Raw genomic sequence first — 288,358 nt, 5'->3', positions numbered from 1 at the left:
TTTTTTGCAATTTTTTTTTGTGTAGCTTTTTTCATTTAGATATTAATGTTATTATTATGGGATATTTTTCAAATGAAACTATTAATATCTGTTAATTTCAAGATACCGCCAGTACGCTGATATGTTTTTTTTGTTTGTTTGTTTTTTAATCTCAATAATTGCCTTTAAAGTGCACTTCATCCCTATGCAGGAAGTATGGCAATAGGTGTGAGTTTTGCCAGTGCAGCAAATACTAATAATATTGCAATAGATTTCTACTGGTATTTTTCTCAAAAACCTGCTTTATTCTTGTCTAGTTAGTTTTACAGCACAGTTTTGTTTTGTTTCCTATTTTACAGAGTATTTAAGAAAAATATGCATAGATTTACATTTTTAGTATAGATCTGGAAAATATTTTGAAGCACTTTGAAGACCATTTCCAAAAAATGATGAACTGAATGAGCTTTGCTAACATATACTCTTCATATCTATGATCAAAGGTTCCCAGCTTGGCACTGCAATTACATTGTGTCCTAGGAGGCTGGGAAAAGTGGGGTGGAGAGGAAATGTAGGTAACGAGAAAATCCAATATGTTTCTGAAAACACTCTTCAGAGAAAGTTAGTTTCTTGCTTTCATTGATTTTAAGTAATTTAGTGCTGGTGAAAGGTGAGAGCTGAAGAAAAGTAGACAAACAGGGAGCAGTTTGGATATAGCAGCCCTCTGACTAGCTTATGGTAGTCTCTGTGCAGGCACTTCAGGGGTGGACAGAGGCTCAGGGAATTTTCCTCTGCCTGCAGGAATGAAGGGGACCTTCCACCTAGGCCTCCCGTCTGGGCTTTTGCCAGCTAGCTCTTACCTGATGGCACTACGCTTCTGTGGAACACGTGCTTTTGGAGAGAGAGGCTTGTTCTTATAAAGCATTTTTTCAAAGTACAGAGATTCTGATTACAGTTGAGGCCCACAGATAATATTGAAAAATAATTATTGCCCTGGAAATACCATTTAGTCTTAGGAAATCAGTTTTTTATCAGGTGTTTCAAAAACATCTTAGATCTTTTTAAGAAACAACCACTACAAACACACACACACAAATACACACAAAGGCTAGAAAAAAACTCTCCAAAAACAGTTTACAATGATGTGCAATAGAAGTTATGGAGCTCAAGTCCTTGACCTCCCATTTAGTTTCTGTATTATTTATACAGCTATATTCCCAATATTTATTCTATCTATATCAAAATGACATCACATGCCCTTTTCTGTTACAAACTGGACTTAACTCAAAGCTTTCAGCTTCATACCATTCTGAACAGTGGGAGGACATATTGATTCCTGTAAGCCAGGATATCAGGTTTTCACCTCTTCAATGTGTTACTTAGAGAAATGCAAAGTAAAGGGAACTGTCTAAATTACTTTAAAATGCAGACTGTGTATCAAAATAAGTAATACAAGATACTTTAATAAATAGATATAAAGCTCTTGAAATTCCTATTTTCAAAAGACATGACAGAAAACTACCTAACCTCTCAAAGTGGCAATTTCATACTAGTGGTTTCACAGCCATCTTCTTCTAGAGAGAACAGTGCATCAAAGTTCAGATTCAGCCTCCACCCTGAACTGAAAGCTGATGCTTTTGAGTAAACACCATCATCCAAAATATGTCCAGAGCAATACAGTAGGGAAAGAAAGGGTGGGAAACTCTGCAGATGAATCATCCCTCCAGTTGTGATGATTCATGGTTTTGTCTTGAATATATTGCTCTCATCTGACACTGCCTTTGGACTGGCCTTGGGTTTCAGTGGCTACAAGTTATAAATCACCTGTACATGATCTGTTTATAGTTTAGCAAACTGTCATGGCTATAGTAAGACCAGGAAGAACAAGAAAAGTATGGAGAAAAAAAAAAAAATGATTCAGAGATTGTCAACATATGGTCACGGAAAAAATAACTATGCTGGTTTCCTAGTAAAAGAAAGGAAGGTTCATAAATGAGAAGACAGAAGTTGTTTCACTTCAGAAGCTACAGGGGCTGAAAGTGACAAATTTACAGATCTCTGTATACAAATTAAGTACTGTTTCAAACAGTGTAATCAAGAACCACTCTGCATAATATAATATAATTATTGGTAATCAGAGATGTACAGAGGGCAAAATGGCTGTTTCACTGAAGTGCTGAGATTTCAAAATGTATATTCATTCAAGCTCTAAGTGAAGACTGAAGTCTTCAGAATTCTTAAAGCAAAAACAAAAACCTGTCTGGGAACATATTGTTAATATCTAGTAGAAAAACAAAAACAAAAAGAACATGAAATTACACTTCAAAATGTGAAAAGAAAGTGTTGCATTATTTTGATGTTGCTGCAGCTCTTGGCATTCATACTAAACAAAATTTCAACAAATGCAACATACATTTTTATTTTTTGTTATTTGCAATGGAATATTGCCCCAACCAAGTTTCTGCAAATAGTTCTGCTACAGGGTTAGAGGTCATAATCTCAAACTAAATTCAACAATTTTGTCACATCCTACTGTCTTTTAATGGTTCTCAGTAAAAGGAACACCAGTAAGTCAATCAATTACTGTATATGTGGCATATAAACCACGTATAAAAAGTAAACTGATTTTAAATAACGGAAAAAATAAGCAAATCCAAACAAGAAATAACAGGATAGGTCTTTAGATCTGCCACAGTTTAACTGATGAAGGTGTAAAGGAATAATAAAACTGTCCTCCACCAAACCTGAGGACTTAGTTTTTAGATCATCTTCTGAGCTATTGGAATTATGCAATGGAATTAAGCAATGACCCAACAACCTGCTAATCATCTTTCCACTCCCTGTCAGCATCCTCTTTTCCTACCTGTACTCACCACACCCTCCTGATTACTTTCCTAGACAAAGAAAATCTCATTTGTATATGTGCCAGTTAAGTTTTTACTCCCTTGTCACTACCAAGCTGCTACAAAAAAAAAAAAAACAACCAACCAACAAACAAACAAGAGAAACCAAGAGTTTTTTCACACTGCTCTTTAAAATTCAGCAACTATACAAACATTTCAGCATTTCACATTGTCCTAGAAACTTTACTGTTAATAGACAGAGTCATGATATTAAGCATAGAAGATGCTGATTTCTTAGCATTATCTGCTGTATGAAACTCAAGAGCACCAGAAGCTCAGCTTTCACACCATTCATTCTTTTTCTTATTGTTATGGGGAAGGAAGAAGAGAAAGTGGAGCAGATTTCAAGTCCTGAATATAAAAATATATGATCATTACAGCTTTATGGGATAACATGATCTTTGACTGCATTGGAACACATTAAGAATTCATTAATAACATGATAGCTGCAGTCTGTTTTTGTTTGTTTAAAAAAAAAAACAAAAACAAAAAAAAACAGAAGCATGGAAAAGTATTATTAACTTTAAAGGTAAAATAGCATAAAAGTCATCACCAATGTTCTTGGTCTTCAATATACCAATAAATATAATTTGTTTCCTAAAGATCTGTTTAAATGTCTATTGGATCCCAAAATTACACAATTATCTGAGATGTCATAAGACTGTTGAATCAAAACAAACACACAACTTTATTTAGGCTGCTTCTTTATACAAATGATAAACCAAATACAAAGATATCACATTAAAAGGAGCACTCCTGTTAGAAAGTAAATGGGGGAAAAAAAGAAGTTTTAAAATGAGTGCAACACCAAGAGGGTGACAGAAGTGCTTTGGTGACAGGGAGATAAAGGCATTATCATATACTCCCCTTAATATTCCTCTTCCTGCCCCCTGCTTTGCCAAACAACTTTAGAAGGTGTTTTTTTTTTCTGTGATGTTGGCTATTTCCTCCATATCCCCCTTGATTTTGAGTCTTTTCTGTTTTCACGTCTTCTCTGTCATCTCAGTTCTTGCTGTTTTCCTGTAGGTCAAGCCCAGTCCTAGCTCACCATCTACACTTGCCTTGGTCACTTACCTGCAGTATACAACGTATGTACCTACATAAACACAATTCTAGAAAATAATATACTAGAAGAAAACAAAACTCAAGCTTCAGCAAACTAGACCAATAGAATTCTTCCTTCTCTGTTTCCTAAGCTGTTGGGTATTTTTGAAGTAGATTTTCTCAAAGGCAGTGACAATCTCTGCACCAAGCTTGTGTGCAAAGCTAAAAACAATGAGACTTCACATGGATCCATTTGTAATACAAATAATTAGTATTACAAATAAGAGCTATTGGCAATCTGGTTTGCATTGTGAAGTAGTCAGGTTTGTGTCACTGGACCCGACCTTACACAGTTAGGTGATCAAGCAGCTTCTCTCATGGAAATAGCTCATCATCATTGAAGCAGAAATTTTCTAGTCACTGAATTGACTGGCTTTCTTCAGTCTTAGTTGCAGCCTATCTAGTAGCTTCAGATATAATTGATATTTCAGATAAAATAAATAAATAAAGTAACTTCCTGTCTCAAGCTGACAGTATTTGTAAACACATGTTATTCTTATTTGCTAGCAAACATTTCGAATTGCAACCTCTCTGGAAAGTGCTTAGGAAAACTGAGACTATATTATTTTTCCTTAGGCTCCTGACAGATATGCAAGGAAGGCTCAACTGTTATGCACACTGCCTTATACTGAAAATATACTTTTGTCTGTAAAGGTACAGAAAATACATTACATACTCATGCCCAAATAGTTTAAGGCAATAAGGCTGGGAAATCTTTATAACAGCAATACTGTAGTTTATTTATATTTTGTAAGTATACAGATTCCCACTTTCTGGAAACCAGAGATATCTGAAAGGTTCCTCTTAGCATATCCACTGGATTGGAAAGGTGATAGAAATGATCTGTCCTGTATCCGTAGATATTTTTCTAATGAACTAGTAGGTCCAGCTACTCAGTAAGGTTCTTGATAAAAAGTCTAACCCTCTTTCCATTGCAGAACCATTACAATACATTATGGCACATCTGCTGAAGGACTTGAGACATACAAAACACAGTGTCTTACTGCAGCTGCTTATATACTACTCCTAACCATGTTGTGTTCCTTTGGCAAACTCAGTGCTTAAAGAATGCTTTTCTCAGTTGTCTACATCATCTCTGAGTTATTATTTACAGTATTTACTCTTCTACAAAATTTGTGAGGAGATATTTTTGATTCCATTTAGATCATGAAAACTCGTCATATCTTTAATAGTTAGCTGTCATTGATCACATTTTTTAAAGAAAAAAAAAAAAAAAAAAAAAACTTTGTCAGTTTTGCATAAAGACTGTAATGAGCCTAGTTCGGTCAGTGATGCACAGAGACACCTTTCACTGAATTTTCTGGAAGTTGATGATGAAGTCCATTGCTCCAGTTAGATTTGCTGTACATAGCAGTGTAAAGCAAACTAATAAAGATTGCTCTTTTCCTTCTGGAGTTTTTCATAATTTATTCTAAAATAAAAGTCAGACACCAAAACCAACACCCCTCTTTTATGTGCAAAGGAGTTGACATTAGGGAAAAAAAAAAAAAGGCAAAAAAAAAAAAAAAAAAAAAAAGCAAAGGAAATACAGCAATATACATTTCACAGATGAAAAAGGAGATACAAAGCAATTAGATGTTTTACCTAAAGCCAAACAAGAAATACATTGCAGTATCAGTGACAAAAAAATACCTCAGAAGCCTCCAGAAGCCAGAATGCTATCACTCCTGCTAGAATGCATGAATCTTTCTGGTACTGTAATGAGTCTCTATCGATGATATATACACCGTTGCAAAATGCCAACCACTAAGGAAAAGGAAAAAGTACTTACCTTGTTGCAGCAAGGTCCGTTATACCCTCTTCTGACAAGACTGTAGAGAACAGTTTTCTCTTGTCCCAGGGTACTACAACTGTTCTGTACCACAGAAGTACTCCTCTTATTTCTGGCTTCTTTTGCTATAGAGATAAGAAAAGACCACTGTTCTGGATTGTAAAGATTTGGCTCTGTTTTGCTCTCATTTTCACATGAATTGGGAGTTCACGTCTTTGCAGGCACAATTTTTCAGTCCTCCCCAAAACACTACAAAAGACTCACAAGAATCCCACAAGAGGAGCTGTAATATTTTCCAGCTACAACCTTGTCATGAGTGCTGTACCCAGCATTGGGCTAAATGTGAGAAGTTCGTTCACTCCTACAGACTACTTGCAATGAAAATAATACCTAAATTCTCATTTAGGCAATGCATTAAAGACCTAAAGATAAAACAAAATAGATTAAGAAATGGAGTCCTTGTTCACCTTTACATATCCTTGTATCAACTGCACGTAAACTAGGAAGAAAGCAATGCTCTTAGTTGTTCTCACTCTTTCCTATTCACCATTTAACTTTTACAGACAAATAAACTTGTAAAATGCAAAACAATGCAAAGTTAACTTGATCGAGCGTTTTATCTGCCTTCATTAAACAGACAGTGTTTAAAGAGGGATCCTACTGAGGGGGAAAATGATTTTGATATCACCATATGTCTGAACACCCAGGTAGGATTCCATTTTGAAGTTTTACAGAATATTACTACCATGAAAACACAGTAAAGATATATTAGAACGGACAGCAAATGCCCTTTTGGGTGGAAAATACAATGATAATTAATTCATATAAGCCAAAGAATGCAGCATAATTCATCTCATCAACAACCTATTGATAAACATAATGCAAGACTTGAAGTGCCATAATGCACTGTAAAACATAAATGAAAATAAAGATCAGATTTGGAATTATGTAAGAGTTACTGTAATTGGTTAGTATAGAAGCCAGATGCATGTATCTATTGTCAAGGACACACAAATGTATGTAACCTTAACCATTCAATATGGTTCTATTCTATTAAGAACAGAAAAATGAACTGTGTCAACACACAGACAAGCATGGTAAGGTACATAACAAAGCTATGACAGGATGAAAATTTCTAAAGCATTCATATTTGTCTTTTAAGTTATGAATCAACATTTTCAATTTTTTCAATCTGTCCATGACTGAAAACTGACCAAAAGCCTCAACATGTACTGCGAATATTTGTTTTCTTCTGCATAGTGTAAGAGTGCTCCCATGATACACCTTTGACAAACAGCTTGGACAACAACAAAGGCAGAAATTCAAGTGTAAACAGCATGACTGAACAAAATTACACAAAACTTCCTGGGAGGACATTTGCCACATATTAAATAGCAAGTGACAGATTACAAAAAACTTCTGAAACAAAGAAGAAAGCCTGAAAAAAAAAAAAAGTAAGAGCATGACTGTTTATGAGAGAAGGCCTTGAAGTTGATGCAGAGGTAGTCAAACTCCAGTTTGTTGCTGTCACAAGGTGTCCCAACAATCAAACACATCCACTGTGATGGCCTGACAGGGGCATCTGCCTTGTCAGACCCTGTGACAAGCCATGAGAGGGTGACCCCCCTAGTACCAAGCAGGGAGCCACACGGGTGGGTGTACAAGACTCAGGGTCAGGTGGAGGGGTCTAAGCCTGTCACTGGGGGCTGAGGGTATTCAAACTTCTGAGGTTAGTTCTACAGAAACATTTAGAAATGCGTGGACATTTGATAATCTTTTGCAAGTGTCTAGTGTAGTGGTTCTCTGATATTGATCCTGAGTGTATAGTTCACTGATTGCCTGTTAATTACATGTCTTTAATTACTCAAAACAGTGCTTCGATCCTGATTTAGTTAAAACTATGTGATCTGAACAGTGGTTCTTTGTGACACGTAGTTCCACATATATCAAGACTTGGTTTTTTTCTCCCTATCATTTCAGCTGGACAAAGTCTATATACATAAACTCCTAACAATCCAAATATATATATATACACACATATGTATACATATATACCTACTTTGTCAATTTTCAGCTGGTGATAGGGGCATTTTTTGTGTGCATGATAGCCCACACTTCATAGGAAGACTTTCAAACCTGAGAAGCAGCAATCCCAGAATTCCACCTGCTGCAGACAGTCATATAACTACTTTTGTTTTTTGTTTTTTGTTTTTTTTTGTTTTGTTTGTTTGTTTGTTTGTTTGTTGTTTTGTTTTTTTTGTTGTTGTTGTTGTTTTTGTTTGTTTGTTTTTGTTTTTTTTTTTTTTTTACAATTTGTTGTTTTCTTTTTTCTTTTTAACCTTTACAATTTCATCAAAATTATTTAGCTACTCCTCAGAACACTTCCAGGGAAAGTTAAATATCATTAGTACCTCTATTTGCAGTGAGGAATTCACAGAAGTTAAGAGAATAGTCCAGATTCCTGCAAGCGGGGCCTAAATCTGCGGGCAAATGATTTCACCTTTCTCTTGAAAATCTGCCCGTTTAACCTCAGGGACTTCTATGAAATAATTTAACTTCCTTGATTTTACCATCACTGGTAAAGGCACAGGGATACTTGATTACCTGCAGCACAGAAGTAAGTACACCTCAACTACCTTCCAATATATCCATACCTACCAATCAGTCTATATCAATATATCCATACCTATAGTCAGTCTATATCAATATATCCATACCTACCAATCAGTCTATTTTGCTGGTTCCCACGTTTGGTGACTGGTTCAATTAGTTACAGAACTTCTTAAAACTGGTCAGGAGAGATGAGTGATGGGAATTATGTGCTAATTTCTAGTTTTGAAAACATTAGAGTGTCTGATTCACAGGGATGATCAACAGGGATGGCTTGCATTGAGGTGGCAGTCCTGCTTCAGCTGCCAACAGCAGATCCTTTGGGAAAACTCAGCTGCCTGCATGGCAGCTACTGAATAACCACAAATTACGGCCTGATGTACTGCAGAAAACCAAAGGGCAGTTTTTGGTTTACCTCAATACGCTGTGCTCTGAACCTGTGATACTTCAGCTTTTGCTTGCTGTTGGTCTAACCTCACAGCTCAGTGCATTCTGATTCTGGGAATGAGACTGAACAGTGGGGCAGGAGCTGCTACATTCATCCTACATTATGTGACTTGTTCTTGCGATAGTTTAAGTACCTGAAAATTCCAAATATACCTAGACCTGAAGCTTTTAAAATTGTCACATTTAAATGAAACTTTACATAAGGAAAAAAAATGAAATTCAGAAAAGGTCAGCTGTAATTTGCATTTCATCAGATAAGGTGAATACAAAACATATTTCTTACCTCAACAGCAGTTCTCCACAACAATTCATACCTTGTTATTTTATGACTACAATGTATGCAAGAAAAGCAAAAACTATCTTTATTACTTGGTTTATTTGGATTACTCGTTCACTGTTCCCCCTAACATCTTATGTAAACCTTTGTTTTTATACACAACATTTCCTGAACTGATAACTATTTTAGTTACGGTTACATAGTACATTTAACAGAAGCAAATAAAATAATATATTGTAAAAAATGTGAATTATATTCTATATGTCAAGTTGTCAGTTACAAGTGCTTTCCGTACTGCATCTCTTCACACTGTTCTCATGATAGTAAGGTGGGATATCATGTAGAATTCGAATCCCACAGCACAGTGGCAAAGCCTACTGCTGAATACTGCCATCACAATATAACATTTCACATTTGATTACCAAACTCTAGAAGATAGAGAAAGCATCACCTATGATTTGAAGTCTTAAAAATAAAAGATTTTATAAGCTTAGTATGTTCTTAATGAATTATATCTCACACTGCTGAAACTTTCACACAGTTGGCAGAGGCAAGGGACAGATCACATGGTTGTCATTCATGCCTACATCCATTAAACAGTCGGAGTGTTCTGGAAACACACATAAGGCACTGTTAATTACTCTGTATCACAGCTACTAGTATGGTCTGGTTTACTTTGACATCATTCTAACAGGACGCTAGAGCACACTTGAGAGCCTTTTGAGATCTTCAGGGGTCTTAGAGCACGCTGTAGAGACATACAAGGTCACCAGGGGGCTTTAAGGCATACCAGAGGGGACCTGAGACCATTCCAGGAGGTGCCAGACTTCACTGGGAGGCCCTGGGAGCCTCTAGGGAAGTCTTGGAGGCCTCTAGGGCAGTCTTGGAGGCCTCTAGTGCTATCTAGAGTGCAGTGGGGGTTCTTGGATGTTCTAGGACATCCAAGAGGAGAGTGTGTCCTAGGATGTGCTAAATAGTACAGCGAGACATCCAGGAGGCAGCAGATTACAATAATTAATCCATGGGAAGCCTCTAGACCAACTGAGTGTGCACTGGATTGCCCTGGGAGTCCTCCAGAGTGCCCAAGGAGGCTTCTAGGTGGTGGTAGAGCACACTGGAGAGCACTTAGAGGTCTCCAGTGGGCGTTAGAAAACACCAGGGGGCTCTGGGAGAGTTCTAGCTGCTGCTAGAGTATACTGGGAAGCCCTGGAAGATTCTAGGGTCCACTGGGAGGCCTCTAGTGCTCTTAAGAGTGCACTGGGGTCCCTTGGAGGTCTTTAGGGAATTCCACAGCTGATGGAGCATAGTTGGCCTTGAGGAAGTGATATAATGCAATAGGAGGCCCTAGGCGGCTTCCAGAGAATAGAATACACTGAGGGGCTTAGGAGGCATCCAGGTAGCAGTAGAGGTCGCCATGGGCCATAGGACACCTGCTGGTTATTGTACAGAGAGTACTGGAGAGTCCAGAGAGGCATCCAAGGGACACTAGAGTCCAATACGAGGCCCTGCAAGGTCTCCAGATGTGAGAAGGTGACCAAAGGAAGTTGAGGGCTAGCAAAAAGCTTCTGTTATGAGCACTATTTAATAGGAGTGCGGTGAGTGTTGGGTTAGGGTCATAATTTCTTACTTGCTGTTACATACATAATAATTATGGCAATGAAAGCCAATATATAATATCTAGTAGCACCCTAACCAGCTCGCATGTTGCCACCTAATAAGAGAGTCATAGTTACTATACCGTATAGATTTTTGCATGTATGTTATAATAACTTAATGTTCTACTGTCCCTTCCCTTCTGCAGATTCCAGTTAAATAGGATTTTTACAAGGTTACTGAAAGTAATGGAATGTTTCCACAGAACGCAAAAGACAGCTATAAGCATATGAGAGATGCTGCTAACAATTCAAGGTGGTATTCATCCCATGACATTGCATTTGGCAGATGATCTATGACTATAGGGATCCTTTGCACCTACTTATAGCTCACTCCAGCTTTACCCCTTTCTTCCTACTCTGCAAATGAAGCACTGCAGAGTGCTGCTTCATCATCCTGACACTTTCCACCAGCTCACTGCATTGTCAGCCACAGCTACCCAAATTTGAAATATGCTTCTGCTGCTTTGGGGCTCTATCAATACACACCAAGGTAAAAGGGAAGGGAGGAATAAAATTTTGTCACAAATAGGTAAATATATTGATTGTTTAAACGTAAATTCCATTTGTAAAAACTCACTTTCACCCTTTCCCAAAGGATTACCATCAAACACTGTGGATTTCTTTTTTATTCTATTCTTCCTGACCTGGAGATCATTATGGTTTGTAAGTAAAAACCACAGTCCCCTGAGAATTTCCACTGTACATCAGTCTCATTGCAGCTACAAATATTCAATCAGAAATTATTTCAGTGGCTTTCCTCTTCCACATAAACATTTTCTTCTCACATAATGTGTTTCTCATATAACCTTCAGCTGATTTAAGAAATAATTTGATTTAGTCTGGGACAACAAACAATAAATTATTTGATCATAGTAGAATTTTAAGAAGAGAAGTGTGAAGTTTTTGTTATTTTCTACATATCATTCACAGTGAATCCAAAACAAAACACTTTTCTTACCAATACCTGTACGACTTGAAACCATATATCACATTACAGATGAGGGAAGCAAGGCCTAAGTTAATCATTTCAGGCACCCTGCTCCAGGGATCAAAGCTCTTTATTCATTTACAAAATACAAAAATGAGGAGAAAAAAAAAAAAAAAAAAAAAGAGTGCTAGGAGGCAGGACCAAGTAGCTTGCAACACTGCTAGTAATGTGCTGCCATCTTTTTTCCTGTAATGAATTAGCTGCTTAGTAGGTAATAACTGTATCAACAGTATGCAATAATAAACCTAAAGAAAACAGCTGAATTAATCTCATATTCAATCCTATGAGTTCACAGGATTTTCACACACTACCCAAGATGATGCATGAACCTACATCTCTTGGCACACTCTTGTTTAAGTTGATATTTACACCAAACTTTGTGTAGATGTGGGTAACCAATGAGGTCTGTGGTTAGTTTGCAGCTCTGGAGACTGACTTCACTGGTTTACTGTTTAACTGCTGTAAACAGTGAACACTGGTTCACTGTTTCTGTTTAACTGCCTTTATTTTCCTTAACCATCTGTTGCTGGCCTTATTTTTGCAGTTCCCAGATCTCTTTTGCCACTGTGAGCCAAGTAATGTGCATTATTATACAACTTAACTGAATTCACTAGAAGATGTAACGGGAGCTTCTGTTAGCGTTCATTAAGCTAATATCTTGTGGCAGCAATACATTACTTATCTCAGACTGAGTTCTTGACTTTCTCTGCTGACTCTCCATGGTAGAGGTAATGTGATTTCTGTGTGAGCTACATTGTGTTTTCCTTTCTAAGCAGATTTCAAATTTATTATTTGAATTTCTTGCCAAATATATAGAAGGAAAAAAAAATAATTGCCACATTCATCTCGTGGTAATAATGCATGCTTCCTGTTGGCTACAGAGGTATTTTTCAATGTCACAGCAATATCCTACCCCAAGTCCTCAGTCTGTTGGGTTGCCTTCATGCAAGTGTATACAGCACATAGTAAAAGTGTCTTTTTCTTTTTAAATCTTTAGGTCTCAGAGCTTAGGTTGGCAATAGTCAATATATTCATTTTATTTACAACTTCTCTTTCTAATTGTCCAAGTATGTGGATGAGAAACAGAGATCAGTTTTTTTAATAATTGTTCATAACTGAATAATTTGATTTAAATATACAGTTAAAGCATCCAAATATCAAAATCTATGACTACCATTAAAAATTACTATAAATATCCTAAACATATAGAGATGCCATAAACTATGCACTCATTTTTGCATTGCATACTGCTTTTTTCTCCTTGAAATTTCCTTTTGCTGATGGTGCTGAACACCCCAATTGTCTCTAGCACCTTAAGGCCTGAGGCAGTCATCTGAAAATGAAACAGCAACACAGCAGAACCAATCATCTTACGAACTAACTTGGAGAATATGATATTTTATATTGCCATTCTGCCCTCTTGTCATCTCTTTTCTGATACCACGAGTCATCTTCTCATCTAGCATTCCATTTCCTCTTATGCTCTATAGTTAAGACCTTTCATTTGAGCTCTGGAGGAAGACTGAGTAATGTATACTGTGATTAAATTGCACATATACACCAGGCAGGGAATAGAACAAATGTAATTCTAGGCCAACATTTCTGGAGAGGTTCCAGCCAAAGACAGCAATCATTTCTCTGATACAACTCTTCCCTAAGAGCTCACTTGAATTAATGCTCAAATGGATGATTAAATTCTTTTGTTACTTCTTTCTACAAAATACATCTTCTACTCAGCACATAGTATTACAAAAATTAAGAACATCACAGCTTGTACTCTAAAAACTCAACATTTTCACAAACACATACAGATAAATGAAAGGCTATACACAGCGGCAACATATAACTTACTCTCTTCATTGCCCTGCAGAATGGAGTTTCCAAAGGGATATACAGAGGTATGAAAAATCTATGCATGTGTCATACCAAGGCTTAAACACTGGGCTAGCTCTGGTGCTGGAGTGATAAAGGACATGATGAAGAGAGATAGTTGATAGGTTTTTAATAGGGTTCAAAAATAAAGTTTGTATATCTTGCATCAGGCACGAAGGAGAATAAAGTTGGATATATATTATTATTCTGATTGAGCCTTCTTTGTTAATTAGCATTGAAATTAAATTGTATCTTCAAAGCATGAAACAATTAAGTGGTAAATTTCATGAGCACTGTGAAAAAAAAAAAAAAAAATTACTCTGATGGGAAAGCCAGCAGAGAGAAAAATATATTTTCATTGTTTTTTGTTTTTTGTTTTTTGTTTTTTTTACTGTTCACTGCTAAAAATAAGATGGGTTTGGCTAAGAAAACCTTTAAGAGTTGTTTTTACTCTGCATAAATAGAAAAGTTGTAAATTTTCTACAAAAAAAAAAAAAATCGCAAAACTGCTAGATATGTATAGGCAAAAATTGCATTACATTTGATAGTTACACACAGCTCCGAATCTGTCATCTTAAAGCATATTTATTCCTTCTTTTAAAATTGGTATCTGTGTCGAAATGAAACTGTTTCTGAATAGTAGAAAAGTTAAACTCTTTTACTGCTTCCAAGTTTCACTGATGTGATTAGAGTACCAGGAGAAAAGAAGGTATTGGTGTTTGTTGAACACTAGCAAAGTCCTTTCTCTGTCCTTATCCCACCTTGCAGCTGTGAGAACTTTGCATAATGAAAAATTATGTCAAAGTGTTTAACCCTTTGTCACACTTGTGAACCCTATGGTGTTTTCACCCTGTGTGGGAAATGACTAGCAATGTGGTAACATATTTTGGGCCTCAGTGGGCCTCAAGGAAATGTTTAAAGTCAAGCAGGTACCTTGTAGTTGATTGGAATGAAGATTTGTTCATTGTTTAAAGCCTTCAACACATGAATTTACAAACAGATATCACTCTAGAACTTGCTCACGATCTCTTCATTATACACGTTCCTTTGGTGATTTGGCTGCTGTATATTTCACTAATATATTCAGTGACATAATTCATGTGTAAATGAGATGCCCTTTTCAATAACAGTTCTAGAAAAAAGCTGTTTTCTAGCCAACTTTTTGGAAGCACTTGGGGAAGAGTGGGAGTGGAAAGAATGAGTTCTTGAAAAACTAAAAGTTTTTTGGGGGTGGGGTTTTGGTTTAATTTTGTCGGCTCATTTAATTTTGGCTTGCTGGGTTTATATTCTTCCCCTATATTATGCTCCTTCAGTAACAATTGTTTGAGTGTTTTTGTAATTAACTGCCATACTGTTTATAGCTGTATGGGCAAAACTTTACTGTGATTAAATCCAAATTAATTAATTTCACACAAATACTAGCAGAGTGGAATTTACTTGGGGAAAAAAAAAAAAAAAAGGCAAATCTACATTCCCTCATCTGTCTCAAACAGAAAATTCATAACCCCTCCCAGAGAAAGTGTTTTAAACAGGCTAACTGAAATGCAAGGACTTAAACTGTCAGGTTTCTTTATGGTTTAATTAGAACAATAGATGCTGTAACTGTATGACAGGATGGTGTTGATTATTTTGGCAGCTTTATACCATGAACCAAGGGAGGTTTAAAAGTAATTCTCTGTAACATCTCATCCACAAACAGATGAGAAGTCATAATGAACAACCCTTTCAAACCGGAAATGGTCAGATGACCAGAAAAAAAAAAAAAGAAAAAAAAAAAAGAAAAAAAAAAAAAAAAAAGGACAGCCTCAGCCAGAGAGAAGTATTAGGGCCTCCAATTCCTTTTCTCCTGGGGCAGGGATCACAGCCCTCACTCCAAGGATGGTGCCACAGCACCCTTCTGCTTTGTTAGCATGGCAGAGTTAGAGTGCAGCTGTGGATTGCCTCAGCTTTCACATTTATACCACCTTCTGCACAGATTTTTCTGTCTCCTAAGGAAACGTTTAATCTGAATTACTGGTTACCACAATAACACAGTAGAAGTCTGAACTGCCAGAAGTTGCCATCAGCAGAACAGGGTCCCTTCCTCAAACCAGGACCAGGAAGCAGATTATGGTGTACAGAGCAGGTTCAGGCTGGAAGGCACCCACCATGGTCTACATGCAAGTTTTCAGGAGCAAAATCTTGTAATGGCTTGGTTCTGGAAAGGACTGACTCAAAGGTATTCCCTTGGTAATTTGCACTGGGAAGAAGTATTATCATCCCAGCCTTTCCAAGTGCCTGAATAGGTAAGTGGACAAGAATTAATTTTGCGGCAAGAGCTATTATAATGGAATCTGAGCCTGGCATTCTTAAGGCAAGTATCAGAGGACTTGTAAATAGAAGTATACCAGTTGTACTTCCTCAGTAAGTGAATAATATAAAAAGAATTCTTGCTTTTCACAGATACTGTGCACTATAACACACAGTACTTCTTTTGTATTTAGGTTCAATGCGGATGTTTTATGTTTACAATGGCACTTTTCTCTGAGGAAGTGACAATTATGACAACTGATGACAATATCATGCTTTATATATTTTATATATAATAAACATGATTTATAACTATTGTGCTACAACAATAAAACAAAAAGCAATGCAACCAATAATATCCAAACAAGTGTCACCCTGTAGATTAATCAAAGCTACATTATTTGCTGTTTCTCAACCCAAGCATAGTTTTCTCTGGGTATCAAACCATTCTCCCTTGTTTCTACAGTCAAGACTCCAGAGTTTCCAATATCAAAATAACATAAATGACAGTGGTACTGTTTACGTCACTGATAGCAATATCATGTTAGCTAACAGCTGCTACTTTTAATCTGTTATTGACATGTTTTATAAAAAGACTTGTTTGAAATTCTTTTTGGCTTATTTTACAGAAACACACAATTATAGTGGTTGGAAGGGACCCTGAGAGATCATCAGGTCCAACGCCCCTGTCAAAACAGGTTCCTTAGAGCAGGCTGCCCAGGTAGACATCCAGACGGGCCTTGAATATCTCCAGAGAAGGAGACTCCACAACCTCCCTGGGCAGCCTGTTTCAGTGTTCCATCACCCTCACCATGAAGAAGTTCTTTTGCATGTTGGTGCGGAACTTCCTGTGCTCCATCTTGTGGCCATTGCCCCTTGTCCTGTCTCCACAAACCACTAAAAAGAGGTTGGCCAAATCCCTCTGTCTCCCACACTTCAGGTATTTATAAACATTGATAAGATCCCCTCTCAGTCTTCTTTTCTCCAGGCTGAACAGACCCAAGTCTCTCAGCCTTTCCTCATAGGGAAGATGCTCCAGGCCCCGTATCATCTATGTGGCCCTCCACCAGACTCTTTCCAGGAGATCCCTGTCTTTTTTGTACCAGTGAGCCCATAACTGGACATAGTACTCCAGGTGAGGCCTGACCAAGGCAGAGTAGAGGGGGAGGATCACCTCCCTTGACCTGCTGGCCATGCTCCTTTTAATGCACGCCAGGATCCCATAGGCCCTCTTGGCCACCAGGGCACAGTGCTAGCTCATGGTCAACCTGTCATCCACCAGGTCCTTCTCCCCAGAGCTCCTCTCCAGCAGGTCGCCCCCCAGCCTGTACTGATACTTGGAGTTGTTCCTTCCCAGGTGCAGGACTCTACACTTACTCTTATTAAACCTCATTTGGATTCTTCCTGCCCATCTCTCCAGCCTGTCCAGATCTTGCTGAATGGCAGCACAGCCTTCTAGCATGTCAGCCACTCCTCCCAGCTCAACATACTAGCATGTCAGCCACTCCTCCCAGCTCAACATACGTGCTGAGGGCAGACACTATTCCCTCATCAAGGTCATAAATTAAGATGTTGAACAGGACCAGACCCAGCACCAACCCCTGGGGAACACCGCTAGTCACAGGTCTCAAGCCAGCACCACCCTCTGAGCTTAGCCAGTCAGCCAGTTCTCCACCCACCTTACTGTCCACACATCTATCCCACACTTTCTCAGCTTTGCTAGCAGGATGTTGTGGAGACAGTATCAAAAGCCTTGCTAAAATCAAGGTAGATGACATCCACTGCTCTCCCTCTGTTTGAAAACAGGATTTTGAGAGGAAACATTTTCAAAGGCCTGACAGAGCAATTGGTAAGATATGAATTAACACAAAACAGAGTTACAATTTTTTTCCTTCCTATGAAGCTTTAATAGTGTAGATATAACTGGAGGGAATACAGGGAGGTATTTCCCTGAAATTGTCATGTAAATCCATACCTGCCACTCACCCTTTATTTAAGAAAATACACTGATTTTATGCAAGAAGTGCTCCTCCTAACTAGCTAGGAGCATTTTTATGCTAGGTTAAAACATAATGAAGCAAAGCAAAATAATAAATAAATAAAACCACCTTATGGTAGATTTGGAAGTCACGTTTTGGAAACAGAGAAGTCAGACCTCAACAAAATCAGTCTTAAAGTCATAACAAGTCAGATTCATTCTATATTCCATCCTTACTGAAGAATTTGATCTATGTCATTTTCAGAATGACATCTGAAAAAGACATCAGGAATGTAAGGCACAAAGAGGCTGTGAAAAAGTTACAGAATAATTACACTTATAATTCCTAACCATTTAGCAGGTTGATAACCAGACATTTTCTAGTCAGTGTTTTAGCAAGGGGCACAGTGAATAATTAGGAAACCTTGTGCCCTCTTTGGCCTTGAGTTAAAAAGCCTGTCTTACGGATGTCATCAAATACAACAAATCATTCATGTCACATGAAATGAATGTTGTATGGCATCTGTTCAGGAACAAAAAGGATTACAGGCTAAGGTGTTAAATGTGGGAAATATGCCTGTCCACAACCAGAACTTCAGTGATGCAAAAAAGACTGAAGTATGCAGTTATGCAAGCATAAGGTAAAATTTATCATGCCTCTCTCAAGACAGCATTTTGGATCTTCTAATAGATTAGATTCTCTCATGTGCAGTTTCCAAAACCTTAAAATTGCCACTGTCTTTAGAACAGATAAAAAGATCTTGATATGAAGAAGTTGTGACAGCAAAATCTGGAATCTAACCTAACAACAGGGAAAAAAAAAAAAAAAAAAAAAAAAAAAGTAGGATTTTCATGGATGCAAACTGAGTTGTTAGCTGTCCTTACCACAGATGTTCTTCACTCTCTGAAATCCAGTTTCGACATCAGTGAATTCAGTCAGAAACAGGATTTTTTAAAGCAAGTCTCTAAGTTTACTGGGTGTCCACTCTACTAACCCTTCACAAGTTAATTGTACAGGAGGAAAAATAAAAGGACAGGTAATCAAATTATAGAATGCAACAGAGTTTCAGGTTCTCGGAAACCTTTCATGGACCAAACAAATGATAAATTCTGGATGGTGTTACTCAGTTACCTTTGATTTCATCTGCCATTTTATCACTTCAGCATCACACTTCAGGAAAAATGGGTTATCAAACTACTGTCTGGTTGCTCATGATAGTAACACATGTCTTGGTGTTGAGTCCAAGACCAAGACACTCTTAGCTAACCCCACTAACATATCTGTCAGCTGGCTCTCACAAGGCAGATCCAGCAATCAGTCAAGCACTTACGCTGAATCAAGCCCTTACAGCCAGTCAGATTTTATCTTAAGTAGGGCAATTGTAAAAATATTAATTAAATTATAAAGAATTAATTGATTGTATAAATTATTTATTGCTCCCATACTCACACAAAAGTTAAGGAAGACTTGATTCTAGCTGAAGATTTGAAGTGTTTCTTACTCCTCTACTTTCCTATCATTAAACTTGAAAAATGAATAAAATAAAAATCAGTAATGGTTTTGTACTGCTCTGTGTTTTTTTTGCCACTGAGGAATACATGAGATAACGTAACTCAGTAAGAAGCTTTATCTGATTTCTCTGATGGTAAAAATAATGGTTTCAAGGTAGGGAAGATATTTCCAAGTAAACTGTGGCACAGAAAAAAATGCAAACTACCTTCTCTGCTCTCCCAGTATGTGATGTAATCATTGATTTCTTCCTTCAATATAAAAACATTTTAAATCTTGTGAGGCCAGGATTTTATCTGGTTGAATGAAATTAGTTTTTATTAATAATAATTAATTTTTAATTAAAATATATGAATGAAAGTTTGAAGTGCAAAAAAAATGAAAGCACTGAAGAGATGGGAAGAATGAGGATTCCTTTTCTTCTCCAGCTGTACAGATCTCAAGACAACCCTTTGAATACTGCACAAAGAATTCACTTCTGAAATGCTCAGTACTGTAAGTCACATGGAATCTATGCTTGTTACCCTTTTTGCTTTAGTTTTTATTCCAGTATATGACTCACGTTATGCTACTCTGTATGCTGCTATTGCTACCAGAGACCATGCCGAAATACATGTAAGATACAACACTTCAGAACTGGCAAGTCAAAGTTATAGTCATGCATGCAGCACTATTCCATATTTTCCATGGGGTTGTTATCAGGTGGATAAGCAATAGGAAATCAGGCTTGGGATATTTATTCATCTCATATGAAACATTTTCATTTTTACTGCCATGGTTATTTATTTTATATGATTAAAGCCTTTAGTCCTAATGCTCTGGTGCTCACCTTTCAATAAGGGTAAAAGTGTGTCACTGAAAAGGCAGATTAGAAAATTTCATTGAGAATGTTTGGGAAGATTATGGAATTTCACTTAGAATATTTGCAATAGCTTCATTTTCAGAAGCTAGAAAATCTTTACAGCAGTCTAAAAAATTCAGAGGGACAAGAATTCAGTTTGTTATGGGCAAATACTGAAAATCTGTATGTATAAGGATATGCGTACATATACGTATGCGTGTTTACATTATGAACATAAATTAGCAACACAAGATCTCCAGATTCATTAAGGACAACATAAACCTCTCTTTCTTCATGAGAATGAAATGGTTTCTGCTCACTCAGAACAGTCTGACAGAAGGTAGAAAGCCACTTAGCAGTGTTATAAATTGAGTTGGTTATTAGTCAAGCAGTTTCACAGCAATTCAAATGCACTAATTTCATTCTCCTCTCCCCTACACCTCGATGCTCTCATTCCAGCACTCCATGAGCACAGCCACTCACACCCACCTCTAAACTCCCATCTATTTCACACCCTCTCCTCCCCAGCAAAGCAAGTAACAGCATGCTCCACTTCCCCAGTCACCCAGGTGTGCCACTGCAAGCACTTCACACCAACAAAATTACATGGGCAGTACCTCCACAATGTGCTGTGAAGAAAAGCAATCTGTAAACCCCTGAGATAATTTCTATTAATGAGTGAGATGCTTAATATTGAATGGGAATTAACAATAAACTACCCACTGAACCAGTTATTTAGGAGAAAATATACAGAAGATAAAATAGATTAATTCAATTGCCAAGTAAGGATATCTTAGCAAGTAACTTGAAATTAACCCATTGTTGTTCTTAAGAAGTCCGTCTACAGCAGCAAAAATGGCTAGATTTTTTTGGCTAAATTAATCACAAAGGGATATTCCTAGGAAGCTGAGGTAGGATGGAAAGTAAGCTTAAAATCTAGATTAATAGCCTGGAAAAAAAAAAAAAAAAAAAAAAAAAAAAAAAAAAAAAAGGCTAAACTCATAGGAACAACGTATCAATAATAATAATAAAAATATAATAATAAGAATAAGAAACTCTACCATATAAAGAAAAGAAAATCCCCAACCAGAAGAAAAATACGGATCCCAGAAGTTTTCCTATGGCCACATCACTGCTCATCAAAATTGGAGCACCTCCAAAGAACCAGAGATTTAAAAAAAATACTAAGAATAACTTTCTCAAAAGTCAGCACTCGTGACAGGTTAAAAAAAATGCTGTTTTTCCACCATTCCTTCCCCAACCCAAGAAGCACTCACATGAACACTCGGGCATTAAGAATGCATGTAATCAAACCTAGGCCAGTTCTGGACCAGTAAAGTTCTGACATTTCCTGTCTGACAGATATCCATAGCACAGAGCACTGGGATTTTCTCAAACTGTAATTACAAGTTTTTAAGATTCTCCCAAAGTTTAATTTTTTGCAAGTTGTTTATCACACACGCAAGTCTTTCTTTCCATCCTCAACAAAGTTTATTTTCAAGTAAAATTATTTTCTTAGCTTTCTGAAGCTATGACAGAACAGACTGAACTGCTGTTTAAGTCCCTACAAATCCTGCATATGGACTCGGTGCTTGAAAGGAAACTGAGAAACAAACACTGACAGTAATGGTCTGCCTCATTGTTCTTGAGGGAATATAGTTTATAGACCTAATGCAATATGACTTTACATAGTGTCTACTGCACTCAGCATGTTAGCAAGAGGTGCCTGGTTTTGTCTATTCGGTTCTTGGCCTCATGCATGGCAGTGTGTCATACCTCCTGTCCAGGTCTTGCATTTTTTTTAAATTTGTTTTCCAGAAAGTACCAGAGGTCTTTTTAAAAAATCTTTAAATGCTACAGGCTTTACAAAAAAATAATATTAATAATAAGGAAATAGAAAAGAAATATACATTTAATTCTTTGTTAAAAATTATTTCAAATGTTTGGGTCTACTATGATTTACCTAGAGGGATAGTGCAGGCAGCTCTGTAGATATACCATAAATATTGCAATAGCTCTCATGGGGAAATAAAGAGGTGACCTATTGTTCATCAAAACCTTATCAAAGGCACACTATATAGACTACACTCTGGCTCCAGGGAAGTTAATATAGCAATTTGTGTTCCTGAAGCTAGAAAACATAAAGCTGAGTGAGGTTCCTTACTGTTTTCCTTTTATGTATTATGATTTTTTTCCTTCACTGTTACAGGATAGTAATTGATGCATTAGCAACATATGATCAAATAATTTCACAGCTATCCTGTATAAATAAATATTTTCTTCTAATCTTACCACAGGAATTAAAAACAAATGTATTTACTTGAATGACAATTTATTTGCAATTTCATGTAGATATAATCTGTGTCTTTCTCAGAGATTGAATCACAGAGTCACAGAATTTCTAGGTTGGAAGAGATCTCAAGATCATTGAGTCCAACCTCTGACCTAACACTAACAAGTCCTCCACTAAACCATACCACTAAGCTCTACATCTAAACGTCTTTTAAAGACCTCCAGGGATGGTGACTCCACCACTTCCCTGGGCAGCCCATTCCAATGTCTAACAACCCTTTCGGTAAAGAAGTTCTTCCTAAAAATCCCAGGATTTCCCAAAGATTGAAAAAATCCCCAGATGACACTTTTGAATAGGTGGACATTCATGATTTGTGACAGTTCAGCATAAAATTGCAGTGGAACTGTGCATGGTATTTACTTGAATACCTAAAGAATTGGCTGTTCTTGAAATGACTAAAATGATTCCATAAAGAGAAAGGGCCTGATCTTCTAGTACTTAAGTATCTGAACGTGATTAATACCAGTAAAGATCAGACAGCATCGAGGCAGGTGAAAACATACCCCTAATTCTTGAAATGTTACTGTCATGATGTTTATATGTTCCTTCACCTTGCATTTTTTTACATTTTTTCCCCAGTCTGTCCTAGCCCAAACTCTGACTTTTCAGTTGCTTGGACTAAAAGTAAAAAGCAGTGGTAAACGAGAGTGAGCTTTTATGCTGCCCTCACTCATTGAAGCAGCTTAAGGATTCCTGAACCTTAAATAATGTTTGCTTCAAATCTTTATACCATTTATCCCAATGGCTCTATTTGCAAATATTACTGCTAGGATGGGAGGTTCTGACATATTACTTTTTACTAGTGATATCACCTTCTTTTCCACACAATTAATCTATAAGTATTTAACTTGAGTCATTACCCCATTTAGAGACCGGTCTTGCTGAGTTTCCATTCCTATTGACTCCACTCAGAAAAGGAATGAATCCTAAAAGCATGTCCCTTCTCACTGCAATAAAAAGGGCAAAAACGTTTAGAAAGAGGCATTAAAGTTTGACAGTATTAGACATTATGTACTTCATTACAAAGCAAAGAGAAGCTGGCAGGTGGTCAATTTGTTATGCATTGGAGTTTGGGCCCCTAAGATAAACTGCAAATGGCACAATGTTTAGGTGTACTGAATTATAGTGAGACACTTTAATGTTCTATGATTAGTTAAATGAATTATTTTGACCCTTAAGCAACTGAAGTATAGAAAAAATCATTCAATTCTATATAAATTTCAAAGACAGCGACTGGAAACACAGACAATGGCTAGCAAGTAGCAACCGGCCTGTCTCATTGATGAGATGAGAATCAATGAATGATGTTTGCTCATTCTAGATAAGAAAAACTGTATGGTTTCTTTGCTTCTTCTCTTTCAAATATCCTGGATCAGCAACAACAAATCAAATGGAAACCTTTAAGAAAAAGGTTTCCTGCACTAGGTAATTTACACTAGGTAATTGTTTTACCTGTGTAAATGATATTAGGTGAATAAAAACATAAAGAAAAATTGCAAATAGTTAAATATCTAGTAGATAATTTGACTGTCTCCCATCACGGTGATTCTAATGGAGGACAATATTTGCGTATTTCTTATAAATGAATTCAACTGTTGCTCAGCATTGTCCGTTTTAAAAACATTCTGTATTTCACATCTATGCCAGTAGATTATTAGAACTACAAAGCCTTTGTGTAATCACTTAAAACCACACCTATGTTAGTCCTCCTCTGGATGAAAAAGTTGTGTTGAAGTTCTGTGCAATAATTTACTCCAACTCTGAACTGTTCAGACTGAGCCTAGGCCTAGAAGAACTCAGACAGACAAGGTTTTCACTATGAGCAATTTTCTTCAGACCAGCAAGTTACACAAGACTAAATGGTTCTCTCCACATATAAAGCAATGGAAATATAGAATCAGCACACAATCACTGGATACGTAGCAATGAACTGAAGAACACTTTTTAAGTTTTTTTTATTAGAGTTTGCACAAATGAGGTTTAATGAGGTTATGCTTGAATGTGTGCATTATTCATTACATACGCCACTTACAGAAAGCGCCATAGCTTTTACTTGACAAGCTAGTGCAGGGAAGAAATATGAATGATCATATGGTCTGCAAGGTTGCTAATTTAGAAAACAGAAATTGCCAGAGTATGTTAGACCTTCATCCAGCAGCACGTGTCCTCCCTAAAAGGACCATAATGGATGTTGGAGTAAAAAAAAAAAAAAAAATGTGCAAAACAATAATTCTTTCAAGGCCCCTTCCAGCTACTGAATAACACCTGCCTTAACTAACCCTGTAATTGTATTGCTACATAGAAAAGTCACACATAAATAATATGAGTTGTTAAAAGTTCATAATTATGTATTTGCAAACCAGATGATAATGGGTTCAAACAACCTGTTACATTCAACTATGCCAGCTCTCATCATAATGGTGTGTGTAGATTGGCTTGGCTTTTTAGGTTTAATGTTAGATCTTTCAAGTCATTTACCTATAAAACAGATTATTTGTTTAGAGTTACATCTGACCAATTCTAAATAGTATAAAATAATACTAATGATATTTAAGGCCTTAACCACCAGATCCCTCTTTCTAGGTTTCCAAGGAATGAGTTTATTTTTCTATCGGATAAATCAAAACACTGTTGTTGTACTTAAGCACATATATATAAATGGCTATAGGCTGGCACTGAAACATTTATCCTTCTCTCCATTTAGTTTCATGGTAACAGATTCAGGTAATAAATTGGTTTTGAATAAAATATCTAGGCTAATACAATTTGGAATGATTTAAAAACAGATCTCATAAATCAGTTTTCCAGTAGTGTTTATTTTTGTCATTGTTCCTGATTCTTGTCAAGCAGGAAATGTCAGCCTTTGTTACAGCCTTGATTTGTTTTATATAAGAGAAAGTAACTTGTCATTGCATTAAAGGTTGGACTTTTTATTTAAAAAATCTCTCTAGTTTACTATCCTATCCTATATTTCACTGCCATCTTTAATATATATATAATCTCCATTAACTAACGTATTAATTTCATACATTTTTGAGATGAATAGAGTAATTCTCAAAAAAGTTTAGATTAAACTACAATGAATGTTTGGAAGGAAACTTGAACATGACACTGAACTTTGCTACCACGGAAATGAGAAACTAAGAGAAAGAAATGGGATGGTCTACTGAGAGCTGGGTGGCAGCTGAAAAAGATCTAAAGAGCCAAGCTTGCTGGTGACTGATAACTGCTGCAACTGGCAGTAGCACACTGCAGTTGTAGTCAGTCTAAATTCTCACTAACGCCATGGCAGTAGTAGCAGGAGCTTAACAGAAATAACAGCAAGGCCCAATTCTCAAGGACCAGACATAGTGGTACCATTGCTATTTCATTTCTGAAACTAATGTGCTACCCTAGGCAGCTGCTTCCTTCCTTATGCCTAGAAATGGTTTCAGGACAGGTGAACCTGTCTTGTGGATGAAAACTGCAAGATTAACAGCTCTAGAACATGAATTCTTCAGGTATCTCAGGACAGGTGTAACATAGAAAGTGGATGTACAAGCTCCCTAAATGTGTTGTGCTTGGAATGTAACAATGGAAAATCTTGGTTCTGTAAGCCTACTTCTTCATAGTCCAGTATGTTATATAGTGTCAGCTGATTTGACTTAGTGTTCACAAAGGTTTACGTAGATACTTCTGCAGAGCATTCTGCTGGGGAATGTGCACCTTCCAGATGGGAGAGCATTGATCCTCTTTAGATATACATATTTGGGGTACACATCAATAAAACTTTATGACAAACCCACAAAACACATGAATTCTATCCCTGGTCCTTTCTATTCCACACTATTTATTTCTTGCTGTTGAAGCTTTTGTATCTGTAATATAAAAATACCACACAAAATTACATGATTCAAATCAAGCCACCTGGCAAGACTGTGATAAAAAAAGGAAATTGTTCTCAGTTAACTGAGTGGACCTCTAGATTACTATAGATTCAACTCTCCCGTATGCCAGACCACTTATACAACAACTGCATAAGCACATCTTATCCTGAAGAACTAATACAACAGATTGCGTATCTATTAGGAATGTACAAGTTCAAAGTAACATTTCTCAGCAGAACTCAGTTTTAGCTATCATGCTTTCTGTTCCTTCTAAATTCTTCCGTAAACCATTAGATGTGCACTTCATACATTCCTTCAGTAACATTAACTTTGAAGGCAACTGTCCAAAAGAATAACATGCACAACCTAAAAGTACGTAGCTTCCATGATAAAGCTTAATTTTGGCATATCCATTTTGCATCTGGCTGCGTATGAACTGTTCGTAACACTGCTGATTTAAATCTGTATTAGTGTTCTGGTTAGGTTTTTATATCAAAATATGGATGTTATTTTAAAATAGCATTATGCTGGGGTTGTTCCTAAGAGTGCATAATGTGCAAAATTAAGAGATCAATAATGACTTTCAGCAATACCATATAAGCCTGATCCTCCAGGGCTGTTAGTCTTCAATGTCTGTTTAAATCTGTGCCAAGAGAATACAAAATGTTACAATGGGCATCAGTGAGTAGAGAATCCTGGCTGGGTCATGGACCATGAACTCTTTTCCCAGGTGAGTTACAGTCTTTGCACGCAGCTACCCAAAGTGAAAGGGAGTGAAGAGGCCTATTGCCTCTGATGTAGCAATTACAGAGCGATCACTATATTTTATTTCTCTTTCCCTCAATGTCTGATTAAACCATTTAGCCTTGGAAAGCAGTAGCTGACCACCTTTCTGATTGTGGTGTATAGCTTGGACTCACACACACCTAGGAAGCACCACAGGCTACTAATTCTGAAGGATCAAAGGCTGCCTCTGTAATGAAAAAGCAAACACAAGTAATTTTACTGGCTGTCATTCCTGCTAGATTACCTTATGCATTGCTTGAAGCCCTGCATTAGTCTGTTTAGACTGACCTGGCCACTAGTGATTGGATAGTAAATTTATTGTTTGAATTGGATGAGCATCAGAAAATGCCAGACTGCGGAGTTCCAAATTCCAATAAAGTCTGGCATGCTCTGCTGCCCATGAGCATCTCTGAAGTAAAGCACTATAGTTAAGCTTTCACCTTGCATGCTGGTATAGAATTCATAGGACAAACAGGAAAGAAATCATCATAAGAAGGACAAACAGGAAAGAAATCATCATAAGAAGCTATTCAAAATGTTACTGCAGTACTCTTGATGAGACAACATATTTTGCTGCTTTTCAGTATTCACTTTTTCCACTCTCCTTCCCACTCCAGACCCTCACTCTTAAAAGTACTGCCCACTGTGTAGCCTAGGAAACACAATGCAGGGTGAAAATCTGGTTGGATAACAGGTTCAGTGTCTTCAAGTGAAACAAGAGAATAGTAGAAGGCAACCTTAGAATACAAAACAGCCTGTTGCAGCAATTACAGAATACTAAGACTCTCTAGATACATGTATAATTTAGGTGATTTATTATGCACTGTTGGTAGTTACTGAAGAAGACACTTATGTAAATTATTTTGTTATGTTAATATGCTGAAGTGTGTTTTTTTGTTCTTCATGTTTTCATATCTGGTGGCTTGAGGATGACATGGTAAAGTCTGATGACCCCATGCTGTCTTCAGACTGATAAAGTCTTCACTGATCATTTTTGGTTTAGACCTAGAGACCTTGCTTCAATTTCCATGGACAAACAAGCCAGAAAATCAGTAATAATTTCCTCCAAACCTCAACCACCTGCTTTTTTGTTTGATTGTTTTTTGACTTAATTAAATTAGATTATCGGCTGAAAGGAGAACACCTATGCAAAGTCAGTGCTCATTAAGATCAGATGGAAAAGTGTCATTCTCTCAATTGCATTAAAAAAAGTTATCTATGAGATTAATTGATAGAAACTCTAGAGGCCCTGTGACAGGCACCTACAATTATGCACTGTTTAAATTATACAGCTAAAAACAGAAAACCCTAATGAACCTTCTCTCATGTCCCTGTGTCCACCTTTTTCCAAAGTGACTGTACCATATTTCCCTCTGTTCTGTGTCAGTAACTTGGTTAACAAAACATATTGGGTCCTGGTATGGGGGACAGCAAAATATAATCTCAAAGTTAGCAGATTGCATTTTATAGTTATTTTATTTTCATTCAGGATTCAGCTTCTTGACATCCAAGTTCACTAAGTCATTCTCCACTGAACAGCCTTTCCTACCCAAAAAATTTAAAAATACTCATACGTTGCAATGAATGCCACCTGTTAGTCTTCCCTGGTGGTCAACTAATCAAGCTGACCTCTTTTGTCTCTCTTTACAAATAGTAATCTACAGTACAGGGTTTGGTGGTTTTGTTGTTGTTGTTGTTATTGTTATTGTTTTTCACTATCATAAGATTTTCATCATTCTTTTGAAGAACAAGAGTACTGGCACTTCACACAGAATTTCAGTATCAGTGTTACCTGTGGCAAAAAGAGATCAAAGTCCTTCCCTTCTCACCGATCTCCACTGTAAACAGTCAAGAACTCCCTTAAACCTCTTGCCATAGCTTGATCTTGAAAGCTTGTTTTTGTCTATCCACGCTGACATCTAAGTTTGTTGCAAAATCCTTGCTTTTTAGAGAAAATACAATGACTCATACAGAGTTAATATTCACCATCCACACCTAATAAGCTGTTTAAATACTTTGTCCAAACAGGTGTGCAATAATCCAATGTAGTTTAGGTGATTACTGATTAAAAGGGCAGAAGGGGAAGGAGGAGGAAGGAAGCAATGAAGGAAATGCTCTGTCATGAGCCTGCCAAAAGAGAGATTTCCTACTTAGACCTCTGCTTTGACAATTTTTTTACCATAGCCTCTGACCAAAACAGAATTTAGTGGGTTCCTACAGAGAGAACTGAGGAATGGGTTGCACTGGGCAGAAGAACTGTGCCAGTAAAGAGAGAAACTCAGGTGGATGAAGGAAATAGCTTTGGTAACTTATTTCCCTGTAGAAAAAGAAAGTATGGAGTATCATACTGTAACAGCAACCATATTTGCTTGCTATCTTTTTCTGAGAAAACCAAACTAGCATAGCCTGGAGAGACCAGAGTGTGAGCCTTGATTACTTCTCAGTGACAGTAGTTTAATTAAGAAACAACACAAGTATTTCTTAGCTCAATATAGCCTGTTGAAATCCTCAGAGAAACAAAATTGGCTTTTTGCATATATGACTCTTGTTTTGTATTCTTCTGACAAAGTAAGAATAGCAAGGTTTCAGTATTCCTTTATCTGCTTCTAAAAAGTTACCATCAGCCCTCTTGCTTACCATCTCCTAAATAAAGGACCATATGTTAGCTTGATTTCATAACTTGTCACATGTTGCTGCTCAAGTTTTGAGAGCTTAAGCCTCAGTTGGAGCTCAGGGTGGAATCATTTAATGTTTAAGACCTCAGCTGTTAACTACTATGAACCAGGAGAACTAGGAGGGAAATAATACTTTATAGTATTTCTTAGTAACAGTTCAACAACAACAACCAACATTGACTGTTGTTAACAGCCAAAATGACTGACATGAGAGCAAATGACAAGAGCAACACAAAAAATATTTTTCTTTATTCTCTTTTTCTAAGAGTACTTGTTCTAATAACAATTCCTGAAACTTCTTATCCAGCCACACCAATTCTACTGCTGTAGCTATTTGACCAGATATGTCACTTGTCCACTTCTTATTCAGTAGCGTGGACAGACTGTGTTGTATGTAGATCATTTCCACATGGTATTACCAGCTGTTTTGCAATCAAGTGTTTTTGCAGCTGTATTAAAATCAACAGAATCACAGAATCACAGAATTTCCAGGTTGGAAGAGACCTCAAGACCATCGAGTCCAACCTCTGACCTAATGCTAACAGTCCCCACTAAACCATATCCCTAAGCTCTACATCTAAACGTCTTTTGAAGACTTCCAGGGATGGTGACTCCACCACTTCCCTGGGCAGCCTGTTCCAATGCCTAACAACCCTTTCAGTAAAGAAGTTCTTCCTAACATCTAACCTAAAACTCGTCTGGCTCAATTTAAGCCCATTCCCCCTCGTCCTGTCACCAGGCACGTGGGAGAACAGGCCAACCCCCACCTCGCTACAGCCTCCCTTGAGGTACCTATAGAGAGCAATAAGGTCACCCCTGAGCCTCCTCTTCTCCAGGCTGAACAAGCCCAGCTCCCTCAGCCGCTCCTCGTAGGACTTGTTCTCCAGGCCCCTCACCAGCTTCATCGCCCTTCTCTGCACCCGCTCAAGCACCTCGATGTCCTTCTTGTAGCGAGGGGCCCAAAACTGAACACAGTACTCGAGGTGCGGCCTCACCAGAGCTGAGTACAGGGGGACGATCACCTCCCTAGCCCTGCTGGTCACACTGTTTCTGATACAAGCCAGGATGCCGTTGGCCTTCTTGGCCACCTGAGCACACTGCTGGCTCATATTCAGCTGACTATCCACCATCACTCCCAGGTCCTTCTCTGCCTGGCAGCTCTCCAACCATTCCTCTCCCAGCCTATAGCTCTGCTTGGGGTTATTGCGCCCCAGGTGCAGGACCCGGCACTTGGCCTTGTTGAACTTCATGCAGTTGACCTCAGCCCATCGGTGCAGCCTATCCAGATCCTCCTGCAGAGCTTTCCTACCCTCAAGCAGATCGACACACGCACCTAACTTGGTGTCATCTGCAAACTTACTGAGGGTGCACTTGATGCCCTCGTCCAGATCATCGATGAAGATATTAAAGAGGACCGTCTCCAGCACCGAGCCCTGGGGGATGCCACTAGTGACTGGCCTCCAACTGGATTTGACTCCATTCACCACGACTCTTTGGGCCTGGCTATCCAGCCAGTTTCTAACCCAACGAAGCGTGTGCCAGTCCAAGCCAAGAGCTCAAGCCAAGTTTCTTGAGGAGAATGCTGTGGGAGATGGTGTCAAAAGCCTTGCTGAAGTCAAGGTAGACCACATCCACAGCCTTTCCCTCATCCACCCAGCGCGTCACTTTCTCATAGACGGAGATCAGGTTCGTCAAGCAGGACCTGCCTTTCATAAACCCATGCTGACTGGGCCTGATCGCCTGCTTGCCCTGCAAGTGCTGCGTGATGACTCTCAGGAGGATCTGCTCCATGAGCTTCCCTGGTACTGAGGTCAAACTGACAGGCCTGTAGTTTCCCGGGTCTGCCCTCCAGCCCTTCTTGTAGATGGGCGTCACGTTTGCTAGCCGCCAGTCAACTGGGACCTCCCCCGATCGCCAGGACTGCTGATAAATGATGGACAGTGGCTTGGCCAGCTCCTCTGCCAGTTCTCTCAGTACCCTTGGGTGGATCCCATCCGGCCCCATCGACTTGTGCACATCCAAGTGCCGTAGCAGGTCACCAACCAGTTCTTCATGGATAGTGAGGGCCACATCCTGCTCCCCATCCCCTTCCACCAGCTCAGGGTACTGAGTATCCAGAGAACAACCGGTATTGCCGCTAAAGACTGAGGCAAAGAAGGCATTGAGCACCTCCGCCTTTTCCTCATCTCTTGTAACTAAGTTTCCCCCCGCATCCAGTAAAGGATGGAGATTCTCCTTAGTCCTCCAAGCATTCTTCATTCAAATCAACAAAGGTTCTTCATAGAACATATGATTCAGCTGCTGTCTAAATAAATAAAGCGCCATGTCTGAACTTACAAACTTTTTAGGCATTCCTTGTTCTCTAGATGGTTGATGGTGCAATAAATAGGGACTGGAGTGAACTCTGTCTCTGGCATTTAACAACTTACATGGTTACATAAGAATGAACTGGATGATCACTAGATTCCTCCCAGACAAAATGTATATGATTTTATACAACTGCATGCAAACCAAAAGTCAAACAGAAATTCCTCCTTTGGCACATCCCCAAACCTTCAGATTGGTTCAGACACCAGTAGTGCACCTGTAGTTTTTTGGCATAACCAGACTCAATATAGTTATTCTACCTTTATGGTGCAACAACTGAAAAAAATTATGGCCTGTTTGTGCCTCACATTTTCTGTGCAAAATGGGATTAATCTATTGTCCAGGATGGCACAGCTAATGGCTGTGAGGTGCTTTCAAGTTTTAAGTTGAGACTTTTCTGAAATGGAATTTAAAATCTCAACCTACCTATGTCACAGAACTGCCACCATCATTACATATTAATTGCTTGAGGGAAAAAAAAAAAAAAAAAAAGAAGAAGAAAAGGCTTTGAGAAGGTGGCAGACACCGTCTCCTCACTGACCACTGTAATGCAGGAGAACACAATTTCTGCTCTGAGGCTGGCAAGCCTCTCAGCATATCCACACAACCTGCCAAATTCTTGAAGTGTGTATTATTGCACATACAAACACATCCTAACACATTTTTTTCATTACAGACTTTTCTTAAAAGAAGACAAAATGAGTTGTCCTAAATATATATATATATATATATATATATATATGCAAGGTTTCAGTATTCCTTTATATATATGTATTCCTAGATAGATAGATAGATAGATAGATAGATAGATAGATAGATAAATGGGGATTACATAATTTGTTTTGAATTACCCCTTATTTCTACTTGTTACAGTCAGTTTGGTAATTTACTGGCAGCCAATGTCAAGAAGCCCCAATCTGCTCAGGATTGTTGAAAACTAGACAGTAAATATATCCACAAGCTCTGAAGAAGCACAAGCAGAGCAGCTACTCTGCTGGAAGCCTGACTGAAGGGAGTTGCAATAAATCAAGCCCAATCCACTAAGGAGGATGTCTTGCAATTGCAAGGTCAGCGTTGGACATATAAGGGTACAAGGTAGCAAAAATGTACAGTCTGAGAGATTTTCACACTACATGCAGCAAACTGGACTTACCATAGAAGATGCAGTTTGCAATAAGCATGAGACAATTAGAAGAGGCTTGCTGCAATGGCAGTCTTCCCTGGTAGAATCCTTTAGATAAACTGCTACATTCTTTACCTACCTGTAATGCTACTATTGTTTGCATCAAGCAATTCTTGCATCCTTGCAATAATACACTGTAAGCTTGCCTGGGCAGGGAACATGTGTTTATGTACATATTGATAAAGACACCCTGAATGACCTCCCCTCAGCAGCAAGGCTAATGTTTTTATAAAGCTAAGAACAAAATAATTTGTATGCATCCAGAAGGCAATGTCATGTAAGCAATTCTCCAGAGCAGAGACTGAACTCCACAGGGTACAAGATACACAGCTGTGCATTATGAGAGTGCCGATGTTATTCTATGCTGTGTTAGGAAACAACTTTGTCTAGAGGTTTCACATGTCCTTTAAGAAACAAAGGTTTAGAGACAGATCCTTAATAGATGTCATATTTCATGCCTCTGGACAGCATCTCTGCAGTTTGATTATTTCTTATTGCTCTTAAGAGAAAATAAGTCCTGGTAAACCAGTAGCATTTCTTAGTTGCTGAAGCAATCACCCATGATCAGTCATATCAGATGTTACTGAAACATCTGCCTAAAATCTTTCAAATCTCCAGTTAGACATAATATCTGCCCAAAAGCTGCTGGTCTCTCACAAGCAGAGTAAAGAAATATATGGTTAACAAATGATTTCTGAGTGAAATATCAAGTTCCTTGCTACAAGTGGTCAGTATTGCTCCAGCTCTCCATCCTATATAACCACACGCAAGTTTTCAGGCAGCTCCAGACAGACCACAGTCAGAACCACACATACCATGTCTCTTAGTCGCTTTCAGTTCTTATTTGCCCGTGCAAAGTCAAGCAAAATTGAGCACATAATGTGCAATGTGCTCTTGCTTCACTTTATTGGCCATAGGAATATAGCTTACATTTGCAGAAAAAAAAAAAAAAAAAAAAAAAAAAAAAAAAAAAAAGTGTTAAAAATAATGAGTAAGACATCAAAGTACATGCACAGGAATAACTTAGACACATCAGTGTTGTATTTTGTCATGGGTACGGTTTACCCCTGAGAGGATGTGATCTACATAAAAAATGGTGGAGGTAACCCGTGGATGGAAATGCTGAACACAGGCATATTTAATTGCATTGTGGAGCCTACATTTTACTTGCAAAGTGTTATGCACATAAATGAGGATGTATGAAGGATGTTATTATCTACCTGCTAAGAATACTAACATTCCAGCTGTAAGCATTTTTGAGAGACTGACTTTCTTCTTTCTTTTTCTTCTTGAGTCTTAATGCAAAATGTCTCCTACAAATTACACTGAGGAATTGTTTGCAGGGGTAATAATTCTTACTTGTTATTCCTGATCCTTCTTACTCATCATCTGCCCTTGACCCTGCTCTTTTTAAGTAAAAAATGTACACAAATCTCAAAGAGCTTACACTTCTTTTAAAATAGAAGAAGCCATTCAGACAGTAGACACACAAGGATGAATCACAAATAGTTAGCTCCTTTAAACCCAAACTTTGCTATAATAAAAATCAATGTTAGCAGAAGATTAGACCTTTGTTATGTTCAGTTTTACATCAAAGACAACTCTAACATCTCCTGCTTGTGAACCAGCAGGGCTGAATGAGCATTCAACCATTGGAAACTGTTTTGACAGGTGAAAAGAAATCAAAAAGCATAACTACAGTAACCACAATAGTCCTAATCCAAAAAGTGTCGCATATGTTAATACTTCTGCAGAGTGTTAGCGAAGGTGTTGGCAATAAGTTGCTTGGGAGGTAACCACTAATAGTACTGAGGCCAACATTCATAAAAACAGGGCAGGTCCCCCTTGGAGGACTCCTCTTGCGTCTGGAGCACGGAGGATCTACTGAGAGAATTTTAGCCATCTTAAACTGCTTCCATAACTTTTTGTTGTGCTGTTATCTATCTATAGAATGCATGAAATTTCTTTCAAATAAGGAATTGGATTAATCATTAGAAATGTAATAAAATTCCACTCAAAATCAGAATTGTTTTAATTCTTTCATCAGAAAGAAATGGACTTCCAAAGTGAACGGTATAAGAAACCTCATTCCTGTACCCATTTCTGCTGCCCTTGGTTTAAAGTGGTACAACACTGTCATGACTTTCAGTTTGAGACACATGCAGAATGCATTACATATTAAAGTTTTTATTATTATTATTATTATTATTATTATTTATTTTTTAAGTGGGAGGAGGGAATTTAGGAAGGGAGTAGCTCTGCTAAAATGGTAAGCTCAATAGTGCCACCTGCTGAGCATCAGTTCAAGACATTTGTACCTGCGAAGCCAGTGGCTCTCTCAAGCAGGCCATCTCACCATACACTGGCCACAATATGCTGCCCATGGCTGGATCATTTCAGGGTCACGCTGGCCTAACACCCTCAAGTTCTCCTTCCTTGACCCAGCATCCTCCTCCTCTAGAGTTGGATGATAAATGCAAACACAAAAGGCATCTGTCTGGCAGCTGCCTAGAAATCAGTGTCAGCTGAGGTGCTGATGAGCTGTGGGTTTCAAAGGTGGTACATTATCTGTCTCTTCCTCATGTTACAGTGGCAGGTTTAAGGGATCTATCATCAGGGAATCAGAGATGGAAATTGACTGGTGGAGGTGCGCTCTACCCTCTCTGAGGCAGGCTCACGAGCCTGTCACAGCACAGGCGTCTCCTGTTGTGCAGAAGACGGAGGTTCCCTCCTCCTGCCAGGCAGCGGGAGGAGACCTAGATCAAGGGGGGGAATGGAGGCAGGTGCCTATTCGGGGTGGTAGGCGAGCCCTCTCTCTGCCCACCTCACCTTCTCATCTACCCTTAAATAATCGATATGAAGGACTAGAACAAGACAATCTGAATGACAAAGTAGATAAAAACCCATCCCAGTTGGAGGGGGCGCCTAAGACAAGGCAACCTACACATCGCATTGCCACATCATCCTTCAAAAAAGAAAGAAGGGCTATTGTTATGGGGGGCTCCCTTCTGAAAGGGACAGAGGGACCGATATGCCAACCGGACCCAACCCGCAGAGAAGTCTGTTGCCTCCCTGGGGCTCGGGTGAGAGACTTTGCCAAGAAAGTCAAGTGCCTGGTATGGCCCACTGACTACTACCCGCTACTGGTCTTTCAGGCTGGTAGCGATGAAGTAGCAATGAGAAGTCCGAAGGTGATCAAAAGAGACTTTAGGGATTTGGGGCGACTACTTAGAGGATCAGGGGCGCAGGTTGTGTTTGCCTCTGTCTTTCCGATAGGGGGGATCGAAGCTGAAAGGCGTGCTGTTCACATAAACTCGTGGCTTCGAGACTGGTGTGACCGGCAGAACTTTGGGTTCTTTGATCACGGGAAGGTCTATGCTACACCGGGCCTGATGGCACCGGATGGGATGCGCCTCTCTCGGAGAGGGGTAAGGATCTTAGGTCAGGAGTTGGCAGAGCTGATAGATAGGGCTTTAAACTAGAGTCGAAGGGGGAAGGGGCTAAAACCAGGCACGCCGGTGAAGACCTAAGGGATGGTACGCTAGAATCAGAGGGGCTGTGTGCCAGTGAGGTCCTTCGGTCAGATCCACAAGGTGCTGAGTGTAAGGAGATGCATCTGAAGTGCTTCTACACGAATGCACGCAGTATGAGGAATAAAATGGATGAGCTAGAAGTCCTGGCCCAGTCCCACAACTACGACATCATCGGCATAAGTGAAACGTGGTGGGATGAGTCCTGTGACTGGGGTGTTGCGATAGATGGTTACAGGCTCTTCAGGAGGGACAGGCAGGGTAGGCGAGGTGGTGGGGTGGCGATGTATGTGAAGCAGGGGTTGGACTGTGTGAAACTTCAGGTCGGCAATGGCAAAGTTGAGAGCCTCTGGGTAAGTATCAAGGGACGAACGAATAAAGGGGATGTCGTTGTGGGAGTCTATTACAGACCGCCTGGCCAGGATGATAGCGCCGATAAATTATTCTTTACAGAACTAAGAGAGGCCTCGAGATTAACTCCCCTTGTCCTTATGGGGGACTTCAACTTGCCAGACGTTAACTGGGAGTGCCACACGGCTGACACGAGCAAGTCCAGGAGGTTCACGAAGCACCTAGATGATAACTTCTTGGTGCAGGTGCTAATGGAGCCAACTAGGAAAGGTGCCCTCCTAGACCTGTTGCTAGAAAACAGAGAGGGTCTGGTGGGAGATGTGGTAATTGGTGGCCACCTTGGTCATAGCGACCATGAAGTGGTTGAGTTCAAAATTTACGGTGACATAAGGAAAAGTGCCACCAAAACCTCATCCCTAGATATGGGGAAAGCGGACTTCAGGCTGCTCAGGGAACTAGTCAGCAAGGTCCCCTGGGAAACTGCTCTTGAAGGCCTCGATGTCTACCAGTGCTGGTCATTCTTTAAGCGATGCCTCCTAGAAGCACAAGATCAGGCAATTCCTAAATATCGCAAGTCAGGCAGGCGGGGCAGGAGGCCGGCGTGGCTGACCAGGAACATTCTAATGGAGATTAGGCGGAAACAGAGAGTGTTTCGCTACTGGAAGGAGGGCCAGGTGTCATGGAAAGAATACAGGGATGCTGTTCGTGTTTGTAGGGAGAAAGTTCGTGTGGCCAAAGCACACCTAGAGTTGAAGCTGGCTGTGTCTGTGAGAGAAAATAAAAAGGTTTTTTTTAGATATGTGAATGGAAAAAGGAGAACTAAAGAATACATAGGGCCGCTCCTTGATAGGGAAGGTCTCCTCATAGACAATGACATAGGCAAAGCAGAGACGCTTAACGCCTTCTTTGCCTCTGTCTTCAATGCCGATGATGGGCTTCCGGACCCAGGGTGCCCTGAGCTGGAGGACCGGGATGGTGGGGATGACAAACTCCCAACCGGCCCTGAACGTGTGCGGGATTTGCTACTCCACCTGGATCCCTACAAGTCCATGGGTCCGGATGGGATTCATCCCTGGGTGCTGAAAGAGCTGGCGGACATCATCGTGGAACCTCTCTCAATTATTTTTCAACGATCCTGGGAATTTGGAGAGGTCCCAGTAGACTAGAAGCTGGCAAATGTGCCGATTTTCAAGAAGGGTCAGAAAGAAGACCCTAGCAATTACAGGCCTGTCAGTCTCACGTCGGTGCCTGGTAAAATCATGGAGAAGATGGTTCTCGAACTTACTGAGGCGCACCTGGGGGACAAAGCAGTCCTTGGTCCCAGCCAGCATGGGTTTGTGAAGGGTAGGTCCTGCCTAACTAACCTGATTTCCTTTTATGATAAGATCACCCGTATGGTGGACCAAGGGAAACCAGCTGATGTGATTTTTTTGGACTTCAGCAAGGCTTTTGACGCGGTTTCCCATAGGATCCTACTGGACAAAATGTTCACCATACAGCTAAATAAAAACATCATACGATGGGTGAACAATTGGCTAATGGGCAGGGCCCAAAGGGTTATGGTAAATGGGGCTGCGTCAGGCTGGCAGGCGGTCAACAGAGGGGTCCCTCCAGGCTCCATTTTAGGGCCGGTACTTTTCAATATTTTTATAAATGATCTGGATGTAGGAATAGAAGGTATTTTGAGCAAGTTTGCTGATGACACCAAACTTGGAGGAGTTGTGGACTCGAATGAGGGTGGAAAGGCCTTGCAGAGGGATCTGGATAGGTTGGAGAGCTGGGCAATCACCAACCGCATGAAGTTCAATAAGAGCAAGTGCCGGGTCCTGCACCTGGGACGGGGAAACCCTGGCTGCACGTACAGACTGGGCGATGAGACGCTGGAGAGCAGCCTAGAAGAGAGGGATCTGGGGGTCGTGGTAGACAGCAAGTTGAATATGAGCCAGCAGTGTGCCCTGGCAGCCAGGAGGGCCAACCGTGTCCTGGGGTGCATCAAGCACGGCATCGCTAGTAGGTCAAGGGAGGTGATTGTCCCGCTCTACTCTGCGCTGGTGCGGCCTCACCTCGAGTACTGTGTGCAGTTCTGGGCACCACAGTATAAAAAGGACATGAAACTGTTGGAGAGTGTCCAGAGGAGGGCTACAAAGATGGTGAAAGGCCTGAAGGGGAAGAGGTACGAAGAACGGCTGAGGTCACTGGGCCTGTTCAGCCTGGAGAAGAGGAGGCTGAGGGGAGACCTCATCACAGTCTACAACTTTCTCGTAAGGGGGTGTCGAGAGGCAGGAGACCTTTTCTCCATTAACACCAGTGACAGGACCCGCGGAAACGGGGTTAAGCTGAGGCAGGGGAAATTTAGGCTTGACATCAGGAGGGGGTTCTTCACACAGATGGTGGTTGCACACTGGAACAGGCTCCCCAGGGAAGTGGTCACTGCACCGAGCCTGTCTGAATTTAAGAAGAGATTGGACTGTGCTCTTAGTCACATGGTCTGAACTTTTGGGTAGACCTGTGCGGTGTCAAGAGTTGGACTTGATGATCCTTAAGGGTCCCTTCCAACTCAGGATATTCTATGATTCTATGATTCTATGATCTTCAAATCATTCTTTATTTATTCTTAATATGGTGTCCTTTCTCAGCTTAATCGAACTTCTGTCATCCTGAATTAGTAACTGTTAGGAGCTCAGGTAATAGGTGCTCTTTTCCTTTGTTACAGCTAACAGAGCCAAGTTATTTCAGAGAAAGATACAAGTACATTGTACATGGAGCTACGGAGAGGAAGGGAAGCAGGCACAGCACAGCTTCCACTGTCAGGCTCATAAAACCAAAGGAACTAAAGTACAGACAGAATCAAACACCTCCTTCTGTAGGTGAGTATTTCTGCTTTCACATCAAAAGACCTGTCTTTAAAATACAGCTCAGACTCTACATCAGTTAATGAAATCTTCCTGTTAAACCTCAAAACAAAACTCTTAGTCAAGGTCATGCACTGGCAAAGGGCAAATACAGAGTTAAATATAGACTTAAATACAGACTTAAATCCTGATTGGAGCTGAACTTGCTTCAGCATGGTACCATACCCACTCAGAAATAGGGAAAAAATGTTTTCAAGCACCTGGAAGGAGTCCAAGCATGAGAAAACCTGCCTAATTCCAGAAGACATGGACTACTGGTCACAGGACATAGCCAGGCTGTCCCTGTGTGCACATACATAGCATTACCCTTGACTTGCAATGCCTTGGAACAGACGGATAATACAGCAGCATGATGCACAGAAGTTTTCCTTTTTCTTTCCTGCAATGTCTGTCCATGGTAAAGAGTAAAATGGGGGGGGGGAGAGAGAGAGAGGAGGAACAGTACACATCTCCTTTCAAAGTATGAAGGGCTGAAGGGCAAGGCTATAGACAGGGTAGGCTGTCTCATAGTTTGCAAACTGCATCCTAGCATCAAAATGGAGCCTACACAAATAGCCTGTTAGCAAGCCTCATTCAAGAAACGTACTAAAGAGGAAAAATTAAGTGCAGCTCTGACAGTTTGCAGCCTCCAGAGGAAGGGTGTCTTGACCCACAAATTTTAAAATGAAACCAGCAGAAAGCACTCGGTTTCCCCTGCATTGAACCCAGTAGATCAGATTTAAGGATTCTCCTTGAAGTCCTTCTAGGTACTTGAAAAAAAGATAAAATTCTGAGAAATTAGAGGCCAGGTTTCTAGAGTTACTTTGCCACTTGTACTTCATTCCCAAATATATTATGTGGGCTTCATGCAAGAAGTTTGTCATAATTTAAATTGCTTTTAAATCATCATCACATTACAAAAATTAAGTAACCACAGTTCCTTGGATCCACTTTATTTGGTTTTATCTGAATTTTTTATTCTAATCCACATGATGTCTGGATAAATTAGAACACTAAGTCAAGTTCTCTAATAAAGGTATCTCTGTGTTTTTTTGTTTGTTTGTTCTGTTTTCAAATGCTATATTCCAAAAATCACATCAACAATACTTCTTATCCTCCTTTACTGCCATAGCATTTTTAAAAAGAGAGAATTTGCTCTTCCATTCAGAAAGGAGATATATTTCCCATAAATATTTGGGTTCTAAAGTGGCAATCATCTATAAATGGATGATGCCTACAGTTCCTAAGTGATTTATCCATATGGGAGTTCACTAGACTGTGAACTCCTTTCACTATCACTTTTCTAGAGTTAGGAAAAAACATAAGGTTTTTGTTTGTTTGTTTGTTTGTTCTTTTAAGATGAAGAATAAATTGCAGACTGAATAGCAGAACCCAACAGTGTGTTAAGTATTTCAAATAATGGGTAGATGATCATTGAGATTCACAGTATTATCTTAGTCTTCTTTCCAATTTTTTTCCTTTGTGTAACCATGGCACGAACTATTAGAGTACATGCAGGAACATACTGTGTGTGAAACTTTTCAAATGTGAAACACAAACCTATTTTCACAAGTATTTTTAATTTTATTTTCTCTAGAATGCTGTATAAAACGTCATCTGTTACAAGCAAATTATTCCAAAGGAGGAAGAAGTTTTTTCCACGTGTCTCCTGATTGCTTCCACCACACGCAAGTAAATGCAATGCTATTTTGGAGAAAGATGAATCTATTTGTCAGGTGTATGCACTTAATTTTCTCAGACATGTTTCAATCTGTACTAATTCTATCTTGATGAGCATTCTGTCAAAATATAATTTCCCCTTTAGTTTCATATGATGAGGAAATTTTCTTATAATTATCACCAGTATGACACTGTCAGCTGACTTCAGCTTCGCACATGCAAATGTGGATGTACAAGTGAATATGGATATGAATATGCTTTGAAGTGACCATCTTGGCACATAGCCACTAATTTCTGTGGATTAATTTATATGATATCTTAAATAATAAACTAATATTTCTGTTCAGTTCCATATCAGAGGCAGCTAGAGATAACAAGCAAATTCTATGCCCTATTAAATTATGCAAAAAGTTAAAGGTAGAACCCAGGGAACCACATTTCCCCAAGATTTAACACACCACTTAAGCGGGCTGGTGTGTATTAAAGTTAACCCAAATATGTCTGATCTAAAAATAAAATAAAATAAAATAAAATAAAATTGAGCTCAGATTTTGGCTAAAGTTTCAAGTCAGTGAATAGGCTTTTTCTCCAGATTATTTAGGCTTCTTCCATAAGTCAGCTGCAGACCTAAGACAGTAGGATTGTCACATTATCAGTTTATCTGAGCTTGCTTTTTACCACACTTTGTAAGACCCTCAGAGTTGCATAGTACCATTCAGCTACAAAGGGGGGATTGGAAAAAAGGAATTCTATCTAAAACAATAAGGGTAATCATGAACACATAATCCTAGGCAATAATTCTCCAATAATCTATTTTATTTGTTACTTTGTTTTTCCTTATAATTCTAAAGGGAATTATATGAATTTGTTTTGAATTCAACTTCATTTAAACTTCAGGCTTCATTAATTGGCCAAACACTGGCTGAATGAATATTTTAAGCCTTTGTTTTTTAGAAAAACTTTCCTTTTGCTGAGAATCTATCAGAAATTTTGTGCAGAAATACTTCATAGCACACACTACCTGTTAGCATACAGATCCAAGCCATAGAACCTGAGGGGCCTAGCAGAGGAATCAAACCTTTGATCATCACTCAAACAAAGGCTGAGCTTACTCATTTAGACTCCAGTTAGATTTTGTCACCACAGGACAGCTGGATATGGGAAAGATACACCTTTTGAGAAATTTTTGTGCCTGCTTTCTAGAAAACTGCCCCTATCATCTATCAGGGTTGGCTAATCTCCACTTGGAACAATACAAATATGAAATGAAGTGTTCCCAAAATATTATTTTGACCTGTAGTTCTTTATTATTATCCCAAATCAGGCCAAGGTGACATAAATCGTGGTTATAAGGGATAATCCAGTATCAAAAGGAGCCTTTTAAAATATTTAATTGTAAAACTTTTGCCTGGTCTGCTTCTGATCAGCTAGTAATTTCATGGATGATGAGGACGACAACAACAAAACACTGTAAAGTTTGAATAATGATAGCTAAAGGGATCAAAACTATCAAAGTCTGGAAAACAACAGCAGGCCAAGCCTGTTCTGGTATAAACATAAAACCAAGTATCCTTTGCAAGAAAATACAGATCCACCACAAAACTTTTCACGGGAGGAAAACTCATTAAAGTTCTATTTCTCCAGGCTGGAAAGTACATACATACTAAATCCCATTGATCAGCAAAGTCACCCTGTGCAAAGAAAAGTGATCAGCTCTTTAAGGATGGCACAAATGCTCATTTTCTTTGGTAATAAGAGCTCCTCAGATGTGAAGTTTCCCTGTAGAACTTAACAGAGAATAGGATTTTACCTAAATAGGATTTTACCTAAATGTTTCTTGACCTGTCCTCACAATTTGAATTGAAACATATTCGGTGCTGGGGCCGGTCCTCTTTAATATCTTCATCGATGATCTGGACGAGGGCATTGAGTGCACCCTCAGTAAGTTTGCAGATGACACCAAGTTAGGTGCGTGTGTCGATCTGCTTGAGGGTAGGAAAGCTCTGCAGGAGGATCTGGATAGGCTGCACCGATGGGCTGAGGTCAACTGCATGAAGTTCAACAAGGCCAAGTGCCGGGTCCTGCACCTGGGGCGCAATAACCCCAAGCAGAGCTATAGGCTGGGAGAGGAATGGTTGGAGAGCTGCCAGGCAGAGAAGGACCTGGGAGTGATGGTGGATAGTCAGCTGAATATGAGCCAGCAGTGTGCTCAGGTGGCCAAGAAGGCCAACGGCATCCTGGCTTGTATCAGAAACAGTGTGACCAGCAGGGCTAGGGAGGTGATCGTCCCCCTGTACTCAGCTCTGGTGAGGCCGCACCTCGAGTACTGTGTTCAGTTTTGGGCCCCTCGCTACAAGAAGGACATCGAGGTGCTTGAGCGGGTGCAGAGAAGGGCGATGAAGCTGGTGAGGGGCCTGGAGAACAAGTCCTACGAGGAGCGGCTGAGGGAGCTGGGCTTGTTCAGCCTGGGGAAGAGGAGGCTCAGGGGCGACCTTATCGCTCTCTATAGGTACCTCAAGGGAGGCTGTAGAGAGGTGGGGGTTGGCCTGTTCTCCCACGTGCCTGGTGACAGGACGAGGGGGAATGGGCTTAAGTTGAGCCAGACGAGTTTTAGGTTAGATGTTAGGAAGAACTTCTTTACTGAAAGGGTTGTGAGGCATTGGAACAGGCTGCCCAGGGAAGTGGTGGAGTCACCATCCCTGGAAGTCTTCAAAAGACGTTTAGATGTAGAGCTTAGGGATATGGTTTAGTGGGGACTGTTAGCATTAGGTCAGAGGTTGGACTCGATGGTCTTGAGGTCTCTTCCAACCTAGAAATTCTGTGATTCTGTGATATATTCTTGTTATAAAATTCTGTTTTTAAATCATCCTAATAAATTTTGTCTTAGGCCACAAACATATTGGTTTTATTACAGTCTTTGGAAGTTTGCAATTGGTTTTAGTAAAGATATAGTTTACCCTAGATTTTATCAATAATTTTATAGCTTTTTTTTGTTCCATCACTATGAAATCTGTCAAACTCCCACATATTAAAAAGCCCTGAATAATATTAGACTAGAATATAGATTTTAAAACCATGCTGAGTAAGTGAAATGAATACTTGATGGGAAGAAGCCAGAATATTCTCATAAGAACTCATTATGAAGGATGTGTCTCTTCTATGCACTGTGCTGGGAAAGAGGTACGTACAATAGCTGTGAGGAATATTATCAGATCTGAGGGTTGAACAAGCCAAGACTACAGCAGCACAATCTAGTCATGAAGATTCGCTGCTTCTATTCACTCCCACTAAGGGGATAGAACAGCAACAATTGATTTTCTACTTCGTATGCCCTTCCAGATCAGAAACTCCTGTGGAACCTGATGAGACTCATGCACCCATTAGGAATTTCATGCATTCAATATATAGCATACCCCCTCCCCCCTGCCCCAGTCCATGTACTTCTGTTATAACATGATTAACTGTCAACACTGCTTTCCCTATTTCCGCAGCTGTATAATCTATTATTTTGACAGACCTGTAGTCTGCTTAAATCTGCAAACAGACGGATGCCATGGCTCAACACCTTCATAGTGCTACTGCTTTGGCATTTTTTAAAAGAGGCCTTCCCCTTACAAGTAAAGTAAAGGTATACTGTGTGGAGGGATGGTTAAGTGAAATAGGACATGTTGGGCAGTTAGGAGGCAATGGGCTAGTGAAGTACCGTACTCAACTCACATGAGTCTGAACACGTACGCAGCTGGCTGAGAGCCAATCAGGCTCAAGGACACGATGCCCTTGAGCGATTGGGAAAGTCCCTAAGGCGGGACAGTAGCTAAAAGAAGGAGGAACTAACTGAAAAGAGCGGGAAGTGTTAGCCAATCCTGAGCTTAGTTTTTGCAATATGTATGAGTTGATTATGTTCGAACTAGATAAAAGGCGACTGAGCTATCCATTAAAGTTGAAGTTCACTGTTCACTCATATTGAGCGTCTGTGTCTTCCTTCCGTCGACAACAATACTGTACCAAGCCACAGAACTACTGGGCTCCTGCAAATACTAGAAACTGAAATCACAGCTACGAAAAGTGATTCCTACAAAAAACAGGTCATGCAAAGATGAAAAGTTAATGTTACAGAATGGATTACCCACCATGTAATCACAAGCAAGAAAAACCTGCAATATCTCAGGGACATCTCATACAGTCCAGATTTTCATCCTGCAAGGTATCATTTGGATTTTCTCTGTTGCTTTAGGCTTCCCCATTTGTAATCTCATGATAGAGTTTGGTTTCCCAAACTTCCTTGGGAAGAGTTTTCTTCCCAAATACTAGGTCAAACTATTGCTTAAGAGATTTGTTTGTTTGCTTTCTGCTGTATTGGTAATTGACATGTTAATTGTTTGCTATATCTTTTTTTTTTTTTTTTCAAAATTATAGCTTTGTTCTTACAGAGCTGCTAAAATAAACAGCATTGCCTAACTGCTATTCTGACGGTTTCTTCTGTGTGCCTGCAAGGTGTCCACTCAAATACAACAGTGATTACCTAAAATGCACAAGATTTTTCCTGATTTGCTTTCAGTTTTGTTGACCTCATTTTGCTGGGTGCCAACATAAATTCTTGTTGGCAATAGCAGTAGACGAGAGATTGCAAGAATTCTTTGTAGAAGGGCTCAGGTCAGCATGAAATCAGATACACAGGACTCCCAGAGAATTGATTGAGGGTCTTGACCCTTAACCATGGGTATTAAAGATAGATGAAAAAGAGAAAAACAGCTTGATTACTCCACTCAAGTCCTAGCCCCAGCAGAAGCAGCACGAAGGGGATCTTGCTGTGTGGGCATGGTGCCACTCTAGTATGAACTAATCATGTTCTCCAAGAATATGGAAATATAAATACCCATATACCACTAGACATACAATGCACCCACTTCAAGTATCAACTGCTGCATGGTACTATGAACCTCCTAAGTTGTTACCACACACAAGGACGTTAGTATGTAAGAAAAAGATGATGAGGTCCTTAAGGTACCTTTCTAAATAAAAGACAGTTTCATTCCAGTGCTTTAAGGTCAGCTGAACCCAGCATAATATACATATTTTCATGGTGCATTTCCAGAATTATCCAACTCACTAACCACAAAATTAACCAAATGACTCTTCATTTTCTTTTTTTTTCTTTTTCTTTTTTTTTTTAAATCTATATGTATCATTCTGAGTGATCACTTTCTTTGCCTTATACTGAATGAATGTTTAGCAAGGTGTAAATAAGAAAAAAAATCTGAGCTAGATTAATCCAGAAGCATGGAAATCCTGTTATATTAGCACTGGGACTGTTGTGCATACACCAGTTCTGTCCTTATTAACCACTAACACCAGTCTCCATACTAAACATTCTCCCCTAGTCGATTTTTTTAAAAAGAGATACTAGTTTCATTTTGAGGCTCAGATACCATGCCTTCCTTCTACAGGGATTTTAGACTATGAACAAACTGTTAATAATTCCACTTACACATCTCCAACACATTCCACAGTTGCCACTGCAGATTATATATATTTATACACAGTGTGCAAATGTGTCCCTATAAGTCTAGAAAGAAAAGTGGAAAGTGAAATGTAAAATCTTTGATAGTGTTCCATCAAATCACTGGAGATCAGAAAGGTTTTTGATTTAGCTAAATATACTGATAGCTTTACATGGCCCTCTCTAGTCATAATGCTATACCTTTTTAAACTACTATTTGTAGTTAAAAGCAATTCAAAACTACAAGAGGAGAAAGTTACTTTGCAGTCATGGAAAACTTGTAAACATTTTGCTAAAAGACAAAGTTTCATATAGCTTTTTTGGAAACTTTTTATTCTTCTTCTTCATTCCAGAAAGTCAGAATTGTTAAAAGCAATTTTATTTTATTTATGTATTTATTTTTGAATCAAGGCTTTTTTTGGAAACAACAAATAACCTTAAGATGACATGGCACTAATATCCACTTAGGGATAGTTAGATTCATAGTGACAGAAAAAAATGTGCAAATGAGAAAAGTAAAATAAATAAATAAATAAAAATAACTACTTAATAGTAACAGCAATTACAACAATAGCACAAAGAATTTTTGATGTCATTTCATAGTGCTAGTCCATCAAATTAGCCTCTAAAATTCGCTGAAAGAAAATCACTGATCAAGGACTCTTGAGACTGGTTGATATTGGTTCAGACAAAGGTATTGCAGAAAAAAATGGCACCAGGCCCTTTTCACTTTTCATTCTCTATGTAGTTATGATCAGGAATAAATAGATCAGGCCATAAAGTCATAGCCACTAGGTTTCTACTAGGAGCTATAAGGAATGCATAAAACAGGGCTTTCTGTCCCACATTTCCAGCATGAAGGTCCTCTACTGAACATGGAAATGTTCATATAAATGTTCATAAAATGGTCATATTGATCTATCATTCCTAAAGCCGTGTTAACATTTCAGAGAATAGTAACTTTTGACCTAATCTAAAAATTGAACATATGTGCTTTATAATTTTCCATGTTATTAAAAAAAAATACATTTTGTCTTCACTACAACAATGTTCTTGCATCCATCCAGGCAAATCTTAGTAGCAGCACGTTCAGTTTTACAAGAAAATTTAATTTCAAGGCCTAATGAACACGATGAAGTCTCAGGCAATAAAATATATCAGCTTGAATGTGGCATTCTTCTCTTTCAACATTTAAAAAGATGTTTGCTCCTCAGATATCAGAAACATGAATCCCCATGGGCTAGATGAACCAGTTACTGTCTTTAGCCATTTATCCTATTAAAGAAATTCTGAAATGTGGGAAAGAGTTTTTTTCAAAGTTAACAGCATGATGAAAGACCACATATTGGGAGAGTGGAATCAGTGTTGGGATGCTGGAGTTGAAAGACATAGCCAGGCTTGGGAAAAGTGTTAGATCCTTAAATGTTTTCTGTTTAGTATTAGAGGCAGAAATGGAACTTTTGATGTAGAAATCAGTACTTACCACCAAAGTAGGAAGCTATTATTATCTTGCTTTCCATTTTTAATTCAGTCCTTTTGACTGAGTATTCTTAAAGTAAAGTAACAACACATTATATCTGAACAACTAGTGAAAGACATGATTATCTGCTTTTGAGTTTAATTTCTGGTTAATGTTCATTAATTATTTTCACATTTAAAAGGATTTTTTTCTTCCCCATGTAATGCTAAAGCTTAATTCCCAGATAAACCGTAGCTCCCAAAAAAAGAAACTTGGCATATCAGTTTTGCTGTCTTAATGTTTATGCTTAATGTTGGTACATAGGAGAAACCCTCAGCTGGTGTACATTGATACAAACCAACTGATTATACAGAAGATGGGCAACTTGTACTGGAGGCCTGACACTTCATTATGAGAATCTGCAAAATCCTGTTGCAAGATTTCAGCCGAGTTTTTAGTTTGGAATGGAGTATTGGCTACTTCTAGATGCCTTGCTCCAGGGTGTATATTGATTACCAAACTAGTCATTCAAACTGCTTATTTCAAAATCAATCCTGCCTTTTGAGTCTTTTGTCTAACCTTGTATCAGTCTCAGCCTCCCACTGAGATTCTCACTGAAAGTGAGGCAGTGCTCAGAAATATCTCAGGAGGAAAAAAATAAATAAATAAATAATATACATACATGTATATATATATATATCTTTGACAGAAGTCTGCTCTATTTGGTTGCAACTGCTACATTTCACCTACAATAATCAAGCCACACAGCTCTTAACAGAGCTTATTAAGGGCATACTTTCTCACCATTCTCACATAATAATGCTATCTACCATTATTCATAATTTTAAGCACATGTAAAGTATCTCTTACATTCAACCGGTCTTTGAGTTGACCTGTGTTAGCATACAAAAACACCAGGAACAGCACTTTGAGATGGTAATCATCACTGAATTATGTCTATGTACCGCAAGGCTTCCTTGAGGTCTTATGCAAGACCTCTATTTGATCTTGTTCTAGCATGGAATTAGGAGATATGCTTTGTATGTCAACATCATATGTTTTCCAGTTTTCACTGTCTGCCCCTGAGGACTTATATATGCTCTGAATCATTTTCAAAAAAAACCACTGCAGTAGACTAAAACATACTGAGCATTTTCTTCTACCGTTGCTGTCACTTTATGCGCTTACACAGATCCAGTCACAGTGGCTGGGCTCTAACGTTACATTTCTGTTTCGGTTTTTAAACAAGTATCAAACAACCTATGCAGCAATATTGATGCTTTGTTAGTTTAAAATACAAAATATAGCTCAGAGATAAATTTTGCAACCTTCTTAACTCATGCTTTATTTTGATATTGTTTTCCACCATCTCATTAAATTTGGAACTTCCTGTAACATGCATTTAATTAAAAAACGTCTTAATTCACCCACTAGATTTTCACCTATTATCAGGTTACATAAAATGCACACTATCTATCTATATATATATATATAGAGAGAGAGAGAGAGAAAGAAGAAAAAAAAGAAAAAAAAAAAAAAAGAATTGTGGAATAAATTAATAGTTGGTTGATTGCTGCTGGGGGGAGTTGTTTACAGTTTCAAATTAATTTATACAAACTACAAAATTTGGTTTACATTTGTTTAATAGTAAAAATCCTTTTATTAGTGTAATTAGATAATTCAGGCTGGAACTATGGGTTTCTTGTGCTAAGTGCTTCCAGTATTTTCTGCAAACTATTATCCCGGAAAGGATCTCTGGATATCCAGTAATCACTGGTAATAGCTCAATTTTTTTCTGAGATTCTTTTGTTCATTTCCTTACTAAGTTCAGGGTGTGGAAGTGGAGAAAATAATTATCCAAAGTTCTATATGTTGCATATTCACTTACATGAATAATATGGAACCTTAACAAATAACTCAATCATTTTACAGAGTATAAATAAAATTCTGTCTCTAATAACTTTTAGATAAATATATATATATATTTATTTTTAATGATATTGTGAGGGTTTTTGTTGTTATTGTTGTTTTTAATGCTATATTTTTGTTTGAGCTCTGTTCTGTTTTTTTTTTGAAGTCAGTTCTTTCATACAAAGCTTTCTGAAGGAGACTGAATACATGCATGCATGTCTAGCTAGTGATAGCTAGGTACAAAATGCAATGGGCCTGCATGGTGAATAAAACTACAGCTGGAAGGAACTCCCCCAACATCACAGGTTTTGATCCTGATTATTAGAAAAGAGTGAGATCTCAGAACGACTGAGACTGCAAGAGCAGAAGGGGAAAATAGATACTGTTTTTAAAAGGGCAAGGAAGTACCTGAGAATCACAGATCACACAGTCTTATCTGACACCCAGGAAGATTCTAGGAGAGTTGCGGAGAGTAGTGATAACTAAGTAAAATAATCCCCTTCATGAAGTATGGATCTACCAAAACATCTTACTGTGGCAACCATTCTAGCTGGCTCAATGAACAAGGTTAAGCAACAGATATGACACACTTTGGCTCTAGTGAGGCGTTTGATACTATAATATAATAAATTGGAAGCATTTACAGAACCACAAGCAAAAATTCAAAAATTAATAATTTATCATTTAGCAGACTAAAGCATTTGAAGTGATATCTTCCAGAAGTCTGTCCTGAGATTGTTCGTTGTTTTTTTGTTGTTGGTGGTTTTGTTTTTGTTTTTGTTTTTTCCCTTAAACTCTTTAAGTCATAATATCAATGCAAATTATTTGACTGGTGAAATAAACAGAAAAAGAGTGTATGGCATCACACTGTGAAAATTAACACGCATTTTTGAGGAGAGGAATAGAATTTGAAATGATTCTGCTAAGTGTGAGACATGGTATAAATTCAGTAAGATCAATTCATTTAAGACCAGTGCATAGCATTGTCCATTGGAAGGGGAAATAAATAGCATAAATAAAAGAAGGGAAACAAACAAACAGATTATGCCAGGAAACAGTCTGGTAGTCAAGATTAAACCTGAGTAAGAGTCACCCATACAGGACAATTATTCAGAACTGTACTAACAGGAATATTCTAAATCAGAAATAGAGCAAATTGATTTGCTTTGCATATTCCTGGTGAGAGCTCAGCCAGAACATTAACTGTAGGTTGGCCAGTCTGCTTAAAGCAGGCAAAAGCAAACTGCAGAGTCCTAAAGAGAACATTAAGAGTAATAATATTTTTTTAAAAGTCTAGAAAAGAGAAATCCTACAAGGTAACATGACAACAGGTCTCTAATGTGAAAGTAGGTAAAAATGCTCTTGTGATAAACTATTCTCTGGTCTCACTGGAAGGGAAAAGGGAAACAAACTTTGGTTGACTCAGAGATTCCAGAGAGATATTGAGGAAAACAGAATTCTAATTCAGAGGTTTTCTATTTATTGTTAGTGACCAGGGAAGTTCTGTTATGGCACAGACAATGAAGAATAAACAGTAGTTATTAAACCTATCTCACTGAAAGAAGATGAACTAGATAAAGAGGTCTCTTTCTAATGTTACAATTCTAATATTTGTATGAAGTTTTATCTCTTTTAGGGAAAAAAAAATCTGAAAAATATTGGTATCTGTGGTTTTTCAGTCAACATATATTAAGCAGCTTTTTCTCCATCTTAAAAAAAAAAAAAAAAAAAAAAAAAAAAAAAAAAACAGCAAAAAAGCAGAGATGGTCCTTGGAGTGCCTAAATCATATTCATCACCCCCTTTCTCCATGGAGTCTGGTTTTTTTTGCTTGTTTGTTTGTTGTTTTGTTTTGTTTTTTAACCCTTAACGGCAAACACCATACACATTCATGCAGCTTTACAGGAAAAAGATAGGTAACAGTAATAATTGACTGGGTAATGTATATGTCACTACTGAGCAGAAATTCTGCCCATTAGAAGCTTGATTGCCTTTTTGTCATTGTTATGTAGCTTTTTTCTTTGTCACTCTAAGAGTTTGAGTAACAGCTCAGCCAGCTGCTGCCATTTGAAACAAATAGTTTAAATCTGTGTGGTGTTTTGTAGGTGTTTTTTTTTTTTGGTAGGTGAAAGAAAAAAACACAAAGTAGTCATGTTCCTTTGCAAAACCCTAATTAACAATGTATATTTATATTGTTTGTTTGAAACCCATGGAATCAAGTGCTGATGATTGTTTGTCCCTATTTAGTTATTTGTAGTATAACAAAAAAAAATTAAATGTTGATTTCTCATGGAAATGTTGATATTGTATAATTTGTTTATAATGATATTTGGGGAGAACAGTGCAATTTTCTCAATTAGTAAATGTGATTAATAAGACTATGTTATTCAAACCATCATGTCTGTAATTTAGCCTTGGCAGTGCTGTGGTCTATTACAAAGACAAATTTTCAAAATTTAGGATTGTTTTGCATTCTCACTGTCCCTCTAACTACTCACTTAGGATATGCAAATAACCACACAGACATACCTGACTTCTCCTTATCACATGATGAAGCTATTACAATAAAAGTCAGATGCCCTTCCTTCTTCCTCCACTGAAAACCATCCTCCAAGTCCCTTGATTTACTTAACTGCCCCAGTCTTTCTCAATTAGGACTCTTGCTCAAAGTTGTGGGAGAAGGAGAACACACCAGGAAATAAACAAACACACAAACAACAAACCTATTTCTGTTTTATTCATCTACTGTTGATAGCCCAGCTAGAAGGCTATAAGCTAGATTTGGAAGGTGAGTTCATGACATAAATCCAGTTTCTCTGAATATGGAAGTGAAGAAATGAAAGAGAGGAACAGAGGAAAAAGCTTTTATTCCAAATTGTCAGAAGTCTGGTAATTATTAAAGCAGCATTTTGATACAGGTGAATGAAATTCAAGTTCTTGTATTAATGCAGTTCTCAGTGGTTTTCATGGAGGTGACTATTTTCAATAGTCATTAGAATTGTGAACCTTTTTTCTCTTTCAATTTTTTAATTAATCTTTCAAATAGTGAAATGAATCTGCACTATCAAAATAAAAAACATATGTTTAGTCCATCATGAACTAAAAGAAATAGTTTTCCTGGGAAGACTTAGCCAAAGACCTTGAAAACTTACACAGTTGAAAGGACACCTCTTTGCAATGACAATGTAGGAGAGAAGAAGAAGGAGCAGCAAGTAACTATTTAGAATGGAAAAGAACTTTAGCATGACTCCTGGATGAATTACCACCTCATGATTTGATAGCAGGGATTGATCTTCTTTCTTCACTTCATCTCAGTCTATAATTCTCCCTAACTGGCACCAAAGTTTTCCATGGCATTCCCAGACCAATGGGAGACAGAACGAGGAGGGGTGCTAATTTTGCATTTGCCAACAGAGATACGAATGGAGTGCTGCAAAATGGCACTCATCATCCCTCTCACCTGGGTTCCACAACCAGTTGAGGCCAAGTTGTTTTGTTTTGTTTTGTTTTTAAATCTATTTGATTACGTTGGCCTACACCATCATATCTGTGTGCCATATTTACATACATTAAAAGTATCCTTAAAAATTGAGGCTTTCAATTGAGCATTCTTACTGATATACATATTTTGGACCTTAATTTTCCTTAGAAGCTCTAATCAAGAACTGTTGAAAAGCATTTCATCAAATAACAAGGAAATAAAGATTGTTCAAAAATTATTATTATTATTGTTCAAAATCATTAGATTTTGGGTTCCTCCATTTTTGCCTTGATTTCTTTGAAAGGATTTGTTCTGCAAAGCACTTGCAAATAAATTAACAACAACAACAACTTACAAAATGTAACTAACAAAACAATACAATGCAAAACCACTTATCACATTTGAAAAGTTGGGCTGTAGTACATTCCCAGCCGAGACTGCTTTTGAAATAGGCACCTAGATACAAATATATGAACTGCAGAATGTTGTCTGCCAAGATCAGCCCTGCCTGTTCTTATATTTCTTGGAAAAGATCATAACCATTCTAGCTCATAAACGGCTGCTGTGTCTACAAAACAAGTCAATTTTTCTACTATTGTCTTGCGTTCATTTCAAACACAGAACACCACATGCATGCCAAAGCACCAATACTATTAAAATATTTATTTTAAAGGAATGTACTGTCTACTTGTCTTCCTAGTAGAAGGGTAATAAGAAAATGAATTCACTGACATTTCAGTACTTGGGCCTTTAACAGTGACAGTGACACACCAACTGAGAAGGATTCTGTGCCTGTTCCAGCTTTAGCATATCTGAAACATTTTCAGTCATCTGTCTGCCAAGCCCTGAAAGGGGTTAAACTGAGAATGTCCAAACAAAAAAAAGAATGCAGCCTACCTGGCTTTATGTCTGTCAAAACTACTTTCATTATTTATTAATGAGTTGTTCTCACTTGTCAAATTTTGACAGAATACTGCAGCAAGTGGGGAGTGGGAGAGTGGGGGGGAAGAGGGACTTATCCCCATCTTATAAGACAAAAGATTCTAATTCTGTATATATTTATATATTATAAAAAAAAAAATGGCCAGCTGCAAGCGGTCTTGGATGCTATAGCCACTGAAAGATCTCCTATTTTACCACAAACAAGAGGGGAAAAGATTGATCTGTCAGCCTGGTTCAATAAAATTCTGTTTTAAAAGATATGGCAGCTAACCAAAGTACCGGGATTGCGCGAGCAGGACAATCCCAATTCAACGTGCATGAATAAATACTATACACAAATGTTTCTCAGAAGGAGGCTAAAGCATACCAGAAATACAGTAACAGAGATTTGAGAATAATTATCACTGTTGAATTATGCAAGTTGAACAAAACCAAGTAGCATGCTGATGCACATTAAAAGAGGAAGTGAAAGTAAAATGGATCAACTCTGGCAAGATCTCTTTCTTCATTCTATCTTTGTAGACTTTTAGCCTATCAGGAGTTTCCTGGTTCCAGCACTAAGCACCAAAAATAATGAACTAGGCTTAATAATTTGCACAGTGTCAGAGCTAAGTTAATATATACTCACTTGGTTCAGGGTTTATTAGTTTGACTCAGCACTGTACTCACTGGCTTCAGGTCTCTGAGCACAGGATGAATACATCCACATCTGCTTGCAGCATGAATATGCAGAGCAAAAGAGGTCACTTGTTTCCATGTGAATAAGACTGTTTAGTTTATATTCCTATTTTCATATTCTGTACATAAGGTGCAAAAGTTATATGAGCTGAACTTCAGGTGGAGTCAGTTCTTCAAAGCCCTTCTTTTTACATGTTTTAATAAGGTTCTCTCTTCTTTGTGCAGTGCCTACCTTATCACAAACTTGATGTACTATTTGCAAAATAATAAAATTCCCTCTCAGCAAAACAAATAATTGGCACTTAGCGTTTTGTATTAAATTATTTAGTGCTTGGCTAGAATTTGTTCCATCATTAACATATTGCTGTGGTGGACATCCACAGCTTGATGCTGTCCATCAAACCCCCCTTTGACTTCCATCTCCAGTCCACAGCCAAACACATTCTTCTGCAGGTTGTGGAAACTTTTTCCACAGCAAGGCACTGTTATAGTTTCTCCAGTATATTAAGTCCTTCTCTGCAGCACACAAAACACTTCAGGTCTGTGCTAGCTGAGTGCTGGTGTCCTGAATAGGGATGAATTTTTATGTTTAAAAATTTCTTTTTACCTTATAGTTAAGAGCATTTTTTTGTTATTAACTTATTGGGGAGTTGTGACCATCACCTAATCTTAGAGCCCCATTTTTACATTATTTTTCCTTTCAAAAACATCTTTATTTGAAGCCTGAATGATACTGGAAGAATGTTTGTCAGCAGTAATATCTAAGGTAGAGCAGATACATTTTACAAGATCATTTCCATTGTTATCATTCTGGGGAAAAAAAAAAAAAAAAAGATAAACAGATCCACTTATCTCTTGGTAAACTTAGTTTTTCATGAGTTACAAGCACTCCTAACATTTCACATATGATTGACTGGCTAGCAGCTGACAGTCGGATACCTAGACTTGCCCTTGTGAGTCATTTGTTCAAGGACAGCTCAGTTCAGGCTGATGGCTTATAGCAGTTAATGTAAGATGAGCTGTCTTACATTAATGGGATTCCCAGTAGAGAGCTATCTAATCCCCAATCAAAAAAACTCTGCAGATAAGTCAAAAACAGACTCAAATTCATCCTCCTAGCCTTAAAATCTACAGAAACAAGATGAACTGTATAGGAACATGCTGCTGAAAGCCCAGCTCTGCAGATAAAGAATCTCGCACTCTTCCATCCAACACCAATGCCCATCACCTTGTTCATTTTTTGTCTAGTACATCACCGTGTTTTCTCTGCGTGTATAAGATTTTCACTATATTTTTTTCACTGACTCTACTTTTCATATGAACCTAACTCTCCACCAATGCAGTCAATGGGAATTTTAAAGTATACTTATATGGAAAAAATAGTGACTTTAGTCCTATTGCATTATGATTTCCAACAAATAACTTTAGAATGCTGTTTCTTTTACTTCATACAAAATAGAGTTTCAAGGAGTTTTAATAGAGTTTTAACATAATCATGTTTTAAGAAACATGTGTAAGTTAAAAAAGGTAACTAAACACAAGTCAGAGACCCAAAACTTCAAAAAGATTAATTTAGTGACATTCAAGCCAGTATTCAGACCTATGAAACAGTTTCATAACCAATGACATACTCTTATCAAGAAAATAAACGGTGTCTGACCAGGTAATAAAGGATTTTATATTTCTCATGATGATGAAAGATGGGGAATTAAAAACATCCTTAAACAGTTTAATTTAAAACACTATTAAAATCGAAGTCACATGTCCAACAGGAGTTTCTAAAACCTTTACTCAAGTTCATTAGGAATGAAACAAACAAACAGACGACAACAAAAGATCCCTCTTGCATTAAACTGTATTTTACTTGGTGTTGGGGGTGTTGCAAGAAGCCAAGAGGTTTGTGAGGATATGCATTTGAAAGTATTACAAATGGCTTCTTAGTGAATATCAATGCCATTTTATTGATAATGAGGGATTTGCTGACTATTTACAGCTGACATTTTGAGAATTTCTGTAATCCAAAATGATCTCCTACAGTACAGCATTCATTTTTAAGCTAGGATCCAGAGGGAAAAAAAGTAGGTATTCTGCACAAAATGACATTTTGATGTATTCTGAAGAGTTATTAGAGGACTTATCATCCAAAGTAGCAAGATAGATTAGAAAATACGTAAGGACATTTTCATTACAGATTGACTGTTCTCAAAAAGTTCAGAAGTTTTTGTATGAAGCACAAAACAGAGTTCAGACACTCCTCTGAAATTGTTTCAAGGAATTCAAGTCTTTGTGGTTCATCAGATTTATTCACAGAAAGCTCTTCTTGTGAGACTTTTCATTCTTTATGCCTTCTTGTATCAGGCATTTAACAAGTTGGAAAATGAAGATAAAAGCAGGCTTGCACAGATTCCCAGGAGTTTTAGGTCAGGCATATACTAGCCATGCATTCTTTCAGTACTCAGTTCAAAACTAGTAAGAACCAGAAACTTAGGAGAGCCTAAGGGGAGACCATAAGAGGAGGCACTTAGCTTCTGAGCTTTGCTTAAATATGAAGAATTCTGGTACTGTTGAGTATAAAAACAAAGACTTCAGTTTGCTTAAAATTGTTTGCCTTTGTTTAATTGAATTGTTTATTTGAGTGTTTGTCTTCCCTGCTTTTTCTACAATAAACAATTTTGAACTATTCTGGCACAGCTGTCAAAGGAATGCTTCAAGCACACTTTAATGGCATGCTCACAGGATACTGATCCCCCTGCAGCACTACAGGCTGGGGAAGAGTGGCTGAAAGCTGCCAGTCAGAAAGGGACCTGAGGGTGTTGATGGAGAGTCAGCTGAACAGGACCCAGCAGCATGCTCAGGTGGCCAAGAAGGCCAACAGCATCCTGGCTTGTGTCAGGAATTGCGAGAAAGACCTGGGAAGTGATTGTCCCTCTGTGCTCAGCCTGAGTGAGACCTCACCTGGAGCTCTGTGTTCAGCTCTGGGGTCCCCAGCACAAGGACAGGGATGCATAAGAATGAGTCCAGAGGAGGGCCACGAAGATGATTAAGGGATCAGAGCACCTCTCCCATTAAGACAGGCTGAGGGAGTTGGAGTTGTTCAGCCTGGGGAAGAGAAGGCTCCTGGGAGACCTTATAGCAGCTTTCCAGTACCTAAAGGGGGCCTACAGGAAAGCTGAGGAGGCACTCTGCATCACAGAGCATAGTGATAGGACTAGTGGTAATGGTTTAAACTGAAAGAAAGAAGATTTAGATTAGAGATTAGGAAGAAATTCTTTACTCAGACAGTGGTTAGGCACTGGCACAGGCTGCCCAGAGCAGCTGTGGATGCCCCATCCCTGGAAGTGTTCAAGGTCAGGCTGGATGGAGCCTTGAGCAACCTGGTCTGGTGTCCCTGCCCATGTCAGGGGGTTGGAACTGGATGAGTTAAGGCCCCTTCCAAACTAAACCATTCTGTCACTAAGGTGACTGCAACTTATTGGCAAATTGGCTCTCTAAGATGGGGGGTGAGGGGAGGAAAAAAAGGAAAAGCAAAAAATTGGGCAGAACTGCTGAACCAGTTTGTGGGCTGAGTTGTGCTATAATTGTCTGTTTATTCTCCCAGAAAATATGGCCCTTTTATAGCCTTAAAATTACTATTGATGAAGGGCTCTCATTGTGTGCGTCTAAACAAATTAACAAGAAACGTCACGGCTTTATGCAATTCAACACATTCTCCACATTTTCTCAGTCTTTGCAACTATATTGAATTATAATTTTTCCCAATGTGAAAGGCATCTTGTACATATTAAGTTATGTAGAGAATATCTGAGACTTTTCAGCTTAGCCACTTCTATTTTGGTGCCAAAATGTGAATTTTGAAGCCTAGCTCTGAACAAGTAAATGTGAAAATTAAGGCCATTTGCTTTTTTACAATCATAATATAGTGTAATAACTCTATTTGCATACTCCTTTAGGAAGTAAAAGAATAGAAGAAAAACCAATAAACAAGTAATGATTTCACACCACAAATTCACTGCCTGAAAGGAAAGATCTCCATCAAGGAAGTTAATAACATTGGTCTACTAACCTTCCTGAGACAGGACATCGTTCAGATGCTAATATAAATTCACTGTGTAGACGTTTATCTATTGCAATATTTATTCATTTTCCTGCTGTCAGCATTGACAAATTGTTTCCTTGCCTTCTTTGGTTAGAAATTGACTTTTTTTTTTTTTTTTTAACATCCCTCCCAACACTCCAACACCTTTTCAGTCATATCTGCAGCTGCTACGGACCTCACAGCAACAGCACTTTATCAGACATGCAACAACAGCAATCACTATAAAATACCAAGCTTAAAGAAGAAACTCCAGTTTTCTGGGGTAATGCAAAGACTACAACAAATCCCCATAAAATAGTTAAAAGAAACAAAAAACTTTATAGCTCTATTACATACATTTTAAGAACTTTAATATTGCTGAAATAAAAGAAATCTCAGTTAGCTTCTGGTATATTTTGGCCTTTTTCAGTAGAACTTTTATCCATAACCACACATTGTAAGTTTCACCAACTCTGTGTATAACAACAACAAGTTACTTTAACCTAGGATTGAAAATAAATAAACAAATAAATAAATATAATAAATAAAAAGTATAGTAAAAACTTTACTCAAAACTTACGGAAACTGTACTGAAAACTACAAGGATGGATCTGCAGGTTGGATAAATAAATCAATCAACTACTTCCAGAGGGTGCATGGAAAAGGAGAAAAAAACATCCCAGATGCTGAAAGTTTAAACAAAACTGAGCAAACTCCACATAAGCCCGTCTAAAATTTCAGTATAAACATGACTTTCAAAGGCCCCATAGTAACCCAAATTATTCCGTGATTCTCAATTCTTTCATTCCGAGTTAAAACCAGCTTCCCTTCTTTACTGTCACAAGGTGGCTCTGACCCAGAGCTGTGCTGTGCAGGGCAACCCCTCCTTTCGTCATGTACAGCAGAAGAGAACAAGGGCAGGAGATTCCTGGTCTTTTACCTCCTGCTTCACATCAACTAAAATTACAATATCGTGCATCTACATTTTATTTTCTCTGTTGGACTCTTTGGTTTGCTAGAAATTAAATTACCATGGAAAATACACACAAAATATTAAGGCAAGCAGAAATATTCAATTTGAACTGTTTAAGATAATGTTGGGTTTATTTAGATTTTTGCTACCCTGTTCTTGTACAGTGAGAGGATGTTTATTGAGATAACTTCAGAAAAAGATATCAAAACAGAATAATTTCATTGTGAAAAAATAGATGATTGTATTTTTGGAAGCTATACACAGCATTCCTTATAATGCAAAACATTAATTAAGTTTCATTATTGAGCATTATTTCAGTATGTATTAAGTAGTCCCCACTTTTGAAAGTTTATGGACTGCATCAAAGCATATCAAATCAAACAGAACATACCAACAGGTTGCCACTCCACTTTCTCTACCACAATGTTATTTTTGACATTTATTATTTTGACATTTGTTAGTATTCAGCTTTCCCTCTCCTGTACCTGAAATCATGTGCTTAGTGTTGTATAGAGAAAGGTGTTGATGATAAGATGTAAATTAACAATTTCAGAGGCTGATACACTTTTTTTTTTAATAGAAATTAAAATTGTTTTAATGAATATAAATTGTTTTATTGAATAGAAATTAAGAGAAACATGAGCTACCCTGCTAATATGTGCTCCAGCTGTGACGCTGAAGTTGAGAAGGCAGATTAGTCTTTCTTTGCATTCAAGGCTTGATCCAAAACCCACTGAAATCAATGAAATCCTCAATCAGATTTTGTAAGCATCCATGAGACTGAACTAATATTTGGCTTTCTTTCAGCAGTTAACAGGAATGGAAACACGTTGGATTTTTTTTTTTCCCTTAGATTTTTTCTAGATCATACTTAAACTTTGGATTTAAATAGAAAAAATAAGCCAGCGATAGCCCCCCTCATTATCAAACATTGTGATTTTTCCTGTTGCAAGTACCAAACAATAGCATTCCTAAACACCAGCACCTTGGCAATTTTGGGATGCTAAGTAAAAAAAAAATGTACCTTACCACCCAGTCCACCTCCACCAGGTGGGCGCTGCTGGAGAGCCGGCCCCTTCCTCTGCAGCGTGAGACAAAATGGCAGCACCTTTCCTTACAGTCCTCACATTTCTACCGTCCAGCTGCAAACGCCACAACTGAGCAAGTCCTCTTCAGCAGATGAAGATGCTTAAACCAGCATGGTTTGGTATGCCCTCACATATCTCCTCCAACCAGTTTTATTCTGTCAGCCTGTAGTTATCTAATACGTTCAACCTGAGAGGAATCAGCCCAGGAAATATGTTTTTCTTAGGCTTAGTTTGGGCCCTGCTTCACAGGGAGGCTTTTACCAGATGAAAACAGGTACTGAAAGCTTCTTTCCAGCAAAGCTCTGAGGGTGCACCCTCACCCCTGGAGCCTTCTTTTGGAGCAGTGAAAAGCAAGGTACACCATGCTGGCTCCATCACCTGCAGCTGCTGCTCTTTGATACATAACTCATTTTTTCCTCTTGAGACTTTTTTTTTTTTTTTTTTTTTTTTTCGAGAACGGATAAGAAATATCAGACTCGAAGTGTGAGGTCTGAAAGCCTCATGGAGGAAAAAAAAAAGACTGGCGGTGGTGCCCCTTGGTCCTTCCCTCTGCGCTCAACCTGAGGCGAGGTGTGCGTGGTGGGGCAGCGGGCTCGCACCACCGAGCTGCGCTGAGGGAGGGGTGTGAGGCGGGAGCCGTTGGGCTGAGGCGTGGCCACTCAGGTGCGGTGGGTGGCTGCCACCGCCAGAAGCCCAGCTGTGCTAAAAAGCACACTTCAAAACTACCGAGAGGGAGTTTCAGACTGTCATTGCTGTCCTTTGCTTTCAAAGCATTCACAGTAGTAAAAACACCACACGAAATGCCACAATTCAGCTCTTAGAGGAGCACAAAAAAGCCTTTCTACAAGGGAATAACATAGCACAATCACTTTGCTGTACAGATGGCTCCAAGACAATGTTGAGAGCTGCTGGAGCCTCTCAAGACCCATACGTTAGGCTGGCAGGATTTATGTACTGAGGGAAGACCTCTGTATGCCACAGGCTGCTGCAATGAGGCTGCAGTGGCTGATGCGATTCCTGTGGTGCTGAGGGACTGCCCAGCTGACTACAAGTCAGGTTCCTTCTGTTGCTTCAGAGAAGGGAACTCAGTCCTTGACCTTGTTGTACTTCCCAGTGCACAGTTAATTACTGCATCACCGTGGAGATTTTAAAACCAATTAAGATCCTCCTGTCCTTGACACCCCCCCAGTACTCCAGGAGTTAATGTACTCACAGCTATATCACTGTGGCATTTACATTCCTGATCATGGATCCAGCTATTAGTTTCAAAGCCTGCTTTTTCTATTTTACATTGTCTCTCACAGCACACAGCTACTATTAAACTAAGTTCACTAATGCATTTAATCTTTATTACATCTGATCGCAAGGATGCCACCATTGCACAGAAACAAAGTTATCAAGGAAAAAAAAATCTGAAAAACTATTATCCTGCTAGACTTTGAAAACTTCACTTGATATTGAAATGGGTAAAGCAACATTAATTCAGTCTCAAGTAGAGCGCTCTGTTCCATTAAAATTTCATTGATTTGCTGCTGATATAAAATGAACCACCAAAGACATTGATAAAAAAGCTTTATAAAGGGATATGGCAAGTGATCATCAATTACTAAAGTGTAACTTGAAATGAATTTTAGCACCGTGGGGAGGTGCAGACACCATATTACAAACAGTGTATTAGCCAGCAGGCAGCTTTCTCATTGATTGTTGTGAATTTGGTTCATTATTAATAGGTATGTGGAACAAGGAGAGAGAAAAGAATTTTTAAAAAAAAAAAAAAAAAGCCCTGATGCCTCTTAATTTATCTGCAGACAGTGGCCCAACGTAAAAGCATCCAAACCTTTTCAAATCACCTTGAATGTCTTCTTGGCAGACAGAGTATTTTTAGTCCATTGGATTTTGAACAACTTCCGAGAACAGCCGGTTTAGCGCTTCACAATTATATGTGCGGTGCTATAGGACAGAATAAATAAAAAATGACTGAGCTGTGAAATCCTTATTCCCCATTTATTTCTCATTGACCTTAATGAATTGTGTAAATCTCTGCTCACCAATAGGAAAAAGATAGCTGCAACAGTTTCATAAAACCTCCTTTTATTCCCTTGAAAACTGACTCTCATCTAGGGCAGGTAGGGGGAAGAATTTGTTTTCAAATCATGGAAATATTTCATGGTTTCAAAATTATTCACACTCTCTGATAACCCAACATAACCTCAAATAACCAATGACAGAGGAGCCGATACCACACTACCTGGAACTTTGAATGAAATCAGTTTCTAGTCTAGCTTAAGGTGAACAATGGGAGTCAAAACCATTTCCCTACATGACAATGGCTGCTCTGCAGGACATACATGTGTATATGCTGTGTACATATATTAAAGTTACAGGCAGAATCACAGTCAAGAATAACTCATATACCCTGTATATAAAAAATCTCTCTGATTTAAATGGGTTTTGTTTGGTTGGTTTTGTTTTTAAATGTTTTTCATTTGCATGCAACTGGTTCATTGCAAATGTTTCATTTAGCATTTGAACATGGAGTCAGGACTTTCCATTTCTTAATCAGAGTCCTTCATCCAGAAGGAGATTGCTGTTGTGATTAGTCACAATGACAACTTTTTCCTGCAAAAAGTTCATGAAAAGGCTTAGTCTTTTACATAACCATAGGGCAGATAGAATTAGCCTTTTTCAGAGAAACTGGAATAGCAGACTTAATTTCCAGTGTATTGTTTATTATTCCTTTTAAATTAATTGTTTTTCAGTACTCAGACTTCATAGTAGTAAAAATGGAAATCACACTGAAGGGATCCAAGCATTTAATGCAAAATATTCAAAACTGTGATCAATATTCATTCTTTTTGCTGAATTTATCCACCTTGCTAGATTGATTTTTCAGGAGAAAATATTATCTATTAACCTTCATAAATATATTTCAGTTGTTAAATCAGACCATTTAATGGGGTTAAAATTTTGAATAGCTATTCCCTGGGTATTTCCATTTGCCTTAAAAAGAAATAGGGAGAAAATGGATACCTAATCAGATGTCAAAAACATGGAATATCTGTCTTGACTTTGCAGCCTAATACACCACATTTTTTTTCTTTTATAGACTAAACAATATAAATTTTGTGATTTTTTTTGCATACTTTTCCTGTTTTCTGCAATTAGAAATGCCTGTAGATACTAAAGCTTTTTAATTCTAAAACATTGCAACATTAAACAAAATTAAATGGAATTAAATTTTCATTAAATGGAACATTTTAAAGTAGCTTCATTTCTTTCCAGGAAAAGTGATTCTGACTGACAGTCCTTATAAATAATTCCCATATTTATCAACTAAGAATTGCTACACGAGTTCCAGTGGATGTGGGGGCTCAGTATTGGAACTGGGCACACAGTTTTGTCCCATAGAACAATTTGTTCACATGTACAGTTCTCAACTGTTTTGTTATTTAAAAATATAGGTACATTCCAATGTAGCATACAGCATACTGAAATTCAAAATAGATGAACTAGCATGCTTTGAATGCAGCACTGAGGAGGTAACAAAACACTGTCTAGTAGTCAGACCAGAACTGTATGCATTTGGTCATTGCTCTTAATTTTTTATTTTTTATTTTTTTTCCAGGGATTCCCTGAGATAAAATGTTAATGCTAAAAATGATAATGAAACATATACCTTAATGCAACTTCCATAAAGTTGGATTTGAATGTATTTTACTGAAAAGATGTTTCTCATTAGTATCAGGCTTTCACTAGAAAGAGGTGTTTGAGAACAAAGAACAAATTTTTCAAGTGTATCTTACTAAGTGCAGCACAGTGTTTAGTGTAGGTCTCTGAAATGTTTTGCTATAATATTTAAGTCCACTATTAAGTTTAAAATCCTAGATGAGAAGATATTTTCTTTTTTTATAACATTGACAGCATTCCCTACAGGAAAGGGGTATAACCTGGGATAGCTTTATTCCTTGTTGAATCTTAAGTGCTATAAAAATGACGCTAATAAGTTCACTATGCTTTATGTGGTGAGCAGTGTCTAGTTTTTACATTCTCATATCCCAACAGTTATGTATAACACATTTAAAAATTCTATGTTTCAAATACTGTATAGTAATGTATGATAACTCTTGTCTAAGAAAATTATTTCTGATTTTCCTTTCAGGCAATTCTATGATTTTTTTGAATAACAGGACTGTTAAGATTGCTCATATCTTCATATGGTTGACCATGAATCACAACTGTATGATTAAAAGAACTGACTTCTAGCAAACAAGAATATGTAAATACTCCTAGCTCTACACACTTACATAAAAAATGTCTTTACCATATTATGATTGAGATCTTCACTTATTTTTTCTATATCCTACTTCTCTACCACTCCTGGGGTAACATTACTCATTGAATTCAGTTTGGGCCATTTTCATATTCTGTATGAGCTCTTTTCTGTTTCCGTTGTATAAGGGAAAAGTAGGGACAGTAGGTCTCAGCCTAGATCCTCTGAACGCTAAGCAAGAAATACACTCTGTCTCAGGAAATAATAAATCAAAGACTTTGCCAGCTGTTGTATGTTAACCACTTTGAATAAAGACAGTCCTAGCTCCTTTCTTTCTTATTCTCCATTGTTCATGAGTGTATGATCTTCTCCCACATAAAATTCTCATTAAAATTGAGAATAGGGCAGAAATATCAGCAAAACTTTAAAGGAGACATAAAAACATGCTAAGTATTTTCTTTGCACACAGATCAAAAGGACACAATTAGGACCAAATTAAATGTCCAGTCTCTTTTGTGGTAATTTCTTCTCCATAAGAAAGATCAAGTATCAATGTTTAATAAAGATACTATAAAATTGTTATGTTAATTGAAAACTACTGAAAGAGTAGTCTCCAAGAGAGAAGAGACCAAATTCACTGAAGGCTCCAGCCTAGTAGAAAATGTGCATTAGCTACGGGTCATAATGTAAATATACAAGCTACAGGACTAATTGCTAGCAGTAAACAAATGTTTGAAGAGATTTCATGCAGCACTTGCATGGAAAGAAATTAGCTATAAAATTCAATTATGTATCATTATCATCAGACAGTATGTATCCAGAAGATTCATCTCAGGAAACACAAATCAAACATCTGGTCAAGTGCAAACACATCATTCTGCAATTGATAGCCCAGCCAGGGGACATGTTATTACTTCACAGAGGTCACTAACCCCATTCTCTTGGGAAAGGAAAAAGGAATCTTAAAGTAGAGGCATAATAGCCTCTAGGCTAGAAAGGAAAGTCAGTCCTTGAAAATCATTGAAAAATAGACTCCAACTTATAAATGATGGAAACAAATTCACTTATACAAAGGAAGAGAAAAATTTCTCCCATTGCAAACTGCCCCATTTCACTTGAGATCAAGTTTGTGTTGTGGCATTACGTAAAGAGAACAGTTTAGACTGCAGTGAAATGTGGTGTAACTCCATTAATGCTCTGTAGTCAGGTTTGTGGGGACTCAAGGGAAGAATGAGCAGACGCAGATCTCTATTTCTTACAAAACTGAATTGGTTTACTGTAACCAGCGTATTAACCTTGGTTCACCTCAGCAGAGAAATAGGTTTTATGGATTTGATTCAAAGTCATTGAAATCTACTGGAAATTCTCACTTTGAATTCATGGTCTTTGGAAGCAGTTTCTACTCAGTAAGTCTGAAAATAATCTCTCTTAAAACTAAAATTTTTAAGTAGATTTCTCTTGAGGCAGGAGCTATATTTTACTCAATACTTATTCAGCACAAGATGGTTTCCACACTTAATAGTTGGCTTGGATTATGCTGTTACATATCTAATAATATGTAAATACTCATACTAGATAGTTATTTCACTACAGTAATTGTAAGAGGTAATAGACTGGCATCTACATTCTTTATGGTGCCTTGAAAATCTCATCCAGGATTGCTGTCAGTTTCTTTGTTTGATTTTTGCTCTCCTTTACAGAAGACAGCAGTAGTAAATTGGAGATGTCTATGTATGCACATATAACAGATTAAAACAAAATTAGAAAGAACAGATGCATCTCTGGATCCAGGAAGAAGCAAGAATAAATTTTCAAGAGCTGCTTTTTCAAAGATACGTGCAAACAAGCTTTGGAACTTGCATGCCATATTTTACTGCTGTGAAACAGATATAAAGAAAAGTTCGATTCATTTAAGTGTTTAAAAGTTTTCCTTATTGCTGTAGCATTTTTCCCTATGAAACAGAATTACCATAATAGGTCTCTCATTGTATTCCCGGTGGTCTCATTGACAAGAAAAATTGACGGGAAATCTTATAATGAAAATCCATAACATCTACCTCTTATGACTTACTGCTAGAAAAATCTAGATCTGAAAGCAAGACTCAAAGGTCATTGTATAATAGAATAAAGCTGGCCATTTCAGACAATGAAATTGCAGCACTAAAAAGATTTGTATACAGAGATGAACAGCTTCAGATAACACTAAACGTAGACGCAGACAGAGTGAAGCAAACACGGTGTTCAAGGCTCCAACCAAGAGGTGGACAACTCTTGTAGACTAATAGTGTGAAATCTAGCTCCAATGTAGATGGAGCTCAAACTCATTTCATAGCTGAAATCTCTGAGGCCTACAGAGTAAAAGGGTAACCTTCAAAGGGGAAGTAGCAGTGTCTTTCTCCAAGGGCAGCAGAAATCCAAAATGCTTCTAAAACAACCAGATAAGCATATTTTTCCTGTTCTTTTTTCTTCGCTTTCCAGGTTTACTCCTTCACTGCTTTCCCTTCTTTTCTTCCTACTAAATGGCTACCTTTTCATAGTCCACTGAATTTCTGCAGGGCAAAAAGAAGTATTGTAGCTTAGAAATCATCTCCACAATCGTACTTCCCCCACAGCCCTTGCTGCACGTCTACCAAGAAAAGCTTCTGTTTTTCTTAATTTCTGCTTGCTATGATCTCCTTTTGTTTCCTTTGAAATTTATCTTCAGTTAAGCTGCACTGAATTTTATTGCTACTGCTTCTGGTTATATATTGTTGAGTTTTTCTTTGCTGATACTGTATGAATTGGATGACTCGTTTTTTTTATTATTATTATTTCTGCGGGAGAAAAAAAAAAAAAAAAGGCAATTCCTTTACTTGAGAATTCTGACATTTATTAGCATAATAAAACTCTCAGATGAAATTGCAGTTTTCCAGACAGTAATTTCATTTGCAGAGGAACTTGCATGGAATTTATTTTAAAGCCAGGTAAAGCCCAGCATAAAACCCAGCATAAGAAATAGATGGAATAGGTAGAAGAATTTACAAAATTAGAAGAAATGTAGTCTGAAATGAAAATGAAACTGCTGGTAGGTTGTTAATTACATCACAATAGGACGTGTAATATACAGAGCCATATTTCCAAGCCTTCTTATCCACTAAACAAAATGCAGGAAGTTGTTGAAAATTGTGTAACTAGAAATAAATAGTGGTATTATTAACAGTCTCTACAAATGTGAATTCCTTACTGAACAAGTTTTTCAATTTTCTGTATTTAAACATTCCCAAAATTGTGTACAACGGCTCAAGTAATCTTCAGAAAAACTCTGAAAATTGCATATATATTTTCCAGCATGCTGAGCAACTTCTCCTAAAAGAAGTCATTTTATGCCTTTAAAGAAACAGCAAACAAACAGTTCTTTAAGGCAATGTACCTGTCTGCAAAGATGTTTAGATGTCTAAATATTGTCTTAATTATTCAGTACTGTCTTCGGACTATCAGTCCTACAGTCAACTGCTGCTCTCTGGCCTCAGAGTCTTTGTATATTTACACTTAACTTTAAAATGTCCCTTTCCCTTCTCCTGTAAAGTAGGGGTCCAGTTCTTCTGTAATGAAACATGTGTAGCTGTAAATAACCTGAAGATGGGGAGATTCTTGAGATGCCTATATAAAGGGTGCAAAATGAGAGCTAGTTTTTTGAGAAAGAAGATAGTAGATATGGGGGCTCTTTGGAAGGGCACTTACTGAATGTTATATCAGGGAAAAAAAAAAAAAAACACACACAACTTTCTGTGATAGTTTCTATACAGTCCGTGTTTGAAAAGCACAGTGAATTGCCCTGTGCTGAGCTCCACCAGTGGGATTCATGTCTGTATATACCTTTACCAGGTGTATTGTGGACCCAGATCAGACATACCAGGCTTCTCATTTAACAGAGATTGTAGATCATAATAGAGGAATTCTACATCTACATTCAGAACTGCAAAGCTGTATTCCATTTTGGGGATCCACCCCTGCTGACCTGCAGAGGACCACACTTTAACAAAATTCCAAAACAACTTGGGTATCTTGCCCACTTATCTAGCTTCCAAGTCAATTTGTTCCTCAAGATATTAGCTGAAGCAATAGAATGTCCTACCACTGTAAAACTACTAGTTGCAAGAAGCCCAGCTGTCTTCTCATTTGAGAAATGTAAAATAAGATCAACTGTTCCAGGTAATAAGCATTGCTTTTTTGCTGCACTTCTTGATTTGCTTTATTATGAGGTGTTAGAGTAACCACTTATAGCTCAGCTAAGGAAAGTATCTGGTACTATAGCAAAATAAAGCTAGGAATCTCCAGTGTGTTGTACATCACTACACAAAATATGACAAGGTCAGTGCGAGTTGTGGTTGCTGCTACAAATCAAACTGTGGTTACTAGAATAACTAATTTAGAAGAAACTAACCACTTTCTGTACAGAAGTAAAATTCCTTCCATGGCAGCTGGACTGCATGAAATCATAAATAAAATGTGAATTACCTTGTTCTGACTGTCTCTGCTGTGGTTAACTTTGTCAGCCTATATTCAAAAGCATGATGGCAAGTTTCCAGCTATACCTAAACATTTTAGCAATGACAAACTGCAAAAGGACATTTTAAGACTGCATCTCTTGTTATCAAAAGTGAATCACTGAGTGATGAGATTGTCAATAGAAACTGACAAACCTTGCTTTATAAAAAGCAAGCTAAATAAAAACATCATACGATGGGTGAGCAATTGGCTAACGGGCAGGGCCCAAAGGGTTATGGTAAATGGAGCTGCGTCAGGCTGGCGGGCGGTCACCAGTGGGGTCCCTCAAGGCTCCATTTTAGGGCCGGTACTTTTCAATATTTTTATAAATGATCTGGATGTAGGAATAGAGGGTATTTTGAGCAAGTTTGCTGATGACACCAAACTTGGAGGAGTTGTGGACTCAAATGAGGGCGTAAAGGCCTTGCAGAGGGATCTGGACAGGTTGGAGAGCTGGGCGATCACCAACCGCATGAAGTTCAATAAGAGCAAGTGCCGGGTCCTGCACCTGGGACGGGGAAACCCTGGCTGCATGTACAGACTGGGCGATGAGACGCTGGAGAGCAGCCTAGAAGAGAGGGATCTGGGGGTCGTGATAGACAGCAAGTTGAATATGAGCCAGCAGTGTGCCCTGGCAGCCAGGAGGGCCAATCGTATCCTGGGGTGCATCAAGCACGGCATCGCTAGTAGGTCAAGGGAGGTGATTGTCCCGCTCTACTCTGCGCTGGTGCGGCCTCACCTCGAGTACTGTGTGCAGTTCTGGGCACCACAGTATAAAAAGGACATGAAACTGTTGGAAAGTGTCCAGAGGAGGGCTACGAAGATGGTGAAAGGCCTGGAGGGGAAGACGTACGAGGAACGGCTGAGGTCACTGGGCCTGTTCAGCCTGGAGAAGAGGAGGCTGAGGGGAGACCTCATCGCAGTCTACAACTTCCTCGTAAGGGGTTGTCAAGAGGCAGGAGACCTTTTCTCCATTAACACTAGTGACAGGACCCGCGGGAACGGGGTTAAGCTGAGGCAGGGGAAATTTAGGCTGGACGTCAGGAGGGGGTTCTTCACAGAGAGGGTGGTTGCACACTGGAACAGGCTCCCCAGGGAAGTTGTCACTGCACCGAGCCTGTCTGAATTTAAGAAGAGATTGGACTGTGAACTTAGGCACATGGTCTGAACTTTTGGGTAGACCCGTGCGGTGTCGAGAGTTGGACTTGATGATCCTTAAGGGTCCCTTCCAACTCAGGATATTCTATGATTCTATGATTCTATGATTCTATGCTTTGGAAAAAGGAACCCATTCAACAATACTGGTACTCCATACAATACTTGATGAATAATTCCCACCCATATTTCTAGCTGTTACAGTATATGATTTTGCATTTTCAATCTTAAACATTAAGAAAATTAAGATAGAAACTTAGCTTTCAGTGCAATTGGCCACAACCTCTTAAAAATTTCTGGTAACAGTCTTCATTTGTAATCTGACAGTAAATTCTCATCTTCAGAATATTAGCAATATGAATAATAATGATAATTCAGATGTGAAACAGAAATATTTTAGGTCTTCTAATGAGGATATTTATTTTGGCCACAAAACTAGTGGCTTTGAAAGTTTTTTAATTACTTTTCAGTGTTTACTTTTGTAGCTATCTATTACTGTAGCTATCCAAAACACATTACTGTTAGTCCTGGTTACTCGAATAAAGGGCTGTAGTCTGGTGGATTCTTCTGCTGTCCACATGGTTCCAGTAGTAGCTCCCCACCTGAGGATGTGATGATTTCTTCCTAAAAAGATACAACCAATTAGAATATCATTCACAGATGTCCAAGCCTTTCCCTGTCTTTCAAGAAAATAAACCAATACCAATAAAAAAATAATAATAATAAAAAACCACACTCCACTGTAATTGGTAATTGATTACAAGCAATACTTGATAAAATAAGTAAAGACAGAAAAGGGATCCTATCAAGTACTCATTTTCTTCATGCTTTGTTTATTTTGTATTCATGCTGGTAGTAACTTGGGCTAGTATCAAATAGTGAAATCAAATAGTTGTTATACAAAAAAAGGTTGTGATTTGACTTACCTGTAAGTTGCTATATTAAGAAAAAATCTATAGATGCCTGTAAAGGGTGTTCTCAGTGGTTAATTTAACACACATGCCAGTCCTACTATGCTACTTCCATAGTGGGTGGGATAAAAGAAGCTTCCCCAGGTGGACTGAGGAAGAGCTCTATATTGAGCGCTCACACACAACAGTAACAGCTTTTTGGCTGATTACAGAAAGTTGAAAGATATTAGCCTTGCTAAGGTAAATGTTTTTTTTTTACAATGTTTTTACATTTTGTTTTTTACAAATGCTTTTTACAAATAGCATCTCTTCTCATAAATTAAATACCCCCAAAAAAAAATCTTACTAGAAAACTAGAGAACTTGGTCTTTGCGCTACTTCTAGAGTAACAACAATTCTGTTTGTTGTTGTTGTTTTGTGTGGTCTTTGTTTGTTTTTTTTATATAGAAGTTTGAGATCTACAGATGCACCAAAATGAGTCAGAATTCAGAATATTATTGACTACAATAGCATAAAGTTTGATCCAAATTTTGGGCCTAAAACTTTCAAAAGGCATCTAGTTTCCATTAAAAAATACAATGGATATTCAGTGCCTGATTTCCTCAGGACACATGCAGTTGTCATTCTTTCACTCACCAGGCTAACTTCAGAAAGTTATTATTCAAATTAAATACTTTTGTGAAAATTATGAGGAAGTAAATACAAAGATTTAGCAATTATGTTGGATGTGTTATTCCTGCCTTCTCAAAAGTACTTAAATGCAAATAGAAAACGAGCATTCACACTCACTTCTGTAAGAATTTTGTTCTTCCAGCTAATGGTTACCATCCCTTATATGTGTCAGCTGAATGACCTATTCTAATTCTTTATTTTTTTTTTAACTGAAATGAAGCAGTAGTAGATGAATAAATATAAGCACCTGAAAATAAATAAATAAATAAATAAAAGTAGTTATGTCAGCCCTGCTTATTTTGCTTGAAAGTGAAAAGGAACCCTCAGTTCAGATATCTTATGGTTTGGGGAGCTATACTCTTGCCAAAAACAGCAATGAGTAAGTAGCATTTTTTCCAAACAGCATAGCAATAGCTGCATGAGAGAGTGTGTCCATTATGCAATCATTTACATCAAGTGGTGGAGTCACCATCCCTGGAAGTCTTTAAAAGATGTTTAGATGTAGAGCTTAGGGATATGGTTTAGTGGGGACTGTTAGTGTTAGCTCGGAGGTTGGACTCAATGATCTTGAGGTCTCTTCCAACCTAGAAATTCTGTGATTCTGTGAAGATTGCGTAGCTGATTACCAGAAAAAACACCTGAGTGAGGGAATAAGATGCCTACTGAAATAGTCAAAGAGACGAATTTTAATGTAACTATTAAGTTAAACAGTTAAAAGAGAACTGTGTGGAGACATTAAACACAAAGCAGTTCCTCTGATAACTGTTAACTATTATCAGGGGATACCTAAGAAACTTTTTTTTTTTTTTTAAACATCATAATCTAAAAGCTGTTCAGCTTCTGTCAAGTCTGTAAATAGATAGGTTTCTGGTACAGTGATTGCCTAGGATGAGAAAAGCTGTGATGAAAACAGGACAAACTAATCTTTTTCAGCCAACCTGAATGAGTTTGGGATTTTCTGCCCTTGATTCATTTATCTTTTGATTTGGTCACCTAAAAATCCTATTTAAGTAGTGACTATGTATGTTTTTATGAAGGATGTCATGTCATAATCCTTTTTCCTTTATGAAATGTAAATTCTGAGAAAGTCAGCTTCATTTTGTTAAATAAAATTACAAAAAAGTTGACTTACAGTATTATACTGCTAATAACAATTGCAGTATAAGGATTACAGCTGGAAGAAATGTTGCAAACTAGCTGGAATAACAGAGAGATTTAGAAAAGAATGGAAATTAGAAGAAATATAATCTCTGCTTAGTGTCTGAAAGACTGAATATTGGAAAAAATAAATGCTGTGAAGAAAAGGCAGGGGAAAAAAAAAAAAAGAAGAAAAAAATAATTAGTTTGAAATGAGAGTGACAAAAGGGTGAAAAAAAATGAAATGCAGAGAAATCTTGAAAAAAAAAGATCAAGAGAAATTGTAAGGGTGGCTAAGGGAGAAAAGCAACATGAAGACAACCTATACCATCAGAAACAGTGCTCCTATTTAGTCTCCATCTGGTAAACAGGAAACAAAGAGGCAAAGTAATTCAAGCACATCTAAACTCACCAGAGACTTCAAGCAAATTACTCTCATAAGATTGTTTTGGATACTAAGGAACAACCCTTTGCACATCCCAACAAGAGAAAACCTGCATATTCCCTTCTTTCCCATAGTGCCCTGCTCCTATGATTTTGCACATTACAGCCTTCACATCAAAGGCTGAAGAATGTTGAAATTTCATTAAAAGACCTTTCCTGTGGTATCGCCAATCCAATTTTATAAAGCAAAGAGGCTCAAAAAGTGTTAGCTCTGTCAGCCCTTATTAATTCATTTTTATCCCATGAAAGCATACATCGCATAAGAATCTGCTTAGAAGGGAACACAAATAAATACTGAAGCTTTTGAAAGAAAGGGAGAAGCCTTCTGATTCACTGCAACAGAAGACAGACACAAACTATAAATGTTACAGCTAGGCTTACTCTAGAATACATACGTATATTCTTTTCCCCACTATCGTTACTTCTACTTTCCAGTGTGGTTTCAAATTACACAGTTCATCTTTAAATTATTAATCCCTTCCACTCAGCTATTGATCTCTACCTAGCAAGTGTTACCTTGTGAAAATCAATAAGATCTGTCAGTGTTGCATGTCGGTTTGGATCTACCCCCAAGAAGCTGTAGAAATCCCCTGAAGCATCAACCAAGAAATGTTTGAACCCACTTTGCTGGCGATAAGACAACGCATAGCCCCAGATTTTCTCACTGACTCGCACCAGGAATGTTCCTTCAGATTTATTCATCAACAACTCTTCTGCCTCCTGGCGGCTGATAATACCTGGCAATGAATAAAATGTATAGTTATGAAGACAACAACTCCAGCAGAGCTTAGTAGATCAAATGAAACAAATTCAGAGCACAAGTGAAACTGAAATTGTCTAACTTCTTAATATTAAAATGTTTATAGGAGGAGTTACAGCTCTGAAGACTACATAATTGTTACCTGCTTTTGAAGGGTAGCTATATGAGTTGTGATGATGCCCTTTGGGATACGCATTTTAATTATCTGATTAAAAATTTCTTTTTCCTACCTTACCACCTTTTCAAAGGAAACGCGTTAAACACAACTGGCATATCAGACAGGTGAATTCTGTACAAGGGACCCCTTAGCAGTAGTAGCATAGTTTTACATTGCAATTTGAACTCACAATACCTTGCTGATATTTGCAATTGTACTGCACTACTTCTGACTGTGTTGCTTTCCACCTGTTTTATCAGGTCCTAAGGAAGGAACGTGACACCAGTGCCAGAAGAAAATGTATTTTTCTGGTTTTGTACATAAATACACACAAACATCCATAAATGCACATAGATAAATTGGAGCACAAAGAAATCAAATGCTGCAGCTAACAGAGCTGTTAACAGAGGTTAATATGTTAGATTATCTATTCACAGGCTTGCATCTCTAGGAAATACTGTTACAGAGGTAAAGAAGAAACAAAGATCACAGTCCTTCCTTTCTGGGACATTTCAGGCTTAATTTCAGAGTAATAATTCTTCTCTAGTTAATGTAATTGTAGCCACTGACCAAAGAGGAGTACCCATTTTGTGTGGAGTACCAACACTAAGGACTGGAAGTTGTATTTGTTAACCAGAGTTGAGCTAGTCTTCAAAGTTCATAATGAATAATAATGAGTTATGCACCTCGCTCTAGGACAAGATAAGACAATTCTGTGGGTTTTCTTATGGTACACAGCTGTCTTCCTGCTGTTGATGCTGTTTTTTCTATAAGCCAACTTACCTTTCTAAGACAGCCTATTAGGTAACAAAGTCTTTCCTCATATCCTTGTCACCAAGTAGTTTATGTCCTCCCCCAAATTCATTCCTTTGCTATCTGATAAACTTACTTGTCAGGGCAAAAGAAGGATTATAAATTCCGATTTTTAGAGTAAAGCAAGGAATAAAGTTTAACAGAAGCAGAGCTTTCAAGAAAAAATTTCATTGCTTTTTTTTTTTTTTCTTCCCTTTCTTATCCTAGGATATAACACTGAAGTTGCTGTTACTTCTGCCTGCATACAGGGTACAAGATATAAACCTTGAAGAACAATGCAAAAAGTGTGATCAGAATTGCACCCAGCACTGAACCATGCCTTACCATCCACCTAGAGAGCTTGGTTCCAATTTGTCTGTTAGGCCTAGAAGATGATAAGCTCATGTCTCATAATTATCTGTAAAATATCAGATGCTCATTTTAATCAGGAACAGATGTTGAATTAGGCCATCCTGGATGTAAACATGGCACAAATGTCAATAAATTATATATGTACATGTTCCAAAGTTATTTTCTGTGAGGCTAAACTTTCTCGAAGCTATACATGTAATATTTAAGGGAACTGTTTGTCATCATAGAATTCTACGCACATCCCAGTGAGCGTTCCATGGAGTCCCAGTACCGAAAGCCACATTGTTTTAGTGTAATAGTAACCATATCTCAGGAATTGCCAATTAGTACAAAGGAGGGCCTACCTGAAAAAAAACAAACTGCAGGATGCTCAAATTAAGCCCACACAGAAAATTTTGCCTCTGAGAGATGTACGAAGGAACTAAGGAGATCTGGATCCTAAAAGCAAGCTCTGTGACATTAAGATAGAAAAGATCTTCCTCATTCAGTTTTTATCTACTTTGAGGCAATGAATTTCTTTTACAGTTTTACTTGGTACAACGATAAACATGACAAGGGCTAAATCCCAGTGGGACTCAGAGGTTCCTACTGAAGTATCATCAGTACCAAGAAGAAACATAGAAACATACGCTCTGCTAAATGAGGTACTGTTCTACTTTCTGGAGGATATTACATCATATTTGCACCAGACATGCAAAACAGGCAGTAAACATGCAAACATATGCATTTGTTTAGAAACAGCATGCAATTGTTCAGTCATCAGTGTCAATTACTGCACTTTGCAAAACTAAAAACAGATTTATTGGAAGAATTCCAAGATGAATTGTTAAAAATAACTCAAACTCTGTTCAAATGAAAAGACAGTACTAGTTTGAATCCATATGATACAGCACATTATGCAAAGCTGTAGACCAAGTGCCACATGCCAAGAAATGAAACTATTTGTTAAGACAAATATCCATTTTTCTGTCAATTTGACCTAATTTGAACATACATTGGAAACTTTTTATTGTGATAACAATGACTACTTCCTTGAAACATCTCTTCTAGAAACACACTTGAATGAGCAACACCGTAACAAGCTCACAGCACTCAATGGTCCAGGAAAGAATAAACAGTTCCATCAGCAGCAAATGGTATATTAATTGCAGTAGTCAATATTTATACTGTAATTCTAGACTAAAAATATGCTGATAACTTTTGGTGTAGGAACTAGATGCTGTTACAACTACCCCTTCTCTAAGACTTAGCAGTGGCAGAATGGTTATGCAGCACTGAAAAGGAATGAGTTGGCCTAGACAATTTGGCAGCTATAAGAATCAGGTTTTGTAAAGACAAAACAAAACAAAAACTAGTTTGTATTATACAGTGAACATTATTCTCAGGGCATTTCTAGAGTTTGAATGACCATCACTATCAGGCATATTCATTTAGCATTGGTTAGTTTAATACTAAACAATCTGTTCACCTGCTCTCAACTCCCACCAGTAGAGCTAAAACACTGCAGGCTTCCACATGATGTTATCTTCTTTTCCAGAATGTATTTTTGTTCTGGGCACTTTATGTCATTGAGTAGGTGAGAAATGTTACGTTGCTCACAGACAAGTTCTTTTTTCTTTTATTCTCTTTTTTCCTAAAGATGGTGTAATAAATTATCAGCCAGATGCTTTTTTCCCTTTTTCTCTCCTGGCTCTGTTAACAGCTCATGAGAAACCATTTCCTTCTCCCTGCTCCTCTCTTTATCTCCCCATTATTTTATTATCCGGTTCAATTCTACAGTGGGTGGGGATTGCAGCACTGAGTCTCACTCCACCCTTTCAAAAACATTATACTATTCTCAAGACAACTGAAAAAAGAGTGGCAGTGTGCTGACTCCTGAGAGGGCTGTAGAGAAATAAACAACATCTGTGAAACCCCTACATGAACACTTAAAATTGTTTGAACTGAAGTCAAGAAACTTTGGTTTCCCAAGGCTCTGGTAAGAGGTTTAGAATCACCAGCCCCCTTATTTGTGTTAGTTAGGATATTAATTGGAAGTATTATCTGGAAAAAGAAACCACTGGTGCTTTGAAAGCTTTTTTTTTTTTTTTTTTTTTCTCTCTAATTCTTGCTAATCTCTTTTAAAAAAGGGAAAAAAGGCAACTTTTTCAGCTGGTGTAAAGCAGAAGTGCTCTATTTATTTTAAACTATTGCAAATAACATTAAGAATTCCATTTATTTATGCCAGTTGATTTGGCACACAATATCAAAAATAGTACTCCTTTCAACTTTGCAAAACAGTCATTTAAAAATATACTTCATGATCAATCAATCTATCTGTATCACCATTTTAACTTTTTATGTGGCCAAATACATAACAGTGTACTTGAACAGAAGTTAGCTACCCCACTGAAACTCACTTCAGTACCTCCCTTACATGTTCTACCTGTCACGCCAAATAATTTCTCTCAGAAAATGCACGCTGGCGTTGTCTATAGGAAATTGCAGACGAGCAGTAGGATTTTGACCGGGAGAGGATTAAAGGTGTAACTAACTCCTCTCAGAAACAGTGAAATCCTAGCAGCTGCCTTTATTTTTAGCTCCCTACCCCCAGATTCACTGCATGTGTCCATCATATCACACGTGTCTACATGTCCGCTTTAAACGTTCTGGTGTTGTAGTTCTTTGAAACAAACATTTGGTGTCCTTAATGAGAGAACAATATTTCTAAAGACAGCTATTTCAAATCATAAGACAGATAGTTATTCATCATTAATTGATCTGTTCCTAATTAACAACTTGTTTTTTAAATACAGCACCTATAAGGACAATTTGTAGATGATAGGCAAATCTTAACATTTTTGCTGTAATCATGTTCTTTTAAATGCCACCAGTTTCTATTTTAAAAAAAAAAAAAAAAAAAAAGAGGAAAAAGAGGAAAAAGAACATCCTAATATTTAGAGTATAGGAGTATACAAGCATACTAAGCTCACATGACAACTGCAGAGTCCATTATGAGTTTGGTGGGCACAGCCGAGGAATTTTGATGTTCCCTTCAAGTTTATAGAAGTCTCAATAGCAAGAAAATACTATTCTGAAATATTATGGAGTGACACTTCAGCTTCCCACTCCTCTCAGTATTATCCTACATATATCCTTGAGTGAAATTCAGGACATGAAATACATAAATATTTTTTCAGATAATGCCATAACAAACACAAATCCAAATGAAAAAAAGCTGATAAACTTTTCCAAGAAGGCAAGACTATATACTACAAATCTAAAATTGTTTTTTGAATATACTGATAAGTCACATCATGTCCACTCTTGTGACCTTCCGGTGACCTTATGTACCCTGTGTTATAACAATGTCAATATATAAACATAGTTAGTTTGGTCTTAATGATCAATACATTTTAAATATGCATATATGCATTTATACGAACCGAGAGGTTGACTGAGATTAGAGAGACAGCAGGTACAAACACAGCTCAGAAGCGTTCATTTACTCCCCTGCAATAGAAATTATGTGTTTAGCTGATGTTTTCCCTCCTTTTGAATATTTTTTCATTAGCTTGATCTCAAACACTCTAGTGTGTGAGATTTTACTCAGGGCAAAAGCATCACAAATGTAGGCATAAATAAATATTAATGAGATCATTCATGCCAAAAGTGCTTTCATGATCATTATGAAAAGCCTTCTATTTCATACAAAATTGATTTGTTGAACAATTATGAATATTCACAGGTAATCAATGAATAGGAAAGAGACTCATCCTGTTTACACAACTTAAGACATCTAACCAGGGAAGTGTGTGATTTAGGTCACCACTCAAAATTAGGAGGAAGATCCAAAACACAGAGAAGCTAATACTAATATTTCTTTTGTCATCAGTGGGATTAGATCAAAGTCTATATGAATATAAATATTCATGGCAATCATTACATGAATAATTCACATACTAAACTTCACACAGACACATTACATCTTGAGCAAGTGTACACAATAAATAAATGAGTAAACACAAGGAAATATGAAGAATTAGCAGATAACTCCCAAATAATGTAAAGGGCTATATTTGTCCAATTATGCAGGCAGGTCTAAATTGTAACTTGAGAGAAAGTAATTGAATGACATAAGGGCAAGAAGTATCAGTTTGCTAAGCACTTGCCAATTTTTTTTTTTTCTTTTCTGTAACTGAAAAACAGAGCTGGACAAACATACCAGTAGAACTATACCAGTGGAATAAAATAGTAACGAGCCAACCTACTTGGGACTTTATGAATAAAGGCAACTATTCTTGAAAGAAATCCTGAGAAAAATAAACAGAAGTTCAGAAGGATGAATCCTACTGCAGCTAGTATGGTTTTAGATGAGCCTACACAGGTTCACTTGTTCATACTGTTTAGTAAAAAATATAGCATAGTAAATAAAAATCAAAATACAAGTTTGAAAGGTAGTTCTACTAGAATAAAAAAAAAAAAAAAAAAAAAAAAAAAAAAAAAAAAATTTTGAGCTCTTATATTCCTTGTAAATTTACATCTTTACATCTTTATTGGCAATACTTTTATATCAGTTCCACATGGTTTTATATGTTCTTCCTTACTTGGTTTTGTTCTGTTACTAACCTGCATTTTATACAACATACATTGACAAACCCATCCTAAAAAGATGTTTTCAAGGATGGACTCATTCAGATATTGAACACAAGGAAAAAAGAATTTTATGTCACAAAGCCTGACAGACTATAATTACAAAGAAAATACAGAGAAAAAGAACATAAATATTGACAAATAATTTGTAGGAATTAATTTGCATTTCTTCATTCCAAATTTCAACTTATCTTACACAGCTTATCAGAAGGATTTCAACAGGTGCTTTCCAGATTCATCTGAGAGTCCCAGGCTATTTTAGCAAGTACCTGTGATAGGTACTTTCTATGATCCATGATGGCATCCATAAAGGCATCCCTTTAGCAAGCAAGATCTGACAAAAAATGGGAAGTCTCTCATGTTAATAAAAAAGTAGACCCATCCATTTCATAGAAGTATAAATTATAGAGAAGCAATTTTTATTTTTAAATTACATTACTTAAAATTGAGAATATAATAAAAATCACAATCGTGCTTCAAAATGCAACAGTAAAAGGAAAATATCCATCCAGTACTTGAGACAACAGTCTGTATTAAAAAGTAGTACAAAATAATGAAGTACACTGTGATTGTACCTATGTTAAAGTGCTAGAATCTGTATTTGCAGCAAAGCAGCAGTAGCACCAGAAAGTGTAGAGATTTTAAAAAGGATATAGCCTTAGCAATGTAAACTTCCTTCTGTCAGTGGTAGGAAAAGTTCAGTTTGTGTACTCAGTGTATAGTTAGGGCTAAAAAAGAAACCTGAGGCATTCTACAACCCCAAGTGTTACAACCACTCCCTCTTTTTTTCATTTGGAACCCGTGTTGCAGCAGTGCCACAAGCTCTCCAGAAGAATCTCTTGTTCTCTCCCCATAAGACTCCTGGCTGAGTAGAGCTGTCCGACAGGCTGCGGAAGCATGGCAGGATTTGCATAAACCACTATCAGAAAGTGCAAGAACAGCTTGCAAGCATACAAGTCTATGAACCTAATGGAAGGGGGTCACGGATTCAAAGGCAGATACACACCAGTAACAACCACTAGCTAAGATGGAAACTGAAACTGGGGAACTAAAGTCTAGAATATATATATATGTCTAGAATATAAAGTGAAAATATGAGTATATAAGTATATATTTCCCCTAAATTCCCTAATAAGGTGGGAAACAAAAGGCCTGAAACTAATGTTTGGATTCATGACACTAACTACCAGGGGTCTGGCCTAGGAGAAGTTGAAAAATCCAGCTCCTTCAGTCACTCAGAAATACCAAAAGAATAAAAGCAGGGAAGGTGAAGTGATTACTTCCCTGCAGTGCAAGAACTAGAGCAGCTATAGTTTATGCTCTCAAAAAAAGCAATTTCTATATCACTCAAAGCAATAGTTTCCACATGTTGACTTTTTCAATTCTCTCCCACGGGTGTAAGTCCATAGTAGAACTCTTAAGTTAACTGAACATACTTATTGGGGTGCACTGAGAAGGGCACAATTCATCAACAAACTATGATGTTTAGAATTAATTCCTTATTTTATCCTTGAGACTACCAGTGTCACATAAAATTTAAGAACTTTGTTATCGGTTATGATGGCTTACGGACTGATCTGCAACTGAAATAGCCAGAGGATAATATACATATATAGGTCACACCTTCTCATTTCTCAAGCATTTACGTCAGAAATAGCATGCATAATTAAATATACGCACAAATATTTGCAGCGATAGGATCTTACAGTGTGTCAGCTTATTAAAAAGGCTTATTCTCTCCTTCTTCCTTTTAAAGTCTCAGTGCTTTTTTGGATGGTGCAAGAAAGCAAATAGTGAAAGAAGAGATCAATAGTATTGTGTGAAAAAGCTATGGCTGAGAGATAACAATAGTTCTGACTTTTCTGTTCCAGAATAGAAGCAATAACGTCTGAAAAGCAAAGCAGGGGAGTAAATCAAAGACTGATGGTAACAGAAACAAAGCTGTTGAAGTTATTCACCATCTGCTGTTAATGCAGGATAAACTCACATGGGACTAGGTCTTCAAAAGTGTTCTGTTCCCATTTAGGCATCAAAATAAATGTCCAGGTTTAAAATAATAATAATAAATAAACAAAATAAAAAGCACAGAAGCAATGGTTGTTTTTTTTTTTGTTTTTTTTTTTTTGTCTGTTTTTTGTTTTTTCAAAACCTGGACACAATCGTTACAAGAAGAGCCCAAAAGTCAAGGGGTACAGAGTTCCTATGAAATGGTTTTCTGTCTTACAGTTGGTGAGAATGCAAAGATTATTTGCTGTGCTGCATGTTTGTAACCTGAATTTAAGTACCAGTAAATGGAATAGTGTCCATAAGTGTCCCAAGTATGACTCTCTGTACTGATAATAGAGAAAAGGTGGGCAATAGGTCACAAAAAGTAAAAGCTAAAATATGCAATAAATAAATAGCAAAACTTTCCTGTTTATAGAGAAAAGCAACATATGTGGCAAATGCTGCCCATGGGATTCCACTGTCCAGCCAGGAGGGTTTGTATTTGTCTGAAAAGGGGGAAAGCTATGGTTGGTTTTTCGCAAGAGATCCCTTCAGGCAAGGATGAGGAATATTGATAATGTACCACGCTCTAAACAAGTTCTTCTTGAAGACATACGCAATGAATAGCATTATCTTGAGCCTCTACATACAGGAAGTCAATGAGAAACAGTATCAAATGTAAAAACATATAGGCCTGATGTTTTGTTTTAATAATATGGACTCATCTCTCTGTTCTGTCAGAATGAAGCAGTTCTCAGAATAGGGAAAACTCAGATCTCAGAAGCTTTCCTAATACCCTAAGGCTAAGATTCCTTAAAGCAATTAAAAAGATACTGAAATTCAGAACGAAATGGGTGTCCTCCTCCCCTGGGGATCTTGAAAATCCTGTCTAAAAGAGTAATGCAGTTATAATGGGTATTTTCCTTCAGGTTTACAGAAAATCAAATGTGCTACAACCATTGTTACCAGTGTGTCTGTCTCACAGTTAATTCCCTATGCACTTTGCTGAAAACATACCCATTAACTGTCTCCTTTAAAGTTCATTCTATATCCAAACTCTCAAATACTGTAAAAGCCCTTATACTCACTGTCAAAATATTTACACCATATTCACTTACAATCAGTGCAGCACATAAAAAATAGGCATTTGCTTTACTTGCCTGAATACACCACTGGTATAATAGAGCTATAAATTTGTCTATTAATCTCTCCTCAAAGCATAGTGTTGGCGTCTTTCTTGCCTTCCTTTCAGATCAGCATATAGACTGCATTAGCCAGGAGAAAAACAAAGATTTCAAACCATCTCTTTTCTTTGTCCATTGTTACATGTTGTCTGTCAGAGGAGAACAGAGCACAATAAAGATATTTAACCTTTTACACCTCTAAGTTTATCTCATATATATATATTTTTTGATTTTTTTCTTTAGAGATGGGCTATTATGATCTCAAATTCCTGCATTAAATCTCTGCTATTACTGCTTAACTTTTCTTATCTAAGCAGTTTCTGAAAAGTAGCTCATTTTAAAACTGGAACTGTTACCTATTCCATTTTCAACAGCTTCTCAAACCACATTTTGTGTGTGTGTGTGTGAATGTGTAGTTTTACACTCTGGTAGAGTCAATGGAAGATCAGTAATGAAGAGGTTCAAAGCACCTAAGTAGGATGCCTTATATAAACAGTGCAAATATTCTTGCTAATGGTGTTTTTCTCTTTTCTGGTAGGATGGCTGGAAAATAAAAAATGAAAGTTAAAAATAAAACAAAACAAAAATCTGTAAATGCATCCAGGCCTTTATAAGCATCCTAGATGCTGTTGTAGATACTTGACATTTCCTGCAAATAGTATGGTAAGTAAGTATATTCATGAAGATGTCTGCAAACTCCAAATAAGAAACAAACATTATCTGAGAAAATATCGGTGCACTAATCTAAATAGGGAAATTTGTTATAAATATTACTCCTGTAGGATATGCTCACCTCTTTACCATATATATGAGAGTATATTTTTATTTCTATTATATGTGAAAAAGCCAACTATACAGACTATCAATAAACTTTTGTGATAGGTGCATGATGTTACTAATGAAAAGTAAACCTTAAAACCTCACTGTATCTTTTGAAATATTAAGATTTGTATAATCAGTAAAGTGCACACAGAAATAGCTCACTAGAGCAGCCTGACAAGGTTGGATACGGTACAGTGTTGTAATAGAAAAACAAAGTGGAGCAAAGTAGCTGATTTGAGCTATGACCCTGGCTCAGCAATCAAAGAGAAACTGAGCTGTTCTGGTACAACAGTCAGTGATATTATGTTGTGTGTGAAAATTGAAATGTTTATAAGTTTTTTAGAAAGTTAGTGGCCAATATTCACCATCCTTTCTAGAGGAAGACAACATACGTGCATTCATTTAGTTTTTGTCATGCAATCAACAAAGGAAAAAAAGAAATTCTAGCTTGTGGGCATAATTTGCAAGCACATCTTCTTAATCATGTCACTTATTTATATTACTCATCTTGAAACTTCTTATTTAAATCCTCATATTTTTGTTTGCTGAATTCAAATTGCTGAATTTGAAAATGAGAGAGGAGATCTTCCAGTATGCAAATGAAATCTAAATCAAGGGAAAAGATGAGAAAGCTAATTTGTGAAAGGAGAGGATAAGAGATCAAAAGCCCTCCTGGGATCTCATGTGCTCACGACTCCAGCTATCATAAGTCCTCCATCCTCCTGCATACTTCTGAGGGCAGCATGGACATGGGAAAATATGGGAGACTGGGCTTTTATCGAACCAATCATACATAGCAAAACAAACTCTGCAGTGTGATTTTGTTTGCTTTAGATTTCAGCAAAAAGACAAAGTAGAAGAATTAGCTAAAGGTAGCCCCTTTGTAGTTCCTTCCTAGCATTGTACAACCAATTCTGACACAATACTGCCAGAATGTTGCACACTCCAGGGCGGCCTTGTGGACAAAAAACAAGAACGGTGTACAGAACAGAACTAGTATGAAACAGCCTTGGCCAGGATGGCATTCCTGCAGAGATGTTTTCATTGAATTCATTACTGACTGGTGCGTAGCTGATGAAGGAAAGTTTGGAGATACAGTTCTGAACACACACAGCATTCAGAACAGTGTGTGAGGCTTGTGGGAATTTGTTCTTGAATTAAAAGTTCATTTAAAAATTAACTTAAATATTAAAGTGGAAACCATTTGCAGTTCCATATTATCCAACACTGGACTCATTAAACATTGAAACCATTACAATCAGACTTTTGTGCAAGTTCTCCAAAGCAGCATGCACTCTGCATTTTGAACTTAGAACTCGAGATGCCTGCTCCCCCTGTGTATGTACCTTACCTTTTCATATTTTCTGCAGGTTGAAAACAGTGAGTCTGAAAAATCACAAGCATGAAAACTATATGAAAACTATACTCTCAGTCTTAGAGAATGCTTTTGAAAAACAGCCTCCTAATTCAAATATTGAAAAAGTGTCTATAAGTTTTTCTGAAAGCATGCTTTAGCCTTATTTCCATGATTTATAGCAGAGTGTTTATAAAAGACAACAGGCTTACTAGTGAAGAAGCCAGATGTTTAGTGTAAGTTCTTTTAGAATGGTATTTCAAAAGTTACAGTTATTAGAACAAAAACAATTGGGCATCCCATCACCCGACAGATGGGGAATTTCATTGGTTTTACCCCAACAAAAATTGAAATAAACCATTAGCCTTGGGGAAAAAGAAATCTAATTGATGATCCATATAGATGGATCATCATGATGGATCTAGTCAGTGGAAATACATTATTTTTATAATATTTAAAAATATCGATGCATATTCATTTTAAGCCTTGTGAAATTATAAATTAACTGAAATTTCAAAGCAAACATTTCCCATTGAGAATGAAAGTTTTTGTTTAGAAACTGACAGTATTCATTCAAATACTTTATAGTATTTCCAGAAAAAGAGATTCATCACAAAATAAAAATCACTAACACAATTTTAAAATGACAATTCTAATGTCAACAAATATTTTGGTGTTCCACAAGAAAATCTGCAGATAAATTTAAAAATCATCTAACCCAGAAAAGAGATTTGCTCAATACTGACATGAATAAATTTTTATCACATAACTATGTAGATACATCATCGACTACAATGGGCCTTAGTGTGGAAATTAGTAAGTAGGAGATGAAATAACAAGACAATAGCAGAAGAGGGCATAGGACTTAGTTGTTCACAACAAGCACTAAAGTTCCTAACTAGCCTGAGTGCACAATGCCCAGACAGAAATTTACTTTAGGGCTTATATCACAATGAATTCACAGAATTCACAGAAAGGGTCTTAACTGGATAAATTGCTTCTGAGAATGACTCTCAATATATTCCTTTATACCCCTAAGTTTTGTACTCCCAAGAACCACCTTGCTCTTTGAGTACAACACTGGAATTATTGTGCTCAAAGCCATCATAATAGTAATGTTTATAACATTTCTAAACTATCATATCCACAGGCAAGAAAATACTACATCAAAAGTTGTCCAGTTGCACTTGGTAACTACCATACATTTCAGCTCTTGCTGAAATATATATGCAACATGTCACTTCTAAAAGCACTTTGCAGTTTGGTTCAATCACCTGCTAAAGTGACACAAAATGAGTGATACTACTTTTCCTCTCTGTAGCACAAGAAGAAGAATCAAGAAGATTAAGAAAGACACAATACTAATGTTACTGAATGACTGCATCATATCACAGTATAGTCACTCAGGACATTTCTGTAAGACACAATACCATGGAAGAAACAAATCATATGTAAATATAAATAACAATAATTATATTTAATTTGCTGTCTTTTGAAACAAGTACCCATACCACAACTATATTCACTAATGCCTTTGAAATACTTTATATTCATATACACAGAGTCAAGCAGGCGTGTCACTGTTTTATGGATAACACACTATCAGAGTATTTAGGTTTTCAAGTTTTAGTTAAATACAACTTTTGCTCATTTGTTAGGTGACATATGATGTACCTAGTCAATACTAACAGTGTCTGTCAATGTTTTACATTTTGTTTTATGCTCTTTGAATGGAAAAAATGGTGAACAGTTTTATCTTCATAAAGAGGATCGGGTACCTGGAAGCCTGAAGGACTGAAGGTAAGACTATAAAAGGTTTTCTGAATACTTTGAACTGATGATATAGTACCTTGCTGAATATCAGAACAACAGATGTTTAATAGGGAAGTGAGTGTGCTCATACAGATAATATAAATTTGAAATACATTATGAAAACAAGAGGAGTTTGGAAAGGCACATGATGGCCTCTCCAGCACATACAGCTGGGACAGAAACAGTGCTGGTGCTACCTACACATGAGTTGTTGAGTTGTTCTTGCTAAGTGGAAAAAGACATCAAGTACCATTGTGGCACTGGAGAAGAAGAAAGAAAAAAAAAGGTTTAAGAGAAATAGTAAAACAAACAAACAAAACCCTGCACTGACTGTAAATCCAGGACATCCTATATCATAACTATATCATTCTCTATAACTAATTTAGGGGATTGAATGCTCCACAAAAGAGTGGAGCATTGATATGTTAAGAGCAATGTGTAAAGCAAACCACCAAAGTTGGGCTTCATTTCACAGATATTTTTTTTAAGTGTGAAAACAATTGTTAACCTAAAACATCTGTGCCCTACTGTTAGCAGTATGTTATTATCTCAGTAAAGACAACATCTTTCCCTCATTATGCTTTGCATGAAGATGTCAGAAAATATCTCCAGAGTAATTAAGAAGCACAATAGAACTTCTGTCATTTTATTTTATTGTTTCAGTTTTCTTCAGATGACTTCTCTCAATTTTGGCACAAGCAGGATTTTATCAGTTTGCCTATTCTCCCTTCATTCAACTATAAATGTACATTTAACCAGCAAGCTTTTCTTTGAAAACCAGTGCCAGAAGAAATACTTGTAACTTGCAAATATACAGGGGTTTAATTTCAACAAGAAACGCAAGTCAAGGGCAGAACTTCTGTCTAGAAGGATAAACTATGCAGTCCTTTAAAACAGTACACATATTTCACTAGCTCCAAAATAAGCATTAGTATTATTAGTGTGGAATATTTTACATCACATGTAATTTGATAATCCCTAGTTAAAAAAATAAATGCAAAAATATATACAATATATTTCCCAATTTTAGCACCATGTTCTGCTTCTAACACTACACATTTGTGTTGATATTTCTTAAGGAGTAAGGTGCTACAGGACTAAACGATATAATAAATCAACATAAACTCTGGCAGAGTGGGTAGGGCCTGATTTACTTTTGCCTTGCATGTTATGCATTCATTATTCTGGGGTGGTTTTATGATCCATTATATCCATTTTTTCCATGATGCAATTGATTACAGAAAATGCAGAAGAAAGAAAAATACAGATACTTGTCCACAGACTGGACTGAGACAACCAGTTTGACCTCAAGCAATCTGCCAAAAAGCTTTCTAATAATAACAGTAATGAATTACTAAGAATTGTAATATGCTATGATTTCATATCCGAAGGAAAAGGCACCAACATTAAGTCCTTGTGCAGATTTCCTGTGCCACTACTACTAGAGGTGTAAATACCCATGAAATGTAGCCACTAGATTTACTAAATGAAGAAGAGAAACAAATTACTTAAATAATAAGAAGCTACTGGCAAATTTCATCAAGCTAAGTGAGACAAGCTAAATGAACAAGATACTTTAATCATGAGTTAATTGCACTGGAGGCTGTATGGTGCAGAGATTGACTATAAAAAGACAATGGAAAACCAAAGCAGCCCTAGCTACATTACCACATTTTATGGGGTACTCCTGCTTTTATCAATATGTCTCCAAGAACTATAGGAGTAACCCAGAAGGGAAAAACAGTCTATTCAGTCATGAGCTAAATTATAAAAAGTGCAATTTTAATAGTTAAAACTCAAAGGCCCAGAAGTACTGGTTCTGAAGCTCACCCTCAAAAAAAAAAAAAAAAAAAAAGTCATTCTTGCTTTCTTTCCCTCTCCATACTGCTACAATTCTCATCAATGTGAGTCTCATATAAATGCAGTATCTTTCCTTTATTATGAAACCAAAGTATGTTTGAAAACAACTACAATATGTGCATAGGTTGCTCCCAGTTTTTGTGGTGAATTAAGATAAAGCCCAACACTTCAAATTTGAACTTAGAAACTGAATTCTGTCTTTTTTAGAGGACTGACATATTTTATTCCAGTGCAACAAAGTAAACAAAATATAGATTACAGCTTCAAGCAAACAGGAAATAGATCCTAAACCTATTTTGAATAAAAATGAAAAACAAACAAAAAGAAAATAAGATGTAGTAAACAAAAGCACATGTTAAAAACATACAAGGAAAACTGATCTTGCTAGTGGTAAACAGGAAGAAGACTGGATTGGTTTTAGATTAGTAGATGTCACTGATGGTTCTATGGGTCCAAACAGATTGCTCCAGCAATAATATTTACTAGACACCTACGTAAAGTACTTTCCATAATGGCAATTAATTTGTAGTCCTACCTACAACAAACATTAATCCTCACAATCACTATGGTGCAGAATGGTACAACTTTGACATGAGTAAGAACTATTAGACATTCAAAATGTGTTTGTAAGTAAAACGAAAAGCAAATATATCTGTACACCTCCATACTTAAATTTTATGCAAATGGGAACATCCTGTGTAATACAAAATGAACAGTTGCATGGGAAAGGCTTTGTAATTCTACTGATTAACACTTGTAGAGGTTATATCTGGGTTGATCATGATTAGAGCTTTCTTAGGAAGTCTTCCTGGTACATTGCTAATTTTACTGGCTTTATTTTATGCTAGTATTGATCTGTCATTCAGCACACTGGGAATGCAGTATGAATACAATTTCATTAATTCAGTAGTCTCACTGTAAGAGCATTTGCCCAATGAATAGACATTGAAACATCTAGAAGTTAATTGAGTAACATAGTAGTAAATAAAATATCACATTACTGCCTCTGACAAGCTGCTAATTTGCTAGAGTTGCTACTATTTTCCACTGGCCTTTTAATACTTGTATTGATTTGCACTGATGTACCTATCCATTTTAATTCTAATTTGCTTTTTATCTGAGCATATGAAAGTTAGATTTTGATTCTTCATAGCATCCAACAAGACTCATTGAACTTATAGTTTGACCTCCAGCTCTATAAGCAACTTTTTGATTTTGTGTCTGGCCTACACCAGCCCTGGGAAGACAGCCCAGGGCTCGCTCAGGGACCGAAATGGCATTGTCAGGGACCGAAATGGCAGGGTGCACTAAGCTCCAGCTTCTCCTTTCCCATGGTACATTTCCTTGTTCCTTATGACAAGGGCAACCGTTGCTCTATGTTCCCATCATGAAACTTAAATTCAGGAAGAACCTAGATGGTTGGCTGTAAATTGTGGAACAGATTTGTAACAATCAGACACACTATCATGAGTACACTGACATATCAGCTGCTAATGGAAATTATATAGCTCAACTGGCTCTGCAATCACCAAAACTATTGTACAGTATAAGGTGAATAAAACTTTTCAGGAGCTGTTTATGATAATGCTCTTCATTGTGAATTAGACATAGAAGAAAAGCAATTGAACACGTTCTGAATTTGTTTTCAAATATGAAAAAAAATACACACTCAAAAATAACCATTTGACCTATCACCTTTTTATAAGGAAATTAATGGATTCAAAGAGTAGGAAAATTTTACATATATACACATGGGTGTGTGCCCATTACCTGATAGTTATTAGCAAACAAATACGCCCATGATCATCTTCAAAAACACATATTTCACAGTTTTCGTTGAACATAATCTCATAGATGTTGAAGAAGCTTTCAAGATACATTTTTATGTAAACCTCATTGATTATTGTAAACCACAATGACAGAAAAGCTCACTCAATGTAAGGAGAAAAATAAAAGTCACAGTTAACACGGATCCCTAGAATTCAAAGTTTACAACTTGTCTCATAACAGATAACTAAGCAGAAAATATACTTTGTTCTTTGTTTTCAAAGCTTTTTCATAAATGCAGGAAAATCCTTTTGCCTATTCACTTTACGTAAGCTTTAAGGATGCATGTTTGTTTTATTTACAGTCAAATCTGAAATCTATGTACATTTGTGAGAATCTTCCAGATCACATCGCTATGCTTAGGAGAAATCTTCCTACTTTTTTTTTTTTTTTTTTAACTAAAAAATCATTAAAACTTTTATTGCTAAAAGGGATACAAATTTAAATCATGCTATACTTATTTTCCCAATTCAAATTAAAATAACAGTTCCAGCTAGATTTCTGCAAAGCAGTTTAATTGTGGTATTTCTGGTAAGTACTGAAGAAACTATACTTCTTTTTCCAGCTCAAAGAAAATTAAGTCAGCAATAATATTGATAACTATTTTTTCTTCTCACACACTTGAGTAGATTTGAGAACTTTAAGCTAACATTGTTAATTACAGTGCATTCTAGCTGCTTGCAACATTCTTGACTATCGATTTAGTGTACTGTTCCTCAGGGGAAAAAGTTACCTTTAATCACTCTAAGTGAACCAGACACTGAAGCATTATTGAAAGTCAAACGAGAATAACATTTGGATAGTAAAAACTTTACACCCAATGAATGTCAATATAATAACCATGTGCTGCTCTTGCAGTGATCCAGTTCTGGACATCCTCTGGGGTTTGCCCCAGTTCTGAGTCAAGCCACTGAAAAATGGCCACTAAATAGCCTCATTTCCTACATCCTGAATTAAGGTAAATGAGCAAGCAGCTAGGCTCATACTCACAGCAAGATGATCTCAGTTAGGCATTTGAAGCCACTGTGTTTGAAGTCACTGTGCTAACCTGTATAGCTGATTTTACCTCCTAAAGATTCACACATTTGTGATTTGTCAGTCCCTTTCACTGAAAGACATGGAGAAAAAAGAAGAATTGACCTTTCTGAAACTGGAGAGGGAAGAGAGGGAGGTGTCTTTCCCTTAACTTTTGCAGGGGAAGAGCAAATTTATATTCCCTGCTCTTCACCTGGTTCTGCCTCCATGCCAGCATCACATTGAGAAAGTGCACATATAGGTTAGTTGCCAACAGACTCACATAAATCTCTTTGCTTCATTTTCATATCATCTCCTACTGTTTATTTCCTGTGGTGAGAGCACTTTAAGTGTCACAGTCTGCTCCTAACTGGATGATCTAGAGTTAAGACTAACCAGCAACATAATTTTGTGCAGGTGCATGCTTTCCCCCCTTACATGCCTACACACTATACCTGCTGATAAACTGTTTGAGAGAGCTGAGTTTGCTTAGCAGGAAAATAGCATTCCTTCAAAAGAGCTGTTGATCTAATAACTTGTAATCCTTTGCCTTGAGGCTGGATCAATAGGACTGTGGTTTCAGTACTCTGTGTAGTAAGACAGAAGGACCAGTAAGAAGGCCATCTGCTGGGAAACCAGTAAAAATTTCTGACCTTTAGTCTGCAACTATTTGCTGTACTTTAAACAGAAAATACTGAATATAAAATAATATATACAGCTTGGTCAGGCATAAGCTGAAGAAGGTAAGTGGAGGCCTATAAAATTGAAAGTATTTAGTTTTAACTCTGCAGGCAAAGTAACAAGGGCTTGCAGGCACAGCTGATAAACAGTTAGATATAGACTAATAATAAGCAGGATACCAGCAATTCTTCCAAGACTAACGAGGACAGGACACCTGTGCTGTGCTCGAAGAGGTGATGTGCCAGATCCAACATTTAAAGATATGGAGTATGAGCTGAGCATCTTGGGCTGGTAACAACTGACATCTATGTGCACTTTGTGTGGGGATAAAATAACTAACCAATTAAAACAGACAGGACTGACACTGAAAAGAGAAAACATGATCCAGTGTCTAAGAAACAGACTACAGTGTACGCCAAAGGGAAGCACAGCTCAGATTCAGGGTGTTGGACAGATAAACAAGTCCTTCTGCATTCACTTTTGTCACCATAAATGGTCACTATAATTTCTTCCAGTCGTAGCATAAACCTTTGTAGACAGGAGGGCTTTTTACTTGAATCTAACCTTCCTCACGTTCTTAAAAATGCATGAGTTTTAGCCTTTATATATGTTTGTGTTTTTTTTTTCTCCCCAATAACTTTTTTTTTTTTTTTTTTAATTTTTAATAAGTGATTCTTCATTTCCAAGCACAAACAGCAGAACCTTCAGCTCAAAAATACCTCTCCTTTTTGCTTTATGTAATGAGATAAAGAAAGCCTGATTGAAGGAGCTATAGTAATAGAGAAAATGTACCCACTCATAGTCCAGTCCTATAAGGGGACACGAGACAGAACAGTAATGAAAAATACAGGTAAATACACTAAGTTACCACTGTAGCCTACTAAATGAAATCATAATCGCTCACTGTATCATGTTCTAATAGAAGCACGTGGAGAAGAAAATCTTTAAAAGTATTTTAAGTAAAGGTAGCAACAAGTCTCTGAATTGTAAACCAATTTGATTTTTAATAGCAAAATATGTTTTCCTTAAGAGATCAGTATTTTCACCCTGAAGCAAGCTCTATGAAAAAGCTGCAGGATATTTTTCACAAATACAAAGAATTCTCTGGCACAAGACTGAACTTTAAAGGACACGCATTCTTTTTTTTTTTTTTCTTTTTTCTTTATATACATATATATATATATATATATACACACACATGTATATATTAATCTTTGACTACCAGTGCACCAAGTAGGCACTGCACCTGACCAGTTTGCATCAATGAAACCATTAACACTTCAAATGTATTTGCACTCTTGTGGTCACTTATGCTTTATAACCTCTCGTTTTTAGCATCTTTCTCTGTTTGGAGAAATTGCCTTCTTCTGTCTCATCTACATCTTTAGAATATGGCTTCCAGTTAACAAGTAGTCAAGAAGGACAATGTATTGTAAAAGAAAAAGAAAACTCATTTCACATTAGCAATTAGCCTATTTACATTATTCATTTGCCTCATTCTACAATTTCCCTGCTGTTCTTTTGTGCTTCCTTTCTCCTTGCTGCATGCTACAGCTCACATTACCTCACTTTAATACTTTGCTCCCTTCCAAGGGGAGCCATGAGTCTAAAACATTTACTCTGTTTGCTAATAACCAGCTTATGTAGACACTTTGGAACTGTAATGGCACTAGAAAAACAATTCCAAAGCCTTCAAAAGAACTGACAGACTAAAACTATCATTATGAGCTAAGTGTAGTGAATGGAGTATATGAAGACTCATCTTATTTCTCAGAAAACAGCAAAACATTTCTTATTTCTTAAGGAAGAAGCTGAGTACCGAATTGGATCCGATTAAGTAATTGAGTTTTGTCATACATTATGAGTGGACTTGAGTTGAGACATCAATAATCAAATACAGGAACCTGCCATAGGACCTAAACGCTTAACTCCAAATACTCTTCTGTCTTTGAAAAACACTACAAGAAGGTCCAGTAGATGATTGATAGGGATCTGTTCAGCTACACCAATAGGCACTCTGTTGCTGCTGCTGCTTAAAGGCTCAAAATTAATAGATTTTTGGAAATACTAAGTTTTAAAGCCTTTATTGAGAGCATCTGATTTGCAGAACATTGTCACTATTTAAGCCTGACAGAGTTTCCTCTTGATAACAAATTTCCTCTTTTAGCTATGAAAAACTAAACCTTGATTCATAAAGATTTGCAACATGATACTCTTATACTGAAAATGGCCTTCCCTGGCTCCCCTGACCTCAGGGCTCACTCAGCTTCTGCTTCTCGCAGAATTTTTCGGTCTTTCCTTCAACTTGCTCTGATCAGCTTCTTCACAGTTTGCTTCTCCCTTAGCTAGTAACTCCACTGCCAACCTGACTTCTTTTGAGAAAATAGTTCACCACAATATGAACTGCAATTACATTTTAAAGGTATGACCTTTAGGGCAGCTACCTCATGTTTCTAGATCTGCGACATCAGCCTCTGAACTTTCCTTTCAACCTCAAGGCAAGCAGAGGTCAGATAGTCCTACAGTAGATGCTCAGCACACATGCACAAAGCCACCTCACAGGCAACATATAAATTCCTCATTTTGTCATCTTGCATTATATTTACTATACATCTGAGAGATCCCACTCATGTTGTGAATAAATAACAACAGCAATCATAGAAAATTAGCTTCAAATAAAGCTGGGGAAATATTTAGAGATCAGCCCTTCCCCAGGCAAAAAGGAACAGTCTCCTATGTTCCGAATGGAAAATAACCAAATGCAGAATAGAATACATTACAGCAACATGTCTAACATACCTGAAGTTTCAAAAATAACAGCTGGCATAACAGTGGGAATGGGAAAAAATAACATGCTTAAACAAATTTCAAGCAGAAGAGCAAAGTTAAAGGACAAGGGAAAGACAGAGCAAACAAATCACAGAATCAGAGACTATCCCAAGTTGGAAAGGACCCACAAGGATCACTGAGCTCCACACAGGACCACCATAAAAAACAAACCATATACCTGAGAGCATTGTCTAAACACTTCTTGAACTCTGACAGGCTCAGTGCCATGACCCCTGCCCTGGGGAGCCTATCCCACGCCTTCTTGGTGCAGAACCTTTTCTTAACACCCAGCCTGACCTTCCCCTGTCCCAGCCCCATGCCATTCCCTCAGGTCCTGTGACTGGTCATCAGAGTTCAGAGATCAGTACCTTGTAATATTATTAATATAACTGGAAATATTATTACCTGTTTCAGATACCAACATCTCTTTTTTATATCACAGAATGGTTGAAGACTTATGGGAGAAAGACATCTGTAGGTTTTTTTGCCAAAAGGAATAGAAATCAAAGTGTCTAATGGCTACATTAAACTGAAAACTCCAGTTGTTTGCTAATGTGATAAGAGTATGGCAAAACATATGGGGAAGGGTAGTAATTTTGACTTTACTTGGCAGGAGCTGCACAGAGGTTTAAAAAGAAAATTCTAGTTCAAAGCTAAACCTGTTTGAAACAATGAGGCTGTCTCCCTTAATAGCCCTTTTAAAAGTCAGACCTCCCATCCTAAACCCCATATCATTTCCCTATTTTTAAAATGTACCAGCAATAGCAAAGCATGCTCTGAATTTGTATTTTTAAAGTTTCATTATCTTAATAAAACATGAGGATCCACTTGTAAGTTAGAATTCATCTGCCCATGTTTGTCAATTAGTAGGTAAGATAGCAGAACATGATTATTAATTTCCTTATTATTACAATGATCAAAATTTAGACCAATTTTCTTGTTTTCATAGTGAAACACTTGAAGGCATGCTTCTTTTCACCCAAAAACGTAGGCATCTATTAAATAATACAAAAGAAAAAGCTGGGTTTTGTACCAAAGATATAGGCACCAGTTACGTCGTATCTCAGTGATGCCTGAACTGCTTGCTCTGATTCTTTTTTATTCTAGGAGCTGGAGATATAAATGGTACTGTGGTCACTGAGTGACTGCAAGCCACTTAAAGAAAATTTGTTGCTTGCCAATCCAACTGAAGTAAACATCATCTAATTTTATGATTTTTGAAGAGATTAAAAATGGTTTTGAGTTGTAAATCAAATTTATAATTAGATTTAAAAAGAACATCAAATTTTCATTACAAAATTTTTAAAAAAGTATTCTGTATTCCCACCAGAGCTGCAGAAGGCACAGCTAAAACAGCTAACCCAATAAACAGATACCAAAGCGTTACTTGTGAAGATCTCTGCAAAGAAAACTACTGAGCTTTGTACTCGAGATCTATCTTAATTATCTTTGTCAGCCTTCTTGAGTGGGAGGGGGACAAATGAGATACTTTGCTCACTTTTATAAATGTCAGTGGATAGTCACTGTATCTAAGATATGAACTAAAGGGACTAAAGAAAGATTATGAATTCCTCCATTGTTGTAGTGATTCAGAGATTACCCCAAAAATCACTTAAATTGGTAAAAAGACTTCACAGGCGTTAGCTTAAGACCAGATGCCTTCTTAATTAAAGGCATAAATATATTCATAACTATTCATTTTGGTTTATATGGATGTGAGTTCCCACAAGCAGGGAAAATATTTACCATTGGGTCACACAGAAAGATCATAGAGAAGGTGGTAGAAAATCCTTCTGAATAATGTCCACAGATGAAATTTTAATCAGCTTATCTCTCAGAAGGAAGCCACAGCAAATATCTTTTGTAAGACAGCAAAAAGCAAACAAACAAAACAACAACAACAACAAAACCACCACCTGTCTGCATCATTGTTCATAAGCAATGGAAGAATGTTCCATTTGCAGGGGAGGTGTGACTGAGGTCAGTATTTTTGACTAACTAGGCCCATTAAAATTGCAGTCTTCTAAGACATAAGGACTGGTACATCATAAAATGAAATCTGAAATCCACTGAAGACTAAACTTGTTCAGAAACCTTTCCTGCCTGGTTAAGTTCAGAAATTCCACACGTCTTGATCGTATGCTCACAGAATCATGAAAATAGAATTGAGGTCAGTTTAGTTATTTGAACCATAAAATAACAGATTCATTAAAAGCAGTTGTGATTTAACACTGGGATTTAGCTTTAAAGTCCTTTCAGTCCCTCAATTATGTCAGTCTTTCAATCATTCCAGCTTAACAGCCAGAATTATTATTTTTTTCATATTTAAGTATAACAAATATAAAATGCCTATGAAAACAAGAATGTCTTACCTGTGAATTTGACACAAAAGATTCAGCTGCATAGCAAATGCTATACAGACCAAAAACTCCAGAGAATCTAGGAACTCCAGCAGATATGATGCCAGCTTATTGATTTGAGCAGGAATTCTTTTCCCCATTTTATGAAAACTGCCTAAAATATAAACTTCCAATCCATTCATCCATTCTAAGAAAAATTAAGACCTTTCAATGCTTTTTGTTTGCAAAATAAATATTTTTTTTTAAAAAAAAGCTACCTTGGTTTACAAAGTACAACGAGGATTAGACATGAGTTTGAGACATTCTTGCAAATCAGATAAAGCAAAAAAGTATCAGTCATCCACCCAAAATATAACTCTTTGTATATATAACTGGTATTTGCCAGTTTACCATTTTTAGAGTCCTTCCCACCCTATAATGGTCTCATTCCTTTTTCTTGGCTTGTTATATTACAGCAAGTATATTTTTATCAAAATATTCCTGTAAAACGTGTTATTTGAGCCATAAATTAATCTACTTAACCAGGAAAAGAAAACAGGAAATCATATGCTAATAATAGGAATGAGGCAAAAATGTTTAACAGGCACCAGGCTTCACAATGTCAATAGACATTCCTTTCTGTGATGAAAGCTGGCAAGCTTTACATCCTGAATGTATGCTCATAGCTCTGTTATTTGAGAAAGTAAGGATCAGCATATTACCATGAAACCATTGAGCAATCCTGTTGGTGTTCCTCTCAAAGCCAGCACGTCGAGGGACCTGCTCTTCTTTGAACCAACGAATAATGACTTCTCGAGAAAAGGGTCTAGATGGGCGCTCCCAGATGTTACTACATATAAAGACAAATAAGTAAACAGCCATATAAAGAATTAATAGTGTAAAAAAGCAAGGGACAACATAAATATAAATGTATTTTACGTGTATTTTTAAATACACATATAAAAACACAGGATGTTCAGTATAATTGATGTTCAGTATAGCTCACTCAACAATTTTAACCTTTTTTGATTTGTTAAAATTATTTTGAGTTTTTAGGGAAATCAGAATATTTTGCAATGGAAATGTAAACCTTTTCTTAAGCAAATAACTGTAAGTGAAAAACAATTCACCAGAAACCATCCAATGAACATTTCAGCCAGCTTTCCTATTCAACCTTATTTTTATTCTAATTTACATATCAACAAGGAGTTTTTTTTTGTTTTGTTTTGTTTGTGTTTTGTTGTTGTTGTTGTTTTGTTTTGTTTTTTTCTGCTTAAAATACACTCCTTTGTGCTGGCAAGAATTTCTAAATCAGAAACATCTGTAATAGGTTCTGTATCTAAAACATTAAGCCTGATAGAGGGAATGTTTGGTTTAAGCTCTTATGTCATCTTTGCATTCTCTTTGCCAGCCTCCCTTACTACCTTCTAAGCACTTTATATTATATTAGGTAGTAAAAGGCAAGTCAGGTAAAATATGAGTAAAATGCATCCTGCTACCTCAAATAAAGACTAAGAGCACATCTATAATATCAAATTGAAATGTGACTACATCCCAATTAAACATAGTCTCATGGCAACAGTAATAAACAGTAATAAAAGGGAGGTTTTACAATGGACTTCTGTAAAGTTTGAAATCCCATATAGGTTTCTGGTGCTCATACTCTTACCACAAATTACCAAATCTTCATCGCTGTTTTTAAGGCAAAGGTATGGCTAGAGTGGGTATGTCTACTTGTACGATAATTTCACTTTCATTCAACAAGACAGACATAGTTTTCACAGGAACCAGTACAGTAGCTGGATACATACTTCTTGCTTCCTACTCCACTTGCCACAGAGCTGCCACATGATGTTGGTATTTCCAGACAATGTAATGAAGAACTAGTACTAAAATCAGGATGTCAGCTCAAAAGGCATTGAACAGCATTAAACTAATTTGTGAGATAATCAAGAACCCTCAAAAACAATCAAAGTTCATCAATTCTTGACAGCAAAATTCCCTTAAGAATGTATTAAAGCAAAAAGATGCCTGCTTGATGATCTGAAACCAAGGCCTTTCAGCTTGTCTTACTAAAAGCAATGATCAAGTTTGTTGAAATCCGTTGATGAAGCCCGCAGTGAAAGTAACACTTATTGCTAAATTACACAAACATGGAAATAGATCTGACCAGTATTCACTATAGAATTTGAAGATACAAACATATGAATAACGGGAGAAAGTGAAGATTCAGCTATAGATATGCACTTACACAAACAAAAACCCTACATATGCTTCTCATTTCTGCATTTTAATATCTTTCTTCTAAAAAGATACACAAACCCCTTTGAATTTCAGGGCCCTACAATCCATTTCCATTCCTCAACTCATTTCTCTATTATTCTGTTTAATTTGGAAAGACCTATCAAACTGATCATTTTTTCTGCCCTAGACCAAATATCAAAATTACCATCCATCATTTTCTATGCTGCTGCTGTGGTCAAGCACGTCCAGTCAGACAAGAAGAGAGAAATACAGCCACAAAACTAAACTAAACTAAACTAAAATGAAAAATATATCTATATAAATAAATAAATAAATAAATAAATAATGATTTTTAAAAAGTGAGTGAGCAGGCCAAATAGAGAACCATTGTGAAGAGAACACTCAAAAGAACAAGAGAGAGTAGGAAGAAATTGAATGAAATATTTCTGAACTACATAAAAAAATCACAAGAAATTGAGAACTCAAGCAAAAATAAAATAATATTATTTTGAAGTGACTTTTAAAAGAAAATGCAGGACAAGGTAAAAATTACAGGAACTATGCTTCACACTGAAAAACTAGAGATATAGCCCTGAACCTGCATTCCCTAGAGGCTAAATGTCTGCCTCACACCAGTGGTAAATAGCAACATCTCCTCCTTGACTTCCCAGGCTACTGGCAAAGGAAAATTTTAGATACCCACTTTCTCTTAGAATAAAATCATAGAATCATCTAGGCTGGAAGTTATCTTCAAGATCATCAAGTCCAACCATCAACCTGAACTCCAGAGTCCCAACAGCCAATATTTGCAAATGTAGCATATTTACGCTCACATTGAAAACATTTACATATTGGAATTGTTTGATATAGGCTTCATCACACTTGCAATAGGTGTGAGAACGTGAATTATATGAATTTATTTGTATGCAGTATCACAGCACATGTTTAAAGCATAGGTTATAATAGATAAACAATATTGAACACGAACTGGATAATGATCAGAACATTCTCCAGATTTTTTTTTTCAAACCCATTTTCAAAAATTCTATTGTAAGTAACCTCACTTCAGAAGCTCTGCACTTCTGGTTAAAAGATAGACTTAAAAAAAAAAAATCCCATTTTACTAGTGTTTATATTACTCCATTTCAAAGAAAACTTTTATTTAAGTAGTTTGGAAAAATAACTAGAGCATTCCTTTGACAAGTTGATTTGATGGTAATATTAGATATCCTGTTCTCTTTCAGACAGTGAAATTTTGATTCCTTCTCAAACTGGGAGTTTTGGCTGCTATTATCAGAAATTCTGTGTTTCAACACAATACAGCAAAGAACTTATTTGTCAGAACAGAACAGATTTCCAAATGAGAAGGGATTCATTCTCTCTGGTGGTAACTGGTAAAGAAAAACTTGATTTAATGTCACTCTTTCCTTTATGAGTTTGGATATTTGTTGTTGGGATTATTTTAGCATTTAATGCTAAAACATCCTGACAGTGTTCACATTGTCGTTATCACCACATGAAGCCAAATTAATGGTATAAGTTATAACTAGGAAAACAGTGACTTTCTAGCACCCATCTGCCAGTTTGTGTCTTTTTCCTCTTCCACAATTCATGGCATTTCACAAATAGCCAGATGAAACATTAATAAACAGAAAAGAAAATATAGACACTTGATTTTGCCTAAAGAAAACTTAAATCCCCTGAAACTTGGGAGCATGACAGCTCTTTGTAAAATGTTCCAAAGATCCATGAAGTGGCGGGCAGTTTTAGGCCTGAGGTTTAAGACTTGCCTAAGAATTTGTCCATTTGCCTTTCTCCACATCGCAACCTTGCATACCGATCTAATACTAACTTCTGAAGGACCCATTGCTGTCTGTGTGGACTCTTAAAAAAAAAAAATTGTCTGAAAAAGAAATGGCATTTAGTTTACATTAAGTGTGCAGTCTGTTTCCACTTTTTTACAAAATATTCTTGTTGTGGTCTTTGTGAAACAGCAAGACTGTGAGAATATCTAAAAACTGAAGAGCTCGTTGAAATGGTGGGGATTGAAGAGGGAGCAGTTTAACAGAAACTGTATTTCAAAATCACTCTTGTACAAACTAACCTGGATGCTGCAGAGAGAGACAGCAAAGGACTTGCACTGTTGCAGTTCAGGTTTGTCTCCTGTTCATTATTCAGGCTTGTTCCCTGGAACAAATTACTCAGACCAGCCACTATTCCCTTCTGGATGGCTCGCAAGGATTGCCGTCGGTATTCATCCCGTGCCCTGCGTGCTTTGTGGCTCCTTTCCTCATCTGCGGCTTTGGAGCGACGCACTGGGTGGAATGAATGGGAAGGGTTGGAAGGAGAGACTTTAGAAATACTAACAGCCATATACCCTTTTCCTTATTAAACAACCTACTACATTTATTCTTCACACTCCCTGGTTTTAAGAACATTCCAATTATAATGCAGTATCAAAGAGATAACGGAATAACCTTCCTGATGCTTCAAATACAGGCCCACCACTAGAAGAAGGATGCCAGACTTGAGCTACCAATGACCTGATCACTGCAGGCAACAACTGAGCCTCCACGTTACGATTACATCTGACACTTGCGTTGGGTGCAATAAGAGAAATTTTGCTGCAGGACATCTTTTCGACTGGTGGTACATCAAGTTTTACATTTCAACAGAGAATATTACCTATTACTTGATTTTTAAGTCTGTGCTTAACAGAATTCATTGCAGCTATGCACATAACTTGAATTGCAGGAGGTTCTTCAAAAACACACAATTACCTAACATTTAGGTTGCACTTTTTGTTGTTAATGCTGCTTTCTTTCTGAAGGCAGATGCTATCTGCATTAAATTATTTAAAATCATAGAAGTCTCCGTCTTGAAAACTCCAGTCTAAAAATGGCTGCAGTAACAACAGAGAAATAAATAGCCACTGTAAAGGGCACGCTGATGCTAAGGATGGGATTGTCTCCCACTTCAGTCTCTGAGATTGGATATAAAAAAACAGAATCTGTTCTGGCAGATTTAATACACACCTGTCAATGGCACCGACCAGGGATACATAAGTAAATCAAACTAATTTCCATAAAGTGAAATGATGGAACTGCAACTCTGGCCATTGCAGGTCAGACATCTATCACTAATGCTTCTTTATTTTAAAAATAGTGTACTAACAATCCTGTTGTCAAAATGGTGTGACTTAAATGTACCAAGAATCATACTGCAAATATTTGTCATCTATCAGCTCTTTCCTGGTGCCTCAAGCTCCATTTTGATGATTTTTTGAGACACAAATAACTTCAGGCAGGCAAATTATTCCAGTGCAAAACAAATCTTTAACATGCAGTGAAGCAAATATTAAAGTAGCAAGCTATTGCCTCCAGTAGCAATTATCAATCCTGCCATGACTATCCTGGCTTAGATCATACCCAATTCATAAAGTGCACATGCTATTTCTTACTTTACTGTGATTGTACCTGTGACCAGGAATACATGATATAATACCAGACAGATGCATTTCATTAGGTTGTCTGCACGCCTCTGGTTTACATTCCTGAATTAAAGCAAGCACAAGTACAAATGGATCTGTCTGAATTATGAAAAGGTTTAATGGAATCAAGAAATAAAAGTGCTTAATAGAAAATAAAACAAAATAAAACCCTCTGGGTATATGAAGGATTAAGAGGAGACCTTAAAGTTTAGCTATATAATCTTATTATAAGTAGAAAGGTATACAGGGCTAAAAACTAATCAAGAGAGCATAATAAATGAGTCACAGACGTTTTCTATGTACACAACTGGCAGAATTTCAGTTTCACTTAACTACACACCCTGCACTTTTAGCCAAATGTAGTAACAAACAGCCATACTGTACAGAAATCTGAGTAATAGGTTTCACTATTTATCTTCCAGGTCATTATTTTTAAGGGTACATAATCTTATCTAAATATGCTACTTCAATAGGTCAAGCGTACTAGGTACAACATTTCTGTGATTTATCCTTTGTAGAGCCACTGAGTAATGACTGCTTTAAACATGGACTTTGTGTCTGCAATAATGTGAGAGACAGCAAGGAAGATGAGTACAATGCTGCATGGTGAGACATTTAGAAACCAGTCATTGTTTGTTACAATTGCAGTATACAGATCGAGGGCAGACTGCCTGGAGCTTTTGGGGATTCTTTTCTACTGATGTACAGGCTGATTAGTAAGGAAAAAGGCATGGTGTCTTCATGCCCCAGTTTCCTCAGCAATAGATACTTTTTTCAGTAGACATTTCTTCTGTCTTTTCACTGCCTAAAGAATCTAAACCATCAGAAGCCTGTAACCTGGAGTAAATTTTCCCAACCAGTAACAAATTTTAATATTTCTTATCTCAAAATAATGGGAAGAGCTAACAGTTTGCAACTGTTAAATACTAACATCCAGAAAAAATTTTGAAAGGATATCTGACATGCGATGTTCCCTATCCCTACACATATAGATGTCTGCATATTTTTATGTATGTATGTAAATGTATATGCATATGTACCTATACATATATATATATATACAGGGATAGAGAAAGCTGCACATCAGATATCTATGTATAAACGTATTCTTATACACACACATATATGTATACATGCATACATAATGTAAGCATCTCTTTCACATGAGGAAGAATTTTTACTAACGTTTTCCAGCTGAAGTGTCGGAACATCGTGGTCCATAGGGATGCATAGGGTCTCTTAATCCATTTTTAAAATTATTGACTGGCTGTCAGAAGACACTTTTACAGTAAATTTATTTTTGGCATGACCCCTGTGCAAAGCACCAAAGTCAATAATCATTTTTATCCGTGAGGAGACTGGATATTTGAATATCTCCTGTTCTCAAAAATCTCTGAATCACTGCTATAGGTCCATCTATCTAGCATCAAGAATTACTACAAATATACACACACACACACAATTTATATTATATTCCTCTTCTTTTTATATTACAGAATAATGCCAAGACAGTCAAGTCTGGGAAATTAGGAATTTGATTTGTCAAGCTTGCACAAGAAATCCATAGGTCAGCCAGGTCCCCTGAGTCCATCTCCACTACCAGTTTTCTTTTTGGAAGTTGGTCATACCAAGAAGAGGTACATCCTCCTTCAGCTCAGGTACAATTCAGCCCATTTCTTGTGTGATGGCACTATCTTGTGTAGAAATGCTGACCTGTTTATATCTGCTAGATACCGATATGATCATAGTTGCAGTAGGCTAAAAAATGTGTTAATGAACCCTCCCAGAAAACTGATAAAAAGACAGAGACCTCTGGCATGATTACATTGTTATCATTACTAGAAATAACTAGCTTAGAGCTGGTTTGGATGCTTCTACATGATCTGCAGTGTGAACATACTCTAACAACACGGAAGAAACCGCAAGGCTTGTGCATGCAATAGCTCTCATGATCTTACAGGTCTTAATTTGAGTTTGCTTGAGCACTTTATGAAAACCTATAATTTCTCTGTGCTAATCTAAATGATCTTTCGAGTGAAAATGCAACACCTTTTATATTTTCAGTTAGGATTTGGAAATCCCTATTTAAAATCCTGGCAAGGTTCTAATACCAAATCATTTGATAGAGATGAAGATTAATTTCTCCTGTGCTGGGGCTGAACTTGAATCACATCGTTAGTGAAAGACTAGGCACTCTCCATTTTCTCTAATATTTTGTGATTTTGAAGGGGTGTGAATTACAGTCAGAGCTATGCAAAAGGAAAAAAAATGGCCATGAATGTGTATCCTTTTTTAAAACATTTGGTTTAATTTTACCTTCATTAATAATTCTTGAAAGCTTTTTTATGAGTAATTAGAAATGACTACTTAAAAATAAAATTCAACTTTCAGATTTTCTGAGTGCACATACAAATCACATGGTATTTTTCTGCTTCTTAATTGAAAAAAAATTCCCACAAATATTCTCTAATGTGGTTCCAGTTCAGCAATCTTTATCTAAAAGCATGTGAATAATTCCATCCCTATTCAACAATGCACTCTGAGACCTACTGAAGTTCAAAGAGCAAATACTTAAGGTTGAGTACTTGCTTACTTAACTGTACAGCTGAACAGTGAACTATTCACTTTAAAATTCAGTATTGCATCAAATGCTCCTGCCAGTAAACTCACTAGAATTTCTGTGGAAGGCAAGTACCAAAAGAACATAAATTCCTTTAAAACTCAGACCAAAAAAAGTTCATAAGAATAGTTTGTAGAAAAACGTAATGATGGCCATAAAAGGTCAGACTGGTATCCTGTTTCCAAGACCAAAAATGGGTGCTTCAGAAAAGGTATAAGAATAGAGCAAGTCACTCAATCATGTTTGCATTTTTACTGGCATAATGTCTGTCTGGAAGTGAGCGCAGCTGGTCAGACAGTATCCGAGCAATTCATTGCTTGTTACAGTTTGCAGGAGGTTGGGAGTATACTAACAGTATGCCTTTTGAACTATTCAATCAGATGAATACTTATGCTACAAGTTTTCCTATAATGTTTTATAAATCCCTTTTCTACTGTCACGCAGTCATACAATAGAGAGTCACACTCAGAGACTCTGGCTTCAGGTATTATTTATTGAATACTCTAGAAACACACAAAATGGAACAGCCTGAGAAAGGTTCAAAACTAAATCAGAATATATACATGACTCCATCCAAGTTTAGCCTTAGTTCTCACTTCTCAGTTTCACAGAATAGGAGCTTTGAACAGAGGATTTTTTGAATCAGCCTTTTCTACTATTCATCTCCTCATTTGTCAACCTATATACTTCCTCCATATATTAACTTGCAACTGCCCTCTAAAACACCCCAACATATATCTACTTCATGAAATCAGTGTGTAATTGTTCCTACACCACCATTATTTCCTTGTAGCACTTTCTCAAGTTATTCCACGCTTGTCATTTAGTATATTAAAAAGCACTGAAATTATGTATTTCAATTAACACAGTAGTTCTATGGGCTTTTATTGTTATTTGGCACAATCAGGCAAACTGCAGAAGCAAACTGAACAGAACAACAGAAACTAATATTAGCAACACTTTGCTTATTGCCTTGGCAATAAACAGCTGAAGGATAATGTGATGAGGAGAGATGAATCCTCATCACATTCTAAATTGCATCTACTAAATAAATTAGTAGTGTCATCAATATCATTGCAACATTTGCTCTCCACAATAGCTTCTCTAGCATGGCTGCTCCTCTTCAGTACTGACCCCAGCACTGTTGAATATGAAGGGCTGACTTCAAGGAGATAAGACTCAAAGGAGCCTGGCCTTGTTCCTAATGGGCAATATGGTCTATCGCAGGTGTTTAGGAGACAAAAGATGTTAATATTACATCCGCTTAGACCTCTCTTATGTATTCCTGCATTTATTTATTGCTTAGAAAAGATGACAAATGGACAGCTTTGCCTATCTCGACTAAATTGCCTCTCAGTGTCTCAAAGGAATTTATGAAGACAAAATGAAAGGATTGACACAGAAAGGGGAAAAATATCCCTGGAACTGAATTTAAAAGTGAAAAGTGTGGTGAACCTGAGATACTAGCTCATTCCTCAGCAGTTTAAGATGTTTATATTTGTTGTTACCTGTCTGCTGGAGGTTCTGTTTTTTAAGCAAAGTTAGAGAAACAAAAGATGCGAACATTCCTCAGGAAGCTCAGTGCAGACTGATGGCAGACTCTAAACCAGTGCAGGAACTGGTTTCAGCTAAGGCACTAAATACTGCATCTTCATATCTTAAACTGTCACAGCCATCTGCTAATGGAAGGCAGTTCTAAGCCCTCAAACCAACTGGGATAAACTGAGACACTGAGATAAGCATAAGAGGATAAACAAGGACATGATACACACTAGTCATTAGTCTGCAGTTAGTTTAATGCTAAATCAATTCTTGATAACAGCATAAACTCTGACAGCGCAGAATTTATAGTAGGCTGCAAGACTCAACCAGCTAGATGGTGCTGACCTTTTGTTTCGCCACAGCAGCACTATTATTGTTGACCACGCTAGGTATCAAAAGTGCATGAGCTGCAATCAGTCATCCTTTTGACCACAACCACACATCAATATAAGTAGTGAAGTATAGAGACTGAGGGTGACAAAGGATGGACCAATAATTTAGAAGTCCTTCAAAGCATAGAGAATGCTCCAAACAAAGCTTACACATGAAAAAATACTGGTTGTAGATATCGGTCAGCATACGATGCAGTTGAAAGTGTTCTAACTGACACAGACTGCCATTACAGAAATCATGCTCAAAGCATTTCATAGCTTGTTCCTTTTCTCTCTGCCTCTTCCTAAAATTTCTCTGTTGTATTTCTGGTGTCTGTCCTTCCACAACCTGCATTCCTTGACTAAACCGAAACAACAGTTTCAAAACCTGAGTTACCTCTTTAAAAGTAAAATAATTACACTAGTAAGAAAATTATATCTATTTTTAGTGAAGTTTATAGTATTTTATTTTGTTGCCAATGTCAGTATAAAAATCGGCTGGATTTTTTCTTTATAACATAGTTGTAAATGTATTTTCTTTCCTTATCTACCATCAAAGAAGTCCTAAAGTACACAATACCATCCTGTATGCTAGGTTGCCAGCTGATGCTAATTTGACAAGACCTCAAAGACTATTTTTGACCTAACTTACGCTGCTGTTAAATGCTCAAAATATAAAAAGCATCACTTTTCCTTTCAGAATAAGCACATACACCTGGATTTAGATAATTCTTCAGAGAACAATTACATTTTCCTTATTGACAGTGGTACCATACAGAGGTTTAATTGATCAAAAATGGGCATACCATGCTACCACCTTGGGAAATGGCACCAGTACATCTTATATAAATTTAATTAATTTTGTACAGAATGATTAGTTGCTACATCAATCCCAGGTAATAGGATTTCAGAAACTATTCTTTGGGAACTCCTGAAGTGAGCAGTAAAACCATTAAATAAACTCATCACATATTTTGAAACATTTCTTTTACTTCTGTCAGGAAATAAGTTACACTACAGCAATATTTTTCCTACTTCATGAGGTATTTCATGCAACACACATACTGTCAGCTTTCTAAAGCTCTGTTTTCAGTATTAGTTGATTAAACTCTAATATCCCCTAAATAAAGCTAAAACTTTCCAAACATCACATTTTCTTTTTCTGCAAAGTAATCAAATCACTTTAGCTGTGGGAAACAAAAATATTCTCCCCCTAACAAAAATACTCAATTATACAATAGACTTTAGATAATTATTAAGTATGCCTTATTACCAGGATGTGGACTTTTCCTTATTTGCAGTCTGTATACAAACAGAGTCATATAGTTGTTCTGTTCCTTACAGGTTTTTAAAAAAACACTAATATATTTTTAAATAGATCATGATGATGATATCAATAAAGAATTTCAGGGTGACTAAAAAGAAACAGAATCTCCATACACTGAGAACATCATCATAAGGATTTGTTCCAGGGCAACAATCTAAGTGTTATTTACTGTAATCCTTCAAAATGAAGTGAGTTTGAGTGCTGAAATCATAGCTTGACCCCATCACCATATGGAAGGAATTAAAATACAGATGAAGACAGATTTTACCTCTTCAGAGATAGTTGAGGACAAGCTGTTCAAATAAGTGTGTCCAGAATTATTATTACTAAGCCAAAATTACATTAGACAAAAAATAATGATCTCAGTCACTGTTATGGGTACGTTACACTTTTTTCCAAGGCATTGACATAGATTCTTATTCAGAAAGAAATGTGAAATTGGTAAACTCATAGCAACTGTCATTTGTAAGTGCGTGTTGGTGATCTCCTGCAAAATAATACAGCATTTTGCATTGCTCTAGGTATAAGAGATCTGTCACAACACTTCTTTCCACTCTAAAAGCAAACAGAAGCAGACTTTTAGAAATACACAAATCCTGTGAAGGTTATTTTACTCACACTGTTCTTCCCACTCCTGGTCATCGTCACTGTGTTGACTGTGCTGCTGAGCTTGCTTGAGGCTCAGATACAGCTCTTTTGCTCGGATTTCCTCCTGCTGCCTTATTTGTTCTTCACCCTTTTGTCTTTCCTCTTCTTCTCTTTTCTAAGCAAAATGAAGTAAAACAGAGGTGGCTAAAGAGGAAGAATGTGCCAAAAGTTAGGACACTGATTCAGTTGTTTCCTACCAAATTAGCTATGTTACCTTGACAAATCCTTATTTCTTTTGACTTAGGGTTTCTCACCTGTCACAAATAGGCATAATAGAAACTTTTTACCTCTTACGGAATTTCTGAGAAAAACATGTGTCACAACATCCTTATGTTGTGAGATGCACAAATATCACAGCAATAAGGAACATCTAAGTACCGAAGACCTGAAATGTATAAGGAAAACATGTTTCATTATGTGGCATCAGAGCCTGTGTTCTCCTACAATTCGTAAGTAGTGCTTGTTCTCAGTCCACATGTACTCCCACTGTAGGCATCACTCTCACTGTAGAGCTATGTACATCTTCTACAGGATCTGTACAATTCAGAAGCTGATTTACTGATGTTCTCCGTTTAGCAATTGTCACCGCGTGTCATCGATACTAACACAGAGAGTAACGTTCTCCAAATATCAAGACCATTACATTCTGGAAGAAAATCCAGATCCTTCAGAACACACCAATCAACTAAAAGTAACATACACGTAATTTCCCTTGCAAAAAGATCTTAAAGGAGATGGAAATGTGACAGAGTACCTCTACAGCTGCCCTTCCAGATACATCAATAACTCAACTGCTTAGTTAGTGCAGGAATAGGAATCCACATCTGTGTTTTTTTCTTTGTTTGTTTTTATCAATTTTCCCAATTTCATTGTTCAACTGATCTCTAAAGACAACAAAATTGAACTTCATGCTGTGCACAAAATTATTTCAATAAGAATGGGGCTCTTTAAATTTATAATGGGAACACTACCTTTTGGGTAACAAACTTATGAATAAGAAGTTAAAAAAATATATGTCTTCCTTAAACAACATTTGTTTGTTAAAGGACAGAAGTGGAACTTCATAAGATCTTTGCATTTTCCTAATTTTGTTTCTTTTGGGTGGGATTTTAATGCTTTATTGCAATAGGACCCAATAGGACTAGCAATAATTCAACACAAAGAATGGGGGAAAAAAAAAAAAAAAAAAAAAGGATTACTTTAAATTGGAAAACAACTTTCTCAAATCCACCAACTTTCATTGATGTATTTCAGCTAACAGTTCTTAAGTACAGACTCTGCACCAGTAATTTCTTTTTTATTAAGGCATCGTGTGATGTAAACTCTGAAAATTGTGTTCAGATGAGATTGTTCCTTCTTTCAAAGGGGAATCGGACACATTTAGCTTCCTTCACTTGTGCCCAGCAAACTTTTTGGAAGGGCATACTTTCTAATTTTGTAAATAAATGTGGTATGTTGGATATCTTCATAGTTTTCATCACAGCATGACCCTAACAATCCATTGCCTATTTTAACAAGTACTACAACTATGAGTGGAGAGACTTTTAATAGGGAACTTAAAACTGACTTCTAGTATGCTCTGAACTCACACTCTGTGCGTTCAGAAGATGCACAACTGAGCTTTCATGATGTTGCCAATAATGCTGCGAAAAGTGTCCTTGACACCTATTTTCCACATGTAGGTTCTTTCTGTTCAATGTTTGAAGATGCTACTTACCTGAAAGTTCAAACTTTGTGAATTGTAACAAAAAATTCAGCTTCATTTTAGGCTGACAGGGCCTGAACTACTCCAAAAGCTATATTAATTCAGTAAAGGTATATATGGATTAACACTTTACTCCAGTAAATACATTTTGTTTTATAATATATTGGAAAAGTACTCCTTTGAAGTTGGTCTGTCCTATTTTAACTCCTGCAGTAGACAATTAGGAAAAGTGATCTCAATATAGTAATATTCATGTCCAAACAATGTTGGTGTTTAACACCTATAAGAGTGACAAGCGTACATGTTTTTCCAGTGGTGAAACTGATGTCTGGAATACCTCCCTGGGAAACAAGAAATTTTATACCCACCATTGTGAAATAAAAGGTTTTGTGCTTTTTTTAACCCCTAATTCTCTCCAGCTCTGCAAAAGTTATATGTTGCTGTCAACCGGGAACCTGGAGTTAATCGAAGACAATTCTATTTTTTTCAGAAGACCGCTTTTCAAAGCAAACAATATTGTTTATATCTGTGACCCCTGGAAGCTCAATGATAGCCTGATACAACGGATGGAATCAAGACTGTTTGGCTGTTCTGGTCAGGAATCACAATGGCATGTTTAAGGAAGAATGACACATTATATTTGCATGAATATGGAAGTAACAACATAAATCTAACTGTGAATAAACAAGGACAGGTGCCTTGAGTTTCACAGGGGTGGTTTACTTCTGAATCGTCAGCCAGCTGACACAGCTCTAAATGCGTTTGTCCATTGACAATTCAAAAAGACTGAAAAGTAGCAAGCAATTAAGCAGTGACAATCAAACATCATCTTCAGAGTGGGAAAATGGAACAAATACAAATCTACACCCTTCTACGCCCTAGAATTCAATGATTTTTCAATTTCCTTAAGTAACATAAATCAACATTTCTCCATTAGGCTCCGCTGAATGCCACCAGTATATGCCAGAGGATGTCTCTTTGATTCTACTAAAGCAAATCAAAAGACCTGAAATATTGAGTATTAGTAGTGATGTACCTGTGTAGTCAATAATAGCTTTATAACACATATGATATGTTATAGGCTGCTGTTATTATTTCTGCAAAAGAAAAGCCTGAAATTGTTCTTCAGTTCATTTTTCATATTTTAATGCTAGAATCTTTGATTGTTTCTAACATTATCCTCCCATTGTTATCTCCTGAGTCCTAAAAAGATTAGTTGAGTGGACAATTCATTATTTTTAAATTGCCAATGCTTCTAGGAAGCACTGATTTCAAAGCCCAGAAGCTTCTTCAGAATAAAAATAAATAAACTCTCTTTGTATATACCTCATAGAATTAAGGTTTTCATATTTCAGTTGCTAGTAAATGTTCTCAATCCCTTCTTGGAAAAAGCAATCAATTCTTTATTCTTATGAGGAAAATATTTATTCACCAAGCTTCAGTGCTTAAAAAAAAAAAAAAAAAAAAAATCCAGTACATATAGGCCGTCCTTTCAGGAAGGCAGACCAAAAGAGGTAATTCTGGGTTATCAGAATGTTTTCTATTCAACATCTCACACCAGATGTACCAGAAAGTACCAGAAAGTAAACTAAATATGAAAACAAAACAAAATAAATAAGAACAAAACCAAAATAAACAAACCATCCTACAGCATTTTCCCTGAATCACACAAGATTTGTCACAAGTTGTTGTTTTTTTTTTTAAATGCAGCTGCTGTTGAATAATTTGTAATATAAAGATGAGAATACCTAAAAAAACAGAATTCATTCTGTTTGAGTTCTTGACAAAAAGCAATAGCGCCTAAGAAAGCTGTACTTCTTTCTTTTTTTTTAGTGAGAATAAGGATCTTCAAGTCAAAGAAACAGCAATAATAATAATAATAATAATAATAATAATAATAAAATCAACACTGCCACTTGACTCTGAATTCATGAAAGTTTTTGTATCATTTTCCTTTTTATAGGGATCTAAATTGTAAATAATATTTATTCGCATTAGCTCATGAATGCGTGTGTAAGTATGTTTTGCAACCCCTAATGGTGAGGAGAAATGATACTTCTTAGCATGACATAGGAAAGAAAACTAATCCTTTGGATAAGTAGGAATAACAAGTGTACATTATTATTTAAAATGATCAATAATTGAACTTTCCACATATACTCCACTGGAAAAACAACAGCACCCAGTTTATCTGCTTTTCCCTGTGAACCATATCCTGCCCATCAGAGCTGAAAGAAAAGAGCTAGAATAATCTACAAACATCACCTCCTGCCTGACAGTTGAGAGTGACTATTATACTGTGGGCCCTGACCCTCCCAGCTCTTCCAGAATAATTAGGAAGGTGACAATTCAGTACATGGTTGAAAATTGCCAAGAAATACCAGCCTGCTGCAACAAATTATACTGGCAATTCAATAGGCTAAAGTAATCCTCCCCAGCTTTAACTCCACTGGAGGATTTGAACATGCTAAATGATCTTATCTAGCCTCTGGCATTTGAGCATTTACCACAAACTTGTTACTTATTACTGTAAATGTGTGTCTCTCGGTGTTTGATAGCTCTACTACAGCCAACTCTAAATAATATTTAATCTTAGCCATGGTTAGCTTCTAATGTTTCAGTCCAATGCAGATGAGAGATTAGGTCAGTATTCAGTTTCTGCTGCAGGAAGATTTTTAAATGCCTTGGGGAAAAGACAGAACGCATCACTTCATTGTTTTCTGATGGAAAACTGAGCTTCTGGTTGCTCAGGCTCTCAGGGCATCTCTGGGGAGCCCTTCAGGATGCAGGGCAGCTGAACGACTGCCACCCAGCTCAGGGCAGAGCCTACCCAATGTGTTTTTTACAGCAGCCCTCTCCAAAACAAAGGATGCCTGGGATTCCCTCTATGCTTCAGACCGTCAAGAAGCATCCCTGGCTCTTCTGAGAGCTGAAGCCACTCTGCTGCATCTGAGCTGCTGTGAATGTCCTGCAACCCTTCAGCAGTAGGCCTTGAGCCAGGGTGGGCATTCAAGCCACCTGCCACGGAGCAGAGAGCACAGCTTGCCTTCAAACCTGAGTCCTTAGGACTCCCAGCTCTGAATAAGGGAATCTGAAAAACCCAGGGCCCTGGCTCCAGGACAGCCTGCTGTCAGCAAGACGGACACAGCAGGACTGAATTCAGAGATCAGCATTCTCCACAAACCCACCTGGCAGTTTCCAGCAGAGCTGTGAGCGAGTACCAGCAGAAATATGTCCAACTGCCTGACAGCCTTTTTCTGAGAAAATTCTCTCACTTGCCTCAGAAAGAAAAGTGTTTGCAAAAACTTATTTTCTCTACTACCACTGTCTCAAAACAAACACAGAGTTTGCATCACTTCACCGGTCCATGCATGAATTTGCATGGAGATAAATGTCAGCAATGCAGCCATGCTTTATGTAAAGTCATGTTTCAGACACCAATATGCCCCAGGACACACTATTCACATATAGCGCATATGAGCTGGTGCCAACATTGTACTCTGGTTCGCAAAGGCCCTCATTTACCTGAGATACAAAACAAAGGTAAGAACTGTTGCTGATCAGGAGACATCTGAGATTTATTAAATGTGCTGGAGCACATTTAATAAATCTCAGATGGGTAACTTGCCATAGATCCAGTGACAATCCCCTAGGAGTTTATCCCTGCATCTTAGGGAGTGTTCACAGCTTGAATTCTTGATACGTAAACTATCCTCATTAGTGGCTCAGATGTTCCCATTTGCCCATGGGAAATGTCATAGCTTTGCTGGTTTTTACTAGAGATCCAGAAAAAGAACAGTGGCTTCAGCAGCACAATCATTATTGATGTCACTGGGGAAAAGATTTTTCTTTAAAGTTAATATCACAGTTCCTCACATGTAGGATAGGAAAACCTTAAGATCTGATTCCCAGCAGAAACTAAACAGCATTATTAAAGAGGCAACTACAAAGAAAGAAAATAATTTCTGAACCATCGTCTCACAAAAGAGGACGAAACGAAGCATTACAGAATTATTGCAATTGGGACTGAATGGACCCATTGGATTTTTGGAATGAGTTAGGTGCAAAATGCCAGCAAGAAGCTGTTGTCATATTCTTGGATTCTAAATATGCTGTCCTTGGGAGAGAGTTCAGTGTTTTCTTGGCACAGCAAAGCACAGAGACAAAATTACAGCTTATTTTCACTTAAAGATAACAACAGGCCCACTCAGGTGCTTGATATTTACTTGGAAACTAGTGGTTTGGTTTTGTTTTCAGATCAGGACAGAATGCTCATTGCTATGTCGTAAGTCCACAGTACTGTAAATTTTGATGGTGACATTCTACTGTATTCCTAATCCCTACACCTGGCAGCAGCTATCTGAAGAATCAGATCCACAGTACTTTTGGGCACAGGAAAGAACTCAGGCATGTGTTGAAATCTCATTCAAGTCAATGGGACAAAGTGTGTTCTTTCTATTAAGTACAACCTATCCTTATTAGAGATGCTTTCCTGACCTGGAGCCCTAATTACTCTTTTTCTTCTCTGAAGGTTGTTTCTAAGCCTGTCTTCTTTCATGAGAATGAAGACAGCAAGGACATAGAAACTCTTGGATTCACACCTTTAAAAAGCTCACTTCACTCACCACAATCCCAACAGGAATTAAAGGTCACAAACTTCTTCAATCCAAAAAAAAAAAGGAAAAAAATGTGGCAGGAAATTATCACACACTATTACTCTCTTGTTGCCTATCAAAAGAATAAGGATTATTTCTCTATAAGCACCACCGTCATTACAACTCCCACTAAATATTTTATTTTTTTTGCATGAAGAAACACAATGCCATTAAAATTGATATGCCACTTTTGATTAACACACATGGAATTTTTAAGAAGCAATCTAGCTTTATTGTCAACTGTGCTTATATAATCATATTTGACAGGTATCTGATGTTGTCATAAAGATAGTTCTTCACTATTAATATTTTCTTGCTTTATGAAGACCACAAAGAACTGAGAGAATCTCTCTTATTTCTAAAGGTAGCTGAAGGATACCATTCTCCCCTGGCTGGCTGAGGCTCATACCTTTAATTTGCTCTGCACATTGTTCAGGACTTTTAATGACAGCAGCTGATAGAAGTAGGAAATGGTGCTTATGATCTCATAGCCTTTGTGAATTTGCAAAAAGATTAATGACAGTAATTGGCTCTCCTATTTGTCCTTTGCAATAGGTGCATAAAACAATAGCTGTCCTCAAACTGCAAAAATAGAGCAGTCAACATTTATATTCTAGCATCATAAATTAAAGGCGTTTCTGCTTGAGAAACACCAAGGAATGCAATATTTTTCCAATAGCATTGGAAAAGGAAACAGGAGTCATCTTTCACTCTGATATGTGAGATATCATTTATCTAGTGCAGACAGCTTTAAAGTCTCGTGATAGGTCAAGAGGCATAAAAGTGTTTTAAAAACAAGATTTTGCAATACAATGTAGTTAGAAATTAAACGCATCAGCAGAACAGACAGAGTTTCAATCTCACAAGTCATAATGCTTCAAAAGGATAAAGCATTAGCAGACAGAGTTTTTCATTCCCCAGTTTTGGAGACTACTTTAACTGCAGTCTGGTCATCATCACAGGATGACTACCAGTGCATTAAATATTTTAAACCTGTTAAAGTGGGCTTGCTAACTGATCTGCATCTCATTCCACACCCTGAATCATTTATGAAAGGTACATTTCTTCATGATTTCAATGATTGCAATCATACACGAGTAGACTGATTAATTCCTCTTCTTCCCAACATCTCTAGTTCCATTTTTGCAGTTGGAGGTAGATGCCAGCAGTATAACCTTCCTGTCTGGGTACCTTTCCTCTTATTCATGGAATAAGAGCTTGTAAATATTTCATGTACTTCGTCCACTGCACTTTTATAAAAGGAGTAAAAGAGGAAGGACAAGGAAAGCCAAGTGAAATTAAATAAACCAGTGGGCAGAGATGCTACTGTGACATCACCTTTCCATCAATATGACTATGAGCAGAATTCGGTGGCATTCTTTTAGAATTGTAGAAGATCGGTATTCCTTAATAGAAAAAAAATATGGCTGTTGATCTCTAAGAGTTTCATAATTTGCTCATCCAGCTTTTCGAAAAAATCTCTTTAAAACAGAAGAACAACAGTGAGCTTGTGGACATTTGCCCCATCAAGCGCACTGTAAATCAACCACAGAGATACAAGTGAACAACTCTGTATCGGTCTTTGTTCAAGAGGCCTTTGCTATCTGCAAAGCAGAGGAAGGAGCATTTAATTAGTTGCTCTGCTCATTATTCATACATTAATAAAGCCACTTGAAAGGTATAGTTTCATTACTCATTGACATCAAATTTCAAAGGCCCTGTTCTCTCCTATGAATGCAAATTAATTGTGCAAAGGTAAATCAGCAACTTTGCGCCGAGGAAGCTACAGGAACTGTCCTTGCTTTGTGCTACGCAGCCACCCTCAAATCCCAGTCCCACAGTGTGCAAAATAACAAGTAACTTGCTGACTCTACCTGGTAATCAAACCACATAAACAAACACCGAGTTTTTCGGCATTTGTCCCGTTACAGAAGGATGAGGAGGGGGATTCCATCCACAGTTTCCTCACCTTTAATCACCATCCCAGGAAGAGAAAGACACTGGCAAACTGGCAGCAGGGGACAGAGAGAAGCATGCAGACGAAGTCACTGCATGCAGGCCTCCTAGGAGTCACACTTTGCTGCAGACTTTCTCCTTAGAAACCCAGCAGCACCAGTCTTGTGCTGTACACATCACAGCACACATCCCAGTCTCAGGAGACTGTGGTTATTTCTCTGCACACTAAGACAATTCTACTTTATCATCTTTAAGCAAGTTTTTATCATGACAAGTTTTTATCATGACAAAATAATAAGCAAGTTTTTATCATGACAAAATAACATGAAAGTTAAGACACATAGGCCTTCATTTCCTGTTTTGTTTTCAAAGGGTTATTTTCAATAAGAGAATCTGGAAAAATATTATTCCAAACTAATGTTAATGCACTATAACTGAGTTCATGGAAAATTCATGATGGAGTCAATAAAAATCAGGTAAAGGAACTTCTTGCAACTAAGCCAACTGGGCTGTTCCCACATGTTGAGTAGGAGAAAGATCAACCCCTCATTTCCTTAATGAAAATAGTGACAATTTTTAAATTAAATATGTGAGCAACCTACATAAAATACACTAGCTTAAAAAGATATATGTCACGATCATACATTTTTCCTCCAGTGTGATTCACTCAGTACAGCTGACTGAACAATTCTGTTAATGTGTGAGCTGAATAACCCATTTGATTGTCCTGACACTTTTGAATGATATGTAATTTTTTCACATCACTCACCCAGCTGTTCTGATGAACACCATGTAGCTATTTGCATATTCCAGGATGAAAAATTACAACTCTGGTTCTTAAAGCTTATTAATAAACATACACTGAAGGTGACAAGAACTTTGAATCTCTATAAAAACACTATTAAAAAAGCTAAATGTGATTCTATGCAAACCTTCAACTCCTCCTGAATTTTTTCCTCCTCCAATTTGGCAGCTTTCCGATCTTCTATTTCTATTTTCCATTTTTCTGCCACTATTCTGGCTTTTTCTTGAGCCATAGCATCCCGGAATTTCTTTGTAATTTCAGCTTCTTTTTGTCTCCTTCAAAAAATAATTTGAAAATAAAAACAATTTAAGACACTGTTCTTTTTTTCTAAATTGAGGATCAAATTTTAGTCAGTAACTGGTTGCAACATATAATTAGCATAAGACATCATGGAAATATACAAGGAAAAAATCAAGCTGTATTTAACAGGAGACTGGATTTGAGAAAACCATCCAGAAAGGAGAAATTTCAAATTTTTCATAAGTGACCAATTAATAAAGCATCTTCCAAATTAGAGAAATACTTCTTGGATGTTTTGTATTCATACCCTATGTTTTTGGTTCCCTGGCTGAAAACATAGATTTTCCTGTCAGTCTAGCAAGCCATGATCAGGAATTTATTGTCTCTCAAATATCAATGATAACGCCTGCCAAATTTTAACACTGGAGTGTTTATTAGTACTGACAATCTAAAAAGAACACAGAGCACAGGCTGAAGCCTTTAATCTCTGCTTAAGTATGCAATCACTATAAGCAAGAAGAATCTGATATGAAAAGGAATAATACAGAATAATCTGGTATTTAAAGTGTCACTTTTGAGCACTGTACTGCAAAAGGAAGTGCAAGAGGCAGGTGGCCTACTTCCCAGCAGCATCAAGCTTCAAAACAATTTTGAATTGCTCCCAAAGCTGGAAGAAGCCTTGCTTGAAACACCAGCATGTCACTTTTTGTAATCAGTTTCTGAACTGCTGGGATAAGAACTAATACAAACAATATGCACTTGAAAACAATTGCAAAAACAATTCTATGTACAAAATCTTCATTGTGGGCACAGATGTGTGCTGCAACAAATATTTCTAATTTAATCATCTCAAAACCAGATTGTTTCATTTTTATTTATTGACATACTGGCCAATGGTTTAGGAAAATTCCCCTAAAGAAAAACATTTGATTCCTTTTTTTTTTTTTTATGTGAAAGAAGATTTCTGTTTTTCAATACTCAATAAAAATACAATTCAATTTTTCACTTGCTTAAAAATTGTCATAACAAGTGAAAGAAATGCTCAGAAGTCATACATACAAGGTTTTACCCACCATTACCTGACACCTTCCTACAAGGTCATATCTCCCATTATGCCAAGTGAACCCTGTATTCAGATTCTTAAATCCTCACCATAGCTCCTCTGCCTCCTTCTGTGCTTGTTGCCTGGCTCGTTCTGCTATTAGCTCCTCTGATATCTGGTCATATGGCCTGTCGCCCGGGGCTTCTCCCATAACCCAGACCCAGACCTCACCATCTTTCCCACATAGCCACTGCACGTGCTTGCCATCACCTGCAACAGCCAACAGAAGAAAAGAAGAAAAAAAAAGACATAAGTACTAGCTCAAACTCTTTCATAAATATAGATGAACAGACAGGAAATCTGTAATTTAGAAACATTAAGCTTGTAATTTACAATTCAGAGCAAAACATCACCAAAAGGTTGGATGAAATCTTCAGATTTGCCCAACCCACCAGAAAGGGTAGGTACACTTCAGACCATAAAATGTTTAAAGACTCATTGTTCCACAAAAATATATTTATATATTAATTTTCAAACATATTCCCTGGAATTTAGATATTATGATCCATTTTTCATTGCTGAAAGTGCACTTTTTTCTTGCTTAATTCAGCAAGGATGAACAAAGGGAATGGAAAAGAGATGGAAAGAAAAATATTAAAAAATTTTAAATTTTAAAACACCAAAAAAACTTGTGTGTTCCTTACAAAATAGATGTTTGGTGAGCCTTCATGTCCAAGAGTCAGCTGAAGGCTTCCAGCTGACTACAAGTGGCGCTAAATCAGATCCCATACGAATACATTTAAAGTCATTTAAAAAAATAAATAAAATAAATAAAGTCAATTTTGTTTTATTTCTTGCTAATAGATTGAAACTGTTCTTCACAAAAGGATATTCCACCATAAAGACTATTGCCAAGATAGGCAACAAATTTATTTCAGAGAGCACAGACTGAAAGGCCACAAGGTATCAGCAGTTCATCTCACTCCCTCTGTATTGCATTCCACAAGGTTTCACCCTCTTGCCCTCGTATTTGAGATCAGTAAATTCTGCGTGGCCATGTATTATCATCCAAAAGGCCTTCTGTCTCAACTGAAAACACAAAGAAATGGACAGTCCACCATTCTCCTAGCTAATTTTCCTACGATCATTCCAGTAGGATGAAAAAGAAAAGAAACCTAGTCCTAACCTGATGGCTACCACTGCAAAAAGGCTGGTGCAAAAAGACTGCACCTCCAGTCTTTTTACATAGAATCATACAGGTTGGAAAAGACCTCTAAGATCCAACCTTTAACCTAGTACTGACAAGTCCACCACTAAACCATGCTACTAAGTTCTACATCTACAGGTTTCTTGAAGACCTCCAGTGATGGTAACTCAACCGCTTCCCAGGGCAGCCTGTTCCAATGCCACAGAACCCCTTCAGCAAAGAAATTTCTCCTAATATCCAACCTAAACCTCTACTGGCACAACTTGAGGCCATTTCCCCTCATTTTATCACTTGGTGCTTGTAAGGAGAGCCCAATTCCCATCTTGCTACAACCTCCTTTAAGGTAGTTGCCAAGTACAATAAGGGCTCCCCTGAGCCTTCTTTTCTCCAAGCTAAACAACCCCAGTTCCTTCAGCCACTCCTCCTAAGACTTGTTCTGGAAGGGTCTGGAGAACCTTCACTAGCTTCATTGCCTTTCTTTGGACACATCTTTCTCTTCTCACATCAAATTAGCTATTCTCACTACCTTAGCTACCTGCCGTTATGCAACAGGACAATATCCTCTTAACCAGATTAAGTTTCCTGATGTTCAATCAATAAGGTGTTTTTGACATCCCAGACAGAAGAGAGAAAACTGCAGAAAGGAACGAAGCAGGACTGTTGACAGCAGGCACCGCCAGCACCAACCCGCACTCACAAGTGTTGACAATACAAACCAAAGGCAATGAACATATCAGATCTCTCAATGAAAGCTGATATTCTACATCAAATTTGAAAATATGATCTGTAAGAATTCCCTCTGTTGGCATAATGGTACTGACTTCAAGGGTGGAAAAATTTAAGCTAATAATGTTTTCCTTCAATAACTCTCAAAAGCATTTGCTCTTTCACAGTCTATCAGATTACGTCTCAGGATATAAATGTGAATGCATTTTATTGTGGTTCCTATGCTGTACATTTCTGTGTTCCAGTGTTAGTACTACATTTATGTTGTATTTTTTCTGATACAGCATTTGAAAACAGTCTACCAAGAACGGATTGAACGTATCAGTTTGTGCTCCCAAGGCTGTCACCTACTGCCTTTCATGGTGAAGCATCCTGAGAAGTATGGAACAATTCCCCAGGGGTATTGATCCCATGTGACAATTGACAGGTGTTGCATTAAAAGTGGCTGATGACCTCCTTCCTGGAAGAACCCTGAATATCCTACTCATTTCCCCTTTATTTAATGCTTTAAAGAAAACATCCCAAACATTTTACCTGTATCATAACATGCAGATACCAAATATTGCTACCGTTTCAAGACACCACTTTTCCTCATTAATGACCTTATCAGATGAAAAGAGGGAAAAAAATATCTCAGGTGAGTAGACATATTTCATCTTTGCTTTTTTTTCTTTTCCAGTTTTTCTGTGCCAAAGCATTATTAATATGTTTCTTGGAGACACTACTTATCCATTACTACCCAGCCTCTTAAAACAAATAGTTGATTGCAGACATGTCTTGAGAAATTGTTCTGATTCTTACTTTTAAAGCAACGGATCTCTCTTCTAAAGCTATAGACAGTAGAAAACTATTTTGAAAACTTTAGTATAAATTTTTTAGTTCAGCACTAACTACTGTATGCTACAGTAGAGACTACTGCTGTATATACATCCATAGTTGAAATTGAAAGATAAAAACACTATCAATCTGGCACATTAAAGCTTCAGTATTAAACAGACAGACCTCTGCATGTAAAATTAAAAACAAACAAACAAAAAAAACAGCTTGAGCATATATATCTTTATTTACATTTTTCTTTAGAACAACAGAAATTTTTCCATGTCCAACCACCCATTCTACTTCAAGGAATGACTCCCATGTAAATCTTTCCTTAAACCTATACCAGCTACACTCCCCATAAAGCTGAACATGCACTTATGTGCAAAACCTGAACATAAAGCTTAGTAGCTCCTTAGCACAAAGTAACATCTAAAGATCAAAGAGAGCACAGAGAATTATTTTCCTTAATACTTTTAGGAAACTAGTGTTGTCTGCTTTGCAACCGTAGAATTACCACTATCGAGGGCTAATTATAATAAAACAATTTCTGCTTTAAGATACCTTTCAAGCATAACATTTTTTTCTGAAAAAAATAAGATATCCTGTTTATATATATTTCCAAATGAAACAACTTTGAAATATAAAAATTCAAATAAATATAAAGAAAAATACATGTCCTGACTAAATACATCTGAAATCTAGGTGAGAAAGAGGCAAGGGAATCTCATTTTTCCTGTTCAGAAGCAGGCTTCTGAGCCCAGGAACAAAACCTAATTCAGAATCAGGAAATAAATTCACATCTCTTGAGTCCCAGTCTGGTGCCTTGACCACAAAAGTACTTCTCTTTTTCCTGAAGAGACTGTGGCAGGCTGTGAATAATTGCCATTAGGAAGTAGTAGACGTCAAAATTAGTCTGGGTGGGAGAGGTGAAATAAAAGTGTTATAGAAACAAAAACTGCTTTATCAGGAAAATGTACTTAATAATTTACCAAGTTGTTTTTCCAGCTGTACTGTTCAGGCAAGCTATTTATTAGGTATAATGTTTTACCATGTTTTTGTTTAAACTCTGTAGCACCACAAGAAGGCAACATTACTTCTTGCCATTCTCTTCACTCCTCTGTGAATGAGCACCTCTCACAGAGCCCCCCCAAAGCTACATCTACACAGCTTCAAGATCAGTAGATAGGTTTCTGTATGTTGCTTCTTACACCAGACAAATGAAAAATCAAGTATCCTAAATATGCAGCACAAAGGAATCACAATGAAAACTTTCTTGGAGACCTACAACCTGCAGCGACAGTAACACAAAATTGCATATATAAACACAGATGCATACACACAGTCAAAAATAATAGCAAACCATGTTTTCTGCTTATTTGTATTTATACAAAGACCTCTGTAAAAGCAATGTAAGTATAAAATAAGGCCCTGGGGAGCAATAGTAAACTCAAGGGTCTCACCTGTAAGGGTTACTAATCTCTACCAGCAGTACTGCCAACCTTGTGCATGCGCACACACACACACGGAGCTGGGGTGTGAGCATGGGCTGTGCTGTAGGGCACCAGGGGCTGTCCTCGGCCTTTGGGCTACCCTTAGGGAATCCCAGGTGTAAGGCAGAGCATGGCTGAGTGCTGCCAGAAAATACGATGGAGAGAAAAAAACACCCCATGAAGGTGCCTGGGAGGGGGATTCCGCTGCAGGCATTACTTACACTAAATCAGGCTTCAGTTCGCATCAGCTCAGGCTTCCATGCTGTGACCAAGGCTTAAAACAAATGGAAGTACATAAAAGGAGAGCTACGCCTTTTCGTGCTCTGCTAATTGGGACAGAGGAGCAGAACCATGGTTTGGGTTTGTCTGCTTTTTCTTTTTTTTTCTTTTTAATTTTTTTTTTTTTAGTGAGGGCTTTATCTGGCTTTATTTTTCACACATGCTTCTAATTAAAAGTGCTTTAAAAATAGCAGTAATCAGAGCAAACGAAATACTGCTGGAGTTGGCTTCCTTCCTCTGAGCTCATTCGTCATGGCTTTAATAGCTACAGCAGCATCCCCGGCAATTCCTGTTTGTGATCCATCTCCAGGGCTTTCAAGGGAATGGCTCCAAGCACCATTAGAGGCCTGATTTGGTGTCAAGCCTCCCAGCTGTGCTGTTACTTAGCCACAGGCTGCCGGCTCAGCCCAGCAAAATGCTGAGTGCCAGCAATCCCCCTTGCCTTTGCAGCGCAGGGATTGCTACAGGCCATGTCAAGTGCAAATTCAGAAAACCGTAAAATCACCAATTTATAATTTCAGGTACATGGAATGGCATTCAAAGTCTGCTTAAACTTTCTCAAAATGACACGGAGCTGCATCGGGGAGGTTCAGGCTGGGTGTTAGGAAAAGGTTCTTCACCCAGAGGGTGGTCAGGCTCTGGGACAGGCTCCCCAGAGCAGTGGTCACAGCACTGAGCCTGCCAGAGTGCAAGAAGCGTTTGGACAATGCTGCCAGACACAGGGTCTGATTTTTGGGTGGTCTTGTGTGGAGCGAGGAGTTGGACTCAATCCCTGTGGGTCCCTTCCAACTCAAGATATTGTATGATTCGATAAAAAAAGTCTGTTATTTCCATTAACTCTCTTGATTCTCTGAGGTTTGGCTTCCTAGCATCATTCACCCCCTTGGAAGCTACAGATCTCTGTGATAGCAATTGACTCTCCTTCCTCACTAGCTGGAAAGCTTTGTAGTCACATAAATATCCTCTGACCCAGTCTTTAGAAAGCCTTCCTTTTCTTTTCTCACCCTGCACTAGAAGAAACCTCCTGAAACTTATTCTGCATTTGAAATAGGCTGCATGAGCATTCACTGCTGACATCAAGCTGATCAGCCTGATCTGCCTTTGTCATTCAGAGATAAATGCAGCTTGTGGGGTACTTTTGTTGTTGTTGTTCTTTGGAAATATAGATGTGGTATACTTTGGTCTTAGCACAATGTGTTTTACATGAAATTTTACTCTTGGCTTTCTGAATAAACAATTTTTATGTCTTCTTTAAGACAGAAGCTTGAATTTTCATAGTCAGCAGGGTAGATGAGGTTCCATTCAGAGTTTCAGGAGCTACAGGACATGTACTAGGAAAACACTGACTGAGATGAAAATGAAGATGTTGTGAGCTTTAGGCTGTTCTCAGTTCCTTGAGCCTACCCCCTACATGCATTTTTTTATATTTTTTTTTAATAGAAACACACCAATATGCACACAATTTCAATTCTTTCTATGGAAAACCCAGGAACTATTACTGCAAATGTTTCTGAGATTGTTCAAAGGACAAAATGCACTTTTCCAAGCACTAACTGCTACAAATCCATTAAAATACATATAGAATAATTAGGTGGTAATGATGAAAGCAATGAAAGCAACATAATCCCACAATAAACTGATGACCTACTATAATTAACTCTGCAGTCTGCCCTTGCTAATAGTCACAGGACCATGAACCCATCTCTTCCAAGAATACATTCCAAAAAATCACTCACTTCAAATTAATCCTCAAGGCAACAACAAAATGGGGAAAAATTCTAAACTTCTTAAGCAGCCCCCCAACATTTCAGTTTACACACTCTCCAATTTAAACACCATGTTGTGTGCCTTTCTGTATAAAGGAGGATTTGCAAGGGGAGAAAAAAATCAGCTGATTTACATTAATATATCAACAAGGATTGCTGGATCTCAGCATTGCTGAAAAATCAGCTTTCATGGCTCTCCAGCTGCTTCCTGATCATATAACAAAATCTTATGTTTATGGAATTACAGCCTGTTACCATGGAAATAATTACGCTGCAATATACCCCTGCAGGATCAAATAAAGGAAGAGTGACTGCAAGAGAGCAAACATTAAGCAAGGAAACAGTTATTCAAATAAGACTATGGTAATTAACAAATGTGGCAAAGATACCTATTCATAACACTCAAAGGTAAGTGGTTCTGCAATATCAGATGGTGCATTTTCAAGGTTTGCATAGTGCAAACAAAATAACAACAACAACAAAGGAAAAAAAATACACTAGTATTTGTTTGGTCTCTATCTAGTATGCCCCAAACATCTTATTGACTCCCTGGCCAAGGAGCACTGTACCACCTATTAATCTTATAATTTGCCCCCTATCAACCAGGAGATAACATCCAGAACTTACTCTTTTTAAAAAGACACTGATGTAACTCTATGAACTACAATCTAGTTCATAATCTGCATAAGAGATCAAAGTGGAACATTGTGAATTCATTTGCATCAGTAGGATTCATTTGATTTATTTTTTATTCATTAAAAAAAAAAAAAAAAAAAAAAAAAAGCTATAACGTAACACTATAGCTTCTGATTCCCAAACTCAATTACCTTTTGTAAACAGTAAAGCTATACGCAGGATTTTTCACTCGCACAGAGCTATTACAAGGCATCCAGATTTACCCACCACTGGAGAATCAACAAAAACAAGTCTGCATGACTACTTCAAGGATGGATGGAAAGTCAGAGCAGAAGGGTTCCCTGCTACAGAATGAACTGGTACCCGTGGATCACTTGCTGCACCAGACTCCCCTATGTAATGCAGTGTGGCAGGTCTGCACTGACTCCTTTTATCAGGCACACAGGACCACCAAAGCAGGGAGAGCTGTACCACTACAGTGAGATCTTCCAGCACAACAGCAGAGGAGTGGATTTGAAGGTTAATGAACCATCATGAGTGTCTGACTAAACCCACTGCTTAGTTGAATGCATCAAATTTTCCTAAGTCTTCCAAATCCTGCTATCAAAACCCAATGCCTCTGCTTAAAACTGGCAAAATCAGGAAGGAAATACTGAATTAGCTTGGGTAAATCCCTCTCACCTTGGCTGCAGTGCTGCTCTCTTTCCATATCAAGTATTCATGAGCTTGCAACCAGTCACAACCTCATATCATTACCAGAGCACAAGTACGTACAAGAAAGCCTGACTGCCACCACTCTGTCCTGACAGGCTCAGAAACACCATGAAAGAAACACAGAATTGTCTCCATGCCAGTTACTCAATTAACCCAGTAGCCTCTCTCATAACGCAGCTGATGCAGATGCTTCAGACAGTGCTGAGGACTGCACACATGCAAGAGAAACCTTGGGTGAAATAAGGGCCAGGTAGTCAGCAGTATTCTGTGCTTTTTCTGCAAAACAGGGAAGTCAGCTGCAGGGCAAAGGATGAGACTAAAAAGCATAGACTTATGGCTAATCCTAGGAGGCCCAAGAAGTCCCTCTGGATTTGTTCCATCTGGTGCATATTTAGGTCATATGGCAGTTGGGGGTCTCTTTCTGGCCCCAGCTCCAGATAAGTGAGCAGTTTAGAAGCTGCTGTTCAAGCATACCTCACTACACAGCCATACTCAGCACAAGCTCCAAGCAGCTGAGTTCTGGCCCCAAGGTATCTACTACTAACAAAACCGCATCATATCACAAGCTGCTATACATGATGTGAATGCTACATTAAAGCTTTTCCAATTATTTCAAATTAGTTGGCTCAGTCCCCTAATTACAATTATTCTAATGTTCCCTTGTTACATTTTCAGTCATCTCTGAATTGAAAAGAAAAGATGGGACTTTACAGGTTTCAAGACTGCGTATGACCAAAAATTTCAGAAATACCCCAGTCTGATGTTTTTGGTGAGAACTGTACCCAACAATGCAGGGAAAGAGACAATAAACAGTGCCAGGAGCATACCTCTGTACTCTTAGCCAAGTCTTGGCTAAGCATTTCCAGGGCATTGAGAAGACAGTATAAATGAGGAATACATTTCTGAGTTCAGAAATGTAGAAAAATGTCACAGTACACCCACTCACCCTTACATGCACACTCTAAAACACATACATGTGCCTTCATGCGTGACAGTGATGTATCCTCCAACTATCCCGTTGTGATATCTGAAATACTTGCTTTCAAATCACTTCATCTATTCTCCAATAATTTTCTAACACAAATGTCATTTAGATAAAGAAATTATTTTTTAGCCATGCTGCGATAAGCCTACCTAATTTTCTCCCAGCTATACTTGTTGAGGACGGGTAAATAACAGCATTTACAAATAGCTCCTGTCTGAACATCACGAACTGCAGTTCACAACGAGTAAATGTCAGAATATGTAGCAGCAGTCTAGCACTGTCTTCCCTATCACATGGCTGTCCTTCAGCTATCTGGCGCTCAATAGGTTTTGAAATCTCATTTTGGGTATTCTGACAGCTCTGGATGGTGCACGAGAGTCAAAACCCAACCTGGCAGCGTCCTTCACTTAGTCTCAGCTCAGCTATCCTGGTTAAAGGACTTCTGCCTAACCACATCAAGGTATTTCTTTGCAAATTGCAAAGCTGCCTGCCAGTCAGCTGAACAAATCCCAAAGGGATCTTGAACTTTTGAGGAGGCTTCTCTTAGTGATATTAGCACAACAAGAAAAGACAATCTGTTTTATCACAATGAAGATATGTCCCTGAAAGATCTGCCCAGCAGTAATTTTTAAACAAAGTGAAGACCAACCCCTCAATTCCAAGAACCCTATTGGCTTTTGAAGCTCTTTCAGTTCAAGCCAGGAGTCATACTAAAAGCTAAAAAATAGTTTTTGTTTTTCATAATTTCGAATAAATTCACTAAATACTGTCGTTTCAGGAGAACCCAAACAATGCTGAAATTCTACTAACATCTTTTAGAAAAAGTACAAATGTAGGTTAGGTACAAACAGCAAAAATGTCAGAACAGTTCACTATTTACTAAAGGAAATATTTCATTCTGAAATGATGTTTTATTTGTTTTTAAAAAGGGAATGAAATTTAAACTGTTAAACAACCTGGAAGCATTTAATTCACCCCCAAAATGAAATGATTTCTTTAATATTGGCACAATCTGATACAAATCTTAGTTTTGACCTTTAATCAAGACACATAAACCAAGCAATCCAAATGTAAAAGCAGGCACAATTTGCAGTTACTGAGGAAGGCTAATATGATTTTCTTTAGACATGAAGATTAAGACTAATCACACATTACACAATTTGGCTTGCTAAACACTCTCAACAACTTACATCATTTTAGTTCATGTTTGGAGCTTATTTTTGTTTTAAAAAACAAAACTAAAACCAAAGACAAACTAAAAAACAAGTGTCTTAGTATTTAATAGGACATTTACAGACAATCTCCATTCAGTGGCACTTCTATAAAAATCGCTGTAGATTCTGGGTCTTTGCTAATCAGTTTCCAAACAGTTAAAAAGTTATCACGCTGAGCAGCATTCCCTAAACATGTGGATGGTTTTTAAATCTATAGCAAAGCCTTTTTTTTTTTTTTTTTTATTTAGTCTGTGAGTGCCACGGTTTTTTTCTTTCCAAACTCTGCATTTGTGATTTCGGAAGACAACACATTTAAGCCTTGCACATGGTAAGTTACTTACACGATGCAGCTTTCTTTGTTTCAGATCAGAAGGACTTCCATGACACAAATGACATGGAAGTACTCCATCCTGAAGAAGTACACAGAGGCATGCTGGAACGGGGTGGCCCTGACAGTCTGCAGAAGCCAAGGCATCTCCAGCTGTGAGCACTTAACCAACCAGCTCCAAATCCCACTCTTAGAGACAGTGCCAGGAGTCCTCTCAGGTATGTGTAACCACTCCTCACCTCAGGTGAACCTCAGTATTTTCAGGGATTTACCTCAACTGAAATTCCAAATGATCTGGACATGGGTTTCACAGAAACTTCTTGAAAGCTTATGTGAGTTTGGAGCCTTCATCCTCAAGACACTGCAGAAAATCAGAATTGGATTCACCAACACCACAGTATTTTGAAAAATCCACCTCTGTTTATTTGCTGCTGGGTTTGCACATAGAATAGCAGGTAAGCTCTTGAACTGATGAAGAATTGTATCAATTGGGGTACGTGACTCCAGATCAAGCCCCAGAACTTTTTGGAGCATTTTTAGTTAGAGAAGTGCCCATTATTACCACTTCCTTTTGCTCTATCTCACCCTATCACATCCCGAAGAGGTAAGGTAAGAGTTTCATATCTAGCTATTCTGACTATGAGGAAAATGGAAGGATTTCAAATAGTCCTTCAGAGGCAATTCAGAGTAAATTACTAAAAAATAATCATTTTATGGAAATGTTATTTCATATTCACAAACATACACATTTTCCTGTAAACTAGAAAATCACATATTCAGCTAGCAGATTGCTATGCTTGAGTAATCCTGAGATTCAGCACAGCATTAGGGCTAGATATTAAAAACTCACTTCTGTTTTCTACTATGTGTCAGGCTACAAAGACCTTTAATTCTGTGCTCCATAAACACTTCTATAAAGCCAGTGTAATTTCTGACTTCAGCAAAGTAATACCAGCACAAAACCTATGTCACGCAGTGTCAAAAACAACATCTTGAAGGTGAAACTGTTCAAATCCCCCAGTCTCAAAGGGATAAAGAACATATAATTGTGGTAACTTCCAAATTTCCTGGTAGACGCTAATTTTGAACAGGAAAAAATACTCCATATTCTGTGTTGTGTAGCTGGGGGAGAATGTTTAGATACTTGCTTATACACCAATGGAAAGAAAAAACTGTGAAAAGGTTAAATTTCCAAAAAGAGTTGATGCTTAATGTATTTTAGAAAAAAAAATAATCACATATTTTAACATAGGAAAGGATTGTTACAGCCATCTGCTCTGACCATTTGAGTTATATAGGCAATGGAATTACATAGTAATTCCTGCATTATACCCTCAATTTCTGGTTGACTTACAGCACATTTTCTTTATAAGAATGTAGCTCCATTGTGAGACCATTTACCGTTATATTATGGAACTGTATAACAGAAATCAGTCACACATCTCTGTACAGTTATGCCTGGATAGATGGAAGTTATCTTTTTTAACTCGCACACATCAGATTGTGGAAGTCAAAATACATTTTCAGAGGAAGCAAATGCCTGACTTTAATCCTCAAACTGTAATTCCAATAGATCTGTCTCAAGAACTTCTGTAAAATCAGTTCCTTAGTATGTTTCTGAAGGAAGTGGAATGTTTTCATCTTGGGTAAAAGTCAAATCTAAAGAGTAACTCAAACTGGCAATTTAAGAAGGTGAAATGTAAAATGAAAACGTTCTGTTGTGAAATTTTACTCTATGCAAATACCCGAATACTTTCATCAGAGCAAATATAATCTACAGGTTAGTCTGCTGCTCTTCTCCTCGTTCTCTTATTCTTTATAAATCAGAAAATTAATTACCCAGAAAATGGCCTCCTGTAGTAGGAAGCTGAACAGGTTTAATGCATAGCTTGTATATGGAAATTTAGATGTCAACACTATGAGAAATCATCACATAAATATTTTTGCAGTTAGATTTTTCTGCATCTGTCTTCCTAAAAGAATGAGAATAATACAGATTATCTCAATGATATAGTGGTGTTTTGGCTTAAGGATCTGAACTGCATTTTCATTTTTTTTCTCAGCAACAAATCAATCAAAATGAACAAGGTTATTGTGCTATATGAGAGAAGCTATCTTGATGCCATCCTTCTTAGAGGAGAGCTATTCACAGTAAGAACATTAAAATGAAGAAAAAAGAAATTAAACAGAATTAAGTTTCCCAACTTCCACCTTGTCATCTCTAAGGGGCCATTTTAAACTCATTCTACTGCTTATTAGGCCATTCTGAATGTTCCTCCCTTACTTTAAGGCTACCATTGTTACTTACTCTAGAAACATTTGATAAAGGCCTTTGCTTCAAGTGAGTCTTGAAAACTAGTTTTGCTTTGAAACACATTTCTTTAGTCAGTCTTTGAATTGTCAAGTATCTAATTGGATATACTTGGCACTTTGTAAGGTTCAGCAGCTTTAATAAGTCTGAAAATTGAATCCAATAATGCATCTGTATTGAGGTGCTCAAAGCAAAGACTTCTACCATAGGTGTATGTTAACATAAGCAACACTTTATATAGTGAATATAGCTGTGAGATAGCTATTAAGGCACTTTCACATAATCAGCTAATCACATTATTAGTGATTTTGAAAATTCAGATTCGAATTGATTTTAAGACTGGATAAGGCCTTTGGCATTTCACAGGAAAAGGGATGTTTGACAGATCTCTGCAACATCTCCATGTTGAGTGAGGATCCACTGCAATTACATTTCCATGAGGAAACTTTCTATCCTACATCAGCCTGACAACTTCATTCTATTAATGGGCAACGAGATGGAATCCACTTGTTCACAGGGGACAGCAAGGAAATAAATATTCCTACTTATTCTAAACCACTTGAACCCCAGATCAAACACTTGGTAATGACACTTCAAGAACCTTTAACTTTTTTTTCATAAGTTTGCTTATTTGCTTTTTAAACCAACACACGCATTTAGCATCCATAACAGCCTGGGGATGGAGCCCCATAGCTTAACTACATATTGCATGAAAACACATTTCATTGTTTTCACATGCTTGCTCTGCTCTTATCCTAGGGGACAGTTGGCACTCTTCCTTGTAATCTCTTCCAGACATGCTGTACCATAGCCAGTTGCATGCCCATCTCCCCCAGCTCCTGAGCAAGCACAAAGCTTACTTTGGTCACAAAGCTTACTTTGTTTGCGCCTCGCTGTCCTTCTCAACACAGCCTCCTCCATTTGTGCTTTTTCTTCCCTCTCCTTCCAGCACCTCAGCTGCTCTTCTCTCATTTTGTAGAACAAGATCTGCTTTTGCTCTTCATTCAGCTCTGCCAGGAGCTCGGGGTCAATATACATATCACGCAAAATTTGCTGCAGCATGATGACTCCAAGAAAAAAGAGAGACAAACCTGCTCCCAATTATCCTCACTACAGTGACAAAACCCCACGTACGGCACTCCAGACAGCAACCTGCAGCAAAGGAGCTCTCCCACGCCTGCCTGCCCAGCAAAGGCTCGATTCTTCTTGTTCTGTTCCTCTTCTTGCGGGCATATTCTGCTACTCTTCTATTACAGTGCAGGGTTCTCTGCTTATCTCATCCACCAAAGGCAGTGACAGGTGTCAAGTGAAAGAGGGGGGAGGAACAGGGAAGGATAAGGAAAAAAAAATGAAAGTTCAGGAGAAATAATGATAAGTTCCTTTAGTAGTCCTGACTGCATTCAAGTAAAAATACAGGATTCTTGACTGAACCCATCATTTTTGCTCCCTTGAGTAGAAAGAAATTCAACATAAAGAAAGTCTCACACTTTCAGCTGAAGTGGTAATACACTCCCAAGGGTCTAAGTGTTGCCCTGGGGGTTTAAAGTGATGTCATGGTTAAAGGTATCACCTACACCAACAATATCTATGTCACTTTGGCAACTGATCTCTTCTGATAAGAGAGGAGAAATGAGCTTGCATGTTATTTCCCAACCTAACCTGTTAACTGGTCTCAAAAGGGTATCAGAGCTCATATTTACCCGGTGCTGACAAATACAGTCATGCAAACTGATTAAAATGCCTTTAAAATTAAAAGCATCTGTAATAAAAGCCACAAGAAGCTTGTTATCACTTTATAAATAGTAAATTAATATTAATTAAACAACAGTTAGTTCTCAGCAGTTCATGCGGACTATGAAAGTCCTGTTGTTAATTCATTTTCCACTTTGCAACTGGAGAGACAGAACGCTGCTCTTCAAGCATATCGTGACCTTTCACTGTTCAACAAAGTTTGTACAAAACTCAGTAAATGCTATTTTACAGCAGCAGGGCCAACAGTCAATTAAGTACATGGAAAAAAAAAATACATTGAATTTCAGATCCAGCTTTCACAGGGCAGGTGCCCGGATCCTCCAGGGAGCAGTGGCACTTTGTGGGAAGGGGGCCACCTTCTGAGGAGACAACAGATGTGGCCCTTCTGAGCTATAAAAAAAGGAAAACCACACGAGAATGCATGCTGACTGGCATCCCACTGCATGATGTTCACACAAGATACCTCCTCTAATCTCATTTCTGCCTCTAGAAGGTGGGCTTGGTTGTAGGGGGAAAAAGTATACTGTGTTGTTAGAAGGATCGGAGCATCACTCCCAGGCCCTTCCTTTCAGGCAAAAGGAACAGTAATGGAGCAGAATCGCAGAGCAGTCATCCTCCTTTTCTATTCCTTGTAGTTAACAATTTTCAGAAGTAAGATATCTAACCCGAGGTAATTGTGGTGGCACAAGATTCTCCGTAGGGAAGGGGAACACAGATGATCCATCCACCATTCACCTATATCATTTTTCAAATAAAATATTCTAGCTTATTACAAATATACGTATCCCCATCCTTCATCAGCAACATTTCCTTGCTAATGTGCACAACAGGTGACAGGAAGATGCCTGCTCACTCAATTACCTAATATTATATTCCTCATACATTACTGTTTCTTCCTGCTTCTTGCCAACACTGAGACCAGAAATGAAAAGTTCTAAAGCTTCACTTGTACTCAAGCTATCCTACAAAGACAGCGTTCAGGAAGATGATACATAAAACAAAGCGATGCATTTCTTCTGCAGAGAGAGATCAACCAAGGCACGTAATATGTAGGTGCCCCCCTAGAGTCTGTGTCCTGGCCTCACCTGAGTTCCTGAGCAGAGGAGGACACAAATCTGGGGCACATTTCCCCCTTCCTCACTCCTTGGGATTCTTATTTGTTTTCCTTCATTGGGGAAAGGAAATGGAAAGAGAAGAGGGCAAGGGCACACAGACTTCCCAGTCCTAACTCAGTCTAATAACTACACACATTCAGTCAGACACAGGCCTCTTTCTCTGCTAGTGAACATTGGAAGTTCCCAGGTACAATGGCAGCAGTCTGTTGCAAAGTGGCATAGCAGGTGTCTGGGCATGACTGCATATTTACCGTTATGGCCACAAAGTTAAAAAGAAAATCTAAGAAATTCTGAGAGTGTACTTAGAAAAAATAAAAGATTGTGTACCAGCTCCTCTACGTGCCTGTAACAACACTATCCTTTAACTGCATGATTACATACCATTTTTCCTCACAAAAAATCCTGCTTTATAGATATGTATGTCTTAAACTCTTATCTGACTTGTATGATGCTCAAAATCAAAACCTTATACTATTATTCTCTATTCATGTAACACATTTTTGAAGAGAGCAAAACATTATAATAATATAAGAAGAAAATGCCTTTGATCTAAACTAAATTTCAAGAAAGACACCATCATATGGAAGCACAAATCCAAAGACTCTACTTGAACGATGCCCTCAGCCAAAGCACAATTTTGGATCCCATTGTGTTTGTGCTGTACAGGGTGGAGTTCATGCACAGGCTGCTTTGCAGTTCAGGATCTCTCTTTTATGCACAGGTTTTGTCTCATAAAACAAAATGCTTTAACCTTGTTTTGTTTGTTTGTTGTTTTCTTTAAAGAAATAGAGTTTGGCAAGAAAATACGTTTCTTGGAAGAAAGACTTTTCTCCTCCTTGCTTATTCTATTTTTCTTGGTCAGGTATAGAAGGGGGAGAGCCTGGGGGACTTGGCCTTTCTTCCTTTGCTTTTATTCAATTATACTAGAGCTGTAGCTTCACATTTTGGCACTAATTGAAAAAGACTCGCCTTTGTAAAGGCTTCAGGGCAAGCAGTTGTGCTGTTCTATCCATTTGTCATCTTTCTTATTTTATTTTACTTGACTTCACAGAACAGAAATCAAATCGTGATCACAAGCTATCACAGTGCAAAGAACAAACTCTTCATCAAGGATTATGTGCATTTAAGCATGATAAGAAGCAGGAACCATTTCTGAACAGCATTTAACTGCAGAAGTAGCTCAGGATGGTGATCCAAGATGCAAGACAGTATACAAACAAATTTTCAGGCAACTGCTGGTAATGTTCAATGAGCAATCACACAACAAAAATAGCAAAAGCAGGGAGATGAAATGAATACTTCATGAACAACCCACTGCCTGAAGATTATTTACCCAAAATATCTGAGAACAGTAACCAAATGATTAAGTGGAATTAATTTGTGGGGAAAACATTTATTTATTTATTTTTCTAAAAGGTCACATTTGGAAGTGATATAATCTAATAGCAGCAATGAATCCAATAACTTCCTCTGTTATAGCCTTTCTTCTTTGCATTGTATCCTCATTCACAGAGGAAGAAGGAGTCTAGCCTCTCTCACTGAGAGGTGAACAGGGAGCGAAGCTGCATCACTGTCCGTGTCTTGCTGGTCATCCTGACCCTGCCATGTGCTAGGGGAGCACACTGGAAGAAAACACAATTATGCAAATATTATTTCCTACTGTTCTCTTTCTACACAGCCTTTGTCTTCCTGTGGGAGGCATCATTTTAGACATTAATGCCCTCTTCACATTTGGCCTTTGGTGATCTTTAAAAGTAGACTGTTTTCACAGTTTACTCCCCTTAACAACAACATATAAAAGAGATGTCTGACTCTATTAAAGTGATAAAAGGGCTGCTTCTCCCTTGGCTACCTCAGTGAACCTGTTGTCTGGACACAAAATGTTCCTAGCGGCATCCTATGCAAATCCATGACTGAATTTTTAACCTAGTACACGTGGATTCTTGCTTTATAGTTCAACTATTCTGAAATAATCCAAACAAATAAACCAAGTCCAAATTACCGTGAGAAAAACAGCATGAATTCTCCTAGTTTCTGAGAAAATTTGGAAAACCCACAAGGTCTTAAACTCAAAAGGCAACCTTGAAAAGACAACAAATCAAGTTTTAAAAACTTTCTTCCCCTAGAATTTTTTCACATTTTGTAATGGCTGGGCTTAGCAGCTCCAGCCAACCCAGAGTCAGAAAGCTGAGGAACAGGAGATCGGTTCAGACAAAACATGAATTAAAACTTTCTATTGCAACATAAAAATTCTCTCTCTTTCCTTCCTTTCCCAGATTATGACATGGATAAATAATGACTCCCAAGAGCAGAGAAATTTGGAGTAAGGGTGCCTGACTGGGGGCGTTTTTCATCTTCCCAGCCTGTCTAGGAAATATTTTGAATTGTTTATAAGGACAATGACCTCTCCATTGCTTTTTCATCTTGATTACCCCTATTTCAATGCTCCAAACTAAGCTAAAATCATTACAGAAAAAGATTATATCTCAAGAGCTTATGTGCAAAATAGAAGATTACCACCAATACAATTTTGTCCTGGCAGTTGTTATCCTATTATAACTGCCACACAACTTGATGTTCTAATTAGCAGTAGTCTCAGCAAGGAGCTCAGAGCTGTTTGAAATTTAAGACTGGAGTTTCCTTTAATCTTTAACAGTATTTTCTGAGACTAGACACACACTGTCCCAGTCTCTGGTATAGCATCTTTCTGGATAAGCAATCCTCAGCACTGCCACTAGAATTCATCTGCTGGGAAGGGGAGGTGAAGAAGAGGCATCTGTGGTTTAGTTCCATTTTTTAGTTCAAGTGTTTTAATTCCACTTTCAAGAAAAGGGGAAAATGTTTAATTGGCCCAGGCTTGCTCATCTCCTCATCCATTTTTTTCCAAGCACGCACATCCTCTATTCCCTGGACTGAACAGCTCACTGGCAATGCTGCTGAATGCTGAACCAGCAGAAAGCATTTTCATTCGGATTTTGTAACACAGCCACATAACCTACTTTAGCCATGTCATTTACATAAAAATATTCTGCTATAACCTACATACTACAGGGAAGGAGGGGAATAATACACCTCTTTCCATAAAGAAGGGTAAAAAATTAAGGAAGAATAAACAGAAAATGTGGAAACAAAAATGTGACTGAAGTCTGCAGCCTTAATATTTATCTTTTTTTAATACCTTTTTTATTTTTTTTTTATTCAGGAGGTAGCAGTGTATAATATGTGTAATTTTTCAAGTCCTGCTGTGTCAGCATCAAAACGAGAACAGTGGAAACTGGAACTGAATGGTGTGGGAGGGGAAGGTAAATTAATGTATTTATGAGGCCTTCTAAACACAAACAAATCTGTCACTAAAAAAGTAAATACATTAGAGGACTCACCTCAAGAAACCAGTCTTGTGCCTGATTTGCACATTGCTGTCAATTAAAAAGTAGAAATAAACAATTGAAAATCATCCCTTCCCCACCTCCTCCGTCAGAGATAGGATGTAACAGAACCTGCCTTTTTCCTCCAGTTCCATAGTTAAGTCTGTGGCTCCCTCTAAGGGCTAAAATGAGCTGGGACTCAGGACAAGCTCACAAAGCTGGCTGAAATTCGACAGCATAATCTGCAGAGGGTTCAGAATGATTAGCAGATCATTTCCCTGGAGCTGCTATTCCATTACAAAGCATCACATAGAGCAAGGATAAGGGTATGTTTTCCAGACCTTCCTTTTCCATACTGAGCTCGTATCAGCAAATCAGACTGTCTAGTGCTTTCAGAGTATGGACTGACTTTGCATGTTTATCATCTTCCCTTTACTTGTTCAAGACTAGCATTTCTATGAGGCACCACCATAAACCAAACAGGAGGGGAAAAAAAAAAAAAAAAAGGAAACGAGGTCTCTATAGCAAAATAGGAATGAAATAAATTAAAACTTTGTCTTAAAGAAATGAAAAGCAGAACTGCAAATCAGTAAATGAGAAAATCTATCTTATCATGCTGTCATTCACATAACTGTATGTGAAGCGACGGTAACTTAGGATTTTAATGCTGCAGTGAAGATTTACACTGGCAGGAGTCTCATCAGATAGCTGTGTTTGGTTTATTGTGTTGTGTTTTGTTTGTTTGTTTGTTTTTCTCCCCAAGATTCAAATCTCTTACACCTCAGCCTCCTGAAAAAATTAGACAATCCCAAAGATAGATAGCACTGACAACAGGGAAACTAAATATATGAGAACTAACCCTGAGAAAATAGTATTTGAAGTCCGGAGATGCAGACTATAGAGTGATCTGTATTATTCTACTCTCCTAAGGTTAATTCTCTCTCTGTACTCTGCACCACCATTTGCCCTTCAGAAGTCACATCAGTGATTTTTGCCTAGCAGCATGGCAATCCTCCCCAGCAAGATTACACTAGGTCTATCCCTTTGTGTTCGGTGCTACAGCTGTTGTACACATGATTACACTGGAGCCTGTAATGCCTCCATGGTTCAGCACAATTTATCAGAGATTTGAGAAGCTGAGTAGAAAGGGCAGCACTCCAATTTTTCTTCAAGTTTATAGCAGATATTTGGAATTCTAACCTATATTACCAAGGTCTGAGGTTAACACAAATTTGTCAACTTTACATTTAGACTTGTTTTAATTTTAATGCTTTTATAGCAGTAGACATGGATACAACCCAAACTAGAACATTACATACGTAATGTTTATTGTTATCAATGCATTCACAATAGCAAGATACAAAGAGTTGGCAAGTTCCATCATAGTTTTTCAAAAGCAGAATGAAACATCTACCATAAAAATAGATAATCAAAGAGGGAAAGCTAATAAAGTAAACCAAACAGATAAAAAATTCAAGGTTCCTTGAGAAGGTTACCTTGAGAAAACATGGTACATAAGTCTGGAAGCAGCAGTAAGGGTTCTAGAAGTCACCAGAGAAGCACTAGAGAAGTGTAATTCACAGGGAGCGGGCTGAGAGTGAAGGAATGCACACTCACACTGCAGTGAACCCAGAGCTCTCAGTGCTCTACTGTCCTCTCGCTTGGATTGTCCTGGTGTCTTTGGAGTTGTATCTTGTTTACAAACCAGTAATCAAGCTTTTCAGGTCAGACCCTCCACTATGAGAGGGGTGTACTTGGTTGGCAGACAGCAGGCTCTGCTTAATAAGCAATTATAGCTTGCTAAGTGTCTGTGGGGATCTGCTCTGGCCTTAACATAGCCAAAAAGGCCCAGTGGCAACAACCTCCATGGAACTTTAGTTAAAAATGTATGCAGAATACAGTGCCCCTTGCTCTCCTATTTACACTCCCTTGCTCACATCAGATCCTGATGTTAAACTGCTTTGTATTAAATGCAGCATGTGTTTATCCTGCATGCTGCAGTTCAGCTTTGTGCTACTTAAGTACAAAATGCATCAGTCCATCTGTTTCTCAGCAGAAGTCTGCGTAGCTGAGGGAGGCCATCCATGACTCTTCAAAGTGGAATTGGTTGCCTTTCAACTCCTGATTGATAGGCTCTTCTCAAGACTCCGCACACCTTTCCTTTTTATTGATTTACTTATCCACCCTCTCTATCTGATCTTTGTAACAAACTGTTAACCCAGGGTGAGACTTGAAGTACAGGCAGCTACATAAAGAATACTGGTACAGTCTGCTCTTCTCTTCCCTACCCCTCAGCGCACACCTGCCTGCATAACCACAGGCTACGTACCTTTAAGAAGGAATTTAATATTATCCTTTACATGAATTATTCACTTTGTGTATATGCAAAGCCCAGGAGACCTTTGGTTCCATGACCTAATTGCTACACAAAATTATTCCAGAGTTTGGTACATTTTCAATGAAATACATTACAATGAGCTACCCAAGAGATATCACATTCTAAATTATGAGAGTTTCTTCTCTCAGATATATATTAACTTATGAAGATGCTCACTAAGTTCACCTTTTTCCATCTAACTGCAAGTGCATCAAAATGTATCATATGAGACCTAATTTTCTTTAATATACTCCCTGGTACAATTTATCTGCATTATGCATAATGCTGCAGTCATATCATATCAACTTCACATCATATTAGACACTGCATCATGGCAGCTAAATTGATTACTGGTGTAATTGAAGGCTACCGATAGGAAAATTTTTAATTGTTTAAATGACTCATCAGCTTTATATACAAAATTTCTTGCTTTAGTGGCATCATGCAAGTGATTTTCTTTCAGGGCATAGCATTTTGCCTATTTAAGCCACTTCTTATTCTTGTCATCTTTGTTGGCAGTAAAATCCCACAGACTTCATGGGATTTCTTTTGACTGCTGAACTCTTGTTTGCAGGATTTGATCAATAATTCAGCTGGCAAGAGCTAACTGCCATTTTTGTTTATTTTTGTTTGTTTGTTTGTTTTGTCTTGTTTTTAATACATATTTCAATATAAAAAGCCAGACTGTTTCTCATTTTCAAGAGTCAGGCAGAGAGCAAATATTTTCACAAACATTTTTTCCATTATATTGTTCTTTAAAGCACCTTTGAAATTTTCAACTTCACTTGCTGCCCACCCCTTGAGGTGGTAAATCCTCTACCACAAGACCCTTAACTTCCTGCAGCAAGCCACATTCAGTACTTTCTGTGTCTTGACACCGAGATGCTACTCAAAAGGTTTAAGGACCAATACCTAACATATTCTCAAAATCCTTTCTTTTTACCCCATAGCCTTTCTAAGACCTTCTCCATTCCTGTCATAGACTGCGGGACAAAGAACAGCTCAAGACATTGTTGAGACTTTTTTTTTTTCCTGACTCTAATCATCTTCACAGTTTCAAGCCACAAAGCCTGGATTAAGCCTGCTGACTCATTTTCACAATACAAGCCTTAGCAGCTCTGGCATTTCCATCCGTATTCCATTCAGCTGACAGAGAAAACACACACTTCAAAGCTCTTTGCAAAATCAAGACAGATCCAAGTTTCACAATAGGGATGTGCCCCATCACACCCGTATGATGGGCATATGAGGGAACAAGAGCTCTATTTCCCCTCATCCCGTCTTCTCTTACCATGTCCTCAGTCATAACAGGTACCTCCTCACCTTTTTCAGCAATGCCATTCAATGTAGTTCTTCATGCCCTTGTTTATTTTTTCCTTTCTTCTAAGCTTCTGCATTGAGGTTTCCACTGCTGCTTCCTGTGCTAAGCCTCTATCCTCTTTTGACAGCTACCTTCTGAGAAAGAGGACCAGTTCGAGTAAATTCACCCTCACTTCTCTCACTGCAAGAGAGGACTGTGCTATCCCTGTGGTACCTTTCCTCTCTCCCAACAGGCAGATGAGCCTCCTCTACATTCCCTATGGCTCAAACACGCAAAGGGAACACATCATGTTATATTAAATACACTATACAATATGGCCACAAAATGACTAAGCTACTCATGTGATTGAATAATTTCTCAGTACAGAAACTCTTGTTCTGGAAAAATTACCACTGTATTAACCAAGTTTCTGTAAAAAGACACACACCATATGCTGGCCAAATTTTCTAGCTATTCTTGAGTAACAACAGATTCAAGTAGGTTATGGCTGTTGGTCCAGGTCCCCTCTCTCCTTTTACTAAGTGATCTTAAGCCACCTATGCACACTCAAGAGGATATTCGGTGATTACCCAAAATAAGATTATCTGCAATTGCCAAACAAGATTATTTTCATGCGTTCACCTTAAAATTCTTTAAGCACCTCTTTAGCTTACCATAGGGCAGTAAGTCTGCCAACCAGATGAGAGTCAATGTACTTCTACTGTTTCATGTTTCTCTTCTCTCAATGCTTCATGTATGGCTCATCAGCAGATCAGATCTCTGAATGACACAAGCTGCTGTCTGCCATCCTCAGAAATCTAGAGGATTGGCTGCTGCAATTCAGTCATCAGAATTTGCTCCTATCATGGCCATATTCATGTTCTTCAGGGCAGTCTTATGTCTGTAATGACTACAGCCTCCAGTTCAAAGTCACAGTTGCCTTCAGGTATATTTTTATTATAGCTAGAATGACTGGAGCTCCATGAAATTTGTTTGCATGTCACTGGTTCACCTCCAGTAACATTTTCAGGAATCTGATGTCTCATACCAAGGCTTATTTACCATACTGCATACCAGTAGCTACCATCGTATTTGTTCTTGTCTTCTCTTCCATAGATCACCTGCCCTAACTGCACAACTGAGTTGCTCAGGTATCCCCTCACATCCACACTGCCATGAACTCCAGAAGCCTTAACTAACTGTTCTGCTCTAAACTAAAAAAACAACCACACACAAAAAAAGCCCACCTCATTGTTTTTCCCTTAGCCTTCTTTTAGTCCTTTTTCTCACAACTTCAATAGTCAGGCCAGGCTGGCACAAATCATTCTCTGTGCAGCAAGGCCCAGCTCTCCGTGCTATCCACTACACTGGCCCGTCCTTAGAAGCCGGACTTAGGCTGCCCTTGCTACCTCCCACCCAAACCTATTAGGTGGAAGAGCTCATTTATTCCCTGTGAGACCAAGCAAGTAGATCAGATTAGTTTATGGAAGTAAAGGTGGGGCATCGGGATTTAGTCATTCCTAAATTCTCAAAATAGTTCACATAAGCCACCATCTGGCTTTCTGACCTGGTCCCTCTAATTTGATGAAATGTGATCTATTTACTAGAGGAAGGGATTTTAACATTAATACTGTTGAGTTTCAACTGAGACACACAGTAAGCTGCGTCTTATGGATACAGGCAGTTCCTTTGATTAAATTATCCTGATGATCGTTAGTCACCTAGTGAGATTACTCATGCACTAACATAAAGCTGAAGGCCCAAGTTATCAGTAAATTTTTCATTTTTCTCTATTGACACCACCACCAGTTCTTTGCAAACCAAATTAAGCATGATTTCCGAATGTTAGAGTGCTCCAGTAATTCCTGTGAAGTTGCTTCATTTTCTCCTATGGAATTCAGAAAGGTCATAGAACTATTATTTCCAGCCTTAGGAACAAATGTTACATGGATAACTGGGTGAATTTTTAATGGCCTGTGATAATCAAGATGATCTAATAGTGCCTTCTGGCTTATTTACTATGAATCTATAAACTCACCCAACAGTCAGACAGACTGTTCCCAAATGGAGTTGTCACTGAATAGCACAAAGGAGTTAGTACTTAAACATGATAACTGCCAGAAGGCACCAGAGTAATGCACTACTTGGGCTGATAATTTTATTTAGTCTTTACTTTGATCATATAAAGTAATAATCCTTATAACCATAACTATTATAGAAATGAAAACAAAGCAGTTTTCTATCCCTCTCTAGGATTTATTGGATTTGCTTGCAGCTTTGTCACCAGCAGAGAGTCCCTCCTTTGTTGGACCAGCTGTTAATGAAAATACAGACTGAAGCAAGCACTTAACTTTATGCAATAAAGGCAACTCTACTAAAAATCAATGGGATTAGCTAGAGTGTGTAATATTAAACAGCTTTGTAGGTCACTGAAGAATTGGGATCAGACGCTACATCTTTCATGGAAAAAAAAAGCCTGGTAAGTAGAAGCATACGTGTGGGAGTATTATGTGATATGGAGGTGAAGAGGGAAATGCAGGCCAAATTGTTATCCCCAGTACAGCTCCTCAGAAGCCACAGGGAGCACAGAACCAGCTTAGCTAGTTCCCAGAGGACTCCTGTCCCATGGGTCGTGTTGCTCTGTAGTATGTACAGCAGCTCACAAAAACAAGAAAACAGATCAGCTGAAGCCTGAGCTAGAAGGCATTGGCAGGATGCTATAAAACAGGATGCTTATTTGGAGAAAAAAAATGCATATATCCCTTTGGGACAAGAAAAGCAGGTAGAGCACTAGAACAACCTTGAGGCTACACTCTGGGCTACACAGGTATTTGAACTGCCCCAGCTTCACTCCAGGCCCTTCCTACAAAACCCAAGGCTATACACAGAGTTCAGCTATAAAATGAAGACTCTAGGTCCTACATATTGTCATTTATATTTTTTTTCTACTTTATTTACTTCAACTTCTTTTCATATTGATTCCCACAGACATGTTCTCAGACCATATTTCTTTAAGTTTTATCACTGTTACAAAAATGCTGAGTTAAACCTTTTTATTTTCTGGGAATAAAATCCGTCATAGAGCAAGATGGACAATATTTGCATTCTCTAGGAGTGATACTACAGACACTCATTATGTAGAACAGGGACTAAATAGCCTATTTACAAAAAAAAAAAAAAAAAAAAAAAGCTGCAGAAAGATGCAGATGGTTGATGTAAGAAGTCATCTTAAAGTTACATCTGCATTAAAAAATGGAAGGGGAAAGGAAGAGCTAACAGTGTTAAGAACTGAAAATAAAATTAATGAAACAGAATATATCCTGGTTTAATAAGGTGAAATCTCATATTTTACCATAAAAATAGCAATCTGGAATTGAAATAGAGAAAATTCTGCTACAGTGGATCCCTTTGTGACTTAAGGATGTCAAGTACAGAATAGGTAGAAATTCTGAAACCGGAACTGCAACCAAGATCCAGACTTGAATGAAGATGGCCTCCCAGAAACTCACAAAATCTTTCAGACTTCTTATGGCCTATTCTCCTTTTGAATAAGCTCACTTTCATTTCAGCAGTGGGTTGAATATGAAGGCAGTTCTCATTTACTGATATATCCCTGTAACTTGCAGCTGTTGTATTTCAACAAAATAGCTCACACTATTAATACCTGATCTTGTGAGCAAAGACATTTTGTGGTCTTTGGTAAATGTTCAATAAGAAATCATATACCAGAGTATATTTCTGTCTTTATACACTCCTTTATCATACAAGCCTTGTAAATATATAAAGCAACACCACACTAAAAAGTCTCATAACTTTTTACATGTAAAGGTATATTGTTATCACTGAAGTGGAACAAGATGAACGAAGTCCACAACAATCTCAGAAGAATGCAGGCAGTTATGAGCATCATAAACACAAAAAGAAAATTCAGAGAGGATAGGTGCACATTCATGTGCACACCAGCAGGAAGGAAAAAAAAAAAAAAAAAAAAAAAAAAAAACACTTTCTTGTGGATTCACAGAACATTTTATAGGCTATTTTGTGCCCTGCAAAGTCAGAGGTTCAGGTAGCTTCAATTGTTCTGCATGTCTTTTTTAAAAATTTCAGTGAATCCTAATGTAAATTTTTATTTTTCAAGCAGGTTTATAACACCATAAGCATAATACTTTCTTCATAATAATTTCTTCAAACAAAGCAGCTACTGGATTGTTTTATTACTCAAATACTTATTTAAGAATAGACAATTTATCTCTCAAAAGATTTAGAAGAGTATTTAATCAAGACTCTGGAAAGTATGGCAAGAGACAAGCGCAGCTGGGTTCTTTGCATCTTCCAGGCTTCTACCAGGTCAGTTGGAATATCCCCTCCAGTATCCCTAACAAGGACTATAACTTTCCAGATGGCTGAGCTGTAGAATCTGTCTGCTTCCTTCCCTTGATGTTAGAATACTCACAGCCTCATGAGACAGGGAGCTGGGAACAAGCACCTCAAATCTGAATTGCTCAGTTGGTGCTCAATCTGTTTCTTGAGACTCAACTCTTGGAACTGAAGGGGAAATGATCTAAATAAACAGTAATTAATGAAAATTAAAGGAAGGAAAACTTTAAATTCTCAGAAGACCTGAGAAAAGAAGTGATGTTAAAAAATAGTCTTAGCAGTGAAGTCCTTCTAATTGCCACTGTAAAATGAAAACCAACAGGATTTGGATGATTTTAGGTAATTAAAAGTGACTTGGGAAACATTGAATATTTCATTAATATTACTTTCTGCAGTCTTGCTCAAATTCTGAACTACATGGTTTCCCTGAGCATGACACTGATGAATTACCCTAAGTGTTAAACATACTAATTGTAGAAAGCAGGATCAGTCTGTACTTCTGTGCTGTACATGCTGTCACACAGATGGACATAATTAGAGCTGATTGGAACAGTTCCTACTAAATGAAGTTCTGTGAATGCCTAAATATTTCAGATTTATCAACAAATGTTGTAAAAAAGGGTTAGTTGGGGCTAGGTCTAGGTATAAACATAGACATTCCTTGAACTGGCCCTATTACTGAAGTCTTTGACATACCTGGATGAATTTGCATTTAAAACCTACTCCCAACAAATAGCAGTCAGAACAATTTGCCATTTCCCAGCCAGATTTACCAGCATGGGTGGATATGTATACATAGTCTTCTAATTGAAATCCCAGAGTTTCCATTCCAGAGATGTCAGAGTATAATTCTATTTTTGTGGAAAAAAAATACAACCCAAATCTTCCCAACGTAGAAGAAAAATGTCAAAAACAAAAAATCTGAAACCACTGTGGTGGTGTGTAGCCAGCTGCTACTGTAATGTGTTATGAGGCAAATTATCTTTCTACTGAAACAGACAGGAAGAATGAAAAATCTATAGCTAATTTTAAATCTGCCTGGTACACAAAACATGTAGAAAAATTTACAAATGTACAGTGGCAGAACAGCTCACCTAAATAAGGGATTTGCTTAGTAATTCCGCAGAACACTGATACGCCTTTAACCATTCCTTATTTTGTGAAATGGGACTCAGAATTTTCTTAGATTTCTCTCAGAAAATTTCCTGACCAACGTCCTAAGGAAAAAAATGATTTAAAAGTCAGTTATATGGAAGGACATGACATCTCAGCCTCAGGGAAAAAAAAAAAAAAAAAAAAAAAAAAAAAAGCTAGGAAACCCATGGAAAGTTAATTTTGTCTCTTTTTTTGTATGAATAAATGATCACAGTAAGGCTATGACAACTTAAGTTATCACCTATGCTACATATTACAGAATGAAAATCTGACCTATAGACATGATAATAAAGGATTCCTAGGCAAAGAAGCTTGCTCAAGTCATTGAGTGCACTAGTCCTTTGGTCACACAGATCCACAGCTCTTGCACCACCGAGCAGAGCTCAGGACCTTACATGTTAGGATTGCGTGGGTTTTACTACCTTAATGCAATTCACAATTAGATTTCCAATTCACTATAACCCTGTTAATTTCCTGCTTACTCAGTTACGTCTCAATATTTCAGGGAACAAACAAAACGTTAACATTTCTTTAATGATGAGCAGACCAAAGGCTGAGCAGAACTGCATCTTTTCACACAGCAAGTCAGAAGCAGCTCTGAATGTGCAAGTCTATATATCAGCCTTTCAAGCAACCTGAGGACTTCAACCAGCAGCCCCTGTACAAATTCACCAGAAGAGCAACCTATACTATCACAGTAAAAGTGTGCGCTGGTCAACTGTGACCAAAACACAAAACTGTCAAAGTTGGAGTGAAATTCCCATTTTTAGTGTGAATGACCTTCTGGATTGAAACCACAGCAAGAGTTTTGTCCTAGTACTGAACCTTAAAATGTAACGGGAGTGAAGAACAATAAATCCAGATCCTGTATAAATGGAATAGAACTAATTTTACCACACGCTAATTTGGCCTTCATCCTGAGACTTAACAGTATTTATGACTTTGATAGAGTCGATCTGACTTTTTTCACGACACGGCTACTCCACCATCAAACAAGGCTAGGATTTGTGTTTTGACAGCTCTGAGAAATGTTAGCATGTGGGCCTTGTAAAGTGGTTCACATAGAATAAGGAAACAGAGCAATTTGAATCTTTATACACAAGTTTTCTAACTAAAGTTAAATTTAACCAGGATCACGAACTATCACATCTATTCCTGTCAGTCACTTCTTTGCCTTCCAGAAGCATCTCTTAAAAATGAGAAGTGATGCAATTACTTTTTTCCATCTGCCCTCTCCCCGCCCCCTTTTTTTTTTTTTTTTTTTTTTTAAATATGTGAGTCTTTTTCTGCTCTCCAAAAGCACAGGCTTCAGTTCCACCAGGTCTCTGCCACAGAAAATCCCCAGACAATTTTCTTTGAAGTGAATCAAGGGGTAAGGATGATAATGGTGTTTTGTTGTTGTTGTTTTTTTTTTTTTTTTCCCTCAGCTGAAGATACTCAGGCTAACTGCAGGCATATGCTGCTTTTCCATTTTCATTTGGTATTTTTATTCTGTACCAAAGAGAATAAGAATCTGTGGGTGTATGTACATATATTTTTATTGCATCAGCATCACACTAAACAGGAAGCAAAAAAAATGGTATATAGAAATTAGAAAGACAGACAAAACTATTCAAAAACAAACTTGAAGGATCCACGCGCTTCATCAATGTATAGGAAAGGACAATACCCTAACACTGAAATTACTGATTCTATTCTAGTGGTAAAGATGAAACGGGAAAAAAAAAAAAAAAAAAAAAAAAAAAAAAGTGGTAAATTCAGCTTTTCACACTTAGCACATTAATTCCCTAAAAGATATCATCCTTTTCTACATCTTAGTTTTAATCTTTTTGGTCAACACTTTTCCTTGTAGAGTTCCCTGATTATTCATTGTCAAAACATGAACATTGACATGATTAGAGAAGAGTTCATAACATCGGGCCCTACTCTTCTCAGCAGGTATTCATAAGCAGACTTTCAAAAGTAATTTGATCTTCATCAGAGATGTTCTCAAGAGGTATTCTCTAAGGTCTCAGGCAGTTAATGGTAGGCGTGGACACCACCTTCTTCAAGTACATGATTACTGACATGTTAAAAACTGCATGGCATTAAATGAATTGTAGATCTGTGATGCTTTTTGCAAAAAGTAGTTTTACAACACAAGAAGATAAAGCCGTAATAGTACAAATTTATGGCTTCCATATTTTCGTATGATGGGAGGATCCTATTCCAGAGAAGGAATAAAAAAAAGGATAAAACTTAGTGTTGGCATTTGCCAGAGTTAAAGAGAAAAACTTGAAAAACTTGAAAACACTCACCAAAAGTTTAATCACTCAAAGTTTAAACAGCTTATCTCCACAATGAGTAGGACACAATTACACAGAGAAAGTTGGTGGTGGTTTGTTTTGGTTTGTTTTGTTGTGTTTTTTGTTTGTTTGTTTGTTTGTTTGTTTTTGGTTTTTTTTGCAGCCAAGGAAAAGAAAATCCAAAGAAATGCCTTGGCCAGCTGAATTTCTTTACAATGAACCATTGCTCCAGCTTATTGCAATGCATTTTCAATGAATTTATTTAAAATACTGTCTCTACTAAAAGTGTAAGAGTTACTGCATTTGTCTTGGATTAAATGAATTTTCATGACAGGTAAACTAACCTAGAGTAAATCTGAAAGTGAAATGAAAGTATTCAGTTGGCCCACTGCTTCAATTTCATAATTCACAACTAACGAGGCATTTTAATAGATAGACAAGCTTTTGGTGGCCAAATTCTTCACATAATACAATATTGAAGGTGTATTGGTATAAACTGCTTGAAAAGAAATACTAGTGGCAGCAGCAATTCATATACTTCTTCACTGATAATTCTTCTCTTGCCATCAAGAAATAATGCCCTGAATTTGAGAACTTGACCATCAGGTATATCCCAATACAACACTGAACAAATTGCCAGAACTCCAGACAAGACCCCTAAATACATGCAAATCCAGTTTATATTTTATTACCAGAGTACTGCAGACAAATAATGGCAATTTTCCCTGGATTTGGGGATATCTGTAGCCCAGACAGAGCTGTAGTTACAAGAGAGTTGTAAGCATCAAGAAATCCCTGACAACAGCACTGTCAAGTCACATCCAACACATGCATGGGAGCATGCACAGTAAGTCCAGAGTGCAGTAGATTTGTGTGCTCCTTTCCGGGAAATCTCGGGCAGAACTCTGATATATATCAAGTGATTGCTTGTTGTTTTACCAACAAGAAGAAATAATAATTTTCATAAGTCAAAAGTGTATCTCTAAGCCTAGTATTTGCTCATATGACTTCCCCATCAAAGTACTCCAGAGTCAAGTAAGAATTTCAGAGTAATAAATCCTTTCAGTAGCCTACGCACAGCTAGAGAAGCCCAGCAGCACTCTGGGAGGACTGCAGCCACCTCTCCCACAGCACTGCATGAAGTTGTGTACTACTCCCTGCCTGACAACATGCTCTCTACCACTCTGAGTCCTACAAAGTCAGGATCTTGCTCCTGACCACAAAGAACGAGAGGCTTGCCTTGGGTCTTAATGGGATGTTCTAGATCACATTATTTCTAATTCCTTCCAAAAACAGTTTGCTGAAGCACGACCATGGGCTAGTTCTACCCTCTGACGTTCTTGTCCTCTGCTCCAACTCCTCCACTTTCCCTTCTGTTCCCTTAGGTTTATTTTCATCATAGTTACAGGAATTTCATGCTAAGCAAGTAAGCCGATGATAGTTCAGCTCCTCTTCTAAAAAATCTTTGATTTTCCCAAAATAACTGCATTCACTAGACCTGTGAACCAGACTAAAATATCACTTCATAAGTATTCTAAGGCAAAGAAGAAAAATGATACCATACATGGAAACACCGTAGATTCCCTGTGTAAAGAGTCTTTAGCAGTTATTTTCTGACATTTTACTGTGCTGATCAATACATGTATCCACTGTCCACTTTTTTCCTGAAGAAGCCAGTTTTCCTGAAGCTACAATAAACATTTCCACTTTTCAAAAAATTAAAACAATAAATTAATCTTCAGATGACAGAGAAATCCCAGTGCAAATTATTAGGTTAACTACTTAAAGCAATCCGTCCGTCAGGAAAGAAAAAAATCTCCATTTATTCTAGATCGTTTCTTTTACTTCTGCTGAAAATAAATTCTCATAAGCACCTGCAGAGAAGATAGCTGCTCCATCTCTTTCATTCCAGTGATATGCCTAGAAGAGGAAGCATGAACACACCTTTGCTCCCCCAGCAGCAGTCCCTGCTTCATTTCAGAAGCTGCACAGAGGTGCAGACCCAGGCCAGCATGCTGGCCCTCTCAGCCCTTCTGGCTACACCTAATGCCTCTCCAGAGCTGGGGGCTGCCTCCTCCAAGGAGCACCGCCAAGTTTCCCAGTTGCCTCTGCCACTGGCTCTATCTCAGGTTACCGGCAAGGTGTTTTTTGATTTTTCAGTTTGGTTGTAAACATTTCTGAAGCAAAAACTGTTCTCGCTGTGCATTTGAACAGCACCTAGTGTAGCTGGCACCTGATGGTGGTAAAGACTACTAAGTGTTGCTATACAACAGGTTTACAGGACTATACACAAACAGAAGGAGTATTTTAGCTTGACAGTGCTGTTCTACAAATTTGGATTCCCATCCTGTCTTATTTTGCCATAATCTTTGTAGCTGATTAGTTTGCATATAAAATCACAGTTCATTTGGCACAGAATTTCCATACCTGGCTGCTTGTCAGTGTTTTTTGCAGTATCTTGCAGTATCTTGTGTTTTCCCATTAGTATTCACTGAGGTGTGATGATGAACGACACTGAAGATGAGTTTATCTGATGTGATTTCTTACTTGTCTTCACCTATTTACTGTACACCTCATTTTGTTTCCTTCAGGCTTTTACAAAGGACGGGCACTTTTTTTTTTCCATTATTACCTTTTTATACACATTCATGAGTCTGATCCAGTGTTACTTGAAATCTTTGAAAAGCTCGCATTGACTTCAAAAGGCACTGGAAGTGGCCCCTATACAGGCTGTATGCTTCTGGCTTACCTAATGCCACAGTACCACCTACTCCTCCCCACCATGCTTTGTATTACATCTCTTTAAAGGCTTCACCCTTTACCATGTTTGCCCATAACATGCCATCATTTACCCTTCTCCCTTGCATTTCAGAAATGTCGCCACCTCTGCCCATGCTGACAGCTTGTGGCAATCCCACCGAAGAATTGTCAGTACCCTAAACTCCACGGCCGTACATTTGATACCCAATAGTGGTCAAGAGACAATTAATCTTGTAAATCCCTCAGCTGGCAGGAGAGTGTCACTGTTTTGTGACAAGCAACTTAATCCATGACTGATATCAGTCCCTTTTAAACGGTCAAACACATATCATATTTCTCCAGTATCTGTATAATACTTTTTCCAAATGTAGTATTGCAAACAAATGATACACAAATAAGTAGTTTTCCCCATTATGATATGTAATGGAGCAATCCTTACCTTAGGACTTTATTTTCCAATTTACATGAAACTGCAAAACATGCCAATATGACTGGGGAAAAAAAAAATGCATTCAGTTTACCCTCCCTCTCCATAAACACAGCCAAGGGGACCAGCTTTTTAATTATCTAGGAAGAGTCAGTAAAAACTTCCAACCTCCTTAACAAGATCCTCAGGCTCCAAACTCATTATCAGATCACTTTTTTTTCTTTAAGAGTCAGCAATTTAAACTCTCTTCAGTGTAATAACCATCACAGTCATTACAGCACCACAGTGCAGCAAAGTTTAGAGCACTACAGACTTGGAGCCCAGTCCTAAATCCACAACCGCGACAATACGTCGTGCCACACTGGGAAGCTCAATCTGCTTGTCGGAACAATCTTTAAATAGTATTAACAGGCAGACAGTGTTTCCTTAAACTCATGCTACAGCAACGTCAGGGGGCTGTAGCAGATCCTAAAGGGAGCACAGCATGTACTCTGTAAGCCATTCTTGTAACTGCCTTGTATGTTAGAAGCTCAACTCTCAAGCAGAATGAAGTGGGCTGAAAAAGGCAACAGAAATAATGTACCTTTTTGAAACTATTGCTTGGAAAATAGTGGTTTTTTTCCCCATAACAATTACTCCCACCAAAACACAGAACATTTAATAAACATTCTACTTAATCAAAAATAGTAAGGCAGAAGTGGCAGCTTCAGACTCCAATGTTATCTTAATGGAATCGAAAACAACACTTTGGCCACATATGCTTCAGTCACATGAACTTGAAGGGTGAGTGAAAAGTAGAAATGATAATAAAGTGAATGTGGATCAGATGAGTTTTCTCAAGTTCTCAACACCCACCAGGTGAGATTCAGGTGTTGACACAGTTTTGCTAGACTTTAGTTGTAGCTTCAGGGAACCAAACATTTTTTAAACTGGCTGGTGTACTTCGATGCCAATAAGGGAACTGGGCTCTTGAAAATCTGTTCTTTATTAGATTCAATAATCACTTTTCCTGAATGACAGCAAAGGGAAATTCAATATAAACTATTCTGAAGATTTGAAAGGTTCTCTCCCAGCATGATAATTGCTGTGTTTCCATTTCTGTTAATGACATCTAAGAACTGGAAACACAAGCAGTGGTGGAGGATTAAGTAATTATGGAGTATTAGATGCATTTGAAGAGCAGGGTCACAGAAAAGAGAAGGAGAAAAGAGCGAAGCGTGCTGTGGGCTGCTCATCAGCCTGAAAGCTATAAAATCTCTCCCTTATTCACAGCTTGCTAGTTGTAAAGGACAAAGACTCACAGTACAGATCAGCTATTCTCTATTGTCCCCACTCTGGAAAGCTGCAGCTTTTATGGGTAAGTAAAGCTCTTGTTAACTATAGATAGATATGATTGCTAATACATGATTAATTTGCCTTTCTCATATAGGAATTGCAAATGTATGTGCTAGAAATAGAAAACTAATTTAAAATCATTTAAAAATAGAAATGTAGTTCTATAATAAACACATCACTGTAGCTGACCTGAAATCTTGTGCCCCCTATTTCTAACAATTTGCACTCAAATGAAAGCTAAGATTTGTTTAAATAACATTATCAAATTATGAGAAGGACAATGAAAACTGAAAAAGACACCGGAAAATTATGAGTTCTTATGAATAAAATATTTTGAGGTGAACTAAAATTTACCATTCTCTATTGACTGTACAACATACATCAAAGCAAAACTGCTCACATTGGTCTCTGCCTCTTTGTCAAGCACAACTGAAAAGACTGGAGAAGCATCTAAATGGCCCAGCCTTTGAATGTGTTTCTCTATGACTCAACATTTAGCCTAGATAAAGACTGAGTGTGTAAGCCTTTAAATATGAACGTTCCGTGTGAAAGGAATGACATTCAGACTGGATTTAAAATACACCTTTGAGATTTTAATTTCCATTATTCTCCAGATCATCAGAAGGTATCAGGTAACTGGATCAAAGGGTTCAACCTTCCACCTCCATTCACATGATGGTAACTTACTCCACAATTAGACCCCACGACATCAGTGGAACTAATCTTAGCATTACTCAACGCATTTAAAGGTGAAATAATCTGTCTCTAAGTGGAGTACAAAAATTGAGCAGCTATTGGGAATAATTATCTTCTTAGTCAATTAAATAAATGTTCAAGTCAAACATCTCAGTAGTTCTGGGACACTGATAAAGCAGATCAAAATATAATTTAAAAGCACCATAAAGACTCAAAGATGGGCACACAAAACATAGGTGGACTAAACAGTATTACACGTGTATCTTGGTATTGCTTCTGGCCTAACCTAGTTCTATCTGTATAGAATATTTCTGTAGGACTTATTGTTTCTACTGCAATTCTTGTGAAGATGACCGAAGCAAGTCTTGTCATGGTGGGTTGTTTCTTCTCTTATTCCTACATTGTTTCTGTATATCTGCCCTATTTTGTGAATGTTCTGTTCAGAAGGCTTATTTGCTGATGGCTGCTCAAAGCTTTCATTTCCACTTCTGTTATTGCTCTTTACAGCATGCATTTGGTCACACAGCACTGTTTCTGCTCTTGAAGTATAAAACTTTGGCCAGAAGAATAATAAGTGGCAAACAGAAGACCACACAGTTCTAGTACATTTATCAAATTTTCCTTTTTAAAGAACTATTCATTCATATGTAACAGTTACAGCATTTTTCAGACAAGCTGTGTTACCTACCTTACAACTCAAAAAACTAAATTGCCCAGCCTAGGCAATATTAGAATACATGTATTACATGTAGTAATCAACCTTCCCCAGTGTCTTGCTATACACCATTTACTTCAATAGCTTATTCTTTAATACATCCATAAAGTGGAAGTCCCACAACTGTTGTGGCTTTTTTTTTTCCTTACAAAATTTTCAAGCATCATTTGAGATTAATAAATACAACTTAAAGCTTGTTGTTTTCCAGTACCTGAAGGAAATTCAGCCAATGTTCTTGTTCTTGTTCTTTAGAATTAGAATCTAGATTGCACCAAAGCCAGTAAAGCCATCCTGACCTGCACCTGCAGTGGAGACAGGGTTCCAAACTGCACAGCTTTGAATAAACCCCTCAAAGTCTCTCTGCTTCATTTCAGCTAGATGTTCTTTGTGCTGTGTGAAGCAAAGCTCTAACACTTAAGAACAGATGTTGAAGGCATAAACCCAATAGTACTTCACTATCAGGGTTTCCATCTTTCCTTTGTTTGTAAACACAGCAATTTGTTTTCACACAAGGTCATCAAGCAGCTGGAAAGGGCCTCTTCTTGCTCTGTCACAATCTAAGTAACTTTTAATACCTAATCCCCTGAAACTACAGCTTGTATGTTTTTTACTTCCCCCTAATCAATAATAAATAAATAAATAAATAAACTAAATAATATTCAGCACTGCTTGGAAGGAACTCAATTATCTTTTTTTTTTAATCTTTTTATCTTTTTTATCTTTTTTTTTTAATATCAAAAATAATTCATATTTTTAGCCAGATTGTTCTAATAAGGAGCTTCCAATAAGGAGCCAATTTCAAATAACAGATATAATGAAAACATACGTAATTCAGGAGTCAGGAATTTACTGTCATGTTTTTGTTGGGCTATCTATAAACTGGGGTTGAGAATTTGCTTTGTAGATGATTGCAGTCTAAAATGACTGCCTTGTTTACACTAAAAGAAATTGGGGATAACTACTCAGCTTTACTAAAAGTCTTCTAGAAACTCCTTCAAAGAGGACACTACCTTCGACATCTCTAGAAATGAAGTCAGAAAACAAAATAACCTTACATATCAAAAAGTACATTGTTTCTGGTAAGGATGTTTCTTCTCTCTATAGTGAATGCTCTTTTTAAAGACTTGGATTATGGTAACAATGCTAGAAATGCTAGGCACTGTATCTAGTTAAATCTAGGAATTTTTAACATCTATGTAATATCAACCCGTTGTGCACTAAGAAATGCAAATGGCTTTGTAAAAGATAATGAAGGAGAAGCAAGTAAGAAAAAAAAAAGTTTCCAGAAAAAAAAAAAGTGAATATATGTCCACTTTAGAAAGAAACTACCTGAAGGTTCAAATCAGAGAACATTTTACCACTAAAAGGATAAGAAATAACAGAAACAGGTATTTGAAATCAGCACTGCTGAGCCCAATTGTTGCCCCAAAACCTTTTCATCAAAAGTATTTCATCTTCATTCTTTAACTTCTCTGTGTGAGAAAAGTATAATAGTAGGTAGAAATCTAGTCACAAAGTACTTAGACCGAAATGCACAAGCTCACCACAGTAAAAATGTTATTTGTTCAAAAACACTTCTTCCCTCCACACCTTAATTAATTGCTTCCTTCCTTTCTTTTGTCCAAATCCCAAATCTCCTCCTATACGCTTTGGCATATGTTTTGATATTTTAAAAAGCTAAGATAATTTCTAACGATTGTAAGGGAAAAATAAAAGAGAGACAAGCTGCAAAGACTTGTGAACCTGACAGTTCCAGGTACTATCAAAAAAATCTTTTTTAGCATTACATAAATTTAGGTTTGCACTTGAAGACCTTATTCCAACATTCAGACCAGGAAGAGACATGCACATAGAAGGTATTTGTGTCATCTTGAATAGGCTGGAGGTGTTGTAGACACAAACAATGCCTAAAAACACTTCACAACTATTTTGCAAACCACTTTACTGTATTTATTTCATTAGTACATCTTGAGTTTTCTCAAGATATCAAGACGCCTGTTCCCTTTCAAACAGCACTGTTTGACATCACCACCCTCTCACTCTGGCAGCAGAGAACAGCTACGGGGAGCTCCCAGCAGCGAGCTCCCTGCAGAGCCTGGGAGCTGCACTGCAGCATCCGATGTGCCCCCAGCAATGCCAACCCACTTGTATAGCAGAGCTCAAACCTTTCATAAAGCACAGGTAACAGTAGGCCAATATATTTAAGTAATATAAATACCCAAATTAAATTTGAAGTGTTAGGAGACCCATGCCTTTAGAATCTGACCCTTCTTTTTGCACTGGGAACACACACAAAAATGGCCCTTTATAGGAAGCAATAAAGCAATGCACCGATAAGGCAGATTCTACTGAGCAACTCAGGTTTTGGAGCGGAGCTCTAAAACAAGTCATACATTACAGCAATGGGTTACTTGTATTAAGCACTGATTTTATAAGGCCATAATTTTTAAAATGCATGTCAGACCTCCAAATGATCCTTTTTCACTGTGTGATATCTTACGCTGCGTAAATACTGCCACCCTCCACTACTAACTAGGAAAAAATATTCCTAGCATGTCCACTATGCAATCAATTTCAAGGGTATCTTTCAAGGATCTCCTTCACATCCCTATTAAGTGGTCTAGTGGGGTCAAGTTCACATATCAGGATCGGCACTGTAATATCGAGTACTGCAAAAGCTTCAGGCAATGCCCACAGAAAAAAAAAAAAAAACTGCCAGAATTTACACAAGTTCCCACTACAGTAGCTTTATTCAGAAAACCTCTGAGTAATAAGAAAATGTAGTAACTGCACTGTAGACTCTGTGGAACCCTTAAGTTACTCAACGGTGCAGAGACAAATCCTTCCTCTCTCAGTGGGATTTTCCAGGTCTTGTGTGGAGGCATACAGATAATTACCAAGGACAAGACAGGTGCAGATGGAGGATGAGGTGCAGACAAAAGCTCTGTCCTTGTGAACCACGGAAATACACTTCATTTGCTGTTATACCAGAGCAGAGGAGAAATGTCATTTCAAGTCTGACCATCTTTGCACTATAGCCTCCTAAATCCATGTGGTACAATGAACTTATATAGCATGTGTCACACGCAACTGGAAATCTAAAATGTTCAGGCCTGAGAGTTTCCTCGCACAGATAATAATCATGAATTAAATTCTAGAAGTTCAGGAGTTTTCATGTGATCTGAGGGACCTTTTTGTGCTGTGCCTGTTTAGGTGGAGTCCAGGCACAGAAGCCTGTATTTGTATTTGGTTTGTTCCTCAGCACCTGTCCAGGTAGCTGCTCAGCAGGCTACTCACTTCCTGGCTGGGCCTCCCAGTGCTTCCACTACCATCTATTTTCTAGACTCTACAGGGCCATCTTTTCTTTACTGCTGCAACAGGTTCTTGCTTAAACTGCACATCAACATGCTCCAGCAACACCCATATGCCAACCAAAACTTCTACAGCCAAGCAGGTAGCTTTCAGATCTGTCCCTGTGGATAACTGGATTGCATGCATTGCCACGCCAGGGAAGAAACTCTGCTTCTGTGGAGAGAAGGCAGGCAGCAGGCCAGGGATGGCATAACTTCCAAGCCTCCTGGACCACTGTTCTGCAGTCTACCTCCAACACTTGCCAGCATCTTTTCTTACAACATAGCAGGGTCTGAACAATACCAACTATTGTCACTGTGGTGCTACTATGGTCTCAAACATACATCTACGTTCCTAACACACTGCTTAGCAGGGATAGTCATGGACTGGTCTGATGCTTTGACATCAGTGCAAAGGCTACTTTATTTACAGCCATTCTTTTACTTGACTCAAGGAAAAAAAAAAAAAAAGGAAAGAAAAAAAAATACTTGTAGGAGTTGTCAGCCAAAGGAAATTAGTGTTTTCTCTGCTGTGGAGTCTAATTGTTTTTTCCTCTACTGACAGCTCTTCAAGCTAAATTTAGGGAGCCAGGGAAATTAGACAATGTTATTTGGCTGATACTAAAGCCCACTTCCCACACGCATATAATGACCAAAGGAAAGGGCTCGTTTAATTCACTTTGTGCTGCAAGATTACAGATGTGAGCAAACAGCAAGTCCATGATGTAAAAGATAACCTACTTAGGATGTATAGTAGCTGTGTGACCAACAGTAGCTTTAGAGATCAACATTGCTCGTAACAAATAAAGAGAACTAAGTCTTGGTGCACTAGCAAGACAGAGCTGAAATTGCATTAATTTCCATAAATGAAATCAATCAATTTACACTCTGCTGTCACAATTTGTCCTATTACTTATCTGCTCACATTGTTTTACAGTCAGCATGTAGCTTTGCCAGCTCTGACAACTCACCCCATGTTTGACAAATGTCTTGAAATCAACGCCTCCTAGAAGTGAGCATCTAAGGAAAAAGCTGTACTTTGATTTAAACCAGCAAGCTTCTTGACCTCGTTTACAAAGAAAAATCTGAGGATGCGACCCAAACACAAACTGTTGTTTGTGCAGAAAGCAAATTTTTAGGTACATTGCTCACTATTTTTGAGCATAGCACATTTGCTGCTATTCCTGCAAGTCTGACTAGTAAACGTGCATGCTAGCATTCCCATACCTACCTTGCATAAGGAATTAGGGTATCTGGGAGCTCAGACTCAGCATTAGCCTATAAAGCTAGCATGACAAACAGACCTATTCCATAAGCACTGTGTCACAGTTAAATTATCAGGAATATAAACAAACAAACAAACAAAAAAGTCCATACTTGTACACAAATTTAAAACAACATTTTGATTCAACATTCTAAGTGAATGTTATTCCTATTCTACAGCCCTCAAAACAGGAATAAGTTTAGCAGAAGACAACTAAGCAGCTTTTCATACTATGGGTCATCTCTTCAGCACATATGTTCTCCCTGACTGCACTTGTCTGGCTTTCTTCCGACTTACCTCACTGATCTGTTTCAGGTTATCCTAGGGTAAACATATTCTTCCTCTTATCCATTTTCAGGCAGGATTCTCCAGCCATTCATAATGAAGACTCCACAGGGCACAGCATCAGCCATAGACCATTAGGGTCTGCTTTCAACCCCTCGTCTCCCTTGTACCAGCACTCCCCATCCTTCCTGCATTCCCTCCTTGGTGGAATTCAACTATCTCAAAACTTTATTTATTTATTTATTTATTTATTTATTAGAAATAAGGGTTGGATTTCTTCCCGTTAATCTCCATTTCACAATCAATACACTTACAGCTTTGTACTTCAGTAATTGTGCTGTGAAATTCTATACTTCAACCATGTAATTCCCAACCAAATCATACAACATTCCTTCCTCTCCTTTAACTGTTGACATTTTCAAATTCTTCACTCATTTATGTTTTACTCAAGTTAAAAACTATGTTCAGATTCTCCATTTAAGTGATAATGATGAATACAGTCCATTAAAGTCCGTTCACACACCAACACACTCTTTTTAAATCTCTCAGACACATAATGAAGTTATCTTTCACCACTCTGAGCAGTCAGGTTGTTAATAAAACTTGAGCTCAGAAGAGAAGTGCTCTGTTCTCCAATATCTGCTCTGAATATGCCTGGAAACAAGCCTGACACCAAAGGCCAAAGAAGAACTAAGCTTTCTGGACAGACTGCAGGCCAAACAGCAGATGAACAATAGGAAGCCCCACAGAAATAAATGCTGAACTGTGGTAATCAACAGCTGAGAGACTGAAGAATAGCCCAAGGCCAGCTGATGCACATATTGTAGACATACCAACACTATAGTAAACTCCTCCAATACTTTCTGCTATCATCCTCTTGCAATGCTCTTCTGCTAAGGGATTGGTGTTTAAGCATTAAAAACCCAACACTCAGTACCCAGCTATGGCCACAAGATGCTGACCTATTTGTGTTTGTTATTGCTTTTTCCACTTTACTGCTAGGTGTTCCTATTATTTTTCAACTTATTTTTTGACCACAGTACTTAAAAATAAATAAAAATAATAATAAAAAAAAAAACAGATACAACACTGAGTCAAAGAAGGTATTTGTAGCTGTCCTGGCTAATCAATGACAATTAGAGGATTTCTAGACACGGATTAGAGAAATTTTTTTTAGATCCTTGTAGTGGGTTTACGTGGCAAAGTTTTGGTAGCAGGGAGCCATAGGGGTGGTTTCTGTGAAAAAGAAAGCTCTAGAAGCTGCCCCATGTTTGGGAAGGGCCCCATTGTTCTCCAGATCTGAGCCAATAAGCGATGTTGTTTTGCGCCTCTGTGAGAGCATATTTAAGACAGGGAAAAAACGCTGCCCCAGACAGCAGCCAGGAGTGAGAGAACAGCCTTGCAGGTGCCAAGGTCAGTGTAGAGGGGGGGGGAGAGGTGCTCCAGGCGCCGGAGCAGAAGTCCCCTGTGGCCTGTGGTGAGGACCATGGTGAAGCAGGATGTCCCCCTGCAGCCCATGGAGTACCACGGTGGAGCAGGGTCCCACGCTGCAGCCCGTGGAGGAGACCACGGTGGAGCAGACCACGGTGGAGCAGGTGGACCTGCACCGACGGAGGCTGCCGCCTGTGGAAGACCCCTGCCGGAGCAGATTCCGGGCCGGACCTGTAGCCCGTGGAGAGGAGCCCACGCAGGAGCAGGTGACCTGGCAGGAGCTGCTGCCTGTAAGGGAGCCAGGTTGGAGCAGTTTTCTCCTGAGGGATGGACCTCGTGGTACGGACCCATATCTGGAGCAGTTCTGGAAGAGCTGCTGCCTGTGGGAAGCCCACGCCGGATCAGTTCATCAAGGACTGCATCCCGTGGGTGGGACCCCACAGCACAGGGGACGAGAGTGACCAAGAAGGAGCGGCAGAGACGAAGTGCTGTAGACTGACCATAACCCCCATTCCCCCGTTCCCCTGCGCCGCTCGGGGGGAGGAGGTGGAAGAGGGTGGATGGGGGGGAAGGTGCTTTTGGTTTGCTTTTTCCTTTATTTTCTCACTTCTCTCGCTTGTTAGTAATAGGCTTACTATCTCCTTACTATCTCCTTATGCCGAGTCTGTTTTGCCCGTTACAATAATTATTGCGTGATTTTCTTGTCCTTATCTCAACCCTTGGGCCACTTTTCACATATTTTCTCCCCATTCCTCTTTGAGGAGGGGGAGTGAGAGAGCGGCTGTGGTGGAGCTCGGCTGCCCACTCGAGTGGAACCACGACAATCCTTTGCAATTGATAGAGCACCTCAAGCTAAACAGTAAAAATCTCCTTAAATACCTGCTGCACTCTCATTCTTCTGAACAGTAAAATGTTCAGAGTTGTATCCCACATGATCATAGACAATGAACAGTGCTCTAAAGAGTTCAGGGTTGGTAAATGCAAAACAGAAAGGCTGCAAAAGCAATGGGCAAAGGCAAGTTCTTGTGGACAATATGAATAGTAGGTTTTCCTTTGTTTTCCATTTCTTGATAATAGGTATTTTTAAAATCATTCTTAGAAACTGTAGGTATTTGGCCATTAACATTGAGTATATACACCAATAGTCCAGACCAGGTAAAAAGAGTATCAGGCAAAATAAGGAAAAATAATAATGGGGAGAACATGACTCTTTTTAGATTGAAATCAAAAGGAAACCTTGACTTCTTTCAGACATTCAAGCCACATGCCTAACCCAAATACTTGCATTTAATAAAACTAATCTGTATCTTCAGAGATTTCAGTCAAGGCTTGTCAAGTTTACAAATAAAACTGGTTGGAAAAGACCTGGATTTCTTACTGTTAGGGGTGGTCAGAATGATGTATTTCACTTTCCAGTTAATGACAGGGCTCCAGCCTTCTAGAATAATTTATACTAGTCATTCATTCCCACTCCTTTCCTTCTTGCAGAGGATTGTTAAGGGATGCAGGGGCAAGATGTGAAGGCTATGTATGCCTACGTGACCATCAACTATAGGACCACCCTGGCTCAATTAACTTAGAGCAGTCTCAAGTGTCATTCCAAATGACACTTAGCTTTCAACCCCATGCTACTGACAAAAACAGGATCGTGCCTTAAACTCAATTCAGCTTAAATAAACCAAGGGCATTCCATCAAGAGACTGCAATTTAAAATGCTGTCTCAAACTCAAAAATAATTCAAAATACTTCCTCCCCCGTTTCTTCAATCTATGCTAATTTTACTATAGCAATTGTGTCTACAAAGCATTTTCTATCCACAGACATTTTCTTTCAAGTAACTTCCATTCAGAAACTTTAAATAAATAAATAAAACACCACCACCACACAAAAACCTACCTCAAAAGAATCCTTAAGATTTACTTCTATTGCAAATTCTTTATGGCTACGGACTTGAGTAATCTAAAATACTTTATGCAGAAAAACAAGAGTAAAAAAAAAAAAAGTGAGGAGTTGTTCATAATTATGTTATACCTATGATATTAGTTAAAACTAATTCTCTCCCAAGCTCCTTATTAATCTAATGATTTTTCCCCTACATCTCATCACCCTTTAGTGCAGTGACAGAGACAAAACATATCTTCCAACATGGCTGCGTCTTTTCATAGAGAGATGGATAAAAATATGGCTTATGAGACAATCTTCTTGCCATGGATTTAAAAGTCTAAAGAGATGGAAGATCTGTTCTTATGGTACTTTACTTTTCCCATTGGAGGAATTAAAAATAAATAAATAAATAAATAAATTGCATCTTTCTTCTCCTTGACCCTCCTTTCCTTGCTAGGCACACTGGAGTCAGAAGCAGCAGGTTTTGCTTCCTTCAGTTACAACAAAACTGTTATAATGATAGAGCTGCTCTCCTTTCTTTGGGCACAAGCGTAAATATTTGACCTTATATGCTTTGTTTGCTGTTAAACACACTTACCAGCCCTTCCATATTTCTTCATCTCCAATTTATCAAGAAAATATAATACAACATAGCTAGAGAAAGAGAGCTGAAGTCCTACTTCCACCGGTACTAATTCTTCTACTTGCTATGAAGACACATTTTTTATTTTAGGGTTACATGGGAGATTTTGCATCTCCCATGGACCAGGCATTAATTTAATTGTTTCAGGAAAGAACATCAAAAAATACTGTGAGAAAATTGAGGTTTATAGCTACATGATTTTGCAGGTAGCCATATTAAAAAAAAAAAAAAAAAAAAAAAAAAAAAAAACTATGAATACAGTGAATTTTTCATTTTTAATTTTCTTACTAAATTGCTAGATTTAACACCTATTTACTAACATTATAACTTGAAATTTTAGTTTTCTTCAGGACTCCTCTTGTGCCTTCTGGCTGCTCTTGACCTGCAGAACCCTGGCAGTTTATCAATATGGACTCTTATCCCTTAGCTGTTACACATACGATGTGATTTTAATTAACCATAGAGACTTGTGCTTCCCACCAGAGCAATACAGTGTGTTTTCAGAAAACGTGAATGATGAGAAGGCCAAATAACCACTTCAAGGTTTTTTTTTCCTCCTCTCTCAACCCAAAGTTACTTCACAAAACTCATCATCAGTCTATATTCTGGCAGCTAAAGTATAAGCAAATTTAAAATAAATATATTCATGAATTTAAGTGTAAATTAAACCGTCTGAAAGCTCAAACTAAAAAAATCCCTGAAGAGTTGACTGCGTATAGTCAAGGATATACCAGGGAAAGGATATGTACAATCATCCTTTACTTTTCTTTAATCATCTATTACCAGAGATTACACAGAGATAAATGGACTTCTGCTGTAATAATCCCTATGTCTTTATGTTACAGGAAAAAAAAAAAAAAAAAAAAAGAAAAAAAGAAAAAAAACTTATTTATAGATTTGAATAATAATCAAAGTGTGTGGAAGAATCTTCTAAAATATTATGAGGATAACCAACAGAAGAACAAGTTTAGCTTGTGAAATTACTAAAGTTGTAAAGGAGACACGCAAGGCAAGGCATTCAAGGGGAGTAAGTTGTTTCAAGTCCTCTGAAACAAATTGGTACACACTGACTTTACACTGCTTCACTGCTTGTGACCAAACAGTGATAAATATTGGTAACAATTGCAGGATAGGGTCTATGTTTCCTATAGGGGGAAAAAAAAAAAAAAAAAAATAGAAAATAGCTCATACACACATGAAAGGTTATAAAATGAGAAAAATAAATGGGTAAGGCATTATCTTTTCAGGGGATAGTTATCAATGAAAAGTATACAAAGATGTGTGGGATTCCTCACTTCTTGAGGACTTTATTAGTCAAAAATTGTGTTGGGAATTGACTCAGCAGTGTTTCAGCAGATCTAAAGAGCTCACATTTCATGGCTCCTTCCCTATGGCAGAGGCCAGATAAAGTCAGCAGGACACAGTATGTTTCCTGCATTATTGTTTCTGCTCTTGGTGAGCAAAAAGCCAACTCCCACTGAAAAAGTGTGGTTCCTACACCTCTACTCAGTAGTTTATGCTCAGATTTGTGTGTGAATTAATCTAGCCCTTCAGCTCACTGGAGGGAAAAAAGCGGGGGCTTTTGTGCTTGAGTCTCAAGAAGTTCTGGCCCCGCAGGTAACCAGTGAGATCAGAAGATTAGAGCTTTCCAGAGCAGAGCTCGACTGCATTTCATTCATACAGCCAACTCCTAAAGCTGATCAACAATATTCTGAAGAAAACCACTGATTCAAGAGAACGAAGAGATTCCTCGAGACACATTCATTCTGCTGAAGGCCTCCTCAGCACGCAGGCGGCAAGTGCTCCCGGGGCCTACCAGCTGGCCAGCTCGCCTGGCTTCCGCCCAGCTCGCTACCAGCCGGCCAGGCTGCTGGCCAGCCCCGGCTGCCAGCTGGGGAAGGAGCAGATTTGCAAAAACTGAAACAAATTGTTCTCTTTCGCCTCAAGTTCTGCGGCGTCGACATTCTGTTCCAGCACAGGATGAAACAAAATGTCAACAGCCCAGAATTTTCCACAAAACAGAAATGCCGTTTTCTGGCCAACTTTCGTCACGAGCTTTGTGCATGCTACTGTTGTTGCCTCTCCACAGGATGGCATCTGCCTCCTAACTCCAATTTCATAAGCATTGACTTAAAGGCAATGAGTATCAAGGAATCTGTCCCATGCTGATTAAATAACATGAGTTTTGAGAAATAACATACAACATGAGAAAATTCCGAGTGTCTGAGGGCTTATTATTTTAAGACTGTTGCAGTTAAATACTGCCTTCTGCAAAACACACAAAAATAGCTCTTTAGTCAGCTGGGTGATTCTGCTGCTTATGGTACTGTTTTCACAACACAATAGACAAACCAGATGGGTTATTTTTCAAGGACTTTGTCCATCATCATGCATATGGTGTTTCTCTGCTAATCTGTTCCCTGGAGAAATAACAAAGCACCTGGATTTCTAACCAGCACTATCCCATCCTAATGGGTGACCAGTAATATATACTGCTCACTGCTATTTGTAAAATAACCTCCTCCAATTTAAGAGATTCAGATGTCTTTTCATTTTTCTAAATATCTTAACTCTATTCGAAATGTAGTTGCAAATATAACTATTGCTCTAATTAGACAAGTACGAGAATGTGAATGCATTCTCTCATGCTAATGTGTTCTGGGTCTTGGTAAGGATGAAATCATACAGTTCAGGAGATAATTCTCATGGGCTCCTAATTTATTAAAAATTGCACTATCAGCAGTTGTAGCTCTCTACCCACTCCCACTAGATCTAGTTTAAGATGAAAGCTGATTCAACTGTCAGGTTACTCAGGTGATTTTTTTTTGGGGGGTGGAGAGAAGGAAGAAAATTTCTACCTACATGTACCTTCATTCAGAAAACTGTAGCAGCAGAACCTTACAGAAATGGAAATCAATGTTTAACACCCATTTTTTAATCAGGTCATATGCAATCACCCTTGTAAATCTATCCTAGGAGTTTTCAAAAGGCAACAAATTTAAAGTCACCTACTTTTTAAAAAACAAAACAAGGAACACTGTTCTATCAATTTTATGCCTCTGTTGCCCTTAGCACACAACTTTGAAAAGGCCATAAAAAGACAAAAAAAAAAAAAAAAAAAAAAAAAAAAAAAAAAAAAGTTACTTTCAATTACAATACCTCTCCAAGAGACATCAGATACCTACAGCCTCAGTTTCTTACTCAGAATAACAGCTATGGAACTACTTCCTCATGTTTCTTCTCCATATGGATTTTTAACCTGATGAATGCAGATTAAAAATTTTTCTGAAGGTGGCATCTTTAAAGCACAAAAATCTAAAATTGTGACTCTTCATAAATAACTGCTTTTAATTAAGCCAAAAGACAACTACCTTTTTTTTTTTTTTTTTTTTTCTTCTCAAGGACAATAACATTTAATTAGTCTTCTAGTTCCCCTCTCTTTAATTCCTCCTTTCTTCCAAACAACTCAAGGCACTTCTGGTTCCTCTGTAGAAGTCAGTTCCTGTAAGTACTAAATTTACACATTCTAACTTAAAATATATATATATATCTTACATTAATAGGCACATTAGGGAGAGAGAAAAGAGTGAACCTATTAAACAAGAAAAAATTATGAATTATCAATCCTACACAACTACTGAAGGACTTCTAAGCCAAGACTCATGAATCATCTTTTTCAGTGAAACAGTTTGTGAAGTAGAAATGCTATTTTACTGCAATTTTGATAACATTTTACATTATATTCTACTATAAATTAACTCCTTCAGACATTAGTTTTCCAGCATAATTTCTTACATTCATTTCAACCACTTTAAGTCCTTTTTGTTTCCAGGAAGTAGTTGGAGAAATCTTCAGACTGAAAGGGCAGAAGATTGATTTAGAGCTAATCAATAAAACAAATGGTAACAAATTGTCAGGTCTGGATGTCATTCCCCAGAGTGTATAAGAGAATAAATAATGAATAATCAAATCATTAACTGTGATGTGTAGAATGCCCTTTAAATCAACTGCAGAATTAATAGTTTGGAAAGCAGCAAGTGTGGCAAACACAGTTACACAACGTAGGAAATTAAAGTACAGAAGTCTGATCTCTGCACAGGTAAATTGTGGGATTACAGTAGAGCACATATTTGTGTAGTAATTTTAATAAAATGGGAGAGATTCTATATGACAGTTGCTCAATCTCTCTCTAAACATTTTTAAGGATCTGGCAAGAAGGTGAATAAAGAAGATGCTGTTAACCATGCCTTTTGATTTCTACAAACCTTTCAATCAGGTTATCATTGAAGCTATCTTTGGATGTGAGAGAAGGTTATCTGGTGAAGCCTGAAGGGCAGAATAAAGATTGCTTTCATAATAGAAAGCCACAGTTATTAGAGGTTACCTTTTCTGGAACCTGTGTCTTCCAATATATTCATAAGCAATCTTGAAATAGCTGAACAGCAAAATACTTACAGAGTGTTTAGAGACTCAATTAAAAGCAACAGAAAACAAAAATCTTCAAATTCATGGAAGAAAAGGCCATAAAAATATATTAAATGCACTGATATAAATAGTAGATTTGTTTTTAAAGCCCAAGGCTGCCAGTAACAAATGGACAAGTACGTTACTTTATCTGAAGTTACTGCATTCTTTTAATGCCTGCTACTGCCCACTATCATCAGTGAGTAGATATACAGCTAGTTAAACTGCATGTGCTATTATTTTTATAAAAAAGATACTTTGAAATTACAGGTTTGACTTCAGTTCTCTATTTCTCTCCTCCCCCCCTTGAACTCTACCACAGTTACTATACGTTAATTTATTTTTCCAGACAGAATTTCTCTCTGCTGTTTATGCCTGCACAAGAGCTATGTGTTGTATGAGAAGTAAACCAAAGTTTTGCCACATGCTTTTGGGTGAAATGAGTTACTTAATGAGCACATTTAGACCTGAATAATTCAGAAGATGAGCTTATAGTTAGCTGAAGTCACTGAAAAGAAAAGAAAAAAAAAAAAAGTATTTTTTTATACTGGCTCAACAGTTTTCCGTCCCTTTCTGTTTAGAAACCCTGAGTCAGCACCTGGAGTACCTGGGGCTCTGTGGAGATGACACAGAATCTGAAGACCAGATCCTTGAAAGTCTAAATGGGATTCTCCTGGCTCTTACTGAAGATAGCTAAGTATCACTCTTGATCGCTTTTTAACTGTTTACACAATGTGGAAGTATTCACTAGAGCTTTTCATCTATTGTGATAACCTGTATTAGAAGAGGCTGCTGCTGATGCTATAGATCTCCCCAACCTGTTTCATTATTTTCCTTTCTTTCTGCCTACTCTCAAACCTACCTTTGACCAGATAAAGTTACTGACCCCTAAAACACCTCAAGCTACAAAGAAATTCCAAATTTAATGTTCTACTTATTACAAACTCCTACGATTAAAAGTGGAGTGACCCTATCAGAACATAGGTAAAAACTGATTACTGTGAAACACTTAGCTCAGATATAGGTATAGACCACATTAACCTCTAGAACTCATTTCAAGGATTAATTAGCAATTAAGGTAAATTTGTAAGAAATAGATCTGGAAGAAAAATATCTCTAAATCACTCTAATCACTCAAATTACTAATCTCAATGGTACAACAGGCATCTTAAACTAGAAAATCCATTATTTGTGTCATATAAAAAGCTGTAACGGGCTTAAAATGCAGTGAATTTGTTACTGAACATATTTAAGTTTACAGCTAGTTATTCTACAATACAGCACAGTAATTATTATGTAGATGACCAAAATTGACTTCTGGAAGTAATTTTCATACGAATAAGCACAAAGACTGAAGTTCCTGAAGTGTTATCTAAAATACTGATGAATTTTTCAAATACCAATTCGAATAATCCAATAAATTAGAGCAAAAAAGAAGTTCCTAGGTATTTACAGACATTATTCTATTTGACCATCCCATTAATAACACCAGTCTCATCTCAACAACTGTTTATACTTTTCTTACTAGTGCTGTTCTGCAGGGCTGTACAAACAGATATTGCCAATCTATTCTGCCCAAAAGCCCTTTCAATTTCTCACAGACATCTTATTTGCAGAGGCAAACTAAGTATCTGAGGGGACAGAAATCATGCCTGTCAAGAGCTGATTACTTGTTAATTGAGAACTGTTTATTCTTCACTGAGGGAGCTTGTTTTACTTGTGCGGTAGCTCTCCCTCCTTCAGTGGCTATAGTGATCTGGCCATGCTGGTACAGCAGCGTGCTTCACACACAACATGTGAACAAACCCCTTTGAGCCCATAGAAAGTAAGAGTTACAAAAATCTGAAGAATAAGGCAAACATGGCTCTAACCCTTTAAGAGATTTCAGCTCACGAGATCTGATTTTTCACAGGCTTTCACGAAATGTCAGTCTTTCCTCATTAACCAGACTTCCTGATCTTCCTGAAGACCTCAGAGAGGTCTTCAGCAGTATCCAAGGACTGCTCTGTACTAGAGATCTAGAGCTCTAAACAAGCCATACACACTACTTGTTTGCAAATAGCTTTGCAAAAAGACCACACTTGTAGTTACGACAAATGCTTGCAATAGTATTCAGTGAATTTTTAATGCAGACAGACATCACTGCAGCCCCACTCAGTGTTCCAGGCCAGGAAGAGGACAGCATCCAGCTTCAGCAATCAAGTATGTTGGTAATGTTCTGAGGAAATCTGCCTATACCAAAAGAGTCTTTCTTTTAGTACTAAATAAAGTAGAGAAGATACCATGCTATACATCTTGACAGTTACAGTTATGTCAGCTTTCACATACAAAGCCAGAACTCAATCTCCCTTCTGTAAATATTAGATTGAATTCTTATAAAGGCTTAGCTCTAAGAAAGCTTGTTATTAACCTTTTACCAAATTACTGTGGAATGATGCTGTAATGACATTTCCGCATTATAGAACTGGTTTATGTAACCACATAAGAAGAAACTGTGTATCTAGAAAACATATACTCAAGCACCCTTTACCTTTTAAACACAGAAAAATCAATAGGTGAATAGAAAATTCAATGGTCTCCAGGGGATAGCCAGACAAAAGCAAATTAATGGAATGATCTACATCTCAAAACTGCATCAGTGTGTCTGGGTTGCATAACACAGACACATCATATGGGTAGTAGTAGTCAAAGCAAAATAATGAGGTGTACATAAATGGCTAGCACTGGAGTTCTATACAATGAATTACTGTTTATTGTAGGTTTTCTACTATAATACAACTTGGCCCATTTCTAAATAGAAGAATGTCACTTTGACCTGCTTTGAAAGAGAAGCAGGTTAGATGGGATCCTCTGGTTGGTTATTCCCTTTGTTACCTACAGTATCAGAGATATTCTAATTCTTATACCAAGAAAGTCAATCAGTCATTTCATGACGATAAAACGTGCAGCCTTACAGTAAATAGTCTCACACAGATACCGACAACAAGGAAACAGACTTTAAGTTTTATTTTAATTGTCTAGGGTCTGAGCTAGGACACCCACCAGCCAGACAAGAATTTTAAAAGTAGCTCTTATTATCCTTATGTAAAAGTCTTTCTCTAAGGTCTCTGCGCGTTCTCCTGAGATCACATAAACCTGCATTTATTTGAATGCCCTGGCAGATGGTAACTTACTACTTTAAGGACAACTAGACATGCTTTTAATGTAAAAAGTCTGAGAGAATGGACTGTTCCAATTGCTGGTCTAATAAAAGATATTGTGCCTACCTACAAAATTAATGGCTAGGCAATACATCAGGAATAGCATCTTAATCCACAACTTCCAATGCCTTACACAAGTATCTTTTTATAGTCAGAGATGAAAATGTCTTCCTCTTTGCTTTGCCACCTGTGCTTCAATTCAGCATGAAGCAGAATAATCAGCTGGATAGACACTTGTTGCAATTTAAGCAGATGAGCATTCCCGTATATTTAGACTGAGACAGACTTAAGTACCCTGTTAAGGCAGCAACTTGGATCCCAAAGACAGCCACTCAAAAGTCTAGGAAACAAAGTAGCATGTAAATAAACAGTTGCAAACCTACTGCAGGTGTTAATATTCCTATCATTACAGAGCAGAGATCCTTCAGCCTACTCAGAGAGAGTGGGATCTTCCTAACTTTGGCAAAAATCCTGAAAGGCAATCCACGATGTGCAGTGAAAGCAGCCCAGGTGCTTTCAGAGATAGCCAAGAATGGTATGTTGCACTTTAGTATGTACAGCGTTACTACAAGGCATATTACAGCACCTTAGCTGTTTTTCCACTGCTTAATTTTGTTTCATGGCTACCAGTTATAGGTCTTGCAATTGCAATCATTTTATTTTAACATGACTAAAGACACAGCAGTCCCTCTCCTTTACCTTTTCAGATGAAATGAAGAAGCCGTGTATTGAAGCAGATTTGGTTGTGACTTTGATACCTTTGCTGGAAAGCACAGACCAAGAAATGCTTCTTCATGCTGGGCGGGCTATCGGCCGTATCTGTTATGATAACCGTAAGTAACTACTTGAGAGAATTCAATTTTTTTCTAGTTGCAAGACATTATTTTAGAAGGCATTATTATGAATTATAAGCTATGTTTTATTCCATGAGACCTGAGCACACTATGCACTTCAAGCTCCTGTTAGTCATACAGTATATACAGCTCACAGATGCCAGTCTGAACTCATCCCAAACACACCCTAAACTGAGTTTCCCCCTATATTTTTGACTTCAAGGTGATATATCTTCCTCAGACCAGAGGCTGAATAGTTCCGCTCTTCAACTAAAGAGTAGCAAAGCTTCATATATACCTTAACAGCTTAGCAGAACTACCCTGGGGCCAAATCCCAAAGGGCTTTGACTTCTCCCAAGTGTTTATAAAGCAACAGTTGTTGTTTTTTTTTCAAGTGTGTCAGGAAAAAACATTAAAAAAATACTGAGATATTATCTAGTTCTTTATTAAAGACCATTCTTTGCATATAGAAGATCTCTGTGCTCCAAAGATTTCCATAAAGCCAGTATACCATCTTGCATGCTGGTCTCAAAAATTAAGCCCATTTCACTTAATTGCCTCAACAGATTATTATTATTTTTTAATCCTCACTTCCCAGACTGACCAAAGTATTTATGGCATCCTGGAGTTAATATGGAGCTTTTCACCCAGTGTCTACTATCAATATCCCTCAACATTCTCTTATTTTTCTAGTGTGGACCCATGTAGATTTGTCTGGAGAACCATGGGTTTGCCTCCTTGCATTGTTGCTATGAAATCCAAGCATGATAGGCAAAAAATCTGTATCTGGTATAGATTCTACTACCTCCCTGCAAATTAGATCAGTGATTCCCTGATTGAATTACAATTACATATCCTACAATAGCACCCAGATGCTTTTCCTGGTAATTGTCATACGTGCTGCCACCTGAGTTGCAGTCTAGCTCTCAGCAAGACACTTACAAAAGCACTGTCATTGTAATGGTAAGCAACCACCACTGACCAACTTTGTATCTTAGTTTTTGGCATTCTCAAAATTATTGTAGAAATTAAGCCTTCAGTCACTGCAAACCAAACTACAAAAAGAAGAAAGAAGTTATCCATTTTCTCGGTAATTCTACAGAGACAACTGTACTTCATATATTAGAACTATGAACAAATTCATTTCAACTTACCGTACTTCACTGACTTCCCTTGAGCTACAGTGATTTATGCTTGTCTGATGACTTTGCTCAGCCTATAAAAATGCCAAAGGTACATTGAATCCAGAACATTCAGAACAATTAAAAAAAAAAAAAAAAAAAAAAGATACACTCCTAGATCAACTTTAAAGCCACCTCTCTTTCTCAGTAGTATCTTATAACAGCCTGGGTATTGTGAAGCATCTTTCACAAAGTTGTTTGTTTGTTTTTCTCCTCAAAAAATAATCATTACCAACATGCAAAGAACAGGTATGTGGACATATACTACACAGTTCAGAATACTGGTGATCCCCAAAAGCTGAGTCGTCACTAGATTGTGCCTTATCATAGGTTCGAGTCCCTTATATATCTCTGCCCTTTAGGCAGAAAGAAGCCATGGGATAATACAGGTCAGGTTCCTGCTCCCCAAGAGAAATAAGCCAATGTATATTTCTCACTCAATTTTCAGATAGTTATGAAGTGATGCAGTCCATCAGAATTTGCACTAGAAGGTGTGCTACTAGTCAAGATGCTCATTCAATTGCCCTGATCTATTTATTTTTCACAGTGGCCTAATTACTCAGTTCAAACTAAGACCCGGAGGTCTAGCAGAGCTGTTCTGAACCTGCATTTTCCATGCACACACATTAGCCTGAACCCATGACATGAAAGCTGTATGAAATGTAACAGTGTAAAAACGAACTAGATTACCTTGCTGCAAAGAATCTCAGTTTGACCTTATTTACTGATTTAATTGGCCCCTATTTAATCATCTTTAACTTCTGTGCATGCTATTACCAGGTGATCTTCAGGAAGAGCTGGTGAAGGTAGGTGTAATCTCATCACTAGTCCGAATATTGACTGATTATGCAGAGAGCGAACCACTTGTCCACGTTGACCTATTGGCCTTATGCAATCTTGCAGACCTTGGTAAGTAAATGCTTGTGTATCTTGCAGGTAAATGTCAACTTCACACTATCATTGCCTTATCATTTACATGCAGAATGCCCACAGCTGTGGTAGGCTTTTTTATTTGTTTTGGTGGGTTTTGCTTGTTATTTCCCCTTACTGGTACATAACAAGAAACTGGCCACAGCACCCATGTTGGGAAAGTTACTATTCTGTCGTGGAGTATCAGCAATTATTATTTAATAATTATTAAAATAATTAAGTTTCAGCAGACTGTTTTTTGTTCTAGAAAAAAGGTATAGATGGCATAACTTCATCTACTGTAAACTGTATACGGTCTGACTCTACTCTATAATTTAATTACCTCCTGCCTTTAGGGGAGAGGCAAGGAAAGGGGTATGTCACACTATCTTCTAGCCAGGCCTTCCCTTTATAAATCTCTTACCATATTCTATAATACCATATTCTATTAAAATGTGTTCTATGTCTAAGAACAGTAAGCTTTAAAATATTTGATCTCTGTTATCATCATCTTGCAGATGGTTAGGATCCCAGTGAGATTAGAACTATCTAATCTAATCAAGGCAGAAAATATACTGCTACAGCAAACAGGCATGTGGCAGATGCCAATTTGATAAATGAAATAATCATACTGCAGATGGATTTATAAGAGTAATTTATAAGGAATTAAGCCAGGATTAATTTCACAGCTATTATGAAGTCATAGCTACAGAAATTAGACAAAAAAAAAAAAAAAAAAAAAAAAAAAAAAGCATTAAAACAATGAAAGTAGTAAAGATGCGGAGTAATAAAAGTGATGGAATAGAGTTTTGCTGTCTCAGTGCTGTTCAAAGGGATAAATAAATATAAAATATTTATATATGTATTTATAAATAAAACAGGAAAGGCTTTCAAAATCAAAGTAACACCTAGTCACTTCTGATTATAGGAAGATACGCTTTTAACATTTTATCAAATACAGAACCAAAATCCTGACTTTATCATATACGCAGATACAGCTAAGGAAGCTCTAAGCAAGACAAAGGTTGCTGAACAGCTGGTGAAACAATTGAGAAGAGCAGAGAACCATGAAAGGTTAGAAATCATCTTTGAGGTCCTACAAGCACTTGCAGAAAATGGTAAGGCTCCTTTTGGCTTGAAAGAAAGAGGGGAGAAAGGGATACTGGTGCTTAACTTAAGCTCCGGGTTCTGCATTTGCTGAGGGATCCTACTATTGGAAATTAGTCATCCCTTTAAGGGAAATAAACCACAAGAACATGTGAAATCCCAGCCTGATTAAGGCTTGGAAGCTTAATAGGTGAGACAGCAAATCCAGACAGGAGAGAATAGCCTTCCACTCTATTTTGGTAGAATATGAACCATGGTAGAATATGACTTCGCAACAGAATACCAGAGTAAACAAAAGACTGAAGTCTTTTCTTTTTGTATCAAAAACTTGACAACCAAATACAGAAGATATCTACTCTAAGCAGCAGTGTAAAAGGCACTGACAAGAATCCATCTAGAATATCTAGATACCTGATGAAAACTCATAACTGGCTTTGCTCATCCTGCCTATGGTTTCATCGTAGCACCAGGATGTCTGATAAACAAAGAAACACACAAAAAAAAAATGACCACACCTGGAAAGAGACTGACCTAAATTCAAAGATTTAGCTTCCTAGCTTGAAACTTCAAATATGACCCAAGAAACTTCTAGTGTGCTTTTGTGTTCTTTACAGATGCTCTAAAAGTTCAGTTGGTGGAGGCAGGTGTGCAAGAGGTGCTGTCTGACATCCTGCTGAGGCTCCAGGGCAATTCACAAGCTGAAGATACATGCATCGTGAAGGCTGCATCAGATCTCATTGTCTCTCTGCTTCTTGGAGGTAAAATAAAATAATGGAATATTGACAGTCCAGATACATAAAGAAATGTCAGGAAGTCCACCTGGAAGAAGTGTTGTCATCATCTGCTTGGTTGCTTCCATTTGCTTAACAGGGACACGTCTGCAACCTGTTTCATAATCCTTAAGGGAATTCTCAGACATTGTATTTTTTCAGTGTTTATAGGAGCTTGGTGCTCATGTTGCAATGCTTCTCTTCAAGCATCATGCATATGCTACCTCAAGCAATCTAATAACAATGTGAATGCTTCTGTGCAGAAAGCAAGCGCAGGTACAAGAACTTCGAGCCACTGTAGCTGTACTCATGGCTGTGTCAGACACACCCAGCTTCTAACACTTTACTTTCAAAGATGAGCCAAGAATCTGCTTTAAATTTAAAGCTAATCATCAGATTAAAATGTTCACATGGTGCTGTGCCACCTGTCTTTCCTCATTCACTACCCCAAGCCTACTTAAATACTTGAAGCATTTGGATTAACAAGTGAAATGTAAGAATTTCCTTGTAATGTAAATTGCACATTTACGTAGAAGGAAGAACATCATCATTCCAAGCTACACACATTGCTGATGTAGATTTTCCTCTCAGTCTTTAAGCTGATTTGAGCAACACTACAAAAAGGCTGAAGACACTTAATGCACCTAAGTTTAGGTGGCCCTGTTATATTGTATTTTGGACAACACAGATTAAAAAACAAACTTCAAGAACTGGACACTTACACTGTACCCCACCAACCAAATTCCAAAGTAATCATCAGTTTAAAGATTTTAAATTATTAACTACAGCAACAACCTTCAAGTCATTATTGATTCATATGTCCTCTCTGGTCCCCTAACAAAGACAAACAGAACAGTTCACTTTGGGGTAACTATGATGTAGACACAAGACGTACTTTTAACATTCTCTATTTATCATGCCTTAGATAAACCCATGAAGAATTTTTATGTATTTATTTTGCATTATCTCCCAGAATGCTGTTAACTGCCTCATATCCAAACATATGCAGCGACAGAGTCAGGAACACTTGCTTTTGCTAATTTTACAAAACTAATGGTAAGGTTGCTTTTTCTCTGCCCATCAAAGCTAGAAAGCCACTGTCTGTGAGTGAAGAACAACACTGTTAGATTTTATTGCCTCATGCCTCTGAAACTATAACCTTGTTTTTCTGCAAACTAGAAACTTGCATACCTTTAAGTAACAGAGACTAAGGATATTGAAATAATTTGAGGAACTTTAAGTCACTTTGGGAAGTGGGGAGGGGATTACTCAGACATCAGGGGAAAAAAAGGAATCTCAATATAAGCCATTTTTATCTTTCACACTTTCCTATTATAGAGAGCAACGAGCCTTAATACTATGCAGAGAGAAACACAGAGAGACTCTTATAAAGAGATGCTTGGGAGACATGCTGTGCTGAATCGGTCAGCAGAAGAAACTCTGTTTTCTGTCCATTCCTTTCTCATTGACAGATGCTGTGATAGGTTCAAGCTTAATTAACAAAAAGAAACTCTTTTTTTGAACAATTCCTAACTTTCTCCATTAACTTAATTATCAGTAAGGATTCCCTGAGATCTTTCTGAATAGTTAAGCAAGACAGCTCACTTCAGAAAAATGATGTGACAATATCACATGCATTTCTCCTCGCCTTCCCCCACATCCTTTCTAGCCTTCCTTTCTTCATTGTCTCTTACCTAGCTCTGAAGCAGCCTTTGTGCACGGCTGCCCACGAAGGCCACAGAAATGCCCTCCGTGCCTTTAGACTTGCTATCTCCGGCTTAGCCAGCTGAATGGCTTGCTTTGTCACTCCCTCTTCTCCCTCCATCTCCCCCACAACCCTATTAGATATTTCATGTGGAATAAATGAATAATCCTTTTCAGGCCCCAGTTTGTGCCTTTAATCTAAGAAAAGAAATCCTATGGAAATCTGATCTCAGCATCAAATGACTTCTGAGGCAGTGAAAAGATGACAGCTTTTGCAGCTATGAAAGTGTCTGTTCCTAGCAGAGTTTAACTATGAGCCATTAAATTCAAGGTTCTGCTGCCATCCAAGGCAAAAATCCATAGGAGAGAACCAATTTGGAGCTCTGTGACAATTGAAGCAAGGAAGCCAACTAATGGGTTCTGCCTATTTGCACTTTACAAGAGGGTAAAAAAAAATGCTCTGCCATTCTTTGGTGTGAAAGGTGGGGGAGGAGGGAAATTAAGTTCATTTAAGGTTAGTCTTTACGAAGATCAAAGTATTTTGCCTGTAGAATTTTCTCAGGACACAACAGTCTATTCTCAGACAATCATTCCTAAAGAAGGCTAGGCAACTTTTCTTATATACTCTAACCTCCAAAGATTAGGACCAGAATGTTTGAATAATCACAAGCAAAAAGATCACCTTTAGAGAATGTAGACATAAAACACTTATCAAAAGATTCTTGCACGAGTAAAATTTGAACTATTTCACAGAATGACAGTTTTCTCATGAAAATGTCCCCTCATTCTATACACATTTGACTTTCTTATTTAACATATGCAGAAATACAGGGGGAAAAATATGCCACTAACTCAAATGCAACAGCAGTAAAAATGCTAAAAGAACTGGCTTGTTCAAAAGAGAACACAGAGGAGTTTTTACTACTTTGGGGCAGAAATAATATTCAAACAAGCACAGATGTTAAAACTACTACATATGGCCATTTAAGTGGTAAATTAAAAAAAAAAAATCTCAGACATGCAGCTAGCACTATGAGGAACAAGTAAAGCTACTTCTGGACAGATTCTTGATTTGTACCAACCAAGACTGCATAGTTTCACAGGTAGCTCTTTACCCCAGGTGAAGATGCGGTCTTCCTGTATGGCATTCACAATTTTTGCCATTTTCTAACAAATAATATTCACACAGTAATAACACGGTAATAACAGAATGTTGACTGGTGTCAAGAAAATGCTTCTCTTGCGGTGTGATTAACTACACAAAATAATAAAATGCAGAAAAATATTTGCCAAATATCATCCTCAAAACACTTCCTTCCAAAAGATGCAGAGGGTAACAGTTTCCATCAGCTCTTCAGGGGAAGGCACCTTCTCATTTCCTATCAAGGAGAGCTAAGGAAGTTCTGATAACAAAAGTCCTCTCATCACTGCAGACTGAGTTCTCAAAATAAACGGAGACTATACAGACATACAGAAATGCACTTACAAAGAATTGTGGAGCACTTACTGTGCAAAATGGTGATTCTCTGGAAAGTATAAATCTTTCACCAGCTTTGAATAGATAAGAACTCTCTAGGTCAATAGAGATTTTCCAAATTTCATGAGTGCAACGCAGACTTATTTCAGAAAGTGCGTTTCTCAGAACAGGTAAGAAAAATCTAATGATTGTACTGAATACAAGGAGTAATAGCAGTACAAAACTAGTAATCAGACTCACCATTGATAGCTAAGATAGCTGGTCTCACTATAGTCTCTTAAACCAGTAGAACAGCAAAATGAGGCATTAAAGCTATCCTGTGGAGAAATGGAAAATGCCACTAATATTCCATCACATGTGTGTGTATAGTTATATATATATATATATATATATATATATATATAGTAGTGCATATATATATAGTGGAAAGTCAAGCAGTGGTGGAGGAAGAAATTGAATGGAGAAGATATGGATTTTAATTTGACTGACTGGCTCTAGCAAGCATTCTCAAGCTGTCTTACTAGAGTGTGCATCTCACAATCAGTTCACAAGTAGCTGAAGCTCACTTCCAGCTCTAGAGAATTGAAGACTGTAAAAAATATGCAAAAATGCAAAAGCTATGTACCCCACAATCTCATCGAAACATTGAGACAGACAAGGCAAAGTCTCCCTGAATTCCTCATTCACATGATTAAGTTTCTCATCTCACCTGTCTACCTGCTTGGTTTCTCCTCTTTCTTTAGATGGCAACTGTATACGAATGGTACAGGTGGGAGTCATACATCAACTTCTGGACCTTTTGGAGAAACATGTGGAGAGTGGGGATGTCTCTGTACAACATGCTGCACTCAGCGCACTTCGAAACCTTGCTATCCCAGGTACAGATTTTGAAGATCAATGACTTACTGTGATTCCTTGTAAAGATGGATCATTTAATGTAGATCTGTGCAGCTCTGTCCAAGTCATCATTTCCAGTGTCATGTATTCTGAGGGGCAATTGACTTTTTTCCCCCTGCAGAGACATATTTTTGCATAATTCATCAGGATTTTTCAGCTACGTGAAGGGTCTAAATATAATACACTGTAATCTCATTGCCAACTGCTAATATTATTTCCTATTAACAACATACAGCAGTTTAAGATAATAATGCAGAACCAGGCTTATAGCTTAAAATATATAGTTTTGTGTGGAGCTCCCATCACACTTGGTAGATTTTTAAAAATTATTATTTTAATAAACTTGTTCTTCTATAAAGCCAATGTTCATTGTAAATTTGCCCTGTACAACACTTTAAAAATTTTACTTGTGATCTTCAGTAAATCCGTATCAGAAAATTTTGTGCTACTGCTTCCACTCAAAAACATAATTCAGACAAAAAATGTTTTCCTGGAGACTTAACAGAACAGCACCACAGTCCTTACACTGTGGTATAGCACTCTTCAGAGGAGCACAATGACACTTTTCTGAAAATAAAAACTTGAAGCTGTTTGCTGAATTTTCTATGTAAGCTAGCCAGCAGGCCTAGTTTTGTAAATAGTTCTACATATATAGTCATTACTTTGAATAAACAAGAGCGCCACAAGAAAACTTACTACTTTGCTTCCACTGCTTCCTTTTAAATCCTGATACACCTTGTACCAGGTGTTTGAAGCCCTTGCTTCTTCCTTCAGATAGCTCTCTTCAAAACTTCACTTATCCAATTTCAACTTGTTTTTATACACTCTCAGGTAACTTAGTTTTGCCTATAGTATTACCACACTCTCTGCATCATAAGAGTCAGCCACATCTGTCTATTCAGTGTTTCAATAAACATATTCCACATGATTAACCTCTCACCACTTCTGTATTTCTCTGTAAAGAGGTTTTCTAACACTGTTCATATTAGTAGATAGAGGCCTGTGCAATTGCTTTTTGGTGCTAGTAGTGTATGCAGAGATTTCTATGCATGCAAGCTACCTTACATCACTTACAACTTAACACAGCTTTTAAAAGATAACGAAAAGCAGCTTGGCTGTATGTGCATATATCCAGATACGTATTTACAGTGCTAAGCCTATCCTTGGGAGTTTCTTAACAGAGCAATGAACACAGTTCATCTTGCAAAAATCATAAATCTAAAACTCTGGAAGACCATGGATGTAACCTACAACTTCGCTCCTATATTACTGCCTGATACATATAGTACTGGTAGAACTTAATGTTCTCTGCAGCTGCACTTTAACAGGCTGAATTCCGAATTATAAAATATCAGTGGATCACTAAGGGGCCTCTTTTTTTGTTATCTGTTCTGCTCAATGTCTATCACAAAACCTCTTCGATCTTTCCAGTTTTATGTTTCTACCACAGAATTTCAACAAGATGTCAAACTAGGAGAAAAACAAAAATGAAACCTGCAGACACAACTCATGAGGTCTGTGTAAACATAAAAGATCAACTAAAGAAGTGGAAGTATTTAATAAAAAAGCAAGCAAAACATAATAGGCATTATTTAAAATAGCTGTAATTGAGCAATGCATAACTTAGATTTCAAAATACTGTTCCTAAACTGTGTTTTTCCTCATCACCTAGATATATATATATATAAATATATATATATATGTATTATATTTATATATTTTTATATTATATATTTATTTATATTCATTTTATATATTTATATATTAGTTATATTTATTATATATTATATTTATATAATATATATATATATCTATTAAAGCTACAAAACACTTTTCACAAGAATACATCATTTTCATCAATACACAAACTCCATCACTTTCAACAATATGCAGCCTACTACCTGGAAAAAAAACGCCTGAGTACAAGTCTAAACAAACCATAAAAGAGAAAAAAATAAATAAAGGCCAACATTTGCAAATGTGCACAGGGGAGGTCTTGAGTTAATTCAAATAGTGATCTTAAAACTGTAAAAGAAATAAAATCATTATGCTTTAGTGACTAGAGTCAGTCTACCACTGAAAAACATGCACATTAAGAACAAGTTATTTAAAAGTGCCTGCTTCTCAGTTTGCCCAACAGAAGGTAAGACAGAACAGACATCTTCCTAATTTCACTGTCATCCATCCCTCCTCCTAAAAGGCATGCAGAAGACTGGAGGAAAATTGCTCTGGATGAAGCAGCTTTTGGTAGCACAGTTAAGCAGCATTAGGACTCCTTCCAGACAACTGTCTGATCATTACCAGGGATTACTGCACTAATGACTGGAGTAAAGATGCAAGATTTGGGAGAGGAAGGCACAAAAACAAAGGTGTGAGCAACAGAGGATTGGTGAGCTCAAATACAAAAAATGTCATTCTCAAGAAATAAGATTGAGTCATTTCTGCCACCCAGTTCAAGATGAGCAAGCACAGGAAAATCTTGCTCATAGGGGTGGGTGAGTAGGTGAATAATCTATAACAACTAGAAAACTGAGGGAAACAACAATGCTGTGTTTATCCTGTTATATACTGTATTCTAGACAGAGTTGAGATCAAAAGTACCCAAAATATTCTAACAGCACTGCCTAAAAACTTTTAGCTCAAAAAACACACCTAAATGGTTGGGTTGTCCTGATTTCATCCAAGTACTCCAATGAGTTGGACCCTTTTGCTAAGAGCATAATGGAACACAAAATTCAGAACAATTATATCCTATCTATACCTTCAGATGCTCCTACAGTTAGTGAGCTTCACATTAAAGTCCCTTTTTTTTCCCCCTCGGTTCCATTTTCTAGTTGTTAACAAGGTTCAAATGCTGGAGGAAGGTGTGGCAGAACGGATTCAGGTGCTTCTAAGGTCAGAGATGCCTCCTGTGCAGTTTAAACTTCTGGGAACACTACGGATGCTAGCAGATGGTCAAGGTAGGGAATTGCTAATGTTTCCTGATGTCAGCTACACATTCCTCCCCTTCCCTTCCCCCACAAGACAACAGATGTGCATGTAGAGGCCAGGCTAAGTATCCTGCTAACCTAATTCCACTCACTCTGGACAAGTTCCAACAGAGGCCATTGCTCAAGGCTACAAGCCCTCCCACCATGCCCTTAGCCAGCCTCTGAAGTAGATGAAAAGCAAATCAAACAGAAGAATCTGCAGTAGTAAGGGAGAAATGGCAAAAGCCTAAAGAAAGATGCTTTCCACTGGACACATATGAGCAAAGCCTGAGTATGATGGAAAGGAGTCAAAATAAGGATTTATAATGCCAAACAGCAAGAAAGCAAATGAATAGAAGAATTGGGCAATATAAAGGATCAAAAGGAGCTGAGGTTTGGAGAGGCAGAAGAAATGAGTTTCTATTACTAACAGTCTCCATACATGTTCCCAGGTTTATCTCAGTAAGGCTCAAATGTTGCATTTACTTTAACCATTGAAATATGGGATTATCTACTTCACATGTCACATCATTTAGTTTTGCACAGACAGGCATGCAAAGGCAATGAGACTCAATGCTTCTCAAAATGTAATTACACGCAAAGTGCACCATTTAGGCACAAAACCTTGGAATTACATTAAGATCTAGTACCATGTCCCAATTCTTTGATTTATTCAGCTTCTAAGCAGAATATAATGATATATGAAAACAAGTTGCTGTGGGTTTTTATGATAAAAATGCCCTAGTTGTCTCAAATCACCAAAGCAGCTGCTCTACCATACTGATCACTATAGACCATCCTGATGTGCAGGAACAAAAAGTCAAAAACAGAATTAGAAAAGTTGTAGCCATTTTGCAATGGGAACTGACTTCTGGTACAGAACAGTTACAACCACAAATCCATGACAATATGAAAGAGCAGAAACAAGCACGCTCTGCTGTACTTCACATTGCATTCCCTTACATCACTGCCCTCTCCACACTCTAATTTGACAGCTACTTGCATCAATTTTCAAATGAACATGCATCAAATTCAGATCTAGCACTCATTGGTTTGAACCCATTCCAGTCCAGTAAAAAGCTGTTTCCACTTATATTTCACCATGGTCAGAAACTTCCCGTCTTCTTCCTCTCATGCTTTGAAGGAGGTCATTAAAATGTCATTTCTCTGAAGCGACAACGGGATTTCTGGATTGTGAGAGACCATTTATCTTTTAAAATTGAGACATTAGAATAACATAGATCTATATTAACAAATCCTTTCTTTTCTCCCACACTCAATGCTATTTTCAGCCCTGATACGAAGTCAAAATTTGGCACAAAATGGTACAACTTCTGAATCTGAAACAACACAGATGTCAAAGTGCTGAGTAGAAGAAGATTTAGAAGATTATTCAATGTTTACCCGTTTATGCCTATGAGCACACATTTCTCCCACCTTTAATTGCTTTCTATTGTTTACCCATGAGCTAACATTGTCCTTAATTAACTCAGCCTGAAATGCTTGTGAATACACATCTACTAACAAGTCCACACTAAATTAGCTACTTATATTAGTTAATTGCATTATCTAGTGTAAATTCATTACTCTGACAATCACCGGGCATGCTGAGACCTATAAAATAGAACAGAAAAGGAAGGTTTCTTTCTAACTACAGAAAAATGCACTTAGCTCTGTCAGCTTCATCACGCTGAAGTGTTAGCAATGTTTTTTTCACTTTGCTTCAGAACAGCAACAGAATTTGTGCACCTCACTACACTGCCAAAGGACCTTCAGCTCAAATTAAAGTTCAGTTACATGCACAATTGAAGTTTGGCATTTTATAAGCTAAGAGTTCCTTCTGGTCTTTGTCTCAAAGAGCTGGCAGAGATCAGGAAGTCTCTGGTGAACTGGGTCAAGATCCCTTTTTAAGCAAACCCCTTGAACTGGTTCCATTTGACACCCTCTTACCTCTGTCAGCTTTCTAGACTAAACTGGATTACCATGATCTTCTCAGACTAACATGTGACATCTGACCTACAAACAAAGCCTTTCTGTCAGAGGAGGTTATTGTGCAACATGCAACTTACCTCAAAACAAACACATTCAACTAGGCTAGAAGCTCCCACATCGTTACAGGATTTTGACCTGTGGATTGTTCTGTTGGGTACTGGACAGAAACCAAGGAAGTGTCTATCCTTCTTTGTCCATCTCCCAAAAACAGAAAAAAGTATAGTTTGACTTAAAATTTCTGCAAAATACCCAGAGTAGTCACGTGGTTTGTTGACATTGACCTCTTGCACTCTCTTGTTTAACACTTTTCAGAATATCCCAAAGCAAATACAATACACACAGAAAGGGACAGGTAAAGAAACCAGAGCAGGGTATCATTGGCCAAACCTATTTCTGTTGTTCTAGATGCATTAACTTTAATTCTTCCTCAAGCCTTGTTTGCCTCAGGAAAGCTCCAAGAAACAAGTTTCTCAGCTTCTGAAAACCCTGGAGACTTCTCCCAACACTTTTACCTTTCTGAATCTGCTTCCAAATGAACAGGATATTCTGAGCTCACCCCCTGCTTATCTGATTTTAAAAGTATATTTCACAGTTCTCAGCACTTTCAAATCTACATTTTCCTTTGCTTTGGAAATCATTTTCTGCCACCTAGTCACTTTTGAGCCATAACACTTTAAAGGTGCATTATGAAACTACAGTAAGATTTGTACAGAATCCTGCATTAGACCAAAGCAATATCAAGACTGCATCTTCCACGCAAGTAGTTTCTTTTGCTACTGAACTTTTGGGGAAGTTCAAACTACTGAGTTTGGGGATTACTTTCCTGTAGTGGTACAAATCTTAAGTTACAGCATCACTTTGGAGTTTCACTTCCAAAAGGTTATTTAGTGAGGAGTTTTGTTTGTTTTCTCTGTGTCAACCATATAGATTAATACTTTGGGCAAGTCCTGAGATACTGTTCCTGAAGCACAGTGGAAAGTAAATTAACGCATTCCTTCAAACTTGAGGGAAATTTTAATGGTGTTTAATACATAGTTCAACACGTTGACTTGAGAATGTAATTACAGACATGCTGCAATTCTGTACCAAGGACTGGTTTCCCACATGCTACCAACAGTAATTATGGCCATTACTGAGAGCACCAAAATGGCAAGAACAGGCTCCAAAAACCCCATGATTACATTCATACAGGGCTCAAAGAGCAAGTACAAGAAACAAAGGGAAAGAGACAGCCCTCATGTGAAGATTTTAATATAGCAACATAAAATTTGCTTTCAAAGATCTGAAACTCCTCATTTTAATCCCTGCTTCAGAGGCCTATGAAAATGCTAGCTTTAAAGGAACAGCTTAATTTGTTCTTTACCTCCAAGCAGTGCCCTGAAACAACTGGCATTCCCCAAGCAAAGATATCCAAGATCACACAAGTCCAATCCTTTAGTTACAGCTCAGACCACAGGATGGAGCTCAGTATCCTTTGTTACCTTTACATTCACATTTCAGTGACAAAGACTAAGATTTTAAATGTCTCCCAATGATGCTTTTCTCTTCAGCTGATGCGGCTGAAATCTTGGGCCAAGACCCCATGCTGCTCAACAGACTTGTGCAGTGGTGTGATGTTAAGGACCACGCCGGCGTTCATGGAGAAGCAAATCGGCTGCTAGCATCAATCGTGCGTCACAACAGATCCCAAGTATGAGTAATTGGTCTGATGTTCCTACCTTATCTGTCTCCTATTTTTAAAGCTTGTCCATATAGCAAGGGGTTAAATGCTAAACTGTATGTACAGCTATATAATTAAAAACAGGAAAGTTTTTGGTAAAATGCCTCTAGTCTGCCTCAGTATCAATTGAAGAGAGGGGAGTAGGAAAGCAGTGCTCTCTGTAACTAAATATCACACTGAAACAAGCAACATGGTTATCTGCTGTGACTTGTTGACTTTTACCTCTCTTAAGGCTTGACAAATGCTAGGCAGGCAAACCTTTTCTATTTCCATAAATAAATTAGTTTCAATCATAAAATTAAAATTATAAAAGATAACCCAGACCTATCCTGCATGCCAATCTCTCAGGAGTTCCAAAGAGCTCACTTATCTACCTACTGATGGATGAATCCAGTGTGATCTGGATCTACTAGCATATTATATTAGAACAGGCTTCTGTTTTTTGTAAATCATGCCATTATACATAGACATCCCAAATGTACTTTACTCTGAAGTTTCAATGGAGTAGATACTACCTGCAAAGGCTTTGACAGAGTAAAACCAAACCTTTGCTGGTTTGAAGATTTAAATGAAAAATCAAAGTTCAAACTAAAATTCTTAAGAGACCATATATACACCTGCACAAACACCTTATACACATAATTGTAAGTACCAATATTCCAAGTAAATTAGACCAGCCTTAGGCAGACACATGACTAGTGCCAAAAAGAGTTTTCTAGTCCCAGGATATATTCATTCCAAATACCATGACCTTGTATTGAAGCATGAAAATCATTTCCATCTATTCAGAGACTGAAGAGAGAGTGCAATTTCCCTTTTCATTCTACTTCATTCATAGCTCAGATTTCAATCTGTGATATTTTACCTTTGCTTTAACAGGAAGTGGTCAAAGCAGTGCAGGAGGCACAAGGAGTGAAGCATCTGGTTTCCATGACTACAAGTGAACATGCTGCCCTGCAGAATGAGGCTCTGAATGCCTTGGCAATAGCGTCTGCTATTGATTTAGGTATTTTTCACCTAAAAGCGTTTATTAATATGAAGATCTTGCACAGTTAAGAAATGCTCATGCTGTTAATTTCATATGCAAGAAAAAGCATTATGGTCTAGATTTAGCTCTTAACCATCAAATAAAGGAAGTGACCCATCCAGTAAACAAGACCCCCAGAATTCAGGAATTGCCTGAATGCTTTTTGGCCAAGTAAAATAATCAGGTTGTGTGGACAGGATAATCTGCTGAGTGCTGTACGACCCTAGAAACCTACAGAAACACAAAATGCAAATAACAATGAGGGCTAGAGAAAACGATGAGAAAAGATTTAAATGTAGACAGAATTAGACAGGGACAAGCTATGGACTTGAATGGTCAGTGACGACTGTAAATAAGAGGAAATAACATTCAGAAGACAGACACTTGAATGAAGTAAAAAAAAAAAAAAAAAACATCGAAAAAAGGAGCTTATGGAATATGCAAATGAAACAGATAAGAATAAATGCTGTAAACGCTTCTAGTGAGCTAGATTTTCAGAGATTGAGTACAACTGCTTTTCAGGTTTGTCCTGTATAGATTTTTAAATATGATCACAATTTATTACAATAAAGACAGCCACCACAAATTTACACACATCAAAAGAAATTGCAAGTCAACTTTAAGTTTGGATTTTTTTTCTATCAACAAGAAAGCAAGACAGGGAAGAGCCCATTTTCATGCTTAGCCCACAATTAAGCCTTTCAGACTCATGTGTGCAATTTAAATGACCTAGCTCTGATCATTAAGACTGTATGGGTTTATGTATTATGGGTTTATTTTGTAGTGTGTATGTTATATAGGGTTCCATCTTACAGAATGAGCCTACTGAAAAAAACAGTCTATAGGAAATCATACAGAAAACCCCCAGTATAGACAAGATGCTCAAGTCATCCTTGTATATGTAACTCATTTTAAATGAAGCCAGTCAGGAATTTTGTTTAAAAAAAAAATAAAAAGAAAAGCACATTCACTCTTTGTAACACTCTTCTCACCATCTTTTTACATAAGAGCTCAGGTATTTGTTTACTTATTTTTCAGATACCCTTGAAGCATCTTTTAAGGAATCACAGCTAGTACAAAGCTTACACAGACTTCTACAAGATGATAATACAACTCCTGAGGTTAAATATAATTCAATGACTCTTTTGTGCAGTCTTCTTAATTCAGGTAACTTCATTTTAAGTAGTCTGTGATGAAAGGATGGATGTTTGTGATGAAAACATGCATTTTATGTCGCTGAAATGTACCACTTGTGATGTTGCAGTCAGTGAACAGTGAAGATTAAAGAGGTTCATTCTTTACTTATCAGTAAAAATCCCACTCGTGTTTTTTCTTCAGGAAAAGTAGATTAAACCATTAGCTATGTAAATTAAAAAAAAAAAAAAATCTTTATTTCCAGTGACAGTTAGTGGCATAATCACGCCCTGAAAAGCAAAATAAGAGCCTTAAAATATAGGCATCTTTGTCCAAAATCACCACAACCACATACAAATGTCTGGCAGTCCCAGGTTTTGCCTACACCATAGCATTTTTGTGTTCAAAGAAATAAGCTGTCTGCATCATCTTACACAGGCAAGCACACATTTGTCCTGCGTATGCTGTAGGCAAATCAGAGCTGAGATAAAACAGTATCTTTAGCAGTGCTGGATTAAATGCATAGCAACTTTTAGTAAAATGTCTGAAGGATCTGTTTTCAGTTTCTCTCTCTCTGTGGTTAGGGAAGATTTAAAATTCTTCCTGAAAGATCAGACTGCTCCTGTAAGCATGGTGTGGCCTCACGCCACAACTCACCGTGTCTTTATACATAAACCATGGTTACCAAAAGCAATGACTGTGCTTAGGCAAAGACAAGAGAGCTGCTTTTCAAATCCTGGAGCTGCCCTTTATCGTCAGGCAAGCTGGATTTTGCAATGCACTCCACTTCTTCCCCTTGTAGTCACAGGTATCTCACAGGACTAACCACTTACATCCTTCAGTGCAACTGTGCAGTATTCACACAACAAATCTGATTTGTACAACTTTTGCCAGAGGTGTATTTCATGAAAGGCTAAGAAGGCACACGGGCAAAAAAGCTGGAGCACACAGCCTATATTGTATTTTCAAAGTACTTTTCTTTTGTTCAATCAGTTCTTGGAAGACAAATGGAGAAGAAAAAAGTCTTAACCTGTTCAACATTTTCAAAGGTTTAAAGAATACCTATTGAGAGAAACACATTTAAGTAATATTAGGGAAAAATTCGTACAGTGAGGGTGGCCAAATGCTGGAACAGGCTGCCCACAGAGATGGTTGATGCCCAAGTCTGTCAGTGTTCAACAGGAGTTTGGATAAGGTCCTGAATAACATGCTTTAACTTTCAGTTAGCCCTCAAGAGGTTAGGCAGTTGGACTAGATGATCTTTAAAAATCCCTTCCAACTAAGTAGTCTACTGTAAAGCAGCTCATTTTACACAGCGAATGCTCCAAATCTGTATGTTGCAACAATTGTCAGGAACCATTATGACATGGTATGTCACTAAAACTCAGCATTTCATCTCCCATTCAGGTGATCTGAGACAAGAAATAGAAGAGGACAAGATTAAAGAAACCCTCGAACAACTCTGCAGTCACAGCAACGCAAATGTGGTCAAGGAAGCTGCTGCAACGTTACAGGTTTTGAAGGGAGAGCCACCCCACTAGCCTCCCTTCCAACCCAGAGCAACCTGTGCTGCTGCTGAGGCAAATGCAATAAAATGCCAGCTTGGCCAACACTACCTTGCATTTGTCATGCTGCTGCACAATCAATGCTATTAAAGCCCAGGTACAGCTCCTGCTTTTAAAACTACGCGTACAAAAATTTGGCCTACAGATACCTGTATCACTGCTGCTCTTTACTGAGCTACTAACACTGCAGTAGGAATAAATCCTGTCAAACAAGTGGTCTTAGAAAACATTACCTGAGAGACAAAAGGTAATTACCATCTCTAATACACATAAGCTGCTTGGTTTTGTCAAATCAGGGAATCAATTGCAACTTTAATTTTTTAAAATCAATAGGACTTTAAAATCACTGTAAAAACCTAAAGCTTGTATCATGCAACCCAAAACAACAGTGCTTTCGATTAGATGTGAGCTGTTGATTAAATAATGCAAAAGGCTAATTGGACCATTTCAACTCCTGCGCACTGTGAATCAATCTGTGTACCCAGCTGTTAACTGGAAATTTCAGAACTCCCCATATGGCTGTACCTTTAAACCACCTTTCCTTCCCCTTCCACATTTTAATTTATGCTTTTAAAGCTCATCACAGAATTTACACCTGCTAATATCACAATCTATATTACTAAGCATCTGAGGTCTCATCCTACATTCAGAGTTACAGCTCTTGTAACTGGGCATGATTTGCTGTAAAGTTAACGTTTGCAGTAAACTGCAGTTAATGTCCAGACAGTACTTGGACAAGATACAAATTAAAGCTAGAAGTTAGAAGTGACAAGTGGGCACATATGAAGATTCAAAGGTGGCCAGCATGTCAGTAAGCCATCTCCAGTAAGAAAACCTAGGCTTAACTACAAATAATAGTAAATCATAGTAAAACAAATGTCTCTGAACATTTCTGTAAGAATTGTTCAAGTTTAAAAAGTCACCTGATTAAAAAAATAGTAAGACCAGGATCTACTCCACAGCTTGTCCTTACAGGAACTTTATGAAATAGTTGTAAGTAGGTTGCAGTGTCACATCACCAAGATCCAGGTGACCGAATTCATCAATAGGGTAGTGGTGGAAACTGAAAAGCTAGGGAACAATGACTTTTTTAATCCAGCAGTAACACATTGTCTGTGAAAAAAATGTTACAACTTTTGTTCCTGTAAAAGCTTTCACACTTGGAAAACTCACTACCACTATTTAGTCCATTATATTAGTAACTGATCCACGCCACCAGATTCCAATTCCAGGATTACTGAAAAAGGGAACTTCACAAAACCATCCTAGACAAGTCACCCAGTAACAAGCAAGTTTTTGATTACATAGTGAGAAAAGAAAAACTTGAGCTGAACTGTGTCCAGTTTCATCTAACTTAAAGTATACAGCAATATGGGCATCCTGCATCTCTCCAGTGTCAAAAATAAAACAGCTTCATCCAATCTCAATTTGAGAATAAGATATGTGCTTGTGCCTAAACCAGCCATTAGGATGAAATATATCAGGGTTATTACAAACATATATATACACACACACCCCCTCAAAATAGCTGCATCTGAGTTGTCATATTTATTAAAAATGATCCAGCCTTAACATTCTACAGTATCTATTGTATATATTATTTTAAAATAATATATCCATACTGCCTAAATATTCAAAGCATTTTTTTTTAAATGCAGTAAGGAAGAAATGTTAAAATTGTCAAAGCAGCAGCTACAAACTGATTTATGTAAGCCTCATGTTCAAACCTGTTACTTCCCTCTTCTGTACTCAGTAATTTCAGAATCATTGCTCAGACATGATAATCCAGATTGTAAGTCATAGGAGTGATAATTGGGCAACAGCAGTCACAATGCAAACAGTTTCAACTTTTTGGATATCCTTAGACAGCATGAATATTTCTCTTCATAGTAGCTTTCACATTACACTTTTTTTGGCTTTCACATTACACATTTTTGTGGCTTTCCATTAACAATTCTGAGAAAAGCACCTTTCTCTTATCTGTTATTCATCAGCCAAAACTAAAAAATCAAGAATTAGGTAGGTTCAGAAAGAAAACACACAAGTATTAGCAGACCTTTACCATTTCCGTAGTTATCCACAAACTGCAGTCTCAGCCAGCCTAAACCTCAGAGAGGGAAACACTAGTAACTGGAAACAACAAGTCTTAGAACACAAACTCCACCAGTAAAAAACATTCATTTTATTTAATCAAATAAGGCTTGAGAAGAAACATATACTGAAAGTCACTCAGAAAAGCTGTATCAGAAGAAGAACCAGAACCTCCCCTTCCACTGGCTAAACAACATTCAAGCTGCATGATAATCCACAGGCAGTAAGTGAAGGAAGAGGAAAGGATGGAATGGGGAGACAAAAAAACAAGGCAATACTAACTATAAACCAATTGCTGCATCAACCTCAACTTACTTGAGGTATAAATCTATCCACATGGCACTGTACAAGGGTCACCAGAACTAAAGACCCTCACGAAATATTCAGACTTCCAGGAGGCAACTGAAGCTCCTTTGGTCACTCATATTCATCCTCCTCCTCATGTACAGGCAAGCTGTGTCCAAATGCAGATGTAACAGAAACAAAAGAGCATATGCACAGTCAAAACATACTGAGAAATAAATACATTGCTTCACAGAAATAAATTGTGCTCATTTCTGAGAAATAAATGATCACACTGATTGAAAGGTTTCCTTCTCAGTCCAGTTAATCAAGCCTGATCTCGTATTTAATATCTTCATTAGAAAACTTGTTTCCATTGTAGTGTTTGTGGAGATGTTCCAACTGCAACCAATGAAATCTCAACATCAATTTATCAAACCTCTCCTTGTGAAATTGTTGAATTGCTTCTTCAGGGCTTTAGAGCAGGCTCACACCCAACTACTTATTCTGACAAGACTTGTTTAAACCATAAGCTAAAGTTTTAGTCATGAAGTCACTGCAGGTCCACAGAGAAGGTGCTAAATATAACTTGAAGTAGAAAGCGGTAAGAAAGTATTCCCATTCCAAGTCTGAAATTACACTACCACTTGTACCACCATTGAGGGTGTGCTTCAAAGTGCCTAGGTGTAAACCAGCCTAGAGCCCCAAGGTTTTAAAAATGATACCAAATAAACATAGAGAAGTTTATCCACAGTGAAAAGAGGAATAAGTTCATGAATGTAAATGTCCTCAAATAGGTTGAACTTGCTCTCTTGAATTCTGTTCCAAATCACTGGAGTATTGATACAAAGCTGGTGTTAACATGGCCAAGGCCGATAAGAACAAGCTGTGGAAAAGACAACACTTTAATTAAATTTTGTTTTGCAAACAAACGATACTTCAAAAAAGAAACCAAGTATATATTTGTCTTCAGGCAACTTGGCAAGAGCAGCAGACAGGGGAAGTCTGATCAGTGACACCGGCCCTTGGTGGCAGCTAATTTCAGTGCATCAACTCCACTGATGTCATTGAAGCCATGATGATTTTCACCAAGTGTTGAAATGACTTCCCAGCACTAGGAGCTCTGTGTCACCAAAATGGCAAACCAAAATGTACTGCCTAGATGGAAGTTTCAATTGAACATTTCACAAACAGCAAGTTACATATAGGATGCATCTTTCTCCCATTTTACATATATCAGATTATTATACATAACAAAGTAAGCTGGTTGATGAGGTGTGGTAAAAGTTTCAAGCACCAGAGTTGAAAGCAAAGGTTACTGGACACTGCTTTGTTGCTTGCAAAGTAGCAGTAACAGCAGCAAATTTTTGCCTGCTGCTAGCGGACTGGATTCAACAAACAGGTAGTACAGACATCAGATTCAATGCTCTACAGAAGAAATGTCTCTTGCTCTCCCCTTCAGCAATCTACTGCTATTTTTCCCTTGTTGCACATCGACCAAAGATTAAAAAAAAAAAAATCACAGTGCACTTCTATAGATTTTACTTTCAGGTTTTTCAGATGAATAATAGCAGACTGTTCTCTGCTCTTCTAAGTCAGTCAGCCATCCTTAGACAAGCTTCCTTTTCCTGTTGTGTCTCAATCACTGGACAGAAAAAGAACTATGAAAGCTGCACTGAAATATACATGAAAAGTACAGCACTGTCTGTGAAGTGTTTCACAGATTAAGAGCTAGAAGAACATCTGGACAATCGATACAGACACAAAGATTCTTACTGTAGATCGGTTTTTGCCAGTGAAATGTTCATTAATACATGCATAATACATAAAAAAAGGACATGAGAGAGATTTAGAAGTTTGGCTTTCCATGAAGGCCATGTACTTTGGAAATACAAGTATTAAATCCTTCACACAGACTACATGTAGTAAAATATCATTAAAAAAATATATACTTCTCTAAAAATTTACACTCAGGCACTGTAAAAAAAGTCTGCTCTCCCTGAAAAAACGGGTGTCACTGGAAGCAGTAAACAATGTTTACTTGAAAACAAGTTTAACATGGCCCAGAGTAAAACAGACAACTACAACTACTTCCAAGTTTTCAGTCACATACATCTGTCTTTTACAGATAAAAAATATACTATGTCAAGCATAGCAATACTTCTGCAGCCACTGCAGTCCTAATCCAAAGACTCTCTGAGAAAATTGGACTTTTTACTGAATTTCAGATCGACCCGCAGGAAGGAAGGGCAGGAAGAAGAGTTCGTTTTTCTTCTAGTAAAAGTAAAAAAAAAAAAAAAAAAAAAATTACTTCAGCAGTAGTTCAGTTTGATACAGTAAATTACTGTGAAGAAATGGTTCCAGTCAGCAAACTGTGACTGGCATTTTAACCCTGTATGAGAACACAAACAGAACTGACAATTTCATAGCTTTAGAGAAGACTTACAAAAAAAATCAAAAACTGATATTCCACTAAAACACATCTTTTCTTACTAAAAAAAAAAAAAAACAAACAGATTTCAGTAGTGATTAATGCTGAATTTGAATGTTTTTCATCCATCAGTCTTCATTTTAGCAATTAAGACTTTGGAGAATCAGCAGAGCAGATGTGAAAGAAACTACAGGAAGGGTAAAAAAAACATCCAAAGCTAGCACAGAATGCTTGCTACCAACTGCATTTCAAGATCTGTGCAGGCAGTACTTTTCAAAGGTATTACTAATCAATAAAAGCTAGGCGTTTTGAAAGAGTTTTTTTTTTTTCTTTTTTATATAAATAAAGACTATTTACAATTTTTCAGACAGGAAGCAGCATTAGGGATTCACGCTCCCTTGCCTGAAGCAGAGATTTCTAACTTATAATGCTGTAGAGAGTTGGATTTTGCCCCTCTTGAGAAAACACTTGCATTTTCATAACTGCTTGGATTACTCAAACTCTGATGGTGAGCACAAGTTTCTGCTCCTGAGACATCTGCGTCACTCCCAGTCAAACAGAAATATCCCCTATTTCTGCACAACCGAGAATTAAAAAGCTAGAAGATTAGTGACTTTTTCTTCAGTTTCCAATGCCACGATGATTATGGTTGCTGGTATCTTGCCAAGCTGACCAGATGAATCTACTGTAGAGATTAAAAACATTTTCAAGGTTCTTAAAAGAGATCAGCAGGCCTTCTGAAGAGATTACAACATTAAGACTGATGACAGTTGGGAGTCAAAACAGAAAAGTCTTCACGGTAATTCTTCATGGAAGGAGTTCACAGCAGTTTCATTTCTCCTTGCTATGAGTCTAAAACCAGTTCAGTCAATGACTTGGGAAAGTCCCTTTTTTCCTCACCACAGATCAATTCTGGTGCAACTGAGTTGTCTCATTAGAAAAAAAGGTAGACCAGTGTGTTTGGAGATTCTTTTTTTGTATCAGCTTCTAACAAAAACCACGAGCAGGGTAAGATCCACATAAGGCCTTTAATACCAGGAGCATTTCACGGTCTGCACATTTTTTTCCACCTTGGTGTCTGATTGAAAATAGTAAAATATACTTTTTGCAACACATTTGCTTTAGTATTCAGAAGGCATTACCTGCCTTTACAGCTTCAATATCAGAAATCAATGTCCTGGCTAGGAAAATCCCAAAAATCTAAAAAGAAACAAAAAACAAACCAGTTGTGAGATGAAACACTTGCAATGTAGAGTCTGCAAGAAGTCTCTAAAGATTAGTGTAGAATAGGAACCTGCATATTTGTTTCTGTTTCTCTGCACTGAAGTCAATGCAACTCTTAAGAATAAAGATATACATTGATAAAGCATTTGCAAGCTCAGATACCATTTCATAGCCAGGATCATGTGTTGGAGCATAGCTATTACTACACAGTAGTAAAAACAGCAGAATCTAGCACAAAGTACAACTGATGAGAAAAACATGTTTTCATGTGACACTTCAGGAACATGCAAAATAGTATCAGACTTCTAGATATCCTAAAGATGGAAGAAATCCATTTTGCCAAGTTTACTTATAGCACTCACACATACTGCTAAAATTACAAGTCTGAAGCATTTTAATTCATTCCATAACTTTGGTTAAGCCAAGTTACTATTTATTTATATATATATTTAAAATACTTAAGAATTTCATTTTCACAATTGTATATTCCATGCCAGAAACAACAGTTAGAGAAGTCCCAGATCCTTCTGAGATACCTAACAACTTTGAAATTGTAACATTCACTCAAGTTCTCTGGGAAATTTTCCTTCACAAATTGAAAATAAATTCATAACTTGGTATACTTCCTAAAACACTATTAGGAAAAAAATAAAATACTGTGAAGTTCTGGAAAAGCCAGAAGATTTGTTTTAGAAAGAGACAATGTGTCTCACTCCCAGTCCCACCATGAAAAAGCTTAATGCACAAGATAAAACTAAATTTGAAAATAATCCTGAAATACAAAAAGGGTGTCAGAGAGACTCAGGACACAAATAGGAACAACAATATCAAGTGACTCTCAACACTGTCAAAAGTTTAGATTTTCTATCCTGAACCTCCTCTCCTCCTAACTGAATGTGTTATTCTCAGGGCAGCATCTATCTATGAAAGCACTAGAAGCACTACTGATAGATACTGATAAACTATCAAAAAAGCAACAGAGGGCAGTATTGCCATGGCTGGAAAAAGGTATTTTACCAGCACTATGTTCAACATATTTTCAGTTAAATGGAAAAGATTTTGTAGCAGATTTACAACTCTTATTTCCCACTGAAATAAAGCAGTACCACGTGAAAGCAACTTAGGCGAGTATACACAACTGCCACAATGAAAGCAGGATCCACTTTGAAAGAATTTTCATTCAATATGTTTTACTGAGGATTTCAGTTCATTTTCCTTGACATACCAAGAGCAGAAGAGGTACTGCAAGAAGTTTCAGCAACTCCATCTACTGCTGCTAATATCACATCTGCAACCTGTTCAACAGCTTCCCTTCTCTTCTACTCTTGAGATTTTTGTGCTGTATGCTACAGTATTCAGAATAGCATTCTTAGCATGAAACATAGAATTGGATTTCAGTCTTTTGTATTTGCACTAGAAGACAGAAGTTAGGATCTACTGGAGTACATTACCAGAAGATCTCCTGTCCCTCATGATATATTAAAATGTGAGAGATGCATATAATTTTTTATATAAAAATAATAGCATGTTGCCATGTTAATATACAATAAAATATCATTATAATGTTTCAGAATCTTGGAGGTCTCTTCCAACCTAAATGATTCTGTGATAATATAAAAATATGATATATTTACAATACAGTACAGTGGCCTTCATTTCTTTGAGAAGTAATTTTGCCTGAAGGAAATAATTGATCTCGAAATTTTACATTAAGACCCCACCACTATAAAATTCCCCCCCCCCCCCTTTTTTTTTTGCAATATTGTTATCATACCTAAAAACATCCACAACGTCAAAATATTTACTGCCTCCCACCGTAATTACTTTTACCCTCAGTGGGTAACTTGAAACTTAAGGGAAAAAAACAATAAAAAAACTAACCTGCAGCAGTGAGATAGCTATGAAGACACCTGCAACAATGTAGATATTTCGTGGCAACCAAGCTTCCAGAGCAAGAATACAGCCTTTTATGAAAATCTGATCATCCCATTGACTCTTGCTCTGAAAGAGAAGAATTCAAGAACATCACTTTTCTGCTCAAGTTTATTGTAACAACTCTCAGTCACGTGAAGGGATATAGTAAAACTTATGATTGGTTATTTACACAGTAATGTTTTTAACCAGATTCCAGAAATACATGAAATACAGAAATACATATGCCCAAATTAATTTAAGGGATGTCAGGACATTCATATTAGTAACTTCCTGAAAATCCTACTATTAGAATACTTTAGAATTAGTAGAGAACACGATTCAGAATTAGAACTAATACCTGAGACATTTGAAATGCAGGTCTTACCCCTTTTTGAAGCAGACTTTTTATTTTTTCCACCTTTCCACAGTACAAAACAAAATCTCTACCACACTCTACTTGTAGCAGGATGTAGCACAGCTGATAAGCTCACAGAATTCTGAACCGACATATATCAGTGATTCCACAGTTTTCATTATTTTGTCCATGCAGACATAGAACAGCAAAACAGCAAGACTCCAGCACCTTACCTTCTTTCTGACATCATAGCCACACTGTGTATTCACAACTTTTTGCTGCAAAATAAAGATTAAAAATATCAGTGGAATTATACTTTCTTCTTGTCACATCAGTTTCCTGTCTTTTAAATTCACAAAAGAATCAGAACTGTCAAAACCAGCCATTTAAAAAAGCATTTTAGTAAAAAAAATAAATAAATAAATAAATAAATAAATAAATAAATAAATAAAACAGCAACAACAACAAAAAAGCATTAGCAGAACACCAGGGAAGTATAACAGCAAAGTATATATTAGCAGAAAACATCCTCTGCAAAAAATCCCAGCTTCTCCTGTTTCTTGGCTTTCATCCAGCAACGACTATTCAAAACAAAGCATTAACAACTATACTGACAGCCTTCAGATAAGACATCTGCATTTCCAAGATCAAATTCATTTTATCTATTTCACATAACGCCTAAACATTGAGATAAGAATAAAGGTATTACACTGATTTATTTACACCTGCAGTGGAGGAACGTGTCTTACAACTCCTTCATTTCACAGTGCTATCCTGATCAGTCAATACAAGTAACAGATAGCTGCAAGCTACTTGACCTCCCTTACGGTTGATAAATCAAAGTCTCACATAACCCAGCTCCAACATAAAACTACTGAAGATAACAAAATGTTCCTCTTGTAAATTTCAAACAGAAACACAATAAACACCTTCCAGATCCCAACCACACACAACCTAGCAGCATTAAGCTCATAAAATGCAAATACATTCCTTTAAAGACATTTTTATTTCTCTTTTGTATTAGAGTTATGAAAACCTATTTACTATACAATTATAGAATATTTTGTATTACACATAGTGAGTTATATTAAAATGCTAGCAGTAGAACCTCAGATTAAAAAGATTTGAAGACACCTATGTCTCCTTAAATACAGCACCACCAACAGAAAAATGGCAGTGAAATAGCACTGCTCTAAATTACATTAAAAAAATTACTGGGGAATCTGAACTTGGAATATATTCCAAACAAATTTTTTCCTTGGGTTATTTCCAAGGAAATCAAAAGCCTTAGCATAACCTACCAATAGTTATCTGCTGCATGAGGATTGCTGGATCGACCTTCTGAGCTACAAATTCTACAAAGCATTTTTCATCTATTACATCCATACAAAGCATTTTGCATCCATTAGCACATACCTCCCTATTTTTGCTTCTACTGCAAGGGTCAGGTTCCCAGAGTTTAATAAGCCAATCCAACCAATGAGTACCTGAATCTTGCCAAAACCAAAGAATTGACTCAAATACTTTAAACTGAGTTTGTGCATCAGCACTTCACTAATTGCTGATAACTAAAGTCATCAGCAAATGGAGTTACTCCTACTTGTCTGGCAAATGGGTGCTGTACAGTAATTCTAACCAGGGCAAGCATACTGCTTAGACCATAGATAACACGCTTAAGAATTCAAGGCATGTGGAATAAAACAGTATCAACAGCCAATGATTGCAGATTTAAGCCATACAAAAATAGCTTCTGAATTCCTGGTGACAGACAATACATTTTCAGTTGTGTAATGGGTTGCCACATTTAGACTCTAAAAACGATGGAAGAGAAACAAAGAAATTTGGCTATCAAGATAGTAATTTTTGATCATTTAAAAGTCCTCTTAAAGCCCTAGGCACACACTGTATTCAGGAAGCACTTCCTTTCATAACTCTTCAACAGCAGCAATACAAAGCTGTTGTATATACAAACATATACAAATACAAATACAAACCCAGGAAAACAACTTACAGCAGGATCAGGTATACAACAGGAAAATGGAACACCACACTTCTCACGACTTTTGCTTTCACTACTGCAATTAAAGTATATGTTGAAGTCCCAGTCATCTGGACCTTGGGCACCGCAGCAGTGGTTCTGCAACAGATAAACAAATACTTAACACTTGGGGACATTTTATAGACAATTCATCCACTGAACAGCTCTCTGGAATGATATTTGGTCATCATCACCTCTTTCCTAAGGCTGCAAGGAATCAATAGCAACACCAGAGTAAAAAGAAAAAAAAAAAAAAAAAAAATCAATACTGTGGCTCTATGAAATTAAAGAAATGCATTTCGCATAATGCTCTTGGAAATACATGTCAACGCAATGAGAAATTATCATAAAAATTGTCACTTTAAATGTAATTACCCAATGCAAATCTGTGTACATCCATAAACAGTGCAACAACATAGGTTACATGGATGCCTTGTTCTCACTACTTCCACATCAACCAAAACTGAAAGTTATAGAAAAGTTTCACTAAATATGTGATTTGACCCTTAAATCTTCATAAATCAACAAATTTTCTCCTTCTTGTTTACTCTGAAAGAGATCAAAATATTCATGAATACTTGCTTTCCTTTAAATGAGAAGATTTTCATATCCAAATTAACCGACACATTGTTAGTTCAAAGGTCAGTCAGCTCTAGAATTGTTTCACACAAGTTTCTTAACCCAAAGAGTGTATTGTAATTACCATAATTACAGGTTAGGGAATCCAAATATTTCAAAGAATTTTTAATTCCTGAAACTGATGAAAGTTAGTTTCTCATTAAGTTACGCTTTGCAGTTTACCAGCCTGGTTACTTAAGGGTGTAAATCTTTCACCATAATGTATACTTAATATGTTATATCAAACATTTTCCCGGTACCTCATGAAATTCCCTCCTTTCTTAGGACATCACTAGTATCTCTAACATCTCTTCTCTGCCCACTGCTCATCATCACATAACCTGTATTGACCTTTCTGTGTGACTGCCAAAACTTGAGTGAGTCAGTACATGGATTCAGAAGTTACCAAGTGGTGACAGACACAGATGTGAACAGAGCAGAACTGCGTGCACCTACTTTTCAAAGGAAATATGACAAAAAGGAGTTGAACAGAATAGTCAGGATTGAAAAAACGATGCTAAGTCACATGTGTTTATAGTGAAGATAACGAATGGGTTAATTTTTATCTTTCTAGTCCCTCCTCCCTCACTCATCTCCACCACTAAAAGGCCATGTAACCACTACACATGCTGATCTACCTTAGTAAGACAAAGGCTATGAGGACACTTACAGGCCTGAAAGTACGGTAATTAGTCAGAGTAAGGAGCAGCCTACAGAAAGCTCTCTGGGTTCCAACATACCCATGAAACTCCCTAGAAAATGGATTTCACTGAGGCACTTAAATATACTGGTGCACTTTATCATTCAGCCCTTGCAGAGCTACACTTACTGATCAGTGCTGCATACCTTTTCCTCAGTACTTTCAGGTACAAATCAATGACAGGCTGATTCAGAGATTCTGATCTTTGTTTTTTCAGGTTTCTTTGATCATTAACAAGGCTAGTATACTCCCTTTAAAAAGTTCAGCCTTTTAGTTTAATTGAAAAGTACTTAACTGAAGTTCAAATGTAAATCAGCTTAGCACATTTCCCTGGGAGACTGCAATGAAACTAACTAGAAAAACAGAAAGAGTAACAACAGCGTAGACAAAATTGAGACAGTTACTGGTGTTTAAAGTGGCCAGGATCACCTCTGGTGCCCTTGGCCTTAAAGCAAACAGCACTGAAAGCCACCCAGGCAGCTTAGTAAGAGGATAGTTTCATGTACAATATTAATGCACACGAGTGAATTAACAGGGTAAATAAAGCTGCTGGCAATATACAACTGTTCAAACTGACATCCAGTCTAAAAACAGGATTTGCTATCAAACAAAGCTGTGAGCACATATTTAAACATGATCTTCTATAAAAAAAAAGAAAAAGGACAAAAACAACCTTTTTAAAAGGGAAAAAATATATATAATAATCAACCTTTTTACCTCTTTATAAAGTACTCACATATGTATTTTGTTTCTGTCCACATATATAGATACAAATAAATAAATAAATATAATCAGAAGAATTGCCCTCACTGGTTGTTTCTTGAGGAAGACTGTAAAAAGCAGCTAACTGACTGAAAGCCACCAGGCCCTTACCAGCACAGGCCTTGCTATCTCCTGGTATATATCATTGTCTTTCAGTAACTGTGTGTTTTAGGACTACGAGGGCATAAAACTGTTTCAATCTTCCTTGACTGCATGTACTAGCTTCTCCCAGTTCAGAAAAATCCTCTTTTGCTTCAAGCTGAGGTGCTTCTCAGAAAACAAAAGACCCTCTTACTATATCCCTGAACAAGACTGCAGTGCCTCCTAAAACAAGAGCGCAGACAATCTAGTCCATAGTTCCACTGCACAACTTTTCCAGGATGAGCAGTTTTTGTTGCTCAGTTTTTACTTTACCTGGTGCAACACTGACCAGAACAGGGGAACAAAAGTCAAGGTCAAAAGGCAGGTGGATGCTTGGTAAGTTCCCACACATGCACTTAGAAGGCCACTGCATCTCAGCAGTCCTGCCTCTCTGATGCTTTCAATACAGAAACAGCAAAACTGCACTTCTGTCACATGGCACTACTATCTACAGGGTTTTATAGATCTGTAGAAACTACTTGCAATGCCGTAGAACACAAAGAGGAAGACTGCCATATCTACATATTCTCTTAGAACACACAGGAAAAGTGACAGGATATGAACTTACTATTTTCTGTAGTGAATCAATGAGGTTCTGGAGGTCAATATCATCTCGGTAGGACTTAATGTTATTCTCAAAGAACTCCTTGACTCTGTCCCTCACCCAGTCCTGGAACAAGACAGCCAGAACTGCTACTGCCAGCTCCAACAGAAATATAAACACAATTGTTCCACAAAACTGTGAAAGAAAAAAGTCACAAATTAGAGAATAACTCTTTTGAATACATCCCCATTCCAACTCCACTGCTTCTTGGACAGTTCCCATTGTTATGTATTTTTTTTTCCAGCTTAACTGTTTCTAAATCTAAAGCAAGAAAACCTCAATACAAAAACAAATGCTTAAGAGATTTCACAGTAGTCACTCAAGTTCCCAAGTTTTTTTGTCCACTAAATATTTAGAAGAGATTAAGCTTTTAAGGGATTTTGTTCTCCCCAAGCCACAATATGATCTCGTTTCAGTAACTCCCAGCTATGTTCCAGCACATCATATTTTGTGATGCTATATATCCAATGTTAGATTCTGAAATACATACTCTAAAAACATCGCTGCAATAGCTGGATGAGAAAAGCAAGGAACATATTCCAGAAGCAGGGAGGAAATAATTAGGTTTAAACCTACACTGCTTTTAATACCATTCATTCATCACAGATGCTTGTCAGGGCAGTAAGTTCACCACATGTTGTCACAAACCAAATGCTCTAAATTAATTTTCATTTGTCCCCCGGGTTCTTCACCCATCATTTCCTACTTTCACATACGTAATAATTCCCTCATATAGTGGTGATACTTACAAACTTCAGAAGGCAGATGTTTTCTCTCAGTGCTCCTACACAACCAGCAAATCCCAAAGTAAACATCACTATTCCCACCACTAAGACAAGCACCACTGGGTCCAGACCATGAAGACCGGTCACTTTTGTTAGATCAGACAACACACCCTGAAAGAGAAAAACAGGATAACAGAAAGATGACCACTATGTACATTTTTCATTTAACAATCCTTCTGAATTGCCACGATTTTTACATGATTCCAAATGAACTGGTTGCAAATCCTTGAGCTTCCAAACAGTAACCCACTCAGACAAGTTTGGTCACAGAAGCATTATTGATACCAGTTTTCTTCACACCAGCAAAGGAAGTATTAACAAGAAGTGAAAGATATTAATTCTTTTAATAAGTACAATCTAAACTTTTCAGATTACATTCTCCTAGGTCTATCTGCCAAACAAGCTTCCACAAGATGGTGCCAAAAGCTCAGTACTATCACTGAGTATTCACCTAGTTTCAAGGCAAAAGGACCAATGATTTACATTAATTTGAAATGCCTTGATGAGAAGACCAAAGTCATTAAAAAAAAATCTTTCCAATCCTGATGTTTAGGCGGCAGAAAGGGAGAGAGAACACTAACCACAAAGAAGGATATGGGTGATGTAAGGAAGAGAAATAGGATTTTGATTTAGTTTTCACATGAAACAGATTTCTTCTTCTCACCATTTTAGTTAATACTGAGAAGTCTTTCAAGTGCTTCTCCAAAGCCTTCCCCCCCCCAAAAAAAAAACAAAAAAACAGAAAGATAGTTTAAGCATTCCTTTCTCACCACAAATAAAATCCTCACAACAACAGAAGTTACCCTTTTCCAACAGGACACTTGCAATATACCTAATTTAACAGCAATGTTTTATTTTTTCTTAACTATCTGGAAATGCCTCTTATCTGTATAGCAATCTTACCTATTAAGCCTGTCCACCCAGATATTGGGACAGAATTTCTGAGTCTATGTAAATGTAATGCTAATACAATGAAGCAGTCACCTTCCCAAAATTAATTTATGCACCAGATACTGTTACAATCCCATCAAATACATATAACACAAGACTTCCAGGTAATGTGCAAGAATAGCGTGCAAATCCCCAAAAAAACAGAAGGGACAAACAGCTGAAACTGCTGAAGTTAACAAGAATAATCCATAGCAACATCCAAGCAGCCCTGATGTGGTCTTAATGCTCCTCTCAGACCCAGCAACAGACTGATTATTTCAAGGAGGAAATATTTCCCTTGAAAACGGAAAAATTATTAAAACTGACATAACAAAAGATGCCATTACATGTTTACTGTTTGTTTTTTAAAGTATATTCTCAAGGTAATTGCATTTGATACAAGAGAAAGGTATAAAATAAGCTCCTTAAGGTTTACAACTTATACAAGCAGTCTAATTCTGTCAAGAGAATGTACATGTTTATTTTGCTACTCAGGTACTTGTGCTAGAGTTAAGCGCAAAGAATATTCAACCTAAGAAAAGAATATTCAACCAAAGAATATTCAATCCAAGAAAATACCTTGGAAAAATTCGTATCACTTTACAATTACGTATTTACCTAACAAAAATACTGTATTGGATTTATTGTATAATAAAACCTTAAGCGAAAATGTTCACATGGAGAAAAACTTCAGCTGATGAAAAGACACTGGTTAGCAGTACTCTAGAGACAAACAGGAGTTTGTCTTCTTTCATAGTGTGGTTTACAACAGATCTTATTAGAGCTGTTAATTTAGTGACAGCAAGACAATAGGGGCCTGGTGTTTGTGTTTTGCTTTGCTTTTTGTTCGTTTTTAAATCAAAACTGACTGAAGGAACAAAAAAAGTAATTAAACAGTAGAATTCAGGAATGCCTTGCCACAGGCTGGTGACTGAGTTGAAGTATCCTATTAAGAATTGGTTATGGTTTATAGATTTCCCAATATTCAAAAAGTTCTGGGAAGCAAAGGCGTTTCTAGTCAGTGTCATCAGTGGCATTGTCATCCTTACAAACAGAGACCTCAAAGCTAGCTATCACACTTAGTCTAGTGGGTAAATCGGAGTGCTGCCTAATCAAACTCTGGCCTCAAAAACCCTCATCTCAGACGCTGCAAACAGGGAAGATACCAAGATGAATTCAGTGCACATGCTATGAAACAAGCTATGAAACTAGTCACGTGAACATGAATAGGATGCTGAAAATTTCACAGCCATTTCCAGTTATCTCCTTCCCACACCCAAACTCAAGCTTTTCTCAGACAATCTCACTTGTTCAAGCAACATCTTTTGTAGGAAAACTTCCTCTGATCAAAGGATGTTATGAAGAAAAGGAGGCAGGAACTGGGTTCTATTATTCACCCTCAGAACATTGGTTCACAAGTCCTCATATTCACATTTGATGTTTACAACAGTCTCTTTTCAAAAGAGTGGGGAGGGCGTAGGGATGCTAACAAAAGATGTTAAGTAAAAAATCCCAAAGGAAGGAAGTCAACAAGAAAATTAATTCAAGGATTTTTAGTTCAAGGATTTTCCAAAAACAATTTTTTTCAAAAATTCAAAGACACTATCTTATCTCACTCATGTCTCCAAGGACGTTTCTGCCTGTGCCATCTGACTTTCCCTTCTCTCCCCACCAACAATCAGGATTTCAAGATATCACTGATATCACAGGCCAAAGAACTGAACTTGTGGAATTATTTACTTTCAAGGAAAAAGTAAATTCTTTCAATAAGCAGTAATTCAGCCTCCCCTTCTTCCCCGACCACAAGGCTGTTATTCCTACCTTGATTTACTTGAAATAAAACATCGGAAGTAGAGCTGAATTGCCTTTTTTCCAAAGAAATTCCAGGGCTGAGTTTTGTATATTAAACAATGACACATCAGGTTTCATTGGAAGTGACATCTGGTACTAGTGCAACAAGCAAGAGGTTGCAAAAACTGGTATTTATAAATCCCTTTGCAGCACAGGCCACCCTTCCCAATAACATCTAGATTTCTTACAGGTTCTTTCCTCATGCAGTGCAGATTCTAAATGTGTGCAACTCAAAAGGGACAGGAAAATGAGGCATATAGAAATAAAGCCCACTTACTGAGGTCAGTGTCAAGAAAATCAAGAAATAAAAGTCTTTAAATCTTCTTCTCAGTCATTTTTAACAGTGACTTAGGAGTTCAATTGTACGTGCTTTATTTTCCATTTCTTTTCATGTTTATAAGCACTATACCTCCACCTCAATTGAAATACATCAGTAACAGAGGGCAAATACTAATTGCCTTGAAAAAACTTACAGTTACAGTCTTGAGGTACATTAGTACAGAAGTTACGAAAACATCCAACAAGGACAGTTGATTTTTCTTACACTTACATTAGTTGGACTTACATAGTTGGCTGAATATGAGCCAGCAGTGTGCTCAGGTGGCCAAGAAGGCCAATGGCATCCTGGCTTGCATAAGCAGCAGTGTGGCCAGCAGGGCTGGGGAAGTGATCATCCCCCTGTACTCGGCTCTGGTGAGGCCGCACCTCGAGTACTGCGTTCAAGTTTTGGGCCCCTCGCTACAAGAAGGACATCGAGGTGCTTGAGCGGGTGCAGAGAAGGGCGACAAAGCTGGTGAGGGGCCTGGAGAACAAGTCCTACGAGGAGCGGCTGAGGGAGCTGGGCTTGTTCAGCCTGAAGAAGAGGAGGCTCAGGGGTGACCTTATCGCTCTTTGCAAGTACATTAAAGGAGGCTGTAGCGAGGTGGGGGTTGGTCTGTTCTCCCATGTGCCTGGTGACAGGACAAGGGGGAACAGGCTAAAGTTGCACCAGGGGTGTTTTAGGTTGGATATTAGGAAGAACTTCTTTACTGAGAGGGTTGTGAGGCATTGGAATGGGCTGCTAAGCCTGCAGCGAGGGCCCAGCCGCTCAGGGCAGGGCTTGTGGCTGTCACCACCAGCTCTGGCCGCAGTCCCTGCTGCCGCCCAGCTCCCTCACCCCCTCTCCTACCCAACCCCAGGGGTCTGCGGCTCCTGCCCCAGCTTCCTTGGCCACCAGCCAGCTCCCACCCAGCCCCACTGACCCCCTTCTCTCTGAACTCTTTCAGACCATGGTTTCAGCAATCTTATTCGCTTTGACGTTCCTGGGCTTAATTCAGAGCCCACAGAATGTCAGCGACAAACTGGATGAGGCTACAAATACATGCATGCAGCAACGTGCAGAGTAGCTGCAGGCTCGCATGATGCAGCTGTTGCTGGAAATCAAGCAGAGGGACCAGGAGCACGGCTGGGCGTGTGTGGGAACCCTGCTCCTGTCTGTGCTGCAGCACTGGCAGTTCTGGGTCCTGACGGGAGAGCTCGTCCAGTTCTTTGTGTTCCGCTGCATGCTCATGAAATTGTGCCGTGAGCTACGCAGCAGAACCAAGAAAGGCATCTCCGGAAAGAAGGACTATGACAACTCTGAGGAAGACCCCAATGACATTCTGGATGCCCACAGATTTGTCAACGAGTACCTGCAGTGGCCAGTGAGGGACCTGGAAGGAACGGGCAAGGTTGTGGAGGAATTGGTGGACAACCTTCTCGCCGCCTGCCAGGGCCTCCCCAGGAACAAGTTCATGCCATGGCTGCAGCCACCCATTGGGGTGGGCAGCGTCTCTGGTCCCACTGAGCGTGACACCATCTACCGCCTGCTCGTGCCCCTGAACCCACCACCTGGGCGCGCCTTCCACCTGGAGCTGGGCACCGAAGGGGAGAGGCTGGCCAGGAACTCCTGCCTCCATGTGGAGCTGCAGTGCATGTGCACATGGGAGCGGATACTGGGCAACAAGTTGTGCTTCCTCCACTGTCCTGAGCACGAGCTGAAGAATCAGGACCCGAACCTCCTGGACACCCTCTGCTGCGGCTCCTACTTGGATGTGTGGAAAACAGCACATGCGTGGTTTCAGGAGCTGGTGGCAGAAGCCTGGGAGGCCTTGCCTCAGTCAGCCCAGATGCAGCTAACGATGCTGCCCACCACCCACTTCTGAGAGTTCATGCTGACCAATGCCTCCAGCAAAACCCTCTCAATCAAGCTGATGCTTGGGGCAAAGCAGGATAACTCAGACACCTACCTGACCTTCAAGTAGTCAGAGGCTGGCATTCGCAGCAGCACGAGGTGGCCCCAGAGCCACGCTGTGCCAGAGATGCTCTTCTTCAGGAAACACCTTGGCATACTTGGCACACCTTCCACCTCAGACATCTGCAGCTCTGTGTCTGTATCCTGGTAGGCACCAACTTTGCCACCCATGCCTCAACGACAGCTGTCACCCACCTCCTGACCTGACCACCATCCTCGTGGCAAGCACGCGCAGGAGGGATTTCACCAGCAATGATTTCGGTGGCTGCGAAGCTGAATGAGTGACACCCTGCTTGCCACATGCCCCAGAGCTGAGCATGCTGCCCATGGAGAAGATGCTGCTCAGTCGGGAATTGCTCCTCCATGTCCTCTCCGCAGTAAAACCACCCCTGGGGGAGGCACACCCCATGCAGCTGAAGACACCACTGCAGGGAAGCTTGAAGCAGAGACTCCTCTTTCCACCTGGACAGTGACCATCTGGGCTCCTGGGGAGCATCCACTCACTCCAGGAGCTCTGGTCTCTGCAAAAATTGTTTGTTTGAACAAACGCTTTATCTGTCAGTGTCTGTTTCACACCAGGTCAGGAAATGCGAGCATGAGGTGCTGACAGCTGGGCTGCCAAAGCCCCGGGGAGTATTTAGAGGAGGAGCTGATTCCGTGGGCTTCAACTGCGCTCCTTCTGGAGCTACAGCTCTGCTGCCTGCCCTGGCTCCTCCAGCAGGGCAAGGAGAATAGCTCAGCACCCTCCTCAGCGCCATGTGTTGCCGGTGTGCTGTATGGAGTCTGAAGGGGGGGACTTGTGCAATGTGAGGCAAACCATGCCCTGGGAGCCCAACGGCTCCCATCACAGTCCAAACACTTCTTAAACTCCTGTCCCAGTGTGTGACCATCCTCTTGGTGAAGAACCTCTTCCTGATGTGGTTTAGTGGAGGACGTGTTAGTGTTAGATCTGAGGTTGGACTCAATGATCTTGAGGTCTCTTCCAACCTAGACAATTCTGTGATTCTGTGACATTGATTGTCACCATAACACACTGTCACTGACTTACAGCACAAGCTACGAGCATACCTTTAAACAGTTTACATGTGTACAGATGCACAGAGATCAGCTAAAAAGACTAAAGAATAAGTAACCTATAACAATAGAGTAAGTTGTGGTAGGCTCCCCTGTAGCAGGCAGGTCTTTTCCAAAAGCAGACATGGTATTTCAGTTGCAGTCCCCAGAGTAACAAGTGCTGTTGGAAGTCTCCTCCCTCAGCCACTGGCTGCACCAGTGCTAATACAGCCCAGCACACATGTGGTCTCCTTTGATACGAAGGCAGGCTGCTGACTGATACTCAACTTGATGAGCAGCCCAAGGTTTCTTCCTCACAGAACTGCCTTCCAGGCAGTGAGCCCCCACCCAGCCTGTACTAATGCATGAGATAAATCCCATGTCTGGGGTGGAGTAAAAAAAAAAAAAAATTAAAAGTGCAAAAATAAGCTTTCACAAAGTTCCCCTCAACTCATTTTTCCAGGCCCACAAAGTCCCTCTAAGCAACAGCTTTGTTTTCCAGCAGACTGCTCCCTCTCCCTTTGTTATCAGTCATGAATTTGCTGGAATGAAGTTAAACTGACCCATCTCCAGTTTCCCAGATATTGCTTTGTGTCCTTCTTGAAATGGTTTTATTGAAAAAAACTTTTTCAGACATTTTGGCTGTGTAATTTTGATTTTATTACTTGTTTATTGCAGTGACACTCATTTCCTCTTAATGATTTTTGTAATACTTCTTGGACACTGTATGAACATTGATCCAGTTTTTATTGTATAGACTTAATTTTGTGCAGCAACTTTTACATGACTGTTTGGAATAGCAAAGCACATGTAAAGATCATAAGAATAGGTCAATTAGATCAAAAAATTTACTGTATTAGACTCATCAGCACACAGGTAATGCAAATCAGGGTGGGTAACTTATTTTTATTAAGTTACTTTCAAGACTTGACACAAAACACCATGCTTTTGATATATTATCAGCTCAGAGACATACACAGGACTAATGTCCAGAAAAAAAAATCTGAGTTGTAGTCATACTGGAAAAGATGACAAAAGAATGAACAAAGCAGTTAAAGGGACCCAACGTACTTCATGCTGCACTAGGAGACAGGATGTTTAAAGTTCTCCCACCACCTTTAGTTTATCTTTGGGTTTACCCAAAGGCTGCAGCACAGCTTCTGGAATGTTTTTCTTTTACTTCCTATCTATTGTTCACTGAGACTTATCTGCAAACACACAGATCCACACAGGCACATACAAAGACTATGGCTTTGTGGCACTAATATGAAAGCGTCCACACAGAACAACTGGCATGAAAAATAACCTACTGATTGCATGAGCCATTCAGAAGTTTAAAGCCACAGGAAAAGCTTCCAGGCACTTATTTACAAAACTGAACAGACAACAAAAACATTTCAGGCAAAATTTAAGAAAAATCAGAGTCAACAATTTTACTGAAAGTAAAAGCATTACTAATGTTAACATACCATAGAGGCCATGTGGCAAATGGAGCTAGTCATTTCCAACCCCAGATATCATATGCGTTTCTCCACAGAACAGTTTGTACAGAAGCAATTTTAGGAAAATGAGAATACAAACTGAAGACAAGTTTGACACCTTCCGTAAAACACCTTCCATAAGGACTGGAAACAAAATCCCTTTATAAGGGAATAGAAGGTAAATGTATTTGTGCATGGAGTTAGCCTGCTTACTATCTATCAGTGATATAGTTGTGAGGATCATGCATACACACTGGGAGCGATGAGGAGAATAAATGCCTCGGCATTAAAATTATCATAAAACTTGAACTTCCAAAAAGCAGAGAGATCCCAGAACCTCACTGTATGCGGGCAGTTTCTCTATACAAGTGCTCTATGGAAATGTTACACTACATTGGTAATGAGAGTGTATCTACTCAGCAGCACAACTCAGTGAGGGCAGCTGCCCTCTTCTGTTAATTAAAACACAGATTAAGTCTTCCAGTCATTGTCACATTTTTCCCTACTGCCTGCAGTCACAAAGCCATGCTTTCACATTTGTAACAATGTGGTGATCCATTCACTTCCACACCTACACTGCCTCTTCTCTTGTGAGATGAGAGTTCAGCAGGTACATGCCTGCAGACTTCCTCTGACTGAGGAAGTTGTTAAGCTGAAAGAAACCTTACTAAAATAAGCATTACTTGGCTGGATCATGTTTCCCAATTTTGTTCCTCTGCATGGTCATACAATCACTTCTGCAACTCCACAGGGTATAAAGATAACAGATGGACTTAAGATGGAAATACTTCAGAACTATGGTCCTAGAGATGCATTCTAATTTTTATATACATGAAACTTTTATGTTCCTTTCAAACACTATTCATTCCTAATAAAAGGAGGTGAGGAGATAAGCTTATTTTAGAAAACATGTCCATAGAGAGAACCAGTCCATAAACACTATTCACAAAGATTATTCATAAAGTCTAAAATCTTTAGTTCTCTTAAACCCTACTCTTAAAGCCTACAAAGAGGCCTAAACATTGAAGGACACAGCTTAATACCCAATCGTGGGCAAAAATGAAACTCCAAATAACTTCAGTTTAGATCATCTGAACATGGTCCTGAGCTCTGATGCTATATTTAATCCTCACTGCTTCATGAGGAGAGAAATTGGTTTACTGGGGCAGGAGAGAGCAGCCACTAAACAATGCAACAGACATTTCTACCCTTACCTTTTCACTCCATGCCCAAAGTCCAACTGCGAGGAACGCCACACCAGCTAGCTAAAGCAAAAAAAAAAAAAAAAAAAAAAAAGGAACATTAGATCTAATCAGTGAGAAAACACATTCTCAAACACTTAGCCAGTAGCACTATTGCTCAAGTAGAATAAACATTGTCTGCAATCCCGGATAATAGTAACAGGACATTCTTCCACAAGTGACTCCTAGAAAGAAAATCTAGAATGCTTTTATTCTATAAAAATCCTGCATTTACCAACTACTTTTTGACAGTATTTTACTTTGATTACTCATGATTATTTGAGAGGGATACATTAGATTCCAAAATATTTAACACACTTCAAGGTCATTCTGTATTTAGTCACGTTATAGTACCACTCCTAGACAGCAGGCATGCTTAACTTTTCATAACTTTGGTGTCAAGACTCAGATTAGACTCTTCCCTAATTACATACAATTTCTCATCTTTTTGCGTTGTTTGAGCCCTTTTTACCATTGCTTCAGTTTAATTCAATTCACTTACTCGCAATAAGCAACAGATCTAATGCATAATATACAAACTCCACACCAATTTACATGCTTGCATAATAAATACTTCTGAATTATATTCATCCAAACTAAATTAGATCCTTGTCCTAATTTGTATTCCATTTCTCCATTCTCAGGCAGTTCGTTTTTAGTATCCAATTTCAGTAATCAAGCTAAAATGACCTCTACACACTGAGGGCCATCATCACCCTCCACCCAATCAATTACTTAAAATGGCATTCTGGCTTGAAACACCCATGTACCGAGTCCACTGTAACCATATGAACAACTGAGGTTGCTCCTACACACCAGCCAAGCCTACAGGAGCATGACAAGTAAATCCCTTTAAAACACCCTGAAAAGGGAATCCTTTCTGCTAGGAAAGGCAGTGCCTCCCATGAACTGAATGTGCATTATAAGCAATTTCCTGTAGCACAAGCAAGAAATGGGACCCTTCCCCTCACACGACAAAATGTGGGTGGGTTTGAAGTGCTGCTGGGTTCACTGTCCGCTGCCTCTAAACTGCATTCAGGGTAAATGAAGCTTCTCTGAGTGTACTCCATCAGGAAGTGGGGAAAAAGAAAGCCAGAAGGGCTACAAGTGTCATCATCCATGCCATTCTGTAAAAATTACTCAAATGATGTGAGACAGCTCTGTCTGTGCACGCAGCAAGCCATACGGTGGCGCTTAAGCATGCAGATCAACAAACCAAACCCACAACTGATACACAGGAAGAGTTACAACTAGGCAAAGCAGTGCTAAGTGAGTTAAATTTCCAGATGTTGCTTAGTAAGTGTCCTCTTCAGACTTGCTGTCTTTCATTATAATTACCCTCCTACATAAACTGGAATGGATTCTTATCAAGTACATTTTCACTAGCATGCTTCATTCTCATCTCAACAAACACTGCTCTCATTTCTTTTTATAGAGCATTCAGTTTCACAAAACACTATTTTTGCAGAATTACTGCTGTGAGCACCCATGCAAACTAGCTGCAAGTAAAACTCAGTTTATCAGCAGAAATATAGGCTTGGTCTCACAGAATTAACACTGATAAATCTAAAACTCAGTCCAACTAAGATGTGATTCAGAACTCTCATGGGAAGCAGCCAAAGTACAAAGAGTTCCTTCAGCAAACTTAGCAAAGAGCAGTCAAGTATAACATTTTGCCAGAGGAACAAAGACACCAGCTTCTATATTTATAGGTGAGATTACTTACTTGCAGATAGGTTGTCTTTGTAAAACAGTGGTTATTTACCCAAGTGAGATTTCTTTGCTTTAAGTGCCACGTGCAAGGTACTTAAAGTATCTCACTGAAAACTGATCTAAAGACCATGGCAATAAAAAAAAGCACCATCGGGTATACTCAGAATGGAACTCTACAGAAAATTAGCTCGAGGAAGATATCCTCTCTGCTATTCTTGCACAAGGAGGCATTCAAGTGACTGCTGTGGGGCAGACAAGGGAACAGATCCAGCTTGAACTGAAAGAAGAGTTTTAACCTTCATCAGCTCACTGAACTGGCCACAGGAGTGGGAGATCAGGCAGCTGAGAAGCAGCAATGCTAACTGAAAGTGCTCCTGGGAGAGAGTGAGCAAGCCAGCTAGTTCAAAAGAGAAGCATGTAAAAGTTTGCCTTTCACTAGGATCTGAATAACTTTTAAGCAAGAAAAATGACTGGACTACCCAACTCACTTCTGTGTCATTGAGTCACTTATGAGATATGATGCATAAAAGGTTGGATGGAAACATACACAAAGCAGCTCAACTGTACCCCTTTGAACAGGAAACTAAACTAGCAGCCAGTGCTTGATCATTTCCTGCTTTAGAACTGAAAAAATCCAGAGCATGAACACACCACACTGAGCTTTAAGCTCTACTCACAAGAGGTAGGATACTGATGCCAGATCCCAAGCACCAGACAGACAACCACTTAGCTTAAACACTATCTGTTCCCAAGCACCCTTTGAATTCCTTCAACTATGCTATGAGGATCACCTACAAACAGAGAACTTAGCACCTGGTTTGTTTCTCCTATTGAGGTTGTAGCTGAACACAGCTCCTGCAGTAGGACCCTTGCACACAAACCATGTCAGCCTGTTTCAAGGTCCAGTTAGAAGTTATTGGAATGTATTCCCATTGAATTCAGTTTCAGCACGCATAAAATGTTACTCTTAAGAAAAACACTCTCTCCAGCCCCTGGCAAATAGTGTTTGTCATCATAGCTCCACCCACACCAGACTAATCTGCAGCCTACAGCCCTTCCTTCCTTCCTATCCTTGTCTCTTTCCAGACTTTTCCTCTTGGGGTCAGGAAACAACCTGATGGTGGATTCTTTCCTCTTCCTGGCACAACCCTGCTGTTTTAGGTATTCATGAAATACAACATAAGCTGCAAAAGCCAAGAAACCCTGTTAGTAGCTTAGTTGTTCTATTACTTTCCAAAAATAAACTCTGGAAAATAATTTCAAGCTTAAGAGATTATTTTTTGCCCATCATCTTCACGTTCAGCACAAGGCCCCTACAAGTCACCTATAGTACAAGTGAAAACTTTTAATTCTCCCCTACCCAAAACCCTTACGAACCAGAAACAAAGCTACAGAGAATTAGAAGATAAAATCAAGATGACAGCAACTGAAACCTATTTCACTCTCTCCCCTCAATTCATTAGAGGGGCAATCAGTTTACACGCAGCCTAAAAGGCTTCAGAAGACAAAACCACATATAATCCTTCACTCAAATAGCCACGTCCTGGCCAACGTATAATTCTTGGGCTGCCCCAAAAAGCCTTCAACTGCAGACAGAAAAGCAACTAAGGCACTTCCTTTTACTCCAGAGGCCTTCTAAAGCAAAAGCCAAAGGCTCAGAGCAGTGCTGCACAAGGCAGGGCCCCACCCGCCCCGCTGACTCCTCTGGGCTCCCACAGCACAACTCAGGCTCCCTTTGCAGAATGACTCAGTGCGGCAAGGTGCCAGAGCCAGGCCCTTCCTCTCTCACAGCACTGCAGTCTTTTAATTTCAATATACCAAATGAAGCTACTGAGCAGGAAGAAGGGGGGCGCCGAAAGCAGCTTTGAAGCTCAGCAGGAGGTCTGGCCTTGCTGCATGCCATAGGGTGGTTTCACCAAAACTTCTGAGCATCCACTGCAGGGCTGCAATCCTGCCTCAACACTACTCAAAGGAGTGTATTTGGAGAAGTTTGATCTTATTAGCATGATTAAAAACCAAGAAAACAAAGGAACTGCACATTAAACTCATGTCCAAGACCAAGCCTCCCAGTGACTTCCACTCCCTTTCTTAGAAGGAAAAGCAAAGCACAAAGCACAGAGAAATGATTCTGGAAGCCAGTCAGACAACTCAAGATCATCGGAACTAAGGCTCTACTCTCAAGTTGCGCACATGGAAAAAAAAAAAAAACACACTTTCAAATACAGATTTCTAAAGGATGACAAAGCAGTGAGCTTGCCATTATTAAAATATTGTAACAGAACCATATCTGCCCCTTTAAGTTCAGTATTTTTCCACTCATCATATGAAATGAATTTGAAACATGACAAACTGAAGAAAACCAGTCACCCATGGAGAAGTCTACATATCCTGTAAACTAAGACACCACATATTTTGAAGTTCACCAAGTTCACTTTTATTCTGAGATACAGCAGGGAAGGCAACAACAGAAGTACTGCATCTTTAGTAAGCACAACAGAAAGACAAACACAGTTTATCTATATTTACATGTAGATTAGCTAGCATCATATCCCTGAAAACAACTCAAATGGGCAAAAAGGCTGTCCACATAGCCAAGGTGTCATCTCTCATGCCCATTAGTGGCCACCCTCATTCTGAGGAAAAAACTCACATGGAAATGACAGGACTTAAAAATAACGTAGCCAAACAAGAGCTGACTTTGGGATCAATTTCCAAATCCAACTCCAGTTTGTAGAAACAAACCATCTGTCAGAGGAAAGGCTGGACCACCTCTTTCAGCCCCAGCCTGAGGCACTGGATTTAGCAGGGCTCCTGGGCCCAGCTGTGCACCTGATCCAGTGCAGCTGTGCTGCATCCACAGCATGCAACTTTAACAGCCCACCTGCTGGAGCATTCACATTTCTCATTCCAGCAGGCAGATTTGAGCAGTTTACCCATGAGTGCCCATGCACCTGTCTTGCAAATCAAAAAATCTTGATCAGAAATAGCACTGCCTCCTTAAATGCTGATTTTAACATAGTTACATTTCCCTTCTGAATTTTTTTTAGCCCACTCTTCTTTTAAGGCACATAGAAGCTTATTTACTTTGTTCTTCTACACAGCACTGATTTGTCCAATTAAATGCATTGCTAGACTCTCCATCTCAGCCAGCTTGATGTCATAGACTCTTGAACTACTGCATTGGCTAAGATTCATGCACTTGCTTATAAGAGTGCCTACCCTCCCACTCAATGTTTTTACATAGCCTGTTCTACAACTATAGCTGCCACACTTGCCAAAAGAGTTGTAGTTACACATAATTTACCAGGTCAGCCTGATGATAACTTTTCAGCAGAAGCTTTAGACCATTCACTGAGCAAACTACCAAAACTACTAACACCTGCAGAAGAACAATTCTTCCAGCAAAAACAAAAATCATCGGAAACCCATGAACTGTACTTCAAGTTCTCAACATTTTTGCATCTCTTAAAAAGATTCTCTATGGAAAGCAAAAATCCTTAGACTTTCATCATTAATTTCATGAGAATACAATCAATATTCAAAAACTTGAGAACTCCTCAGGAAATGAAAAAATGAATTCTTGCAAAAAAAAAAAAAAAGCAGAGACAAATGACTGATAGCATTCCCAATAAAGACAAAATAATTTTAGCTCTTTAAAGACTGTTTACCCAAGCAGTACTTCATTATTTATTTGCTAGAAAGGAATAGGTCTAGCACAATCTTAATACATTTGGGGACAACAAAAAAAATAATCTGTCCATTTCACACATCTCTCACTATCTGTGTAAGAGCATCCCTTCAGTAACACAGTGATTTCTCTGAAAACCAGAACTTCAAAGAACACAGCCTAAGAAATACTATTTCTCTTACAGCATTCTGCTACAGGTACATGGGAGTTGTACTATATAAGACGAAAAGTAAGTACAGAGCTGGTGGCATGAGGACTTAAGTTATGACACAGGAAGCTATGATAAAAGTACTCAAATGATAGGGGAAAAAATATCGCTTATGTTCAAACATTTGCTCTACGGCAATACTGTGGACAAGCAACAACTCACACCTCTTCCGCCCTGTTGGCCACACAAGCCCCTAGGGCTTAATGCTCCAGTATCATGTTAAAACAGTGCACTAGTAAGCTAGTTGTGACAGTAGCAGAGTTCTGTGGTTTCCAACAGCATCCAGACATTTCAGTCTCAGAATTAACCTAGCCCTCTAACATTTTTATTAGGATGACTAAAGACAGCAGAAAATTCATGATTAAGAAGCTCACAAGATTCCTGGCTTTCCTCTTTGAGCAGTGATCCCCTACACTAAGGATCTTGCTTTGAACAGAAGACTGAGTCAGATGATCTCCAGAAGATCCATTCAAACTAGACTTTTCTATGATTCTAAATTAACTCAGAGTTTTGCCCATCACATACTCATCTTTCAAAAAGGCTCATTGTTTATATACTACCAAAGCAGCCAAAATGCACAGAAATGCTAATCCAGTTTACCAGAACTTTGTGGGTTAATCAAGCAAACCACCGAGTCATTATTGACAAGTATGAACAAGATTCTGTTGTCTGTAGCTTACATTCAGACTTTTCCCTCTAAAGTTAATACAGATAAATTTAGTAGTAACTATCTAAATCCATAACTTTAGGGTCTAGGAAGATGGGGTGGTTTGATGAACAGTGACAAAAAAAATCAGATTTATATAGTCTACTCTAGCACAAGTACTGATCTCAGATGAGTCAGGATGAAACGAAACAATTTTTACTCAACTTAAACAAGATGTTTCAACCACATACCATTCTTTGATTCCTACTATCTGACCCTACTTGCTTTGAAAAAAAATAGAAGTATTTAGAGAAGACTATGCAGACTATACAAGCATTTCAGCTCTGAATGAAAACATTAACCCAAGCTGCTAGCATTGGGCAAAGTCCCTGTACCTGCACTTCATCATGACTACCTATGCCTTACCATGACTTAAGCTTCCATTACTTCAGGTGTGAGCTCCTAATACCTGACCTACACATTCTGAAAAGAATTAAAAGGTTCAATTGATCAGTACCTTTGGCCTCACAACCCCTCAAGGAATACTATTTGTAATGCAAGGCTATATACTGACCTTTGAAGAGCTGCCTTTCCTAAGGTAGGTGCTTTGGTCATCTTGACCATCATACTCATCTAAATCCACACATCTGATTTTGCATTCTTTGAATTAACAGTAAACAAACATTAGAGGCAAGCTAGTCCCTAATCAAGTATTTAAAGATGGCATCAGACAGCTTTGCTATCCTGGAAGCATAACCTTCAAGATCCTGATTACATTCTAAAGCCCCAGAAATGTGTTAACAGCCGGCAACTCCTTCCTTCTCTTCTGCAAACTGTACTTATAGCTGCAACACTCCAACACAAAGATCAAAGAAGATCTGAAGAGATATATTTGAAGACACTTATATTAAAAAGGGAAGCAACCTAACATGCCACGTAAGTGCACTTAAGGACAGATTTAACCTTCGCCCAAACACACAACCAGTATTTAGTGGCCTCCATCATCCAAAGGACAGAGGCCCTGTCAGCAACAACTGAGACTACTTTCTTTTGACAAATCCTTAAAGCAGATCTTTCCCTTCTGCATAAAAAAAGACTATTATCTCTCCTTCACTCATTTATCTTCCATCTAATGGTAGGAGAGGAGGAAGACTGAGAAATTAGTATCCATATAATTTTCAGTAATAATGACTTTTGGACATGGGATAGGCTTCTGCAACTTCAGAACACCAGGGACATACACTATAGATCAGCTACCTGGTTTCAGTTAAAGATTTAGACACATTTTGAATGGAAGCACAGATGAAATTGAGGTACCCCCAAACTATTTGTTTCTACATTTTGTACTCACCCAGAAGATAATGTTGTAGCTGAAGAGCAGGTATTTGTACCAACAGCTAACCTCTGCATTAGAATATCGGTAATAGTGCATCTTCTATAACACAGCGCCTACATAGAAGAAAAAAAAAAATGAAAGAATCAGTCAAAGATTTTAAGAACAAGAAATTTTTTCCAGATCTTTCACTCTGTTAACATAGGACTATTGTAACCTATACCACATGTCACTCAGAAGTACGTTTGAAGTCAGCTCACAAACTTCCGCGTACCCCAAACTCCTTCTAAGTATTTATTGCTTAATAACTTTATCTTCTTTAAGTGCACTAACATGGTAACAGGGAGGGACACCCAAAAAGGAAACTGGCTATATAACTACCCTAAGATCCACATCAGCTTTCTCACTCCCTCAAAGCCGTTGTATTTACACAGACAGCTGCCTGGACTTTCGCAAAAAGTCTAAACACACCCTGTGGATTTTACATCCAACACCCCAGAGCTAGTAATCTGTTCCAAGTGGTTACCTGGAAAACTTAAATGTCTTTGGTGCTAAATACAACAGGGAGTTTTACTCCTTTCCATATTTTAATGTTTCTTTATCAAAACAATACACCACAAGAGGTTTTATTCTTAAGAAAAGCCACACCATCAGACAGCTGATCTGCTCTGCAGAGTTCTGTTTTCATGTTTCATTATATGTGAGAGAGAGATAAGGTTCAATTGCAATTGTTGCTCAAACAAAATTGTTCAGAGAACTAAATAAAGCTTTTCATGTTGTAGCTAACCCACTTCTGCAGAAATGCCATGTATAGAAAAACAGAGGACAAGCTCTTAAGATGAAAGCTGGAAAGACAAAGCACTCACCCACCCAGCCAAGTTTCAGAGAACTGACCACACAACAAACGCTGCCTACAACCGACCCCATGCAGCAGCTCCAGATTTCAACCCTCCATGCACTTGAGACAAATGTTTTCCTCCCGTAAGACATTTAGGAAATGCCTGCAACAGAAGCAAGCAGAGAGAATTTTCCAAACACCTCATCGCTAAGAAACAGACTTCAAGGACTATGCTGACCTGGGCATCTACAGACAGCATGCAAAAACTAAGCCTAGCCTGCAAAGTCTGAAAAAGTGCCATGGAATGGTTAGCTGCAGATCATCACTGCAGCCATAGTTATAGGAAGGCAAATACATCTCTTTTAGAAAGCAATCTGTAACTGGGTGTTAAAAAAAAAAAAAAAAAAAAAAGACCACACACACCCCCCCCAAAAGAGCAGGGAGAGGAACAAATACCCGTACGTTCTTTATTGTAAGTACACTACTGATCATTTTCCAGGACAACCATGAATTACTACTATCAGTGTCATCTCGGAAAAACTTGTTTTTGAAGTCTGATGACAGGCATTTCAAATCTTGCCTTAAGCCTTTCCCCGAAGCTAAAGCCACACATACACAGATAGGACACATGACAGACATCTTCCACCCAGGAAACTACGCACAAGGATCCCAGGTAGGCTTTGATTTTCCTTCCAGAGTTCTCCCTGTCCCTGGCTTGGCTTCCACCTGCAACCAAACCAAGTCCCTGCATGGTCCAGACACGTTCACCTCCTTTTTATCACCATCCAGAAAGTTTCTCGGCAGCCTAACCATGAGATAGTTATCAGAAATGCAGAAACAGTGCAGAAAATCTAAAGAGAACATTTCAGTAAACACTCCATACTTTTACAAAGTTACGGGAAAAAAATAACTGGAAAGTCAGGTGACCTCATACAGCAAGTAAGACTGAAAGATTTGCAGACAATTTCTGCTTTTTCCAACCCAAGACAACTGCATGTAGATAAATTTTCAGATCCTACTGAAAACTGGCAGGTGTTATACTAGTTACACTGATCCACTTGATTGGAAATTGATTAATTTATATATAATAAAGCCAGACATCACCTAAATAAGCTTTAAGATGATACCTATGCAGTTTGTTTTAGACACATCCACAGGCAATTCTAGACAGCATCTTGAAAGACCCTTCAGCAACAAAATACTCTGCTCTCTCTTTCATAGAAAACTCCAAGTTTGAAACACTTTGGTTAAGGCACAAAACTTCTCTTGCTTGAAACGAATGTCACATGAATGCAGAAATATGCATGCTACCAGAAGTGCATTGCACTGGGCAGAGGAGCACTTGTCCAGCACTCAGAATGACTGCCTGGCAACCTCACCAGAGAGAAGCAAGAGCTCAATTATCCTGAGGTGCAGGCTCTTTAACAGCAACATCCTCAAAAGCTTATCAGTTTGTTATTGTTAAGAAACACAAGCACAAATGTAGATGAATAGAATTTCAGTATCACCATGTTTTTATATCATTATGTACTTGATGCAGCCTTTTAAATTGGAGCACTAGTGAAGAAAGCTTGCTTAAAAGCTACTATGAAAAGTTGAGAAACCTCCATATGAGATGGAATAAAACTGAGTTTAAATAAGAACTGAAACTTTTTGCCGTGAATAGCTCTAATAAAGAGACTGTATGTGCACAATAAACTACTAAGCTGGTTACAGAGAAACAGCAGAAAGATTAAAGGATGTATTGCACATTCTCACAGAAACAATATCTGCAAAATTTCTCATGCTAGGGTATGAATATTCACCATTAGAACCTTAGCTCATTATTTCAATAGTACAAAAGTTGAATCCCATTCAGTTTTAATCAAACACTGACAAGTTTTGCCATCCAAAAACTCATCCTATTACTAGTTTGTATGGTCACAGCTCATTTATAACAAGAGCCCAATAACTACAGACACACCAGCTAACACACACAACCTTTGTACTTCAATAATGGAAGTGCTACTTTATGGCAGTACGGGCAATAACTGGAAATTACTTCTCTAAATGTAACCCAGTCACATGCATAAGCTTAGTTTTGCAACACACATTCTTAAGATATAGACAGTTCCATTTCCTCACGCCCTACTTCAACTTCAGTTGCTGACATTTTCATCCCATCCAGCTTCATAGACAGCATTTATGCATCTTACAATTACAAGACATTACAAAGAAAGCCTGCTGGACACAACTTTCCTAGCATGCTTTTCTAAGCGTGCTACAGAGAGAACACTAGAGAAGGAGCAACCAGTTGATTTTCCCAGCTTTGAATCCCTTAGACTAAGTACATAGCTACATCTCTAGCTCTAAATGGCAACTCATATTTTAACAATCTAGGTTCATACACTTGAACTAGTCAGCAAGTGTGATAGATCTGGGGAAAAGAGGGAGAAGATAAGATGCTAGGACAAAGCAGCAGAACCTCACTAATCTGAGCCATGTTCAAGCCTCCGTTTGCCCCAGCACACATCACACAGCATACAACACACAGCGAAGTGTCTCACATCACTACATTCCTTAAAAACGGGGTTCAGTTACACAGACTAAGAGCCTGAAGGTGCAATCTGAAGCAGAAAAGCAAGCATAGCAATTCAGGAACCAAAATACAAGCGCAGTCTGGTCTTACTTTGTTAGGTTGCCCTCTTCAACACAGATTTGCATCCAATTATTCAAGTTCCAGCTGCAGAGAAACTCAGCACCAGGAGCGTCAGAAGTGTCCTTACTGATAAGCACTGTTGCCTGCTTAAGTCATCACTGACCAACAACTTGTAACACATCTCTCTGCATTTCCCCATACAACTGGGGAGACGCCCCAGCCATACCCATCATAGGACTGTCACAGGATGAAAAAGGAAAGTGATTTTTTATTTGCTCTTTATTTTTCTTCATGCTCTGAAATGGCAGGGGTCCGGTACAACCAGCATGGGTTCTTTGTTGCAAGAAGCTGTCCTACAACAGCACATGGTTCCTGAGACAGATGTTTCCTCCTGAAATACCTATATTGAGAGCAGATTTGACTTACTGCATTTGCTTATCCACATCGGGAGCCTTTGGTTCTTCTTGACAGACCACCAAATGCTATACGGAGAAGTATGGTCCCTACTGGTGTGGGACTGACATTCTGACATGTGACATCTGAAGTGTAGGTATGTTTGACTGTTTTTTTCCCCAACCCTACATATAAAGAGGCCAAACAACCCACTCAAAGCCACACAGCCACCTTTCCCATGTTTATACTAAAAACAGTCATGAGTCCTAGCGTAGGAAGGATCTGTTATCAGACAAAAATCTGCTACCTCTGTACTTCATGTACTTTGCATCACAGGCTGCATAACTATGGTTAGTGATGCTACAAAACATTGGGAAGCTTCAGGCAGCCTGTAGGCAGCACTGACTAGTCACTTTCTCTACTGCATTTCTGACAAAGTCACAGTGTCTCAGCTGGCAGTTATCACACACTCATAGCAACAGGAATTTCTAAAAATTAAATATAGAGCACAGCTGCTTTGGTAGAATTTATAACTTTGTTTTCAGCTTTAACAAAGAAAAGAAGTTGTCGTTCATCAAGTGAATGCTGCCATTTGAAAAGCATTTCTACACCCACTCTTCCACTCTTACTTTCCAAATACTGTAGCAGTGATACAGTCTATAGACTTTAACCCTTACAAAACAAAGCTGTGATGTATTAACCAATCTCCTGTGGATATGCAAGGAAATCCTCAAAGATAAGATACCAATGTAGAACAGGCAAAAACTGGAACACTAATATGCATCTCTAAGCCTAGGTCCACAAACTCTTCCGAACCTCAGGAGGCATTATAGCTTTACCAAGCAGACCTAAGCCACGCTCATGTTCCAGTTAAAGCCAGTGCTGCCACCGCACCAATTCCTCCTTCCCTGTCCCATAGTGCAATCCACAGCCACTCCTCATCCTACTCAACAGAAGGGGACCAGCAAGTCAACCCCGCAATTTTGTCAAACATGCTGAGAAAGCAGACTTGAGCCTCCCAACCCACCTCGCTAGTCACACGGATGCCAGCAGTGCAGACAGTCAGGTGGCAGCACAAGGACAATGCTGGGAGGCCAGAAGCAGCACCAGCTCCTGAGTGTGCCCAAGGTAATTCGGTACCACTGCAGTGCTCTCTACACGAGTATCACAGACAACACAACACGAGGCTAACACATGGAAATGGATGAAGCTGGGGGACACTGTACAGAAGTGAGGCATGAGGAAAAAAAATAATTTTGCTGGTTGTTCCCTCCCCAGCCATCATCGACCAATACAAAGTATCGGGTCCACATGAACCTGGTGAAGGAAATGGACACAAGCACAGCACAGCAGAGGAGTGGAAAGAATTTTTTACCATACAGCAAGAGATGCACATTGGCCTATTGCTTCTTTAGGTGTGCCTGCTTAACTCCACTATGCCATCAACACCAACTCCCTAACAAAAACATTACTTCATTCATTCAGGTCACTGTTATTAAAAATAAGCATCATTCTCTTGGAGGTGCTCACTTAATAGTTTTCTGTGGTTGGGTTGTTTGTTTGTTGGCGTGCATGCTTGTGAGTGAAGTGGAAAGATGGACATGTCCGTGAGCAGGAGCAGCTCAGGCTTTCTTTGGGCCTTTCTGAAAAGGGCACAACCAGGAAACACCTACAGACTGCTCTTTCCACATCCCCAGAGAAACTGACCACAGCGAGTCACCATGATCAGTACAGCAGCAGGTGCTGGGTGTCAAGTCTTCATGTGTAAGGACTGAGCTTGGGGAACAAAAAGAAAAAAAGTGATTGAATTTACAGCTCTTACACAGGCTAACCCATCTCTGGAATGGGAGATAGCAGCACTTTGATGATTCAAGAACTCTGCAAGGCTGTGTCATCTTTATTTAGTAATTTTGTTTCCAAGGAACTCTTACAAGGGCCTCTAAAGAAATACACATTTCTCTTAAGGAGCAAGGGTATATAAGGGTATATTTATTTCCGCTGCAACCCAAAAGAGCAGAGAAACATCTGCTCATTCTTAGAAGAAACCTGAAGATTATTCAACAAAAGGTGTGGGTTTTTTTTTTTGTTTTGTTTTTTTTGTTTGTTTGTTTTTTGTTTTTTTTTTTTAATTTTTTAACCTGAAAGACTCATTATGCAAGGCAGACATGGCTAATAGGTTATCCCTCTCTATCCCTCCTTTCCTAATAGAGAAATAATGACCAAAACAAATCTTTGAAGTTAATGGAAAATACAACCAAAGCCAGACAGATTTCTCAAAACATCATCTTTTGGGGCTCTTACTTCTGTAGTATGCTGGAGAGTCAAAGTCCTCACACTGTTTGAAGAGTATTTCTGGCCCAACTTGTTCCAACATATACTCCACAACAATCCTCAGAACTGACCCAATCCCCTCTAAGATGGGAAGAGCTTCAGCTTTCAGTGACCAGGCTTTACTCACTGCAGCATAAACTGCAACTTAAGAAAACTTGTAAGGAACAGCTATCAGTGCTCCCAAACCCAAAACAAAGCAGCAGCAATTCAGAAGAGCCCCACAGAAGCTCTGCAGACCACTGACATTATGCACCTGCTTATGGCGAAACCCGATGCTTTCATGCAGACAAGCTGAATCAGAAATACCATGTGAAAGTACTCTGAACTCAGACTAACATTCGGAATACAGACACCTTGAATTCTGAAAATATACGCAAGCATTAAGGAATATAATCTGATAACCTCTTCCGAACTGCCCATTTGACTAAAAAGCCACCAAATCTTTGGCATAAAAGCACCACAACTGCAATTCAGGGAACCATTCAAGCTATTACTCACAGGATATTAGATCTACTTATTTTCTTAACCTAACAAAAATACAGGAAAGGAAGACTTGAAGAGAGCACACAATCAGCAGTCACTCCTGCAGCAATCAAAGACCACGAAGGGAGGACAAGAGCACTTGTAACAATCACTTCCCACAACTCTTCACACAGAAGCTACCAAGAGATACAGTCAGCTGGTCCTGCTCACACACTAGTGAAGTCTTTTTTCCTACTTAGCTACAAAAGCTACCAGTATTTCTAAAAAAACAAACCACACACACACACACAAAAGCAGGTCCAGAAATTTCAGTTTTTCATCACCAAAAACGAAGCCCTAGTCAGAATGAGAACTAACACTACCACAGAACACAAGCAGTGACTGTGAAGATTCAATCTGCAAATATTTTCTACTGACACTGAGGAGACAGAGGCACAACTTGACTCAGCCATGTACTGAATTTCACCAGGTTTATGGTATTTCTGCTCTGCTGACTTCAGGTTCGCTGCAGTATTAAGTGAACAGATACAAACTGTCTGCTCCAACATTCAGCAGCCCTTGACAAGGAACACCAACTACAGCGGCACCTCTGACCCCGCTGAGGAGCGATCTGCTCAGAGGAGCTGAATGCACACAAAGCATCTATTCTGTATGCTGACTTAAAGCAAGAGACAGCAGGGGAAGCAGAAAGAGAAAGAAACATCACAAGTAAAATGAGTCCAAAAGTCACTGGTTTTCTGAACACAGGCAGGAGAAAGTGAAGGATCATTTCATAAGCTGTCAGGCTCTATTAATATTTGAGAATTGCAAACAACAGCAAGAGTGTAAGATGTAGGCTGCACTGACCTTATCTTCTAAAGCACTATGGAATAATCCACACTCACAAAAGTTAAAACTCAGACTGATTACTAGGAAAAATTAAATCTACACTAGACACTTACAGCTCAATGAATGGCTCATTAACCCCTTGGAAGTGTCTGGAATAATCTTTCTTCCCCAAGAAAAAATACAGTAAAACTATTACACAGTTTCTCCAGAATAGAAGCTTGCCTACGTGTTGTAACTCTAGCATTTAGAAACAAACCACAAGCTATGGTTGCCTTTTTCACTTCACAGAAAGCTCAGATGTTGGGAAACACACAAGCGTGTCACTCATTCTGACCAGGCGTTTGTTCACTTCGGGGAGCAAAGCCTGTCAGAACAAGTAGCCAGAACAACCTTAGCTGACCAAAACCCCTCAGCTGCTTTCTCCCACCTCTCCTGAGAGCAGACACATATCCACTCCCTATAACATTAACAGTAGCAGGGCAAAACTCAGTCTCAAATTAAAACAACCATATAATTTGATTTTTTTCCCCTTCCCTTGCAACAGAAGGTTTTGGAGTCTTGCAAAGCAAGCATTTTCTTTGGGGAGCCAGAACTGCCAGCATGGGGAATAATTTTCTTTATATTTAGTTATCCAACAGTAGGAAGTATTCCACAGACACCATCTGCTCCTTCCCATGCCTCCATGCAGACCACTGGGCTTCAAGAACAGAACGGGTCCTCCACTTGCTATACCACTTTATATCACACATCACAGCTTGGAAAAAAAACAGGAAGCCGCCAACTTGCTTTGCTGACACATCTGCTCTTTCTTCAGAGGACAACATCCTAAACTTTTAAACATATTGTGGCTTTCCTCTACTTCTCCCAGGAATGCCACTTGTTCTAGTCTCCTGTTACATTTCAGCCAAAGAGGATATCCCTTCATTTTCTTTTTTTTTTTTCCTCCCCCACAGAGAAAAACGGGAGACTGATTATAGTAATACACAGTAAAGGAATGACTACCATGTCATTTTTTTTATTCCTAAAAGTATGCCTTGCTTTGGGTATAACACACAGCCTATTCATGTCTGCATCATATTCTTAGCCTTTATACTCAATGTCCCTATATATTTTAACAATTTAAACGACCTCAGAAAGCCATGAGCTTGCAGAGAAGTGAACACAACTATCTATGTGATACTAGTTACACTCACCGTTTGTTCTGCTTAAGCAATGTTGTGTCCATGTCAGACACATGATGTGGAGCTGAAGCCACTGAAGAGTCAATTTTTCTCCCTTTCCACCCCCCATAAGTAACAGGGCTCCCACTTTCAAATCCAGGAGGAACAGGTGCTCCTGATACAGCCTCCCAGCACCATAGGATCCACCCTACCTGCACTTGCAGCCCATTCATGCAAAGCTCACTGACTGTCGTTGCCCTCCCTGCGTGGCACACGAGCTGCATTCAGCCCACGCTCAGGAGAACTTTGTTTTTATGAGCCAACCAGGATGATCACAGGCTTGGGGAGCAAAAGAAAAAATAGCACTTTGTGGCCACGCAGACAGCTCAACAATGGTACGGTAATTGTTCCACCTACCAACTGACTTTCTGGGAAAGAAAGGCACTTGTGTAACTTTCAGAACAGGACTAGCATGCAAACCTCTACCGTGCAATGCAGGAAAACATTAGAGAAGTGACAAAACAACATTCAAACACCTCCTCAGCCTAACCACCGTCAGCTCTTCAGGAGACCACGTGGCTCAGCCCAAAGAAGCAAATGCTTCAGGAGATGTGGCAGATAGGTTTTCATAGCACCCTGCACACGCTACCACAAGGCAAGGAGTAAGAAGAAAGACCAAAGCTGCTCCAGGCTGCTAAGCCAGGGCTTGAAATGCTCCAGCCCTTCCCCCAGTAGCCGGTGCTTACACGGGTCATGAGAAACTGTCAATTGTTTGCTGGAAGACTCGTGTCCTCCCCAGGGGAAGGAGGAAAAACAAGCTCTCCACCTCGTGAGGGGCTGGCCAAGAACAACATGGTGTAGTAGAGATCACGGCAGCAGAGGCTACGCAGCGATGCTGTCGGCGCTCCGTCACGCCCAGACTTCAGTCTCTGCAAGCAGCAAATAGCAAAGGCACCGGCACAATGAGAAGGTGCAGAAGTGAGACACAACAGCCTCACCTGGGCCTTTAATCAAAGGAGTAAGCATACCTCTAGGGGGGGAAAAAAAAAAGTAAGAACACAGGAAACTGCCATCTTAACATGCTGACAGCGCTGCTTCTTACACAAGCAGCCCGGCCCAGAAGAAAAAGAAGAAGAGCTAAAGACACCTTCCCTTCCCATTTGTCCCAGCTGGACAAGTCTTGCAGTTGAACTCCCTCCCACCCTGCAGAAGCGGATCACTGCTGTGACCACTTTGTCCACGTACCCTTCACAGTCTCACTGCAGTGTACACCTTGCAAAGTCACCTCACGCTCTTCTGGGAGCCGTCTTGCTAATTCCCCATCCATCAATTTCAAACCACACAACTTTTTAAGTGAGCTTTCTTCCTCTACATGCTGGCCATGCAGACACACTGAAATCACAGGCAGGGTGAGCAGCTCTTCTGCTTTGTGCCCTGTGTCATATATAGCTTTACCGCTGTGTTCATTTTCCACATAACACCAAGCACTTCCCTGAGTACTGTTCAATAACAAATTGTTGGGGGGGGGGGAAATGAGTATCAAGGCCATGAGCTCCTTATCCTGGCAATCAGAAGCCTGCTGTCATGTAAGAGACCGAAGTCCAACAACTATGATGTCTTCCTTCAGATGTAAGTTACTTGAGGCTGCTCCCTACACTCTCTGTTCCAGGGGTTCCCAGCTGTCAGAATACCTATCACAGCACCGATTTTATATCCCAGAGCAAGAGCAGACAACTCTTGCTACACAGAACATTTCTTGACATAATAAAATTTTCAGCATTCAGCTGCCTCTAAACACCGTGCTTCACCCTGCTTCCTGCAGATGCAATTAGAGAATACTTTCCAGACAGATACAAATATCAAGTATTTAATCTTTGGGCAACAAAACAAAAACCTTTAAAACAGGGAAAAGACTGCTGGAAAGGGCTTTTGTGTCACAGGAACAAATCAGTTTTCTACACTACCAACTTGTCTGAAACAATCAAGCCAAATTAAAAACACATGAAAGCCAAAAGCTCACATTCACACATGCTCAGCAAGCACCTGAACCTGTTAGCACCGAAGAAGAGCTTCAACTCCAGCCATAGGCTTCAGCACAGGTTTTCACAATGAAGACTCCTGTTCAATCTCTAGACTGAGAGCACACAGCTTCTTGCAATACCAGGGAAATCTGGTAAATGTGTGCCTACCCCACAGAATGAGATAGCAAGGCCCTACGCCTTCGCCTTGGACATTCAGGTTCACAAAGGAGACAGCCCCAGGACTTCCAGCTGTTGCACAGACTGCTGTAAAGACAGGTACGCAGAAATAGCTCTAAGAAAATACATAAGATGACATTCCAGATAAGAACAGAAATCCACACATACCATGTATGAGGTTTACTATAAAGGAAAAAACTACTGCTTCTTTGCTCCCCAAAAGGGAGAGAAACGGGAAACACTGTGGCAGAACAAGTGCTGGTCCTCACTTCCAAACAAGGGCTGAGGCACAATTTGAGCCACATAGGACATTTCCTCTTGCATTCAGCACATTTTATTTTCCTTTGCTCCAAGTCTGCTGCAATAGGTGATAACAGAACTTGGGAAGCAGTGTTCTGTCCAGTCTTTCACAATCTTCTTTCAAAGAAGGCTTCATTTCCAAGATCTGTGCAAACAAGGTCAGCAAAAGCCTGGTCATTCAAGTCAGTAGTTTCAACTGCAAACAGTGGAATCCCTTATCCCATCAATATTTGACGATCACTATTTTCTGCAGGTTAAATCCTTCCTCTGTAATCCCCACCTGTGACATGCCTAAAATAGCAGAATTAACCCAACAACAATTTTTCAGCTCACTGACCACACTGAAGACAGGTTTTGTTTAGTCATCCAGAGAAGCTGTTTTACAATGCAAAAAAACTAAAACACAAGACCTTCAATTATATTTAATTACATAGTGGCTGTTTCAAAATGAAGTTGTGTGAACCTACAACACAACATGTTTTCTCCTCCCTCCTTTTCCTGAGGGAAGATTTGCTAGGTTAAAATCAGATTTCAGTTATTTTGGGGGGAAGTCCAGACTATAAAACTTTAAAACCCCCACAAAACAAACCTCAATCTGCTTTACTCTGAAGATCTCCCACATTGCTTTAAACCTTTCCTTGACTGGATGCTTTTGGCTGAGCATGAGCCAAAGGACAAAGGACAAGGACACTGCTGCTGCCCGAGCAGCGCTGGGACTGGAAGGCTGCAGCAGTACCCTCCAGCAACACAACATTACTACAGCTCCAGAAAAGCCCTACATTTTCTGTTTGTGTAATACCAGGGAGAAAGACACTTCCTTTGGAGGTATCAAGAGCCACCTGGAAGAGAACTGTTCCTCAATTTCTTCAGCTGCTGTTCCCACAGCTGAATTCTCCAATATTTATGCCAAAATAAAGAAACCTCTTGTTTGTGCGTTTGATTTATTGCAGGTACAATGGGAAAGCTTAACAAAGGGACTCAACAACCATAGTACATTCATAGATTTTGTGAATTGGACTGTTAGTAGCCTTGAAAATATACCATGGATGCCAAAGTACAAGAGTACAGAGGCCTCTTCTACCAGAAATGGGACATTTTGACCCAGGAAGCCACAGTGCAAAGCAGCATGGCACAAAAAGCCCACAAGTAAAAACATTCTTGAATCACATGTGAGCTGGGCATAAGAGTCTCCTTTGTCTCGTCTGAAGCTCACATATTTCACCATACCCCACCCAAGTGTTTTTTTTTTTTTTTTTTTTTCCTCAAAATCTCAGAGCATAGATCAGACAAAGAACACCAGCTTTCAATGACTTGGGTTTAGTTCTAGACCTTACCCTTTAGCAAGGCCTTGCCAACCCATGAGTGAGACCATCAACAACAAAGAACTAGCATGCAACTTACTTTTCAACAGATGCATTTCCAATCTTTTGGGAAACTATTCCTAAAAATTGCTGTTTCAGTGGCACTATGATTTTGAACATGAAAGTCTTTTAAGGATAGAGAACATCACATTTTTTGTTCCCCCAAGAACAGAGCTAAAAGAACATCGTACCCTAGAAGTACTTTCTTGCAGCGTCATTAGCCATAGGATACAGAACACCATTTGAAGAACATATATTCTGTATTTGTTTAAAAAATACACAAAAGCTGTGAACTAGTTTCCTCCCACCCAGCTCACTCCTACTTCATACCAGGGAACAGACCCAAACTCCCACCTGACCTCTCCTTTCCCTGTCAAGCAGATAGCAGTACTATCTTAAACACCATCCCCACCTCAGTATTTGAAGTCTCACACATTTATTGTTTGTATAAAGTTGCTCAGGAAGTCATGCGCCTAACTCACTGATGGAGATAGCTGGAAAGGAAATCAGCAACCCACTGAGCATTTATGAAAAATATATACTCTGTATTTCCATCCTCAAAGAGCTGGTTTCCTTGCATTTTATCCAAAGCTCCAGGTCACAAGTTTCATGCCCCCTTGGAGAAGGAGGAAAAAAAAAAAAAAGCAGTACTGGAAAAATCTGATCCTGCCAGCTATCTTAAAATAGCCTCACCACCACCACCTTTGAAGGCCTACCAAGGAAAGGGAAAAACCAACACAAGTAACTTATCTTACCTTTAAATTATTATTTTTTAATTATTATTGTTACTACTCAGAAAGGCTCCAAACGGAACCGCCTTCAGTACAAACTGAGTACAGGAGGTGAAGTTCACCATGTACTTAACAGCCTGCTGCAGACACTTTGAAAGCGTAAAATTTCTCGTTTGTTGCACACACGGAAAACGGTCAGCGGTAGCCAGTCACAGTCAGGTACAACACCACGGGGTTTGCTCCCTGCATCTCTCCGAGCCGCCTCCAACCCAACTTAAACCCCCTCCCTACAGAGGCAGGGGAACGCAGAAGACCCGTGTGTCCCCTAAAAAGATGAGGTTCGTACACAGAGAGATATAAGTCCACACAAGCCACGCATAGCGTGGCAGCTCGTCGGCAGCGCTCTGCAGCAGAAGCAGCCCGGAGCAGAAGCCCGAGGCGGCTCGGCGGGGAGCTCGGTGGCCGCGGGGCGGCCCGTGCAGCGGGGCTCGCCGCCCACCATCTTGGGCGCGCCGCGGGCCTCACCTGCAGCGCCGCGGGGAGTCGCCCGGCAGCCGCTCGCCCGGCGGGCGGCCCAAGGCCAAGGAGAAAGCCGGGCGGGCCTGGATCCGGACCCGGCCCTACGATCCCCGGCGGCACCTCGCCGCAGAAACAACTTCACGCCGGCTCCCCGAGGAAGCCTGCCTCCTCCTCCTCCTCCCTCCCTCCCTCCCTCCCTCCCGAGCCCCCGCCGCGGCGCCTGGAGCACGCCCGAAATGGCTGCCCGCTGCCGGGGGGCTGCGAGCCCCTCGTCCCCACTCGCGCTCCGAAATGCCGCAGTTTTAATGGGAAAAGGGGATTAGGGAGAGAGCAGATGTGCAGCCCGCACGCCGCCCCGGCCGGGGGTCGGGACTCACCCGGGGCAGCAGCCTGCTCGCCAAGTTTCGCCAAGTTGGGAGGAGGGCGAGGCGGCGGCCGGCGAGCTCCGGGGTGCCGCAGCTAGTCCATGGGCACGGCGCGGAGCCGCCTCCAGACGCTGCCCAGCCACCGCCACGGGGGCCGCTCGGCGGAGCCGCCCCGAGCCGCCCCACTCGCCGCCGGTTCCCGGTGACCGAGGCAGCGCGGAAATGCGCTGCCAGGCCACGCCTGCTCCTCGCACACGCAGCCGCCCTCCACACAAAGGAAGCCGGCCCCTCCGCCTGCGGGCCCGCCGCTGTCCCGGGCTCCCACCGGCCTCCAGGCGGATCCGTGCCCTCTCCCCAGCCGCCGGGGGAGCCCCGGTTCAGGCGCCCCCTGCGACAACCCCCGAGGCCGGGCGGGGGCTGCGAGCGGCGCGGCTCCGCCCCGCCCTAGCGGCCGCCCCTCAGAGCCCCGCTGGAGGAAGCCCGGCGCTGTCAGCTTGATAATAACAAATATCATTATTTTAGACAGTTTTTTAACCGAGATGGCCGCGGGGCCGCCCTGCGGAAGATGTTCAAGAAACCGTGAGCTCGGTGGCGGGCCGGGGCAGGTCGCTGCAAGGGGCGGCCTCGCTTCCACCACGCTCTCCTCAGGCTTTCGTAACCACAGCAAGCGTGAAACAATTTCAGGGCAGAACCCTAGAAGCACAACCCGAGCGCTACCTAGAAAACCAGAAGTTGAAGGAAAAATAAACAAATAAAGCTACCCCAAAGAGTATTTTGAGTCCTCAAGCATCCCGGGGTTTTTAAGCTTCTCTGATGAGGCCCCAGGAAGGCAGGCGTGAGGGGAAGGAGTGGCTGACTCATGGTTTTTAAACCCCTGTGGTGAGCAAGCAAGAGCTCTCACCTGAGGCGGTTGCCACCTGGAAGATGGGGAAATATCCTGCCTCATCCATCAGCTGCCTGCCTCCCCGGGCCAGATCTGGCCACTGGTCAGACCTCCAAATCGGTCCTCGTGTGGAGCAGTCCCTGGGCATTGCTGTTACCTGATGGCTGCCTCAGCTTTTCTTGTCCCCATCTGCGTTTTGCATCTTGGCCTCCCTGCCCTCCCAAATAATGGGAGAAAGGTGGTCCTGGCCTCCTGCATAGATCAAAGGCAGTAAGGCCTGCTTTGTAAAAGGGTTTCGGGAAGCAGGCTGCATGTGATGGAGGGCATACGCTGAATAAGAGCCACAAGGCCCAGGACACAGACAGAAAACCTAGGCTTTCCTCTGGGGCAGCTCTTTGTACCACAGTTTCTAGCTTAGATGCTAACTTCCATACACTTCTCCTCCGTGCCTTAAGAATTCCTTAACAGAAGGAAAAGTCACCTTCGTTCTCTTCCTCACAGATAGAGCAAAACTATTTTCCTCAGTGCTTCACAAACTATGAAAATACATTGGTGTGCAATAAGGCGAGGCTAAGGGGGGTAGCTCAATGCCAGAGGCACTAATACAGGCTTTCTCATATTCTCTACACTTCTTAATCTGCCTCAGGACTTGGAGTTCAAGACTTAATTATTCCCCTGGATCAGCAACAAGTGCTCCTCACAGAGATGACAGCAATCTCACCAAGTGTTCAGCTAAACACCAAAAGGAAGATTTGAGTGAATAAATGGAGTGAGTTTGGCTCTTCTCATCTATGCAAGGCCAAGGCCAAGAACCAAAACCATGCTAGAGTTAAAAAGCTGTAGATGCGCAGCTCCTGTCACACACACACCTGTCTGAAACCTAAGTGCAGGTGCACCTCTGGTGGCATCGCCAAGATTCCTTTTCACCCTCTACATGCAGTTATTCAAAGAAATGTAAATACAAAGGTTTTGATTGTGTCTTCAAAACTTAGATTCTCACAAAGGCAAGAGATTGCATTTGTGAATGTCTTAGATACAGGCATTGTGAATGCTGGCTTATGCCAAAGGCATGGAAGGCTGAACCCTTCCAGGGCCACAGCCGGGCTCAGCTATCCTCTGTCCCTCAGGTAGATACCATTTCAGGGATCCCATCTGGGACTGGAGAAAGGCATCTTTAATTCTACAGATGGTACTTAAAGATTGTTGCATGATAGCAGCTTCGCTATAGTCTCTACTGCTTGCAGGCTTTCCCAAGCTTGTTCAAGGATTTTAGAAATCAAAGTAAAAAGGAATTGACAGATAAAGCTGAGAGAAAATGCTAGAAGAATTACCTGAATGTTAGGGATGATCTAGGTCATTGGATTATCGGGTAATGAAAAGAGGTAGAAGAGATCCTTTCCTCACCTCAGAAGCTGTTCCAGTCACCTTGCAGAGCACTGAGCCACATCTCTGGTGACATCCAGAGCCAAGGCAGACAGCTCCAGTATGCTGCCAGCATAAGAGATGAGAAGACAGAGGGAGCAATAGTAACTGCTAAGGTTCAATGGGGGAGACAGCTTTAGGGTATACAGACTGTGGAATAAGGAAGGAGATCCCTGTCTGTAAAATAAGGATCTCCTGCAATTGAAAATAGTCCTGCAAAACGGCCAGTAGTAGCAGTTCACAGTGTAGCAGAATTGACTGTGTTGACTGTAAACGTGGATATAGTTCAAACAACCTCTCTATGTGCAATTTACTTGCCTTTGACATTATCTCTGTTCTGTGCATTTCACTGTGTTGCCAAGAAAATCAGGGTAAAAAAATCTTATCCTTCACAGATGCATTCACTAAGTGCAAGGGCAAATTGGAAGACTTTATAAGGCAGTCACTTCACCAGTAAGAGAGTGTAATAGCACTGCAGGAATGAAAATGGAAAAAAATCTGATTTTTTACTGAACTCGTGCAGGCTCCTGTTCATGCATAACTTGTCATTGCAGTTTCCTCTGGCCACTACAAACATTTATTGAAATTAATGAATGATGCATTATGAGGACTAGCTGGTAGAAAATGACAAGACTGGAGCTATTCAGCAATTCTGTACGTATTCTATTGTATACGATCAGCTTTTTCATTATCATCAAGCACAATTTTTTTAGTGGAAGAAATTTCTATTTATGCAGGAAGGTTTCTCAGAATCAGAGTTAAATTTGGAATTAGTGTGTGGTTTTAATAATTACAAGGTTCAGAGGAGGCTGTGGGGAAAAAAAGCCTTCAGAAGCTACTGGGAGACTTTAAACAGCTTCACATACTGAGAAATCAATAGCTGGACCTAAAAGAGAAAGTCGAAATATTCTGGGAAAAACCTTTATAAAATGTACGAGATCCGTTAGAAACAGGAAAAATTTGCATGGATTTATTCAGATATCAAATAAAATTAGGGTGGGTTAGACTGAACCGGTGATTTAACGTCATCCGTCATTTCTCCACAGCGTTCTCCGTCTTCCCAGCGCCCTCTGCTGCTAGCAAGTGGTTATTGCACCTGTCCACTCCAGCTCCTCCAAATAAGAAGCCACTCGCTCACTGGCAGCATCTGAAGTTAATACTGCTGAAGCATAAAACGTTGGTGAGGATTACAGTGAGTCTGCTAATAATTTATTCTCTCCACACTCATTTAGAAACATTTATATGCCGCAAACTCTACCATTCATCACCGTATAGCTTTCCTTTAACATTTTTAAAAGGTTAAAAGGTTCACACAAGTGAAAAGATTGCAGGAATAGATGTCTTTTCTAACAGCTTTCTTCAAGCCTAATCGGGACCTACAGTGTCCAGTTTCTGGCGTCTTTATTATGCAAATCTTTTACTGCGGAAAAAAAAATCGAGTTTATTGCTGACCTTCGTTTTGGCTAGGGAAGTAGTGACATCCAGTGGCTTAGAGATAAAAAGAGCTTTTCTCATTCTTTTATTTCTGTCAAAGTGCATCACAGGAAACACATCAGAAGATGGCAGGGATCCCTTGGCATTCCCTTCTCGCTGTGGATACTTGCAAATGACACCAATTACAGGCAGTTTGACAGCCGTGGGAATGGATAGCCCACACAGGGAAACAGAAATGCAGAACAGGAAACAAATAGAAAACACCCTCTGAGACCATCGTTCTCATGGATTTAAAAGGACACTGCAGACAGGAAACATAATCGGCATTTTTTAAAGTTCAAGTATAAAGCACCTTCCTATATTAGACCTACCCCCCAGCTTACAGCATTTTCCCACCATAATGTTTTTCTTCTAACATAGTTTCTGTCCCAAACAAAAGGATGAATGACAGGCTTTCAAAGAAATGAACAAGGGGAAAATGACTGAAGAAAAATGACTATATTGGAGTTTTATTGCTCGTGCCCAGGATAAACAATTTTTCAATTGGTGTTTCCACCATCAGAGTTTCCAGTAACCAACTAGGTATTCAACCTAGATGTTATATTTGATGCACTAACAAGTGACTTATTTGGTCTACATGTGTTAAATGAAGAAAAAATCAAAACATTATATATGTATAGGGAACTGAGCCAGCAGAGGTAGCTGTTGGCACAACAAATCAACAGCCATTAAAATATTTTTCCATTGAGCATTCTACATTTAAAGAAGAAAATGTTTTCTTAAACCAGATATTCAGACCTTGCACAGTCTCCAACATCGGAAATTCAGCTAAAACTTACCTGTTCCTCTTTCAATGTTTTGCTTTTTTATTTCTTCAAGACTGCCCATTTTAAACCCCTATTAACAGCTCCTGGTTCCTAGGCACCACATATTTTCCATCCTCTCCATATGTATTCCATCAACACAAAGTTCAGAAAGGATGAGGCAACTCCAAATAATCCCAAGGTTGGCTTAAATACATATATATATATACAGTTTATCAAGTAATTATTCTTCTGAACATTTTTGAATACCATTTGGACCTCTTGCAGATCCAAATTTGAGTTATCTTCAAAAGATGGGGTTAGAGAACTTTGAAATGTGGGTAAATTTGCATAACTCTCAAATCAGTACACTGTCCCTCTAGCTGTTTACATGAGCTGTCACTGTGAACAGTGGCAAAAGGCACTCTCCCAGATCTGGAGGTCTCATATGGTTACTGTACACATACCTTTGCTGAAGCTGACAGATCACAGAGAACCTGCAGTCTCTGCAAGTATTTTAATAATCATCTTCAAGAAGACTTCATGGGTCTTTCCAAAAATGTTTCTATGCTAAGCTGTACATTTCATCATGTTGTAGCATCAGTATTATGCTTAACAGCCACTATACTTCAACTAAACAGTCTAAATGCTGGACATAATGGCTTCCTAACTATTTCCAAGATCACAAAACACTGGCCCTTTTGGTAGGATAACAGCAGGTCTGCATTCGTCTCATCGTGATCAAGGGCCTTGTGGAGTCAATGCAAGAACTGTGGACGAACTTATCAGAGTGGGCGGAATTCAATTGCACATCCACAAAATTTTAAGTAGATGCTCTTCAAGTTTAGCAAGTTCTAAAGGCACTTCACTTTATCTTACATTTCTTGGAATTTATCTGGCTTTCAGCCCATACTCCAAGGACTGTGTACGTATTTCAGATTTCATGTTTATGTGAAATGGATAAACAGCCCTTGAAATGAGGCCTGAAATTCATGTCTCTGTACCTTTTTGCCTGTGTTTGTGCAAGCTCTGTCCCCTGCAAATGGCAAAGCCTTCTAGGTCCCACTGCAAGGAAAACAAAACTCAAACAGGAGTCGTGATCTAGAAGTCTGCTTGTACTATGAGTAAAATCTTTCTTAGTAGTAACATTGTGCATCTCTAAGAAGCAGTAGTTCCTAGCCTTTCTTCTAGCACCTCTTGTGTCTCCTACCCCTTGCATCCCAAAGTAACAATGTGTGTACTGAAAACAAGTGTCAGACAAGCACTCATGTTATGGGTACTCCTTTTCAGTGATAAAAAAAAAACAGGGCAAAAAGCCCTTAAACAATTCTTCATTTCTTGAAGCAAACTCTTGGCAGTTTTCTGGCTGCTCTGGATCCCATTCAGAGGAGCTTACCTCCACTTCGTCATTTCGTACCTCACTTTTTTTTGACACCATCACAAGCACCAGGTACCTAAGACCTAAATACTAGGAACATGCTTTTGGCTTTTACACCAAAGATGTAAGATCATAGCTGATTTAAATTTCTCAAAAAAAAAAAAAAAATCAAAACCAAAACCTCGCAAGATGAACTCTAGTCCCATCTTTTAGCCTTTTGAACACTTTCCTCCACCCAACCATTAAATGAAAAAGGAATGACTACAAGGGGGTTAGGAATCTGAATTTTTCTATACTGCTGTTATTATAATGGTGTACTTCCCTAACAGGGAAAATTGTCTTGGTATTTGCTCCTGCATACTAGTAATGTGACATTATTGACATAGAAAAACGTTCTTTACCAATATCAGACACCTTTATACAAATCCAGGGCATTTTTTTTTTACTTAAGTAGTTAAACCAACCAAGTAAATCAACATACTTGAGAAAAAGTGCGTTAGCATTTGGCTGAATTTTCCAAAACAAAGGTGGGAAGAGACAGATGAGTGATGTTAACCCTGCAAGGAGGCTGGATGCAGTTATCCTTGTTTGCTGCCAGGGCTCATTAGCTCTAGTTCACCACTGATCTTAGGGGCATAATTACCCAGGCAGCTCAGAACACGGTCAGAGACAGAAGATGGTTCTCTGCCCCTGTCTATGAATCCTAGGAGAGCCTTTATGAAGTCCATATCATGCAGTGAATTTGCTAAGCAATCAGCAAAATAGACTTTGCTGCCCTCTACCCTGCAAACTCCTGCTTCTTCCTCCTCCAAAATCAGTCCAGCTGATAGTAGTATACATATCCAGTTCACATTTTGTTTTCAAATAAAACTTGGTGAACATACAAATCACTCAATTTCTTGCTGCTAAGTGCTATTTAAGGCAAACAACAGACAACAAAGAGAGCATAAATATTTGTAGTTAAAATTAGGTCTGTCTGGACAGAAATATTTGAAAGTCAGGATTTCATTAATAATGATGCAATTTTAAAACTTGCATAACTGATTTAACACAGACCAATGCCAGTCCTCAGTGTTTGTGAAGTTTTAGTTTTTGCCTTCTAGGTTTCATATAGCCAACACTATCATCCCCTAGGCAACAGCATGAACCTGCGTCAAGGGACATTCAGGCTAGATGTTAGGAAAAGGTTCTTCACTCAGAGGGCTGTCAGGCATTGGAACAGGCTCCCCATGGTCATGGCACAGAGCCTGCTTTTGGACAGTGCTCTCAGACACATGGTCTGTGTGGAGCCAGGAGTTGGCTCCAATGATCCCTGTGGGTCCCTTCCAACTTGGGATAAGGCTCTAGTCTCCTAGAAACACAGATATGGTTAAATGTTGTTGGAAAACAAACAAACAAACAAAAAAACACAAAGTGAAGACATTTCATCTACATAAAATTTTATTATCCTTCAAACTCTACAGATACGCAATTTCTCCAGCCTTAGCAAAGCTCCCCTAGGCAGACAGGCTTTCAGTCAACTGTCTCTGACTGAGAACATCTAGGCTACGTCAGATTTTAGACCTAGCCTTTCATTAATAGTCAGACACAAAAGGACAACTGAAACCCTGACCACCCGAAAGGTTGCAAAGCAACAACAAGGAAGGTTTTCATCAATTATATTTGAATAGAGAATCTTTCTTCTGTGATGATCACTAAATAGTTAACAAGCCATTGAACTGCATGTTCAAGAAAAAGATGCATTTTACGTTTCAAGCTGTGATCCGAAAAACATGCAACTATTTTTTCACTCCTGAAGCTTGTGGTTTTATCTTCTCAGCAGCTTCAAGGACAGATGGAAGGCTGACTTTGTCACCAAATTCTTTCTCACGATGTTCCAGTAGAACACCCTAGTCAAAGGCAAAAAAGAGAAATTCATACACTAATCCTGGTCTCCCCACAGGAGATCAACTGACCAGCAATTGAATAATGCCAGAAAATAAACCTCTAGGCTCCCAGGAGGCATGAAAGCCTCCTAGGTCGTTTGCAGTACCTGTCTTCCTGCCCCAATCACATACACGCCTCCCAGGGTGAATCCTTCGCCTTCCAGGTTACCGCTATAGCCATTTTTCCAAGCACGGAAGAAATTTTGCCAGACTCCAAAGCGGAAGAAGCCCGACATCATCATTTTTCTCCTTCGTGGACCATAGAAGCTTCTCTGCAATGAGAAAAAAGCAATCTCAAAGTGAAAAGGACTTTTCCTCCCAAATGAAAATTAGGAAAACAGACAACCTGGTTTCCAAGAAAGGCTATAATACAGAAAAGATGAAAAGACAGAGCTCAAAAGCAATTTCATCTGAACTAATCTCTTTAACAAACTACATGACCGCTTGTATCCAGACAGCTAACCATTGTTACTGCCACCATGCATGAATCGTTTTTTTCAAATGATCCACAGCTATTTAAGCACCATAAACATTTACAGCCACATTGCTGAGAACAAACGTGCTTTACGATAAACATCATTTTTCTTATTTCTGAAGCATGGCAATATAAATGTTGGTCAAGAGGTAACAGTGGTGCCGAGTCCTGAAACTATCAGCCATCTGCTTATTTTGCCCTTTTTTAAATTGTTTCCTTCAAACAGGCACAATGGGGAAGGAAAGCAAACGTATCTTTTAGTTGACTTTGAATATTAGGTATTCTTTTTCCTTCAAAAGCCAAGGGATTTGTAAATGGGTCTTTTGAGTTAAGTAAAAACATATGATTTTGTAGGACATCAAACTGGCAATACAACACCTATGTGCTGGGAAAAGCCACATGCCACAATGTTGAATTACTTGCATTTTTCACCTTCAGACCTTGAGTCATACATTATAAACATCAGCAAGTTACACAGCCAGTGGAAGAAAGGAATAGATATTAATAAGCTATATTGTTTATCTATTAAAGGGGAGAAATAATCCTGCAAAAACGTATTATCAGTGCATAGCTACAGAGCAGTTTGTAAGCTGAGCAGGTTATATATAGAAAAGCAGAGCTAATTAACTTCTTAAACTACAATGCTACTAAACCCTTTTTCATTAGAACACGTTCTATCTATATCATACCAGCTCTTCAAAGAGGACATCCATAAGGTTGTTTTTAAGCAACGTCCTGTCCCCTGCCAAAAAATAACACACTGACTTCATTATACCTTTTCATCCAGAAAGATTTCTCCTTTGAAGTAATGCTGAAAATCTTCCACTTCAGTCCCTATCTTCTCTTTCACAACTGCATAGAGAGGAACACCCAGCTTGGACAGCTGAGGTTTCAGAGAGGAAAGCTCAGAAGCCTCCTAAGAAAACAAAAAAGAACAAACATTTCAGCAAGTTAGTTAGAAGTTGGAAGCTAGAAAGCTTCACCTTGAATTTCAGAGCATCAGAAACATGTACATTCCAGCTTGAAGTGCAAAACAAAAACAGACCTATGAATCAGACATTTAGGCTAGCTCTACTGCTAGGCAGGTCTTCATTACGTTTAATGGAATTGTCTTCCCTAGGCAGGGAAAGAGACTTTTGGATCATTCACTGGATAAAATATTAAATATTATCTCACACCAAAGCAGGGAAACACATCACGAGCCTTTCTGCAAAGCACTTGAGGGCTCTATGCAGAAGTATAATATGCAAGTCTAGAGTAAGTGGTGGGGTATAAACGCACTCTCCGTCCTAGATTCCCCGTGAAAACAATCAGGTAATTTCTTCATGTACCTTCAGTATCTCAGAAGCAACACTTTTTGTAGTGTGTAAGCACATACGGTGTCAGCAGTCATCTGCTGGCTTTTTTGTTCTGAAGGAAACCCAGCTCTCAGTTTGAACAGCAGTCTCCAAAGTTTCTCCAATGGAGAAAGGTCATTTTTTTACTGCACAAAACTCCCAGAAAGAATTCTGCACAACAGCAAAGAAGACTATTTACATCAACACCCTCAGCCAACTAAGTGAAATGCCTTAACTCAAAGGTTTTTGGGATATCTAGACCTTACAAGTACCAAGTAACACCCAGATAGGGGTGAAGAGAGAAGACAAAAGACATTAGAGAAAGACACCAGTGGGTGAAAGGGTAGGCAGAACATTCCAGAACATTACTCTTGATTTTTTTCAGAGGAAATGAAGAAGGATGAATCAGCATCACAAGCAAACAGTGAACAGTGAAGTGTGAGACTTAAAGGATCATAGCTTAGGCTTGCTAGACCTTTCCCCTATTTTCTGATTGTAAAGACTTGCTAATTATTTTCTGTTTTCCTCTAACAAAATACCTTGTGATCCTCCTAGAAGGGAGGTTAATGGAAATTTTATCTGGATTTTTTTTTTTTTTTACAGTTCAAAATTCTCATAATCAACAAAAAAATCTGTATTGTGACATTAAGTTTTCCAAGCTAGGGAAGTAGGGCTCCCTGTAGGATCAGAAATCACCACTTCTGGAGAGAGAAAGATACCATGAAACCCTGATTATCCTTTTGCCTTTAGAAGAAAGGCATTTCAGCAATTTAGTGTGGGGAGCAGCGGGGGCTGTGTCTCCTTCATTTACAGGGAAGGGAGAGAGCAAAAACAAAGTAAAAACATTGTTAAGTTTTAAAATGATACAGCAACAGAAAACAAAACAGCCTCTTTTTGTGGGCAAATTACTGCACATAACAGCTGTACAGTTACTGTCTTTATCGTGGACCTGTGACCATTTCATCCGGTCCATGAAACTGTTTTTCTTATATTTGTAAAAAAAACAGACAAGCACACCCCAGCAGAATACTTTCTCCCTCCATCAATGCAAGGTCAAGTTATAAGACCAATTCCCATTTTGTTTTGTCTCTCTCCTAGTTCAGCTATGGCTCTTCTGCTACTTTAGACTGCTTGAGTTGCATTTCACCTACAGTACTTAGCAAGCCCATGGAACTTTCGCAATGGCTGGAGCACTTCATCACTACATGGCTGGATCCAGACTCTGAGTTGTAGAAGTATTGTACTGTTGAACATACGCTATTGTAATAATAATAAAAAAGGAATCTGATGATTTAGGATAGAGATGATAAAGATAAATGACTTAAAAAAAAAAAAAAAGACAAATTTAAGTCTACAGCCCTCAGAGGTTCTCAAAAGTCCAAAGAAATCATTTCAGTAGGATTTGTGACATTACTTTGCAGTGGATTAATGGAAACATGTTCTCACCACTGGTACCAGCTCAGTGACCGATAAAGTAGTACGGCCACATTTCAAACCCATCTCTGTGTCCAGGGACATACACGTACCTTCCTGGTGCAGTCAACAAGGACAAAGTTCGACATCCTTTCCAAAGCATAAGATAGTGGGAACCAACTGTAGTTTTGTCTCTTGTGGAAAAATAAAAACCTACAGCCTCCAGATATGGCAAGTCACCTGTATTGAACTATTCTAGCAGCTCAAAGGCGGTGATAATGGGGAAAGAAGTAGTTTACATACTACAGAGAAACCTTGGTAAACAAACAAGGACAGCTTTCTCAGGGGAAAGGCAAGAGTCAACTCACAAAATGATTTGAGTAAACAGCAATCCAAAATAACTTAGAGATTTTAAAATATTTTTCAAACATTTTCACCTTTAAAATGAAAAACAATTATTTGCCATAATTAGCTGAGCAGTACAGTAACTGCCTCTGTTAAGAGTTTGAAGTCTTGAACCAGAAGAAAGAATTAGAAAATTAAAATTTCTCCCTTCCTATTTTTTTTTCCCTGAACGAAAAAAAAAAAAAAACAAAAAAACAACAATTCTTTAAAATGGCCTCTTTACTACAACTTAGGAAGTCAGCTTTAAAAATAAAGACCACCAACCATTAATGAATTCCCATCTGACTCTATCCAAAAGTCACAGAGACAGGCACCCAGCACATTTTCTTCCTGCCTACGCTACACCTGTTCAGAGAACAGAGCACTTTAATCTAACCTGTCATAAGTCCTACGCATACTTAAGTGGTTATTACTGATGGGAGCAGATCCCTTAATTAAGTGGTTACAATATAAATTACCCCATTTTATGGAGTAGTGACTAACAACATAATAGCTATTTTCCCCCATAGCTATGAGAAAAATAGTGGCCAAAGCACAAGTTATGGCTGTTTCCAAGCACATTTTACATTCAAATTTCATTTCAAGCGTCACCTCTCACCTCCACCCAAGAAGCCTAATGCCAGCCTAAGGAACAGATCTTGTTTCTCAATCCACCTTGTTAGGAACCAGTAGCAGTTTGCATACACAGTCTGTGAGGAAACATGCTGTTTCTGCAACACATTCTTCTTCAGACTCCTTACCTTTCTGTCTCCCCTTCAGCACCCAGAACAGTGAGGGACTCCCCTTTATATGCTCCCCCCCCCCCTTTTTTTTTTTTTTGCTGATGAGCTTTACCTGATTACTTTCTGCCAGCCCTATCTTCATCTGGTTTTGACCAGAGATTACCTAGCTCACAGGATTTATTTTGGGCATATGGAATATGACCATGTCATAAGACTCATTACTAACGGTATTTTGGGTAATCTCCGCTTCTAATTATTGTGGGCTAGATCCCTGGCAGATGTAAAAACATCAGGCACCAGTTGCCTTCAAAAGGAAAATACTCAGGATCTAGACTATACAAACTTGTTGCCAAGAAAACTGAAACTACGTATGTTGTTAGCTGGTGACTGGTTTGTGCCAGGAAACAAGAAACTTTCAGAAACTCCAGATGTATCTGATGATTGTCCCATTCATCCGCTCCCTTTATTTAAAGGAAATATACGCAAGTAGGCCATAATTGCTCTTAATTTATCCCCAAATCCAACACGTACCTCTCTGCACAAAAATCATCCAGGTCTTCGCACAGCCATTATCACTGCACCATTCTTCTTCCATAGTTCTCCTGCTTTGAAAGTTCTTTGTTCTGTTTATACAGGAGAAATAGCATCAACAATAATTATTAACCACTCTTATTAATAATGATTAATGCTTTGAAGACTAACATAAAGCATTGCAGAGAATTCCACATTCAAATACAGTTATATTGCAGGAATCTTCTATGTGCCTAACAGAATATTACGTGCTTTATTGATTTTTTGGTGTGTGTCATGTTTCACCAACTGAATTACAATTTAAAATAGACCTTTCAGAAATATCAATTGTGGCTGGTTTTCCTTCCCCAGAATCATCTGCTACCAAGGATATCCAACTACTTCCCATAACTAGGGAAGACTAAGAAAAACTGTTTACATACCTAATGTGACCTGTGTGAAATCTTCTATCCCCTACAGAAAACCTTCAGTTAGGGAACATTAATCCTTCTAAACATACTTCACTCTTCTTCAGTGCTTCCAGCCCAAGCCTTACAGAGGGGTTCTTATGTAAGCCCACTTATCAAAGAATAAGGGCTCAAACATCCAGAGTCTTACCTGATCCCAAAGTTTTTAGCTCAATCTCCTCCAAAAACTCCAATGTAGCCTTTTCTGGCTTGGACAAAAATAAGTCTGTGTTAGCAAGGACAATCCCTGTTACAGCGGCACCAATTGCTCCAAGACCAACAGACCACAAGCCCATGGTGAAGATTCCAAAGTCAGATAGAGAGGACATTTCTGGAATGGGAAACAAGAAAGCAGCTCTAACACTGAACATTGGTGGTGCCAAGGAGGAAATAGATTAAAACAACAACTAAAAACTCACATGGATATTTTGGGGTTGACTGAAGATGATCTGTATGTTTATTAATGTCCTGACTTGGGTTTCAGGTTTCATTACAGGTCTGCTCCTGGCCCACATCAAAAACACCACAAGGTGATCTTACCTTTTTCTGGTACCAGATTGGCAAGAACATTAATGATTGAAGTACTCAAAATACAATGGGGAGGAAGGAGACAGAAGCATATGTGGGTAATAAAGAACCTTTAATAAGATGGCCTCTATGTTAGCCAGTACCTTCAATTATTACAGTAGGACAGTGGTTTCTTTCAAAAAAGAGAAAAAAAGTATTTGTAAACATATTTTTCCTATTTTAAACAGTGCATTTTACCAGCATACCACAGAAGACTTTAAAAAAATCTCTATGCAGCTCAGCATAGCTGGCAGTCTTTCCTGTTCCCTACAGTTCCACACCACAACCAAAGCAGACACAGGGCCAAAATCAGAGCTCAGAAGACGTCCCTGCACACAGAAATATGTAGACTTGCAACCTTAGGCACAGCGATCCGACATTACAGACATGTCCTGGACAGCACCTTTTATATGCAGACCAACTTCCCACTCTTTCTAAAGCAGATTGTGTAGAAATCTCATCAGGAACAGACAAGTTAAACTCACACCCATCAGTTAGAATGGGCAAGTTTGCAATAGAAGCCATTACATATGCTGGCTTGTGATTTAAAAGTACAAACGCTGCTTGTTATTACCAGTGATTGGTTTAGTAGCTTTTTTTTTTTTTTTTTTTTTTAAACGAGCAGCCACGCTTCTCACAAAAGTCTTCAAAACTCAGTCCTGACCCTTCCACAAGTTTCACAAGCCTGGAGAGGGCTGACAGCCACCTTCCAGTGAGGCAGTATCAGTTCTGCGGTGCAAGAACGCAAGCTTAGCCCTGCCTAGAGGTCAAAATTCAAGATCCAACTGCGAGCAATAACTGGTACAAAAGTCACTGAATTTTGGCAGTATAAGAAGTCACTGCCTGTCCACATCACAGTAGTTATGTGTTATAAAGGGCTGCAGATTTATTTCCTAAGTCACCCAATACTTCAGTATTGCACCAGCATTTTCCACAGCCATCTGCAAAACCCCATTCCTTGATATACTGCTTTGCTGAGCATTACTGCCTGTATATATAGTTCTGTTCAGAAGAGATTTGCTTCCCCATAAATATAGGAAAAACATCACTGTTTTGGATGCGACTAGCAATACACCGGAGACATGCATCATCTTTATCCCCACAGCCACCTTTTGTGTCAGAGACACATTCCCCAGATTTTTCCAGGAAAAAATCTCCTTAAAAACTATTTCCATCCTTAAAATTAGTTCCAGGATAATACTGATGACCAAATGCAACCAACTACCAACCTGCAGAAACAGTTAGAAACACTGAATAAAGTGGTGTTTCTTCCTTTCAACACCATACTTGGTGCCATGGAGGACCTTATCGCAATATCTAGAAACGTGAGCAATCCAAGATCCTGAGCAGGAAACAAGGGCAGTTTACACAAACACAATGCAGATAAGAGAACTTATTCTACACAATTTCACCGCTTATTTCTAACACAGGGAACCCTTCCTTGTCCTTATCTCGTTTGCCTACATACTTTTTTTCAGGCATAAAGTCATACTGTAACAACAGTGTGTAGATATCTGCCTGTAACTCGTATCAGAGACCATTCTGACCCCAGCCTTTGGAATGAGCAAAACATAACTTGAAATGCACTGCTGTAACGCGCCAGTGTCCTTGCATTAAAACTTGCTCTCCTTGGCATACCCAAAAGGCTAGAGCCCTGTTCTCTCCCAGCATTGATTGATTGTCCAACTATTCCTTCCACACTTCTCTGAGCAAGACCTGTTTTTCCTCTTCATTTTCAGATACAAGAAGAGAGGGCTATAAATACCAAGCATTATTGCCATGCACGTTTCATTTGTGTACTGAAATGCTGTCAAGTTGTCGGCAACTGCTAAACGAGCAACTTCTCACACAGCTTTCCATTTCCGATAGCGTTATGTCATTGTTAGCGTTATTAGCATTGCTGAAAGCCAGCTCCACTATTAGTTTACATCCACTCCGTTGTAGCCTCATTAATTGATTGTTAACCTTAGCTCACCTCTTCAGTCTAGTTGGGTGCAGCTCACGGACAGAAGAAAATGCAATTTACTAAATGCGCGAATCTTTTGCTATTTCTCTAAACAGGGACACGGGAGAAGCTCTGCAGGGATACTGAAATCCTCCCCCCACCAAGCAAGCACCGCAGCGAGCCCCTCTGAGCAATCCACGCGGGAACGTGCAGCCGGGGTTATTCCAAACCCGCTGCCCAGGCAGCCGGAGCCCCGACGCATCCCTTGCACCGCTCTGCAAGCGAGGAGCCCCCAGCAACACCAGCAGAGCGGAGCCAGCCAGCAGCCTCCCCCCTTTGGCGTGCAGCCTCCCACGCAGCAGGTAACCCCAAATCCCCACCATTCCTCCGGGCCGACCGCCACCCGGCGGGAGGGCAGGACGGGGCCCCCCAGGACCCCTCCAAGCCCCTCGCGTGCGCACTCACCCGGAGAGCCCCCGCGGCGGCCGGGGGGGAGCTGGGGGCGCTCCGCCACCGCAGCCGCCACCCGCAGCACTGAGCGCCGCAGCCGGCCTGCGGCGGGTAGGAGCGAGCAGAGCTGCCCAATCCACTGCCAGATCGCTTACAGAGAGCTCAACCCACCCCCCCCCCTCTTTTTTTTTTTTTTTTTTCTTTTAAGCTCAACCCATGCATACCATCTCTATAAGGAGGGTGGATTGGGGAGTGCAAGCTTTCTCGAGGCTGAGAACGTAGTGCTAAACTCTAAATTCTGCTGAAGTAGGGGTTTTGTTTGTTTGTTTGTTTTTCCCTGTAGAACCATGCATTTTTACAGTAAATATTTTGCTTATGTTTCAGTCCATTCTGCTTTAACAATCCCCAACCCCCCAGCATACCCAAACAACACAAACAGCTCTGGAAACAATTAAACCATCACACTGTTGGAAACTAGTTTCAATAGAGAGGATATACTGGTGAATTAACTCGGTGTTAACATGGTTTACCAGCACGTTACCAGCGTTTACGGTAACATCCCTTCACTGAAGAGCATAGTTTTTCTCTGCAACTATCAGACCTGCACGCTCTCAGCTCTGCTAACTTCTCCAGGTCTCAAAACCTCCAGAAATGGATACACACTTCTCTTTACGGAGATGAGAGACTAAAGAGGGGGAAAAAAAAAATAAAAAATAAAAGGAAAAACATCTTTTTGTGTGTTTTTGTGGTGGCCACAAGCGATCTCCAAGATAACAGTGACTTGTTTTCTGGTCTGCCAGTACTCAGCTAACCAAAATTTAAACAAGCTAAGCCTTAATCCTGCTCTAAGTGCCAGTTGATGGTCTTCACTTGTGTCAAGACAACCAATTAAAACATGGCTCTCTAGATGCCTCATTTCCCTCCCACCCACAAATGGAGAAAAAAAATGTCATTAAGAAGATAGCTATCCTTAAACATTTATTTTAGCAGTGTAAACAGGACCCATTGCAGCTGTGACAAAAAATACTGGAAAGTCCGTGTATTCGATTTGTCAGTAAAAGTCATGGTAGCGCAGACTTTCTTGCATACTTTTCTTAAGAATACAGCTGAGCAAAAGTGGAAACATTCAACCAGCACCGTCACAAGCCGGACTGCACTAGTACATAGCCCCTAGCCTAATAAGTCTTTCATCAGTTGTTTTTGGCCACTGCCTTTTCATCCCTTCTCTTCTCTCCCATCTTGAACCTAAAAATCTTTCAGAGTTTTGTCACAACTTGCATATCTCAAACACAAACTAAGCTGATGATTTTTTATGAAACATTCTCCCCAGAAATGAGTCATCAGATTGCAAATATCTTTGTAATTAACTCCTTTTAAAGAAAATTTACAATTCACAATAAACCGGTGACATCCTCATCGGAATTTGATGAGCTTTTAAATACCCTTAAAGATTGCAAAACAGAGCAACCTATCTCACTTCAAAATCAGCTTTGCTTTACCCAGGGATTGGACTAGAGAACCTCCAGAGGTCCCTGCCAATATAATTCAATCACCCTTTAAATACCAGAATCAATGAACAAAGAAACCTCTTAACATTTTTGAAGGCAAGAATGTATTTTTTTTTTTCACAACTTCCCCTCCCTTCCTTTCCTTTCTGTCATTGTAAAGATCCTGCAAGAAATCACTCCTTGTGTCAATAGCAGCAGTCATCTTTTCAGGCTTTTTCTCAGCCTGCCCATTTCGTTACCAATCTCAGCACTGGGTCCCAGCTGAAGAAAAAGTTTCTGTGTCAAGCAAGCAAACCACACTCCTTTGAGAGGAAGTTAGTTGGCAGACCATATAACCTGCCCCATTCTGAAAACGTTTTAAAGAAATCCAACAGCTCGACTGCACTTTCCTTTCGAGCAAGGGAGAGCTCTTGTGCCCTTTGGAAATCTTCCAACTTGCGAGGGGCATTCAGAGGGAGCTCGATGTTGGCTCTGGGATGACAAATCAAGCAGCGAACCAGAGACACCATGCAGATGGGAGGCAGCACTGAAGCACAGCCCCACGAAAAGCACCATGTGAGAATACACCAGGCTGAATTCGCTGCTGGGGGCCACAGCTGGAGAACTGCATTCTGCGGGAGGCCGCAGAGGTGGGGAAGGAAGGGGAACAGCACCGCCCAGCAAAGCCACAGCACGCTGCATGCCTGGCAACGGGGCTCTCGGGTTTGAACCCTGCAGTAAATACTAAATATTAACTTACATTTTCCCCCCTTTTTCGCTTTTGTAGGCCTTAATCGTATTTTAACCTTCACACTCCTCACGTTACAAGGAAATCGTAGTTTCTCGTTGCCGAAAGCACGACCACAGGCTAACCGACAGCAGCTCCCGCTGCAGCCCAGGGGCGGCGGCGCCGTGCCACCACCTCCCGGTGCCGCGGAGCGGGGCAGGCAGCCCCGCGGCCAGCCCGCAGGGACGCCCCGGGCACTGCCGAGCCTGCGCAGGGCGAGCACGCCGGGCACCGGAGCTGCGGCCGCTCCGCCGTGCCTACTTACGGGCAGCCCCGACCTCGCCGCCGCCGGAGCAGCGCCGTGGGCCCCCCTCGGTCGCCAACCCCTCGGCGGCAGCAGCGGGGCCGAGGGCGCGAAGCAGCCACCGCCCCCAGCGCGCCCCCGAGGGCCCCGTGCCCTTCCCGCCGCCGCCAGGGCCCGCCCCAAGCACCCCTTCTCCTCGCTCGGACCGTGGCCAAGCCGAGGGGCTCCGACCCCGCGACACGAGCAGCGGGTGCCGTGCCTCAACGCTCGGGAGGCGGGCAGGCCGCGGGGGCAGCCCGCAGGCCAAGAAGGCAGTGACCTTACCATGGGAGCAGCGCGATTGATGGGGCACTTGGAGGGCCTCGATGGATGGATATAAATATACTGCGCTCAAGAACAGACTTGCTCAGATAAGGCAGCCAGTAACAACATGTCACACAACATGTCACAACACCACTTAGCGAGCACACTCGTCGGTCGCTCGCGGTCATTAGGCACCACTCCAGTCAGCAGCCCCGAGGACTTGCCTTCACTGTCCTGGGACTATTTCCTGAGGGTTCCCGTTGACCTGGCAAAACAAGAAAGTACTGACGATGGCAGCGCTTCAGGAAAATGGACTTAATCCCTCCATGGATGGTACCAGCGGGTCTACGTGCCAAATAATCAAAAGTCACCGTTTCTCAGCGTGGTCTGAAGTCGTCCTGACCCAGAAGCTTCTCTTACCTGGAGGGTTGCCAGTCAGACCCATGCAACTTACCCCTTGTTGAGGGTTTCTGGAAATGCTAACTGTATTTATCATCAGTGCGATGCTTGGCTTTAGGAGGAACCACACACAAACCAAGGTCCCTGCTAACTGGAGGCAACAGCACTGCCACAGTCCTGACCTAGCACAGACCGAGCTGTGCTCACTGGGATGCACCAGGAGCCACCACCCAACACCCACCCGAGCACCCTGGGGTGCTGCCACAGAGGCGTCTTGTGTCTCAGCACTGCTCCAGCAGCACAGCGCCACTGGACAGCAGCGCTCAGCCCTCCTGCCCCATCACACCACCCTGTGTAATGGAGTCGTTCAGACACATATATCAGCAATTTTAAAAAGAACCTAAGGAAAATTTGAGGTGGGAACAACATTACCAGACTGTCTGAGAGCAAGCACTAGGGAGTCTGGTAGGACTGCTGGGTTTGGGGCTGCTTAATTTCCTTGGAAATGCAAAGAACTTGTATTTGCAAAATAACAGCAAATAATCTCAATGATAACAAATTTCAGTGAATGCACTCTCTACTTTGTCTCCTTAACTAGCACAGGAAGATTCTCTGTAAACACCAAACATAATATGCTGAAATGGCTTTCTTGCTCTTTGTGAAAAACAATCAGCACTAAAATACATGCATCTTTGTCACTGTGACACAGCACTTTTTGGGAAAACAGCATTATGACAAAAGTGTGATGGACAAATTTGGTCAACCATCATCATATAATTAAAACCTTAGCTTCTGCAGGCTGTCAACATTCCTTTCTTCTGAATTTTATAATGGTCGTAGCTCCAGCTGTCAACACTTGGTAATGGTACAGTTGCAGCTTCCACTATTTTTGTTGCCATGGTGAGCATGCAATACAAACATTTTTTTCCTTAATGATCCTTCTGCACATTACACCTCTAACAGCCTGGCAGCTGGCCTCTATTTAGAGAATAGAGGGAATTTAGGGAAGAGCTGGCCTCAAGGAAAAAGAGCTATCAAAAGATGAAATCATCTTATTTTTTTCTCCAGGTAGAAGTCCCTGACAAGCAGTTGCAATAGGCAGTTAATCAGAAGTGACTGTGACTTCATTTATCGTTATTATAACAAGAAAACACAATGCAGAAAAATCTAAGCCCGTAGACCTGGAATTCATCCAGAAAAGTCTTCCTGCTTTAATTTATAAAGCAGTGAACCCCTTGAATGCATATACACTTCTAGTAGATGCAGAACTCAAATATAAATGGCATCATGAAAATACATGTACTTAATACTTAACTTCAAATAATCTAGCATTCTCTAAGTTTCCAGACACACTCACATTCCAGGAAAAGTTACTGTTTTGTGCAAGTGGAGTTAAGTGGCAATTCTTTGTCCTCATTAGACTACCACTGCCTTCATTATTTTAGAAGGGTAGTGGAGTTTTGGCAGGAAACCTGAATGGGAAGGTAACTTTTTTCTGTCTTCCCCTCTCAATAGTTTAGTTTGTCCATACAACTATTTAGATGTTATTTGCACATTTTTCCTGTGAATAAAAGAGAAGTCCCTGACACACGCTGAAAGAATATTTCAGAGCAATAGGCACCAACATTTTCTAGTTCTTGGGTACTGAATAATGCCCTTAAAAAGCTCATACTCTTCCTGCTTTCATAATTCACTTACATAGCAATTATACAGCAGAAAGAGTATCATTCTGCAAACGGTGTATGTAATTAAGTTTCATTAAGTTTCACTAGCATGCCAGTACATAAGTCATCTGGCATGCACTATACCAGTATGCCAAAACATGATCCTAGCATTACGAAACTTTCATTCCATGTACAGAATGACAAAGCTGCGTGCTACATCAGAAGTTAATTATTTCTGTTTCTTGTTGGTTCATGCTTCTGTAAATCAGCTTTAGATCAAGGGTGTTGTTAGACAAAATGGGTTATATTAAAAAAAAAAAAAAAACTTTTCTATCAGGAAATAGGGGATCTCAAAAGCAATGGGGTAACAGTGGTGGGCAGGATCTACGTCCTATGACTGTGGAAGGATTTCCAGACTAATTAAGTCTGGACTAATATGCACGTGTACAAAAATACAGCTTGAACTTTTCACCCATTTCCTTCTGAGGGCATATCTACACAGATGCTGACACAGGTTTCAAATAGACCAGGCAGTAGTCATCTCACTTGGAGGCTGTACATACTGACAAGGTGTTTGTTTTCAACCTCATCCTGATTCTTGGGAAAGAAAAACAATCAACAGCCTGGACACAGACCACAGATTTATCTCAAGTTAGTTCAGGGCATGGTAGTCACTGAATTAACCAAAGGACCTGCAGGTCTTTTGAATGTTTCATCGAGATGAGCACTTCATAGTGGGGGAAAAAAAAAAGATTGGTGCAACACCATCCATCTGGACAAGAACAGGAAGAAAGAATTAGTAAGTCTTCTTAAAGGGTATACAGATGCATATACAAATCTTTTGGCAACAGCCTAATAAACACTGAATCACAGAAAAGCCTATCAGTTACTACAATAGGTAACCAACGCCTCTGGAAAAAGCTGGTGAGGTCATTAATGAGCTTACATGAATTTTTTTTTTTTTCCATTGCTTAGAAAATTAAAACAAAATTGAATCTCGGTGGCCTGTAGTTTATCTTGCTTACTTAAGTGCTATCTGTACCTGTTTACATTTTTAAAGTCTTCTCATATTAGGGAGGACACTGAGTAAAAAGTTGCTATTAACTACTACTCTGGTTATGAGAACAGTGATCAAGCTTCAGGCCCTACAGGCAAAAACAAGCTCTTGAGCATCCCAAAATACCCACACTGATACCGCTGAAAAGGCAGTAACTCCGTATTTGAGAGATCAAGGCACTGGAGGAAAATAAGTTATTCTGCAGCAGTCCCGGTTAACTGCCCACAACTACTACATGGTTTCCATTAAAATCCCAACACTCAAAACTGTTTCTACGCTTTCTCTTTCAATTTGTTGGGACAAAATTGACAGGTTTCATTCTTTACTACAAATCTCAGAATTCTAATAATCTTGCAATCTGTACTAGTCAATGGTAAGGCCAAAGCTACTTCTAATACATCTAAAAGTGCCCTACATTTTCTTTAAGACAGCTCATCTCAACATTCAAACAATTTATCTCACAAAGTTGGTTCCATATAGCTAGCAATAATAGTATTTAATATATGCACTTATGCAAAGATTGGAGTTGGCCATTTTGTAAGGTTTGGTATAATCTCTTGATTTAGCTGTTATCAAAAATTGTTCAAGAATGAAAGAACAGAATGGGACTTTCTCTAACAAATTTAGGCTTCTCCAGTAGCAGATGAGCTGCTCTTAATACTTAAAATCTGGGACAAAAATTCCATGACCTCTTTTGTTAAATAAGATCTAGGTTAGAAAAGCAAAACAAACCTACTATGAAAAGCTTTGATGTCAATCCGTGTCATTTTGACAGAACTTGGCTAGGAATCAAATAAACTTCCCAGCAAACCTCAGCTGTAACTCCTGGTTATAAGGTAGCAATGATCAGGGTGCAGTAAACTTCTCATCTAGAAGAGGTACAGCCACACATTAACCATAGCCTTAGAGGTAAGCTCTTAATCGTCTTATCACACTGAACTATTTGTATGTGCAACTTTCTTCTGCTGAAGCAAAACAAGCGTGTTTTATTCGCACACATTGTTTCAACACTGCAAATCTGTATTTTACGTTAGCAATTATTGTCTCCATACAACACGTCAACATAGGCAAGATCACAAACTACCTATTTCTAATGCATTATTTCTATTGTAAACTTTTTAAGGGGTTGTGCTCATCTTTAGGAATGTGCTGTGTCTATTGACATATACAAAATTTAATTTTCTTTGTTAACTCTCACTACAACTTGAAAGAAAAGCAATATAGCACACAATGTCGATTCATCCAGCATCTTAAAGGACTTTAAATAACAACCTAATTTGACAGGGATGTACATCATGCATAAAAATTAAACAGAAAAATTTTCCACTAAACATACATTTCACATCCACAGCATTTCTTCTGGTAGCTCCATTTTTTAAAAACATGCATTCATATGCCTTTAACAGGGATGTGAAAACTTCCTGCAACATTTCCAGCAGAATATGTAATTCAACATTAGGCTTCCCTCATAGATCCAAGCTATTAAGTATGTTACTCCTTCTGATAAGGGTTTAGTCAAAAATTCAGAATTTAAAAATTCAGACTGTGTATTGTCCTGTCAATATTCAGTAGGAGCCTGAACATTTTGTTCATAAGGTAAACCTGGTCAAATGTAACCATTGCTTTAAGGAATGTATACAACTTTCTTTCCTGATTAAAAGAGCCAATACCGTCTTCTTTAGAAACATTTAAATATGCTTTAAACATTTTTCCTCCTATATCCACTGCCATTTGCATTACTGCTTAAATTGTCAGTCTTAAGTGTAGTAAATACTAAAAATAGTTGGTAATGGGGTAAAATTCAGGTACTTGGGGACACACCATATTACTGAATTAATACAGGCATAATTTTAATGTATTTGTTTTTGTTTGCTGATCTTCATTTAGCTAGGGTTATATTTGGGTAATAACCAGTTGGCAGCAAGACAGAACAATGGGTGGTGTGAAATAGAGCACTAATGATGGAGAACATTTTCAAGGTCACCAGTTGCTATGTTGCACCACAAAAGCAGCATTTTAAAGTCATGGGTTGCAGGTTATATTTAAAACTCAGATTTCTGGGAGGGGGGAAGTTGTTTGGACAGGTATAAAAGGTAAAACTAATCGCATTTCAAGTCACAACTCTTCAGGAAGTGATCTATGACATTCCCAATTCTTGTGGTTTTATCATTATGATCCAAGAACATTCACACAGAAAAGCAGCAGTTAGCACCCATTTGACAAATGCTTTTCCTATGACTCCTATTTTTCTAATAATAGACCACTCCCATGGGCTCTGATTAGCCTAAGTTGAAAAAACACCAGGGAAGAACAGTAACTGAAATCCTTATTAAATTACAACATCTCTTCATGCATAGCATGAGACATTTATAAGCCTAAAAGGATTTATGGGATGTAAGCCTTCTTAGCTAGCAGAAAAGGAAACGGGTGAAGAGACACCTAAGACCTACCAAGCCATGTGAACAGCACCCTAAATGCTAAATAGGGAGGGCAGTGAAGCAAAGAACTCTGAATTGTAGCCATTACACTCAAACACCATTAGAGTTGAGTTCTTACTGAATCGGGGAAGCCCCGGTTACGCATATGAGTCAGAGTTGTGGCTCTGAACTGAAGGCATTTCTTAAGGAGTAAAATGCTAAAGAAAACCACATCATCAAAAAACACGGACTGAACTTGGATGAGATAGAGTAGGAAAAAATGTTTCCATTTGGAATTAAGTTTTAAGGCTTCCTCAAATTGTTTAATCATTTTTTCTAGTGTCTTAACTATTGCTTATCAAGCATTCAGTGTAAGAACATCTAAGTAATTGCTTAAACAGCTACATTCACCACTGTAGTTCTTACAGCGAACAGACAAGTTTTTCTCCCACAGGAAGCAGGTGTCAGTTAATTCCCACCTCCACTACTCCAGGGATCTTTCTCAAAAGGTCAGGAGCAACCTACTCATACAGTAAAATACACTGACATATCCTTCCTAGAACAGCATTTCCTCTATATGCATGTGAAGAACTATTACACAATGAAGCCTAATATAGCTTTATCTGCAGATGCTGATTTTGTCAAACATGAAGCATAGATGAATCAAATCTTTGTGATGTAACTAAACATATCTAAAACATCCAGAATTGAGAAATGCATGGCTCTTCCTGCCGTGAACTTTACTTCAACTATTTAAAAAGCACTTATAAAGGAGTCCTAAGTGACTTCAAACAGCACTGCCATTAAGTATATTTTTAGCTCCATTACACCATCAAGTTTCAAGCCATCAAGTTTCCAGAACTTTCCCACTGAAGCTATATCCTAATCACTATTCCCTTAAGATTGTTAGCATGGTTATCTTTAGGGAAAGCAGCAATGCCACTGTGATTATACATTGTCTTATCTGATCACTTGCCTCAACTACCCTGTATTTATTTTCTGGTACACCCTCAATTACTTTCTTCTATTTCTCCACCTGTGTTTCTATTCCCAAGTTGTGTAAGAATATTAAATAATCAACTCATCACTACATAAAGCACCTGATCAGAACAAGTGACCTACAGGATGCTTTCTGCTACCCCCAAGTAAACATGTACTGTTTGAAACTCCAATACTAACAAGTAAAAGGAAATATATGCAGTTAATAAATTAACCATTTTTTTTTTTTTGGAAAGACTTGGAATTACACCTCAAAACACAACTAACAGAAGCTTTTATAGACTCCGCATTCTCTCCACATCAGTCAAAATTCACAACAACAGGCAGGGTTCACAGAAGTAATCCTAAAAAAGGCAGGACCAGCTGAGTGGATACAGGTAATTGAAGAATAACAAGTCTAGGACTTCATTTGGAATATCACTTTTAATATAAATATTTTGTATACAAAAATAACCAAAACACCCTATAGTTATCTCAAATCTTCAAGGTTTTTTCTACTCAATTTCCTGATAGTTTGGCAAGCGCCTGTTTTCTCTGCTCTGAAGTCATATACTCACAGGCTTCTAAAATATTTACTATAATTAAAGTCTGTTGAACTGTTTTTGCTTTTACCCATATTCTTCCATTCATTCCCAGCACCAGCTCAAATGGGTACAACTGTGACAACTCCTGAATTATTTCACATTTGGGAGCCAAGAGCCTGTAAATAAGATTAAAAAAATAAAGGAAAATGTAAACATTCACATTTGATAAACAATGCATTATTTCAGTCAGTAGTTAAGCTGCAGCACTGATATTATGGGAGCTACTGTAACTACCCCAAAAGATGATCCAGTTGCGTATCCATCCAAAACAGACATACAATATCAGATTTTGCATTTTCCTCTGAAAATATATGCACTTAAAATACAGCACTTGTGAATTTATAGCTGGTTTTCTAACTAGATTCAGAAGAGTTACTTGAAAAATTGAAAGCCAATTGTTTCTTTTATAATAATTCTATAATTCACTAAGTTCTAAAACTACTGCTTGACAAAGCAACATTCTGAAGTGCTGTTACTTACTAGTTTAACACCAAAGGTAAAGATGTGTTTTTCCAAACAACAATTCCCTTCTCCTCTTTCAGGAGGCAATATTTACACAGAATTAGATTGAGACCATTTTAGTTTTATATCATAACACATCTCACAGTCAAGTCAAGCTTCAATAAGCTTTTTCAAAGAGAAAAACAAACATATCAAGAGTAAACAGTAATATACTGTTATTTCTTTACTTATATATATAGATGATGGGCCACAAACCAAATCATTTACAAAACCAAGATGTGAAATAGCTGCTTCATGTTTTTAAGATCGCTTTTCCAAAGAACAGTCCCCCTACCAACTACCTTTATCACCAAAACAAAGCTTGACTATCATTTACCTGTATCAGCTGGTACTTTCAGATTGTCACAAAAATCTTGTATTTACCACAGCATTACCTAAGTAATTCCAAAATTTGGAATACACTTCAAAGACTGAAGTTAACATATCAGCTTTATAAAAAAAAAAAAAAAAAAGACTTCTCATTTATCTGTATCCTTATTTTAAGGTAACATTTTTCTTTGGAAATTATAAAATAAAGTGTATTGATGAGAGAAGATCCCTCTACTTAGTGGGGGATGTAAATTTAGCTGACAGCAATCTCATTTATCAGAAAAAGAATTTTTTATTTAAGCTTCAAGACAGTACATACTGAAACCACACCTTGAATGTTTGATTCCCTCAGGTATGGTTGTATTTTCTATACTGCCTTGGCAGCTGGATCCTTTTTTTTAAAAAAACAAAACAAAAAAAAAAAACAAAACACACAGGTTATAACACTATATGGATTTCTTCATCTGGATTTCTTCAGGGGGAAAAAAATGTGCTATTTCTGACTCAAAATACATGCATCTTCCATCCAGTAAAACTAGTATAAATGTACTAGAACAATTATGATTCATATCCTGATTATTGGTTAGTCCATACTTCTCAGGGTATAAATACTTGTGCATGTTCAACCTAAAACTACAACCTTACATGTTAAGAATGACTAGCTTTCTTGGTACTTACTTTCTTATAAGACCTAAGGAAACTTTAAAGAGGAATCCATCTTGTCCAATTACTCCCATGCCACTTGCTTTTCCGCTGCTGTCTATACAGACCATCTCTGGTTCCATATCTTTATTTGCTACAAGGAATTGACCATAAACAAGGTCTCCCACCTAAACCAAACAGTGTCAGAAAGCAAAAAGTATTAGACATGATCATACCATACATTCATAAAAAATATTAAATTTATAAAGCTCATCCAGGATAACACAAAATAGTTGGTGAAAGAAGAATGAATGAGTAGTTTTTGTTCTCTTCTACTAAAGACAACTTTCCACATAATAATAATATTGTATCACTCCTAGAATCTAAAAGATGTTTAAAAAACACATTTTATTTTATGGAGGTATTTTTCTGTTTTGAAATACCTTCTCCAGACTTTAAGGAAGGTAAAAATGAAGTCTAAGCAGCCTATTCTTGTAACTGCTTATCAGGACCACCACAAAGCCACACCAGCTTATTTTGTTGTCCTTTAGAGTCCATTTTACGTTCTGGCGATGGTATTTCAGCTGAATGCAGAAGCAGTGACATGCACGTGCCGCGTTTTCAGCGGTGTTATGAAACAAACCCGGTTTTCTCCCAGCGTCAGTGTTAAGAGCTCGTTTTACAACCTCAGAGTGCCCCCTTGGGGCGAGCATTACCGCATGACCAGCATCCACGGCTGGCAGCATCATGGAAGAGGTAACACGGCGCCGGTTTTGCCTTGCGGCCCGGCTGAGCCGAGCACCCCCGGGTGAGAAGAAGCCCCGCTACCTGCACGTTGGGCCGGTTCCTTTTGGTCGCTCCCTCGAAGGCCAGGTAGGACAGCGAGGCCTGCTCGCTCCCGCCGACGTCCAGCCTGAAGACGTCCCCCGCCCTGGCGGTGACGATGCCGATCACCTGGTCGCCCTTCACCGGCACGTACTGCGGGCAGCCACACGCGGCTCAGCCGGGGCCCCTCGGGAGGGGCCGGCCGAGCCCTCCCCGCCGACCCCCGTCCCCTACCCGCTTCTGCTGCGAGTCCACCCAGTAGGCGCCTCCCGCCGCCGCCCCGCCGCCGCCGCCCGGCTGGCGGTGCCTCAGCAGCCCGCACTTGGTCACCAGCAGCCCGGCCGCGCAGCGCCGCAGGCCAGGCCCGCACAGCAGGCGGCCCCGCGGGGCCGCCTCGGGGCCCAGCGGCAGCCGCTCGGCGTCGTGGTCGGGGCGGGCGGGCAGCAGCAGCACGTCGCCCGGCAGCACCACCTGCCCCACGGCAGCCTCCGCCGCCATCTTGCCGCTGCCCGCCGCCATCTTGCCGCCCTCCGCCATGGCCGCCGGGCCCCGCCTCCAGTCGCCGGCCACGTGGGGGGCGCCGCCGCGTGGCGAGCGCCGTTGCTTAGCGACGCGGCAGCACGCGCGGCGCCCGGCCCGTTACGACCGTTAGGGTCTGAGGGGGGCGGCCGGGGGCAGCCAGCGCCAGGTGCCTGTTGCCGCAGGGGCAAGTCCTGGGATGGAACTCAGGGAGGGGGAGAAGGCCCCGGGCTGCGCTTACATGGAGCCGGGGGCAGCGGCTGTGGGTGGGGGCCGCAGGTGAGGGCGCTCAGGGCAGCTGAGGTGCACCTGGGGGCCTGTCTGGGCGCCCACCCTGACAGCCCGCCGCTGCCGGTGACTGCCCAGCCGCCGCCTCCCGGCCTACCGTTACGGCCTTATTTCCAAGCAGTTTCTTAATGCTACATGCCCAAACAGTGAGCGGGGCACGCACAACTAAGCACATTTCTCTAAAGTTCTTAGTGTAATTGATCTATCATTCGAACAGTTAAAAACTAAAGCAGTGTTAAATCTGAATAGCTTTCCTCTATTAACTGCCCGATTAAATTAGCTATAATAAAATACGAAGAGTAATGTCATATCCACTGTTTGGGACCTGAGTCAATACTTCTTAAAAGTCCTAATTTAATTCTGGCATTGATGACTAATGTATGTCTGTTTGTTGTTAGTAGATCTGAATGGAGTCTCAATATCTGAAGAGATGCCTGGGAAGTTGCCTGACAAAGGGACTGGCAGAGGTTGTAGAGCATCGCCCAGCAGACCCAATAGAGTACCTGGCACATTGGATTTATAATTACAAGAGAATCTTAGATGAAGAAAAAAAGGTGGATATATAGTGGATAAATAGTATATGAAATGAAGAATATCAGATTGTGTCTGGAGATAACTCACAGAAAATTTAAGAGATTTTGTAATATAAGTTATGGGAAAGATGTTGTACAAATATTTCATGGCAATATAATTGATGGCTATTTTTTTATGTTTTTTTTTTTTAACTGATTCCGTGTTACCTTTGAAATAGAGAATGCTGGAGAGGATTGAGCTGGAAAAAGAACGGGAGGCAGCCCTGGAAGAACTTGAAATGTTAAGAAAAATGAAGGAGGAAGAGCTAATGATTCAGCAGAAACTCGAAGAACAACGTCAGGTTAATAATATTAATAATAGATAATTATAAAAGCATATGATGGTGTAGAAACTTGTAGTATTCAGTATGCCTTTATTCTCTGTATACGGATTTTGAGAAAAAGGTAACATAAAGCAAGTATTTAAACCTCACTTTTCTAAGTAATAAATGAAACAACCTGTCAGCAAGTGGGAAGAAAAACTTACCTACGATGTGGTAAGATGTTACCAAAAAAATGAAGGAACGTAAAGAGGAAATGCCTTAAAACTTATGTGACAAATAACTTAAAATAAGTAGACTGTCTTCTGTAGTTCGTTACAAACAAGAGGTGGTGTAAATAAAGCTAGAATTCAGTACAAAAACTTTTGACAAGCTTGCAAGGAGGCCTAGGAGTAATAAGCACTCAAAGATATTTCAATGTAAGGCAAAAAATGGTAATGAGAATGTATACACAATTATTGATTCCTGAAAATAGTTGGGAATCAATTAATTAATATTGGATATTTAAGCAGCAGAGGCCCCTGATTCTGTCCTTAGCTATTTGAGCGTTCTGCTGACATAGTAGTTTAAATCCTATACTATGTGATATTATGTGGACATGAAATATGAGAACTAAAGATGACATCTGTGTTTGAAGTTGTCCTTCATGGATGAGGATTGTGAATATGACCATCCGCGTCAGACAGCATGCATGCAAGAGCCTCAGTTGTGCATGCTGCTGTAATTAATGTAGATAGTATTTACTGGATTTTTTTTTAATTGTTTCACTTTCACATGATCAAATCAAAAGTGTGATTTAAAAAGTAAGCTGATCATATTAAGCGCAGTTCTGGTGTAAGATGAGTTCAATCTATTTCACTTGCACTTTTTTTAAAACATGGAATTTACAGTTTTAGATACCAAAAGTGTTGTGCTAAGTGAGTAAAGTTAAATAGTATAAACGAAGAATGCTCATACCAGCCACGTACTCAGGCTTGTTTTGTATGCACCGAAAAGGCACGTGGAAACCAGTTGCTACAACATGACAATGTTTGTACTAACTGTTCACAAAATGCTACAGCAAGCAGTATTCTCTAGGCCCTAGTGTTTGTTGAATATGAATGCTCAGATTATGTGGTTTCTGAAGTCCTGATGTAATAGGGCTTGCAGAGTGAACACTTTATATTAGATATTTCCAACTGAAAAATGTAAAGGTTGATGAAGATGGTTAATCTAAATAGCTTATCATTTTTATTCATAAATTTGAGTCTATATGATTCATCTGTGAGATGAAGTCAGATGATATTGAGAGGACTTTATATTATTAACATAAAAGTGTGTTTCATGCTTTTTTTTTTTTAATATTTCAACCATGAAATACATTGGAAGCAATGGGGTGGGGAAAATGGACATGCACTTTTTTCCTTCTAATTTGTCCCTTCATTAAATGACCACAGAGGCAGTTGGAAGAAGAACGGGCGAAGCTAGAGCTGCAGAATGAAGAAGACAAGATGCAGTTGCAGCAGAAGGATCAAGAGGTTTAAAACAAAGCTTAATCAAGGGTTTAAAAATGTTGTTAATCAGATGTCTTTTCTAGATGCAGTCACTAAAGACAAAACACAAGGCAGAAACCCAGTGTTGTTATATTAAAACAAATTAAAAAAAAAAAAACGTGAAAACTGGGAAAGAATGTCCAACCCCTTGCTTCCAGTCTGTGTTTTATACTTGAATTTTGATTTGTTGTGTTAGGTTTCTTTAGTTTATGTTCAGAACAGAGCATAAATTTATTGCAAAATCTGGCTTAATTTGTATGAGAAAATGTTATAACATAAACACATCTAACTTAAATATTTATACAAGTATGTTTTACTGTGTGGCAATGCCAAGTCATTTGCTGTACCTGGAAAAGGGACTGTGGCTGGAATTGAGATGTCTTTTAATTCTAAGATCCTTGTGGTTCCCAGGAATTTATGCTAATAGGAGTGTGTATATGGTGGTCCATGTAAATATATTGTCATATAATGCTATCTCAGTAAAAAATATAGACTGATAATTGCCATAGCTAACTCAGTAAAGCTTTCAAATCTGAAACACTTCTTAAATTTATATGGACCACAATATTTTAGAGATATGCATGTTTTTAGAGCACTGTTGAAATACTGATAGTGCGCAATTGTAGAAAAATGACTGTGAACGTAACAGGAAAAAATGAATATGGAGAAATTTAAACCAACAATTCCTGTTATTTACAAATGATAAAAATAGTATAGACAAGTATGGAATGACCCCATTGACTAACACATTTGTGTAGCATGCATCCGAAATATTCTTTTTATATTAATACATAAAGTCATTTTAGCATATCTGAAGTATTCACTGTAGATAATTACTCATGACATGGAATACTTTTAACTGAAAACACATTTTCATTACCACAGGAAATTGAAAAGACAATTGCTGAACTTACAGATAGACTGGGAGCACCTAATTTAACCACAGTTGAGGAGCTAGACGAGGGTGGACAGTTTGAGGTAAGTGTTTAGAAAGAATCAGGAGACTATAAATGATTATGTTTAAGGATTTGCTTATCTGTGTTGACATATCAAAAGCTGACCGTTGTAGTTCAAGCTGTGCTGTTTCTCTCCTATGATCTTAAGGGATGGTATTTTGGCCATGGTATTTAAACTGTCCTTAGCCTGTTGTCTGGTTCATGGTAAGGCATTCTAAAAGTCACTCTGCATTGGCTGACGAAATCCTCAAGATTTAAGATGCATGCCCTTTTGGATTCAGATGTGCTACAAATGAAAGTATGAATACTCTCAGAGAGGAGGCAGCCTTCTTTGGCCATGTGAACAGATAGTTGTACAGGATATGCACTAAATCACGAAACATGACTCACTTTTGAGTGAAGTTACTTGTATTTTTCTGAGTGGTTCTGATTGTTGGTGCAGCAGAATGCAGTCTTGTGCAGAGATATCTGAGCAACTGTTTAAAGTAAAAGACCAGGTACTAAAAGTGCACAGTGCTCATTGCTTCAAAGACCCACTGAGATTCTGGTTGTCCGAGCCCCATGCCGGCATGACTACTGCTTTCAGTACTACAGCTGTGACTGAAGTGTGATATACACGCAACTTGCACACCTGTATTTTTGTTTTCTGTTTGTACTTATCCAGAGAACTGAGAGGACATCAGTCAACCTTCAGTATTGTAAGTCATGGCAGTACATTTAACAGTTGATGCCAACTCATGTGAAATCTTCCACTTTATGTGCATTCACTGTAGAGAAAAATATTATGTCTGTCTTTTTTCAGTTAGAGTATTCCAAGTGGTGTTATTTGAGATTTTGGTAGGTTTCCTTTTTCCTTTTTTAGCCTTACTGATTTGCTCACTTGATTTCTGACATCGGTAGTATAATTTGAGCTCAGAACTTAAAATTATGGTATTAATATGCTTTATGCTTAGGGTTACTTTAGTGAAAAACAGTATTATAAGTGTTTTCCAAATATAATTGTGAATATATCTATGACTATACTTAAGGCCAGGTTTTCACAGCTTCCTTGATATTGCTAAGAGGTAAATCTGATGAGTTCTCAAGGTCTTGTCTAGTCCTAATTTTTATAATTTTCTGACAATGGAATATTAAAAACTATTCATGAGGCTCCAGGCATATTTTATATGTCCTTAAATAAGTGAATTGCAAAACCAGAAGTGCAAAACCAGAAGTGCAAATGAGTACTAAACTGACTTGCTTCTTCTTGTATGTATCATTTTCAAAGTTTTCATGCCTAACATGGTTTAAAGTTGGATTATGTAGTCCTTTGATAATGTTATTTCAGCTTTTCCAGTGATACATTTGTTGTATTAAAATACAAATCAAGAACAGATATATAAAATGAAAAAATATACACCTGTACTGCTGAAACTGTTCTGTTCTCAGAATCATAATACTTCAACCAGACTTACTGGATCTTATAATAAAAGTCAGGTGATTGTTTAATCTTTGTTGTTGTTGTTGTTGTTGTTGTTTTTGACAAAATCCAGTTAATGTTGGCAACCAATAGACCGATAGAACTTTTTGTGTTCTTTTTAGACTGCAACAGATGTCACAGCAGAATCAGAACAAGAAAATTCCCAACCAATCTGAAAGCAGTAAATATATTTTCTATTCATTGCTTGCTGATCATATTTCTATTAATTGAAGTGCAATGCCTTAATTTATGTATTTTATATATAGAACTGATTTGCATACCTGTCATTTGAGTTTCCTTGCTTTCTGTGTATATGAAGTCTGTTGGTTCTGGCATGCCATGCTACCCTTTTGCTCTTAAACTGGAGTAGCTGTCATGGATGACTTGAAGGAATAAAACTGGAGTTGTGATGAAAGCAGTAAATATATTTTTTACTTACTGCCCACTGATTCTTAGAGAGTAACAACCTAAAATTCATATGGATTTTATAGATATTACTGTATCAAGGTTGTTTTGGAGTAAGGGCAACAATATGCTAATTTGAATCAATAATAAAAAAAAGCAAAAGATCAAAGAAACTTTACAAGAATTTGAAAGGTTTCTGATATTAAGAAAGCATGATATATATGTATATGTCAGGAGATGGAGAGAGAGTTCTATACATCAGACTAAATGCAAAAATTTAGTCAGAAGATTTATGCCATCTAGAAGTAACCTTCTCACTCAGTAGACAGGTGTACTAAAAAAACGTCTGTGTCTAACACAGAAATCATGAGGTACTTTTTGTAACTCTAGGTGTTACAACTCTGGAGTTCAGATAAACCTTTCTGGTTATTGTGTGATATTAGGTGAGCTACAAGTGTCTACATGTCCGTTTGGTTAATCGGATATTAAAATAATCTTCTGCATTTGTCTTGAATTTGCAAGTTAATAAACTATGTCTGTGTTGATTATCTTTGCTAAATACCATTATTGGTTTTCAAAGCTCCACATCTAAAATTTTGGAAGAATATTTAATATTTTCAGTATCTATTTAAAAATCAGTTTTATATCCCTTAAAGATTGAATTAATTCTTATCACAATTTTCTGTAATCACCAATACCTTGGTACAGGTTGCAATGAGTGTTTCATTTGTATTTATTATAAATGGAAAACACACCAGCCTTGAGAAATCCTCTGCTTCTTGGTTAAAAAGTATCTTCATATCTCAGTGTCTTCTAATAACATGGGTTACTGGACAATTAACATCAGGGTATTGCCAATATTGTATGATGGGATACTCTTTGTTACAAATTCAGTGCATAGTTAATGTATTTGCCATTCCAAGTGTGGGATGAAAGAATTGTTTGGGAAGTTTCACTTTAATTCATTTATATTATAGCTAGCTTTAAGATTTTTCTCTTTGGAAAATGTTAAAAATAGGTATACACAATAGGCAAAGGTCAATCATGTAATAAATAAGGTCAATCGTGTAATAAGTATTTTTCTGCCCTAAGTAACTGTTCTGTTCATGTAGCTCATACTAGGCAGAATCCTATCAATTTTTAAAAAGGTGTGCACTGTTATTTTTAATATAGTAATATATAGTTTTTTCCTTACGTGTAATAAAGTTGTTGGCCATTATTAAAAAAATGCTATCACCCTCTTTGTTGTCACATTGATTTGCATTGATTGCAGACGCTACTAATTGTTTATCTGCCTTTTACGACATATATTTTCCCAAGAGGGAAAAATGGCATTTCCCAGGTGTAAATATTTACAAATGTTGATTTAATTTTACAAACCTAACAAAAATTAAACAAATTTAACCAAAAATCTTGTTATTTAGATATGTTGATTATGAAAATTTCAGCCTTCACATTTAGGTAGGACATATGCTTAAGTTATAAGACGGGATTTTAAACATGCTAGTAAATAATTCTAATTACTAATTCCAACAAGTGACTTTCATTGTCTAGTTTTTCGTAACACTTGTATCTTCCTTTGAGTTGGTTATATGTGTGTCCACTAGAGTGCATCCTTAAAAAAAAAAAATAGAGGCGGCTGTGCCTGTTACAATCCATGATTATTTGTCATTTTGTTTCATCTTGTTTTAGTTGTGACTTTTTCTTTGTGATCTTTCCATTGCTATTTCTCATTTTCTTTCTAGATAGCATTTGAATTTTCAAATGGAAACTTTTATCAGAAAATTCTTCTAGCAAGGGTCAAAATAAAAAGGCAGATTACAGTTTACTTATTCCTTTGTATTTATATTAATCTGATCATGTACATAAAGTACATAAGAAGAAATAAGGTGTTCAAATATCATTCAAGATAATTCCCATTGTTCAGAATCTGATGTGCACAGACCTAGTGCACTGATTGCCTCCTGCAGCTTTATAGGAATTCTTATCTTAGATACGGGATAAGAGGGTAAAGTATTGTTGGTTCAATACTGTCTTAAGATGCAAAACATTTGTAGGTAACTTGGAAATGTTACTATAGTATACAACAGGGATGACTTCTGCTTAGTTGTCTAAGCTGGGAGGGAAATGAAGACAGCTTAAAATCATTGACTTCTCTTTCTGAACTTCAGTCTTCGGAGCATAGCTAGATTAGAGCTTGGAACAGGAGACAAGGAGGAAGATATTGTTCCATTGTTACCGCAGATGATGTGATTCCAGAAGTGGTAGTACTACTTAACTTTTGCATAAAATCTAAGGTTGTATATTGAAAAACAAAACAAATAAACAAACATAAACCCCTGAAATTACCTAAGTTAAGCTACAGCCTTCTTTTCCATCAGAGGCAGATAATAGAAAATGTTGGTGAAAATATCATAATAAGTACTGACAGAAGATTACAAAATTATAGTTTTTCATTTCTTCAGACCAGGAGCAGACTTTTTTGGGCCATTAAAAGACCCCAAGTACAGATCCTCCAGAGAATGTGCTGATAGTGATGTTCCCAATCACAGCTGTTCTCATTCTAGCAATACTCAAGCATAAGGATGCAAACAGATATGAAGCCCAAAATAGGACAAAATGAATCAGTTCAACTGCCAGTCAGTTCATAAAGATGGAAATTCAGCTCTGCAATGCAAGAAACTTCTGGAAGGAAAAATATATGTTGCAGCAGGCACATTTTCATGTTATCATTTAACAGAGTAGGCTTTATTAAGTAAACAGTCCCCTTTCTTTTGATAGGTGATTTTCCTTCATAGTCTAAAGAAACATATCCTTTTGTAAGCAAGAGCTTTTCACAGCAACTTGCTAATGGCAGTGAGAGTTGGATGAATTAGTCAGAATTAAATGCAAAATTGATTTACTCTGAACTTTGCTAATACAGTTTACTTACATTTGAAGTCAGCTATTATTTGTTTTACCTCTGTGAAGTTTTCCTTTTCTTAGGTTAGATAAAGAACAGTGTTGTCTGTTAACTACAGCTAGAAGAGAGAGGCTAATCCTGATTTTACTGATACGGACTGATGCAAATTTTAAAATATCTTACCAGTTGTTTTATTATTTTAATTTAATTTATTTTGTTTTGTTTTGTTTTATTTATTTTTTAGGTTTGTTTGGTTTCTGGCATTACCATTATCACTCATGCAGTCTTTGTGCTATGTACTTCTGCATTTGTTTCAATTCAGATGATGGAAGAAACTATACTATTATAAACTTTTACATAGATATTGTTGGGCTAGTACTACTAGAAGAAAGGCAAGATAGAGGAAGATACCATTTGAGATGTCATAGTGTAGTGAACTTTTTTAAGAAGCAGAGGGCTCTGATCCAAGGAATTTGAGAGCTCTCAGTTGAATATCCAGCTTAAATATTGTGGATCTTCTCTGTTAACTTGTGTATTCATCATTATCATAAACCAAAATTAGTGTTTATTGTAGATCTGACTTGCTGAGGTTTACACCAATTTTTCTTTTAAATTATTCTAGAAGATGCTACGTCATGAACGATTATATCCATTAGGGCCCTTTATGGAGATGCTCAGTGCTTCCATTGTATGCTCAGTTATATGGCACCTAAAGTCAATGGCTATTTTGAAAAAAAAATTGTGACAACTAGTTTCTTAGAGTAGTCCTTTGACTGTCTGAACATGAGTTCATGAGGTTGAGGTTAAAAAACAAACAAACCAACAAAACCAAAAACAACAACAAAAACTGACTATATTAAGCCATTTGCCATTTTATTATTAATACCAAGTGTGGTTGTATTATTAACCGAAAGTAGAGCAACAGACAAACAGTCAAGTAATTTAACAAGTAGAGAAGGCTCAGCATTGGTTTCTTGCTAGTTAATCTTATTCAAGCTGTTATTTATTAAAAAGGCTGTTTTGATGTTTCAGTAGTGACACAGAAACATATACTACACTAAAAATCAAAAGTATTCTTCCTCATCAGTTTCAGATCTGGCATATTCTAAAATTTCAAACATACTTTAAACAACTATGTGAAGTTCGGGCTCGATTTAGAATAAACATTAAATAATTAGACATACCATATGAAACTTATCTGAATTACCTTACACTCTCTAAAGAATATTTAGAAGGTTTAGGAGTCCTTTAACAAACTCTCAGAAGGAGATTTTGCTACTTTCTGCATGTAGTCATTCCTGGATATAATAATTGGAGATGCTATTATTAAGGATTTTTTTTTTCCCATAATCTTGGGAAAGTGGGTGTGAAAAACATACTATTTTAATTTGATGTAAAACCCATGGGCGTTAGAGTTCAGTAAATGTTTCTTTGGACAAAATAAATGATTTTACTCAGTGGTTTGTGTATAATGTAGATGTGATCTTGCAGATTTGAGGTAAGAACATCAGCTTTTTCTGGGGGAGGAGGAAGTATGTCTGAACTTGATCAAGTACTTTGGTTAGTCTACTTCTTTTTAATGAGCAGAATCAAATTTCCAGCTCTGTAATAAATAGAGCTGATTTCTTTGTTGTTGTTGATTGAAACAAATAAAGCAAAAAAAAATAAATATATATATATATATATATTGTTGTTGCACTGAGGAAGGAGTCTTTTAAGGATCTCAATTTTGTTCTCACTGAATTTGCTGAAAAAGCTCTGGTTGAAATCATTAGTAAGAGGGTTGTGCTCTCTACTACTGTAAGCATGAATTCTACCCCTGAGAACTCATCTCTTACTTATTAAACTTTTATTATACCTAATTTTAGAATGAGAAAATTGATTGATTCAAACTATATGTAGGGGAAGACACTGCAGAAGAGAAAAGATTCATTGTGGCAAGGAGGGTGGGAGAGAGGGAACATTCTGACAATATTTTTTTCCCATTGCAGCAGCAGGGCACTGCAGCTCCCCTTTGCTCAGTTTCAAGTCACATTCCTGGGAGTGTGTTGGGCTTCTCCAATCATTCTGCTCCATTTCTACCCCACCTCCTGAGTGTAGTTTCTTCCAGAAATGACTGGTTGCATGCAGACACACCTGTATTTGAGTCATTATTATCTTAAGCAATTTTGGTTTTGCCACTGATGTGTTTAGTAGATAAGTTTAAAAAAAGCTATTTATTTAACCGATAATTGTAACCCTGGAAACAGGATCTGTTGTTTGTTTCATTGTAAACCTAGCTGCACTGAAAAGTTACCCTTAGGCATTGACAGCTGAAAATTTCTAAAGCTGGGACTGCTGTGAAGTTCTGAGGCAGCTGTTCTTCCACATTTTTTCAGTGCTCATATGTGTCTATATAAGTGGAGTCTATAGGAAAAATGTATGAGTATTATTTTTCTCTCTAGGGCTTGAGCTATGTGTTACTGTATTTGCTTGTATTTTAAAACTATTCAGGCAAGTTTCTCAACAAGAACTATAAGTCATCCTTCTGAAACATTGTTTATTCTTATCTCAATAGAGTGTGTTTCTAAAGACCCTAAATATATTTAGAACTGAGGTTTTCACCATTGCTCAGACCTAGGCCATCGGTAACATTCTCCTTACCCCTCTTTTGTGACCTTTCTGTTTTTGTTTGTTTGTTTGTTTGTTTTTTTGTATATATATATTATTATTTTAGTCTATCACCTGGAAACTCATCACAGTTACATGATAAATGAATTTGTCCTAGAATATTTCTAAGCTTTGCTTGGCACAAAAAATCAGGAGAGTACAGACGGACCTGTATGTTCCTAAATATTTGGGCTGACTCTTGAAATACAGCGAAGTGTAGAATGGCAGTTTTCCATTTTTCTTCATTTTCTTCAAATGTTCTTCAAATGCCAAACAGCAGCTACAACTGTTGCCATGCTATTCTGTGACTACACGAAAGTTTCCACCTGTACACATAGAGGCTTTTGCGGCTGGCAGCAGTACACCAATACTATTTTTTTCTTTTATTTTGCAAAGACCATGTAAACTTTAAGAAAAAAGATCCACTGACTATTCTGTGTTTTGCTTTGCTTGGGAGGATAAGTAATTCAAATTTATTAAGATAAAATTTTATTACTTGTAGTATTTCAGTGTTGTGAACTGTAAACATAAAACCTTCTGTTTTGAATAGATTCAAATATACGTGAATTCAAAATCTGGAAATGAATTTTGAAATCTAATTTTCTCTCTGTGTAGAGAATACTTTATTGTCTAAGGAGATAGGTCTGTGCTTACTGAACTTACTGGCAGGACTCTCACTTGAGTCCCAGTAAAACATTTGTGCCAGTTGTGTGGGAATGTGTGCACATGTCTTAAAGATAATTACACATTGCAATCACTTTGCTGACCTTACTTCTAAAGACTTACAGAATCCCAGCGACACATTTTGTGGTGCTGCAAAGGTGGAGAGGTAGTAAAATAAAACTGATCACCCGAAAACCTCTAAATGCCTCATTCTCTGACCAATGCTGTTGGGATTCTAAGGCATTGATAGCAATTGGGAAGTAGTTAATAATAAACTCTAGTATGGGCATAGTATTAATTTTCTCATTAGCCAAGATTTCTAGAGGTACAGAAAAGAGCATGTCTTTGAGGAGTTGGTTTATGACAGATGCCATTTTCAGTATTAATTTGCAAAATAAAATACCTTCTGCCTAGGAGACAGAATTAATGAATGGTGTGAAATTGGGATTTTAAGCACTCGTAATACAAAACTATTTGTATGAAGAGCTGAAGGGATAAAAAGTCAAGAGAAGAGAAAATATTAGAAGAAGGAGAACTGCCTAAGAGCAGTTCTTGCACTTGTTTAGCACCAAGAACAACAACCCTTGTAGGGTAATGTTCAGCTTGGTAAAGAGTGTAGCTGCTATTTTTTTCCTTCTTCCCTGCCTACAAGAGCTGCAGGCTTCAGTTTCCTTTTACAGGGCTATAGTCTGCTTCCTTGAGAAGTTCTAGTGTCACTGGTCCGTTGTGTGGAGTAATGTGATTTTGGAGTAAAGTGATGAGCATAAACTGAATGCATTGCAGAAATTAAAAAAAAATAAATCAATCCTTAAGAACAACATTCTGAAGTTTATAGTCTTAATTTACATTGTGAACACTAACACCAGATTATAGTCTTTTTTTGTTGTTGTTAGTTTTGGTCCTTGTATGTTTCAGACCAACAGGAAAGGTGTGACATTCGTAGACATTTCTCTTTGTTAAAAATGTTCCTGTTGTTAAGGATCAAAGCAAGAGGTCATTACACCTCACAAATCCCACTTTACTTTTCAGGCAGATCATTTAGCAGAAAGTAAAAATCAGTCCTCACAATAAATAAATAAATAAATAAATAAATAAATAAATAAATAAATTTTTATACATCTTCTAGCAGAGGTGTCTGGGTTGGTTTAGCATTCTTTGATTTTACTGTGTTTTCCAATAGGGAATGACTAGGATGTCAGTTACAACACGAGGAGTAAGAAACCACTGCATGCACATACTTTTGTAACTAATAATTTTGCAAAGATCAATAAATTACCCTTTTTCTTTTTTTATACTTTTCAACTTTGGTAATCCTACATGTGACTTAATAAAAATTTCTTTTTAAAAGGATATTACTGACACTTCACTTGTGATAAACATTCTGTTGCAAAAATAATGGCATGGAGAATAGGACTCAATTGTGCTGTTAGCACACCTATAGTTCAGAGCCTACTTCTTATAAGCACCTTCAGCTCATATATCTCATTTCTGTGTATTGTCATGATTAAGTGCTTCCAATCAGCTTGTGATGAAAAAATACTTGTTTAGAAATGGAGAAAAAGGAGAAATTTCTCACGCTGTAGAAAAAAATGTGTGCATATATGTTTACATTTAATCATATTAAAAAAATGTAGACCTCTTAACCCTTGTCATTCCTTTCTAGTGTCTATGAAACATTTTTTAGCCTAGTTATTTTAATAATTTTTTGGAAAACAAAACATATGGGGGAGGTGGCTGGCTGATTCCTTGCACTGCGCATCTTACAAGTTTTTGCTGCCATACCCCAGCGTTTCCTCTCAATACAGTATTTCAAAACTAATTCAAGAAATTGCAAGTCAACCTTTCTGGCATGCAATTTAAAATGCCAATAGCATATAGTAATAGATGTTGGGCTTTATTTGTCTTGTCTTGAGAAATCAATTTTATTTATTTACAAATCTGAAATATACCGGAAAAAATTCTGAGACATTTAGTCTGCAAAACACTGGGCTCTCAAAACTTTGAGATGGCAACAATGTCTATAAGCCTGAAGATATTTTGGTGGTATTGAATTTTTCCATTCTATATTTCATCTATAAATAGTAATCCGTAAAAATTTTTATGTGCTCCGGTTACTGTATGTATTTTTGTCTAGTACCGTTTATGCTCTTGTGTTGGTTGATGTTACGTGCCCTTCATCCATTAATGTTCTCTGGTTAGGCACACATCTAAGAACATTTTGGCTGTGTGTTATTTAAGACTTGTTTATTTGAAACTGCTAAATGACTAGTTGGAGTGAAGTCTTTCAGACACAGATGAAAGATAATGATGTTTGCTGTCTGATAGTGTATTTGTCCAGCTGAAGTATGTGAAATTGCTACTTGAATGGTAGCCTGGATGAACCAACTGGTGACAAGGTCAGGTTGGGGGTGTTTCTGGAAGATGGAACCAATTGGATTATGTACATAATCGGCACATCCCAGAGCACTGGTAGTGCATCTGAGCTCTGTAGCGATAATGGTGGGAGTATTTCTGAAAACTTGTGAATAACCTAACTTGGATAGGAGTAATGACTAACGAAGTTGTTGGTTGTATGTTGTATTTTTTTCTCCAGATATCCACATAAGCTTAATTCTGGAGTTTACAGCATTGTGCAGTCATTTTCAGTCATGCAAAAATAAAGTAAAATTCTGCTGTGCATTATTGACTAGATTAGTACTGAGTATACAAGTAAATGTGTTTGTCTGGATCAAGCAATTTCCAGTATGCAAATATTCTCATTGTGAGCATAAATGAGCTACAACTGCAAATACCGACTGTTGGGACTTTGTAGGTCAGGCTGATGGTTGGACTTGATGATCTTGAAATTCTTTTCCAACATAGAGGATTCTATGATTCTATACACTGTGCATATAGGGCAGGTATATATGAAGATTTTTGAGTAGTAAATGATTAAGAAAAGTAATTTTAGTCCTATACCATATGAAAGAAAGGTCCTTTCTTGCACTACATATCTAGAAGAAATAAAAAGCATCTGAATTTAACCTAATGTTCCTTGTCAGGAAGCCAGCACTTAGGGATTCCACAACTGTGTTCCTGCAAATAGGTTCCTGCAACCTCACTTCATGTACTAGAGTCAATATTTGTTTCAAAGTCCAAAGACCACCTGTACTGTAAACATCTATGAACCACTGCAGCAAAAACTGTTGGGTAATGGCTATTTGAATGTATCAGTCTGTTTCCTAAGGTACTGAGGAAATCCTAATGGTTTACATATATACACTAATAATGTCGTAAGACATGTAAATGCAGATTGTACAGATCCCAAGCTGCTGGAAGACTGCTGTATTACCCTAGCCAAATTGTTTTTGAGATAAAGATCTGTGGCTGTAAAGGGATTTACTCTGGACAGGTGATTAGACCTGTCATTAACAACAAGGAGTCCTAACTATTTGCTCAGAAAGGAACTGTGGCTCTGTATGTATCTGATGTATGATCACACCCCTTGCAATTGAACTTCAGGGTTGCGCTTTGTTACGCGGCAGGTGACAGTCATTCTCAACTGACCATGACAGCTGGAAAAAACATGCAAGGAAAATACATAGATGGCTTCCTCTAAGGTTTGAGGGAGCCCGTTTATAATTTAAGAATTTTCCATTCCTGTCCAGGACATAAATTTAGCAATGAATGGGTTAAATTGTTAAATTTATCATAAATATCATAAGCAAAATCTGGAGTTATACAGTATCATGTTTGCAAACTAAAAAAAAGGCTTTTTGCAATGTGAGGTGAAGATGAAATAGGGCTCCATTCTATCTCATCATTTATGGAGGACCCATAGAGAGTTTATGATTCTGTTGTAGCAGGACTTCATATAAGGACATAACACAAGCAAATGCTTTAATAAGAAAAACTGACAAAGACAGAACTATTACATACCAGGATGCTTTAATGCTGTTTAAGTAATAACATACGAAATAAATAAAAAAATAAAAGATGTAAGTGAAACCCTAAATTTCAATTACTGTTGTTATTTTTCTATCTTTTCTGATATACCAATTCTAATTTATGAAGATTGATTTAGAAAAAAAAAACAAGCAATTTTTTGTTATATAACATGCAAGAAACTGAGGTGTCTGTCTAAGGGCTGTAAAAAATGCCTGGCTTTGTAAACATGTACTCTATCTACAGACTGTTGAAGAATGATCTCAGGTTTTACACATAAACAGCTAGGACTTTTATTAAAAATATCAAGAGAAAACAAAGTAGTATTCAATTCTCCGTAGTGGCACAGTTCTGGGAAAATAATGCTCCTATTGAATTTGCAATCAAGACTACATTTGACTTTAATAAAAGCAAAATTTAATCTCCAAAGTAACTTTAATTATTTCATAAGAAGCACCTCAGAGTTGCTACTTCATGGCCCTGGCACATGTTACTTAATGACATTATGCCGAGCAACCTGCTTAGGTTGGTCCTGTTGTGAGCAGAGTGTTGGACTAGAGACTTCAACCTTTCTGTGATCCAGTGATGTGTCAGAGTAGAAAAATCAAGGTCAAACAGGTGCAAAGAGGACAAGCACATGTGTGCAAAAATAATTATTTTCTTTCTTATTAATAGTGGAAGAACCTGAAAAGACGTCTTAGGAAGTAGGGAGGAAGGTAAATGGGAGACACAGCAGAGAATCTCTCTGAAGCTGAAATAACTGTGGAATAAGTCAGATAGAATGCACAGTAAGAATTTACTGTGAATTATTATTCACTCAAAAATTTAGAAAGCTCAAGGATGAAAACAAAAATGAATTGCTCATGGTAGTGTGCAGAGTTTGCAGGAGGTCCCGGACCCCAGAGAGAGAAGGAGAAAGGTGGTATGAAAGAATAAATGCTAGGTGATAAACATTCATCACAGCATACATAACAATTCCTTTCTTTGTGCAATCACAATCTGTTTTTTGCTGTTGTTGTTTTATTTTTCTGTCCCATAATATTTAATTTTGCCCTGAATGGTTATGGGTCAGTGAAATTTTACACCTGCATGTCTGAGAGGCCTTGAGCCAGAATTTTCAGGTAATAATAAGTAAAGGTGAGAGTTTTGAAGCAGGTGGGAGTTCTGTGTTGAGTTCCTGATACACAGGCTCTATTGCTTTGCTCGTCATTCTTAATGCAAAAGAAATAAACCCAAGTAAACAAATCTTCCTTATGGTAACTTCAAAAACAAAACATCCCCCCCAGCTTGCCTAAAACAAAATATAAAAGATAAATCAAATCTTTTTATCGACAAATCAAAAAGCCCTCAAAGACATCTCATGATGCTTCCGTAATGTAATGCTTATTTCTAACAGGAAAAAAAGATGACCTACACTACCTTCTTGAAAACACACTGTTTGTATTAATATTAAATAATTATTCTAAACAGCACTGATAAAACTGGTATTGGAATTATTTCCACAATTAGAAGACATATTTCTACATTTTCCACATAAGTGGAATTTATTTCTACATGTTCCACATATGATAGTAGTAATTTCCTTGCATGATTCTGTAAAGTGACAATAAAATAGCAAGATAAGAAACTTTACTGTTAGTCTGTTAAACAGTTAACATCTTACCTGAATATAAAGTTGAGAGAACAAAACAAAAGTATTTGGGAAAACACTTTCATATGTGCTATTCATATTCATGAGATATTCCTGTGTATTGGTAAAAGTTAAGCACAAGTTTGGGTCCTTTAATGATAACAGAAGTGTAGTTAACATGAAGTGTATGGTCTCTACAAATCGATTTGTTTTTCAGTGCTTTTGAAAGTTGTGGTGAGAGAGCCAATTGCAAAGCTTAAGGAATGGTTTTCCCGTGACTGATTCTAATAAGGTAGGAGATCTGAGGAGTTCTTGACATAATTTCCTCATTACTCAAAAGGAGTTACCTAAAAGTTGCTACTGAAGTGAAACAGTACAAGCAGTTTAAACCTGTACTGCTTCACCTGTACAGTGAAAATATTTTTTTGCAGGTAAAGTAAGGATGTCCAGCTCTTAAGGACAGCTACCTTCTTCCTTTCCCTTCTGTTGTGGTAGTTTGGAAGTGTTTTATATCTAAGCTTATTTTTCATTTCTACAGATATTATTCATCCATGTAGGCTCCATTCTCAGTGTTTTATAACATAAATAGGACATCAGTAGTGATATGTAGGGAGAAAGAAAAGAGTAAAAAGAGTAAGCAAAGGGGGGGAAAAAAAGAAAAAAAGAAATGTGTCTTAAATAACCAAAAGGATGTAAGTAGGACAAGATGAGGGGAGGGGAACAAAGGATAAAAGTTGATAAGGGCAGGAAAGGAGAAGGTGAGAAAGTAAAAGGAACTAATGAGACTATGTCATGAAAGGTCTAGGGTTAAGGTGATTTATCAGTCATATCTGTCCAGAGAATCTGTAACATTGATAGCAGTCATTCATAAAATTCTGTTCTAAGTTACTTGTTCACTTTGTTACTTCCAGGGCTTTCTCAAGGCTGCCATAAAACTATGCCTTCGGACAGCTGACAAATGTTTTATGAACTAGAAGAGGGGTAGTTTTGCAGAACTGCTATGAGTAAAAGTAACAAGAACATGGAATTCATGGAATCTGTTCCAAACAGATTACAATTAGTAGAAAGAGTTGCATTGCTATTCCAGTGGTTGGGATTGTCATTACTGTCAACGTGAATAAATACTGAGAGTATTAGACAGTGTAACTTTTACTATTGTCTTGTCTTTAGCCTAATTTCAAAGCAAAGGAGTCATGCAGCTTCAGAGGATTTTGCCTTTAGGTATCTTTTGAGTAAAGGTGACAGATTATAGTCTAAATGTACCTAAAACGATGCAGAGAAACTAACTTTCTTAGGGCTCAGTACCACAAAGCTGTTGAGTATTGCAGTAAAGTTAATAGAAATTCTGGAAGCCTGTTACACTGATAAGATGAGTTGCTATCTTTAAAATGGAATAGGGAAAAATGCTTATATCAATCATTATTTTACTATCTTTTTTTTTTTTTTTTTGGCATAGGCAGGAGATCTACACATGATGATAGAGCACTATCTTACCTTTTTACAAATATTTAACAAGTCAAATTGTCTGCGAAGAGAAGCCAAATTAAACATTACCTAACCCTACACTGGTTTAGAGTCCTGGAAGATGTTCTGGAAAACAACATGCTGAGATGCTTCATGGCCATAAAGCAAATGTGTTGCTTTTGATAGTAAAACCACACCTGGAAGTAGTTCAAACTGGAGGTTTTACACAAGTTATGTGAAATGCAGCTGTGCAGCATTTCTAAAATACTATTAGCAGTGAGGCTATTGTAATGAAGGGTGACCCTCCAAAGGTCTCAAGGACAAATGCATTTAACTAGGCAGAAAAGAGTTCAAGAGGAAGAACTGCAAAGGCAAAATAAACAGTGGGACTGCAAACTCATTACTTGTGTGTCAAATTACTTGCACTCTTCAGCATTTTAAGAACTTGTGATTTTTATTTTTAAATAAGGTAATATGAGAGGAATAAGGTTATGTGAGAGGCCAGTTCCTATATTTTGCTTAAGTGATACCTGGAAAAAAAAAAAAAAAAAAAAAAAAGTCTAGTCCCAAACTATATTTTCTGTTCTTAAGTGGCATTGAAAAACAAGAAAAAGCAAAAACAGAAGCAAGAGAGAGTGGAAGTTACAGAATGAGCATTCAGTCTTGTCTACTTTTGCTGGAGGATTGCTCATAGAATTAGAAAGAGAATTCTTATGTGTATAAAATGAGGTTTTGTCAGAGCTGTTTCATCCGTTCCCCTCATGTCTTTCTGTGTTTCCATGGAGAAAGGCATTTGCATTTAAGAATGAATGAATCTCACCGACATTATTTTACTTTAAAAGTTAATATAATTTTTTAATGTTACTGATTAACTAGAGTTAATCTAAGTAGTTACTCTTTGGTCTTTTTTTTTTCTTTTTTCTTTTTTTTCTTTTAATTCCATTTTTCTAGGTGTTATTAATGCAGAATTTTTCAGACAGATAGAATCCTAGTGTCAGTGGGGTGATGACAGTTTACTCCAGAGAAAGCTATGCCTCATAACATAAGTCTGATACGTGAATTTTGCATTATTAAGTTAAACCAGTGCTTTTCATTCTCTGGCATGAATTCTGTGCGAAAGAATACCGAGAGGTTGTTTTTTTGAAACAAACTATTCCATGTCAATGGTCATTAGAAGGGGGCCAGTGCTACAGCAGATTACTGGGGAACATTCACAGAAGTTGATCATCATTTTCAGGAATGTTGGTAGAAAGTGAAAAATTCCAATGAATTCTTACGTTAATATGTAGCAGAAATTTGAGTCCAAGGGACTAGTCATCTAGAATAATACTGACAAAGAGTTTGAAGTAAACTAAATTTTTAAACTGAAGAACAGTAAGGATGTCAGTGCTCTCAAAATTGCAGGGGCTATGGTACAAGCAGCATGTTATTTGTTCCAATCCAACTATCAGGTACTTTAACATCTGAGTGAATGATTAAGAGAGTATGATTCTGTGTTCATTGAAGTAAAGGGAGAATTTGATTTTGGTAGATCAATGGTTCGGTCTGAGGTTGAGACTAGAATGATGTCTGTAAATGAATTAAGATTAGTTAAACTTTTTTTTTTTTTCTTTTGTTTTGCTTTGTTTGTTTTGTTTTAATGATGCTGGGCATTTTCTGTGTCTGCCTCATGTAGATATTTACACTTTTTTTTTTTTTTTTTGTATACAAGCTTACACAAAATGTTCTCTGTGTTCATACCTGTCATACCATCAGCATATTCCAAATATTAGCCATCTGACTGAAGACATTTTTAGTAGCAGAACTGAATACTGAGTACCCAATTGTGTCAGTTAGTGTATTTCTGTGGGTTACAGAATGTAATATGAGAATATGATTCTCGAAAATTAAGCTGGATCTTAATTAACAGAAAAGAGGACGAATGAAAAGGAAGGCTAAAGTTGAAGGCAGAGGTGTGCATAAAGGAGAAATGTGTCATGTGCTATATCTTATCAGGTGTCTCTTGTCTCAAATGTGCAAGAGTAATGTATGAAAAGGAAAAAACTATTTCAGGAGAGAATGCTACATTTCAAGAGATGAAAA

At 38.4% G+C, this 288,358-nt stretch overlaps 6 protein-coding genes across 17 annotated transcripts; 2 read left to right on the top strand and 4 right to left on the bottom strand.

The window, feature by feature from the left end:
* Positions 1–72,512: 72,512 nt before the first annotated feature.
* Positions 72,513–135,748, bottom strand: SH2D4B (SH2 domain containing 4B; the record flags this gene model as incomplete). Its single annotated transcript, XM_082765069.1, has 8 exons — positions 72,513–72,605; positions 75,662–75,882; positions 100,289–100,416; positions 103,915–104,125; positions 111,779–111,923; positions 121,057–121,204; positions 122,322–122,481; positions 135,565–135,748. The coding sequence occupies 8 exons, from the start codon at positions 135,746–135,748 to the stop codon at positions 72,513–72,515; spliced, it is 1,290 nt and encodes a 429-aa protein (XP_082621195.1).
* A 39,825-nt stretch (positions 135,749–175,573) lies between these two features.
* Positions 175,574–195,929, top strand: LOC309880286 (rap1 GTPase-GDP dissociation stimulator 1-like). The gene is made up of 10 exons (XM_082765074.1): positions 175,574–175,699; positions 177,661–177,789; positions 178,782–178,907; positions 179,511–179,654; positions 183,591–183,725; positions 186,579–186,704; positions 190,256–190,395; positions 191,305–191,431; positions 192,491–192,619; positions 193,994–195,929. Exons 1-10 carry the CDS (start codon positions 175,579–175,581, stop codon positions 194,125–194,127), a joined length of 1,311 nt encoding a protein of 436 aa, XP_082621200.1. The 5' UTR covers positions 175,574–175,578; the 3' UTR covers positions 194,128–195,929.
* Positions 195,930–196,313: 384 nt separating this feature from the next.
* TSPAN14 (tetraspanin 14) lies at positions 196,314–239,019 on the bottom strand. Of its 5 annotated transcripts, none has more exons than XR_014317934.1 (10): positions 238,670–239,014; positions 224,531–224,628; positions 216,898–216,948; positions 208,061–208,207; positions 207,276–207,446; positions 204,460–204,585; positions 202,682–202,726; positions 202,061–202,180; positions 199,313–200,155; positions 196,314–197,410 (listed from the first exon to the last, which is right to left on the bottom strand). XR_014317934.1 is itself a non-coding variant. In XM_082765071.1 (10 exons), the coding sequence occupies exons 2-10, from the start codon at positions 224,609–224,611 to the stop codon at positions 198,749–198,751; spliced, it is 849 nt and encodes a 282-aa protein (XP_082621197.1). In that variant the 5' UTR covers positions 224,612–224,628; positions 238,670–239,019; the 3' UTR covers positions 196,314–198,748. The 5 variants fall into 5 exon arrangements, 4 of the variants coding, with proteins under 4 accessions (XP_082621197.1, XP_082621196.1, XP_082621198.1 ...); XM_082765071.1 differs by having other exon boundaries at positions 196,314–198,798; positions 200,098–200,155; positions 238,670–239,019; XM_082765070.1 differs by having other exon boundaries at positions 200,102–200,155; positions 238,670–239,018.
* Positions 239,020–246,001: 6,982 nt separating this feature from the next.
* PRXL2A (peroxiredoxin like 2A) lies at positions 246,002–257,742 on the bottom strand. Of its 3 annotated transcripts, none has more exons than XM_082764300.1 (6): positions 257,636–257,742; positions 251,983–252,162; positions 251,386–251,477; positions 247,753–247,893; positions 246,610–246,774; positions 246,002–246,466 (listed from the first exon to the last, which is right to left on the bottom strand). In XM_082764300.1, the coding sequence occupies exons 2-6, from the start codon at positions 252,158–252,160 to the stop codon at positions 246,356–246,358; spliced, it is 687 nt and encodes a 228-aa protein (XP_082620426.1). In that variant the 5' UTR covers positions 252,161–252,162; positions 257,636–257,742; the 3' UTR covers positions 246,002–246,355. The 3 variants fall into 3 exon arrangements, with proteins under 3 accessions (XP_082620426.1, XP_082620427.1, XP_082620425.1); XM_082764301.1 differs by lacking the exon at positions 257,636–257,742 and adding an exon at positions 257,041–257,415; XM_082764299.1 differs by lacking the exon at positions 257,636–257,742 and adding an exon at positions 254,809–254,941.
* Positions 257,743–264,560: 6,818 nt separating this feature from the next.
* Positions 264,561–267,618, bottom strand: EXOSC3 (exosome component 3). Its single transcript, XM_082764189.1, has 4 exons — positions 267,267–267,618; positions 267,036–267,185; positions 266,244–266,395; positions 264,561–264,850 (listed from the first exon to the last, which is right to left on the bottom strand). The coding sequence occupies exons 1-4, from the start codon at positions 267,567–267,569 to the stop codon at positions 264,649–264,651; spliced, it is 807 nt and encodes a 268-aa protein (XP_082620315.1). The 5' UTR covers positions 267,570–267,618; the 3' UTR covers positions 264,561–264,648.
* Positions 266,408–278,727, top strand: DYDC1 (DPY30 domain containing 1). Of its 6 annotated transcripts, XM_082764195.1 has the most exons (7): positions 266,408–267,080; positions 268,241–268,393; positions 268,591–268,713; positions 270,129–270,209; positions 271,110–271,202; positions 272,762–272,820; positions 277,938–278,727. In XM_082764195.1, the coding sequence occupies exons 2-6, from the start codon at positions 268,247–268,249 to the stop codon at positions 272,813–272,815; spliced, it is 498 nt and encodes a 165-aa protein (XP_082620321.1). In that variant the 5' UTR covers positions 266,408–267,080; positions 268,241–268,246; the 3' UTR covers positions 272,816–272,820; positions 277,938–278,727. The 6 variants fall into 6 exon arrangements, with proteins under 6 accessions (XP_082620321.1, XP_082620320.1, XP_082620316.1 ...); XM_082764194.1 differs by lacking the exon at positions 277,938–278,727 and having other exon boundaries at positions 272,762–274,508; XM_082764190.1 differs by lacking the exons at positions 272,762–272,820; positions 277,938–278,727 and adding an exon at positions 271,845–272,706.
* Positions 278,728–288,358: the final 9,631 nt, after the last annotated feature.

The sequence above is a fragment of the Aythya marila genome, assembly GCF_965140915.1.
Source record: "Aythya marila genome assembly, chromosome: 7".
Lineage (NCBI taxonomy): Eukaryota > Metazoa > Chordata > Aves > Anseriformes > Anatidae > Aythya > Aythya marila.
Note: the sequence above shows the minus strand (reverse complement) of the source record. Positions and strands in the feature narration are given on the sequence as shown.

Coding starts and splice junctions, on each gene's coding strand:
- LOC309880286 (XM_082765074.1), top strand. CDS start 175,579: ATGAAGAAGCCGTGTATTGAAGCAGATTTGGTTGTGACTTTGATACCT. Junction 175,700..177,660: donor CCGTATCTGTTATGATAACC/GTAAGTAACTAC, acceptor TGCTATTACCAG/GTGATCTTCAGGAAGAGCTG. Junction 191,432..192,490: donor AGCGTCTGCTATTGATTTAG/GTATTTTTCACC, acceptor CTTATTTTTCAG/ATACCCTTGAAGCATCTTTT.
- TSPAN14 (XM_082765070.1), bottom strand. CDS start 224,611: ATGCACTATTACCGATATTCTAATGCAGAGGTTAGCTGTTGGTACAAA. Junction 216,949..224,530: donor GCTACAACATTATCTTCTGG/GTGAGTACAAAA, acceptor TTTTTGCTTTAG/CTAGCTGGTGTGGCGTTCCT. Junction 204,586..207,275: donor TTGATTCACTACAGAAAATA/GTAAGTTCATAT, acceptor TATCTGTTGCAG/AACCACTGCTGCGGTGCCCA.
- EXOSC3 (XM_082764189.1), bottom strand. CDS start 267,569: ATGGCGGAGGGCGGCAAGATGGCGGCGGGCAGCGGCAAGATGGCGGCG. Junction 266,396..267,035: donor GGAACCGGCCCAACGTGCAG/GTAGCGGGGCTT, acceptor TGTTTGGTTTAG/GTGGGAGACCTTGTTTATGG. Junction 264,851..266,243: donor TCCTTAGGTCTTATAAGAAA/GTAAGTACCAAG, acceptor TCTTATTTACAG/GCTCTTGGCTCCCAAATGTG.
- DYDC1 (XM_082764190.1), top strand. CDS start 268,247: ATGGAGTCTCAATATCTGAAGAGATGCCTGGGAAGTTGCCTGACAAAG. Junction 270,210..271,109: donor TGCAGCAGAAGGATCAAGAG/GTTTAAAACAAA, acceptor TCATTACCACAG/GAAATTGAAAAGACAATTGC. Junction 271,203..271,844: donor ACGAGGGTGGACAGTTTGAG/GTAAGTGTTTAG, acceptor GTACTTATCCAG/AGAACTGAGAGGACATCAGT.